The 288,358-nt window shown below is 43.7% G+C and overlaps 3 protein-coding genes and 1 long non-coding RNA gene across 5 annotated transcripts; 2 read left to right on the top strand and 2 right to left on the bottom strand.

Moving 5' to 3' along the window:
- Positions 1-81,503: 81,503 nt before the first annotated feature.
- mc4r (melanocortin 4 receptor) lies at positions 81,504-82,487 on the top strand. Its single transcript, XM_040127148.1, has one exon. It carries the CDS (start codon positions 81,504-81,506, stop codon positions 82,485-82,487), a length of 984 nt encoding a protein of 327 aa, XP_039983082.1.
- A 13,271-nt stretch (positions 82,488-95,758) lies between these two features.
- Positions 95,759-114,382, bottom strand: LOC120790018. 2 transcript variants are annotated; one of them, XR_005707490.1, is made up of 3 exons: positions 114,293-114,382; positions 98,857-99,139; positions 95,759-96,044 (listed from the first exon to the last, which is right to left on the bottom strand). It is a non-coding gene; the product is annotated as an uncharacterized LOC120790018 (long non-coding RNA). The 2 variants fall into 2 exon arrangements; XR_005707489.1 differs by lacking the exon at positions 95,759-96,044 and adding an exon at positions 97,627-98,517 and having other exon boundaries at positions 98,554-99,139.
- Positions 114,383-114,472: 90 nt separating this feature from the next.
- On the top strand, positions 114,473-201,799 carry drosha (drosha ribonuclease III). The gene is made up of 32 exons (XM_040127257.1): positions 114,473-114,528; positions 115,718-116,573; positions 116,656-116,724; positions 117,745-118,039; positions 119,764-119,905; positions 121,428-121,588; positions 123,167-123,247; positions 124,770-124,856; positions 125,166-125,252; positions 127,451-127,522; positions 127,871-127,952; positions 128,896-128,970; positions 130,157-130,326; positions 132,801-132,925; positions 136,485-136,584; positions 141,408-141,515; positions 145,607-145,714; positions 153,736-153,874; positions 154,006-154,066; positions 154,430-154,489; positions 156,650-156,749; positions 158,921-159,023; positions 165,553-165,623; positions 173,917-173,961; positions 177,555-177,712; positions 183,669-183,774; positions 185,182-185,323; positions 187,901-187,983; positions 189,561-189,664; positions 192,695-192,787; positions 193,736-193,782; positions 201,071-201,799. Exons 2-32 carry the CDS (start codon positions 115,720-115,722, stop codon positions 201,199-201,201), a joined length of 4,059 nt encoding a protein of 1,352 aa, XP_039983191.1. The 5' UTR covers positions 114,473-114,528; positions 115,718-115,719; the 3' UTR covers positions 201,202-201,799.
- Positions 201,800-202,378: 579 nt separating this feature from the next.
- On the bottom strand, positions 202,379-257,403 carry LOC120789939 (cadherin-6-like). The gene is made up of 12 exons (XM_040127155.1): positions 257,308-257,403; positions 237,734-238,122; positions 228,430-228,724; positions 225,470-225,589; positions 222,357-222,524; positions 220,049-220,236; positions 215,875-216,128; positions 210,737-210,873; positions 209,363-209,484; positions 207,517-207,634; positions 207,002-207,253; positions 202,379-205,919 (listed from the first exon to the last, which is right to left on the bottom strand). Exons 2-12 carry the CDS (start codon positions 237,968-237,970, stop codon positions 205,417-205,419), a joined length of 2,394 nt encoding a protein of 797 aa, XP_039983089.1. The 5' UTR covers positions 237,971-238,122; positions 257,308-257,403; the 3' UTR covers positions 202,379-205,416.
- Positions 257,404-288,358: the final 30,955 nt, after the last annotated feature.

Here is a 288,358-nt window from a genome sequence, read left to right as displayed (position 1 = left end):
TGCTCCACGGTAGCTGCATCTCCTCTCGTACATCTGTGGGGCAGGCAGTAAAGAAGCTTAACAAAAACATAGTCAGTGCCGCCGCTGCTGGCTCCGCAGCTTCTCTCTCTGTGTCTTCACCCTGCCTCTAATGCCTTCTCGAAATCTCTGCTTTCGTGCATCCGAGGCCATTACGCTCGCCGTGGCGAGTTGGGAACAGAAAGACGAGGATGAGGAAGGCAAAGAGGACATTATGTGACGAAGAGGAAGAAGAAGAAGAAGAAGAAGGGCGAGAGGTAGAGGTTGCGTCTGTGTGGAGAGGTCGGTGAAAAGACCGGGGTTCGAGCTTCACGGATGCGATGCAGCTGTGCCTCCAAACCTTGTTGTAGTGTTGTTCTTTTTTTTCCTCACTTTGCAAGTCCTCCTCGACTCATATTTGCCCCCCCCCCTCTCCCCGTGAGCATCCCAACACTTTATCTATTTATTAATTTTCGTTGTTGTTGTTGTGCGTCTCCGTGTAAGAGACAAACCCTGACGCCTCTGTGTGTTTTGCCGTAGAATACACACCACCAGAGAGAGAGAGAAAAAAACTGTTTCATGCTTCTCCGAGAGAGATGATGAAATGCTATTTTATCCATGTGAGGGGAATTCTGATTGAGATGATTTCAGAAGACTACTCTAACTTTTTTTATCTTTTTTTGGGGTGTGTGTGTGGGGATGGGGGCGGGTAAACTAGAGGCGGCCGCATCATTTTCACGTTCAATTCAGAAACACAGAGAGTTCTGTGCCACTGCACAAATTAATGAGTACCTTTTTTTTTTTAAAAAAAAACCAAATTTCCTTTAATCAGTGCCTCTCCGTGCTCGTTGTCTTGTATCGCTTCACGATACGCAGCAGACGGTTGAGACACAACTGCAAAAGAAGATGTTGACACTGTAATCTTGCGATTAATGGCACCAGTTATCTAATGAAAACACTGATATTTTTTTCGCTTCCTTTTGCAATTATTCATTCTTTACTCCAGTTAGCAATAAAGGAAGGGTGTAACACTGAGAGGTGGAAAAAAAACCCAGAGGGAAGGATGGTAATGAAGAAGTGGAAATGGGCATTCAGAGGGGGCTCCTGGGTACATCTTTTACTGATGCTTTTATTTATTTATTCACTCAGTAGGGTCAGAGAACAATAAATGGTCAGCACCAGGTTGCAAGTTTCCATCCGCAGTCCCTGAGCATCAGCTACATTAGATTTCGTAATTAGAAGTATCAAAACAACCGTCACAGCCTAATTCATTCCATCCATGGTTTGAGGAGCCGCGCTGGCCGTTCGCCGAAACCCGCCCCCCTTCAGTACTGCTGCTGCGCCTGCGAAGCTTTCGGTTTTCGCACGGCACACGTGGCGATCACCGGGATAACGGCGGCAGATTTAGCACGTGAAATTCCAACTTATTTAAACAATGGCTCCTTGATTTCACACAGAAGTAGGCCAAAGCTAGCTGTAGCTGAAACAACGATAGCCAAAGTTAAAAACTTTGTAATGGTTATAGCCCATTCCTTTCAAAACGAAAACTGCTGCCAAAAGGGTCTTAAGCACACACTTGATGGAAACATGCATGAAATCATGCTAAGATTCTGAGGCTAATGCCCCATTCAAGGCACGTGGGAGGGAAGGTAATGATGGGAAAGTTTTCCCCGTCAGTCCTTTGGTGCCACTGCCTCCTAATCATGACCGGAGATTCCAGCTGTCACAAAGCGGGGAGAAACAAAGGTTAGCTACGTTTCTTCAAAGAATGTCGCGCTAGCTAGGAAACAACTGAATTTGCAGGAAACCACTATTAATGTCGACTATACGGAAATGTAATTTGAATTTGAGTGTAATAATGTTGAGTGGCGGCTGTTTCACTGCAGAGTTAGCATGTGTGGGTTGGAAGATACCGTTCTTGCTCAAGATAGCACGTCTATTACATTTCACCTCCGCCCTTTTCAACGCCAAGTCGGATAAGTCGGGGCTCTCAGAAGACTTTGACCTAACATCCAAGTGGTAAATTTGAACGCTATTTACAAGTGGGAAACTGGAAAGAAACAACATGGTTCTTGTATTGAAGCGTACGGCTGCTTCAGTCCCGGCGTTATTCAGAATGATAAGATCCTACAGTAATTCCATTCCGGCTTCTTAGCTTAGCTACATAACTTGTTCCTATTTTCAATCATTATGTTTTCAGAAAAAAAACACATCAGTTTAATCAGTTTCTTATAGTTTTTGGTTTTGGGAAATCTTAAAAGACGGACACCCACCCCCCCGCGAATGCTTTAAACACAAAGTCGTGCTCTTACTACGGCCCCATCCACTCCGATTGGCCTCGGCGTTGCAGGAGTTTGGCAAGAAGGAGCATCTCTGGCAGGCTGCTGCACTGAGCTGAGACACGGAGGTCTGGGCCTGAGATAATCCCAGTCCAAATGTCTCCCTTTTGTGCAAACAAATCCCACCGACAGGGCCAATTCAGAACTCTATGAAGAACCACAGCCAGCAGATTTCTCCGAGTAAACCCTTATGTGAGAGGGAGGGCTGGAAGGACATGAAAGCACTGGCTTGCGTCCTCTCTCACATCTCTCCCTCCTCCTCGCCTTTTCCTATCCGTCCCCCTCTTCCCGTCTCTCTTCCCACTCAAGCGTGTGCCCGGCATCCTTCAGTTTGAAGTATTTCCTGACTGTCTCAGGCTCGGCGAGGGACGTCTCTGCACCGCCTCAGAAAGATCTCCAGAATCCCGTGGATGCCCACTTTTATGCCCTTTGAAAAAGATCCGCAAGCTGCAGCACCTTCAGCACATCATCTGCGGAGACGGCATTCCTCTCGTCGCCGGGCAAAAGTGTCTCGGAGAGCAAACACATCAAACAAAACATCACAGCGTGCTGACTAACAGCCGTGGTGTTTGGTGTTTGCCTGCTGACAAATTTTCATAATTCATCGGTCATGATTGGTAATTGGATTCGAAATTACTTTCATTGTTCGATTTGGAAACAAATCAGTGGTGATTTTAAAAACCGCCCATTTGAATCTGATTTGCATTCACCAATTGATGACACTAAGTGATAATAAAATATAAATTAATAAATGCAGATTACAAACACAGAGGCAGAATCGTTCAGTGTGTTCTAGATTACCTTTATTTATCTGAGACGTAGAAGATGGAGGAGCTGGTGATTCCTGAAGTAGCTTTTAAATTTAGATGTGACTGCTGTCTTTAAAATGATATCCTCAGTGTTGTGGTGTGTGCAGTAGCAGTTGCTGTGAGCCGTTAAATGAGCACTTTTTGGGCAACTGAGGAATTTTTAAAGTTTCAGAATTGTTCTATCTGTAAACTGACTGACGACAACCTGCACAACTGCTTTGTTTCTTTTGCTATTTTTCATTCAGTCACTCATTTGAGGTGGGTAGCTATGAGGAAAGCCGACATCAGCATTCGTAATTCCACTTCTAAAGCATTCCTGATTGGTCGATTGGTCCTGCAACTGGTGGAGCAGCTTTCCAGGACTTACTTGAATCACTCAAAAAGTCAGAGATGCGGGCAGCGATTCGGAGGTCTGGAACCTAGGCCAGACTGAGCTGAGCTGAGGGGCTGAACTTAGTTCCAGCGTCGTCATCTAGTTCCAATGGGAATTAGCTAAAGCCTGCTCGACAGGTCGCTAGATGGAGACACGCACCAACTTGTATATTACTGGCATCAGTGACATTAATAAGGTGGCTCCAATATTTACGTACAAAATTTCTAAAGATGGAGAAGTTAAAAGTCAAACTAAAAAGTAGTTACTCACCCGACAGGCAACTCTCCAAATGTGTCCAAAATCAGAGCGGGTTTTGATAACGATGACACTGGGAAAAAGTCAATATGCATTATAAAAAATGGCCTGATTATTCAGGTCTATTGTTCCGTAATGTGTACATTTATTTTTTAGTAAAAAAACAGTATACCAGTGACAATTGGTATACTGTTTAGAACATGCTGAACATAATTAGTTTGTAGCACCAGTTTACCACTAGACACTGCAGTAGGCTGAACTTGTTTTTGACAAGTGACGCAGCGTGGCAGCAAGATCTTTGCACTTGACCGCTGAGCAGCACCGAGGTGTTTCGTGCCTTGCTCAAGAGGCTGCTGATTACAAAGCTCCAGGGGTGGCGGGAGCGTTTTCGTGTAAACGGTAGCTCGCCAACATTTTCCCAGGCGGCTCAAGCATTTGAACCGGCAACCTTGCGTTCGCGCCTCTCAGCAGACGCCTGCAATCCGCTGCCCCCGCCGGAGCGTTGTGTCGGCGGTGGCTGACGCAGTAAAGTAACTGTCGGGCATCAACTTACACAATAGCTCGGCAGTCTGCTGGGGCGGACTGCTGAGGCGTCCTCAGTCTCAGGGATGTTTATTGCCCTTCTCTCACTATACTGAATTCTTATGTGAAGCTGCAAAACAAAGTCCTCTTGATAATTACAGTCGCTGTCGTTTGTTTGTCGGCTCTCTCGTGATTTATCTCCTCTGAATGCTTTTGATTCATCATTGCTCCAAAACATTAGATTAATTCCCTGCTTTGGCAAGCAGCCTGCCAATTAATTTTAGGGTCAGCCGTAATCAGCACAACACTCTTGTGCTATTGTGTAGATTAGATGAGAAGCGTGTCATTAAACAGGACAATAGAGAGGCTGGCCGACTGACCAAATCAGGATGACTCTCCTGGAGGATTGGGTTTTAAAAAACTAAAGTCGAGGTCGCGCAGAAGTCATCTAAGCCCGCCCCCCATCCGTCAAGTCTGGTCTGGAGGTTTTCCTGTGGCACTAACGACTTCATAACTGGAGATTGGGTTATTGTAAGTCCATAGGAGCTGAAATCCGGCAATAATTTTGTTTGATTTTGAGAAGCCCGGCCTGTCCAGGCTCATGCGGAGAGAAGCGGTCCAAGGCGCCAAAAAAAAATCTGAGAGTGATGCTGGCAAATGTTCATGGGAGATTAGGAGAAAAACAGAGAAAATGAACTGGAAGGGAAGTCACTTTTATCCATTTTTAAAATTCTTTTCGCATTAATTCTTAACTCAGTTCTTCATTAGATGTGATAGAGTTTAAATCTCATAGTTAAAATCCTTGTCATATCTCAAATGGAGGCACTTTGGGAAACATGCTTATTCAGTTTTTTTTCAGAGTTAGATGAGAAGATGAAAACCACACTCATGTCTGCACAGCGAATACGTAGCTGGAGCCAGCAGCTGGAGAACTTAGCTGAGCATGAAGACTGGAAACGGGGGGAGAGCTAGCTTAGCTCTGTCTAAAGGTAAAAAAAAAACAAACAAAAAACAAAAACCTACCTGCCAGCACCTCTAAAGCTGCCTGATTAACATGTTAACATGTTAAACTTGTTAGTTTAATCTGTACAAAAGACACAGTGGAAAAATAATTTGCCATTTTATGGGGGGGTTTTGTGCCAGACTATCTCTTGGCCGGGACCAGTAACTTCCTGGAGTCTTTGCCAGTTGCCTGGCAAAAGAGCCAATTAACTTATTTCTGAAAATATGGAGCTGTTCTATTAAGTTAATGAATTCATTAAGTTTACGGTTGAAGGTTCAGCTTTCTTCTCGTCGCACGATACAGCATTGAATAGTGACCTGCAGCTCTAGCCCCCCTCCATGCCACACACACACAGAAAATGTGTAACCAAATATTCAAATATTCAAAAATTCAAAATTAGAACCGAATCAAACAATGCATTCATTGTAAATTGAATATTTTTGGGTTTCTATGGTCGGTCAGACAACAGAAGCACTCTGAAGACATGAACCTTGGGCTCTGGGAAATTGTGATGGGCGTTTTGAACTTTTTTCTTACATTTGATAGAATTAAAAATGAATTGATTACTAGAAAAAAATCCCTACCCTCAAAAATATGTCCCTTCAAAAGACTAATTTGTGACCTTAGTCGCAGTGAAAGCCCGAATGAATGCGATCAGGCGGTGTGTTGTCTCTTCCCTTCATGTGCGTGACAGCCACTGTTGCCCTGTCGCATACTGTGAAAAGTTTAGCCTGCGCTGCCATTTGCAGTCAAGACGTGAGAACTCCTGTTGTTCCGATTCCAAGCTCAGTCCGCAGCTCTGAAGTCTTCCCGCTGGTGAAAAGCGGAGGGAGGCGCACTGCTCACGAAGCGGGTCTGAAAGGTTTCACTTCGGCGTCGCCTCCGGCGGGAAGTCTAACACGTCACGTGGTTCGGGAGCTCGAGTTATAACTGGACGTCACCACCGATCAACCCAAGCTCGCATGAGTCCCGAGTCTTCTGTCTCCATCTGTTCACGGCAGTTGTCCCCTTTGAGATGATTCGAAAAGAAATAATAATCATAACAGTCAACATTACAAGTGTGCATGTGAGAAATAATAATAATAATAACAATAAAAATGATTTTTAAAAAACCTATCTGGAAATAGAGGGCAAACATAAAAATATTGCACTGTGCCATGAGTAAGAAAGTATTATTTTATAATCCTGTTCACCCAGGCTTCAGTGCAGAGCAGAAGTTCATCTCAGCTTTTTTTTAAAGTTCGCTCACCTCCAACTCTCTGCAGTGTTCGCACTTCTTGTTAACCAAGTCTCTCCATTCACCACTTCACCCTAATTTGACTTTCTTTTCCTACGTTTCTTTGTCTTCTATCGAATAAAATTGCAGCATAAATGAATAAATCCAATCCATTTCTGTCGGGCTACAAACGCAACCCTATTGCCCAGAAAAATAACATTGAGATTTGTTGATTCTGCAAAAGCCTGGATTATGATTGGGGAAAATTTAGTGGCCCCCCGACTCCTTGGGCCCCTGGGCCTGCGCCCAGCAGGCCTGTCCAGTGGTCCATCCGTAAATCCGTGAATACTATGCTTGAGTAATTGTAAACTTAGTTTCTTTCTACCACTGGCATTGTAAGCTGAGCCATAGATGCCATACTGGGCATTTGCCTGGTTAATCTGTACGTGTGTTCCAGGGTTTAGTAAACACAGATATTACAACACAAAGAGTGCTATCGGACAACAACAAAATCTGAAATGCAGATGAAAAGCCCAAATGTCTCACGGATTCTGTTTCCTGAGCAAAAACTTCCTTAGCCCAGCACTTTATCCGTGTCTGTTTCTTACCCTGCCACATCAGACTCAACCAAATTTTATTTTATTTCTTTATCTGTCTGTCAGATGGTGGAGCTTTTTTTTTCGTCCGGGGGGCATAAAAAGGAGAAAGAAATCAATGCAGGCCTCAGCAGTGAAACGCTGTTAGGATTGGCTGGGCATCACCTCTCATCAGTATTCCGAGATCATTCACTGAGTCTAGAACCAAGCATGGGCTTCTTTAATTGTCCCTCTGCAGGCAAGGGAGACTAAAAAGAAGAAGAAAAACACCACATTCACTGAGCTGTCAAGAAGAGCAGAGAGTAAATACAGCTAGCCATCACCCTGGCTCCTTACACACCCCATTATTTATGGCCTTGCAGATGCCCTTGCCTGAGATTGCTTCTTTTGCAGCCCTCTCTTGGCTACTCTTGATCACCGAGTAAAGTCGTGATCCAGCTGGGTTTTTTTTTACTGGAGCTGCTGGCCTCGAAACACTCTAACCCAGGGCACAGTATTTCAAGCTGACACGTCGCCCCCGGTGCCATAATCAGGGGCTCCGTAGCCAGGCAGCTGGTGCCAAAGCTGGTCCTTCATCTCGACACACTCAGCATTTGAATACGTGCTTTAAGAGAACATCTACCCGGCACAATTTTGAAATTCAATCGCAGGAACACACCTGGTCTTTGGCAGTTGTCAATTATAATTCAGCCAGAGGCTCATTAGTAAAATTACTTCTCTTAGCAGAGATAAAAGGACATTTTCATAATAAAACCATCGTGTTTCAAACACAGGAGCTCATTGAGCGCGGTAGGCAGAGCAGATCCGGCCTGCAGTGAGCTCGCGCCGGGTGAAAATGTTTGTGTGGAAAAAGTCGAAAATTTGTACATATGCACATAATCAGATTTAATTCAGAAGGATCGTTTTTGTCATGACTTCTGTCTGACCCTTTCTTCCTGTTTCCAGATCCACCTTATCACCTCTTTTCCATTTCCAGTCACTGGAACTTACCTACATTTCCGTTCCTCATTTCCTTCAACCGCTCCCCCCAGAGGTATCTAGGGGTCCGAGCCCCTAGAAGGAGGCATGTGCCCTGTAGAAGTCGGTCCCCTCAGCTGCCCAGCGACCCAGAGCCTCAGCTGCCCAGCGCCGGGATCGACGCCCAGCCGGTCCCTGAGCTGGACCCTGAATCGGCTGTCCCCGCCGACGTCTCGTCTGTTCCTGAGTCAGGGGTCCCCGCCGCCGTCTCGCCCGTTTTTGAGCGGAGGGTCCCTCTCATTGTCAAGTTTCCGAGTCTGGTCCTGAATGTGAACTTTCCTTCGGGCCATCCCCATAGAGTCGAGTTTTAAAGAGCTTTAGAGGAATAGTTGGACCATTTATTCCACTATCGTGTGTGAAAGTATGAAGCTACACACAGGGGACTGTTAGCTTAGCTTAGCATAAAGACTGGAAACAGGGATACAGCTAGCCTGGCTCTTTCTAAAGTAACTGCAGTAGACAGCATCTGCCTACCAGCACCTCCGAAACTCAGTAATTGAGAGTCCTTCGTCTGCTATACAGAATATATATATCACGACAACTTCAGTCAAAACAAAGACCTGAATATAATGCAGAGGTCAAAAAGATGACTCTTGTTTTAAGAACATGAACATCTGAAGTTGCTGAATAAAATGCACATAACCTTACAACACAAAAACTTGCAGCCTTACGCTTGAGTAACGAATGTAGAGTGGCAACGTAAGAACTTTTCACGTCATAAGCATGTTTTCTCCCAACCTGGAACCTATACTAAATGTCTGCAATCATGCCGCTTGCCCGCCGACACTACCTCGCCATTTGTTTCTGAAAGTTACAGCGAAGGAACGATTAAAACCAATTAAAACCATTTTTTTTGTTTTGTTTTTTTTGTCAATGTCAGCGCATTGTGTTTTTGCGGGATCAACACTGAATCCGCTGATTTCATTCAAATGAACTGCCGGAGTTAACGTAAGCTGGGTTTCCATCCAAATGCTGCACTAATTTGAAAGAGGATGCAAACGAACGCACGTTTCCACCCGCCACTCTTATGTGAATACTAGGAGCATGTTTAAGTCACACGCCTAAAGATGTATTCACTGAGTCTGTTTCCATCGCACTGTGTTGATTTTTGTTTGCATCGATGCACCAGCGATATCTCGAGATTCTGCCCTGAGGTAAACAGTTGAAGGGGCAGCAAGCTCGTGCCCATCCCGTCGTTTTTACTGAGAATCTTTACCGAGTGGGAAACCAATACAGATAAAACAAACAACCACACTGTACTCAGTTTGGGTTCACTCTGTTCCTCCTGAGCCGGCTGCAATTGAAACTTGAACAACGTGAGGAATAATTGGCCACTTCAAGGTGCACACTTTCCCCTCCTCATCTTGAGGAGATGGGAGCCTTCTCAGAGGTAAAAAGAAAGACAAGGGGTGATTAACAAAGATGGTGGAAGCTGGGGACAAACACCTCTTGCATAGACAATGAACATCAAGCCCGACACCTTAGGTGAGCTGGGTGTGTTTCTCGGAAATGGGCTCTGCATGTAATTGGAGTTGAGAGGGTCACATAGTGGTACTGCGGTGCTGGAAAGTACTTGTCAAGATCTGATCTATACTTAGTCCTGTGGAACGATGTTAGAGCTCTTGAAGATTGAACAGTACTGATTTTTTCATTCTCTTTTCTTTTTTTTCCCCTTTGATTTTCAAGACAAGCAGTAATCAGCAATAGTTTTTTTTTTTTTTTTAAATTAGATTGTAAGTAAAAATACAGACAAAATCTGCAAATGGACTTATGTAAAATCCAAATCTTCAAAGTAACCAAATAGCTGTAGCTGTCAAGTAAATGTGGTGCAATGCATGCATGTAAATAGTCATGTAAAACATGAATTTAAAGAAATGGAAAATCGTGCAAAACGTAGATGTGTGAAGTGATGTGAAATAGAGAGATGTCCCAAAAAAAGTGCAATCTTTTAAAACTGTACCTTATACAAAGCCAGTACTGTTACTTTCCAGTGCTCAAAAAAAAAGTAAGGTAGTTGTGCAACGATATAAAAAAAATTACTGAGATGGAGGAAGTAGTCAGACCCTCTGAAGAGCTTGAAGTCAAAGTGGCAATACTGCAAGTGCAGTGCAGAAGTGCTGTCAGAGAAATCGACTTTACTCTTCCAGTTAGATCCAAACAAAGCACAGACCAAACACTGAGTAATGTATGAGGTCATACCGACACACAGCCTGAAGCTGCTGCAGCCGCTTTTCCGAACTTCCCGGCGGAACTCGGTTGAGCATGGCTCTAGCTCTAACTCGGTTAAGAGCGCACGCTAGCGAACGCTGACTGCTTCAAAAAAAAAAAAGAAAAAGGCGATCGGAAAGCATATTTTTGATATATTACAGTTTGATGTAAAGGATAGATCGATGCCAAACCAGTTACTAGGAGGATCCCAGCATGCGTTTTGCATCCTGTTGTCATCTGTCGCAGACTTATTTCCCTCTAAGATAGACTGCACTCCACATCCGAAAAGACTGTGATTTTGGGACAATTCAGCGCAATTTCCTACAAAGCAGAGTGACCTGGCTCTTGACATGACAGTTTCAGGGCAGCAGGGACTTAGTCCTGGCAGAGAATACGCTGTAAGGTATTCATTTTCGAGACTTTGCTGAATTTTCAGACATAATGTCTTTGGACACCTCCGGTCTTCTTCTCCCCATCCCGAATTTACTGCTTTTTGTGGTAAACTCATTCCTCTGTGACATTTGCATTAATTCATTTTTCATCTGCGTATTCCCCGCGTTCCCCGGCTGTTTTCTTCCGACAGGGTGAAACTGGGTGACAAAGTCATTTTTTTTCTCTAAGTGAGGGTCTTTTCAGCTAACTTAAAAAAAAATGTTTTCTCCCGCACCCTCCTTGTGTTGTGCTACTGCTGTGGCAAGTGCGAGCATCTTTAGTATTTGGTCGGTGCCTCAAAAAGGTAGTGGTACCCATTTTACTCTCGTAATAAGTTAGTAATAATACAACAACACGCCAATGAATCTGAGAGTACGCTAAGAATTTTTAAATGATTTATTTGCTGTGCTTGTATTTTTTTTCTTCAGGACTTCACGTTATTTAACGCACTCCTTGTGAAATAACTCAATGGCCTCTAAAGTAGTCTGGACTGCACAGCTTAAGAGTCCAGCCGAGACACGTAACGCTAAAAATACCAGTGTTTTTAACTGAACCCGGTGCTTGGACTGCCCCGCTGAAGCACCGCGGCTTTAAACTGTTTTCATTATCAGTTTCATTTTGTTTTGCTGTTGGTAGAATGGTCTTAAATCGATTTCTTCGCCGTCAGAAGTACACAGCACTTTGGAAAGTTAAAAACACGAGTCGTGAGCACACCAGAGACGCAGTCTACTGAAAACGGAGGCATATACGCGGACGTCTGTGGGCTCCGGCCTCCCAGTTTAACCTATTAAAGGTGACTACACGAGAATAGTCAAACAGTAAGTATCAGTCTCTGTCAGACTGGCTCTGAAAGTTTTTAAACCGACTTCAAAAGGAATATTCCACTTAATATTAATGCTTTCACAGTGAAAAGGTTCCTGTCACAGACTCCTTTTCAGTGAACTTTTTAGAGTCTGATATCTGATGCTGATCTGCGACTCAGTGCGTGTGATCTGAGGGAAGTGGGGATGTGTGTTTGTATCCCTGCGAAATGCGCCTTCCGCAGAAACTGCACTGTCCGTTGACCGGAGCCTGAAGACCCCGTGGGCATGACACGTTCAGGCCAGCAAGAGCGAGCTAAAAGACATTTCGATGTCTGGGTTTTCTGGGTTTTTTTTAAAAATGTGGTCAGGCTCTGTAGCAGTCCACCATGGTAGAGAAGAGGAAAGACTTGCAGGCCCAGTGATGTTACAGAAAGATCCTAAAAACCGTCGGCTTCTTAACAGCACTGCGGTAACGCCTATCTCCTGCCAGCCCAGAGCGCTTCCTTGCTCTTCATCCCAAAACTTCGCTGGGAGGTTAGATTGACCCGCCAACAGGCTTGGGGGCTCTGTACCAGTACCCCTGCTCAGCCGTCTGCCTTTTTTTGGTTTGTAAATGGGGTATGATTATTGGTTGACAACGTCACTTGCTCTGAGCAGCGTGGGAAAGCATCTGTTCGGTAGGAAGGCTGACTTCACACATCCTTCAACCACCTGTGCGGCCACAGGTACGTGGAAAAACCTGTCCATATACGTCTGTGCACTTTTGGTAACATAACAATGCCTCCGTGCACAAAGCCGGGGCCAGTTTTCTCCAGAGGAACTCGACTTGCCTGCCCTCAATCCCATCCAACACCTTCAGGTTGCGCTGGAACCGCGACTGTGAGCCAGGCCCTATCACCCTCCATCAGTGCCGGACCTCACTAATGCTCCGTGCGTCTGAAAGGGAGCAAACCCATTACATTACAAAGCATTACATTCAGTTGGCAGGTTCTTTTGTCAGAAGAAAATTGCACACACACACACACACACACACACACACACGGGGAGCAATTTGGAGTTTAGCTTCATGCTCAAGGATACTTTGACCCCGCAATTAATTGCTGACCGCCTCTACCACCTGAGCTACAGCCTTCTGTGCAGAATCCAGCTTCCGAGATCCGTTGGAAAGCCCGAAACCAGAAGAGCGCAGGCTCTTATAGCAGCAGATTGATGGCGATGAATGGTTTCGGAACGAGAACGGTAAACAATCAGATACGAGTGTAGTATTCGGGGATCCGCATACTTTTGGCCACATCGTCAGGGTAGCTAATTAGTATCCAACACCTTGGTATAGGCTCGGAGTGATACGGAGGATAGTCACTTTTAAATTGCATTCAGTCCTTGACATTTGAATGTTACAGCCTACAGCTATTAACCGGATGCAGCATTGAAGGCTTTACCATAGCGCCTCTTTTCATGGGTAATTCAGGAGAAAAGTGGGAATAGCATATTAAGGCTGCTCTAATCAATGTTTTTATGGTAACAGTGGGTCGGACGGCTATGTGTAGTATGACAGAGGTACATTTCTTGGCATTTTAGGGTCCTTCAGCCCATTGTTTTGGTTTTACAGCGCGCAAGTTTACTGTTTTGGGTCACTCGCGCCGCACTCATAGGGGTGTTCGCAGCCCCAGCGGGCAGCTGTTTTCAGCAAAAAAACAAAACAAAACGAAAAGAAGACCCGCATCTGCTGGATGTGTGTAAATTAGCAGCTGTTTGCTGACAGTTCATCGTCTACTTGTACGTCAGTGTGAGTGTTGTGGTTGCAACGTGCTCCCGCTGCCTCCGAGTTGGCTAAAAGAGATGAGATTTGAATGCAGTAAGCTCACATTCCTTTTTTTCTCTCTAATCTTTTGCTTTCAGAGGAACAAGCAGCGCTCGTGCACTCGTGTCCTAACCAAAAAAAAAAGTTAAAATTAGAAAAAAAAATAGGAATATCCCGCCAGAGATACGAGCTGAAGTAGTTGGAGCGGGACAGAATTGTCAGTGATGCCATCTTTTGCCAGTGTTAACTTTTCATTTTGGACATAAATGGGGGGGAAACCGGTCTCAATCCACCGGATTGTTTCCCTTTCTTTCTGTTCATCACACTGCTGATCAGATTTTGAGGAAACAAAATGGAATAAAGCGCCTCCCCAGTACATTATGCCACATTGTAAAATGAGAGATTAGCCAGTGGGGAGACACTACAGTGACAGTAAACGTTATAACAAAGTTTGTGGTTCTCATATGGGAAGTGGAAGATAAAATGTTTACTGCTGCTTTGTTATCACGACCACAGTCTGCAGGACTAAACAGTGTAAAATAACTGACTCACAGTATGTGTCTAAACAGCTGCACTTCTGTGCTTTTTATTTATTTATTTATTTTTTACTGTATCTCATATACAACAATAGCAATAAAAGTGGGAAAGTAAAAAACGGGATGATGGAGAAACAAAAAAAACAAACAATTAAATCCATATCAGCCCTGACAGACTCAGACGACGTCATAAATATGTTTCCTATTCATATTTTTTTTTTTAAATCCCCAGAGGCCCTCATTTTAAGTGTGGTAACATTTAATCGTGTATGTAATCAATATAGTAATCCTCTCATCTGGCCACAGATACAGCCATGTGACTCTACGCTTGAGGGCAGCTATAAAGGAATTAAAATAATGAAACCTCTATCCTGCTTGGCCCATATTACCATTATTATTATTATTATCAATTGATCACAGTGTCTGAGCAACCTCTCTGCACACGTGGGGAGAAATTAAATGGGGCCTCTCTCTGGAAAGAGAAAAAAAAAAAGGAAGAAAAAAGGAAAAAAAAAAAAAACCAAACAACTGAAACTGGTTGGCTAATTTTGTACTTGGCTTGAATCAAGACTGCCTATTTGATCCGTGGCGAGGTTTCAAAACAGCCCATCTCCCGGGCCATTGTAATTTACAGACCTTTGATTACTGGACTTGGGAGGACACAGGCTGCCACTGAAGCCTGATCTCTGCCTCCAACCCACTCGAGACTCACACCTGCTCTAAATGCTCATTTGGTTCGGATTCCTGGGTTCTTCAGCGTGCAGCCTTATCTGAAGGTGACCGGCTCATCGGAGAGTCTCACGGTTCCGGGAGGAACTTTATTGGTATTCATTTTCCTTATTTATTATTAGTCACACCTCTGGTTTCTCTTCGCATTATTGCTGCACTGTAGCTGAGTACATGTGAGAAGTTACATAAATTGTCCAATATCTCAATACTTGAAGCAAACTTATATTAGAAAGAGGCCTTTATTTCTAATTTGACATGTTTTGTATATATATATACTCAAATACAAACTTAGCACTTCATCCGTTTTTTCCTGCAGTCATGATAAATTCATGATGCACCGCATTATTTAATACATTTACCCAAGTACGATTTTGAGGTATTTATACTTCTGTGCTGCTTTTGAGAGGTAGGCTAAATATTGTACTTTTTACCCCACTACATCATATTGATAAAAAATATGATCAACAAAAAAAACAAAACAAAAAAACCCCCAGATATTATTATAGATTAAACTACCCAGCAGCACTATTTCAAGTAATTAAAATCAGCTCCACCTTTATCAGCTGCAGCATTAAAGTGGTTTTATACACATTAATCCCTTTGGTACTTTAAGTATATTTTGATGCTGATACTTTTAATTTAAGTACATTTTTGAATGCAGGGCTTTTACTTGTAAAAGGGTGCTTCTGCACTGTGCAATTGCTGCTTTCCCCCATCCCTGATTATTTCCCTCAGAGTAGAAACACAGATTTATCACACTCACCACTTAGCTTCTCTGAGTTTTCATTTAAAAAATACTACTGTCGCTCACTGATAAATTCCACATATTTTCTACTACGTTGTTCTCTGATTTGGGGTTAAGTTACTGTAAATTAGATTTGTGTATGTGTTTGACATTAAAGGTAATTAATAGTGGGAAAAAAAAATCAAGCGCCTGAACCTTCCATTGAATAGAGTTGCAAATTAGCAGGAGCTACTGTATGTGGGCAAACCCCGGTCCCATTGATTTTCTTTATAAATAGTACTAAGTGACTCATAGTTGGAGCACTTCTGTGGCTCAGAAATTCTCCCGATTATATCATCAGAACAAAAGATCAACAACAGCGTCAGAAAATAATCTGGTTCTTTAATGACAAAGTCTAAGGTGTCAGCTGCCGTATGCAGGTTCATCACCACTCCCAGTCACAGAGCCTAATGCTGAGCTAACGGTGCCTCTAATGGCCACCGAAACGCATCTTCCTTCAAATTCCGGGTCAGTTCCGGATGAATTCAGCAACGGTGCAAACCGCTTCCCCCATGCGCAGTACCCGGAGCCGCTCGCCACGCCACACTGACAGAAGAGACATCGATTTCTCACAAACAAAACCGGAGATAACTCAAACCGATGGTCGGAACATAAAGCTAAAGGGCATTGCAATAATTTGGCAGCCTCCCGTGTCTGAAAGAGCATTTTGGAGGAAAATACAGCACATCAAAGGAGCCTACGCACTCTGTAATGACGCCGCAGGCTGCACTATGCTAACGTTCATCTCCTTATGAATATAACTACACATTGCAGCCGAGGCGGCTACGGAGATGCTGCGAGAAGGCCTCCGGTGTTTCTGTGACTCGGATGCCGGAGGGCGATTGTTGAAAGTGAAGACGGCTTTTAGCAAGTTGAAGAAAGGCTCGGTAAGGCCGTAATTACGAGCAGCCGAGGCGGAAAAAAAAACAAAAAAAAAAACAACGCTCCAGCCACTGAGTTGTAATTCCATGTCAAATCAAAAAAAAAAAAAAAAAAAATTAGCTTATTTAACACACCTAAATGTATTATTCCATTCACTGTTTATTATCGCGCCCTAAAAATCACTGGGTTAGAATCGAGCCAGCGTGAGGTCAATAAACAGTAGCACCGACACGGTAATGGAAAACCAGCCGGGACGAGGGCTTGTTTAGATCCAGTGACCCAGCGCTAATATAAAATAACACTAACAACCCGTCGGCGCTGGATAAAGTTAACCCCCTTTATTGTGACGGTGCTTTATTGATTTGCAGGGGGACAATTTAACATTTTTTTATTAGGTTTTGAATAGTGCGACAAGGCTAGCGGCGGAAAAGTGAATGAAAGCTGGGTTCGAAATCGCATGATTGCAGCATAAATATTTGTGTGAGTGATTTTCGTCCGGTGTGACTGGGCAGTGTTAAGCTTTTAGCGCCAAACGTCTTCAGGAGGTGTTGAGTTTAATTGATGGTGCCTAAACCGAACAGCAAGCAACCTGAGCGTGTAAAACTCGAGCCTCCGTGTCTTCATGGCGGCCGCCCATGCACGAAACCTGGCCGTTATTTACCTGCGAATTTTTTAGAGTTGAACTTGAATTATAATTTTTTTTTTTTTTCCTGCTGCGAGCTGCGGCCCTCCTCTCCCCCTCACCCTGTGCCGTGGAGTCGTGTCTTGACAGATTATCTCGATTCTCAGCGGGCCACAGGATTCATCTATTTTTTTTTTTTTTTTTTACTCACCAGACCTGATCGCCACCTCGCCGCAGCCGCCTGCCTCCCGCTCGCCGGTTACCCCACTGTTGCTTGTCAAGTCCACGCTCCACTGGTCCGTTGGTTCCATTACCTCCCTCAGACATGTTGAGACCCCTAGATGCACCTGTCTTAAGACACACAACCTAGGGTTTCAATCAGTAACGTTTTTGGCAACCAGACTTCCTTATTTTTCTAGTTTTTCCATCTTCCGTTGCATTTGTGTACCTCATCTCACTCTTCTTGCGCTGCGGGAAGGTGTTACGGGTTTCGTGTGATCCCCGACACTTTGAGGGGGAAAGGAGAATATTACAGACATTGTCTAAGACAACAATCCGTCTGCTAACCGGATTTAATGCTCCCAATTGCACTCACAGAATAATGTGGTTTAATGGCTGCGGTGCTAGCCCGGTCTGCTTGTGACAGTAAGTCGGGGTGATTAATGCTCTCAGTGCAGGTCTTTATTTCGGTGCTCATCGATTATGGTATATCTTGCACATGAAAAGGGAAAATGACAAGGAAGCCATGTGTCTTGGAATATCGTCTTCTCGTGCACTTGGTTAATGGACATCTTTACCCGGCCCGAATAACTGATGAGCTTCAAAGGCGATTGATAATAGACCTGGATGTGACTGCTCTTGGAGACCTAGACCCATAGAAAAGTCTTTAGATTCAGGGGATAAATCAGCAGTGTGGAGTTTCTAATTGTTTCAAGGTGGGAATTTTTTTTTATGAAGCAGCATTTGAATCTCATTTCCAGGTATCAGCTCTGCTACACAGTAGCCTAAAAGGAAAAGTTGTCTACTTCTAGTTTTCAAAAAGTAGTTCAGCGGATACAATGTGCCATAATGAGTGAGCTTTAGAGGTGCTGGTAGGAGGGTTTTTATTAGCTTTGGACGGAGCCAGGCTAGCTGTTTACCCCCGGTCCAAGTCTCAATGCTAAGCTGAGCTAATCAGCTGCTGTCTGTAGCTTTATATTTTGCCAAATATCCCAAAACTTTTTTTTCTTTAAACTAGCCCCAGTTTGTGCTTCTCATGAATAGCAATTACATTTGAGTCACAGAGCCAAGCGTCCAAGTTTCCCAAAATAAATACCCGATGATCTTTGAAAAACCCAGCATGTCTTTTAACGACACTTAACGACACAACACAACACAGTCCTCACAGACTCTTCTAACCCTCTGGATGAAAAAATGTTCCATCTGTTGGACTATAATAAAGATTTTCTCAAGTCGCTTCTGTATTTCCTAATCTAGGTTGCCAGAAATTCAATTTCTTTGCTCTTATTGTTAAAACAGAAGCAAAATATTGACGCATTATTTTCTATGAAAATATAAAGCACCGGAAAGAAACATCAGTAAATAGCAACATAACTTAGAATATTATACTTTTTTTTTTTTTTTTTTACATTTCGGTTCATGTTGTACAAACTGAGATTTTCTGGCTGCCATCTTTGTTTGCACAGCAGAAACAGGCGCGTCTTTGGAAGCCGGTTAAACATTTCTCGGTGCAGGGGATGGGACATGTTTTCATTGAGATGGTCAGAGGAGTCTCGAGGGACTCAGGAAACACCTTCAGAACAGCGGTGGGTGCTGTTTAACGACCTGCATTAAACCAGAGCTTTTAACAAAACTACTTACGGTATAATACAAAACACAAACTTCTAGTTAAGAAGGTAACAGGGCATTATTGCGTTTATTTCTCTGAAAGATGCTCTATGAAAATAGCAGCCGTCATATGTAAAAGCGGCTGTGCTCTCTGAGTTTTGTGACCGTGGGGAGCCCCGGGCTATTTCCCCCACTGAGGCCGTATACATTACCTGCCGCAGCGTGATTCGTCTACGGGTGCCTGTCGAAACCCAGGCCAATGTAATTAGTGGTTACACAACGCGGTGGGACCAGAGTAGCAAGGCTCCTTGAGATGCACACTTTATTTCACACAGCAATTGTAAGTAATTGTAGTGGGAGGTTGATGCTGTTGTCCCCTCTCTCTGTTCGGGGGAACACGGCCAGATGTTTCTGTAGATGAAATATCCACCATCTGAAACAACTAATTTTATTAGAAACATAGTTATCACTTACATTATTTTTAGATCTTTTCCAACCAGATTTCACCAATTAAAACCCCGAATTAAGAATTCATTCATTTTTTTCCTCCATAAAATAAGAAGATTTCATTTTGGAATGAAAGCCAGATGCAACAACGCAAAACCGATTTTAATTGGAGGTAATAAGCTGGAGGAGAAGAAGTAGCAGTCATAAACTCTTATGAGCAAGAGCTAAAGTCAGGATTAATAAATATGATCTGCGACAACTGAAATTTGCCCCTCAGCAGCGCAACAAGGGTAGATTTCCTCGTTGCGTTGCAAAAAGGTAATTGCGGCGAAATAAACTGGGAGCTGTTATTGTTGAAAGAGGCACCATTAAATCCTTTCAATCATATCGTCTTGCCAGTCTGTCAACTATGTCGAGAAAATGGGTTTTATAGGCTACATAAAATTGTTCCCCTCCCCTGGAAGCTTGGAAATTTCTTCTCTCGCATGTAAGTTGAAAGAGGGTGGATTTTAAAAAAAAAAGTGCCAAGCCAGCTGCCCTTTTTTCAGGTGCTTTCACTTTCTGCTGATGAGCTCCCTCGGTCACTTGCGGGAGGCCATTGTGCGGGAAAGTGGTCTGTGCACAGAAACAAAACAAGCTGCCAGTTACATACAGTTTTTCTCCCATTTCAGATCTGTGCCTTCATTTTTCTCTCACTGCTGCCTGAATGTGCGGCACTGAAATGTGTTTTTAAACCTTTTTTTTTCTCTCTCAGAGATGCTCCGAATAAATACATATATATACAGATATTGCTTATCCAGGGAGCACCAGCATAGTTCTATGCAGCTAACACGATACTGGGAAAACACTGTCATTAGATCAGTTACCAAATCAGATGGTGCATCCGAGAGTCTGACCTAGTCCTGAAAGAAGACTGCAGAAAAGCCTCAGATATTGTGCTGTCATTACGGCAAGACTGCAAAGGTTTGGGTAAATAGCCAGAAAAATGCTCAAGCATTTGTTTGGCATCTTTGACTGCAAAGTTTGTGGTAAATAGCCAGAAAAAACACATGCAAACGGATGAAGAGGTCCCTGAGACCACACCTGTGTGGCTACCACTAAGGTCCAGCCATCACAGCAGGCTACAGGTTTTTGTTTGCTTTTGTGAATGAAAGCCTTTTTTTTTTTTTTTTTTGAAAACGTAACATAATTTTAATTGTCCCTGTGGAAGAATTTGACGGGTGTAATGAAATGGTTGACAAAAGCAAGTAGGTCAACTGAAATGTTAGGGTGTAGAAAAAAAAATTGATACACTGGAAGGTTGGAGCAGACGAAACCAGGAACATAGTGTAGATCAGAGGATTTCAAAGGCTGACAGCTTGGACCCCATATCAATGGGACATTCTCAGCCTCGGTAGTGTCAAAAGTTTAAGGTGCAACATGAAAATAAATTCATAGTAATGGACAAAATCCATATCACGTTGCTACGGATTCCCCGAGTTATGCTGTGGGCTACAACTCTTTAGCCGATGTTTGTTTACGTTTTGGCAAACTGTCACCATTTAAAGTGTGCCGAATTAGCTATTAGCAGTTCCTGTTTGCAGGATTACTGTGATACTGAAGAAAACCTAAAGACGCGAATCATTCTCAGGCAAGTTCTGAACCTGTAACGAGCGCCTTTTTTTTCTGCGATTCACGAGCGGATTTGAGGATGTTTCTTTGCGATGCACATTGGGGATAATGACATCCCCGGAATGTTTAAGTCCCAGTGAATCTAAAAATATGTGTTTCATGTCTCTGTGGGCAGAACCGACTGAGGTATGGCTCAGAGAGGGAGTTGCGATTTTTTTTCTCTTTCTACACAAATTGCCGAGGGGTTTTAAGGTACCTTCATTCCCGCCGCGTGCTCGTGTGTCACAGCCACTGCTGCCGCTCTAACTGCTGAACCTTCCAGGTGTTTTTAGATGTACAGTACCTGAGCTCTCTCAGCTCCTGCAGTCTCTCCCTGCTGTCTGTCAAATCATAGTAGAATAGAATTCAATTTTGAAGGTCCTTGATCCCCCACTACAGTCAAATCTCACATTAGATGGTTAAATAATACCTCTACTCTGCTTATATATCGTTTTCAGCCTGAAACTATTATGGAAGCACACTTAACATTTAAATCCTTTTAAATATGCAGTACGCTGCACCCAATACATTTATTATCACATTTTATTGCGATATTAGCTAGTCTTTGACTTCATAATTTGTTTTATTGAAGCAGCTCAGGGAGTAGAGCCAAAGAAAAACCACCTACTCTTCCCAAAGAGCTTTAGTGTCAGAGAGCTAGCTTGGACAGAGAAAATCAAGGGGAGTCACAGAGAATCGGACTGATTAAATGTGCATTTAAGAACAGATGAAAACTACTGCTCTGGACTGGTAACATATTCCCCCTACGGTTTAAAATTTGCCACGACCGCGGCGCTGGCTGAGACGATGGAAGCATAACAAGTTCTGTCTGGCCGAGCGTGGTTCTCTGTTAAAAAAAAAAAAAAAAAAAACAATGACGGAAGAGGAGGATGTGATCATACAAGCAAAGGAGGGTGCCTGAGTTGAAACAATGCGCCCAGCAGCAGCCGCGGAACGATAAACTCTGAATCAATTGTGACACGATTACGCTGTTTATTTGCATTTAGATAGTTTTATCTGTTCTGCAAAGTTGATTCCCATGCGTTTCGGCTCGTCTTCCCAATAAGAACATTAAAGGACATTTCCACATCTCGTGAAAGAGTAAGATAAGGATTTTATGCAGAATTATGCAAAGATATAGCAGGTGCTGTAGGATTACCGCATGAGTGTGGGGTGCTCGATGCAGATTAAAACCCGACTCTGAGGCATCAGGAGCCATTAGAGGTGAGCTTTTAGCAAGATAACTGCGCCCTCTCAGATCAATGCTGCAAAGATGCTGAAGGTGCCATTGCTTGCTGCTAACAACTAGCCTCGTCTCGTCCCAAAGCAGCCCAGCAACGGGGGCCAGAGAGGGCTGAGTGAAGTGGTCGTGCAAAAACATCAGCTATATGCCCCCCCCCCCTCGAAAAACAAGCCCATTTATCTGCCTCATTCTACTCCTCCTCACCTCCGGGTTTGTCCCCCTCTTCCCTTTCTTCTGCCTCATTAATGATGTCAAAGTATGGATAACAGTGTGATTATTCCTGCCTGGCCAGACTGTTCCTTAGCGCCTGGATGTGTCATATCTTAAATGACTTTTGATTGCGGCGATTTAGCCTGACGGGGGCTAAAAGCACATCGCCCGCGCGGTTTTTTATTATCATGTCAGGGAAGAGGGAGGATGAAAGGCCCCGTGCTATTCATCAGGGGCATTCAGACAAAGCGTATTTAACCACAAAAGAAGGGGAGAGAGGACCCAGGCAAATAAGGACAGGGTAAAAATTTCTCCCGCCTTGACAGACTTAAGTAGCCTATTACATGATGGTGAGGCTTTCATCTATTACTGTGGAGAAGATAATCACCACTGTTATTCCCCATCTGGTGTGCCCCTAGCCACCTATTACCCGATGGCCTGCAGCACTCTCCGCTGAATACAGAGAGAGGAAGCTCTGCTTGTGGCAAAATCTTCCCCTCGACGAGGAGGGAGTGGAGAGGTTTTAATCCGAGGGAGGAACAAGACAAATGTGTTTGTTGCCCGTGAGGATCTTTGTCATGCGACCTCCCTGGTGTGCAAAATTTAACATTAGAAACGACAACAGGAGCTGCTCGGCCGTCGCCCATACAACTCTGGACCGCCTCATCATCTTCCATCATAGCTTATTCACCTGTATAGATGTTAATTAGGTTAACGAGAGCGGGGCTGCCCTTGTTGCCGTCCAGCTACGCGGTTTCTCCCCCATCTCCCGCTCCAGTCTCGTTCCAAAGACATTGAGATATGAGACAAGGATCATTTATCGGGTCATTAGTTGTACTAATCAGCTCTCTAATTACAGGCCATTACAGCTGGGTGTCTGATGTATCTCGTCTCTCCAGGACCTCGGACACGAGGCACTCTGACACTTTGTCTCCCACAAACAAGCAGCTGCCCTGCGGCTTAACATCGGAGGCTTTAACCTCTGGACGAGGTCTGTTTTCAGACAAATGAGTCTCAGTGTGCATTCACACCAGCCACGCTCGGAGTGCTTTTTGTTTTTTAGCATTTAAGGCCGAAATGTGCTTCTCCAAAACCTGGTCTGAAGCGAAAGTGCACGGAGGTCGTTCGGTGATGTTCACTGGGCTTTTTTAAAAAAAAATGTAATGCTACTTTATACTTTTACTCCATTAAAATGCACAAGGAAATATTGTACTTTGTACTCTACTACATTAACCGAAAGCTATAGTAAACAGGTAGATTGACATATGGACATATAATAAACATACAATATTATATAAAACGTGACGGGATTATTCAATATGATGCACTGTTCTAAACTTAACTATGAGAATACTTAATACAGAAATGGTTCAAACTAGTGCTATCTTGACAGTAAAATAAGGGCAACATTTACAGTAATCCATTGATATAACAGTGTGTCACTATCAGGGGTCAGACATACTTTTACTTATGATATTTTAAGTGCTTTAGCTAATAATACAAGTAACAATACGAGTGGCTTTCAAAGCCGGATCTTTACTTGTAACGGTGTATTTTCACAGTGAGGTATTGCTACTTTCACTTAAGTGGAATATCTTGGAATGGCAGGAGAAATAAAATAAGACCAGAACTGCACGGCGTTCATTTGAAAATACAAAGTAAACGTGATTTTTAGTTTAGGTGCTACCATCGGTATGCTCCTTATGACATGTCTGTGCCCTGCAGGGACACTTCACTGTGTCATTTCTGCCCAAGTGTGACACTAAAAGGGGCAACTGTTGGCACAAAGGCCTCTTTGGCTCGGCCCTGATTGCCAAGGCGCCCCCGCGGTCAGCCCAAGGACCCTTCAAGTACCCAGTGAAGGGTCCAGTGAAGTTCCTCTGAAATACCCTCTGGGGATTTGTGCTCCTGTGGCCTTATAGGACAAAAATGCACCTTTAATTTTCAATCCTTAGAAAGTATGTGCACAGTGCTGTAAGAACATAATATAAAACAACCTGAAATGCAAGGTGTTATGGGTAGGAGGAGGTGAGGCTTGACATCTACAGTGAAGATGTCAGGGCTCTGAGGGCTTTGGAACAACTCGACAGCCTATCATCCTTTAAATCTCCTCGTACAGGTGACTTTTATCCAAAGATTTTTTTCCCTTTTTTTTTTTTTATTACCCTAAAAGGGATTCAGTGTTCTCTCCTTACCGATATCGAAACACGGTATCCAGGGGCTGTACGGTAAATTAGGACCCATGCACCAGTCTGACGGCCTCCTCCCGAGTGGAAGATCAACGCACCTACTAACTGGTACGATCACCAAAGTTTGGGAGAGTTATGTAAAGGAGAGCAGATAAGTCCATCATACTTAACTAAAGTTACAAGGAGGGGGATTAATCGGCTTCCTCTTGACTACCCCCTGCTGACCAAATCTCCAACCTGGTGGGGGTGACGGCTGATCACAACTCGAATCACAGAGCTTCTTGGGAATATGCTTCTGAGCGTTTGTTCAGAAGTCCTGGTTCACCTCTAACGGCAGCTTGAAGTTGAATGGACAATTTCTCCACTGTAACCGATGAGATGCCATGAGATTGTACACATGCATCCATGGTCCACAGAAGATGAAGCCTACTGACGGTGGACATTCCCTGACTTTGGACTCAGCACTGCCTCACATTCATCTCGCATTTTGTACTGTGGATGTTAAATTTCATTTATTTTCCAATTCTTTAAAAAAGCTTTAAAAAAAAATGATAATAAAACTGAATATTAGAAGAAAAATACACCCAAGGATCAAGATAAACCACAAAAAAAGTTTAGGGTTTTAAAGGCTAAAACTGCAACAACAATGAAAATCTTTAACAAATGTATTATTTGTTATTGTTCTTTTTTTTTTTGACGTAGCTCATACAGTATCTCATGAAACTGGGAAAACAGTTGGTGGGTCATTTGCAGAGACAGATTGTCTGACTGCTGGTTCTGTTCACTTTTTCCCTCCGTGGGGTTATACAGCAGATGGCGGTGCTTTCTATAAGGCCTGAATAATAAGCAGTGTACTGTCGTTAATGTACCAATGGGTCACGGCGCGTTCGTACAAATGGTACGAACGGGGCATCGGATGCTCATACCGCAAGACCAAGTAGAAAGCTGGAATCTGTTTTCACATAATTCAGCCTCGTATGACGCTGCTGCACTCGTCTGCAGCCTCTCCGTCACAACGGCACATGCCAGAAAGAGACCAGATGGGTTCTAGGTGAGTGGCACTGACTCGGAGGCCGACAGACTCTCTTATCGTCCCTGCGATCCTATTACAATTAGAGGAGGATACTCCACAGTGTCAGTATAATTAATTCAATTATTAAGAAGCCTGAGGCGTACTCAGAAGGATATGAAAATGACAAAGACTCGCAGAATGAAGGGTGCACTGCACGCGGCGCTGTGACAGCTCGAGGGGGTTTTCTTTTTAAATCCAGTGATATTTTGAACGTTTTCCCACAGGTTGATTGTTTTTTAAATGCCAGGAGAGATGTCGTCTCAGGGGATCCGGCAGCCAAAGAGGAGTTTTCACTTTGCATTTCTAATTTTCACGAGTGTGTACTTAGGTTTGACGACATGGGTTGTTGAAGGCCTGTACCGATATTTTTCATGGCAAGGACTGAAATGAAACATTCATGGATTTCACTGCATGGATTCATTGTCTCTCTTACATAACTCAAAGCATTTCCTGCAAAGACTTTCCTACATTACAGCTACATTTCCTTTGTAACCTCCCAGAGCTTTTGCTGTACAGTTTATACCAAGCGATCCCTTTATTATTTCTGTTTTATATATTGTTGCATTGTGGGCAGCGTTGCAAATCAATGAGCAAGGCTGCTTTAGGGCAATATATTGGATTTATACACTTTTGCAGTGCAGCAGCCAATTTCATTTAATGCGGCACCTTGTCTTTCCAGGTTTTCAATACATATTTGCAATGGATTATACCCAAAACTGACATTCGCATCTGGTTACTTTATCAATAAATAGTTTCTTGAAGTGAGGCCAAGTAACTTTTGCTAAACATTGCAGTGGTCATTTGGCCGCAGGTGACGGTTTTGGGATAAAGGTCAAATGCTAAAGCATAGCGTAACAGTAGCACAAGGGGAGAAGAGTCAGCAGACCGACTCTGTAAACTTTACTTATATTTGCTAAGTATTGGTCATGTCAGACCAGGTGAGACCGTAGCAGCAAAACCTCCTATTATGCTGAACTAATCAAGGGTGTATTTTATTACTAATGAATTCAACTTCTGATCAATTCTCCCAGATAACGAAATCACAGAATTTCTTTCCTGGACCTTATCCATGCTGATAAATTGGTTTTTTTCCACCTCTTAGATAGAAGAGACTTTTGCACTGTTTTGGCAGAAAGACGTCTGCAGATTATCCAGAGTAACCAGGACACGCTTCTGGAAAGACAAGTTAATGCTGGAATCGAAATCTGAAAGATCAGTAGAAATAAAACCAAATGCTTTGACCAATGTTTTTTTTTTTTTTTCACCAATTCCCCATCGAATTCAGAATCCACTTCCAGATCCTCGTGATCTCTTTCAAACCTCTGCATGGTCAGACCGTCGCCTGTCAGCTGCAGTACTACAGCCTTACATCCACGGTGGATCTCTGAGGTCTTTATATCAGAGGGTACGTTGTAAAACACTTTGGATAAACGCGGCCATTTGCCATTTAACCCCAAGGCCAAGTGCCAAAATCTAGCTTTAATATCCTAGCTGATGTTATTCTTACAGTACACGGTGCATATCCTGAAACCGTGACATACGGGCAGACCGGGGGCAAGGTAGTATCCGGGCACATTGGGCCGGGGAGACGTGTGCATGCGGGGGCCTCCATAAGGGCCGACAGCTTGCCCCTGGGCCCCCCTTTCAGGTTAGATGTTCTAAAAGATGTTATAAAAGAAGCACCACTTGTCATTAGCAAAGGAAAGTGTCTGTTGCTTGGGAGAGTAGAGAAAACTGGCTGAATTTCACCACTGTCACAAAAGTTTGGGTTGTGCCCACTCCTCGAGTCACGCTTGTTCAAGGTAATGGCACTCAGACCTGGATGGGAGAGTGAGGGGTATTTCACGAACACATGCCGAGAGGGAAAAAGGAACGGGGGTAGTCGGTGATGTCATTTTTTTTGCGAGAGATGCTCCAGCTACTGTAAAGAATGCGGCAGGGATGTGGGTGCTCGAATTTCAGCTTTTCTTACTGTAGCGCACACATCCCTTTCTCCAAATAGAGTCATTTACGAAGGATACGGGTCTGGTGCCAGGGCACGGCATCAAACGCGTCATTCAACGGGGAAAGAAAGAGGGAATCGATGCTGAATGAGCAAAAGCTCCTATACATATTCAACATGTTTAGTGTGGAAATCTGCGTATCGATCAGGCTGCCTGACCTCCTCGGTTCTCCCTGGCTCTGTCTGCAGCTTACGCTTTGCAATAAGGGCAATCAAAATAGGGCCCCGTTCCCTGTGAAATGCTTCCTTTCTCTTCCCTGTGGCAAATCAAACTCCCACCGGCTTAACAAAGAGACCCCTCCGAGGCACCGGCATCACCACCTTTGTGTTCGGGGCCCTATTCGACAGGGGTGGTGCCAAATCAGGTCAGAGAGGAGAGATGGTTCATTCAGAGGGGAATAATGGAAATGATCGCGCTTTCTACGCGCACAACACCCGCCGACAAAAGCCAGGAAAAATATTCCACCCCCTCCGTAGTCAGATAAGAAAGGATAAAATGCTCCAGAAATCACTGTAAACCAAGATGTTTACCCGTGAATTATTGTTTGCATTATCTGACGGCAAATATGTGCTTGAGCTTAGGAAAGATGACTGAGGTGGCAATCTCTGATTCATGCATAATCTGTGCCTCTGTGGCTACGCATCGCATGCAGCCTCATCTAAAGGAGAGAAGGAGAATATGATGTTTCAGGGTATTAGCACAAATGCATTTATGCTGCTTTAATCTTCTCTGAAAAACTGCTTATTATAAACAACCACTGCCAGTTGGAAGGCAAACAGTCACGTCGCTGTCTTGCAATTTTCAACATTTTTGAGGTGGTGTAAGACGAGATGAGTTTGTGGGTGCAGTCGAAGGCGGGCCGCCAAACCCAAGCCCTGATACATGTTGTTCCTCCGCGACATAGAGCTCCATCGTAGTCCAAAATCTATGATATAATGAAAAACGCTGTAGTTCATTTTGACTCAAACCCACATGCAGCGCACTGCCCCGCTGCCCGAAATACTCCCTCGAGCACCGAATATGGATTAGTCCGCCCCTGAAAATAGTCCCCTGCAAATCTCCCTTTTACTCCCCTTTGTGTGATGTGTGTTAAAAAAAAAAACACAGTATCCTAAAATATGCTAAATAATGATATGTATGTTTGTGTTTTTAAAGATTTACATCTTCAGTAGGAACAAGTGGGCTTGAGGCTGAGTGCCACAGACAGAGTAAGGAAGCATTGAGATTTTTTGACAATGGGAAAAATATAAAAGGTAAGCTCTCACCCTACATGCAGGCTTGTGTGGTCGCGAATCGACGGGGTTCTGCTGTCAATGAATTTCTCTTAGATTTCAGAAAAAGGCGGCCGTTGCGTTTCAGTGGGAGCTTTAATTGGCTAGCTGTGCCACTGCAATGTAACGCAGAATTTAAAAAAGGATCTAAAATATCGTGTGGTTTTATTTTCCTACTGAGGCGAAAGCGACGATTAAACTCCGAGCTTTAACCTGGCAAATGCGTTTGGGTTTCGGCCGCAAATATCTGCACGTAGAGTTACATCTAAACTCTGCGTTGTTGGCGCATTTCTTCTTCTTCTCATAAAAATAAGATTTAGGGAACGTTTAATAAGAGCCAGTCAGGCAAGCAAAAGGAGAAACATTAAAGGAAAACCAACAGTCAGCAGTAAACACGTTGGTTAGTTTGCATGCAACACCGCAGTCTCCTCCTAGGTCAATCTTTAATGAATATATCACCTTGTTTTGACATGCAGAGCCCCAATTTAGCACCACACCTCGGGCTGATAGATATAAATTTTAATTATATTGGTCTGCACTCCTGAAATCACAATTTTGATCCAGCATATAATGTAGTATCCAATTAAATTTAACCATTTGACCTGCAATTAAGAAATAATATCTTTCCTAAAAATCTCCTTTCTGACAAAGCCCATTTAAAAACCAGCGTTGACTGGGACTCTCTTCGCGTGGGCCTGTGTTTTGTGCATACAGCTACACACTGCACAGGACTGGAAGTGCCTGAGGTCAGTAGCATCTCAGGAGACATCAGGACCATTTCAATCATATCATTAGTGTGTTCGCTTGAGGTCAAAGTTCACTTCTTTTAACGTTTTTGCCCTCTTCTGCCGTCCCACTCACTATGCAAGTGGGTCACCAGTCCTCACTGAGAATTAAAAGAAACTTTATTACTGCAAAGCAAATGAAACACTGTCCAGCTCCATTGGCTATCAAGGGGCGGGCTGTCCAAAGGTTCCCGAAAAATGGATCAAGACGACACGATGGTGCATCTGTGTTGGCCGAGACCTGAGTATTTTTAGTGCACTGACTGAAAAAGAGATTCAAAAGCCCACGAGTAAGGTGCTCGCTCATAAAAAGGAGGAGAAGACTGATTCCAACTGAACATAAAACTGTGAATATTAATGAATCAGTGCGATATCATCCCCATCCAGTGCTGATAACTGACTGCAGGAGACAATCACAGAAGTGTTTTGATTATGTGTTATGTGGTTTGCTACTTTGAGAAAAAGCTGCAAGATAAAACATTATTGAAGAGTCCGGTCTGGAGTTTTGAGAAAGAGAGATGCCCGTGCAAACGTGGCTATGCTTTGGTCGGATATGGGAGTCAGGGGGAAGAGTCTGAAGAAATCATCTTTCCCTGGAATTTGAGTAAACCAATGAACGCTCTCACCATCAAATAAAAGAATTGCTCTGCTGTCGGGAGAAGAAGATCTGTGACAGATGATCAACTAGAGAGGATGAAAGATCATTCTTAATGTGTAGGCCTGGAGCCCCTAGATTGGGTCTAAGGTTCATTTTTTAAAAAGTAAAAGTAAAACTTGTGTGATAAAGAGGCAACTTAGAAAAAAACAGGTTCAGAGGTCCATAAAATACTTTAAAAATGGTTCTAAATTAAATACAATCACAGTTAAAGAATCAGAGTCTGATGTGAGGATGCTTTGCTTTTAAAAAATTCAGCTTTGAAACATTTCTCCTCATTTACAAAGCTTTATTATGCATTTTTAAATATAAGGTAGTGGGAGTCAGCTCTAAAAATAATACCACCCTCAGACTCTCCAGGAAAAACAAGAGACTTTTCTGCGTCTTGTGTGTGTGTAACTAAACGCTCCACGTGGAGTTCAGATATTTCATGGTCTTAAGTCAGGGGATCGGGAAATTAATCACTGGTCTCTGTACCAAAAAAACGAGCTGAGCTGTAAAATAATGCTGCTCCTCATCCTGACCCTCTCGGATGGTCACCAACTCTGAGTACTGAAGGATGGAATTGGATGGAGGACACAATCGGGTGAAACGAGGTTTTCTCCGCGGGGTGGCTGGCCGCTCTCTCCACGACTCCTGGAAGAGCGCGGTGATCTGAAAGGACCCCAGACTGAGGCCGCCGCTCCACGTCGAGAGGAGCAAGTTGAAGTGGACCAGGCTCCTGGTAAGGATTGTACTTGGGTGTCTCCCGTCAGGGGATATCTTACTAGGTGGAGGTCTGAGGTCAGAGTGCAGAACACAGGGACGATATTTTACCAGCCAGCAGGGGAGCAGATGGGAAGGAAATAAATGGCTGAATATATTTATTCAATAAACATTACTTTAAACATTTTCAAAAACCTATTAGTATACCGATGTGGCAGTACATCAAATCGTCACACCTGCACGATCAAATTGTTGGTTTGTCATGACTGAGAGGTGGACGACCGTTAGGTCGGTGGATAAATGATGACGAACTCAACCTCAACCTTGTAATGTGATTTAATGAACATGGATTTCAATGGTCGAACTGGCAACGAAACCTTGGAAGAAACAACACAACCTGTCAACGTTAAGTTAACATCTTTGGTGTGCAGGAAGTGATAGGAACACAAAATGGTTTTCCAATGATGCAAAACCAACCCTTATTTTTGTCATACTGCATCTTAGTTAAAAACTTCTAATGGCGAAGCTGACAAAGCTTTTCTTTATTTAACGAGTGTCTCATCCTATCTTCACGTGGAAGATCTGTCCTGTCACAACGTCCGTCTTCGCACATAGGAGAAAAATATTTTGTTTAAGTAGGATGTGATATCCCAACTGAGGGGGCTCAAGATAGATTTTTCAAACCCACTGAGGCAAATTTTTGATTTGTGATACTGGGCTTTATAAATCAGATTGATTTAACCCGACAGCATAAGCAGATATAGGGAACTTGAAATTAAACGCATGTCCTGCTGGATGGATAGAAAAATCTGAGAAATGACATGAGACCATTTAGTCCAACTTTTGCAGTTTGCAGCCACCTGGGCGCATTATGGACCACGTGTGATCCCAGAATTAAAATCATTACTGCCGCGAAAAGTCAAAACCATGCGTCGCTTGAGTTCCTCAAGTCAAAATCCATAGAACGAAGCCAGCCACAATCCAAAGAGAGCCGTTTCCTGGGAACACAACAAGGTCACTTGAGCTTGGTAATTCTCTGTGCAGCCCCCTTCATTCGTTATTCTAAACAGGCTGTCATTTGGCTATTTAGCACTTATGATGATGAATAATGGCTTTCCGGTTAATAATATTTCTGATGGTCACAGCTGGGAGGAAAGGGATAAAATAGTGCAACACAATAAAAATATGCATTTATATTGCTTTAAGTTTTCATTTCATTTGTTTATTTGGCTGAAGAGATTCATCTCAGCTGTAAAAGCTTCAGAAGTGGTTCCCGGTCGGCTGCCACAGATCAAGAAGCGCACTTTATGTCCCTGTGGGCAGCCGTGGCTTTGTTTCCTCTGCAGGTTTTCACACACCGCACGTGTTGAGACAGCTTCTTTTTTGGGCAGATGCAGGAAAGCTCGCTGTTTTTTTCATTGGCCGCACCTTGAATGTCATCAACGTGTATATAGCCGTGTAAAACCTCCTCTGGTTTTAACTCAACTTGGGGCTTTGCATGATGTGTTTGCTCTAACACCCGTCCCCTGTCTCTCCTCGATAGGGCCGGTCAGGGCGATGGAGCCGTAGCTTACCTGGGTGGATTGCCTTGGATGGCAGCCTAATCATCTGGCCCCCTTTCAGGCACCGGCTGGGCCAAAGCTACGACAGCATAACAGATGGGCCCTCAAAGGACCCACCACATCTGCAAGCTCACAGGAAGACCAAGAGAAGGATGGGGGTCGCGGGCAAAAGAGACAGGAACTAATTTCTCTCATCTTCCAATTTCACGCAAATGAGTGCAAGGGATGTGCATAACGAGCTGGCATCCAGCTTTGGCGAGGTAAGCGGAGATCTGAGTCATGAACACCACCGAGGCGTTCACCGAGGACTGAAACAAACATCGCTCCCTCTCGTATGGATGCTCTCAATTAACGACAAGGAACTTTAAATGATTTAAGGGACTGGAGTGGACTTCAGGGGATTATAAACAGTCTCGATGTTGTTTGCTTGGCGGGGTCGTAAGAAAAGCTCCATTCACATTCTGGGTAATTAGAGGTATCCACAAATCAAGAGGAAATAAGGGGAAACTATGAGCAGTGCTGCTGCTGAGCTGGCTCTGTGTCCCTGAAAACTGCTGCTGCAGACATAAAGGCTGTACTTACTAAGAATCATGTGAGTGTATATTTTAAGCGGCATCACCGGCTTTTTGCAATACTTGGAAAATATCTTTGTACCATAATACAGAGATAATAACCATAAAAATAGTAATAAAGACTGATCAAATATCCCGTTGCAAATGACTAAACCCGAACGAGTAATTCATGTTTATAAGGCACGCTGGATAATTGGAATAAAATACAGTATTGATGTCAATTTTTTTTGTGTTTCTATTTGTAACACATTTTTGAATTTATTTACACTGGCCCTTTATCACAGTGCTTATCAAAAAAAAGGATCCACCCCCACCCTTCTGTTCTGTTTGATGATAGAGGTGGAAATACAGATTATCTATCTATCTATCATTATTATTAATAAATAGGTAGATAGATAGATACACACACGCTGACAAACAACAAACGGCGCACAGACTGAGACGCTCAAACACAAACTTGCAGATTCAGCCATCAGGATGACTGCCAGTGTGTGTCTGTTGCACGTATTTATCAGCCTGCTCCGGCTCTCTCCCCGCAGACGGATGCAGCTGCCGGCTGCTCAGCGCCACAGCGGGAGTTTCCCCGGGAAGCAGCACAGCGGGGCGTCAGGCCAGGCCGAGCGATCAACACCGCGGATACACCGAGCCTGTCCGGCGCGCTGACCGTCATTTGCCTCGCCCGGTAGCCGATGCTGATGCCGGCCCTGGCGAGAGCAAGCCCCTCTCTGAATGCCCGGCCCTGCTGCTAAAAGACATCGCTCTGCTGCTAAATTACAGGCTTGTTTTGCTCAAGGGCTGTGGATTTTTTTTGTCACCAGAACCCAGGGGAGATGACCGTGTCCCGATCGCACACCAAGTCACACACACGTTCAAGAATGTGGAGAAAACTGTGGAGAGAGCTCTTGGATATTTTTCCTCCCACGTTCAAATAATGAAGCCTAGCAATGATTTGCATATATCACCTTTTTCCTGAGCATGCTTGTACATCTGCTCAGAATTAGCCATTATTTTCTTCCCATAATGTGGCAGGGGTTGCCCTAATGTGCCGCAAAACTGGCTGTAAACTCAACAGGGCCAATATCCACAAAAACAGCTCAATAAAAATCCAGCCTCCGAATACTTTCATCAAAAACTGAGCACATGCATAAGCTCAGCTCCGGGACTCTCCAGACTCTCTGTTGTCTGCAGGGTCCATGTTTATTTTGATGGCATTCTATTTTTTTGCAGCAGTGACAGTGATGATCTGAAAATAAAAATCAGAAGTGGAGTGGGCCCATAGGGGAGCATCCAGCAGTGTGAATGGTAATGATGATGGTTATGTGAACCTGGTATCCAGCGACGGGAGAGAGCAGATGACTCACCCAGATGGTAGAGGAACTATAATCGCTTTGTCTCAGAGTCAAAGCTGCCGCCTTGGTTCGCTCATTGCTTCCATTTCCTCTGCAACGCCTTGCCCGTGAAACGACAGCGCCGTGACGCTTAGTGCCGGACCCCCTCTGAGTTGTCCGCGATTGGCCATGTTAGCCTGGCAACAACGTGCTTGATTGCGATTTCCCCTCTGTGTTTTCTAATTTAGGCTCAGCTTGAGGTGTTGCTAAGTCTGAGTGCCTGAAAAAGCAAAAGCACGCTTTGCGAGGTTAGTGCCGAAAACCAGATGAACTGCCAGAGTGCTGAGTTTAATTCCTCTTTGATAACAGGCCACAAAATCGGTCATTAGCCACCACGTGTGCACAGCTCCAACTCCTATTGTCTTTGTCTCATTTAATGCTTGTCACGTGTGAAATGAACTATCAGGCCACCAAGAGCACTTATGATAAAAAATGATGGGCAAAATGCTGAAATATGGTGCTTTATGGGAGCCAGAGCCTACTTTTACAAGGTTAATGAACTCTCACTAACTTTAATAGTCTGTTTTCCGACTCATGCATCTTCATAAAGCGCCCTTCCCCAAAGTCTGCAGGCGAGGGGTGCCATTTCAAACAGATGTGCCAGGCGTGCTCCTGCAAAATGAAAGGAGCCTAATGATGAATCACATCCACCTTCCAGTTTCTTCATTTTTCCATTGTTCACCTCACCTGGCAAACCGTCAGTGGATTACCTTCATTTCCCTTGATGCCTGGAGGTAAGGGAATGAAGAGAAAGTGCGAAGAGAACAAGGGACTTCTGTAAGTTCCTAATCACCTGGACCAAAGGAGGGGTAGGGGTGAGGTAGGGGGGGGTGGCAACCCATGAGTGGTATTAACAAGCAAGAGCAGAGCGAGCAGCCGAGGTGAGAGCTCGAGGCCTGCTCGCGGCTCTGCAGACACAGAAAGACTTCCTTACTTCACGTGCTTGCATGTTAGTGTGCTGCCTGTTTGGGATCGATGAAACTGATTCACGTCCTCTGCATGGCCGGCTCAGGACCGTGGTCTCTTCACGTCCCTCTGCAGTCATTTTGTGTCATGTGTGGTCAATTTTCGTCTCTTTGTGGTTGTTTTTCATCTCTTTAAAGTCGTTTAAAGTGGCGATTCTACATCTCTTTTGGTCATTTTGTGTCTCTGTATTTTTTTTGTGTGTCTTTGTGGTTGCTTTGCCTCCCTTTCTTGCCATTTTTCTCCCTATGTGTAAGTTTTGCATCTCCTTGTTCTTGTTTTGCAGCTCTTTGTGAGCTTTGCGTCTTCTGGTAGTAGATTTGCATCTCTCTGTGGTTGTCTTATGTCTCCGTGTAATCATTTTATGCCTCTTTGTAGTTGTTTCTTTGTCTCTTTTTTTAGTATATCGAATGACTTTGCATCAAGAAATGTTAACAGTCACTTCAAACAGACGCCCGGGTCCCTGGGCCAGGCCCGTTCAGTAATCCTTCGATGTGTTGAACTCACGTCACAAATCTTTATGAGAAGTAGCATTGGCGCATAAACAAACACACCGCTGCACACAAGAACTTCAGTCACACACACAAGCACTAAAAGAAGAGGTATTTCAAAACAGTACATCTCCGGAGAGCTGAAGCAAAGATTAATCCGTTTATTTTGGGCTCTTCTGTAGAGCAGAGCATATGGAAAAGGACTCGGGAGCTGGCAGGTAGCTCTGCTTTTACTGCTAGTACCCTCTCTCGCCTGACACCCAACTTAGCAGTGACACCGGGTGACATTTAAAACACTTGTGACAGCGACGACATTTCAAAAGTTGCAACTCTTAAAGGGAAAAAGGGAACTCGGCTAGGGGAGATGCAGGCGAGGGAAAAAACTCGTGGCTATGTAGCTGATCCATATTTTCGGAAGGTTTTATAAACAATATCTCAGGGGCTTCACGCATAAATGGAGCTGAAAGGAAATGAGACTATTTAAGGTGTCACTTTGTGTTAGAGGAGTTTTATGGTAGCATGCAAAATTTGCTGCGAGCCCGGTGGAATTTTTCCTTACTCAACACCTACACACAGGTAAGCAACCAACCGCGGTAACAATTAGCGGTGTCAAAAATGACAAGTTTAATTCCAGCCTTTATCTACCATGTACTGCCATGGCGAAGGGAAGGGGGTGAGATGTATACAGCATTTCCAAACTTCGTGAATTTGAGCAGAAAAGCAAAATTCAGTCCTTTCAAAGAGACATTTCGACAGGGCTTATTTCGTGTCACCTGCTGTTCATTTCTGCCCTTTAATTACATCTGGAATAACAACTGAAAAGTGCATGGGAGGTGAAATATGACCAAGACTGAACAGTTTAAAAACTGGCAGATTTCATTTGTTCCCCCTGCAAAGTTTAAAAAGGCCCCTCACATTCAGACACATTCAAAGCCTGCACATGGAACTATGTCTATTAATACATGCTACATATATTACTTCTTTAGTTTTTCCTCAAAATACTCATACCCTTCACTGCTCGGCGTCAACACGTCTCATACCTGTATGTTTATAGCAGATCTGCCACATGGAATCTGGATGTATTTTCAGGGCTTGTTGTAGAACACGCTGCTGTCAAATTGCCCTGGTTTTAACGGAAAGGGTGATCCGACAAAATAAGCGATAGACAGCTGCAGGGATGTGTCTGCGAGACAATCCATTATATACTTTGGTGTGACTTTTAGTGTTTTAAACTGAACTGAACTGGTGACTGACTAATTCCATTTTAGGATCAATGTTACATCTAAGGCTCGTGCAAAATCAAAGATTTGACCAGCGGAAAAATGCATCAAGTAAAGTCTACCTATTCCAAAAGGGACTTAGTCAGTTCAAACCTTAGCAATATGCTATGTTTTGTCTGCTTATCAGACCTTTTTTTTTAATCTAAAACATAAATCTGCAAAGAAACCACAGCTGTTAGGTAAATGTAGTGGAGTAAAAAGAGCCATATTTCCCTATGAAATGAAGTAAGGTAATAGAGGAAGCTGCCCAAACTGGAAACACTCAAGCATAAGTACCTCAAACTTGTACATAAGTACAGTACTTGAATAGATGTATTATGAAAATCCTATCCTCACTACCATTATCCTAACTTTCATGAAAAAGGAAATAGATTTCCCAAAATATTTCTGCCCATCTCTGGGCAGGCTGCTTGACATCAAAGAGGCTGGGTGTTTGGAATAAAGTGGCCTGGTTCATTCCGGAGAGTCAGCAACATGTGTGGGGTGTGTTGCGGTTGGAGGTCCTGGACCTGGGCTAAAATAACATTGGCTGGGTGGTCTCTTGGTTTAGGCAGATCTACAGTGTGTTTACTTTAAAAGCCATGTATCCTTGAGAAAGACAGTGAAGCCCTTCCCTGTTCAGTCCCTGTACAAACTCTACCTTTGGCAAACCTCTGTGATGACCTGGATCTAGTTGCAGCCTGTTAATCCTTTTCTGTACATCTTGACATTAAAGACAAAGGTACACAACATCAAACCAAACCAAAAGGAAACACAGTTAAACCTTTCATCACATACAAATCCGTGGATACTCACTGAAGCTTTGTATTGTTTGTTTATTTACTTTCCATGTCAGTCGGGGTTGCGTAAAGATTAGGGTGTTAACCGTAACGTGGGGAACCCACAAGCAGAGGTGACAAAAACTTTGAAGAGCTACGACAGAACGAAAGAAGCAGTGGGGCTGCTGAGGGAAATATGCGGATTTAGCAAATGCAACAGAGGTGTAAACAAAGGCAATCGGAGGGAAACGGAAACCGAGACCATTTGAAATACACCAACATGACCAGCCACGAAGCATTTTAGACGAACCCAAAAAGGAGGGTCCGAGATGGCACACTAAATTAGTCCAAATGAGCAGTTTGCTGTCATCTGGAGCAAGTCTAAGTCAAATCTCATGTCATATCAAAGTAAGTCAAAAGTCAAGTCTCAAGTCCTTGAGTGCTAGTCTCAAATTGATCGCAACAAGTCCAAGACAAGTCTCGAGTCCGTTGAGATGAGTACACGTTGAGTCAAAGTCATGTTCAAGCAAGCCTTTGGTCATGTCTCAGGTCTTTGAGGGCAAGTCCTAGTAAAGTTTCAAGTCTAAGTAAGTCAAAGTCAAAGCTCAAGCTCAACTGAGACGGTTCCTGGTCAAGTCTTAGTTCTTGTCAAAGCATGTCTCAAGTGAAAACATGTTTAAAACATGCTTTGACCAAGTTTAAAGTCTTTTCAAAACATGTTTGCGATCAAGTCAAGAGAGGAAAAGTTCAAGTCACGTCTCGTGTCCTTGAGGGCATGTCGAGTCTTTTCAAAGTAGGTCTAGCGTCATAAAGTATCAAGTATTTGAGGTCAAGCAGCTGTTAAGTCTCATGTCTTGTCAAAGGAGAATCAAGTTTCAAAAAAAGTCCAAGTCATTGTCTCCGTCCAGATAAGACAAGTCAAAGACACCTCTCAAGTCTTCATACGCAATCTGCAAGAATTTCAGGTGTCTGGAGGCTTTTTGCACATTTTTCATCCAATGCTAAGTGAGAAATATTTTCTCCATAGGCTAACTAAAGACTAGGTCGTTTCAATGCAGAGACTTAATACTTAAATCTGATTTGAGTTCAAGTTCCAGGTCAGCTCTGGCAGTTGTTTTTCTCAGTGTGCGACTGCGTTCTAAACCTGCTAAGATATATATGTTTTTCTTTCAGATGCACAGACCTTAGACCACCTTAGCTCAGCTGAGGCCGACCTCACTGATCATGAGCCTGACAGCATGTTGGTGCGGGATCATCCCTCCAGAACACCTACGCTCCTTTAAATCGTTCTCCCTCCTTGTTGCCCAGTGCAAGAATAACAATTGTGGGGGCACAAATGTGTGCCGAAACCTGAAGGTCACGCACACACTCAATATGATAAAGTGAGTCTCGCTGAGTTTCTCTATAGGTCTACTACCTCTCAATTTTATCTCGCTACCCGCCAGCCTCTCCCCAGTTACCTCTTTTAACTTCTATTTTGCACTCTGTCTCTATGCTTCAATGTTCTTTGCTCTCACTCTCCGTCTCTCAGTCTGTCCCTGTCCCTCTCCTTTATTCCACTTCTGTCCATGGTTTAAGATGTCATTGAGAAACCTTGAGATAGATGAGGCGTTCAGAGAGAGGCAACCATCGGCTCAGCACTACAATAGAGTTAAGAATGGTATAAATCAGAGAATATGATCAGGAATGACAGCGCTGTTTGCCTTGGAGAGCCCATAAACTCTGATGCAATAATGTTTGCGGGGCGAATGGCAGAAGTTGTCATAAAATCAAACATATGCTCGATATGGGCGCCGCGCATGTGTGAAATTGAATAACCTGCATCATGTGACGAAGAAGTCTTAGAAAACAAAACTGAATCCTTTTTCCTCGCTTCATGGGATCCATTTAAATACAATTAGTGGGAAGTAAAAAAATAAAAATAAAAAGGTCATTTATGTTCAGTTGAAATATGTTTCTCATTAAAGATGTCAGTGGGAAAAGCAGGGATGTTGACGCTTTAATCGCCTCGCTTTCATATACACCGTAATGGGACTTGAAACAGCTGTGTCTCAGAGGGGAAAAAAATCAGTTAGTGCGTCATGTGGTCAAGTATCACTGAGACCCTCTGGAAATGTTCAAGTTGCGGTGAAGGAAAACGTGGATTATTTTAATTCAAGTGGGTGTAGGGGGATGGAGGGGAGGAGAATTTTCCCCTCTGAAGGTTTAAAAATAAACGCGCCCCCACCCTACCCCCTCCCCCCTCCCCTTTATCTTGTGAGACCACATGCAAGTCTGCAGTTCCTTCGCTTTTTAAATTACGGCTGTAGGTTTTTGGCAGGTTACTTAATTCCGAGCAGCAATTGAGAAAGCAGCTAAAACCTCCAAGAACTCCACATATACGCTCTCTGGCTTCAGTGATCCCACTGGAGGTATAGAACCTGACAAATCAAGTCCACATTTTGGGGCTGTGGTACCATATTCAGCTCCCTAATAGGCTTTTTTTTTCTCCGGCTAGGGATCATTGCTACTGTTTCCATTTGTTGAAAACCGTACAACTTTCTTTTTTTGATCAGCACTTTAAACACTAACTTCACTTGAACTTTCTCCCCATTCTTCTCTTCACTTTCTATTATCCACATTATCTTGGGCTGCCTGTGTCGCATCAGGAGCCTCTTAACTGTAAACTGTGGCGATCGGTGTCTTCCCGCAGAAAGAGGCAGAACAGGTTTTGGGACGCATGGGGACATAAAATCAATAAATAAAGCGAACGGCTCCCTCTCAAGAATCTGAGCGGTTTTCTCACCAAATTAGTCAAATGTAACACAGGTGCACAATTGCATACGTCTAAAATAGTCTACGGGTCCCCTCAAAAACATATCTCAGCAAGAGCTGCCTTTTTTTTTTTTTTTTTTTTTCAAATGATGTTATCTAAATCTTATTTTGGAATGAAATTGAAATTTTTCATATAACTAGTGGCTCCTTATCAGCTCTCCAAAGAGGTGCCCCTGTTCTTTAATACATACTAATTCTAAACAGTCTAGCAAGGCTCTTATCCAGTAGGATGCTGTTTTTTAGCACAACTAAATATACCTACTGTATTATATACTATATAATAAGTACATAATACGGTACCGGCAGACAAAGTTTGCTCTTTTGCAACTTTAAAGTAGCATATCTTTGCATATCTTAGCACAATAGCCACAGGTTCATTAGCCGTGTATCCGACGGCTAATCTTGATGCTTTTCTGCCTTCTAGTGGCCAAAAGTAGATTTCTTTTGATTAACGTACCTTTCCGTTACCTTGGCAGTAGCTCTCTCAATCTTGACAAGTTTAAATTTCAGATCACTGTATGATTTTAGTTTGTAGTGTTAAAGTCCGCCCCCGGACTTTCATGAGGTCACTTGGACAGAAAAGCCGCCATCGGTATCCAGAGGTAGGACATGTAACCACATTATAACCTCTGTCAGACAGAATAAAGCTGAGGCAGTGAGGGAGAGCGCAGGAGATGGCTTCCCATAATGCACCTCCTGGGAACATGCCAGAACCGCTAATTCGATACATACTGAACGTTGCTTTGCTGTCTTGTTTCTGATTAAAATAAAGCCACTGAGCAGGGAACTGGGATGGAGGCACTTTGCGCTGCAGGTTGGGTGAAAATATTAACGCTGTTCCTATTATTACCTGCATAAATATGAGCACGCATCAATAATTCAACCTAATGGCTCAATGTGTGCGATTAGATGTCAGCTTCTCATCCTTTCAAGGTTCTGCATTTAGGCTACTGCTTTTTCTGCTGCTTCACATGAATTTGATTTGCACTGCGGCAAGTAAAAAGACAGATGTGTTGTGTGTGTGTGTGTGTGTCTGTGTGTGTGTGTGTCTGTTGCTTTCAGTGCTCACGTACTCCCTGCACCAGATTCCATTAGCCTCTAGCTATTTATTTACAGAAGTACAAAGATACTGATGCCAGGAGAAAACATCAAAACATCAGAACAGGGCAGAGAAGTTTTGTATTTATGTGTGTTGCATATTTTTGTGGTGATTTCAGACCTCGCTACTGATCTCAACACCAGTGACTGACTTCTGGAACTCTTTTTCCACGTCTGAAAAATTCTGGCTGGTCTTTCCAGGTTTTTCGTTTTTACTGTATTTATCTCGTGAGCGGTGCAGTCATGTTGCATCTTGGGAAGTCATGGGATTCCTCTGGAAAAAAAACGAAACATAACGCTGCAGGGGAAGAGAGTGAGATGAACTTTGAAAAAGAAGCCTGCTTTGTTAAAAGTAGAACAGTAGAGACACTGTCTCAAATACTTCCTTTTGATATCAGCATGGAGGCCTTGTGACATGCTGGGCTGATGTTATTTAAACTTGACAGCTATGGTGTCGTTGATGGTTTGAAACAACTAAACCAAAACTAAAACACGTTCTGCTGTATTTCTGGAAAAAAATAAAAATAAAAATAAGTGAAGACCATGCCTGATTGCTGACCTGTGAACAGTCATCAAAATATAGGCAGTAAAGTGAGGTAAACCGTATAAAAAAAACCCCATCTGTTCGACCAGGGAAAAATTGAATGACTTATTCTGCTAGCTTACAGCTGCATTGTTTATTTTTCTTGCCACTAGAGGGCAGGAGACAGAAAAGGGAGGACTGATATTGTCGCTTTACAAAGTTAAAAAGTCATAAAGCTGCATACACATAGCATTTAACGCAGACGAACATATTTACTGCGAAAAGGCGCAAACCCAAAGGTCGATCATGGGATTTATGGAGAATCTATATCAGATCATTCAAATAAAAATTGAGACTAATCGGAAAATTGTTTTTTTCTTTCAGCGTCCAGGCTTTATTCTTCATCAGTTAATCGATAACTTTATCCTTTATCTGTCTGACATTTGGCGGAGGTTATGTAGCGGAAAACAGGTTCATCATAGCTCATTTGGCTAAAAAAACGGCTGCTGCCGCATCTGAAATGAGGTTGATAAGAATCCGGAGTAGTTTGAAATAGTTCTCAGCACGGGCCACGCTAAATGCTAATACATCTTATCAGAAGAATATGTATTTTTTGCAAGCTAGCTGATTAGCCAAAGCAGCTAGCAGCCCAAAAGAAACTTGCTCTTAGAGACTTTAGTGATTTAAAGCTGCTATAATGAATATTTTTATATTAACAATGGATATAATGACTATGTGTGTGTGAAAGAGCTTGCTCTTAGTTTAATCCGCAGCTTTTGTTTTATTGAAAAAACTCTGAAAACTGACCATACGCCGCCTGCCGGGCACAAAATACACGAAGTTAGCGGCTAGCTGTTGAACATGGTGGAGCATTCAGCATTTAGCGGCTGAGGAACCAGATGTTTTTCTTCAGGAGTTGGTATAAAGAGAAATACAAACTGTAAAAGAGAGTGAATTTGGACTTGGAATAATCAGGTATCCAGAGACACAACTCCAGATGACTGCTAATATTGCTTTGTGTCTGCTGGATGTGTAAATGACGTGCCAACGACAGTTAGCAAATAGTTGCTATCAGTTGCCTTATTAACTTAAAAGGTGCTGATATGTCAGTGTTTTGTTTCTGGCAGCAGAAAGCGGCCCCACAAGCTCTCCTCACGTCGCTCAATGGTGAAGCAGGGAAAACTAATATAATTGATTCATCACACTGGGTCTCTGCCTCAACTTAACTGTCAATTTACAATGAAATAAAACAAAAACAAACTTACAAATGGTCCTAATTATGCGGTCAATTCCAAATATGTTTGATTTATTCAAATTAAACAATCAGTTTGTTCACTAATCGTGTCTTCCCCGATTGTAAATAAAGTTAGTCATTATCCACTCCCATCCATCTCAGCCCAAACTCCATTAATGGTGAAGATTGCTCCTCTCCTTTACATTCTTCCTCCCGCTGGTGTCTGCACTCTGTTGGAGATATGAGGCCCCATTTCCCTCTCTTCAGAAAAAGCCATTTTGCTGCCATCCATCCCTCGGCAGTATGGAAAACCGACTTCAATAGATCGAGATAATCCATAACGGCGGATACGAATTGCTAATTTGTTTGGAAGTTTTCTATTTGATCATCACTTCATTGTGCCCTGCGCGAGTGCTTTCAGGCGAGTGCGCACATCACTTAACTCTCTACTCACTGTCAATCACCTGACACCCACAGGAAGACAAGGAAATGTTATACGCCGGGAAATGTTCTTTCAATTACAAGTCGCCTTACAAGCTTAACTGTCACACGTATAAGACCGTGTCCTTGTTTTTTTTTGCTATTTTTCAGCCCAGACGGCAGTGCATGCAGGATGCTTATTACAAAAAAAGTTTCACCAACCGTTAAAATCCCCAAAATATCGCATGTCTTTCTGTTTATTTATTTTATTTAACCATGATTTTGTTTTACCAGGATAGTCTATTGAGCCCAGTATATTTTGTTTTAAGAGAGTTATACGTGCAGGTGATAATAATAATAATGTGCCGGACAACATAACTACCTGGTCTGGCACATAACAGGACGGACTGGCTAGCCCGCTATATGTTTGCTGAACAAACATGACAGTGGTATCAGTCTCCTCATCTAACTCTCAGCATACGGTATTTCCAGAAATTATATTCCTTTAAAGTCTCAATTACAAAATGACTTGATAAGTTACCCCCTACTCCCTTCATGTCCTCACATAAAATAAAGTGAATAAGGTGGGGTTGTTTAGAGTAATAAAAATCTGAACAGCTTTGGGGTTTTTTTTTTTGTTTTTAAAAAAAAAATAGTGATTATGTGTTGAGAGGTTTTGAGGGACATGGGTTTAAGGGATAATAAGAGATTCTGGGGGTGAACCATCCCTTTGAAAAGCTCCGGGCAGAAAACTGGCAAAGCAGAAGCGCTGCAGAAAGTTGGTCGTGCGATGCCAAGAGCGAAAGCTTGGCTGAGGCCGCGGAGGGGCGCTTGGACGAGGGCGGCTGCAGCTGGTGGGGTCTGGGGGTCACAAACAGATGTCCATCACAACCTCCAGCGCCGCGCTGTTGCTCCTTTGTCGGAGCTCTCATTTCAAACTGCCAAATTTCTCCCAGGCTCTCGCTTGCGACTTGGGAGCCCACGAAAAAAAATAAATAAATAAATGAAAGCCTTTCAAAAAGGGAAACACTTTCTGGGCTGACATGATGGCTTCCCCGCCCAAGCAACAAATGAACAGTTCGTGTTCAGATGTGCTCTACGATGCACAGTGGATGCACCACTCAAAGACAAAAAGCTGCCTGGCTCACTGTACTTTCCCACGTCAGGGATTAGCTTTCTATCATCCATCTCTTTCCCTCTCTGCATAGACTCGTGCACGTGAAAGAAAGTGTTTAGGGTGCGATATTTTACCTCACAACCGGGTCCTGGAGCTCTCTTTTTCAGTCCCCGGATCACTGCAGAAAGACCAAGATACAGTGAAGAAGTATTTTTGACTCATTTGGATTTTGGAACTTTATCTATTATTAGCAGCTCTCCGATCAACCCCGCAGTTTTAAATCGAAATAGACGTTTCTCTTAACTTCCCTTACATGTGAAGTTCTTCAAAGTCCTTTTTTGAATATTAATGTCACATTTGAAAAACTTTCTCGGACCAACTAGTGATGACGGTGCACACCTCCAACGCCACACTCAACTAACTTTTCACGTCTGGTACTGGACCTGTGCAGTTTTTTTTTCGCTCTTTAAGATCTCGGAGCAGCCTTTGATATCATTGGTCTCAGAGTTTTTGACTCCTTTAAGCATTACGCCTGTATCTTTTCCTAGCTTTTGCTTTAAAATACATATTCCTCAAAGCTTCTCTCATTTATATACAGACATCAAATCCAGAAACTGATCGAATGACCTCAGATTTACCTGCTTAACTGAATACACACAAGCCATAAAACTTTGTCTTCAATAGCTTTGGCTTGTAACCTAGACATGATCAGACTCCTACCAGAAAATCATTGTCTAGTTTCCCCAGACAACAAAGAGCAAAACGCTTTATGAGAGCCTTGTTTTTTTTTTGAGTCAAAATAATCAGCCACCAATCAACAATGGTAGGGAAATGTCTGGAGGTGGTTGCAGTGGTAGAAAGGGATTTGAAGCTTCCCATGAGCCTTGAGTTGCTACCAAAAATAATAAGCTTTGGGTTCAAAGACTCTGTTATAATCAACAACAAAAGCTCCTTTCAGAGGCATCCCGCAACAGTGCTGGGTTCAAAAATGTACAACTATAGAGGTAAAGGCAGCAGTTTGGGTGTTCATACTTAGTTCTTTTGGTTTAAGGGTGGAAAATTATTGAGGGCGCCGAAATAAAATAAAACAAAATTAAAAAAAAATACCACTGAGATCCATAAACCTCAGAAAAAAATATATCTCATTAAGGGAAAATACTCCATTACAAGTAAAAATCCTGGGTTCAAGACATTGCTTACGTTGAAGTACAGAAGTATTACCAATAAAATGTACTTCAAGCATCAAAAGTGGCCCATGTCCGAGTGTTTTAATAACATATTGGATTATTTTTACCTATGCATTAACATGTAAGAAGTATTGTGCTGTTAATGCTGGTCAGTGTGTGGTTAGCGTTTAGCTGCTTTATAAGATGGTCACATTATGTTTGGCACTGGAAATTCATCTTAACCTCGATTTAAGTAGTTATTCACTGGTTTGTGAGCCCCAAAAGTCTTCTTTTCTCAAATTATCACAAAAAAATGTAACAGTCTGGTTAGATTTCTGGAAATGACTGTGTGAATCATGGCAGAGACAGAATGAGGGCTAACCGATCTACGTTTAAGAAAAATGTCACCACAGAAAACCACAGAAACCCGGTGACCTCCAGTTTTTTCTCGTTTTCAACCTCGGATTCTTTAAGGACTCGTCACCGGGTAAGATGAGGATTTAAAGAGCTAATCTACAGATACCGCCTCTAAAGAGACGTGGCGCGGTAGAAGTTTAGCACAGCAGAAGAAGTAGCTCAAAACTGTATTTAAGTTCAGTACTTGAGTAAATGCACTTAGCTAAACATGCATGTGACTGCGGCGCATTATGAGTGCGCAGTACAATGCGACGTGTGTCATAAAGACATACTCTCTGTCGGGGGGCCCCCTCCCACCTCCCCTGTGCCCTCTGTGAAACCAGCTCTCCGGTCCTTACCAATTCTCCACCTGTCCACCAGGTGCCCTCAGACTTTCCCACCTTTCCCTGTGGCCTGATTTCCGCACCCACGTGCACACCTGTTTCTCCTCAGCCCCAGTGTGTGTGTACCGGCCTCTTCCCCAGCTCTGTCTTCCACACTTGTCTGTCGTGTCCCTGTGGAGCTCTGTTCGCCATGTTTTCGGGTTTTTCTTTTTTTTTTTTTTTTTTTCCTGTCTGCCCTCTGACCACCAGCTGCCGACCTGTCTTCTAAGCATCCGCTTGTTTTCCCGGCGGTTAGATGAGAATAACCACAGCGTGCTCACACCCATGTCAAAGTAGCAATCCCGTTGTGACAGTTACAAGTGTGCATTCAACAGAACAAGTATTATCAGAGAAATGTACCTCAGGTATCAAAGTAAAAGTAACCGTTGGGCTGAATTACCCCTTTTGTTGTACTATGGGTATGATTTTATCTGTAATGTTTCATCATATTAGAAGTCAATCAGATATTTTGTATGTAAAATCATAATTTGCAAAGTAACTAGTAACTTTAGCTTTCAGATAAATCTATTGGAGTCCCTTTGAATGGTAAAGTATTGAAAGTGTAATGCTTGAGTAAATGTAATTAGTTACTTTGCATAAAGAAAACGTGTTTTATCTGCACACTAACAAGCTGGTGGGGTTATGTCTGTTTCTCGACAACCAACAGTTTATCCATCCGCCCAGCACTTCTGTGCAGCGTCCCCAGTAGGCTCACTGGTCCCTGCCGTCGGCATCCCCGAAAAAACACCACAAACGGTCAACCTGTTTGTGTATGCTAAGCCAGGCTAATGGCTACAGCTCAGTAGACATGGCATTGGTGCTGAGCTCCTTACCAAACCCCCACCCCAAAAAAACGTCGACAACTCCTTAAAAACATATTAACAGCTCCAATAGGACAATTTCCACAAACTCAATATCCGAATCGCTGCGACTGAAAAAGCTCTTTAAATCCTTGCCAGTCAAATGCTTGACAATCAGCTCCCTGTGGACCCTGCAAGTTGAGAAGAGAATGTAATAGAAAACAAGTCTGAGCCGTGGATGACAGTTGGGACAAACGATTATAAGCCACGAGTCTCGAATCTTGCTCCGGTCTTGACTCCAGGAGGACAGAGTGAGTGTTTATAATAGGCGTGGGCAGCTGGGGCACATCCTAAAGCCTCCTCGCTGTCCAGAATGCTGCATTCGTTATTTTAATCGTTCCCGAGTCCACATCCTGCCTGTATGTAGCCCACAGTGATTTATAGCAAGTTGATAATGATCATTATGCCCTACTCAGCTAAACTAATAACACATAAAAATGGCTGCACTTCTCTTCCTGAAGCCCGTAATCAAGCAGCAGGGCCAAGCGCTGACCTCACGACGTAACCCTTTTTCTTTGATGATGTTTTTTGTTTTTTTTTAAATTAATTACTTTTATGAGAGCTCCCGCTTCCTCACGTGGCACACAGTGCTGCTGTGTTTCACAAGCGTCCGGCAACCCGAGCAAGCGCAGCTGTCAGCCTGATTGATTACCTCTGCAAATGTCTAAAGGTTGAGCCTCTCACCTCCCGACATTTCACCACAGTTTCCCCTTTTTTTGGTTAACTTCGACTCCGAAACCGGAAAAAAAAGGGAAAACAAAGGCGGAGAAAATCCCAAACACTGAAAGTGGCCTTAGAAAAATAAATGTCAGGGTGAGAGCGGGCGAGGGAAGGAGAGATTTAACACCGGGGCTAAAAAGAATGAGAAATAAGTGTAAGCTGCTGTGTCACACGGGATGGAGACAGCTGACGTCCTCAAAGATGACGCCGCAAAGTCTTTTCAGTTTCTATGTAGGCTTTAAGTTTCACTTATGGAAAAAGCTGAGTGAGATAACTTGTTTCACTTGCCTTCCTTTATCTTTTCCCGACTGTTTCTTACTTCCAGCCCAGAAAAATATGATTTTTAAGACTCAAAAACTGTAAATTTCATTTCGAAGAAGCGGGCTGTCGCCATGAATGCCACAAAGAAACAAAACAAAAAAAACCCTTCAGCTCCAGTAACAAATATCGATTTTGACAAATTCAAAGCCCTCAAAAACCTTGAATCCACCGCGGGGGAGGCTAAACTCACCCGCCGTCTCCGGGTGGGATTTTCACGAGAGGAACTGGTGGCAATCGAATGAATCCACCACTGAATCCAAGGTAATGTATGATAAAACCCCCGAGCCCGATTAGATAATCTGTTATCCAACAAATTACAGTGGGAGCATGAGACACCACGGTGTGTGGCGTCGATCCCTGCTCACCCAGCCCACTCACTGTGAACCCAGAGTTTTCACCAGTACATGTCATGCTCCGGTCACGAAACAATGACTTCTCATGCTGCCTACGTAAAAATGTACTGGTAACACTTTGTGCTGGATCTGTAATTCGCCTCGTGGCTGTGTTAATCAGCACAGCAAACTCACCAGGGCCTTTTTTCTTTTTGGGAGCTTTGACACTACTTCCCCAACACTGAAGGGTAACCGAAATAACATCTGAAATGATAAACTGAACAGTAGAATAAACTTTAATTTAGTTTTATCAACTGATCAGTGAGGGGTAAAATATCTTTTTTTGCTTTTTTTCAACAACTGGAGGATACAGGAAAAAGTCTAAAGCTCTATATTTTTCACTACATTCCATTTTAATTGTTTAACTAATAGTATTATTTCCTCGGGCAATCTTTTACTGCCTTTTGCTGGTTTTTTGGGGGGCTCCATAAGCACACAAGCGAGTCATGAAAATAAATCCGTTCAAAAGCAAATAATCTTGACACGGTGTCTACTAGGTCTATGAAGAGAAACTGGAGCAGGTCTTGAGGCAGTCAGCTGACAAAACCTTTATAGGTTTTGGGGGCACAGAAAGAAAATGGAGTGCTTTTAAAAATATTCTGTATTTCATGGTGTCGGGCACCCTGGTGTGCCGGTCTTTCATGGGGACCGTGGCTTTCATCGCCCAGAGGTTGAAGTATATTACAAGAATAAAGGCAGAAGTTGGAATGTGACTCGGCTCCTTCCTTTAACTATAAAATTGACTTCAACTAAAGCCTGTGGGAGAGGAGAAAAACAAAAAAACAAAAAAGAGAGAGGCCCTGTTCCATTTCAGTAAACTCATTTGTACGAAGACGTTTTCAGTTTGTGTTTTCTGACCAGCCATTGATCTAATCAATTTATGTGGCTCAGCATGAGGGAAAATGATTGCTTTCTCATGCAAGGTGGAGGCTGTTCAAAAGACATCATCCCTTAATCATGACAGTTTTCTCATTTCCTTTGTCGGGGAGACGTTATAGTAAATGAAAATGCCCGGAGTCGGCGTCCTGAAATACTTAAAGGTGGTGACAATAAAATATTAAAAGAAAAATACCTCATTTGACACTTTCTGGATGCCTCGTTTAATCACTGACAAAACTAACAGCTGTAGTTGAGGGCTGCCTTTGTGTTTATTAAGCAGTGCTAAACGAAACAGGTAATTTAAGGAGCTGTCTTTCATTTCGCTCATAAAACAGTCAAAAGTCTGCACAATCAAAATCAAAGTTACTGATTCAGAAATGTCCTTTCACAAGATACGCAAGGTACTTTTGATTAATCCAAGAGAGCGACTGACAGAGGCAAAGCAGGCCATTCATAAAAAAAAAAACGAATACGTGCAGACGGAAGCATTTTAACCTCTCGAAATTGGAATCAGAAAAATGACAGAGTTCCTACCAAAATCCTTTCTAGTCAAAAGCCCTAGAACTCATGTTTCGGCACTAGGAACCCGCATGCAGGGCAAAGTCTGGAAACCCACTGCTGGATTCTTCCTCCGTTTGCATCCCTCAGAGACTAAAAGCACCGAATAGCTGGTTTTATGATTCAGTATTTCCAGGATCCAGGGTGCATTGTCTGACGTGACCCGTGTACCCACTGATGCCGGAACCTTTTTCTCATTTGTGTCATTACTGCCCAGACCACATCAGCAGCTGCGGACTTCTGCGTGTGGACCTCTCAATGCTTCATTTGATTTCGAGTCGTCAGAGATGTGTACGAGAGGGGAGAGCGCACGGAAGACAGGAGCCGCGATTGAGACTGATTCTTACTGCCGTGACAAACGTCAGGAGCTCTAGAGTATCAGTTTCTCCCAAACAACTAGACCAATCGCAGATTTGCCAGAATTTTCACCACTAAGCACAGTATCAGCTATGTCAGGTCCTCCATCCTCCATCTCCTGGCCCTGGTCTTGCAGAGGGACTTGCATTTACATAGTAGTTATTTTGGTTTATGTTTGTTGCTCATTTGTTGTTAACTTGTGTGTGTTATCAAATTGCTTCCACTTTTTTACCCCCGTGTCAAGCAATTCATCTCAAAAAACCTCAGGCAAAAGTTGGATTATTCCATCATAGCAGAACTGTAAGAGTGCAACCAACAATTATTTTCAATGTCAGCAAGTCTGACAGTTGTTTTCTTTTAATAATTGTTTGATGGTTAAGGGTAGAAAATGTCAGAAAATAGTGAAAAGCCCAAGTTACGATTTTCACATTGCTTTGTTTTTATCTGAGCAGCAATCCAAAAGCCAAATAAATCTTTTGGGAAACATTTTTAGCAAATATTCGGGGAATTTCCTGGCATTTTTGCTTCAAAAACATTAAATGATTAACCAATTATCAAAACTGTGGGCAATAAATTTTCTCTCGAATGACTAATCATTTGATCAACTAATCGTTTCACCTTTAGTGTACTATGTGGTTTTCTGGATGGCCGGGGACATAGTGAAACGGCCATGGTGAGTGGGGGCCATGGGGCCCCTCTGGAGGTTAATCCGGCCACGAGCCCAGGTACACGTGGAACTTCAGGTACCGACCACTTAGAGCCTACGTTTTGTGGGACAAATATGTCAAATACGTCTGATACTGTTCACTTGTTGGTGTCAACACTCTCAAGAGTAGAAAACGAGCTTTTTACTTGCCAGCACTGTGTACATAAGAAATATTTTACGTGATTTTGTGCCAAACAGCACTTCACGTTGGTTTTGTCTTCCATTACAATGCTTTGAGAGGTGATTCAGACTTTTCCCCTTCTCAAGTCAAGCCATTTTCATCGGGTTTTTTTAAACCATGAAAGGTGGCTTTTGCAAGTTTGCAACTTGCTCTTTCGCAGTGATGGCATCCGTGAAAGCGATCTTGGCCACTGCAACCTAGATTTTAGGAAAAGTATGAAACGCATCAAAACATCCATGTAGATTTCTGAATCCACTGCCGCGGCATAGTCTCTCCATCTCCATCAATTTTCACACCCATTATGGTGAGGTTTCCCTCCAAGTTTGGTGCAAATATTATCTGAAATTCCAGAAAGAGTGCCAAAGAAGATACAAATGAATGTTTCCATCCACTGCTGTGATGTGAATGTTAGGAGCTCGATGCTTCTGAGAATCGGTCGGTTGTGACGATTCTCCAGTCAGGTGCCATTAAGCCATTGCAGAAGAGGGCGCAATGAGATTAGGAAGTTAAAAGAGTCAAACTGCAAATTAATAAAAAAAATGCCTGGAATTTATGTTTGTTTTATGTGTTAATTTGACGAAGGTTATAGTCTCACAGGGTCCATTCTTTTTGGTTTATCTTCAGTATCTTCAGTTTAAGTCTCATGTGTCATGTACGTCATGGTTTATTTGCTCGGCTAGTTTCCATTGCACTTTGTTGCGACTGCTTTCATCAAGCATAGACTAAAGCCTTTTTTTTAACGATAATTTAACTGGGTTTTTTTTTTGCCTCTCTAGATTCTTTTATGCACAAATTGAAAATGTGCATGGAAAGAAAAACAAAACCGGATAGAAAAATGCACTTTATGTTCCGAACGGTCAAAAACAACCCGTGTGAGTACTTCAGATGACTCATTTCTGTAGTAACTGGTAACCACTGAAAACATAACTGGACAAGGTCTATGACTGTAGGTAGGTAGCAGTAACTTCTTTTGAAACCGTGGATCTGACATTTGGGACAGACCATTCAGCGCTCGTGTCCAGGTCCTCTCCCTTTCTGTTCCAGAAGAAGAAACGAACTGTCAGAGTGATGCTGACTCCATTCTCAAAGCAAACCCCTTGAAAGGAGGCTTTTGTCCTAGAGCTGTTTTTACCTCACCATTTTATTCACGGCCGGGTGATGCAAGTCAATTCAAAGGATCGCACAACCTTTACATACCTGAGAGTAGCTCGTATTACAGGAGCGGATAGCCTTTTCGAAGGAAACAGAAACAGTTTCCTTACGTTAAAGCACATTACTCCTCTCTCTTTCAGTCTGCCTTTAAAAGGGTTGCAAAGCTCAGATTCACTATTTTTGAAAACCCATAAACAAATACGTACAAGCTTTTTTTCTTTTTTTTTTAACCAGTGATTTAGATTCTGAAGCTTGTATATATATATATATTTTTTTTTTTCTTTTAAAAGGTGCTCTCCCATCTCCTCTTCTCTTCACTCAGAGCTGACAGAAATCCATTAGCTACAAAGCTGTGCTGTGTCCAGAGGCTGTATTAAGTTCTGTTGTCTTCCTTTTCCTCCGCAGTGAGGTTTATCCACGGCCGCTACTTTGGGAGTGGCACCAGCGCTGGGTTGACCTTATGATAATCTCATTAATCAAGACTCAACCACGAGAAGGCCCCAGCCCTCAACGAGAAAGCTATTATAATAAGAAGTTGTTTTTTAATTAAAGCTGCCCGTAAGCTGTAACACACACACACAAACACACACACACACACACACACATTAAAGCGCACACTTACAAACAGAAGTGGTGCTGTGAGCATGTTTTGGCGCACAGGCAGACCCCGTATTTCACCCATGTGCCTGTGCATAAGCAAAGCAATTATAGCATCGAGAGCTGAAGAGAGACAGAATAGAGTGAAAAACTAGCACATGATGAGCGTGTCCCCTTGAATTGATGGGTTTGAAATGGCAAAGTATTTATGTTGAACGCGGCTCCACCGGAGGGCCTGGGGAGCGCCGCCGTCCCATCTCGCTGCCGCTGCGCGCGGCTCATCATCCCATTCAAATGAAATGTAAATCCCCGCTCTCCCGAGTTCCCACCATGTCAATACCTCTCTGACTCCCGCTCAGCCCCCATCTATTCAGCATCTCTCCTCCCTCCCAGATTCAATTCTAGCACTCTGTCTCTCTCGCCCAGTCTCCCCTTTTTCTTCCGTCAGCTCTGGCTCTTTCCAGCTACCTGCTGTTGGCTTCCCCAGCTCTCCATTTTTTCTGGCTCGCCGGCAAGTGTGGCTGATGGATACGGGCCGCAGCCAACTAAGGCAGGAGAGTTTTATCACGCCGAGCTCAACAAATCAATCTGGTTTCATAAGTACTTCTGCCGTTACTCTTTTTTATTTATTTATTTATTTTTTGGAGTGACTGTGGGCGAGATCTCATTAACTTCAACCAAATTTAATTGCAATTATTTAGAATGCTCTTGGGGGCCTGTATATGTTTGTGTGTGCATGCGGAATGAGTGTGTGCAATGACATTTAGTCTATCACAAGTACATCAAGGAAACACAGCACTATAACTAATTAACAATACGATAAAGATGTTTTTTTATTACGTATGTTGCTGTATTATGTTTTTTTTTTTTTTTTTTTTTAATTCCTAAAGTTGATCTTTGTTTATTATTGACAAGCAGCAAAAAAAAAAAGGGGTTCACACACACTGCCTGCAGACAATCTCAAGAAACTAATTATAGTTGTATCTTACTATTACATCTGTTGATTTCTCGCTCATATTTACACATTAAGATGATGCTCCGAGTGACTGACGGCTGGTACAAGTTAGAGGAGCTATTCTTAAATAGGACAGGCTGTATTGTTGAAGGATTAAATCACGATTTTGTGCTAGTTTTTTTTTTTTTTTTTTTGTCGGAATGGCTGGGTCTGTTTTATTTTGGAAGTTTATTTTAGGAGATTAACAGATGGTTTTATCCTGAATGGGTAATGATGAGTAGGCAAGCTGCAGTTTGGCATTTTACTCAAGGACACTTTGACAGAAGCTAATGAGCACATGGCGTCTCTGGGCCACCTTAGATGAACTTGTCTATCTCCCCTCGATTAATTGAATACTTGAACTACATTTTGCTGTTAATACTTGGGTACTTTTACTAAAGCAGGATTTTTAGTGCAGAATTTTTTTTTAACGTTGCTGTATTGGTACTTTTACTGAGGTAAAGGATCTGAATACTTCTTGCCATTCTAATTCATATCCTTCAATCTGTATCTGAGTCTAGCAGCTATCCTAGCATCATTATCTAGCCTTAGTTTTATTGCTACTTAGCTAGCTGGCTACTACAAACGAAACGTCTACACACAAAACGGCCTCTTAATGTTTTTCTTTTATTCTGCTTTTCTCCTCCTCCTCCTCCTTCTCGTTTCTCTGTTTTCGTCCTTGCCCACCTGGAGGCTTGGACCTGCTCATTATGAAATCATTTGAGCTCATTATAACTGAAGCCTCCCTCCCGCTGATCCAATCTTGCATCTGCCGTCAGCCAGTCAGCGCTGCGGCCCGGGCTCGGGCTGAGTGATGCACGATTACGCATCAAACGGTTCCCGCAACCCCCCGCTGTCAGTGCGCAGTGCGCACAGTGCGAGTGCAGTGCGGATGAAAAATCTTGAGGAGGTGCAGGGTTTCTTCCATCACGTTGCCAACTTGTGACTGACAGTTCAGTGTAACTTATTGTTTCAGATGAATTTATCTTAGTGGCGTATTCCGCTCCTGCGGTGGCCCCCCCGGAACCTGACATTCAACCGCCAGCGAGCCGGCCCTGGTATAAGCAGCAGGACCTAGATTTCACCAATGCAATCGCTTCATAATCCGAATAATTCATTTTCCTACATACACCTCAGTTACACTTATCAAAATTAGCCGCATGAAATGTGTGTAACCCCAATTGTGGTCTTGAATTTTTCAGTTACACTGAAGGATTAAGGGTTCCTGTATGGGCTGAGAAAATCCTCCTACTTCTTAGGCTACATAAACAATTTTAAAAACCATCGGATTATTATGTCACAGAACTGAAAGCAGCTGCTTTTTTTTTTTAGCTCGTAGAAACTTGACATTGTGGAGATATATAGTATTAGTACAACAGTGATGTTGGGTAGCTGGCAATAGGTGGATGTATGAGACTTTTATGACAACCTTGGTTTCTTGTCTGAAAGTTCTGTTTTTCGGTGAAATGTGGTGAGACCCGGGCTTTGCTAGACTCATATTTGATTATAAAACTGACTTTGGGACAGATAACTCACAGTGCATGTTGCACATTGGAAATTATCTAGAAGGAGCAGGGAAAGTTATCTGTTAGACAACAGCTACACAGCCCAACAACCAGCATGGCTTATTGTTTAAGCCTCATGAATTTTTTAAGCCACTTGAGGGCAGGAGAAGTCCACAGCGAGATGACAGGCTCACAGTCCTAATGTGTTAGCAAACACAAGTCTTGTTTTTGTCCACACTGTGAATGTAGGTCCAATATTCATTCTCCCTTTGGCTGTTGGTTGGGTTTTACACCAACTTTCAGCTGTTAAATGCTCCTCTTTCTTTAGCAGCTAGCCCCTAACTTGGTCTGTCTGCCACTGGCGCCTGGCAGGGGGTGTACAGCCGATTTTGTTTTTGTTTTTTTTAAGAGCTTTTCATTTGAAAACAGCTGCCTGCTACTGCTGGAAATGAGGTTGAGAGCGGTAAGACTAATCTAAACAGTAAATAAAACCGAAACAATGAGCTAAACGAGGCTAAAAAGCTCTGCAGAGCTTTAGAGTCATAAATATAAATCAAATATCCTCATGTTGTAAAATTCCTTTTGTTACACACGCAGTCTAAGAGCCACTGGCTCCAGCTAACTGTGAATGTGGGCCTAAGAAGATTTGAACATATCCCGAGATAGGGGTACCCTGCTACCAAAATGGGAAATAGGAACTTTTTACAGAATGGAAATGCTTTAAAAGTATTAACATGATAAATCCACAAAATTATAAACTAGGCAAAATAACAAGTAGCAGCACAATAGACAGTTTTGTTTAACCACCTTGTATGTGTTTATTGACATCACTGTCATCTACCATGTGGGTTTGTCGAAAACACTCAATCTGTAATAATGTTTCGAACATTGCACGTTTTTTTTTCCCGCATCAGCCACAGGAAGCTCCGGTAAAAGCCATCATTATATGTGCAGGGAATCTTCTCCCGCTTCCTGCGACCAAATGTCATCATCCAAATCTACTGCAAACTAGCAATCAGTGGCATTGTCTGTTGAAAAAAAAAAAAAAAAAAAAGAGAGAGAATATCCTCTATCCCAGCTTACATTCCCGCTCTGGGCAGATTGGGGGTTTCAGCCGAAGACTTACTCAGGGCTGTGGACAGCTGAGCTCATTCCGCTGGGCGATGAGTTTCAGATACCAGGGTGAGATTGCGGAATAGGACCAGAGTAATCCCAGGTCACCTTCACACAGCATCAACCCCTGTAGGCACCGTGCAGCTAGCCTCCATCTCTTCTTCCACTCTCTCCCTTCGCTCGTTCCCCTGTCTGTCCATCTCTCTGTCTTAGTTTTTTGCTTTCTTTTTTTCTCTTCTCAAATCCCTCATCTTCTTCTAACTGCTCCAGACACCCACCAGGTTGGCTCAGCCGGGAAGCCATTTGTGTCTTTGTTATAAGGGAAGAGTTGTGTAGTCAGAAATGTAGAATTACACAGTCTTATCAGTTTAAATCACAAAGTAGGGCTGTGATTAAAAAAACAAAAAACAAACACGGTCTGCTTCCACCATATCTGAGGCCACATAGATTTGTTGTATTTGACTGAGAGAAACAACGGAAACTTCTTGCTTTAGGGTCCAACTCTGTACGGCAGAAAGAGGCAACTGTGAAATAGTGATTTTGAAAAAGCAGTTTAAAGTTTGAAGGCTCTTAGCCACTCTGTGTAAAAGACATATAAGTTGCAAAACATAAAACTTCAGGCCTTTTTAAGGTTGATAATCATTATCACATACTTTACATACTGCACCCAATAAAAGGTGCACAGGCAGGGAAACAGAATATCTACAAATAAAACATGTTCTTATTTCTTATTTAGTTGTCTTGTCCATTCAAACCAACGTTCTGGTTAAATAAATTAGTCTAAGCTAAGTTAGTTACCTTTTGATAGAGATCATATCTGCTGTTACTTTTACTTTATCTCCATTATGATTAGGTACCAAGATGTTGGAGCTTCAGAATCGATTTTTTTAATATCAGGAAATAGAAAAATGTGGGTGAACTAGCTTTAGTTAAGGTTATCTCACAGGCAGAACTGCTTCTTCGGCCTTCTTGTTGACTTAATGTGTGATTCAAATGGGCTCGACGGCATCAAATCACCTGAATTCAGGCGACGGACATGGGGGCTATGCTACTTTGTTAAGCTCGGCCAGTTACCTTTTAGCATAGCTGGTGTTACGCTGTTTCCTCCACTATAATCAGACTCAGCCACTGCTTTATTTCTGTAGCAGAACAAGAGATCTGCCGAGGTGTTTGAAACATCATATTCGTTTTTCAGTAACAGGAAGCAGGAAAATGTTGGTAAATTAGGTTTAGTTAAGGGGTCTCTCACCGGCTGACCTCATGTAACCAGGGTACAGTCACTGCATTATGGTTTTCTACTGCAGTATCTTCATTCATTGTGAATTGTATATGCTATTTTCTCCCCAAATTTTACAAAGTTTTCTATGGCATAGTATTTTATCCATGGTAAAACAGATGTCGAAAAGTCACGCGTGTGTTTTTAGACTAGAGTCACTGCATTTTGGCTTTGTGGGACGGACCTGTCTGTCCAGAAAACAGATCCGGGTCTAGATCCACTTTTTAGCGCCACAGGCCAGCCGGACCATTACATTGGGCGTGCTTGAATGACACTTTCTGCCGCATGTGGGATTCGATGAGGCACGAGCGAGTGGCTGTCGAGGGCGGGGGACCCAATGTGAGCTCAAGATTACACGTGTGAGCTCAAGGTTCACCAGGCAGACACAAAGCACATCCATGCCGTGATGCATCGAGGATAATGAATACTGTATTACCCGGCGGAGTTGACTACCCCGCCCGCCGCCCGTGCGCAGACATGTACTGAATCAAAACATGCTTTGTGAGCCTGCAGTAATCAACACGGTCCATTTGAAGATGGGAGCACAACGGAAAGCTAAATAACATACATTTGATTTGTGGACTTGCAGATTGTGCAGGCAACAGGCACCTGTTTATATCTGTAACTTCTTTCGAATAAATTGAGCTGATTGCAGTTTCCTTTTTACATTTACACTGGGATATTGTGACTTAAAGAAATCCTCACTTCCTCTCAGCAAAGCCTGTTTAGCACCTCGAGGGTTCAAACTCACTGGCAGTTTTCTCACTGCTCCTAACCACCGTCTGTCCGTCAGCCCAGGCAGTGAGGTGGGGGAAAGAAAAGCATGCTACTCTGCCCTCTGGTGTTCATTTGTGGCAAAAAGCATTTACAGTGCTTTACCCCGTGGCTTTCTTGTGCAGACAGTGACTCATATTGAGCCCACACTTGCCAATTCCCACCACTGCTACACACTCGAAGAGGATCCTTGATTGACTTTTCGTGCCCACTGTCAGGGCGTCGACGTGAAAAATAAATGCGGACAAGGCAGAGGACAAGAGAAGGCGATTCACGTCCCGTGTCTGCGTGAGGCATGAATCCTGTATGAGGGCGCTTATCCCGCAGAAAGGCAGCACAGCCTGGCTTTCAGGCGGCAAGGTCGAACCCTGGTGAAAATGTGACATGCCGCTTGAAAAGCGCGTCGACGCTAAAAAATGAATGAAGGCAGACTCGGGATGATCTGATTCCGAATCTTGGCGCTTCAGAAGTTGCGGAGGAAGGCGATCACAGATGCAATCTTTTGATCCTGGCAGGGGTTCCGTCTGCCTCGTGGAGACACCGTAGATCCCTGCCGCAGACGGATACAGTCTGACTGACGGTAATCAAACTCGCGCCAGAGCCGGCGTGACTTTATCACGCGTGAAATGCTCTTTCACACGTGATAAACTCGCACTTCGCTTGCCGCCTGGGAGTACAGCGTGCTCCACAATAAATCCCGTCTGGCTAAAATTATAGAAAAGAATAAAGGGAGATACGCTGAAGGGGAAAAAGAGTGCTAGCCCCGCTCCGTTCGACGCCGCTGGGCCGCCTGAATAAGTGATGCCACTGAAGTTGTCGTGTGCCCCTGCACTGAACTAAGAGAGAGACGGAAAGTTGTGACTGTTGCAGTGGAAAGGAGCAAAAAAATGTGACCTTCGGGTTTTGTATTGGATTGTAGAATTATGCATAGAAATTAGATTTTGAGAACTTGAGAAGGAGAAATGAGAAAAAAATGTATACACACATGTATATATAATCTTTAATCCTTTATTATTCTTATTCTTATGAATTTTACTCTGTTTGGTGTAGTTATTGTCCTGTTTCCTCCATTTGAATGCACACATTATGGTATATGTTGCTCGGAAACCCTTTTTCTCGCTCCACTTCTGTGTATTTTATGTCTCTACCTCTGTCTGTCGCCCCGTTCTGTCACTTTGCGCCAATGGGGGGGGAAAAAAAAGAAGAAAACTGAAAGAACTGGAAAGATTCATCAGATCCGATGGCCACTGAAATGTGAACTGTGATGTGTGTGACCCTAGCGCTGCCCCAGAGAAGAAAGCGTGGATGTGTGTTGATCATTTTGGAGAATAATTAAGTATAATCTCAGATCAAATTTAAAGAATATATAAATTCTAACCCTCAGCAGTGAAACCCAGTTTCAAAACTGTTCAATTATTCTTCAGAAAAATGTTCATTTTCAGAGGTTGGGGTTATATTGCCTTAGCCCATGCACCCACACTACAGTATGTGTCCAAAAGTATGCGGACAGGCCTGCCCACAAATGGTCTTGGGCGGTTTTTCCTTGCTAGTTCCTCTTCAGTTCACTATAGGAAAAATACAGTGAAAAAGAGGCGACTAATCAACCTTGGAGTTGAGCTCTCAATAAATATTGATCAATACAAATTCCTGGATTCCTTTTGTCAAGAACGATTTCCTGGATTGGTTCTCTCTAAAGCAATTTGTTTAGCGTTGTAAACTTCCCGGTTGACAGCTTTTAACCGAGTTTCTTCCCCTCCGCTACTTTTCTCACCGGTTTCTAACGTGAACTTTCTCCTTCTCCTCGTGTTCGTGCCAAGGCTGTGCGAGATCCGTTTGGCCCATGAGCTCGAGGCAATGCTTGCCCATCTCAAGCATTACTGCCGAGCCAGCCTCGGATGCTGCCGGATCCCACCACGGACCTCTTGGAGTGTGTTCCCTTGACGCGGCCGTCTTTCCAAACTGCCACATGCTCTCTTGACTGGTTGTCAGCTCGTCTGTCCACACGATGAATCCAGCATAATCTAGAAATAACAACATTTTCAAAACCAGAGTGAAGGTCTGGAGGTCCTCCTCTGTGATTCAGGAATCTTTTTTCTTGCATTCTGGCAACTTTCGATTATTGTCATCACCTCCATCTCTTTGCATCTCGATTTTTCTAGTGTTACTAGTACTACCACTTCCTGACATGTTCAAGTGTTCACAACACAACCAATGGCAATTACTGTTCAAATGGGAATGTAAAAGCTCTAATATGTCCGACTTGGTGCTAAATAATGTCCGAAAGCAAACATAGAATCCTCACGTCCACCTCAATCCATCATTCACGCTAAACAGACACTAATTCTCAAGCTATTTTGATCATGCAAACCAACTGTGCCTATCCATCACCTATGGCTTTGTTAGAAAACCAGTCGTCACGCAAATTGCTTTGGTTATTACGCTGCGTTCGCGTCGTGTGGGATGGATGGGAGCGATGGGAAAGATTCCCATGGTAACGACCGTCAGACTACTCGAAAAAGGTGATTGGCCGTCATTATGATGGTTACCTAGTAACAGTGAATGTGGTCTAATGATCAAAACCGGCGGACCATTGTGCATGTAAACATATTCTGTCTGACCGCACAGGTCATAACTGGGGGAATCTTTCCCAGCCCACATGACGCGAGCATGGCATCGGTCTCTGTGTCTCGCTTTGTAGCCGTTTTTCTTTTTAATTTTCTCTTTGTGGTTGTTTTTCCTTCCTCTGGGATCGTTTTGTGTCTTTCAACTGACTCCTATGACAATTCAAACAAGAATGATCAACATCGACAGTCACTCCATACAGAGGCCCGTTCAGTGATCCGTCCATGGTCACACCTCACGCTTGGACCCCCCCCTTGATTAGCCCCCTGAAAACCTGAAAAAATCTAAATGTTGAGGGGTTTATCCACGCTGTAGAGGCACAGCGTACTTTTGTACAAACTATAAATATGGGTTAATTAACATATCCGACCTCCAGTGTTGTGCTCCTTTTCTGCATATTTGAAAAGTCTCATTTAGGTCTTTAGAGTCTAGTACAAATAATAAAGTCTATAAAAAATAAAGGTCCTCATTTTCCCCAAGGAAAGAGTCCTCAAACAGTCCTTATATAACTAAACAAATTGCACTTTGACTAGATTCTTACTTTTATTCGGAAGATAATTTCGGAAAAAAATCCTCATTAAACTTGTTTTTTTTGGGATGTTTTCTGAATGCTGCAAAGCTACTCGGACTGGGTGGCTGAGCTACACAGTAAAGACTCGCTCTTAAGGGCGTACCGTGCATGGGGCGAGACCCCCTGCACACACAGCCCCTCGCCCTGTCCATAAGGACTCCCCTTTGTGCACTCGTGAGGAGTGATTGCCCGTATTAAGAGCTGTCCCGGGCCATAAAACCCTCCGACAGGTGCTGACTTGCGGAACTGCACGGGCCATGAATGGAAATGCGGATGCTGGAGAATAAAGGCGACGTTATGCAAATTTAAGTTCTGTTCTACAGGCCCTCTTCCTCTCGAGGCCTGATTTGTGGTGACTTTATGCCAAATTACGGAGGGTTCAGTGAAGTTAAAATGAAACACCTGTAGAAAAACGGAGAAAACTTTGATCCTAAATCTTACTTGACTCGACCCTTTAGAACGATCTATTTATACTGTAGCACGTGCTCATGAATTTGGGGATGTTTTGGGATGTTTTTTTTGTTTTTTTGTGGGTAAACAAAGGAGTAGAACAACTAGGTCAAAAAAAAAAAAAAAAGGTGGGTAAATTATTTATAAGCTCCCCCTCAACGACAGCAGCGTCAGATTTAATGCAGAATAACACTACCCACGGTGGTAGAATTGCTCAGTCAAAGGGCACAGGTGTCACCTTACCTTTTGGTTTCTCGTCTGTGCAGGTGAACCTGATCCCTCCTAACGTGTCTTGCACAGCTGTTTCTCATTCGCCCACAAGCTCTCTCTGCGCTTTTAAGGGAGGACTCCGTCACGTCCTCGAAAACTGTATCTCAGTTTAACCTCAGCTTCCGTCGCACCACATCACGGTTGTCTAGCCGGCGTGGGCTGCCAACACCTCCGCGGGGCCCGGCAGTATAGGCTCCCGTCGGCGCTCCCCCGCCGATGAGATGTATGCACGCGCTTCACAGCATTACCCTCAGTAGGTTTTCACCTTGCCGATGGGTCCAAAAATAGGACGAACTAACGGCAAACCCGCCTAGCCTGCAGACTTCCTGATGCTTCAGCAGGAGAACAGGAAAACTTTATTTAACCAGTCGGTTTCAAAATACACCTTGACACAAAACAAAGATGCATTTTAATCCTTATGAAGTAGGTATTTAAAACATTCAGACTTAAGTTTATTTTCTTTGACAAGCCAGTTTCCATTTCCCAAAGATTGCCTACGGGCATGGTGCAATGAATGGGCTCTGCTAATGCTTTCTGGGGTGAAATAATTGGCCTAAAAAAAGCATAAAACAAAGACATTCCCACATCTAGTTTAGAGGCCAGCCTGAAAACACCTGTCCTGACCTTTTTTAGACCCTTTATTTCACCTGGTATCCCCCCCTCCAGTATGGCAAAAAAAAAAAAAAAATCCACTCCTGCTACTATAGGTTGCCTTCATATAACCTCGGCTTTGGTTAGTCCATGTTTTTGTGTTTTCGCCAGAGACAACTGATGTCACCTTGTTTGAATTTTCTCTCAAAGAAAGTTGCCGTTGTTTTACTTCTACTCGATATTGATTCTCGAGAGAGTAAGAATCCCCCCCCCCCCATCTTCGACCACTATTATGTTTAACAGCTCTAAACCGGGAGCGTCCAAGGTTCGGAGCGGAGAGCTGCTCTGAGTGGCTGCCTGATCACACAACGCTGCTAATCAGTGTTGAAACATCTGTTAGCACAGGGACATACTGGATTCACACACTGCTCACAGGAGACCGGGCAAACAAAAGCTGAGTTCCAATTCATTAGGCATTTTGTTACTCACGGAAAAAGGGATATTTTCAGATTTAATAACGCTCTGTAGAATCTCCTAAAATTAAAAGATAAGAGGATTTCATTGACCCAAGGTTAACAACAGCTTGACAAGGTCGACAAAACGGAGGTCAATCTGCCATTTTGCATCAAGATGCGGCTGCGGATTACTGACAAAATCCACAGATACTGGGCTCGGGTATATACTTTCCATGTAAATGTGTGAACGCACTGAACAGTGTATACATGGCATTGCAGTGAGGCTGCATCGACACCAGTTCTCAGGTAAACCAGCAGATGCTGCTCTCAAACAAGATTTCACTTTCATGGAGCTCAGAGCTGCCCATGGTGCACTCTGCAGTCTCTACTGCCCAATGCTTCCTAAACGGACCCCTTTTTACAAAGATTAAGAAAACTGGAGACAAATACGATATGGATATTAATTTATGCTGACCCTTTTCTTTTTGTGTGTGTGTGTGTGTGTGTTGGGAAATGCTTCATAGTTTTATTTCTTCAATTGACCGGAAATGATTGAAATTAAAACTCTAGGTAATCTAGGAAAGGATTAAAGAAAATGACCCCTTTTGCTTGACCTGCTTACATGTCACGAACGTACAAAACATACCGTATATGACCCGTGCTGAGGGTCTGACATAGAGAACTGGCTCAATAAATGTTATTTTCATCAGTTTAACCATCATGCAGTTGTTTAGGTGGTCATCATTTTTTAAAGGAGCTCGGACTGCCGGCAGGAGCTATTTTTCCTCCCTGTGATTCAAATATGCAATTTGAGTACCATCCGTCTCGAAATCGAAATGTTTACTCTACAAAAATGAATGACGGAGAGGCAAGAAGCTCCATACTGTGTCTCCATTCCAGCCCACATTTTCCAGGCTTGATATTTCCTGTTGGCAAAAGCCCTCGCAGTCTTTTTCGAAACGAATCGAATCTTTTATTTTTGCCCCCATAATGCAGTAGATATGTGGTGGCAAGAGTGTCGCTCACCATTATCCTGATACCCTGACTGGATTCTCACACCAAGTTTCCATGACAACTCAGCTTGAGGGGTGGACGGAGAAAACGGGCAGCGGCAGATGTTGCCCCATCGACCAAACCACAACTTAGAAAAAGGTTCAGATCAAATTTAAAAAGTGATCGTAGACACAACAATGCATGAGGGTCTCCGCGAATTGGACGGAGCTAAATTATACCTGTATGAAACCTCGGTTTTCCCATGGTTATCTGTCATTCAGCTAGTTTCCTTTCTACCCCCCCCAGAGTTATTTTATGCCTCCAACAGTGTTCGCCGTCAGGTCGCGACATTAGTCCAGTAATTGTTCACCGCGCTTCACCTTCTCTCACCCCTTGGTAACACACTGCTGCGGATGGCACCTCACGCAAACGGCCGCCCGCAGGGCGACAGGGTGGAGTCGGAGGGCAGCTGAGGATCAAAAGTGGAACGCATTTGTGGTTCAAGTCGCCCGTAATAACTGGGAATTATAAATGTATGATTGAAGCTACGAGAAAGGTCTGAGATAAAAGAAGAACGGGTAATTACTTTTATAAGTACAGCTAAAACATCGAAATGTTTTCTGCCCACTTCCAGCCGCATCACTTCATCTTGATTTAAAGATTTTCCTAAATATGATAATAGATCACAGCACATTCTGGGTAAGAAAGTGCGCCTTGACAATACATCATTGTGCGCTGGCTCCTCGGCCATTATGTGACCTTTTAAATTCCATTGGAGTCTTTTATAGTCACGGTGCACGAGCGCTTGACTGAAGTCCCCGGGGGGTTCTGTTAAAATGCTGTTGAGCAGAAGTTCACATTTTCACCAGTGTCTGAAGAGAGAGAGAAAACCGCAGGACCGTTTTTCTGAATGAATGAAACTTCAGACTTGGCTGCCTAAAACTGCGGATGATGCGGATGTCGCCAGACGGGCTGGAAAGGCCGGCTACCAGACCAGTCGGTTGCACATCCATCACACGACTCCCTCTGGAGCCACGTCGGGCTTTACACAACTTTACTTTAAGAAAATATGCAGTAGAACTCCCCAACACCTGTAGACAGACTTAGATGTATTAAGAAAGCAAAAGTTTTCTACTTCCTTAGAAAAATTAAATGTATATGAACCCTAATGTACCTTTTTATTTAAACTGACTTTACTTGGACTTGTAAAACGCCAAGTTGTCTGTATATATACACAACAGAGCGAAAACCCTCTCGGAGGGTAGTGGCCCGGTCACGTCGCCATTTGGGGAAGCAAAATTTCAGACTGAAATCAATTCATTTTGAACCTTTTTGGAGGCTTTTGTGTAACTCTGACCTTTTTCCGGGGAGCAGAGAGCTGGAGTTCCATCCATCATTAAGTGAACCTGCCCCGCGGAAGTAGAAACCGCTCCGCGAAAAGAGATGCGGCAGGCTCTGCAGTCCGTCACGCCGAGTTGGATTCACTTTTCCTCGAATTGCACGAACTCATCGTGTCACCAAGCACGACGCTCCACGTATTCTCCGTGAGGAGGCACAAATGAATTTTCCTCCCTGCTCACTCCCCTGGCCTGCCCGGGCGTGATCGAGGAACAGACGCTGCCTGCCTCGTTTCCTAGTTTCCAGTTCAGACACGTGCCACTGTGCATCCTCACCAAAACAAAATCAATACTCCAGAGCTCCAGAGTCAGTTTGAACGTAACCGGACTAGAAATGTACGCGCTACCATACTTTTAAGGTGGTCTGGATAAAAGCTTCCCCAAATATTCTTACACTTTTACTGGCATTCTTTTCCCCCAGACGCTGATATTTAAAGGTATTCTGACTACACTAGACTTTCGATCAAAAATAAATTTAAACGATCTACATTACTTTGCCTTATGTAATATAACAGAGAGTGTTGTCAGGCTCTTTCCATTTAGATTGATGGATTTTCGATGAGTGAATGATTTTTTTTTCTTCTGGCTGGAACATCTGACATTAAGGTTCTTAAAACACAAATCACTATTAAATCCTATCAAGCTGCAAAGTTCAGCAGGCTCAAACATTTTTAACAGCGTTTCACTCCTGTCTCATTCAAACCAGTAGTCTTTTTTTACCCTTGTAAACTTTTGGTTTTACCAGTGGCGCTGGAATCAATTAAAAGGTAAAAAATTAACTTGAAAGAACTTGACCCGCAGAGCTCTGACCTCAGCCCCATCCAGCACCTCTGGGATGAACTGGCCAGACCTCACGGAGCAATGTCATGCCCCGCTCTGATTCATTCATCCATGGTTTCCTGATTTGTTTTTTTTTGTTTTGTTTGTTTTTTGTGATGTTCACCTTTCCTCTCGTGTCAGATGCTTCACTTCCCGCCTGTGTGATTGTCTGCTCAGCCCTGATTAGTTCCACCTGTGTCTCATTGTCTTCCCCTCACTAGTGTCGGTGTCTTCCTTTCCTTAAGCGCCCGTTTCATCTTGATTCCTCGAGTTCCTTGGTTCCTGGTTTTTGATTCATCTGACCTTCCTGTTGCCTGCTCCGGGTTTGATTTGTTAGCCTGATCTTTCGACTGCTCACCTGTGCACCCTTTCGGCAAGCAAAGACGGTCAGTTTTGAACCCAGTGACCGTCTCAAGAATTTAAAGCTTGAGCCCTACCCCCCAGTTTCGACAACTTGCTTACATATCAAAGCCAACGCTCCACTTGAAGAAGAAACAAAAGAAAAATAGATGAGAGGAAACACAGGAGCTTTGGATGTAGATTATTATCTGATGGACAAATCTGAGTATAGCTGCCGTCAGCTGGGTTTGTCCATCCATGCTGCTCTCTCGCCAGCAACAGCTCTTGTATGCGTCGCCGTAATGTGTCGGACGAGCAACGCGTGCCCTCCATGGTAATGCGCCCATAGTGGTGTTCTGCGGTTCAGGTTCATCACCGCATATGACCAAATTACACTTAACCTCGTTTAGCGAACATACATAGCTGAAGCTCCAGAAAAATAAAATTTGAAAGAGAACAGTGGCTGAATCAGCCCCCCCACCCCTGCATTTGACATCTACTCACACAGTCTCATTTTCCAGACGGGCCATAAATGCCGCTAAATGGTCAATATTTAGAGAGCCTCTGTCACATCTCATTATTATATTAACACAAAGCACACCACCCCGGCACTTCATTGTGTTAAATTAGTTGTCTATCCATCCGTCTACTCTACTTCTACCGGGCCTGTCTTCTCTTTCCCCTTTGATTTTTCCCTGCTAAAACAAATGCGTGACCTTTCGTGTCCACGGTGCTGTCCTTCCGTCGCCAAGAGCTTTGCAAAGCTTGATAGATGAGGATCGAGCACCGCACGAGTCCTGCGAACCAGTCTCCGCCTCAGAGAGGTGTCATAGTTAATAAACCAAGCCCGCACGGACAAACCTGCACAATTTAGAGGGGGGGGCGGAGAAAATCCTAAAATTTCGATCGAGAAGGAAAGTCTTCCCACTGAAGACTACCCTTACAAGAGAAATGACCGTACTTGCTATTTGTTCATTGGCTTTTAATGACCGATACATGTTCTGCTGACACCTCAGCTCTTGTGATCATTCTTGACCGATCGTCCTCCAATGACTGTCTCCTTTGAGTGGCACTTAGAAAGAGGGGCTACACCGTTTATACTGAAGCCTCAGGTGTGTGTGTGTGTTTGTGACGTGCACCACCTTCATTTTCCCACCAAATTTCAATTTCACCTGTATGAAATTTGACAGCGAAGAAGAAAGAAGAGAGAATTGGGTTTTTTTTTTTGCGTAATCCATTGTTATAGGAACCAAGTTTATTCACATCCTCTAATATGATTTCAATCTTAGGAGGATGTTAGAAAATTTACATTGTGTGCTTAGGTCACATGTTGCACACGTCTGGTTGAATTCTTAAGCTCTCTTATATGATCATGAAGACATGATTGTTTTCACGTGGCTCATTATGTATTTCACCAGTAAACTGTTCTAGATCAGTATAAACTGACTTATAAAATTTTTCCTTGTGGTCCTTTAACTTATATTTCTTTATATAAAATATATATAAAAAGTCTCCCTCTCTTCCTCTTCCTCATCTTCCTGGATGCTGGTTGTTTCGTCCTGGACAGTGGCTCCGATGCTCACCAGTCCTCGGCCTCCCTCCTTCCGCTTAGTGTACAGTCTCAGGGTGCTGGACTTGGGGCGAAACCCACACATTACTGTTGGACTCGGCACAGGTGAGGACTAGGGGGCGGCGAGTTACCTCCTGAAGTGTTCAAATGAACAACTGTTGGGTGTGGTACTTGAGTCTAAGTGGCACGATGGCACAGTGTAACTCTTGGAAAGAGGAAATAAATGAGAGTTGGTGTGGGCAGCTATTGGCCCTAATTACAGAGCTGCAGCAGAGGACTGTCTGTGCCTCTTGCTGCTTTTATGCAACAGCCTTATCAGATGCCATTTAACTTCTCTGTGGCTACACAATAAGCAAAAAACGCGCTTGGGAATCATATGTGCGCACAAACAATATAAAACAATATAAAACCGAACGCAGCCGTAATTCGCCTCTAAACTGGCACAAAGACCTTTTTGGTTCAAAGACGTTGTCCACATTTTATCTGCCGTGTCAATCTGTGCCTCCAGAAACAGCAGATTGTATTAGGTGTCATGGGCGTTACTGCCAGTATGGCTATTGTTCTGACTGCAGGAAATTTCCATAATTTCTGCGTTTGTTGTCTTTCACCAAACCTGTGTTGTTGAGAAATGCGGTGAACTATGATTCCTCTAACCGTGGATGTTGATTCTGAAACCGAAGGTTTACGTTGCCGGTCAGGGAGTTACACCCAGCTGAAAGGTGCGCCGCATAATTTGGCCTGAAATGCAGCCAATTAGTCATCTCCGGAGGGATCTATTCCAAGAGAAAATCTCCAATAATTACGCGTGGCACAGTTCGGTTAGAAAATGTCATGGTTCCATTTGGGCCATTTTCTTCAATACCAGGGCCTGCTCATGCTGCTGTGTGGTTAAGGGTAATTGCTTAAATAATTCAGCTCATTTGGGTGGTTGTAGGAACTTTACTGCACCAAGTTGAATTTGCTGTGGGTTCACGTAACTTTTTCACATTTTGCTCGTGTTTTTATTTTAAGAGAGGAGAAAAGTAGCGTGTGTGGCATCTACAAAGAGGCTGCTCTGACCAGAGCCTCAACTTGTGTGCTCTATAAAACAATAGATCAAATCTTGGCTAATAAAATAGAGAAATCCCAATTCACCTGGACGGCAATGCTGCAAAGAATGTATTTATTTTGCAGGCCTGTCTCCGAAAATAAGCTCTTTATTTGCTTCCTAAAGGCCTCGCAAACATATTTTCTTAATCGGCCACTCACTGAAAATGTCTTCTTACTTACGCAGTTTTTCTGTCTCACTGGGGCAACAAAGTGTGAGATTTGGTAGAACATTCCACCATCTACGATGAAAGAAAAATCGTCACGCTTGATTGTGAAATTTCAATTGATACGTGTCTTTATTTGTTGATATAGTGACTTGAAATGAATCCACAGCGCTCAGGAGATTGATTTGTTCATCTGTGTTGGAAGAACAAAACCTTTTGGAATACGCAATTGAGAGAATGCTCGCTGCAGTGGTCAAGATAACATCCAAAAGCTCCATTTTTCCTAGGAGTTTCTGCTGACATTTTCAGAGGGACGGCAGCTTCTCATCTGCATTCAGTGGTGCAAAATGAGGTGACAGGCTATGTAATTCTACCGCCGAGACGGAAGAGTCATTCAGCCATTTGTTCAAAGTAATGGGTTCAGTCCCCTCGCTGAAGTAGCACTGTTAGCAGCATTAACCCGATGATGAGCCGAAATTAATTTTGTTTTCAATCATGGATTTTTTGTCGTAGGTCCCTTTTTAGTAACAAGAGGTTTAAAACAGTGTTAGAATATTTTAATTTTCATGCATCATTTAAAATGTATACACAGGATATCCTATGTTTCAAATACACCGAAAACTATGAAGAATCTAGCAGAAAAATTCAGAGACCGATTGCTGGACAGTATGAAAAGCCCTGTAAACTTGTGCAAGTGCCATTTGAAGGGGACGATGATCCCAAAAACAGGGCAATGAGTTACACTTCAAAAACGAAAATAACTGTTATGCAGAGAAAACCTTTATCCACCCTGGTACAAGGTGATCTCATTCGAGATTTCCTCCCTCATTCCAACTACAAGTCTGAGGTCAATGTGCCCCATTGTGGCACATAAACATTAAAGTGCACACGCAGCATAGTTGTGTGCTTAAAAGGCTGAGTTGGTCGCTTTTTTTTTTTTCCTGTGTCTGTCTGTCTGTGTGTGTGTGTGTGTGTTTGTGTGTGTGTGTATTTCTACTGACAGCTGGCGGCAGGAGCACAGGCGGGCTGGTGCAATGAAGTAACTTCAGTAGATCGAGTGACGAGGACCCGGCTTACAGACAGATGGATGGACAGGCAGGTAAAAACAACGGGTAACTAGACACAGGTGGCGGGAACGGAACTCCGCAGCATGAGCAGCACAAAGGGGAAACACGCGCAGACATTAGCGAACAATCTGGCAGCTGACTGGGGAAACAGGGCTGGTATATTTACCCGGGAGCAGATGAGGGCAACGCGGAACAGGTGCGTAGGAAGGCGGAGAAGTTCCAGTGACTGGAAAATGGAAAAACGGGCGACTCTGGGAACATCTGGCGGGCGAGTGGCCAACGTACAAGGCTCAGACAGAAATCGTGACAATCTGTGCGGTCTGCCTGTCTTGTGTTTATCCTTGTGCCTTTCTTTAATAAAGGCTGATTTCCTGCCGGTGAGTCAAATCTGTATATAGCTGAAGATAACAAAGAGAAAAACAGGACTAATTCACTCCGGCAGCAGCATATTGAGGACACGTTTCAGAGCCAGCATGTTGCATTAAAAAAAAAGATTCTCTAATGTTCAGTCATGGCCTCCTTTTTTCTGAAAACTAACAGTCAACATCAGAGACTTCCTGTGTATAATCCGCCCTCACTGTTTGCATAGGTTCCCAGCAAGGCATCGAGCTAAGCACACTACCAAGAAAAACATATCGTAACTTTTTCCCATAAAAATAATCATTTAACAAGAAAAAGTTGTAATATTTCAACAATAAAGTAACAGTGAAACTTTATGAGAGGATGTTTGATAATGGGCATGATTGTGCACATCATCGTAAAGATCAAGAGGGTGTAGCCTGTCATCTATTACCCAATGTGGTGAATGTACCGTCCGTTTTTCAATAACCTCGTCTATAGTTCTACAAGCAGGCCCTATGTTGCATTTTTATTATTGTAGCTGGCAAATTACTGTTGAAAGAATATGTACAATTAAGAATAGAGTAGTGTTGGCCTATTACTTGTAGTTCAGGTTTAAATGTGTACACACATTTTGAAGGGATGTTACACTACTTATCACAAATAGAATAGATATTAGGTCCAAGTAAAATGTACTTTAAAAAAATTAAATCAGAAAGGATATTGTGAAATGAAATAATACTTTGACTTCAAAAACGTATGGACTTTGAATAAAGGAATGAACAATATTGAACAATATTGCAAGGTAAATCCTAGTCTCTGCTTTGCTCTCCCTGCCCTGCACATACATATATGAAATTATTCACGTAATCACTTCAAATCTGTTCTCACAAGTTACTTCAACACTTTGCTTCAAGTACGAATCAGTTGCTTGATAAATGTATCTCATTCTGAACATTTTTTTTTACTCATTTTTAAGTGAAATTCTTGTAATTTTGAAAAATATTGTCCTCTACACATCTGCGTGTCTCAACTTTATACCAAAGAACCAAAAAACAAATTTAATAACCACAATGGTGACCCTCTCCCTGGCATTACGTAGGAGACAGGGACGCTGAAAATTGGAGGAGAAAAATAAGCAGTTGATCAGTCGATGTAAAGATTCCCAGATGGGGGTGAAACTCACTTCAACTACGAAAAAAAAAAAAACAGGTTTTAAAGTCTGTACTGTTCTCCAGAAGTGCTACTACCTGGGGTCAGTACAGAAATGCCTAATCTATCCAGAATGATCATGTAATGTGGGAATTTGGAAGATGGAAATGCTGAAAGTCTCTATCTTACCTGGATAATGAAAACCCAGAAATGTTGTGGTGACCACGTAAACAATGCCTTAGATACTTTGCTATTAAAAAAATCCAAACTCATAGCTTCGCTGTGGTAAAATTAAAAAAACTGAGGATGTGTGGGAGAATATAGAATGTGTGAGCACAGACTGTCACTCTTGTCTGCTTTCTTGTTAAATACTCCTGGGTGCTGTTCAAAGTAATAGGCTCTGTTATTGTTTTACCCAGCAGCCACTGCACCAAAGCCTCCCAAGAGAGGTTTGAGGAGTTTTTGCTGTTCTTTATGCAACAACAGTTTTTCAGCAGGGTGGATAGTGGATGGCAGCAGCCCAGGATCGGAGGTAGCTGGGAGCGGCAGCCTTGTGCCACTTGTGCCCTGCTGCTGCCGATTGAAGGTACAGAATGCTAATGCTGCCATGGTCCTGAAAGAGTCAAACCCATTTTCCCACTGTGTCTCTCTCCATGGTCCTGAGAGAGTCAAACCCAGTCTCTTATCATGTCTCTCTCCGTGGTCCTGAAAGAGTCAAACCCATTTTCCTCCTGTCTCTCTCCGTGGTGCTGAAAGAGTCAAACCCAGTCGCTTATCATGTCTCTTTCTGTGGTGCTGAAAGAGTCAAACCAAGTCTCTTATCATGTCTCTTTCCGTGGTCCTGAAAGAGTCAAACCCATTTTCCTACTGTGTCTCTCTCCGTGGTGCTGAAAGAGTCAAACCCAGTCGCTTATCATGTCTCTTTCCGTGGTGCTGAAAGAGTCAAACCTAGTCTCTTATCATGTCTCTTTCCGTGGTGCTGAAAGAGTCAAACCAAGTCTCTTATCATGTCTCTTTCCGTGGTCTTGAAAGAGTCCAACCCATTTTCCTACTGTGTCTCTCTCCGTGGTGCTGAAAGAGTCAAACCCAGTCGCTTATCATGTCTCTCTCCGTGGTGCTGAAAGAGTCAAACCAAGTCTCTTATCATGTCTCTTTCCGTGGTCCTGAAAGAGTCAAACCCATTTTCCTACTGTGTCTCTCTCCGTGGTGCTGAAAGAGTCAAACCCAGTCGCTTATCATGTCTCTTTCCGTGGTCCTGAAAGAGTCCAACCCATTTTCCTACTGTGTCTCTCCGTGGTGCTGAAAGAGTCAAACCCAGTCTCACTGTCTGTGTCCGTGTTTACAAACTGACTACGCACGAGCAGTAAGGAGTGAACACATATCTGTCGTTAGATATTGTGTGCTAACACAACTGCTACAACTGGTAGCACTATTACTACTTTCACCACTAGATCTGTGATGATACTAAACACAGAAAAATCCATGTAACAAGGTTATAACGAGTGGAGAAAATCTTAAGTGCTAGCAGCTGTACATAAAGGCCCCAGGTGCATGGAGCGCTCAAAAGGACATGATTACTATCATACTACTTTCTAAATCTGTATCCTAAGTGAAAGAAAAGCACTGTGTAAAATCTATCTAAACGGTAGATTTATTTGATTTTTTTTCATGTCAGATATGAAGACAGAAATTGTTTGGTTTATTTCCCCCACTTATGTTACTTGCACTTCTCTTTTACCATGGAAACAGCTTCCACCGTCAGGTATTTCCTTGAGAAGAGAAACAACCTTGACTGTGGTTTCAATTGGTGGTCATATAATAATAGTATCTGATGCACGGGGTTGATTCAAAAGTTCCTCGAGTGGGAGTACAAGAGAGTTTTATTAATGAGTAATCGCTGTTTACGTCTTTGCGCTTTGTGTTTCTGTTTATTATGCTTTTTATGTATTGGATACAGTAATGGGTTTCATACCGAAGGCTTGCACTTTTAAATGTGTTTTTTTTCGGGTTGGGGGGGGGGTTAAAGCTAAACATTTACAAAAGCATTGTAAATGAACCATGAGGTTGCTTGTACTCTGACAAGTCCTGTATTTCAGCAGAGATTAAAAGACACCTCAAAGCTGATTAAAATGAATGTGTTTGCTGTGGTTTTCTTTTAAGCTTTACATTATTTTATTATGTAAAAGTAATGTACAGTAGATTAAAAAAAAGAGAGACTGACTCCCGGGGTTTCCAATGCTACTACCAACTTTAGTCCCATTTATTGATACGCCGACAAGCGCATCTGGGTATTTGCATGGTGGACGAAGCTGCAAATCCGTTGTGTAAAGTAGTAAGTAAATATGCACATGTATGGTTAAAGTATGCGTGTGTAAATACTCTACTACTACCAAACTACTAAAATCCCTACTGTTTCCGTTGGAATAGCAGGGTAATGTTAACGTGCCTAATGCCCCAACCGTGCTATTGTAGTTTGTTACTGATGAAGTGGCACAGGGATTTGTTTAATTCTAACTTTGTTTTAACGGAGGTAATGGTGTTTCCGGTGCGGAGTTAGTGAAGCTTTTTTTCCACCCACAGATTGTACACTTCTGATAAATTGTGGGTTTATGGCAGACACAAATCTGTTCATTTGGTTTTACTTGGTGCTTTCTGTTAATGGGCAAGCCCGCTGCTGTATTTATTTACATGCTTTTCAGTCATTTTTTCACTTAATAAGGATTCAATACCATACGCCCTGTGTTAAAAACAAAAAAGTTAACACTTTGCATTTTCTGTCAACAACGTTAAAGGTAAAAGAACTCCAGAAGTAATTGTGTCCTGTGTGGCATCTAATTCCATGGGCTGCATCCCTGTGTATAAAGCAGTTTTCAAAATACAAATTGTTTTATTGATTTACTGCTTTGTGGGGGAGAAAAAAAGGCTGAAGACAATGAATTTAAAAAAGGAGGCACCGACGAGTTAAAGAAGCAACAGCAAAAAGCACCAACAGCCTTTTGGTGTAGTCCCAACAAAAGTTGTTCAAGGCTCAACACACCGTGACAATAACATCTGAAAATGTCATTTCTTCAACTTGGCAAGAAAGCAATGCTGTTGGCTCAAACTGACCGTCGGCCACGCTCTCGTCCCTGTGCTGCTGCTTCCGCCTCTCGCTCTGCATTCCTGTCCACAGTTATTAGTGTTAAAGGTTTCATCTTTGTCCCTGCACTCTTTTTGACCACCTGGAAAACAACTCATTATCCACGGTGCCCGGCCCTGAGGCGATTCATGGATGTAATGCTACTGTGCCTGCACATGGAAAATATCCCTCCACCTGGCTGAATGTATTTACACACATTATCTTTCAGGTTCTAGCCCTATTTGGACTTGATCTACCGTCACGAGGGAGAGGGTCACGTTCAAGTTCAAACAACAACGAAAAAAAGTCTAGAGAGAAGAGTAGGAGCACTAAAAACAGAGAGAGACAAAAGAAAAAATAGGAACAATAATTATTAAGATACAATAAACTGTAAATGGTGCTAATTGTGGTGATGCTAGACTGACTGGAAAAGGTATTGAAGCTGCTTTTAAATGAACTAGGCCTAGTTGCAAGTCTCAGCTCAGCATGTAGGCTGTTCCATATGCTGGGTACATACCGAGTGCAATCTCGCCAGATTCAAGTCCATTACGTGGTCGGCAGTAGTCGTGGGCGCAATCTGTTTCAGACCGCGCGGTGTTAATACCAGATAGCAGACTGTGCGAGGAACACCTGGCGAATCATTGAGATACGCTGTATGGAAATAAAACAGATGCAAGCGCAGACGTCTCATCAACTCGCCTAATCCGTCTGTGTTTGCGAAACAATAAACAAGCCTTGGCCACGGCACCGGAAGGACTGTGCATCAGAAAAGCCTTTAAAAGCCGCCGGCAGCAGCGGAGGCAGCGCGGACCCAGGCGGGGACACACGAGCAGGCTGCTGCAGACGAAGTTACTTCAACAGGTGTGAGACCACCCTCTCTGACTGACGGACCAGAGATTTCACCAACTTTCTCTCACAACTGTCAACTTTTGATTTTTGGGACACACCGTGTAAAGGAACCTTTTAGAGCAAGTATTTGGCCCCTTGAAAAGAGGTGAAGATTTAACAACTGTATCAATACATTTATTAGACAGTAATTGAAGTCTAATAAACTTACCGAATAAATACCATTTTAACAGTTTCAGAAATGAATTTTATTCTTAAAGTCAATAAACAAAACACTGAAAACATAAAAACGCAGGAAGGAGTAGGATCCTAAATTCTGAAAGTAACAGGTAGCTAGTGAAGATCTGTGAGGACTGGAACGAGAAGGACGTGTTTTTCTCGGCTGTATTGTGAATTAGCCGCAATGTATGACTGATTCTCACGGCAAGGAACATAGCGGGGGCAGTCACATTGTTCCAGCCCTCTCACAACACTGGCGTGCGTGAGCTTTTCAGAGCCGGGCCGGGATGGAGAATTTTTAGCTCTTTTTAGAGATAGTTCCCGGGTGTTAAGAGGCCACCCTTGTGATGCAGCTGCTGGGATTCTAAAAGCTGAGATCAAGGGGCCAATATGAGTCAGCGGATTTTAAAATCAAACGTCTAAATGGACGTAGCAACATCTCACACACCTCCTGCAGCATACTCCACTTTTGTCTCTAATGCGTCTGAAGCATAGTGGGCATGCTAATGGGCAGCCGAGCCGGACATCACTTCATGATTACATTATGAGTTGATAACTGTGTACTATAAATGCTTTCTAGTCACTCCGGGAACGTAGCTTTAATGGAAACAATGACCGCATAATTATTTAGGTGAGACTTGTTAATTACCGTACTTCTGACTGCCTATCTTACCTGACCCACCTGTCCTCTCTGCAGCAATATTTTGCAAATAATACACTGCTGAAAATCACCGCCACAATCCCTGTGCCCTTCACTGTATTTATCCGTGGCACAAACTGCAGGCTTTTTGCAACAATAATTACCTCAAAGTTACCAAATGCACAAAAAGATAATAGTCCCGCATATGAAGTCATGTCTGGTCTGTCTATTGAAATGCATTATTCTTGGGAGAGTGACTGTCCTCTCACTGTAGCTTGTCCATCTGCATCACCAGCGACACCCGTTGATAAATGTGCTCTCTCGAGACGGCGGCTTGTGTTACAGCACGTTGATTAGGGGCTAACCATCTCTGTCGCCGCGTGTCGCCGACGCACGCTCTGCAGCCCGTCTACTGCCGGAGGCTGATGCTAATCGATATGACAGGCGGCGGTCGGTGGGCAGGTTAAGCAAGTTGATTGGCCAGGCAGGTTCGTAGGGCGCTGGAGGTAAAGGGCATCACGATTCCATAATCGGACGCTTTAATGGCAGTTTGGCGCTTATGGAACTCTTTAAGACCGTGAGGCACAGCGACATGACAAATCTGCAAGAACTGAAAGCACTGAACAGGAAAAAGATGCAGATTTAAGGGGGGAAAAAAGGGGGAGACGTGTCTTCGAATATCTCAACAACTACGTGATGAGACTGGCAGAAAAAAACCTCACCAAACCTTCGCCATAGCATCGTGAAAGGGTTAGGTATTTATTTGTTCAGGCATATCTTCAAACTTTCTGGGCTTATTCCATTGCGCTTGAGCGTAGACGGAGGACTCACGCTGTCGTCGGGACTCTGCTAATGCGCTGCTGTTACTAGGCGTCCTTTGGAGACACTGTGTAAGTCTTTTTTTTTTTTCTGTGCCGCTGCAGTTTGTCTTAATAAACTGAGAAAAGCCTGCCTTGCACACTATTAGATACTTTGGACAAGGTAATAATTACAGGGAAATAAATAACAGGCTTTTGTAATAACTATGTATTATATATTTGATTCTATTTTTTTTTTTTCAAAGGATTTGTCATTTCTTTTCACCCAAACGAAACTAAACACAGCTGTTTCTGGTAGGCGTCTAAAACTCTTTATTACTGGCAGTACTTGTTGCATAATATAACTCTGGATAAAACTTTGCATTTGAGTCAACTGAGTCATTTCCAAGTATGGATATTAACAGGAAACAGAAAACCAGAATAAAAGGACGTTGGACCTAGTAAGTGTTGTGCCGTAAAATCTACGAATCTACGGATTCACGGATTTCTTCCTCCGCTTGAATTAACTTCGCCTTGCGTTATCTCTCTTTAGTTTCCTGCCAGTCTGGACACACTTGACTTTACACACATGAATGTCAGAGCAAAGAAAGAGAGAGAAAAAAAAAAAAGCAGTGCTCACAAAATTTTGATGAAAGCTCGATGTAAAAAGCCCAGGGGCTCGAAGTGAATGCTGTTTTTCTCAGTGCAGTTTCACTTATGAACAGGGCTATTATAAAAGAGCACCAGTGGGAGTAGACCTTGGGAAAAAGCAGATACAGGCAAGCAAAATAAAGTTAAAAAACAACAACTCTGACACAACTTTACTTCACATTGAGACATTAATTTGTTGTGATATATGCTGCCTGCTACGTCTTCAGGTATGTGTTGAGCGCACTTCGCCGTGTGGACGTAGACTGTAAAGCCGCTATGCGCAATATTTTTTATATTAACAATTGATCAAACGACTACTTGCTCTGCGGGGCGCTTTATGGACTTTCAGCTGAGTGTTTTGGTTTCACAGCCCACAACTCTACTGTTTTGGTTTAGTCTCAACGCTCTCATAGCGTTGTTTCCAGCAGCAGGCAGCTGTTTTAGGAAAAGAGAGGAAAAAAAAAGCTCTAAAAACCGACTGTGCACTACCTGCCCAGCTCCAGATGCTAAAGTCGGTGATTGTTGAACAGAGTGAGGCATTTAGCTGCAAAAGAGCCAGACGTTTTCCTTTAAAAGCTAAAAGGAAGGTTAATATTGGACCTAGATTTGACAAGTGGCCAGAAACATGACTCCTCATGAATATTAATGTTGAGCACCTGAATACTTCATTTAATGCAACTTTACTTCTTCTTCACCGCATTTCAGAGGGAAATGTTGAACTTTTTACGTTTGATTGACTCGTGAAATATGGAGCATAATTAAAGATCAAACTATACCCAACAGCATATAAAGTAGTTAAAGTTACCTCCACCTTCGCCAGCTCTGACCGGTGTGTTGGCTCAGCATCTTAATGAGACACTTTATGTTGGGTTTTCCTTCAGTTTGCCACCTGTCTGTATATTACTAATCATTTATTCCTTCTTTATTCATTCATACATTCAGGGTTATTCATTTTTCTTTAAAAAAAAAAAAAGCATTCTTCATTATGTCTGATGTTTTCACTGGTGGGTGAAAACCTACGCTATGTCTTTTTATTTCATGTATCCATGTAATGTTTTTAAATGTAAGCGAGAGGCAAAAGCCCGTTAAAACCCTGTAGTTCACTGCAGCATGTTTCTTAAATCCATCCATTTTAAAATCTGCTCATTCATTTGTGTCAAGCCAAACTTTGCTCCTCCTCCCACCTTATCAGCCAGCCGATAGGACGGTCTGCTAGAGGGGGAGTGTGTGTGTGTGTGTGTGTGTGTGTGTGTGTGTGTGTGTGTGTGTGTGTGTGTGTGGGCGTGCATGTGCGCGCTGCGTGCCCGGTATAATAGAAGCGAGACAGAGAGAGAGAGGAGACCACAGAAGCTTGCAAAGTGATGATCTGCCTGCATCCGCAGAGCGTCCTGCTGCGCTCTGCTCTCTCTGCCACTCATGTTCATGCTCGCTGTCAGTTAGTCTCACCAATGCTCCTTCCTGCACGCACCTTTCCGCTTGCTGCTCCCCTCCTCCCCTTTGTCTCTCTCGTATCTTTTTAGGCAGCATTTGTTCTAAGTTCTTACCGCACATTCAGTGACAGGTGAGAGGAGACGATTGAGATTCTCTTTGACTGAGAGTAACAGCAGCAGCAGATGTTTGAAGACAATTGCCTTTCTTGGTAAACCTGAAGGGTGCAAAAGGGAAGAAGGAACACTCCTCTTTTCATTCCCCTTTGAGGGCACCAACCTTTGTCCTCCAGATAATGAAGATGTTTAAAAGCCACACATGCTAAATAACAACGGAAAAAGGAAGACTTGAGGCACGAAGACAGGGAATCAAAAAAGGAGGCATCATGAACACCACAGAACATCATGGATTGATCCAAGGCTACCACAACAGGATGCAAACCTCGGCCACTTTGCCGCTTAACAAAGACTTGTCCGCCGAGGAGAAGGACTCATCTGCAGGATGCTACGAACAGCTGCTGATTTCCACGGAGGTTTTCCTCACTCTGGGCATCGTCAGCCTGCTGGAGAATATCCTGGTTGTTGCTGCTATCATCAAGAACAAAAACCTTCACTCGCCTATGTACTTCTTCATCTGCAGCCTTGCGGTTGCTGACATGCTTGTCAGCGTCTCCAATGCCTCTGAGACCATTGTCATAGCGCTCATCAATGGGGGCAACCTGACCATCCCCGTCACGATGATTAAAAGCATGGACAATGTGTTTGACTCTATGATCTGCAGCTCTCTGTTGGCCTCTATCTGCAGCCTGCTGGCCATCGCAGTCGACCGCTACATCACCATCTTCTACGCGCTGCGGTACCACAACATTGTCACGCTGCGAAGGACAATGCTGGTCATCAGTAGCATCTGGGCGTGCTGCACCGTGTCCGGCATACTGTTCATCATCTACTCAGAAAGCACCACGGTGCTCATCTGCCTCATCACCATGTTCTTCACCATGCTGGTGCTCATGGTGTCGCTGTACGTCCACATGTTCCTGCTGGCGCGCTTGCACATGAAGCGGATCGCGGCGCTGCCGGGCAACGCGCCCATCCAGCAGCGGGCCAACATGAAGGGCGCCATCACCCTCACCATCCTCCTCGGGGTGTTCGTGGTGTGCTGGGCGCCCTTTTTCCTCCACCTCATTCTCATGATCACCTGCCCCAGGAACCCCTACTGCACCTGCTTCATGTCCCACTTCAACATGTATCTCATCCTCATCATGTGCAACTCCGTCATTGACCCCATCATCTACGCCTTTCGCAGCCAGGAAATGAGAAAAACCTTCAAAGACATTTTCTGCTGCTCACATGCTCTCTTGTGTGTGTGAGCTGCCTGTTAAATGTCACCAGAGCTACGACCTTGACAGCCACCATCTGCGATTCAAAAGAAAGTTGGCCAACAAGGAATTTGAAGTTTTGAGGTGTTATCACTGTGGACTGATGTGACTCTGTTGTGCCCTGTGCTCTCATAGTCGACTGTAAAATGATTGATGAGTTGGGCGGTTGTCTCTGGGCGTCGTGAGCCGGGTTGCTGAAGAGGTAGGTTAACAAACACCATGTAACGTAGAGTATTGCTCTGTAGAAAAAAAAAAAAGCTATCTTGTTTTGTAGTAAACGCCGCTCTAAAGTGCAATTTCAAGTAAATGTGACCAGCATGTATATAAAACAATACACATGTTTAGACTATGGTTCATTTATAAATCCTTTATCTTTCTCACTCTAAAATCTTTTCTATCTACCTTCACTTTTTTCTTGTTGTTCACTGTTATCTTTAACTCTATGTATCTATAAGGATTATGGCACTTTGGCATGGATTGTACTCTATGGCATACTTGATATACAGTATAACTAAGAGATTAACATAGTGTATGACAGACTACCTCCATGTTTGAGAGTGTAATCCTCCTCATAACAGAAAACCATGAGAGTATTTTGCAAACTGAAAGCAAAGATACGTTTATCCCTGACATGCAGTACACTCACCGAGCACTTCATTAGGAAAACCATACTAATATTGGGTAGGGAATCCCTTTGCTTTCAAAAACAGCCCTAGTTCTTCCTGTCATGGATTCCACAAGATGTTGACGTGATTGCGTCACATCATTTCCGCAGATTTGTCAGCTGCACATTCAGGCTGCCCAATCTCCCGTTCTGCCACATCCCAGAGGTGTTCTACTGGATTCAGATCTGGAGATTCGGGAGGCCACTGAACATTGGTCAGCAGCAATATTCGAAGGGGGTGTGGCATTCAAACCATGATCATGAGGGGCCCAGTGTGCAAGAAAAAAAACCCCCCCCACACCGTTACACCGCCACCGCCAGCCTGTACTGTTGACACAAGGCAGTTTGGGTCCATGGATCCATGCCGTTGCTGCCAAATTCTACCCCACCATCTGCTGCCTCAGCAGAAATCCCGATTCATCAGCCCAGGATACGTTTTTCCAGTCTTCATCTGTCCAGTTCTGGTGAGCCTCTGCCCACTGCAGCCTCAGATTTCTGTTCTTGGCTTAGAAGAGAGGAACCCGACATGGTCTTCTGCTGTTGTAGCCCATCTGCCACAAGGTTCGACGTGTTGTGCATGTGTTGTCTTTCTGTCAGCTCCAACCAGTCTGACCATTCTCCTCTGACCTCTGTCATCAACAAGCTGTTTCTGTCTGCGGAACTGCTGCTCACTGGATGTTTTTTTGTTTTTGGCACCATTGTGAGTAAAAACTCTAGAGACTGCTGTGTGTGAAAATCCCAGGACATCAGCAGTTTCAGAAACACTCAAACCTGCCTGCCTGGCATCAACAATCGTGCCAAGGTCAAAGTCACTGAGATCACATTTTTTCCCCCATTCGGATGTTTGAACTGAATATAAACTGAAGCTCCGACCTGTGTCTGCAAGATTTTATGCACCGCACCGCCGCCCCATGATGGGCTGATAATTGCATGAATAAGCAGATGTGCAGGTGTTCCTAACAAAGTGCTCGGTGTATATATAGCGTATATGCCTTTTGTTCTGCATTACAACGAATGTGAAGAAATTCCGGTAACATTTACTTTTCACGATACGCTTATGAGGTGAAAGCCATTACACCTCAATAATTTCCCTCATGCATTATGTGCCAATCATAAGAGAAAAGATGAGGGCAAATACAGGGAACACTCTGCTCAAATACAGTGTATTTTTGTCTTTTTATCAAGATGACATTTTACTAAACTAGACATAAAACCATCAGTTTAGAACTCTAATACGAAAGCTCATTTCATTGGCTATTTTGTAGAGAAGAGGTGAGGTTACATGAGATTTTCCGAGCTGTTCTCAAAGGATAAGAGCACTACAATCAGACCCGATTTCATCTGGAAATCATGAAGGAGTAACAGGAGCAAAAACAGAAGAACCCTACATTTCTGTTGTTTGCTTCTCTGCCGTTTCCCACGTCCAACCCACTCAGCATAGTAACCACGGACCGTTTTCTGATGTTTACACACAAGATTTATTGACTGTCGTCTAAAATGCAGGGTGGCACAGTTGTAAAATCATTCACTGGGTGAAAGGGAGTAATCGTACAAAAGCTACACATTTACAGTAAAGAGGTAAACATGCCTTTTAAAATGGGAAAATCAAGAAAACGTCAGTCAGTGTATCTCTCAGGCGCAAAAGATGGCACTTGTTAAGCATTTCTGGTCTAGATTTTGCTCATTTGCACCTAAAAACAAATGGGAAAACAATTCATAGTGGCGTAGAACCTAGAACCTTTCCTCTGGTGTGTATTCCCAATTTTTAACACCATGATGGCAATTTTAATACCCTACCTGATCAGGGATGCAGTTTTTTCTAGACCTTCACCTCTGATTTCTTTTTGAAGCAGGGCAACAAGAGTTACAACAGAGTTACTTAAAATCTTGAGTAAATGAGGACGTCCTGTGAGCAAATAGCAAAACAAGATCCTCCGCAGACCTGGTGAAGCTACTGTCGGTCCACTCGGACCTGTGATATCTGTCGATTACCAGTCCACGCTCTTGTGAATTTGTGGTTCGTTATTGATATTTGTGTAAATTTGCACATGTGGGTTGTTCACACTCTCACTTTCAGCATGTACATGTGACTGTATAGAGATCTATTTTTCATCATGTTCATGTATCAGGGCAGATTTTACCGAGTGTATTTTTATGTACGTGTTGTGTAACCTGTTGCTTTTTATCCTGGCCTTAAATATGTTGCACTGTGATGTAAAGAGCAACCGTATCCTCTGTGACAGTATTTCAGAAACTGATGTAATCAGTCTTTCTATGTAGGTAAATGCTATTTGCAATATCGCCTTATTTATTTATGCCTTTTTAAACTTGAAGTGCATTTCTGAGCTCGTAAATTGCACAAGAAAACTGACATAGACGGGTGTCCAAATTTTCTGTTGAAAGCTTCACCTGGATTTTCAATCGTGTGTGCCAAAATGAAGGTATGTGCTCGACCGCTGCATCCTCTGTGAATCACTGCTGCGAAGTAACTCCCAATAAATCAAAACGCTATCTCAGCAGCACCTCTGTTTTTTTTCGTCGTTCCCCTGGGGCACAGACTTTATTCCTTATGCAAAGAGTAGGTGGCTGACTCTCGCCAATTCACACTCAAAAACAAATGGACTCAAATGCAAATAAATGTATTCTAACATCACTGACAAAAATGCTTTCATACAGGCACAACTGCAACTGTAGGGTTTTTTTTTACCTAAACTTGACCCCGGCACAGCATCTTCTTCCCTGAGGAGAGAACCAGAAGTCTGTGTGCAAGACAAAGTGGCCACAGGGCTTTCACTTATCGGGAGTAACTGGAAGGGAAGTAAACAAAACATCTATAAATCTGGGAAATACTTCTCAGCCAGCATTCGAAGCACACATTCAATTCTGCATTGGGAGCATCCGTGTGACAAATGGATACTAATCATTCCAAATTTAATTAGATCTTAATAGTCTTTTAAGTTGTAATGGAGTCATAGACATTGCATTTAATACAAATCTGCAAAATATCAGGGAGGTTTTCTGTTTTTTTTTTATGAAGTACTCTTATGAAAGAGCATCCTCCGAGATTGAGTTACAAAAAAAGAGATGGAAATGTAGAGAAGCAGATGAGTCGAAGAAAGGATTTTGATGGTGACTGTTGAATGACAAAGCAGAATGAAATGTAAAATCTATTACAAAAATAAAGATGCGGTGATGCAGCATTCACTACCATTTTCATTCATCCCAGACTGAGAGCCTCAATTTGGCCCCAGTCGTATCAGATCATGCACTTGTTTCTACTTAGGCACAATGGAGGGAAATGTCAGCAGCATAGCGGGCGTGTTTGCCCCAGTTACGTGCTGGTCACAAAGAGTTCCCCTCAAATATCAGCATACAATTCTATTCTTTAGGCTTCCAAAGCCTAAAGTACAAGGCAGAACAGGTTGGCATTTAGACGCTTATTGGTTATAGGTCAGTGTTCCACTGGGTTCCATTGAAATACTGAGATGGCGTGACGTGAATGACCAAAGACTGCAAGTCCTGCAGCCTCTATAAAAAATTGAAGGAAGTGAGAATTCTTGCCACGTTTTTGCCACAAATGGAAGCTGGATGTTGTGAAAGATTTTTGCACGGCTTCTCAAACCGATGTAAAGACAGCTCCGACAGTCGGACAGTAACAGACAGAGGGGTGTTTATGATGGTTCATCGAGATCGCAGCTCATGTCTTATTTTGCACTAGTACAATACAGCGCGCCTGACTCACATTTTCACAATACCCTTATACCATGAGACACGTATGTCGGCTAACTTTTCTGCTCCTCTCCGTACATCCCTGACAAAACAATCAAGACTGTGTGTTCACCCTGAACAGTAAGTTGATGCAAGTGAGGCAATGCGTAGAATGTTTCAGGCGCTATCAATCAAGGTTCTAAAAAAAAAAAACATTTCCAACACCATATACTTACAGACAGAAGGGAGCATGTTTTGAATTACTGAAGGCAGCACTCTGGACGACAGGTAAACGGCTGCTCAAAGTCGAGTCAGTGAGCAAAGCGTGAAATCTTGCGAGGACACAACTTCCTCGATCCATCAGCGACTCAAAACACCATGCTGGATTTATTATTACTCCCAGCTACAGTTTGTGGTTTCAATAGTCCGGATTCAAAAGAATCCTGTGGTGAACGAGTGGGCAGTAACCTGATCAGAAGGCAAATGATTTAACGCCAGATGTCGGCACCGACTGATCCTGACCGGAATGGGCCGAGTCCGATCAGTCGTGACGCCCAAATAACGAGATTTATTTGGGTGCTTCGTGAGTTGATCCTCACATACATCGAATTGATGGAAACATGGGGACTTTGTAGTTACTGGGCTAAAATATACCACTGTATGGCCCATTAATCCACACTGGTCTCAACACTCACTTCATGTTGTTGTAGCTTGGACTGTCCTTGTCAGTTAATCCGTCATCTCTCTTTGTGTTCTCATCGATTGAGTAGTATCCTTAAATTGAATTCCATCCCTATTCTTAAGGTTTCCGACACTTTCTGCTGTGCGATCATGACGTCACGCCGCGTCTCTCTGCCACCTCGGATTGTGCTGTATCATCTTTAAACCCGGAGTTGCAGCTGAATCCTAATGAGCTCGAGGGAAGCCGCGGTATCACCAGGCCCGGCACCGCCTCGCCTGACTGCCTCCCATGTATCATCTACAGTCTCATTACTCCACACAGCCGGAGAGCCATCAAATACTCCCGAAAATGATCAATTCCACTGCTCTTTTTTTTAGCGGCGAATCATTCTTTACACTTGATTTGCACGTGGAAACTGTAAAGTATCTTTTTTCTCCCATATTCTCATTTTCTCCTTGCATATGGCCTTTAAAACACAACTTTATCTCTGACTCTCGTTGGCTCTCTCCGTCCTTATCACGCTGGCTTCCTTTGGGATTCGCGCACGGAGCTGCCTGCATCAAATTAGTCCGTGTTGACTCTACTCTCGTCCCCAGCCGTGGCAAATAATGCTGGGATTTACTTCCAAGACATGTCCCCGCCGTTAAGTTCAATTAACACACTGAATTGGATTAAAAATGCATCCGTAGTGTCCCTAGGTCCGAAACGGTAATTCTCTGACAAAAATGTGCCAAATTGCGAGTAGGAAATACTTGCCCTTAATTCTAAATCCTATGAGGGATTATAATGGAATTAATATTTCCTATTATTTCATGCATTCAGTCTGAGCCATTTGTAGCCTCCACAAGAAGCTCAGAAAATATACTGACTCACCGTGTAGCTGAAAAACATCATCATGTGGTGATTTTAATAATTTCACCTAATAGATATGCTTGAATCTTGCAATGTTCCAGCCCTGTGTTGACTAGATTTTTTTTTTTTTTTTTACTTAATTTTCATGATTGCATAATGTGTAACTGTATTTGTCCATTCCCCGGTGTGTGTTAGAGTGTGTGTCTGTTTGTGATGAGCCTGCGAGAGAGAGTGGGAGGCCAACGCATGCCCGTCCAAGAGTTCATTTAAGAAAACCTGCGAGGGGCCAAGGTTTCTTGTTTTTCTGTACTTCATAAGCACTCCTACGACCTCACACCCCTGCGTTAGACAACAACAACAACAACAAAAAAAAGATTTAACCATTTAACCAGAGGCTACATATAAAATGCCTCTGTGTCAGTGAGTGGTGAAGATTTGCACAAACCCAAAACACAGTAGCTAGAAGTACGAGATGCTTGTTTCGCCAATGACAACAAAGCTACTGATGACACATCTCATATGTGACAAGGCTCCAGCTTAGTAATAGCGCAGGTGAGGTCCTCGGATTTTTCACGTTTCCTCAGTTCTTTCGAAAATTCAAGGGGCACCGATAAATTAAGTGCTGATGTTAGCCGGTGTAAAAGTTCTCATTCAAAATGATTACGTCTTTGAAACAGATTGATTTGAGTTGAAGTTTTCTCTGTCACGTCTGCAGTCCTGTGATCGGTTCAAACACTGGTTTACAGACTGAATACGTCCCTACCAAGTTATCGATGTGACCTCGTGAGCCAGGGTGGCCCTCTACACTTAAACTACCCACTACCCACTGAATGCACACTCACACTCGGAAGAGGAAGAAACCATTGATTTCGTTGACCCTACGACCTTTCCTCTGGCAGCACCATCAAGCCCAAATATCTCGGCGCGGCGTGTCGAAACGCAATGACCACACTAGCCTGAAACCTCGTGTGTAAGGTCACACACCAAAGAGCCAGAAACATGTTGATTTAAGGGGCGCCCCCTGACTTTTCCTGTAGCACCAGTATCGAGCCAGATTTTCAGTTTTCCAGTGGGTGTATCTCTTGACCAAAACACTGAGTCTCCCAAGAGGAAAAAAGGAACTATTGATTCTAGTAAGCACCATGACCCTGAACCAAGTGGTCTTTATGCATGATGTTGTACACTATTATACAGTATATAAAAGGTAACTATTCCACCATCACTCCAGTACAATGCTGACATGTTGACTGTAAAAGCATCAGCCACGGTACCTTGGGACATTATTAGGTCTTGCACTATATGGAGTGCATTCTTGTTATTTCGCATTTAGTTACCTTTTGTTCTACAGTTTTCTAAAGGGCCGAGAGAGAGCACATGGCCATGTGTATGTTACCTCTTAGCCACTCATCTTGGTCTTTTTTTCTGTGTGCCCTCTGTTCATTTCTGAAAATCGCTAAAGATGCTTCTGGTGTGCAGAGAGCAACAACAGTTTTAAAAAAAACAGAACTTGCTAAATAAACCATAAGATGCTTAAAAATAGATGACAAACTGAAATTTGCTTCTGCGAATTTTTGTTTTTGGGTCAGCATCATGAATCGCATTATTGCTTTCTTGTATGTTTTTTTTTGTCTAAACCTATGAATGCAGGGATATTTCAACAGACTTGAACCGCATCTGTATCAAGGACAGGTATATTCAACCATGGAGAGAGATATGGGGTATTATGCTCTGTCCTTTGGTCCCATTACCAAATTTAACCCAAAGTTAAAGAGGAAAGAGGAAAGTTTTAAAAAATAAACAGCACTTTTTTGTCCCGGTGAAGTACGTTTTTTTTCTCCTGCTTTTCTCTCTCCTCAATCATCTGCCAACGGCTCAGATTTATCTTGTAACAACTCATTGAGGTTGTGGATTAGAATAAGAAACGAGGGAGCATCTGTGATATCCGGTGCCGCTCAGAAATAGGACCAAGCAGCAACAGATGAAGAGACCAGTTCTGGACCTAACCCACAATCACACAGCTTTATTGGTGAAAACTGCTTTGGACTGTTTCTCCATCAGAGTCAGCTAATGTGCTCCTAAACTCAAATCCCCAAACAATTTTAACCAGCAAATTTGATTCAGACCTGTTCTGATTCTTTATTGGAATTTGCTGCTGGTTACGAGAAGGAATCGTTTGCTAAACTTATTATGTCAGGCCAGAAGGAAATTAGAGAGATATTAGAAATTAGTACATCAAATTTATATCAGTTAGCTGGTCCAACTGATGCCTAGAATGACAACATATTAGGGACAGAACCTTGCTTGAGCAAGGGGGCAAAAGCTGCTTCAAGCTGTTTGAATCAATGCAGCCATATTGTAGACATTAAGCCTGATGCATGGACTCAAACTGGCTCAAATATATCTGCAGGGGGTTTATATGATCATTGATACATACCACTGATTCACTGATTACTTCACGAGGAGCTGATGTGTCTAGTTTTCAAAGCTCCCAACTCTGGAATCATAGGTGCGAGGCCCAATTTACATTACTAAAGTAATAATTAGATTAAGTAAATTATTGGGATTATTGGGAGATTGTTTATTGTGATAATCAAATATACAGCACCATTAACCCGTCAAAGTCACAGTTAATAGTAATATCTTATTCTTGCATTTTTATGAAATACTCATCATTCAAAACATGTTTAAGTAAGTGGACAAAAACCGGCCTCAAGTGTTTCCAAAGATGCCAGATATATGGCAGGCTGAATTTCAGAAGAAAGGCGTGTGATATGATACCCAAGACATCAAGAAAACACTGATAGAGACGATGTGACGTTGGCCACTCTGACAGACAGACTGGAATCACATGGCAGCCTCGGAGCCACTTAGGGTGATACCAAAGGGGAACAGCAGGGCTGCCCTGGGAAGCCTATCCGTAGAAATGTTGGTGACAAATCAGGTGTGTGGGTAAAATGTTGATGTTACAGACCCTACTCACGGCTCAAATCATTTGGAAAATTACAGTGTGTTTTCAATAAGGCATGAGAATATGTCGAAAATGGGGTTAAAATTGATTTGCATCCTAACATCTACTTCACTTTTCTGCTGGAGCTCTAGCTAGCTAGTATACTTGTCGTAGTGATGTTAACAAGGGTCATACATTACTTATTACCCTTTGAAATATACTGTACTAGTCTACTCATTATTTCAGTTCATTAAGACATCCACATTGAGCATACATCCCTTCAGCTTTAAAGTTTATGTATTACAGGGGTTTTATAACAATTACTGACAGCAACAGATTGATAATTATGCAGGGTAAAAGTAAAATTGTTAAACATACGCTCTCCAAATATCAAACAGTGGACCTTTTTTGACTCGGACCGTCAAAAGCGCACGCAGGGACAGGACCAGTGGTCAGACAGCAGTCAAGTGGTCTGAGACCGGCTGCTCAGGACATCTCTCAGGAGTAAATGTGTGTCTGCAATACAAAAAGATGCGACAGGATGTTGCTGTAAAACCAGCGCTCACTGGAGATAATAAAGGTTAATAAAGGTACATGTGCATATAATGAAGTTAGTGACTGAATTCACAATGGCTCATTTTCACTACTTTGCAAGTCCACAACTGTCCGAATGGCTGTTTAAATGAAAGCGAGAGCTATATCCGTCTCAGACAGTTCACAGAGTCGGTTCACTTCTGCACCGTCTCATGCGATTCTTGGGTATAAACTGCCACTCAAACTGCAAATGGTGGTGGATATCCACTGCCTCTGTTGCTGCCCGGGTGTGCGTTCAGACTTTAGTGTTGCTTATCACCAGTAGAACTTTGAGTCCGAAGGTTTTCAATCTAACTGAACATTTATTCCTTATACCCTTTGTGAAAGGAAAGTGGAACGAAGTAAACCACATACTTTATCTTCTAGTTTAAGTGCAAGTTCTGTTAGCTGCTGCCTTGATTACAACCACAGACTCTCAAGAGATCATGAGCCGGCGGCTTGTGGCTGTGCAAGTCGAGCGACCCGTCCAGTAATTAATGGCTTCGATCCCCGGCCTCCTCCTGTCCACGTATTGACGTGATGTGTCCCTACAGCAAGACACTGGGCCCTGATTGCTCCGGATGGTTAGAGCCGGTGCCTCGCATGCTAACCACTGATGTGTGAGTGCGAATGGCTGAAGGGGAGGCAAAACTCTAAAGCCCTCTGTGCTACATCAATGCAGGGCGTTTAGCAGTTAGATCTTGAAAGGAGCCCACAAGACTCCATAGCAAAGGCTGGCGGTGATAAGCAGGGGGAAAAAATGGAACACTCCCTTTGGACGTCACATCTACTGGAAGAGAGATCATCCCTGCGGGAGAGGGGAGAGATTCACCGAGCATCAGGCCCCATTCAGAGCTCCAGTACAGCCACTTCATAACAGGGAGCAACCTTGTCCCACCGGAATGACTTTCACATACAACGTAATGCTGCACACGGCCAATAAGCATATCTGCCTAGCTGTATACTGTTCATATAGAACACACCAACAACGCATTCACTGACGACACAGTTGTTCATTTGTTTTCCTACAATAGTCCCTGATCCAACCACAGCATGGTTAAACTCTTTAACGTTGAGGCACTCAAAGCGTTTGGCACGGTGCGTTTTCCCGCCGTGCCGCGTCCTGGTGTGTGATAAGGCTTTAGACTGCGCCTCCAGGTTTCCCTGGCAAAGACATCTCTGCTAGGGTAAAAGAGGAGACATTGAAAGGCAAATATGGGTTTTGATTTTGGTTTTGGAGAATTCTTGGGAGTAGCTTTCCTGATCAGGAGATGACAATTGGTCCTGTCACAGAGAGTTTAGTAGAAAAACGTTCTGTTGCGGGAAGTCCAAATATCAAGTTAGATAGACACAAACATCTCACTTCTTATTTCTTACATCTTTTGGTCTTAAAAAAATGTTTTGCCAGTTGTCCAAGAGGCTTCAGGATTCGCTGGCCTGTAAAAGCAGTTCAGACCAGGTTTGACCAAATGTTGTAGCTGCAGAAACGTGGACTATCTGACATTCTGAGAATCTGGCGGAAATGTTCAGCTGTGTTTCAAAGAAATAAAAGAATCTTTCACAAGCTTTTATTTCCCATCTGACATCTCACATCTGTGTCAATAACGTAAATGGACGAGTAGAAACTGATAATGTGGAGACCTTTGAGTTGAAACTCAGGTGTAAAGGGAGTCCGAGCTGATAAAACACCGGCAGGTTTGTTCTCTCTTAAATGAGCGTAGAAATCCCCTCCACCTCGCACTGTTCATTTAATGAAAATATAATACCCTCCCTCGACCGCTGCTCCTATTTACTCTGTCAACAGGTAGTGCCTGCAAGGTTTAGTCAATATTTACTCTAAAATCATCCACCGTTGTTTGCAGGCTCTACTACTTTCTCTATCAAAGCAGTAAAGAAAAAAAAGGGGATTCTGTTCTCAGTGGCAAACTTCATTACGCTCTGCTGAGGCTCAACATAGCTGCATGGCTGCATTCGGGACGTAGAGCGGTCCAGAGGAGACAGACGTCTGTCCCGGTGGTCTTCAGGCACATGAACCTCTCTCTCTTCCCCCTGACAGGAGCTGACATGGGCATCTCCCCCATGCCCCCTGCCTCTTTGCGTGTGCTGTTGGCACACTACTCATCGCTGTTTTCCCTCTGTGTCGTTCGCGTACCTGTTTTTTTAAATCATTATTCGTGCTCTACTGCCCAAACTGTTAAAGTTACCCACTTAGAAACTAACCTTTGTGATATTCAATGCTTGGTAGGAAGCTACACTGATTAATTTACAAATGCTCAAGAAAAACCTGGCACAGAGGTAAAGAATACAAAATATCTGACAGCATCTTTTGTCTCCCCTAATTAGGCACATCTCTAAACTTCTTCAAACAAACATCGTCATAAACCAGTGGAGAAAATTTCCGAAAGAGTCTCTTAAAAGAGCAATATTTTATTGTGCATTAATGAGAGATTTGGCTTCAAAAATGTTGAAGCCAAATCATGTAGTGGTGGCGACTCTCTGTCTATTATTTTGCTACGCTCAACCAAATTTGCGTAAGCTACTTTGGATGCTTTAATGAATGGGACACGGAAGCGGATCAGCCATGGCTACTGTGCATCACCGTGAGCAACACTGGTTTATATGATATCAAGTTCTCATATAAAACGAAAAATAAATGACTGCATCTTCGAGCTTTGTCAGGTGTTTCCACTGGAGTATGAAGCATGCGTGTGCATAGCATTGCCCAAACCAAACCGGAGCAAAAACCTTATTCAGGTGAGTTTTGCTCAATACTTTATTGTTATGCCTCACCCCAATCGGACCTAAACGCAGGACTCTCATACAGGAGACCGCTGCGCGTTTCCCATGTGAAAATGATGAGTCAACATTGTTTGTTTGTTTTTTTTTAAATCCATGACCGTTCCACAACCTTTACCGCCCTTATTATTGTGACCAAGAAGATGACGGTCCTCTAGGCTTAAGTAGGTAATTATTTTTGACCCAAACCACGTATTTTGCCTGAGCCTAACCAAGTAGATTTCGTTGCCTCAACCTAACCAAACCATGACCATTCCACAACCTTAACCCCGTGTTTATTATTGTTATTGTCGACAGCAAGACTTCTGTTAACCCCCTTGCGTCAAGTTTGATCCCTTACCACGTATCTTCTTTTATCACAAATTGCTAAAGAGGCCATGTCAGTCCGTGTTCTGTATAGTTGACCCCGTTGTTCAAAATCCAGTCTCTTTGACTCTGTCTCACAGTCATACTAATGCAACTGGCACCGTATTAATACTTTTGAATTTGCCAGACAGCAATGTCACCGCGAGTACAGGTTAAGCAGAAGTAACAATTTCTCACCTCAGATTAAAATACTTTTTCTCTGTGGCTTAAGAGGCTGTGCTGTGCAAAAACCATCCACCATCAAGATCTAAAATTTTTTGATTTCTGACTGCTGAGCCATCTCTGACCAACTCCACACCCAAGTATCAGCTAGACAAACATGGAAAGTCAGCATGGTCTCGTTGGCATAATTGCGGTTCCACTTTGTGGTTGACTTTGACGCCACAGGTGCATTTTTGGATTAAAGATAACGGCTGGAACAGCTTCAGCTTCCTGTTACGTTTTATTTTTTTTCGCTCGGGAGCTTTGAGGCCTCACCACACCAGAGTGGACCCTCTGCGTGGGACATCTCACAAAAAACATTCTCCACACATCCTGTCCTGAAAATAATAATAATTAAAAAAAAAACATAAGAAAGGCTTTGCCAGCACTGATGGCACCTCCCTCCACTGATCATGTCACTCCTGTCAACTGATAAAAAAAAGGAGATAAGATCTGAGTGCATGATTTTCTTATCATGTAATATAAAGACATCGTTGTCGTTTATAATGACATGAAATCTGAAAGTATTAGATTTGGTGTCAGAGTCCCGTTTGGAACCGAGCTCCTTACTCCTCCGCATGAGGAGCATCTCAGGCTCCTTCATCATTATTGATCTCCATATGCAGTTTGCGCTCTGTCTGGCGGTGTTCAAACAATCAGCAGTAACTCCGGCAACACCAACGGCAATGATACAACAATCACAGATAACTCCTGCCCGATAAGGGGGTTCAACTCCGCTCTGGGTAAATCCACTCCACACTGGGAAAAAAAAAAAAAAAATTGCTGTTAATTTTGAATCGGGATTTCAGAGCACGTTGGCTGCTTCTCAGGAGCACAGAGTATTTTTTCTGGGTGCAGACGTTCTGACAACATTGACTGTGGACTACTCTGTTTCTCTCCAAGGGAGAGACTCAGCTGTTGGTAAAAGCAGTGGTTGGCATTGAATACTGACTCGCAGCTCTGATACTGTGTGTACAGCTCTTTGAAGATGTTCCGAAAGCTATGTCAATATCCTTTTTCCTCGAGCAAGTTGTCAGTTTGAATTGGAACATTGTCATCGTTGCTGCTGTGTGTAGTCTAGAACTATACACAGGTTATCTACAAACACCAAAAATTACAACGATAATAAGCTAAATATGAAAGAAATAAAAATCAACCACATGTACCAAATTATGAATGCAGCCGCCGGTGTGTCAATCACATTATGTGGTTTTTGGGGAGGCACCCAAAGCCAGTGTAGAGGACTTTTTCCCAAAAGAATCCTCTCTTAAAGGGAAATTCCGGTATATTTCAACCTGGCGCATTTCCCATAAATGTGGCAACAATCTATATATCGCGGCAAGCTGCTTGAGTGCCCTACACCTTTCCAAATCATTTAAATATACCAGAATTTTCCTTTAAAATGCTCTAAATGCTCACAGAAAATGTCTAAAAAAATGTTTGAAATATATATATCTATACATCTAGAGATATATATATATCAATAATACATATTAATATATTTATACAATATATAAATATTTTCATATCACTCATCTGTGGGCTGAAAAGCATCAGGTTAATAATAAAGTTTTTCTCAATAGTACAAGTGGAGAGACGACTGCTTACCTTCTCCCTGCACCTTGCACTTAGACAGAGTTGTGACACAACCCCTGTTCCGCTCTGTATCTGTAAATAACACATTTTTCAGCAGACTCATTGGGAGGCATAGCGGGTCACACTCGTGCTACACCATGATATGCACCCGCTGGGGGGTGCGACGGGGGAATCCGTACTTAGCCGTGCCGGCGACGCAAAACTTTGTTTGAAGATCGGAACCTGTGGAAGCGCCCGCCACCGGAGCCGGAGCAGCAGGTGAATGACGCAAAAGGAGAGGATGCAAAGGTCAAGGAATCCCCAAGTTACCCCGACTCATTATAAATCCCCCAATGGCCGGAAAATGAAGAGGGACTGGTTAAGATATAGCAGCTCTAAAAAAAAAATAAGAATCTTTATTTTGCCTGCCATGCTTGCTGTTTCTTTTTTGAACTAGATACAAAGTCGTGCAGCGCACTGGATTCCATAGACGGGGAAAAAAGCTTTACAAACATTTTCAGAGCGTGAGGGGAAACTGCGCGCGTACACACCGGTTAATGGAAATGGAAGGACCTGCAGCACTCTGACCTCCAACGGTGTGGGATTGACGGCCAACAGCAAAATCTGATGGAGTCAGAAATTGAACAAAAACAGAAACGAAAACAAAGCACTACTACAGAGACTGCTGGGTTTTACAGTGTATTTGGCCTCCAGGAATCTGTCATTCAGGGGAAACACAAACAGACTCCATGAGCCGGATAATTGGCATTTTCTAGGCATAATTGAGCTAATTGCAACGTATGACAACATCCTGTATTATCATTTGCAAAACGTTAGGGAGCACCGACAGCAGGGAAAGAGAGTCGAGAGCCCATTCCCCTTTCGCCTCACAGCCAAAATGAATTTATTGATCTTTGTGCTCAGCGTGTCTTCAAGACTGTTTTGAGTGAAAGACAAGAGGCAACAAACTAGTCCATGACGTGATATCAATTGAATTTGAGTTGGAAATGAGACAGAGAAAGAGGAAGCCTTTTTTGGATGAGTCCGAAAACATGGGATAGAGGAAGGCCCATTAGGTGTTTTATGCCGTAATGGAAAGCATTATCTCTCAGCTAAGTGCATCTATGAAGCCGGTATGCAACCAGCTCTGCGTCCCGTGGAAATTCAGCGGGATGCCAAAAGGACGACGTCGGGGCGTCACGCACAAAGCGCCTTGGGAAAACCGGTGAACGATCTCCCGGATTCAACTTTTGAAGACGACCTCGCCCTAAACATACAGGCATGAAATTCACATCAGCCGTCCATCACGCCATTCCAGCCAACCCAAAAATGTCAAAGTAATGGATTGTTACTGGGATTACTAAGTGTTAATCAGTTACTGAATTTCAAATTGTGACGTAGCTGCCGACCATTGATAAAGGGGCTGCAGACTCTTGTTTGCTTTCTATTTCTGATCTCTTTCTCCCCACTCTACAACCAAACTTCATCAATTAATCGACAGATTTTTCCTCGCACTGTGCCGTGCTCATTCATCCACGAGGCACGGTGGACCCATATAGCTAGAACCACAGAGTGCAAAAACCACTCTTCACGGTCCAGTAGGAGCCGTTCTTTGTTGCCTCTGCAGCCGTTGAAAGCACAGGTGTCCATGGACTGTCTCGCTGTGGCATTTTGAGAGGGACACAGGAGGGACTTCCATAGGTCCTCCTCCGGCTGCCCAGAGGGCACCTGCCGGAACTGCTTTTACTTGCAATGTATGAGTTCACTAGTACGTATTGTTTTTATATATTTTACATACAGCAGATATATGATAGAATGAGCTTAAAAAGGTGATAAGATTTCTGTATGACATTAAATGAGTTACACAATATCCTCCGTGATAGAAAGGCAACATTTCCGGCACTTCTTTGTTCTGTCTCTCAGCTCTGGTTATTGGTATGTGAAGACTGCATCCAAACCACTCGGGAGGTTACAGGGTGAGCCATGATGTACTGACCTGTCCTCCTTAAAAAGGTGTGTTGCGAGAGGCTTTGTACAGTCCTGCTGTGCCAGATGTCCGGACTGCTTCTTTGACCGTGGAATCCTGCCGCTCATCAATAGCAGAGGTCGATGCGTCTCTGTCTCTCAGGGCAACCAGGCAGGAAAACTCTGTGACTTTGGTGGGGACACTAAGGAGTCGTCTCTGTTGTTGACCGTAAAAAAACCGAGCGCTGAGAGAATTCCACCACTTCGTTTGGGCTCTCGCTGACCATCGGGAGGGTCTTGACTTCACGTTAAATCTACGGCAAGGAGAGGAAAAAAAAAACAAAAAACAAAAAACTTTACTTGAGATTTAGATCTGTTGTTTTAAAGTAACCACAGAAAGAAAGGGGAGGCAAAAGGAAAGCCCCAGTGTATAATCGAAAGAGGCAGTTGAGCAAATCAAAAGCATGGAGAAAAACACAGGCCAGGTTTCAAAAATGTCTGTTTTGAAAGAAAGTGGCCTGTAAATAGAAATCACGAGGGTAATGAATGAAATAGGCATGTAGATGGGAGTGTGTGCATCTACATGTACTGTATAAGGTATGTGTATACATCCATGTATGTCCGCGTAGTACACTGATACTGTAAATGCGGCCATTTGCCATATCTCTATTGATTGAGGACTTTATGCACAATGTATTGGCATAACTAAGCAATGAACCGTTGAAGAACAATGGTGTTGGTGTTGAACTGCCTTGCTCGGCTGTTACCGCCTGAAAATGTGTTTTAGCGCTAGTTATCATGTATATAAAACTTGTGCCAAAAGCCGGCAATCCACTGTCTGGCGAGAAGGGTCATCTCGCTCACTTATTATTTAAGTAAGATTAAACGCAGATGCAAAGATAAAAAACACAGGAGTTGCCAATTTACATCACAATTTTGCCCGTTTTAGAAAAGACAAAGTAGAGGGCAAAGTTCTGCTGCATGTTTTCTGCATTTAAAAACTAAAAAAGTAAGTAAAGCATCAGAAGAAGGGTTCTTTTGGTATAATGAAAAATGTCCATGTTCGTTAAAAACACCGACCCCCTAGATTAAATGCTTTAGAAAACATAGAAATGCCACGAAGACGAAGATTAAACTCTCTTGAAAAGACACTTTTGTGTCCTCAACTTCTGATCTTTAACTTCTCTTCATTTTTCAAACTAAGGAAAAAAGCGGTTGACAAAAAATCTCCACATGTCTCAGAGAATGAGCCGGCTGCATGATGGCTAATGTAGCACAGACTTCTCGTTTAAATGGCTCCAGTGACCCATTTAAACTTACCCACAATGCGAAATGTGACCATTTTTGACAAATTGCCTTACTTATTAAGTGTGGTGATTTATTTTTTTTTTGGTGCAATATTAGGGTGCTGGTCCCCCTTTTGCCCCCCTTCTGATCCATTATCTGAAGAATCCCTGCTCATTATACTAATTGTATAAAGCGTTTGTGTGAGTGCCAAACTGAGGGCCCGCTAACTGATTGTTTTAACGGGTCTGACTGGGGCAGAGCTCTCCGCTGTGTTATTGAGGGCAAAGGCTTTTACACATTTCAAGTGCTACTTGGCCCCGAAGCCTCGTAGCATTAGTGGCAACGCTGATTTACATTATCGTATAACAAGTCAAGCCGTTGTCCCAGTGCTAATGTACCTTCAGTGTATACTGCTGGAGAGGGGGCACAGGAAACTTCGCTTTGTCTTTAAACTGTAACTGAGAGGTTTGTTTTCCTGTGGTTCAGCTGTTCTTGAGTTGAGAGGTAAAGTTATTTCTTGACCTTGGAAATTTGACAAAACAATCGTAACTCAAGGTCCGCTTACTAGCTTTTCCCCCGAGCTTTCAGCTGCCTCTCGCCGTCGCCATCAGTGGCCGGTGTGGCTCATTTGTCACGTATTAGCCCCCCCCCGTCTTTCGTGTGACTGAAGATCCATCACGTGATGAGAACCGAGGCAACGATATCCACCGATGAAAACTATGGCAGCCCCAGAAAAAGCTAGTAAGTGGACCTTGAGCTGAAATTACTTTGTCAAACTCCGTCCATCCGTTGCTTTTTCTGTCATTTATCTGGGCCCAGCAAACCTTGGAAGCAGGCTAGACTAACAGTTTGGTTTTCTTTCCAAAGAGCTTTACAGCCTGATTGAGATTGGCTGTAGCCTTGTTTCTCAGTTCTAACAGTTATTCATCCTGGGACCCCTCAGACTCGTCTTGGTCGGGAACCACTGGTTTTTCTCTGGGACATTTTGCCCTTTCTCGCCGTACTAACTCAGGCCAGCCCCTTCTCCTCCCCTATCTACAGACACTTTGCTCGTACCTTACAAACTTTTACAGTCAATGGGCTCTCTTGCCTGTGGCAACAAAAACATGACGGTCATGGCCTTTGGTCGTTCGTGATTGCTATGGTGATGACCGGCGCGCACTGACAGCGTGAAAGGGACCGAGTCTTGTCGTGGGGTGTAGAAATGTGGATCTTCCAGATGGAATCGTGGGTTGAAGTTTCAAAATTTTAGATCGCTCACCGTTTTCGATTGGGCATTCACTGAGGGGAAGCCATCAGGATGATGAAGCAGCTGTTGAAAATTCATGCTTCAAACTACAGCATGGCTCTTTGCATAATCTGTCGGATGTGTGTATAATTTTCACACGCTGCTTTTGTCTGTGATTCTTTCCTTCGCTTGCAATTTACACGAGCCGTCATTAACTTCTCTGACCCCAGTCAAGTGAGTGACTAATAGGCTGGTGAGAAACGCGAAGTAAACGGGCAAATAAAAATGGATAAAAGACAGGTGCTGAATACATAATAGATTCAAATCACCTTCACAGCCCTCACCGAAAACGTGTGTCGGCTTCTTTAGAAATACATTTCTGGGAATATTGCAAAAGCTGCGTAAAGAAAAGTCTGGGTCATTAATTAACAGAAGCTCGAGGCAGAAATCTCCTTGAAGGTTCATAAATTGCCGGTGACCTTAAAACCCAAGGAGCAGCCGGCTTTGTGAACCAGCAGCGCTGTCACAGGCACCTACGCGCTCGTGGAGGCGGCCGGTCACTGCCTGTCCAGTCGCGTGCCCGCATTAAAATTCTTTTTATTCAGAGGCGGAAACACCTCGTCTTTTCCTGTCCAGATTTGTCTTCCCTCTGGTTTATGTAAATCAAGCTCGGACGAGGTTTCGCCAAGCTCCTGGTTCAGCTGCAGTATTCCAATGAAACAGGACGCGCAGCAGGAAACATTGCTGTCCAATGAAAGTAACGTCTGTTAGAAATATCGACTTATCCCGAAAGAGGAAAAACCTTTGAAACATTTTTAGATAATTCGATGGGTTTTTAGAGTTTTACTTATTAAAACTCTAAAAATATAAAAGGTTTCTGAGCTCATGAAAGAGCACCAGATACGATCATTCTTTACGGCATAAACTACTGGCTACAGCAGACTCTACATGCACCATGGGGGATTTTTTTTGATTGGTGTTTGTCAGAAAACAACAGGAAATGCAGCCTAAACTGTAGCAGACTCTCCCTGGACCCAGCGGGTATTGAGACCGATATTTGAATTGGAGTTTTTTTTTCCTTTTTTTACAAAAGAATTTCTGCTCAAATATACAACAGTCTTAGTTTTCTTTTGTGTTCAGTTTTCCACTAAAGTATGTTAGAAATCTGCCATTTCTATGAGCAGTAAGGCTTTTCAATTAGAGTGCTTGTCATTCATAGAGAAGGGTCTGACCAAGCTGACCTTAAAATGAAACACGTGACCATCTTCTCTTCAACGTGAGCCTGTCCTTGTCGTGTGGTCCAGTTGCTCATTTCAAATGCATTTTCATGGCCAGCATCGGTTGTCCCGACAGGATGCCTGACGTTATCTGCTCCAATGCAATTTGATTAAACTTTGACCGAGTTTTAGGCAGGTGGATTGTTGTCTTTCTGCGAGTTATAACAAAATGAATGGGGATACTGATCATAAGGTTTACCATCTCAATAAATTGAAGACAGTTACATTTAACAGAACATGGACAAAATTTAAAAAAAAAAACTAAATAAAATAAAAATGAATTAACTTTACCGAAACGGTTTACACTTTTCAGTGTTGCAGAGTTTCATTGTTATTTTTATGGCCATAGTAACAGTCAGTAGTCAAGTTTCCATCCACATGAGGCGCAAATTTTTAACCAAATTTCCAGAAAATTGGCTAAAAAAAAGTGCAAATGAATGCGAGTTTCCATCCACCGCTGTCATATTAGGACCTGGGAACGTTGAGATAAAACGGCAGGGGGGCTTGAGTCTGAGTCTGAGTCTGAGTCCGTCGCACTTTGCTGTATTTTGTTTTGACCGATACACCAACTTCTCCACCTCAGCCGAGCGTGAAAAAAAAGTTGGCGCGGCGCCCTGTTAGGCTGCACGCGAGTGCAACATGGTTTAAACAGTGTGAGGCGGCGTTAAGACACGAGCTGGACTGATATTGTGTTTATTAACCTTGGTCTTACAAAAGAGTAAACAAATCTCTTGTCATTTTAGGCGATAACTCCTTCCTCTGTCCACCTACTTCTGTGCCCATTTATCCCTCTTCAGGGTCGCAGTATGAAAGAGCTTTTTTGTGTTGTTCTGATTACATGCAGGCTGCGTTCCACATTTTCATCATTTCAATCTGCTTGCTTAACAAACAACACAGATGTGGTGCATTTCACGGCTATCCATTCCTCCTCAAACGTGTCAAATGCCCTATCAAATATCATACGCAGGTTATTGTTTTATAGTTTATGTTTGGGGCAGCGCGAGAGGCCGCCTTTCAGAGAAAGCATGATTCACAGTGTGTGACGCAAATGGTGTGAGCCCAGGTGTTGAGCTTGCTGCTAATAATATTTTCTGCTCTCACTTGGAAGAAATCAGTGCGGACTGTTTTATTAGAGATGCAGATACATCTGCCTCTATGATGAGGTAAAAGCTAAGAGCCAATTATGTCAAATAGCTTTTCGTCGTATGATTAAACAACAATTAATAATAATTAAGTGTTTTCATATGGAACAATCCAGCGTGGCTTTAACTTTGGCAACTTCAAATTGTGTGACTCTACTGTTTTCGTCATGTTTTTGTATCAAGTAACTTGTATTTGTCACCATCACTGAGACTAAGTTTTCTCCAAGGAGATCAGTCTGGAGCAATGTAATCCGCGATCAGGGCAGCGAAAAACCCGCGATATTCTGACTTTTAGCCCAGAGTATGAGTCAAGATCCAAAAAAAACGCTGGATCCTGGAAATAATTGGCGTTTTTCAGTGGACCCCCTTTGCTTAGCAAGTGCCCACATCTTTTACAGATGACTCCATGCTCGCCTGTTAATTCGAGGAACGTTACAGTCTCCTCATGGCTCCACACAGATGTTTTGTTTTCGTCTGCGGCTATTTTTTTGCCGTTTCAGTGGACTCGCTCTATGTACGTCTGTAAGTCTGTTTCCATTAAAGTGGATCGCATTTTGCCTTTATTGACACACCAACTTTTCCACCTCAGTCTAGCGCTTAAATGTTTTTGTGATATTTTGAGTTTCGTTTTGTTTTTGTTTTCTTAAATTTTCAGCTTTTCCAGCCAAAACTTTTTATGCATAAGTTAAAAATGCGCAGGTGGACGGAGACACAGGAGGGATTTGATGAGTTTCCCCGGCCACTTTGACAGTTTGCCTTCACCATGAAACCGGGAGCCTCAGCATTGCACTTTAAGCCCGGGTCATTCAGAGGTAAGGGGTTCCTCCCACTAAACCTGCCACTGAGGAAGAGCTGCCTCTTGACACACCCAACAACTGCTGTCGTCCGTAGAATGATTTCTGCAGGTGACTCAGAGCTGCAGCGGAAGTTTGAGGTGTACGGCACGAAAAGGAAAGGGAAACTTTACATGATCAGACACAAGTAAAGTGGAATGTGTCTGTCAGGCGCTCAGCAATCTGACGAATTGTGGAGGCATCTACACACGTCTCTGTAGCATCTCAGTCAGGCAGCAGGGATTGGATTGGATTTAAAAGGATGAACTGAGGAAATATGGTCAACAACGTCGGATGCTCAGATGGCCGGGGTCGGGGACCGTCAATTTATAGAGGGATCAATCAAGCAAAGGTGCTCATAACCCGGATGAAAGGCTCCTCATCCTGATTTCCCTGAGAAGATCAGAGACGTTCATTTCCAATACCAAGTCAGAAGATGTTTGATTTTCTTCAAACGACAATGAAAACCCTCAAAGAAAATGACATCGGAGGAGCAGGAATGTCACATGTAATTGCGCTGCTGTTTTCTGTGTGGCACATACTGTGCCGTACGACATCCTGCCATCTACACTCCTGCGTTCACCGCTGCGCTACATTCGGCAGGTGACTAGTATTCGTGCTGAATACGGGTAAGTACCCGTCGACTGAAATCTCACCCTATCAATGACGGGATACAAATAACTAACTGTCCACAAAAGAATGCCACTTTTTATTTTAGACATACGCCATAAAACACTTTCAATAGCAATTTTTTTTTGTTCTCACATGAAGTGGCAGTAATCTGTGATGAGGAATGAGGAAATTAACAAAACACAAGGGTTAACTGCATGAATGCGGAGCAATACGGGTGAAAATCCAATCTTTCCTACATAAAAGAAGCTTCAATGTTACGTTGGTGAGTAAGTTCTGTTATTATTAATACTTCTGTAGCAATTTGCAGTCACCCGGCTGAAGGACAAATCAACACTGTTAAACAATAATGAGCCTGTGGAACTGACGGCCGACGTCTGTTCATTTGTGCCTTTGGAAATATTGTAGATGATAAAGAACTGCACAACTTTTACAAATAGGGTTTACAGAGGGCTTTTTCAATTAACTTTAGGTGTCATTTCATGGAGAGATTTGTCGTCCCTGATAATTGTTTATGCATAATTTATCCCCAGTGTTTGTATTATGAATTTGCGTAACGCTGGTTATTTTGGCTGGGCCTGTGTTCGATTGTTTGCATGACACCACGCTCTTTTTTTTTTCCCTCTCACCTACCTGTTTCGAAAATGATTTCTATTTTGTCACCGATGTGTAAATGGATTCACCTTTTTGTGCATTAGACATTATTAGTCATTGCTCCGGCTGGGGTTTGATTTTACATTTCAATCGGGCTTTAGTACTGACGAATACAAACAGCCAGAGAGAAACGCAAGTCTAGCTCAAAACCTATTTTGTGGCTGGACCGCCCTTTATCTGTTTGATTCTCCGCTACTCTCTGGGCTCACATATGCACTATCTTAATACAGTTGAATTCCCCATAGAGCTGTTCTCATTTTTCCTTTTATTTTTGTTTTTGTTTCTGTTGTCAGACAACGGAACAAGTATGAAATGGTGAAAGTCGGTTAATCGAGCGGCAAAAGCGCTAAATCGGCAGCACCGCCTGAAAATATTCCCCTGATGACGCATTCAAATCGGTTTGTGTGGGTTCATTTTGGAAGAACAACGGCCAGTGGGGAAACTCCAGCACTCTGCTGTAACTTCAGCCCTCAGTCAGACAGTCAGCCACGGACGTATTTGCGGCTCTAGGGGCCGGCGCCCCTGTTGCAGTCCAGCCAAGAGTGATGCTTCTAAGCAACTAATCTACAAACAGCAAATACGCTTTGTAGGAAAAGTAATAGCAGCCAGATAATGTTCTCTGTTAACATAAAGAGGATATGTTTACTCACCTATTTGGCAAGTTGGAAAAACGTTGATGCCGAACATAAAGGTAAAACATCACTCGCTGTGGCTGAAGAATTCTTACTATCAACTTTTTTTCAATGGTCATGTTTAGAGACTCACAGCACTTGGTTAAGGTCGGGGAAAGATTGTGGTCCGGTTTTAATACGAAAAAAAAAAAAAGGTTCACATCGACTTCAGACCCAACGTGTTTATTCTCCTAAGGATGCCACCGGCGTTAATAAATGTAGCTTCATTCATTCATCCTAAAAATGACCTCTGGACATAATCCGGCCGGCGATTGCATTTCCCGCAAAGCGTGTCTGCCGTTGCAGTTTAGTTGGATAGAAACATAATTTCTGGTAGAGAGCGTTAGGATATATTGCTATACTGCTCTTGTTGGCGTCGCTGTCCCCGAACGTCCAACAAAGGGCGGTTTTTCATCTAAAATTGTCCTTCCCTCAGTGACCCCAAGAACAAGACCGAATGCTCCACATCGCATGTAAACGGACTGCGCTTATCTAGCGCTTTTTCTGGTCTTATCAACCGCTCAAAGCGCTTTACACCACGTGCCGCATTCACACACACATTCGTACAGCGCTTTCCACACACACACACACACGCCGCTGATGCATCGGGGGCAAGCTTTAGCTCCAGCGTCTTGACACTCTGACACGCGGAACCACCGACCTTCCGTCGAGTGGACGACCCGCTCTACCTCCTGGGCCACACGGGCTCCCTGTGTGTTTGCCAAAGCAAACAGACACTACGGAACAGAACTCTTAAATGAAACCCACTGATCTCAGTCTATACTGTCGGCTGGTTGTATTTAACCGCATGCTTTTTGAGCAACCGGGGTAATCAAATGAAATCACAGGAGTGCTTCAGTACTTAAGCGGAGTACATCAAAGTAACCTCCCTGACCCTCGTTTTTCTATGAAATTCATTTTCCTCTTCCCAGTACTCCACTAAAAAGCATCATCTTTTGCCAGAGGAAAAAATGTGTTCCGGTGTCTGCATGCTACCTTTGTAATTATGCGTTTCCATATATGCACAGGCACTGCACTGCGCAGTGAGCGGGATTATAAAAGTCAACTAATAAGGAGCATGTTCCTCGGGAAAATGACATTATCATCTACATCCATAAAGGAAGCGACTTTTTCTGGTTTCAGTCAACAGAGTCAGAGTAACCACTTTTTCTGTCCGACAGAACAGGGCTTTTTAACCAAATGAACTACGCTCCCTGTTGGGCGCTGGTACTCTGGTGTTGTTAATAAACGAGTGTCGTGTGATTGTCCACAAATGCAAGACGAAGCCTGATCTTTTAAAAGTAATTTCCGTTAAAAAAACAAATCTTAAAGTCTAATATTCTGACTAATAAGGTATTGTCAATCCCGCCAGAGCTCTGCGCAGTTTATGTTTATCTCACTTTGTTTGCTGAACTTAAGGTTAAGTCATTCTCAACCACCCTGGAATAAAAAGGTGTGTTCAGACTGAACATGAAGCATATTTTTGAGGCAGCACAACTGTATATTAAGACAATGCAGAGGCACAAGTGAACGTAGATTTGCTTGCTGCAGCACAAATAGAGGCGAAGACGTGTCAGCTCGAGTGAGAGATTCCCTCTTATCGTCGGGGCTTTATAGAGTAACCCCACGTAATGAGCATTCAGAGATAAGTCTGTGCAGTTGGTACGTTGGCCTTTCGAGATACAATGCAAAGAGCTCCACTGGTCAAATGTGCGCGAGCAAAGCAGGGCGACAATTCACTTTGCGTCCAGTCCGAACGCACCCTGAAGTAGCGGCTGCAGGCTCAGCTCGTCCAAGCTCGTTGTATGGTACCGTTTAAGCGTGAAGTGGCGGATAGCTGAGGAAAATTATACGTCTACAAAGCCAAAGAGACCCAGATGTTTTTCACAGGGATGACACACAAATGAATATCAGATCTTTGGAGTTCGCCGGGTGGTGAAAAAGATTTGGCCCTTCATCTACGGAACGTGTAAATAATATTAACACAGTTTGTGTGTGAGAAGTTTTTTCAAGGCCTGTGGCTACGAGTTTTCGTCGGAGTCTAGACGCTTCCCTCTAGTTAAAAAAAAAAAAAGAAAAAAAAAATCACTTAATGCAAATATGGTCCATAAAGAAAGCAAACACCACCACCAGCAAAACCCGAGATGAACCTTGTTGGTATTCACATCTGCCACAAGTGTGGAGGAAGTTCTCCCTGTTGGAATCTGTCAATCTTATCTCAGCTTCATTAATCACTTATAATCTTGTTTTTTCAGGTTAAAGTGTTTTTTTTTATAATAAGTCAAACAAATCAGTTACTTAAGTAATGTTGTAGCCTGATAATTAATGTTTTTTTTTTTTAGAAACCTGTGTGTACAAGTACTTGGTTGAATTATCCCACCTGATTTGTGCAAGTGAAAGAAGTCCTCAAATATCCTCCAGCGTGGTTTTGTGCCCGTTCACATTTTCCGCCACCCTAAAGACATCCCCGCTGTTAGTGTTTCACGGCCTGCTATAAAGAGCTGTAACTGTCCGGGGAAGCTCATGTGGAACAGTAGCACTGTGCAGCAGGGCACCATTGAAAAAGACAAGTGTGAGTTAATAGATTTTCTTCCCCCAAGGGAACATAATCTCTGAAATGTTGATTTTTTTTTGGGGGGGGGGGAGAGCAACCTTGATTTAATGGTTTAATTTTGATGATGGTACAATTTTGAAATTACCAGTGGGTTATGAGAGAGTTTCATCAAGAAACCACACAGAGGCATGAAATACTTCAAATAAAGTTAAAAGTAAAACATTTCATTTAATCAGTTTCTTCATTTAAAAAAAAAAAAAAAAAATCATCAGTGATATCATATCACACACTACCGTGTTAACTTGTATCCTGTGAATGAAGTCGCACTACATGGAAGAATATATGAAGCTTTTGGAAAACCATCACATGCTTCTATGGGCAGAAAAATAGGTCTGTCTTCTTTTTTTTTTTTTTACCACAAAGCGTCAACAGTCCAAATGCTGAAAAATCCAGCGCCCAGTTTGAGTATTTATCCCACCGGCCACTTTGGCAGACCAGCAATCACTGACAGAGGCTCCATTTCCACTCTAACCACTCTTACCCGGGCTCCGAATTTTGAGCCCAGCTAATTCGTTGCTTTCCACCTCACTGCTCGAGCCTCTTTTTACCCTCACTTTCATTTGTTACTCTGCAGGCTTCGGAGTAATGCAAAGTGATGCAGGCGGCTCCGACCCGACTTTCCCCGAAACGTTAAATATGAAACTTAGTCATTTTGCTTGTCAGGTCTTATTATACTTTTGTTGTTTACTTTTGTATTTCAAATAGTGAAATCTACCTTTTGCTGTCGATCCCCAGACTTCAAAGTTGAGATGAATCAACATGAGCAGTGTCTCTCTGATTAAGTGACTTTAGTTGTCATTTTGCTTCCAGTCTGCACCCTGTGTTATCGCAATCACAGGCAAACGTAGCAGCAAAAAATATCTGGACATAATAAAGTTCTGAACTGGACCATTTGTTAAAAATGTAGTATTTTCTACTTCGTACACTGTCGCCGAGAATAAATGTTTTACTTGAGTTCATGTAACTTTCTTTCCCTTTTCTATAGGCACAGAGTACAAGCCCACTCAGTCCTTTATCAAATCGTGTTCACTTATGCATACATTCAAGGAACTTATTTCTTTTCCTTCCAAGAGTTAGATGAGAAAAAAACGCTCTCATATCTGTTCGTTATATATGATGCCGGACTAGTTTAGCTTAGTCTAAAGATCAGAGCAGCTGGCCTGGCTCTGTCCAAAGGAAGCTAAATCCAGGTACGCAATCAGGATAGAAAACCTTAGTTATTGAGCACTCTCGAGGTGCTAGAAGGTGCGTACTAGGAATGTGACGTATGCACGTATAGTAGGTTTACTGGAACATTCTGCAAAAAGCCTCTGTGTGAGGGATAACCAATACAAATGACCACAAACATCATGTAGGTCGAAGGCATCATTACACAGCCGCAGGGCGTGCGGGAACAGTAAACGTGTGGACCGGAGCCACGTTTTATGCCTCTCGTGGCACAGCGAGGATCCGGCCTCGTCCTTTACTAGTTTCAGCGGTGAACGTCATATCAAAACGCAGGACTTAACACTTCCGAAAAAACGCCCCTTTATTTCGTTTTACAACCTGGAAATAAAAACCAAGGATTGGAAGGAACTTAATCAGCACAATTCAGCGTGTATCAAAAACTTGATCAAAAACGGCTGCTTTGAATGTGACTCCATCCCTCTCTCACCACCGCTGGAGTCATCGACTCACAGAGAAACCTCGGAGATGATAACCTACTGTAGGTGTATATCCTGTACACTACGTGCTCCAGACCATTAACTGTCTCATTTGCTCAGCATTCACGTTGACCTTTTTGAGGCTTTCATCCAACAAGTGTCTAACGGCGCTGAAGTGACACTTCTACTACCCCCAGAGGCCACGGTGAGCTGTTGATGAGCTTCCTCTTGGCTTCGTATTTTGCATTTTGAATAACGCTCTGTGGAGAGGATTTCCTTCCCTTAGCAACTGCAAATAGAAAACTTTGAATACAAACAGAAGAGTAATGGACATAAAACTGCACGAATTAGGAAGTCAATTTTTAACCATTAAAGTAAATTAAAAAGCTACTTACAATGTGACGTGAGGTTTTTTTTCCCCTCAGTAACTGTTTACAGATGATTGTGAATGCATTGTGTTTAATCTGATTTTAACATCTAAACCCATCGATTAAATCCTCCAGATTTCACTGATAAGTGTCCCCTCAGAACACATCCATCTCTTTGGGCGAACCTGGTTCTAAGTAAATATTCACTGGCTCAGGCTTCCCACGGCTACATTACCTTCCACTTTCCTTCCCATTCTCTTCGACCTTTTCACCCAAATTGATCATTATGAGGGAGAGGAATGTTTCAGCTCCTGGAAATCTTCCATCAATGTCTAAGAATCACAAATAAACAGATTTATTAGCTGCTATCTAACAGCGAAGACGGTTTCATGACGTCACTTTTCTAATCACTTTCAAATGAATCTTTGAAAACACGTCAAGCGCAAGGGGGATGCCTGGCAGCGCATTTCTCTTGAGAAAGAGACTATCACCTTTCTTTTTCTCCGAGCCAGAGAGGGCATGGCTGGCACGAAGGCAGAGAATATTAATGCTGCTTGAGCCGACCTGAAGTGAATCATAACGGAGTTCTGCTGACCATCAGAATTGTCAGAGGAAAACCAAGAGGCCGGATGAAAATATGTTCCTTTTTTTAAAATAAACTCCACTTTTCTTATCTCTGGAATTTTTTTTGTATTCGCTGATGACTGAAACATTGTGGTGGAAAACAAATACCACTGGGAAGTAAAAGACAATGACATGTGCTTGTTGCTCCACAGACTGAACAGACTCCGGACTGATCAGCGCAGTTACCCAAAGGACTGCTGACTGGTTAAAGGGAGAATACACAGTTTTTCTTAAATGGTGTTTTTAATGTTATTTCTAAAGGTACAGTAGTTGGCTAGAAGAACAATTATAAACTGGAGACATTTTTTGAAGTGCAATTTCTACAAACTCAGACACGACGTGCCCAAAAATATGTGGCTATCTGTCATCATTCTAAAACCACGAGCTTAAATTGCTGCTATACACTCATAAAAATTCTCAGAAAATAAAGCCTTTTGTGTTTAAGGGGGTTCTTTAACTTTTGTTTGTAGCACTTGTGTTTATTTAGACATTTATCTTGCTTTTTAACCATCTCTGTGTCTTGGTAACTAATAGTAGCATGAACATTTCAACATGAGATACGTGTATGAATCAAAGAATGCTCTAATGTGTTGGTGAGATGTCAGTTAAATGCCAGTAAAAGCTACTACGTGCAAGTGTGCGGAAAAACATGAACAAAGTATGCACATCAAATCCATATGTGATTGTGGACCGTGTCATTCCAAAAGCATGGCCATTAATATGTTGCTATAATAACCCTCACTCCTCTGGTTTCGGGCTTTACAGCAGATTTTTGAACCTGGCTTCAGGGATTTGCTGACATTCAGCCACAACAGCATCAGTGAGGTCCAAACCCTGTTGTTGGGAGATTCATTGATGACCCTGATTGAATGTTTTAACTTGTCATGCATAAATGCAAAAAAACCAACCAACCAACTGACCAAACAAACAAACAAACAAACAAAAAAACTGATGAAAGTAATAGTTAGTTGCGGCCCTTGAAGCCGTTCCAATTCATCCTATTGCTGTTGGTTGATGATTTCTTGAATATCACTGTATACTGCAGCATTAAGATTGTCCTTCGTCGGGAAAAAAACCAAAACAAAAAACAAACAGTTATAAAGCAGAACATGAGTGAAAAGAAAAAATAAGTGGCTAGCGGTGTCCACATACTTTTGGCCTCATAGTGTAACTAGCCCTCTAACAAGCAGTCCTGTTAAATCTCTTCAAACACGCTCTCCCAAGTCAGGCCATTAGTGGTCCGAGCAGAACGGTGGGTGTTCCCTCCGAGCAAACTTGTGCACTTTAACCTTGGTACTTCCACGGTGATTCAACCCCGGCGAGAGTGCGCGCTGCATAATATTACAGCGGAGAGAGCGGCGACGCTTCCACACACCGACGTTAACCGCTGGGCTGTGAGCCACGCATTCAGACCCGCATCTCCCGAGACAGGTTCAGATCAATGCGGAGCAGGGGTCTGACAGGTTCCCTACTCACAGGAATGCAGGGGAAGCTGCATGGATTGAGGCCAAAATGTTCCCCGGGCTCTTCACGCATGCAGCAACATCGTTTACCCCCAAGAAATAAATGAACTGCGTTAGATGTGTGGTATTGCTACCGCTTCAGTCAATCTGGAAGTGATTATGTGGTGTGTTTCCATGGTAATTTTGCACCAATTCGTCTTCATGCGTTTTCAAAAAAACAAAAAAAAAAAAAAACCTCTGCCACCCTCTAGTGGATATAAGGCACAACTACACAGTGAATGTTTTTGGTCTTTCTTTTCTTTAAAATTGATTAATTAGTCTCACAAAAGTAAACTGTAAGACATAACAAGACAGATTTGAAAATACACACACAGCTGCAAGACTAAGATTGAAAAAAAAAAGATAAATACAATTTACAGATATTACAGAATTTACATTTGACCATTATCTATGAAACGTGGGGGAAATGGATGGGCTAATGTGCCCTACACTGTTTTACGCCCGGAAAATATTGAAAAAAACAAAAACAAAACAAAACAGATATTCTATGAAACATACTGTGTGGTACAATGAATCCTCTAAGGGAGGAGCCTTAACCTGTATTAACTGATAACAAACTCACACTTGGCAGACTCAGTCGGTAGGATAAATATCAACCCCCGGCTGTTTATTCCTCGGTTAACAGTAATGGTCAACGTTAAGAGAGGCACCGTTCTGGGTGACAAATGTGTTTATTTAGCGTCTTTTAATGAAATGCGTCCGGTTGGTCTGGTTAATCAGTCTGCTCTGAGTGCGTAAAATGAGCGAGTGTCACACGAGTCAGTGTATTAGAAGGCCTGAAAGTAAGCAAGGTCTGTCGGAGTGAAGAAAATTGTTAAATTAAGGACGTTAGCGTAAAATACTGGAAATTACTGGGAAATACTGGACCTGTTAATGTGTAAAGATAAGTAAAGTTTTTGCGGCTCGACTGAAATCACACACCATTGGCTTTTGTCATAAAAAGACAATTGTAAACAACAAAGCAGATACATACCATGCAGTTACCATATTTTGAGATGAAATCGTACATTTCAAATTTCAGTCATAATCGATGAGAGTGGTTTGTTTATGTGCCACAGCGAGGATCAACCGGCGAGAAACAATTCAGACCCGTATCGCTCTGCCATTGGCCTACGACCAAACCGCCGATCGTGATTGGTCAATCCACGTGTCTCTCCCTAAACGTTCCGACCAGAAACACGGCCGCTCTGAAAGCGTGATATCCAACAGGTAACTCATTGTACAGCATAGCTTCATATAATTATCCAGACAATTTACACCGGTATATTTGTAGGGTTTTTTTTTGAACCAGTAGCGTAGACAGAATGATGCGCTTCTGTTGCTAGCTCGTCTTATTTTCGAAGGCAATTTCTCCCACGCGTATCCAGGCATGATGTGCTAGCTAGCTTGCTAACATGTTACCGGGTAGCCATGGGAGCTTTAACGTAGCTGCTGATGTTAGTTCAGAAAACAACATTAATATTGGCCCGGAGTGGTCACTTTCTCTCCTAACAGTAACATTAACTCAGTCCCTTTCAGTTACTTTCCTACGTTTTGGGCGTGTTTTGGTAAATGACAGCTGTTGTAGCTAGTTAGCTAAGGGAGCAGAGCATGCAATTCGTTTAACGATGTTCAGCTGTACATTTTGGGAAAACGCGGATCTTTCTCACTGCTTTTAGCTCTACTTGCGTGCCACTGTAATACAACATAGCTGTGTGCTTTTGTTAATTTCTACCATTAACCTGCACAGAGAATGCAGATCAAAACTAGTTATGAGGCCAAGAGATGGCCACATTTATATCATAATAATGTCTACACAGATCACGATATCTTTGGCAACAGAGACACGACAAACAATTATTGAACTAAGAAAACACGACTATATGAGTTAGTCCTACAAAATAAATATCACATGCAGCCGACTAACTACAACAACTGCAAGTATTATTTTTTAAGATATGTAAGTCATGTGAAACTTTAAAATTCCTGAGGAACGAGTTCCTCTTCCTTTTCGAGCCACGGGTGATACCATTCGTAAGTGGTGTTGTGTTTCCCTTAAAATGAACCCAAACCCTTCTAGCCATCTCTGCGACTCCTGACCATAATTGAACGAAATCCTAAATTATGCCCCAGCCACAGAATGCAGCACGACACGAAACACTATTTGAAGGGGAAACATTAAGAGAGGAAACCTCTCACCCACAGTTCAGACTTTGAAAGCTAATTTATTCTGTGATTTCATGCCATTTTTATTAATTAATGTGGATGTTTCCAGTTAATAAAAAAAAAGCAAGTAAAGGAAAGTGAAACTATCATCTAGACACATTTAATTCCAGTTGTGTTTCATGTGTTTAAAGTGATATATAAAGCAGATAAAGTGAGTATCAGTTTTAACTTGATATTTCTGTCATGTCCATAGTCATGTCTTTCCATCAGGACCATGGGGCTCCCAGGGGAGGAATGCCCCCAGGCCAGCACGGCTCCCCTCAAAGCTACCGACCCACCAACCTGAGGCCGCCCCCTCCCCAGCCTCCTGTGCCCCCGTACCACTACGATCCACAGACTCCTCCCAATTCAGGCTACCATGGGAACAGCAGCTACATGCCTCCACACTCTGACTTCATGCAGTACCCTCCTCCAGCGCCATCCCAGACTCCCAGTTCTCTTAACCAGTGTCCAGCGCGCCCACCTTTTCCCAAGCCCCCAGTCCGGCAGGGCTTCCTAGAACCCCCTCCTAACTTTCCACCTCCTCCCTTGCCCAGCTCCACAGGGGGTCCAACACCAGGTTCCCAGGTGTCTGCTCAGAATGCCTACCACCCTTACATGATGCCACCTGTGCCCCCGCCACCATTACCACACCCGCCCATGCCTCACCCCATGGCTTCTCAGTCTATGAGCTACCATCCTCCGTACTCCATGAACTACCCCCATCCTCCCCACCCCCCCTTCCCTCCTCCCACCTTCAGCCCTGGCTACACCCAGAGCCCCAGCTCATTCAAACCAGACCATAACTTCAGGCACGGGGGGCAGTATAAGTTCGAAAAACCCATGGACAACAGGAGGTCTCCAGAAAGAGCGTATCGCCACGATGACCACAGGCAGAAGGGCTACGGCTACGGTAGCCACGGTGATAGGCACAAAATGGAATTTCCTGGAGAGAGGAAAGATCGCGGGAGGAGCCCAGACAGGCGTGCCAGGCCAGAGGGTGGAAGGTACAGGTCTGAGTACGACAGAGGCCGGACTCCCCCCAGACACAGGAGCAGGGATCGTAGCAGGTAAACAGACAGCCGTCTCCTGAATGAGATCGATTTGTGAAATGATTTTTTTTCTTACCACTCCGTGTGTGTTTGTTGACAGAGAAAGGTATCGTCACAGAGAAAGTCGGAGATCTCAGTCGCCTGACAGGCACAGAAAAAAGCCACGGAGGTACATGTGTTATCCCTTATTTGTCTTATTGTAGTTGATGTGAAATGCTAATCCCCATTCAACCTCTTTTGTTTTTGTCCCTTTTTAGCCGTGGTTCAGCTCGCACCCTTTCTTACAACTTCCATATTTTCGCAGTATTTGTTTGTGCACTTCATGTATATATATTTTTAGGGTTCTTTAATTTTAATTGTTTAGATTAATAAGGTATCTTTGAATTTTAGAACAGCTGACACATAAGGAGAGATGGTGGTTTTCTGTTTCTATTGTAAATCCTCTAGGTTGCTTGCATATTCTTTGGATATGAAATGGTTCCATGATTTCCCCGAATCCCCCAGGGGTAAAAACAGTGCATAACTTTGAAAATTCTCTGTTTTTAAATTGGAAATTATTATGAAGCTGAATATTAAAACTTCAGCCTGAAGAAACTGTACTGTTAAGGTTCTACCTTACAGACCATATACGGTAGAATTCTGAGTACTCTTCTTGCTCCTGTGCAGTGACTAGTTGTGCTGCAAGAAAGTCAGAGCACAAGCACATTTCCGTGAGGTTGGATTACTGCGAGAGACAGAAAAAAAGTCCCCAGCATCTTAAGCAAGACCTTTCCTGCCTCGTGTCCTTCAGAGTCCACAACCCGCATATATTGCAGGCTTTTTGTTAAAATCTTTAGTCTCCAAACCCAAACTGAGACACTCGGATGATGTTGCTTGGGTAATTTTCCCAGACAAAGCTCCCCCAGAAACACTATCAGACATTATACAACTATTAATGCTGAGTTTGATGCTCCTCCAATGACTAGTAAATTGCTAGTTTAAGTGTAAAATCTGCTGCGTTCCCCTCTGATAATTGTATTGCTTTCAATGATATCTCTTGGTCTTCATTTAGTAAATGGAGCTAACTCAGGTGTCAACATGGGACCTTAACTTGGTCCTTTGGTCACATAATACCAAGTGGTTGTATATGGGGATGCAGATTTTACCTCTCGTCTCTCCTCATTGTGATCCTGGTTTTTGTCGTTTGTAGTCGGTCCGCAAGCAGAGACAGGAAACGGGCTCGCTGGGAAGAGGAGAGGGACAGGAGGTCGGAGGGCTCCTCAGGCCCGAGCAGAGAGCGCAGCTACTCCTCCATCAGGAGCAGAGACTCTGATGAGGCTTTCAGTGACAGAGACCGAGAGCGAGAGAGGGAACGGGACAGAGACAGAGAGAAAGAAAAGGAGAAGGGGGATGATGAGAAAGAGGAGGAGGAGCTGCTGAAACCTGCCTGGATCCGCTGCACCCACGCTGAGAACTACTACTCCAATGACCCCATGGACCAAGTGGTACTGTTGGCACTTTGGTCTTAATTATATCTTTCTATTTGTTTGTTGTATTATCTAATTATTATCATACATGTGGTAACCTTTTGCAACAGCTTGAGTCTATTGCCATAAAAAAGTCATTGCTTGCAGTTTGTCACAGTCAGGTGCATAAGTATTTGGACAGTGACACAGTTTTTGTAATTTTGCCTCTGGAAACCACCACAATGGATTCGAAACAAAGTCATCGAGATGTGTTTGAAGCGTAGACTTTCAGCTTTCATTCGAAGGGGCTTAACAAAAATATGTCAATAAACGTTTAGGAGTTACAGCTGTTTTTATACATAGTCTTGACCTGGCCAGATGTTGTGAAGGGCTATTCTTCGCCAGGGAAAATATTCTGCCATCATCCGGTGAAGCTGTCTTCAGTGGTCATGGAATAATGAGGGAACAGGCCAGACCTGGCCATGAAACAGATTGTCAGTCATGTGTCCAAATACTTTTCAGCCTCTGAAAATGAGGGAATATGTATAAAAATGGCTGTAATTCATGAATGGTTAATGCAATATTGCACCCCACGATCTTCTAATGGGGTATATGTGTACCTAACCGTATAGGTAGTTTAGACAGGAGAATATCTTGTTTTGGTTGACTGGATTTAACACATTGTCCATTAACACTGAGGACAGACTTGTTTGATATTGTTTTTTCCAACTGACCACTAAAGGAAATGTTTCTAATCTTGTGTCTGTCATTTCATCAACTTTGCCTTTGATGGTGTTGTTTAAGAGTTTGACTAATTTCTCTTTAACACCATATGTTTTGTGGGCTTTCAGTTAATAGCGAGCGCTCAAAAGACGCTTCAGTCGCCCTTTTCAAATCATCCAGTCTTCTCAAATGCTCTTCTGATTCCTTTGGATCTTTTGGATAGCGCCGACTCCTTTTTCATCTCTAAAACTCTGACCTTTACCAGTCGTCCCCGAATGGTTGTTTCATGCTGTCCTCAGTTAATTTCTTCCCGCAAATTTACACATTCTGGCAGAGACCTGACCTGTCCTTCAGTAAAACTAAATTGAAGGCAAATGTTGAGATGGAGAGTAACTTTATTTCTTTGCCCGTCAGTGAACAGATTCACCACTGTTATGTCTCTCTCTCTTTTCTGCTGTGACAGCGAGGTTGTTACCTTTGGGAGTTAGTTACGGTTGCTGCCCCTAAAGGGTTCTTGAATCACACTGATGGTCTGTGGCACTGAGAGTGCAGGTCACAGTGGTGTAATCTTTGTGAGGACTGAAAGTACAATGCCTAAATGTACTTTTCAAAGTGTAAAGCAGATATTTTTTCTTTTAGTGACATAATTAAGTTTCTTACTTCGTTTTTTCATTGTATCATATTTCACGAGTGTATTTTTGTCATCTGTACAACAGCCAAGGTCGCACTCCGCCATTTTGATTTTCACTAATAGATCAACTTACAAAGCGACTGCTGGTGTGCATTTGAGTTTCTTCAATGTGCACACATTAAAGAAACTCAAATGCATTTGTACTTACATTTTTAAAAAGTTGTACTCTATGCAATAAATAATAATTGGGACATCAAATTTAAAACATTGAAACACCAGCTGGACTGCAGTATTAATCAGGCCTTTCTCTATCAACAACAGTTCTGTTTAACATTGAATAAAGACAAAAAAAAGAAAATCAACTGTGTCACAGAATTTCATGTATTTTATTTGAATTGGTTTATTCCAGGGAGACTCTACGGTTGTGGGAACCAGTAAACTGCGGGATCTGTACGAGCGCTTTGAGGAGGAGCTGGGAAGGAGACAGGAGCGAGCCAAGGCTGCGCGACCGAAATGGGAGCCACCCAAGACCAAACTGGATGAGGATCCAGGTGGGTAGTGCTGAGAAACTACACTCAGGCGTCAGTTTATAAGGAAAACCTCCCCGAAGCTTATGCAGTCCGTGTGTGTTAAAGAGGTGTTGATTCAGCGGTCTGACCTTTTTGGTGCCTGCAGTGTGGGGCGTGGTTGAACTGCACTGCATCGTGGTAACAGGTGGTTCTATTATTTTGTCCATCCCATTCAAATCACCAAGGGTAGACTAAATAACAGACGCGCGTCTTTGTATAATGCAATACAGTTCAACAGCACCACAAACTTCATCCTCCCAAATGATCATATGGTTGAATCAACACTTCTTTATCACAGTGTCAATAAAAACTTATCATTACAACCTTCATGAAAATAGGATTTATTGCAGGACAGTTGTATTAGAGTGCATTAGTTTTAGCTCGGTATACCTAATAAACTGCCATCTGATTGTAGTTGGGTAATACTGCATGAGCATTTGTATCTTCTTTATTGACTCTACATAGATTATTGGCATGTTAATGATTTTAAAACGTCAGAATTCCTGTTGTATTTGAGGAAAGGAGCCTTTTTCCCATGTTAAAAGCACTGTCACATACTTTTGTTGAATTACTGAAGCAAATCAATGCAGATAAAAGCCGTGATTGCATTGTAAAGTAATCTGGGATAAAAGTTTTGCTTACATCTTGCAGTCCTAAAGATCACGTGTTTTTTTTTTTTTTTCCCTCCAGCAGCCAGTGATTGATTTCTTAATTGAAACTTTTTACCTGCTCATACTTCCTGTTGTGTTACGTTTGCTAGCATGTAAGTTGTTCCGGATAGATGCAGCAGCTAAATAAAAATCAACAGTTGATACATCTGTCAGCAGCCTTTTGTAGTTGATGCGCATAAAAACTTGGTCTCCTCAGCACTGCATTAGGCAGACGCAGAGATTGAGTTCAGTGTTTATGATGTTATCTGCAGGGCTGTCAGCTTGATTAGCTCTTCCAGCACTACAATAATATCAATCTCCCTTGGGTAGAGAGCTAAAAGCCACAAAACTATTCAGATGAATGGTAATTATGATCCACGCTTTGGTGTGAGGTTTCTTTTCGGTAAGTGGGAGAGAAATAAAGAAAACAAGAAGTGTCATTATTGGCAACTGTGCTGCTCTTTTAATTTCGTACATGCATTTAAGTCTGCAGATGGGTAGAAAAGTAGGAATTGTAATCAACTACGAACAGCTGATCCAACATAGTGATTGGTAAATCATGCTAAACTCTAGTTGTTTCCCTAAAGGAACATTAAGACATGAATTTGCTTTTTCATCAGCATTGTGAGGATAATTATTCCTCCCAAAGAGCGGGCAAAGACAGAGTGCACACAATTGAAAGCACTGTGACAGATTGCTTCACTGAGACTTTATGTTGTATAATGCTTTGTGAAGGCACAGCTGAGCAAGGGGAGCTTAACCACTTGACCAGCTCCGACTCAGCGAATTGTGTTTCAGTAGTCAGCCCTATAACGTTCTGATGATTAAAGACCTTTTTTGTACTTTGGTTCCAGACGACAGCAGCAGTGACTCAGACTGTGAGTCAGATGGCGAAGGAAGCACCTGCTCCAGCAGCTCGGACTCCGAGGTTTTTGATGTCATTGCCGAGATCAAGAGAAAGAAAGCTCACCCCGACCGCCTGCACGAGGAGCTGTGGTACAACGACCCAGGACAGGTTGGTCTGTCTTAACAGAGGCGTACTCATTGTGCAGCATTTATTATGTTACAAAACCAAATCCTGGTGTTCTGTGTTCTACATTTATCTTCTGTCATTCTAAGCGGTTCTGCCAAAGTTTTAAAAGTTAGAGAAGAGATTCATCCAAAACCATTCCTGAAGCCACTCCTTAACTTAAAGGGCGTTAAGGAGTTGCTTCAGGGCGGTGGTGGGCAAATAGTGAGCCAGTGGGCTAAATCAGGCAGTTCAGCAAAAAGATTTGGCCCCCTGACAACAGGTGAATTTTTCACTTTCATGCATTACATCAAAACCTTCACATGATTATTCACAAATCTACTGTAGCTGATAGTGTACGTCCAAAGCAACTGCAAATCCCAATAAACCTGATCATGTAACATCTGATACTGCCCCTACATGAAGGGAAGCAGTCAAACCAGACAGTTTAACAAATGAGTTTTAAAAGAAGTGGATAGCTGAAACATATAAACAACCTACAGGCCTGTGTGTCCAACACCCCTACAGAACGGGGAGTCTGCAAAACTTAATACACTGCGAGTTCGTCATTTGCGCAGTAATGCTAAACCAAAAAATGGCCAGGCTAATATGTTTGTCAAAATGAGCCCATTTAGGATAAATGGGTGAGGTAGGCTGAGGTCATTAAGAATAATTTAGAAACAGTGTGTCCAGTGCATAATTGTCCACCAGAGTGCGCTGAAAAGTTCAATGTTTAACCATAAAATTCTTTAATTAGTTCTTTAATTCCTTGTCGAGATCGTTTGTTTCAACTGATAAATCGTTATCAGGAAAACTCTGAGAAAAACCAATGGAATGAATCACATTCTTCTTTTATTCATGAAATCCTTTTTTTTTTTTTTTAAGTTTTGCTGAATTTTGCATAAAATAGAGATGAAAGGATCTAAGCTTCAATACCTTAAGCAACATGAAGAGTAGATGCGTAGCCTCATTCAAGTCCAAAGGTAATGGAAGGATGCACCTCTGCCCCTGTATAGCAGGGAATGCGTTGGGGTCTCGGTGCCATTGTGTCTATAATCTAGAAACACATCGTGATATGATACTTTATTGAATATTTAATGAATTACCAACAATATTGAGAGCACCAGGTTCAGGTCTCAGGGAGCCTTTGAAATCCTTCTAGTAAATATTGATTCAGTAGATGAGGCAGTTTGAGGTCTGGCATCTGCCTATGCAATTTGAATAGTGTTCAGAGTATTGAAGAGTTTGTTTTTCCTGTAAAATGATTTTAAGTTTCTACTGTTGAAATATTCGGAGAACTCATGAAATATCACTGTCGATAAAATATAATTAGTTGTAGCCGTAGGCCAACTATTTTTTCCTTTTGTGTTATGTATCTTATCGAAGAGTTAAGACCTTTTTGTCAGAGTTTGCCTTCACATCGCCCTGACACTATCGCAAAGGCAAACTTAAAACTCAGAACTCCAGTGAAGAAATAAAGGTCAGGAGTGTACAGTTTAGAGATGTAAAATGTTCAGCAGCTCCTGCGTTATACATGACAAGTGGAGCAGTCGACGCTGATTTACGTATTTTCTTTCTGTCCAGATGAATGATGGTCCCCTGTGTAAGTGCAGTGCCAAGGCCAGACGTACAGGGATCCGCCACAGCATCTACCCGGGGGAGGAGGTATGACACGCTGTGAATAAATCACCCTTCCTTAACCTTGAAGTTGTGCCACACAGGGGCAAGGACATTATTCTAGTCAGCCTAAATGTATTCTCTATGCAGAGGCCTTTTTTATATTGTATTAAAAGGGCAGTAAGTAAGATTTCATCATCCCAAAGAACCAAATCTGAAAGAATTTGGCAAAGGAGTTGGTCCCTAACAGTGATTCAGCAAGTACTTTGGCTCTTGCTGAGATTTCTGGTTTTCATAACTCATTCTCTAGCGATACTGTGTTTTGGAACAAAAACACCCACATGGATGCATCTTCAGCTGACCAGTGTAACACATTTTAGCAACGAAGACAACAAAGAACAACAAACCTCAAAGCTGTTTTATTCTCCTCGTCTTAATCGTAGGTGGGATATTAATCCTGCATTGCATTCACTATACTTTTTGCATGTAAGGTGAAAGGGAGGCTAGTTTAGGAGGAGGTACAGATAGTTTTCCGTTTGCTCGCCGGCAGTGACCAATGAAGGTCATGGATAACTTAATGAGTGTTTCAACCTATGGCAAAGTATTTTGCATGGATGTAAAGTAACATCAGCCTCCAGACAAATGCCGGTAAATCTCGGCTACAGTATTGTAGATTTCTACTCACCGCCCACTTTTGCACAGCATGGGTTACTTGAAGGTCGTGTTGTGACTTAAAAAATCGATTTGGGGTCGGTAAATGAACGGGGCTGGCTCCCTTGTTAGCTGAGTAGTTGACTAATTGCTTGCTTGACTTGGAAATGATGAGTCAATCAGTTGTTTTTTATGGGTTTTTACTGTATATGGGCAATATGGTTGTACTCGTTAAAGGATGTCAGTGAAGCTTTTCGTCACCAGGCATTTCTGGGATATATTTGTCACACCTCTGTCTCCACATTAATTTCACACACATTTTTGCTAAATATGTTTTGTTCTTCATTCACTTCTGTACTTGATAAAACCCCTCATCGTAACCGCATTAATCTGTGGAGGTAAAAAAAAAAAACAATCAAAGATTTCAGGCAAATCAACAAACTGATGAGTGGTAGAAATCGTAAGATGAGTCAATCAACAGAGAAGGAATCGGTAACTGTTTTGATGGTAAATCATTTGGGAATTTCTCAAGCAAAATTGCCGTATAGGTTTTGCTGCATTTATCTTTTCTATACCGTTGTAAACTGAATATCGTTGGGTTCCGGGACGTTGGTACGTCATCTTCAGCTCCGGGAAGTTACGATAGAGATTTTTCAGCATTTGCTGATATTTTATAGATTAGCTAGTAATTGAGGATTTATTTGGCAGATTCACTGAAAATGAAAATAGTCATTAGTGGCAGCGCTAGAAATGTTTGACATGTGGACACAACGGGAGTCATCAGTCATAATTTGTTTCTCTTAAATCACAAGTGGCTCCAGGACAATGTAGGAACAAAGCGTACGCATATGATGTGTTAAATTCACTTTTAAAGAGGGTAAGGTGTGTGTCAGCTATTGCCTTTGTGTGTCTCTTTCAGCCCGTGAAACAGTGCCGTCCAATGAACAACAATGCGGGAAAACTGTTTCACTACAGGATCACTGTGTCTCCTCCTACCAACTTTCTGGTATATATTTTTGTCTTTTTTGTCAAGATCCAAAAATGAGAGAAGTTGCGTGTATTTATGAAAATGTGAATCTGAATAATAATAGATGGTAGAATGTTTATCATCTGTGTTGTAACTTCATGATATCTTCAATGTTTCCGTGTTCTTTAACTGGTATTTTACTGGAGCATTTGAGTACAGTATTATGATTTTGTATTATGTGTTTTACACAGTTTCATGGCAGCAATCGCTGTAAATATTACAACATTCCTTCAGCTGCACTGTGTTGTTACAGTCTGAGCCTGTGCGACCTGTGGTTCTCTGTTTCAGACTGACAGGCCGACGGTGATCGAGTACGATGACCACGAGTACCTGTTCGAAGGCTTCTCTCTTTTCTCCCACACGCCTCTCACTAATGTAAGTCTGCTTGGAGGTACAGGCGATGAGCCCTGACTTTAACACCGCGGTAGTTTCAGATTTTTGACAGTAGGTCTGTGTCACGGTACAGTCGTTTCAGTTTCATCCCAGTTATGCCTGTTTTTTATAATTGATGTCACTGTTATTTATTTAGTTACTCGGAGTCTGCAGTTCCTCTCACATTGTGTTTTTTGGAGGCAGGAGTCACCCAGAGTTTACTTGACTGTTTTATTTGTAAGTTTCACATCTCAAAGATGAAACCAAAAAGTTTACAAAGTTGCTGACACCTTCTCCATAAGCTAAAAAAAAAAAACCTGTCAGGGAGTCATTTCGTATTCAAACACACATGCGTGTTAAGCATAAAACCAGCTATGTATTTTACATAATTTCACTTAAGACCATAAAAATCAAACGCTCCAAACGAATGTGAATAGTAAGGACAAATCAAAATTTTAACACTGATTTGCACTGGTGGATTTTTTTTGTTTGGTACTATGGCATGGTGACATTTCTAGATTGTTATTTATCAACCTTCAGGAAGATCGAATCACAAAGATATGATCATGTTTTGCAAACTTCAGGATCCTATCATGAAAAGCGGTAACCAGAGGAGGAACCATAAAGCCAGCAAATTATCGGCCAGTTGTGCTAACTTGATTTAGCTGGGACATGTCGGTTGGTGGACCTTCATTTTGATTTGCTATAATTTCTCTTAATCGTCAGATCTCTGAGATATTTGTCCTGCGTCATAAACTAGTGACTGACAGGGTGCAGGCCGTCCGATCCTTTCTTTATTCAAAACAAACAAAACCCATTATTGAAAATACATTTGTCATATGGTTATACATGTTATCAGGATGTTATCATATCCTCGAATTATTAAAATATTTTTTATTAATATTTTTTTATGATTTAGTTTCAGCACCGTCCTGGTATTCCACCCACATCTGCTGTGAATTCTTTTCTCTCTCCTCTCTGGCGCGTGAGCCTGCCTGCATGAACCTCTGCTGTGTAAAGCAGGCGGGTCCATGATCGGTTTCATTACCGCTCTCCACACACGGGCCAACTGCTGCTCAGCACGGCACCATTCGCCCTTCTACGTGTCTGTTAGGGCAACACATATAATTTAGGTCAGCGTTTGAGTGAAAAATCCCCTCCTCCTTTAACTCCACTCTCCTCAAAAATAACTTCAAATCGGCTTTTGGCTTCGGGTCGGCTTCTTTGTTGCCTGGACAAAGTGCTCATCTCTCGCTGTGCTGACCTTGTCGCAGATTCCCCTCCCTCACTTTTGAAGGCCCATCAGTGTCTGTCAAACATTAGAGAGGTCGTGACTTAAAAAGGACCCTCTCTTTCTGTAGCCAATTGAGCTGTGCGCCTGGCTTTTTTTCTTTTTTTTCGAGGAGGAAGTTTAAAAGGCAACGAGAGATCGACAGGAGACAACCAAACCCTGTTTTTTGAAAATTCGTTCCAAGTGTGAATGTTTCTGTGTCCGGATATATATGCGTGCTTGCGTCTGTCAGTGTCTACGCGTGGGTTTTTTTTTTTTTTTCTTTCCTTTTCGGCATGTTTGAATAATAAACTACTTGGTCAATATCCATCTAGCCTGAAAAGAGCCCCAAGGATTAGGCATGATTTGAACTGGATAATTTAAGCAGCCCTTGTTAAAAGCCGGGGTAAACGCTTCGTGGCAGTGTGGGGATTAGGAACCTCGGAGCGTGGTGATATTAGCCCCCTGCTAGTTAGCCGCTGGGATGGGCAAGAATGAATGTGACTCCCAGGTTAATCTCTTAAAATGGACCCCTGCGCTCTGACAACAAAGACCGTGTAACTAGGGAGATTAAACACAGAAGAGCAGGCTTATCTATTTAGCGAGATTTGAGTTACTTAATTTTCAAGAGTCAGGTGCACGCCTGTGCGTGTGCGCGGGGAGGCATGAGTGTTTTTACATGTCTGGGCTTTTAAATTGACCAAAGGTCATGCGTGTTTATACACAGTGCGGTGAATTAGAGTGGGATTTCTCGGAAAATACAACTTTTTCTTGACACGCATGTGGCTGTGAGCGCCATTTGGGGCTAGCTCCACAGCAGAGATGAGGTTTTAATGAGTTTCCTTGAAAAGCTGTAACCTCTGCCTAACGCCACGGTAATGAATCGGCCCGTCCTTTCTTCTGCTCGTCCTCTGTCCTTTCATCATCACAGATTCCATTGTGCCGTGTGATCCGCTTCAACATAGATTACACCATTCACTTCATAGAGGAGATGACACCAGAGGTCAGTAAAACCCCACTTTATCTCCCAGCTCTTTCTCTCCCGTTTCTCACCCCTTTTGTTTTTATCTCAAACGGCTGAGTCTGAGCAGAGCTGAGCCACATGTAACCCTCGCACCTCAGTCCCTGGGTGAGCCGAGGTGCTAATCCTTTTAGAAGAGGAATGGAGGTTGTTTTTAACCTGCTGAGGGTGATTACATCGATAAGGAGGCTTATGTGATAAAGTTAGCGAACTGGATTTACTTATCAGTCATATCTACATTAAGGCACCCTTGCTTTTTTTGAGTCTGCTTGCACTGTATGCTCACAAAATGCTGTTATCAAACACTGCTTTTTTTTCTCCTTTGTCCAGAACTACTGTGTCCGAGGCCTGGAGCTGTTTGCCTCCTACTTGTTCCAGGACATTTTAGAGCTGTATGACTGGAACCTGACAGGTAGGAATCCCAAAAAAAAAGGGCCAGTTTCAAAAAAGCGATTTGCAGACCATCTCACTTCGACCGTTTGAGATCAGAAATGGTGTCAGCTTCATGTTTTACAAATAATCCTCCAACCCTAAATTGCAGATAAATTTGCAAGTCCTATGACATATGTATGCAGATTACCTCCAATTTGTAGCAGAAGTGGGCCCCTGGCCGGACTGTCGGATCCCTTTTTCTCTGTTTTTATGGGAACCTATTACGAGTCCTGACCTTTAGACATTATTTTTATAAACCTATATTTTCTTAATTGATGTAGTGGTTAGTTAAATATGTACAGTGGCAAGAAAAAGCATGCGAGCCCTTTGGAATGATCTGGTTTTCTGCATTAATTGGTCATAAAATATGATCTGATCTTCATCTAAGTGACAAGTATAGACATTAACAATGTGCTTAGCTAATAACACACAAACAGTTATAATATTTAAACACACCCATTAAACATACACAGAGTTTGTGGAAGAAGTAAGTAAACAATTGGATTTAAGAAGAGGTTGAACCAATATTCTTTGTTTTAAGTCATTCAGTAGGGCTACACATACACTGTGAATGACTGAATGATGCATTCAGTATGGAAACGAACAATACAATATTTGTGTGTTAATAGTTAAGAGTAGATTGTGTTTTTTGTTATTGATCTGACCATACTGTAAGACAAAATTATACAAAATTTACAGTCACAGATAATAGTTGAGATTAGAGTGTACGTTAAAATTGCTACGATGAATTCTGATCGATAATTTTAATGAAATTGTCGAGCAAAATAATTGTGATTTGTCTTTCCAGCTGTAACTTTGCACTCCTAATCTGTTAATTTGCGCATGTTAGATTTTATTGTGAAAAGTTTTCCTCTGCCTGAACAATCAACAACAACAAAAAAAAAATGTGCTCCTCCATCCAGGTCCTGAGTCTGACAATGAGGCCTCCGGATGCCAGCGGTTCCATTTTATGCCCCGTTTTGTCCGATTCTTGCCCGGTAAGACTTTTAACAACCCGCACGGAGCCTTCACTGCTTTGCTTTTCTCTCTGTCCCCCTCTGGTGGTCAGTGGCAACGTAGGTCTCCAGTTAACAGAACAGAGAAAGGATGCGCGTCTCCAGTAATGTCTACTCCAAACATTTCTGCATCTGATGTTGATATTCGTGGTATGTTCCGCAGGTTCACTTACAGAGCCCGGGCAGCTGTGTAGCTGCATGGTATTCATCTTTGATACACATGATGGTGCTGGCGCACTATGATATTGCCACAGAGTTTGTTATGACAGCCGTGCCACCTACCTTCTTTCCATCAAAAAACTATTTCTCCCCTAGCTCTCCCAATTTAGTCCGCTACAAACGCTTATCTGCTTCTTTTACAATAGCACAAAGAAAACAAAAAAACAAAAAGCAAAACTGTCCTATCCGATGTTTCTGTGGTGATCTGTAAAGAGAGGGAGGGAGGAGACGGGGAGTTAGAGAGAGAGCATGATGGTGGTGCATTTGAAAGTTACAGCGAGAGTGTGTGCGCATTTGTTATTGTCTTAATGCATTGGCTTGGCTGAGAGGGCAGTGGATTTTTGTGTGTCTGTCCATGTAAACACTCGTAAATGGAGGTCAATCAATTCACTTGCATTTTGCATGAGGGTCTATTAAACTAACTCCGTTTGACCTGGTAGACTGCATGTGTGTGCTCGGCTGTGTTTCTCTGCCCACGCATTCATACGTGACTGTCTGTTCACTCCTTATTTTGTGATACAGATTTGAATGTAATTCCATGCGCGCGTCATCATGTGCCTTCACATATTGTGCGGCATTCGACCTTTCATCGGCGCCCGTGTTTACCTGCGCGTTTCCCGAACAATGCAATTGTGATGCATGGGGACGTTTTCGCGGTATGTAACATTGGCTAAAAAAACTGAGGGGGTTGGCAGAGGTGAGGCGGGGAGAGATGCTTGGGTGAAAAAACAAAGACTTTCTCCAACATGAATGTTGATTTTGGGCCAAGGATTTTGAACAACAAAAGCATGTGTTGTATGGAAGCTCAGTGAAAAAAGTCACAGCTTGTTTAATTCCCCAAACTGCTGAGATTTTTGTGTATTTTTTTGTTTGCCCCCCCCCCCTATAACTGTATTTGCATGTAGTTGCTTTTGGTTTGTATTTATGTTAATTAATATTTATATTGTAGACGGTGGGAAGGAGGTGCTGTCCATGCATCAGGTGCTGCTCTACCTGCTGCGCAGCAGCAAGCCCCTGGTCCCCGAGGAGGAGATTGCAGACATGCTGCAGTGGGAGGAGCTGGAGTGGCAGAAATATGCGGAGGAGTGCAAGGGCATGATCGTCACCAACCCGGGCATGGTGAGGCCTCAGCTTCTCTGTTACGACAGAAGGTGGCCTTGTCTGCCGTTTCAAGGGCATTTGTCGCCCCCAACCCCGACACTGCAGGAATAAGGCTGTTCCTGTTAGCCTGTGACATGAGCAACATCACCTATTATCCCCAAGGGCGTTTGCTGTCATCAACACTATTCGGGCCGAAGCTTTCATGTAACAGTGAAGTTGTTTAACCTTCTTGTCTGGCCCATATTTTAAAGGATGTACAGTAATTGTTTTTGGGTAAAGGTGAGGATTGCATTTCTAGCTAAAATGTTGCGTATGAACAGTGAATGTTTGGCTTGGGTAAGTTATTGAATCAACTGCTCTTCCTGGCAGGACGGAATTGTTGCTGGCAGGTTTTCCAGACAGGTGGGTGTATAATAGTCCTGCATCCCTAGACTCAAGTTAAAAATCGGTCTGCCAGTCCGACAAAGTCTATTATAAAGGTCATATATAGAGACTTACTCTGATTGGCGAAAATAGAATAATCTGTGGCAATGGTCATCAATGGTCATCTTCATTGTCACTCTCAGGGTTTCTTATTTTGAGTTTGGTGGTTTGTTATTGGTTAAGTGGCTATGTAATTACCATGCCATTCAATTTAAAATTTTAGAAACAAGCTGAATTGTCCGAAATTTTTCTTAAATAATAGTCGCTAAAAGTTTTATATAAAATTATGGTCATTCCCCAGGTTTGTCTGTGTCAACCCTAATTGATAGTATGGCTGCAACAAACAAATATATGCTTTATGAATGAATCTGTCAGTTAACCCATTTAGTCAGTCAGGAATGCCTGAAAACAGTAAAGGGAAAACATTTTTTGAAATATTGTAAAAATACCCATCGCAAGTATAGCTTTCCCCAAAAAGTCCCCGCAGTACACAGAGCAATGCAATAGTAACAGCGTGGCAGGTGTTAAACTTTACAAACCAAGTCATGTCCTAAAATGACCGAAGACGAGTGCAGGAAACAAAGGGCAGCACAATGCCAGACAGCGTGAGGCAGGGCAGCACAGCTCGTTCCTGTTGGCCGCTACAATACTGCCGGCTCCGGCGTCTGGCTGACGGTGCCCTCGGCAACCCGGCAGGAGAGACGCCCCACAGTGCGTTACGATCTCCTAACTGAGCTATGACCAAGAGACCAACTTCTACATTCTCTGACTGAGTGGAAATCGGATGTTTCCATATCCCAGATGATGGACAAAGACATTAAAATGTGGGTTTTTAGGTAAAGCATTTACAAGAGTATGGTGTGGCTATGCAGCTGACCTGACGCTACATGTACAGGGGAGTGCACCGGTTAGACGTGTTGACTGAGTAGACACTGAAAAATCCTGACTCGGGGACAGCCCTAATCACAAGTTCCTAAAATTCAAACTTGTTTTTAGTCCAAAACCCAAAGATATCCAGTTTAAAGTGTTATTAAACAAAGAAAAGTAGCAAAGTCGCACAATTGAAAAGTGGTAACCAGTCATTTTTGCTTGATAAGTAATTTTTAATGATTAACTGATTATCAAAATAGTTTTGGATTCATTTTCTGTTGATTGAATAATTATTTACACTAACTGAGAGCCATCAAATTTGGTCAAGAAAGTACGTTCTTGGAGGCATAGATCTCAAAAACATACAACAGTTGGTGCTCATTAATCACCGAAGTGTCATTTCAGAGCTATGTGGCCCAGCCCAGTCCCCCCTCATTTTGTAGAAATCTCACCTGCCGTTTTATGTCAAGGTCACGTGGTACTCCGAATCAAAGTGTCCCCTGCCAATCAAACATGGCACGCTCAAGTGATTGTTTCACACGGTGGCGTGATCCACAAATGAGGGCGCCAATGTCATCAACCTCCAATCAGCTATGGCACATAAAAGCGTATGTAAAGATGCTAAATGCCCCAGTATATATAAATTAGCAATTACAATGTATTTGTGTTGGGACTGTAAACAGGGCAATCATCAAGCCTTCCATCGAGCCAATCAAACCTGATTATGTCGCTTTAAAGGCAGAATCAAAGTTGGCTGGTGACCTTTTGCTCTCAAATCAAAGTTTGTATGCAGGCTGTGATGAGCGAGCGCGGCTAATGTCAAGGTGAGCCCGAGCCTTGAGCCATCTGCCGCGCAGCTCATCACGCCTTATGCTACAGCCCCTCTGATCTCACAAAATGCCTGACAGGCTAACTGTGATTTGGGAGTCAGCTGAGGACACGTTGGTTGCCAATCTCCTCCCCGATAAGAGCGTCAGAAGTTAGCTTGCCATCTCTGACATCACTTTATCATTGTGTGCCCGCTACAAGCCAAATCTGGGCCTTATCTCATTACATCCCTGTGACAGACGATCCTCCTGGCGTGGATTATTTGTTATTTCACATATTGGCAGCAGATGATTGAATGATGGCTGCCTTGTAGCTATATGAATGCGGTTATACTGTAACACGACTCACGGTACTGACTTCCTTTTCCCCAGAAACCCAGCTCAGTGCGCATCGACCAACTGGACAGGGAGCAGTTCAACCCGGATGTCATCACCTTCCCCATCATCGTTCATTTCGGGATCCGTCCCGCTCAGCTCAGCTACGCCGGAGACCCTCAGTAAGATCGCATACATATACACACACACGAGCACAGATCTCTCCCCTTATTGCCCCCACCCGTTGGGTACTGCCTCCCCACGTGCCCTCCACTCCTTATTCACCACCGCTCTCCCAGGACACCAAGGATTCTGCCGTTTCACAGAGGAGGACGGGAATGGCATATGTCGTAGAGGAGGCGAGATAGACGGATAGATGGAAAGGGGAATAGAAGGATGAGAAAATGAGTGGCATGACATTTTCACATGCGTCGTCACGGGTCCCATGTTTCCGCTGGGTGCCTCCACCGTGGGAGCTGCTGCAGTTTATGTCTCGTGAATAGTAATGCCGCACACACACACACACGTGCGCACCACCGGGCTGCAGTAGGGAATACAGTACTGTGCTGCTGCATAATTAACAAAAGCAGTGTATTAGATCATCTGGGCCGCGCTCTCTGAGGTGTTCCGAGATATGCGACAACACCACGCCAAGCCAAGCACCAATCAAAAGTCGGCACACAAACTTGGTTTCTGCGCTGTCAGTCTAAATTTAAACCTGCGAATTTTCCTTTTAACTCAAATGTCGGTTCTCAATCACAACAGTCAGGAGGAGGTGCGGGAGGGAAATGGTGGTGATGAAGACGCAAGCAAGAGGATGATCAGTATGAAGTCCATTTAGGCAGAACTAGTTTGCTTCCTCCCTCTGACTAATGTCCCCTCTCCCCTGCTGCTACATTTTAGCTGTCTGTCTGCTGAGCTCTTTCATCCCTGTGCACCCTGCTGCCATGTCAAACTTCTTAAAGCAGCAGACAACGACAAATTTATGGATGAACTGGGACATCATTAGCTGATGCAGACACAAGTAGTAAGAGACCAATGGTAAGGATTTCCTACCACTGCTAATGATGCGTGTAGCGAGGGCAGCAGTTGGTGTTGATTGCGGCGGCAATGCCACAGAGAGGGAGCCTTGGACACAGCAGCAGCATATATTATCTCAGGATACTGAAGAAGCTGTGTAGTCTTCTTCCTATCACACTGCCCACTGGACGCATTAGTGTTCAGGGCCCCCACTCGAGCTTTTCCGGCGCCGTCGCGACCGCTGAGGCAAGAATGATGACATGTCAGAGGTCACGGAATGTAAAGAAAAGGGTGGCAGGGCGGAAGCCGACAGAGAAGGACAGCGAAAGAGGGATGAGACATGAGAGAAACGTACTGGAGGGATGGAAGGAGGGAAGGGGATATGAAAGGCCTGCAGAGACGTGAAAACAAAACGCAAGGGTATAGAAGCGACGGAGAGGGTTGAGACTGGGAGATGGAACCCCTTTCAGACATGCATGTGAATGTGTGTTTCCGTTTTCCTCAGTCTCATTGAATAAGCCACAGACTTTTCTGTGAGAGTGGTGATTGCAGTCTTGCCGTTTTAGATCCCGTAGCATCCCTGCAATACCTCCAATCTGGCTCAAGTTTGAATTGAATGCTGTCACATTTATGCCCCAGTGACACACCCTGTTTGCATTCAGGGCAGCAGAGTCTTCTTCTGTTCTCTCGCAAGCCCGAAGTTGAGAACATAATTTACATACTCAGCTCTGATTGGGCCACAGTGAAGTAGTTCATTTCCTGATCGCTGTGGGTCCGTGCATCATTTTTCTTATCCAAGGCCTGGTAGCTTGTTAAAGTTATATGGTAAAGAATTTTAACGTTTTTTGTTCCCCTAGCTCCTCGATGTTTTGTGAAGTTATTTACATACTTGGGAGGAGTAGAAAACAACTATGTGCTTCTGTTTCCTGAAGAAAGCAACGTGAACGTGATCAGCTGTTGTCAGGTTGTGTCTCCCGTGCGACAGGAGGACATCTGCAAAAAAGCTGGACTATTCTCAGCTCCCTCGCTTCCCACTGCTTGGGTGTCTTTTGACTCTTTGAGTTGTTGCGGGGCAGCGCCAGCATGCCTTGAGTGGCACATTATCACATCTCTAGTGTCTGAGACTGCATGTGTGAGTTAGGTGGGTAATGTCAAGGCTGCGGCAGCGCACGGGTAAATAATCGCAGAGAGATATTAACTGAAATGCTTGTTGTCTTCTAATAACACAGCCAACATTATCACAGCTAACATCTTGTCATATATCTAACTATGCTCTGGCACTCTCAGATTGTATATGAAATATAGATTATGTATTCTATATATATATCTAATATATGATGATATTAGTGGGAAGATTTATTGGTTTGAACTCTACAGGGTTGATTGGACTACTAAAAAAAGCAGGGGCGAGTGCCCCTTGCGTTTATGATGATTGTTGATAAAACCACAGAGAAAAACACTCATTCAAGTGCAAAACAAGTTTTAAAATCTGTCGTTTGGTACCTGGATTTTCCAGCTGACCTTGTGAGTCGCAGTGCATTTAGGTAACAGACCTATGTTTGAATACCAAGACGCCATTACTTTAGGAGATAGATGAAGCCAGCAACGTTAGAGATGCGATGTCTGCAAAGGGCTAGAGATAGGAAACAGGAGAAGGGGGGGGGTTGGAGAGAAAGGAAGAGGCAGCATATGCTAATGAAAGCATGTGCAGGGAGTGGTGAGAGCCGCGGCAGCGCTACCCCGAGAGCACACAGCGGATCTGTGGAAAGGTCATTGGAGCGGATTGGGTGTGAGGGGGGCCTCCCAGGCTGGATAGACTTTCTCTCTCTCTCTGTCTCGCGTTCTCTTTCTTCCTCTCTCTGTCTCTCGTCCACTTGGGCTGTTTCAGTGCGGAGGTGGTGGTGAGCTGATAATCGGGGCGGTAAAGCCGTCTCATTCCCTCGTCTCAGTCTCTAATGAAGTCCCCACTATTAAAGCTCTATAATTCTTCTATTCCACACTACACCCCCACCTCCCTCCCCTTCCTTCATTCCTCCTCTCTCTCTCCTTCTTTCTCTCTATGCCCCTCTCCCTCTCTCTCTGTCAATGCACCATCCTTTCCCCCAAACCCCACCACCCTACCCCTCCATACCACCAATCATAATTGAATAACTCTGGGTAAATGAGGAGAAAGTCTCCTGAATGGGAGCAGAACGGTCACACTCGGCCCTCAGTGCATCAATCAGGAGGTCTGATTGAAAAGGGGAGAGAAGAGGAGAGGGGGCGAGAGGGGGGAGAATGGGGAGGTGGTTAGTATGGTGGCTACATGTCACCTTGCCGATAACTCCCTGCCTCTTTTCAGATGCAAATGAGAGTAAAGACAATGGGGTTTTATAGAAAATGAGAATCGGGAGGTTGTGAGATTGCTCCTGAGCCATGTGTCAGGGCTGCTCAAATGTCTCATGACTTACAGCTTTTTACCAGAAAAGAAAATAAGGTGAACCGCAAGTTGTCAGTGTGCGCGTCAACCCCTGCTCACAGTTCAAACGGTAGACACCAGGAACACGGAGTGTCCACTGCGTCCACTGCCCTCGCACACAAGCAGCTAATGCAATAGCGGCTGCAGGCAACTGTTAAATTATGTTTAATATCAGCCAAGCCGCGGATGAAATATTGATGCGTTGTTGCAAACCAGGAGATTGACTCCTGTTGGTCTGACACCACCTTATTTACTTTTGGCAGGTACCAGAAGCTGTGGAAGAGCTATGTGAAACTACGCCACCTGCTGGCCAACAGCCCCAAGGTCAAGCAGATTGACAAGCAGAAGCTGACACAGAGAGAGGTGGGTTGAAAGAAAACAAACACACTTTGATACTGTTCATTTCCTTTGACACACTCATATTTTAACACTGCCGGGTGGCCTGCATATGTTTTGTGTGGATCTGGTGCCGCGTGCTTTCAATTTAAATCTTTTGGGAGTTCATTTCCTGCTGATATGAAAGGTTATGCTGAAACACTGGAGCACTTGCACACTCTGCAGAAATGAGAGATTCGCAGCCATTAATTTCAAAAACAAAACTATTACCATTACTATCATTCCTGCTGTGCGGGCTGATTCAAATGCTGCTTATCTGGAAGCCACCACTGGTAGTCAGAGTTATTGCCTCAAAGTAACAAGGATGCCGTTTCCCCAAACAAGCATGAGGCAGCCAAAACCTACAAAGGTAACATTATTTTTGGTTGATTTCTGGAAGAACCACAGCCGTGCTGTCACATTGCGTTTAGGGTTTTTGCCACAACACAGGAATATTTGAATATTGCTCCAGGGCTTTACCTTGCAAAAATTAGCACCTATAGGCGATATATGTTATACAAGTATGGACCTGCTTCCTTCCACATAGTTGTGTTATTTGATATTAAATAATAGCTTCAGATATGTAGTAAATGGTTTTACTGTACTGTTATCTTACTTTGACTAGACAGTCTAATTGTCCAGTCTCTACATGTATGAGCAGTGGTCTTGTCATAATTAGGAAACAGAAAAATTTTGTTTTGAACTTGTTTTAGCTGCTTAATTTCCTTTCCTCCAACGCCGTTTCTACATTTCTGTTTCAGATTTGGCTCAGCAATTTGTCATTAGCTTTCTTTCCTTTTGTCTTTACTTCAGATAGAAATATTTAGCTCTCTTTTTCAGTGTGGAGGGATGGATGGCGTCTTTCTTGAGCTGATTGAAGCACCAGTGTGTAGGATTTAGTGTCCTCTAGTGGTGAGGTTGCAGATGCAACCAATTGAATACCCCTCCCTTTCCAGGCATGTAGGAGAAACTGCGGTGGTGTTCGGGTGATGGAAAAATGCAAAAGGCCCTCTCTAGAGCCTCTCTCTAGTGTTTGGTTTTGTCCGTTCTGGGCTACTGTAGAAACACGGCGGTGCAACATGGTGGGCTCCGTGGAAGAGGACCCGCCCCCTATGTATATGAAGGGTTCATTCTAAGCTGACAAAAACACAGAGATACTTAGTTTCAGTTAATTATACAGTAATGAATTCATGATTATGATTATCATATTCCATTTCTGACAATAGATCCCCCTAAATCCTGCACACTGGTCCTTTTAAAGGATAGGTTCATATTTTTTCAAGTCTGTCTTAAAACAATAGTCAGCTGCCCATACGTACTCTGAAACATTTTTTCCTCCTGTTCATACTGACCATTAAAAAATGAAACCCATTCCAAAGTTTAAATGCAGGTAATATGAGGCTTCGGCAGTCTAAGTTAGACAAATCAACGGGTCATCTGGGCACCTGACAATTGTTTTAGGACAACTTGAAAAATGCGGACTTGTCCTATAATTTACAGCTCAGAATAAGATGGCAGCAAATGCTATCCCGAGTTCATTGTGAAGGTCAAATCACCACCAGGGACAGAGAATGGAAAAGGTTTAGGTTTAGCGAAGTAATGAGCATGTAGCCACAGGGAATCACAGGGTACAGTTGCTGTGTGCGGCCTGAAGTGCTTTGTCCCACCATATCTCTCCTGGAAGGACTGCCACAACTTATCTAAAGTAGATATAGCTCTTCCTCTCTCCAAGGCTTTGAGTGTGTTACAGATCCAGTCTCTTCCTTTGGTCTGTTTGATACACTCTGAACCAATAATGAGCAGGAACTCAGAGCTCAATTAGCTTGTTTCTCAGGTAGCTCGGCAAAGCTCTCCGGCTAACAGGCCCTGACAATCCTACTGTCAACCTGCACTGGGGCAATTACTGAACCCAAACACACGCACACTCCCACACTGGGTCCATCAGGCTCCACCACAAGCATTAGCTTTGACAGAGTCTCTTCACTGCAGTGGCAACGTGGCATCGCTACTTGTTTAATGCCGGAGGGAACACTGAAGCTTCCTGCGTAAACGGTCTTTCACCGAAAGACTAAACATCTGTTCCTCTGATAGGCATTTGCTACCATTAAGAATCACCCTGTCAGAGGTGTTCACAGCAATGTTGTGCTTCTCTAGCTGGCTCTTTGATGCCTCTTTGCGTGGTCTGCAGTCCACTGAGCTCCAGGGACACCAGGGGTTTGTACCCTGGCCTTCACACCAGTGGTCGTGCCTCCGCACCCTTTTTTCCAGATTTCATGCTAAGAGCGCCGAGGGTTGTGTGTGTGTGTGTGTCTGTGTTTGGGCAGGGGTGTTGTGGAATGGAGGGACATGCAGGCTGCCTGTGTGTGTTGCCCAGATGGATTTTGTCTGAGTCCCTGAGCAGAACACTTGACACTCCCTCATGTTTTTTGAGGGATTTTAAATACTGAATAAAAAGAAAAAAATTCTCTTTGAGGTTTCATTGGTTTTGGTTAACAGTCTGCACAATATAACCCAATAATGATGAGGTGAAAACGTGTCATAAGACAGTTTTGCAACTGTACTGAAAATAAAATACCGAAGAATGTTACATTATAATCTCATATCTCTAATTTAAATAAGTATTCAGCCCCGAGTCAGTACTTTTGCAGTGAATTCAGCTTTGAGTCTTCTTTATCAGCTCGGCGTATGTGGATTTTGGGGATTTGCTCTGATTCTTCCTTGCAGATTTGGCCAGGCTCTGTGAGGAGCAACTCATTCCACAGATCTTCCTTTTCCTCGGTTTCAAGTCTCAGCTTCAACTGGGCTACACAAGAACTTAAGACTGTTTTTCTCAGTCTTTTCCCATGTTGACTGGGATGTGTTCATAAGGATCATTTTCCCGCTGTAGTACACCTTGGCCCAATCTTGAGATTTTGGCACTTCGACCTTTCATTTATTTGGTTCTTAAATTTTAGCAAGCAAACTATAAAAGCTTCCTACCAGCAAAGATTCAGAGAGAAAGAGAAGGGAAAAAAATGACATTAAAACCAAAATAGTAGGCAAATTAAATGGAAGAATATTACAATAAAACACATTTTTTTTCGCGAGTATTCTGTTTTGGACAGAATGAACAGACTATCGACTGTTTTGCTCTTAAGAATCTTAATCGTTGTGGGGTAATTGTTGTGTAGTTTGTTCTGAAGGCGGTGCTAAAGGAAGGATCGGGTTTTATCCCGGTGAGGAAAGCACGCAGCAAATATCATAGAAACTTGCCCATTAGAATATGTTATATCTTGTTTGCACGGCTGACATTTCGACATTGCATTACATTCATTTGGAAGGCACTTTTGTGACTTGAGATAGGTGCATTCATCCTCCATAGGAAAAGCTACATGTTAGCAAGATGTACGTGCACCCCTCCTAAACAAACAACATTTTGGCCTAAGAGGAAAAGTCAGGGAGGTCACCAAAAACATGATTTGTTCTCTGTAAACCATGAATATCTACTGCACATTTTATGGAAATGTGCCTCTTTGTTTGTTTTAAGAGACCTTATCCTGAACTACGTACAAATGCAATAGCTTTAACCCTATGGTTTAGCCTTTTTTCCGACAATGTAAGAAATGTGATGAGTGTAAACTAAAGGCCCTGAACTAACCTGCAAAAGCACAAGGAGGCAGAGGGCACACACTTGCAACAGATGTAGAATTGCTGTCCGCAGGCATTGAATTTCAGACGGTGTCTTTGGTGTTTGACCTCAACCTGATCCATAACACAAACACTCCTCTCAGCAGAAGGATGTGGTGATACGAGTCAAATATGCCCCGACTTGTCTGTTCTACCAGCACAAAGTTAGTCCGTCTACCTCTCCTTCCTGGTTAATTAATTACTTTTTGTACTTCTGTCCATTCCCTAACCCTGTAGAAACCCCTGCATAATAAAATATTTACATATCATTCACAGTTCTCTGTGATTACTGCTTTCCATATACAGTGGCTGGCTGTCCATGGAAAGATCCGTTGTGTGTGGTTGTGCGTGCGTGTGTTGCATGTGGGCGAGCGTGTTCACTTTGATGCACAGTTCAAAGTAGGATGGCATTATTTATTCATGCCTTTGTTGTTCTTATTTCCTCTGCGAGTCAAAAATTCCTGGCGTTCCATTTTAGGCAGATCACGGCTAACTCAGACAGTCGATAGCGTCTCAGTTGAATGAAAAACGTGCATGCAGACAGACATTTAGGAGGTGCAGTCTGTCAATATATCTTCTGTCTTGCTTGTTATTTGTCCGACCATCTTGTCTCAAACTCAGCAGCCCCCACTGAATTTCCGGTTATTTGCTGTAGGGCTGACATGATGGTGTGTGTGTGTGTGTGTGTGTGTGTGTGTGTGTGTGTGTGTGCGTGTGCGCGCATGTGTGTGTTTGTTTCTGTAATGATTCCTGCTGCTGCTGATGGAGGTACCTCTAGGCTCTCGTGTGTTGGTCTTAATGGGCACGCGGGTGCCTCAGCTCTTGGTGGCTGGGACTGAAGCCTCAGCATCAGCCTTCCTACACCCACTGCCATCACCACTGCCCACAGCCATGCTGACCAATTGCAGGGCCTCAATTAGCCAGGACCAACAGAGCTGTCACTTCCCCCTGCCGCTCCTGTCCACTGCTATACTGTATGTGTGTCATGCCATGGAGGTTTCAGTTTGTTGCATGTGCCAGCCTATCTGCTGGGAGAGCAAGTGAAAGAAGGGAGGGGTGAGGGTGGGGTGGATTTTGAGAATGGGAGCTGTCCCCTTAGGCTTTGCTCCAGAGGATCAATAATTGACTTGCTGGTTGTTTGGCAGGAAGCTCTTCAGAAGATCCGTCAGAAGAACACTATGCGCCGTGAGGTGACAGTGGAGCTCAGCAGTCAGGGCTTCTGGAAGACTGGCATCCGCTCCGACGTCTGTCAGGTAACACCCATCAACTGTATGCATGCACAAAAACTGGCACATGATCGCACGCTTCAATACGTCGTCACGGAGCTAACGTGAATACGTGCGTACGTTCAGATGTTTATATATGTATACACTTGTACAGGGACTACACACACTCACTCACACAAATGCACACACAGTTTGACATTTACATAATACTTGAAATGAAACGTACCATAGTGTTACAATGTGCTTTAAGAAGATTAATAAGATCATTAAAAACAAAGTACAAAGGCAAGAACACAAACAATTATCATAATTTAAGTAAGAAACCTAAAATGCTTCATGACCAATAAAATTAATGAAGATTAGGGCTATATAAATCTTTCATTTATAAAAATAGGTTTTCAGGAGCATTTAGATGTGGTTGGACAGCAGCAATAATAAGGATAAATAAGGATTAGTTTCATTATCAGTTAATCGTTTTTGTAAAGAATTGTGAAAAATGCCTCTCACAAGTTCCCACAGCCTAAAAAAATGCCTTCAAATTCCCCCAAATAGTCAGACATGGTATGAAACAAAGCCTCACATTTAAGAGGCTGTAACCAGAGTGTTCTAACGTTTTAGGTGGTAAATGACTTAAAACGATGAACTGATTGGCAGACTGTTGCAGAGACAGGCTCCTCTGATTGCAAATGCCCAGTCACCTATTACACCAGTCTTTGCTTAGGCACAACTATTAAATGAGGATTTTAGATAATGCTCTGGTTTTTATGGGGTCAGAGTCTCGGTGATCTAAACAGCAGTGAGTCCATGAAGAACCTTACAAGTTATCAATAAAATATTAAAATCAGTTCTAAAAGTGTCTGAGTACCAGTGCAGGGCGGCTAAATGCTAAGTGCTATGGTCATATTTAATGGATAATTCTGCCTTATTCCAACATATTTTTTTTTATAGTTTTGGTCATATTTCTTTTCCGTAATTATAGCAATGTACTTGCCAGTTAAAGTGCTAACAGCAAAATTATTACCCAAATTGTCTGTTGTACACATCCATCACAGCTTAGACCAATTTCCTGGTTCAACTTTGACCTACTCTTCTACCGCACAGTTTTCCTGTTCAGCGAGGGGTTTATCGGTGACATTCTGGGTGTGCACAATTTTGGTTTTAACCGCCAATAAAGAGGTTTAAAAAAAATCTTGCTGGACTGTTTCCTTGTCTGCATCCTGTCCGTTAACAAAGCGAATACAGTAACATATAGAAATGATTGCCAGATCTAGAAACATTTGCAATACTCTGCAATTATCCATTGAATGCACACACACATGTACACAGAAGTACTTCCACTCAGACAGCCACAGACCAGTGCTCCCTGCGCAGCCACACTCAAAAAACACGGTTTCTGAGCTTTCAGCACATTGCGTCACTCCTCCATTCAGTGTCAAAATCTGTGTAAGGAAAGTGGACTCCCGCAGAGCCTCAGCGGCCATACCCTTCATTAACCAATGTCCTCAGACCTCACAGTTTATTTATATACAACTTCACCGCCACTCACAATGGCAGGACCGCGTGTACTATTATCTCCCCCAAGCACTTGTTAGAAGTGAAGTAAACCAGAATAGAGTTTAATCTCCACGCGGTCCATACTGTATGCTATCCCGATCTCGGGGAAGCCATCCAACATATGCAGCTTGCTGTTCCATGCGTGCATACAGTTTAACGGGAACGGACCTAATGAGACTTGAACCATTACCCTAAAAGTGTTAGTGCCATGTTGTGCCCGCTGAAACACACGGAGCTGCATTTGTTCACGGATTTGTGAATGTAATAAAATATACTAGTATGCTCTATTTTCTAATTCTTTTATTTATTGTCTCTTCCAGTATTTTCTGCCTGTTACTCAGAAAATAATTGGCATCAGCGTTGCACATCTTCTTCTCTTAGCACATCCCCGTTCCCTGTGTGCACTGAGGATAGCCTGCAGCTGATACTCTTGCTCAGACTTGCAGAGGAATGAGAGAAAGTTCTAGCCCCGCAAACCAGACCTCTCTTGACCAGCAGACCAGCAAGGTCTAGCAAAGAAGGAGCCAATCCATAATTGCTGCCCAATTATATTTGCTTCAAGCTGTACTGCTACGACTAATTGGTTCATGAATAATTTCACTTCGAACTGCAGAAGTACACTCTGCACAACATGCGACACTGACTAGATAACAGCGAAACTGACCTATAGTTTTTTTGAGTCTAAAAGCAGGCGCTATATTTGCAACGAAAACCAGCCTCCTCGTTACGGACATCGGCTATACCAAGGTTATTTCAACTTGAAAGGCTCTGTCAAGGACCAGGCTACACATTGGAGGCAGGGATGGGATTTACTTATTCATTAGTGTTTTCTTATTTAATTTTATGCTTGCATGTTTACTTTTTGATTCACTGCTGTGTTTCTGCTGTGTCTTCCTGTTTACTGACGTCCATAGGAAGGCCATCAGTTGGTCCAAATCATTTCAAGGGAAACGCAGCTTGTTTTCTCTTATATCACAGAGAAAATAAATGTGGGCGGGTCTTTTATTCACGGCAGCGGTGTGGTGTGTTTATTTCTTTGTCATCACTTACTCTATACTTTATTCGACCTACTTATATATCACATAACCAAGCCACAGCGTGGAGGAATGCGACTTTCCAAATTTGTATTGGTGGCAGGTAGGTAGGAAATAGATTAAAATTCCTCTGCAAATTTGAATTACTTTAATACTTGACATTGCTGAATATGCGTCGCCTCATAAAATCTCTTAAAATAAGTTGGAATAGAGCACTGTAAGGCTTTTAGCCTTACAATAATATATCTGTTGCACAAGATATAGCATACATGAGAATAAATGAGCCTTTAAACAAAATGATGTTCATTTCATTTTATTGTTTATTATATTAGAAAAAAATGGATTTGATTAAACCCGGAAAACAAGTTGGGATAACCGTTTTATCACATTCCAGTTAATAAAATGATGACATAGTGACTTAAAGTGCAATTTAAAATTCATGCTTGTAATATTTCAGCCAGGGGAAAAGAAAATTCGGGCTACTGGTCTGGTTGGATGGTGTCCAAACTTCCCAAACGCCATCCGTGACAGTAAATTAGAAATTTCCCACCTTTTAATTACTGGAGCATCAACTCTAACAAGCCCCCTCCCCACCTCTCTACACGCACATACACCCAGTCACTCAGGCAGTCGTCAGAGCAGGTCAGGAGCTGTAGACACAACCAGGGCCTGGCTTTGTTAATTGGCTGCTTAACAAGGCCTGGGGAGTGTGTCACCACGGCTGCTGTGATGGCCCCAGGGCTACGTGGCAGCACTGCTTGTAGCCGCCGGGCCTTGGGCTCACCCTTCCCAGTAGCAACTAATTAAAACATGCACGGCTCCCTCCTCTCTCATGTGGTGGCACGGGGTTAATGCGTGTACACCAGCCTTTGCTATAGTTTCTCAGCCACCCTTACTGGCCGACTTGATAAGCCTCCGCTAATGATTCTGTAGATTGGCTCTCCGACTGTCAGACTCATTTGCTGACTACTGGCTGTTTTCTCTTTTGCTTTCGTTCTCACTTTCCGGGTCACATTCCCTCGATGACATGCACACTCACTTCACTCACAACTCCTCTTCTTCCTCCCTTTTTCACTTTTCTTTCACTTTGTTGCACTCAAACTTTTTCGTTTAATATAACATATGAGGGTCACAGGGGGCTGTCCGTGTTTGTCCGAATGTCATTGTGTCAACATGTCGAAATGGGCTTTGATGTGACTGTCCTGTCCAAATGTGTTTTTTTTTTTCTTCTGTCATTCCCTCTCAGAGTAGAGCAATTGGGTTTTTGATTATTTCATCTCTCTGTTGCAGAGCACCACTTAATAAATAATGACTAGCTGATTGATTTCTCCCTCCCCGTTCCCCCTATCAAACCTCTCCCTTTCTTTCTCACAATCTCTTCATCCCACTTTCTCTCAAAACATGCTCCCCTCATTCTTCTGTCATATAGGGCACGATCCTGATTCTCTATCTCTTCCCTTTTCTTTCCCTTTTTCGTCCTGTGCTGTCTCCCCTCTTGCCCCTTTTGCTAATTCTCTCTGTCCTCCACAGCACGCCATGATGCTGCCCGTTCTCACACATCATATCCGGTACCACCAGTGTCTGATGCACCTGGATAAGCTCATTGGCTACGTCTTCAAGGAGCGCTGCCTCCTTCAGGTAAGGCACAATCATCACAATTTCTTACTTTTAAAGTGATGCCCCAACCAAGCTGCATTATTTAAAGGCTGGCGTAGTTGATAACTAACAGGAAAAATAACGGTAGGCAAATCCCTGTGGTTCTTTTAGGCAGGGTGCAGTCTAGAGCAGGTTAGATAGCCAGATTAAAAACAAAACAAAACAAACCAAAAATAAATAAATTTTGTGCCGGGGCTTCTTGTGCACAGAGATTCAGGACGGCAGTGTTTGCCTCATTATTGTGCCCATTCCACCTCTGCAGGGATGGCTGGGGTGGAAACGGGGCCTCAGAAGTCAGCTAAGGTAACCCGCACACCGGCCTGAGTCATATCTCTGCAGCGAGCAGCCTAGGTCTGCTGTGAGTTGCAGTGACAGTAGTCAGGACAACAACGGCCTCCTCAATAATGCCAGAGCTCCCTTGTCAGGTCTGCAGCCTCAAGCTGCTCTCGGAGTAAGCCCCACGGCTGCCTCTAGCAATATTGAAGAGCTGTCATAACCTGATACATTAGAAATCAATGTGTTGTAGCCTATACATATTTTAAAAGGGAAAGGATGCATTAAGATTCGCTCAAGACTCTGTGTGTGTCTGTGTGCATGACTCGTCAGTGCTCTCGGTGTGTTTATGTGTGGGGGATTTGCACATATTGACCAATCATTGGCCTTTTTGTCATTTGTATAATAATGACCTGCCATTATGAATGCTAAAAAGGAAACACTGACCCGCTGCCGTTGGCTGGCAAGCTGTGGCCCTTCCGTTGAGGAGACGCCGGTTTTAGCTTGACATCTCGGTCTCTTGGGGAGAAGTTAATGGATTTATCCCTCCCTCTCTCTCATTCAATTCCTTCATCTTCCAAAAAAAGCACACAATAGAAAAATAATCAGATTGATCATGACAGCTCACATACAAGCCTCTGCAGTGTGTGTTTCCTTTCTGTCTGCATCACAATTCTGTCCATTGAGGTGTTAATACCGTGACATTGCTCTTTTCGTGTTTGTTTGTGTGTGTTGCCGCAGCCGGGGCTGTCAGCAGTTCCCCACCACTGGGAGTAAAATGCCCATAGTAGGGAGCCATCATTGCTTGGTTTATAGCACCTTCCTCATCTACTGCACACACACATCAGTGGCTAATGTCCCACAGTACACACACTTTCTGCCCAGATAGGTTTGGACAGAACGGCTGCACGAGCGCAATGGTGCTTGTTCAGACAGCCTTCTCCGAGTCAGAACTCATTTCAGATCCGCCATCACTTCCCATTTGCCTCCACTCTGATGGGATGATCACATTTAATGAGTTGAATGTTTTCCAGTGGCAGTCTATTTATTTCTAACATGAGAGAATCTGGTACCACTCTTTGATTGCATTACAATGAAATGTACTTCAGTACAAGCATTGTGTGCTTTAAATTCATTTATCTGTAGTTGCGTATAACGTACAGGGGCATTTAGAGTTTTTCAAAGTAAGGGGGCGAAAACAATGTACTTTAAAGGAATACTCCACTCTTTTTAGTGTCTATTTAAGATGACAAAAGCTTGAAAGGTGGTTCAGAAACGTCACTTTGCCAATAAATCACCAAACATGCTACTTCCAGCAGCACTATAGAGCTGGTGGGGGAGGTGGTGATAGCGCAGCACAGAAGTAGTATATTTAGCTAGTAAGAAATGTGTGTGTTTGAAAATACTGAAGATATGGATCAGGGGCTTCTGTTTTTGGGACAGTTTAGTAGGTTTTACTAATGTTCTGATGGGTTTTTTTTTAATGTCATGGCATCCACACCACCATTGGAACCTTTTGTGCCTCCAACCCGACATCTTCTGCAAAGTAGCAAGCTACAGGTGGCTGTGACTCAGGCGGTAGAGCTGGTTGTCCACTAATCGCAGGGCTGGTGTTTCGATCCCCGGCTCCTTTTCCACACGTCAAGGTGTCCTTGGGCAACCCCACATTGCTTTTGATGGTTAGGCCGGCACCTTGCATGCTAGCTCGACGCCAGCAGTATGTAGGTGTGTTTTTGAGTGAATTAGTGTGATTAAGAAGCAAATTATAAAGCGTTTGGGATCAAAGCGCTATACCGTATACATGCAGCCATCTAGGACTTTTGAGAGCCACATCTCATGCCTACAGATGGGGGATTTGATGCTCAAAAGACAGAATTTAAGTGTAGTATTCCTCGTTTAGAGCTACAGGGGCCCCCTCCTGGAGGCTTTCTACGTACGAGCAGCACCAGCTCTGGGAAAAATCTCCGGAACACGGGCTGGTTCTTGGGCTCCTTTTTCGAGGACTTGCCCGGGATGATTGACAGTGGCCAAGCGTGGGAATACTAAAGGAGCATTGGGCCGAGCATGGTCATGCTGGAGTTCGCCCTGGAAAATAAGAGGATCGCCTCTGTGCAACTGCTGGTTGCAGACACGAAGGCTCTGACGGCATAATATATACTAGTATTAAGTTTTAGAAGCGTTTTGACATTGACATTTTGACATTTTGAACACACACTCAGTCCTAGTGAAATCTAGTTGTGGTTACAACTAAAGAAGTATTTTTAGTGAGGACCAGGACTTGGGTGGTCATTCTTGGTTTGGGACAGTTGAATTGGCATTTCAGAAAGGGGATTTTTGTTCTCGCTATGAAGAGTAATGAGCTGTACTCCATTTAAAGGAATGAGAATATATTTCCCTTTTTTAGGTATTTTCCTAAGAAGGGATGAAAGCAGCCGATCATCTGGGAGACCAGGGAGTTGGGTGGGCCTGTACAGAATCAATGCTTGTTTCCAGCTCGTTCTCTGTAATGTTTTAATGAAAGTATATCTGTGACTCAAAATTGCAACGAGAACATGCTGTATGTCATACGTGTATATCAATTTACTCAGTCAGTAAAGCCATGAATACATAATTTGACTCTGTGCAGAAACACACCTGTTATTGCAGTACCATATAGCAATATGACCATGGCATGAGGCGACTGACAAAAACCCAGCCTGATAGCAGGAGCTTTCTGCACTCGGCACTTCCCCCCGCCCAGCACCAGTGGAGCAACAGCCCTTTGAAGCTCCTCTTCTGAGAGCCTCCCTGTTAAACATTTAACATTTAAAACTTAGGGGGTGGGGTGAGTTTGGAGAGACATGTGTTCATGGTCGCCACATGCTCCCGCATCCCCACATCCACCAGACCCTCATAATCCTACCAACCCCCTATTGTTTCATCCCCATTCCTCATTTCTGCCCCATGTTGGCAGAATGAGAGGCATCACAGAGGATCTCAATAATTTAACTGTACAAGTCCTCAGCCCCGGCTCTGATATTGCATGCTTTTGTTTATGTGCCCCCACGAATGCGGCTGTGACTCTGTATACAGAGTACCAGGGTATTTTATTTGTTTTGTTGTTCATGGCAATGTGATTGAGTTGTCCATCTTTTTCAAGTAGGGCTGGCCCGAATACCATTTTACGGGCTTCGAATATTTCCTTGTATTTCTTAGTGAATATTTGAATATTACTCATTATAAAATATTGAAAATAAAACATCAAAAATATTATTGTGCAAATATTATGCTGCATATTATGAAACAATGCAAGGCATGTTCCTGTTAGTCCCTAATACTGCATATCAGATACTGTATATCAAGCATATGGCCCATATTAATCATACAGGCCATACAGTTGTGCCACACATCAACAAAATCAACTAAAATTACACATCTGCTAAAATTACTGATGCTGACACGGACCGATCAGCAAACCCTACCAAAAACCTGAAGTCACAGCTTAAGCAGGATTTATACTTGCTGCAAGGTGTTAACAGCGGTTCCGGTTTTGATATGTAGTTCAGCATCAGATTTCACCAGATAACAGCACCATAGCAACAGCAAATGGACGTAATGTATGTAATCAGGCTCTATAATTATATTTCCCACAATAAGCATGTTTCCGTTCTTTGATTCACTTTGTTCGATAGCAATAAACTTAATGCAGTCTCCACATGGCATCTCCAATGCCACCATAACCTCAACAAGTAGTTACATTTTTGTGTAGGTGCACATTAGCTACTGTGTAGATACATCTGCCCACTCACGTAGGCATGGAAGCTATACTCTAACCCCTTAACACACAACTATAAATACCCCTTTAGTATGTAGCTGTATCAGTATATCTGTTATGATTAAATATCGAACCAACTACAAATATTAAACCTGTCATAACTTTTAATGTCACTGGGGGCTGCAGTTGTGACCGCAACACTGACATATCAAAACCTTTTACGTAGATATGGTGAACTTGTTAGCAAGCAGTTGCTTATTTACACATCGAGCAGTTAGGGAGCAACACCAAGTTTCATTTGGAATCGTGTTTCTCTCTTTTAGCTCTTGTTTGGTTTCCGCTTTTGTTTCCACCAGCTTGCGGGGGAAATATGTGGCTCTTTAGCTGCTAAATGCTCCAATATGTTCACCAGCTAGTTAATAACACCATCTTTCTGCTGTTTGTTGCTGAGCAGGTAGTCTACAGTAAGTTTCTAGAGCTTTTTCAATGAAACAGCCGCCAGCTGCGGCTGAAAATGATGTTATGAGAGCTGAGAGTGAACGAACAGTAAATTTACGAACCGCACAGCTAGTTTCTGTCAGAGGGAAAGGATGATCTTTGTTGCTGTTATGCTGGAGCTTTGAATTCTGTTGCTGCAATCGAAATACCAATGTACGATGAGCAAAGCAATGGGTATTTTTTATACAGCGTGTTTGATCAAAATTGCACTCTCAAAGATTTTCATTTAAATAAATGTATGTTAAGTCACTGTCTATTACCAAATGAGCGAACACAATGGGGATTGAGCCTATGGCCTACTGATGAAAGAATTGCAATATTTATATATTAACGGTATTATGAACTGCAGCTGTCTGTGGCAACAGTCCCCGGAACAAATGCTGCATTACTGCTAATGCAAGCATTAAAAACATTTAATTGGCGAAACGCGAGTTGACTTTTATTATGAAATAGTCAATGTGTAGTCAAATGCAATGTGTTTGTCACTGAGCATAGCACTTACCGCTGCCGTTCATCAGAAATGCCTCTACAAAACGAGACAATGGTCATCCTTGGCATTTGATTTGATCTTCGGACAGCGGATCGGTTTGAAATATTGCAGTGAGTAATGGAACAAGAAGGAGCAGCCACAGTGAGCTGTTAGATGGAGAGCTGCAGGCGACTGGCTGCACACCTCCAAATTCTCAGCGAGGAAGCCAGTTCCTTTCACTGTGCCCTGCTGTTCGCAGACTCATGCCGTGTGCAGCATAAAATCAGATCATGGTTGCTCACAGAATGATGGAAAAAAGCCAATTACTGCCCGACTTCCTTATTAAAACGACAGTAGTTTGTTTTGCTGCCCCCAGATTTATGTGACCTGTAGTATTAAACCGCATTTGCTGCTACAATCAGTAACTGAAATCTGACTGAAATCTTTGAGATGGCCACTTAAGGTGGTCCCAGTCCATCCCCTCTGTTTTATTTTTTATTTTTTATTTTTTTACCCCTGCATCCCGATTTATATGTGTAGTATGTTCAAATAATGAACACAGTAATGACATTGTTGAGTTCTGGTTGCCAAGCAGGCAGCTTGCCCATCAGTTTCCCTGCATACAGGAGCAAGAGCCACACTCCTTCCAGTCAAGCCTGTCACTCTTTTCACTGAGTGATGATGTTTATTCCTGTTTAGCCAAAGGCAGTTGAGCAGCAGCTGAGGCTGTGATCACTGAATCCAAATCCCTGCGATACTTTACACAGTCATTATGTTGACAGGAACAGTTACAGACGTCAATCCTCTCCACAGATTCAGCTTAAAAGCCAATATTGTTGTTGGATGTTGTCCTTAACTGTGAAAGACCTGCGGTGTTTACAGAATAGTTGATGTATTTTGCTTGATACGTGTCTTTGAGAGTACCGAACTCTGTAGTTCAGGCTGTGTAGTAGGCAGTCATTGACTTGTGTCTGACATTGCACAATGGGGGAGGTGAAATAGGAAGCAGACGTAGTGGATGTTGTTCTTATTTATATTTTTATCAAAATGTCGACACAGCGCTGAGAATTGCTAGATTTCTGCTATCTAGCTATGTCAAATCACTAGCTCTTTTCTCCCTCAAAAAAATGCTGCTCCTCTTAACCACAGAAAAAAACACAACTACTGTTGAATTTGTCGTCTCTGTGTTCAAGGCGACAAAGTTGAAGGCCTCTTGAGTAACTATAAATATTGAAACTTCTCCGTTAACGTTTTACATATATATCTCATTGGAGCTTGAAATTGATTTGAAGTTGGCTGAAAGGAGACAAGCATTTTGAAAAGCAAGCCCAAGGGAGGGGGGGTGTAGATGGATTCGTCCCTTTTTTTTTTTTTTTGGCTGAGATTAATATTCTCATAATGTAAGATTGATAAAGGCTTGACATATCCTACTGAGCCCTATCGTCTTCCTTTTTCTTCCCTCGGCATGTTTGAGTTCAGCCGCAGCAGTCTTTCTAGGCACGGCAGTTTTCGTCCTCTTTTCAAGCAAAGCTGAATGTCGACTAATGTGTTTGCTTCAGGGTTATTTTACCTTAAAGTCCCACTTTTGGCTCTCTTTAGAGGTTGGAAAGTTTAAGTCATTAATTTTCATACAAACAACTCTTACCGTGACAAAGAGGCAAGAGGGACACTCTGTCTTAGTGGCTCACCTAAGTACACCCCCCCTCCCTCCTCTTTTCCTTCGAGTGATTGCTGATCTAACATTATTAGACTGATTTGCGTTGACCAGTACTACTGTTTTTCATTAGTTATCAGCCAAAAGAGGAAATGGGATGCATCAGGCTCTGTGGAGGGTTTTTATGGGGCCTGGTCTTTGTCCCTTGTTGCTCACTGTGTACACTATTGGCGCTTTGTGACCAGTAACTAAGTCCCAGGATCCCTGGGACCTTAACTCGGGCGCTCTATCTGAAAGCCTCTTTGGTGCATTCCTTTTTGCATTTCGATCTGAAGAACCATGAAGGTGAGGTAAATTAGACACATAATCGAAATAAATTGCGATTTACTTGTTTTTTTTTTGCACTAGATTAGACAACAACACAATCTCCTTGCATGTTTTTTGTGTAATTTGCTGCTCTGCGACTCTGATGTTTGAATGGATGCTGGAAAGCAGATGTGCAGATGGTGTAATAAGAGACGGAAAGTGCCAGAAAAGCAAGATGCCAGTCTGTTAAAAAGAACCTGTTCTCCAGCTTTTTTACTAATGTCACTTTTTCAAAATAAAAAAACAGCAACTTTGAATGAATGATAAGTAGTATGTAGTTTGCTCAAATTAATGTGAAAGCAACCCACATATCCAAACCCAAAACAGATTTTTAGAATTGATGTTCCATTCATCTGCAGTGTCTCGGTTTCCTCACTTTGGTGACAAGGTAAGGGTCAGGTGATGCTTGAAGAGAACTAGTTTGTTAGACATGTTGTCAGACAACGCCAGAATTTAAAACCGTTTTAACGTTTTTTTTCAAACGGCCACCCTTGAAGGTGGAGTGAAAAGCTGGCAGTTTTAGAGAAGGGGGGGTACAGTATTGTTTAAATATGGGGATAACGGTGCACGTTTTCAGACAGTCTCTCCTGGCAGGTATTCGTAGTGTTTCACTGGGTTGTTCACATGAAAAGTGACAAAAATAGTTGTGTCAAGAATGAAAAAAGCTAAGAGCTATTGGTAAAAATTCAATCCCTGGCTACTTTCTCACCTCCACACAGCCGGCCAATAATGGTGTGAAGTGGGTGTGAATGTTTATTGTTGGATTAGGAAAATTACTGAAATGGTCGGACGAGTGCCTCTCTAATCCAGTGTCAGAAAGGTGCGAGGGGGATGGGGTTTCCGAAGCTAATCAGTGATCCAGCATGCAGTTCAGAAGAAGCATACTATGATAGTCTGAACTTAAACACCAAACAGGTTCTTTGGTTCCTAAAATGGCCCTGTAGTGTCAATTTACTCCTGTTTGCTTACCCCCTTTTCCTCTCCTCCAGCTGGGCATGACTCACCCCAGTCACCACCTCAACTTCGGCATGAATCCCGATCATGCCCGCAACTCCCTTTCCAATTGCGGCATCCGCCAGCCCAAGTATGGGGACAGGAAGGTCCACCACATGTACATGAGGAAGAAGGGTGGGTAATTTATGCCTATGTGTCCCATTCTCTCCCTTTCTCGTTTCTTTTCTCTCGGTCAAATGACCACTCTGTCTATAATTGTCTCTAACCCTTCCACCCTGCGGATTTTTTCTTTTTTTCCCCCCCAGGAATCAACACATTGATTAACATCATGTCTCGTCTTGGGCAGGATGACCCCTCCCCTTCCAGGTAGGCTGCCTTCGGGCACATATCTCCTCATGCTATCACTGACCACAGGAGCAATCAAAGGGACAATTCTTGTGATTAATATACCGAGCAGGCCTGCTGACAAGAAAATTAACTTTAACTGTGAAAGGAAGGGATATCTCAGGGGAAATGAAATGAGCTAATTTTAAGGGCAGCGACTACTTATTATTGAATGTGAGCTGCTGTTATTCTGAGAGCACTGATGAGGTGAGCAGCTGTGTGTGAGCGTGTGTTTGTACTGTATGTATGTGTGTTTTTCCAAAGTCTGTCTTTGCTTGGCACTTCTTCAACTGCCCTCACATCTCCACCTTTCCACCTTTCCTCCCGTCTCCTCCCCACCTCTAGGATCAATCACAACGAGAGACTGGAGTTCCTGGGTGATGCTGTCGTCGAGTTCCTCACCAGGTGAGAAAGCGCTCATGCATTTTTGATAGACGCAACTGCTAATTGAAGCCGACTACAACGCTATCAGCCTTTTTTATCCCCCCATTCCTTTATCACCCTCTCACTCTATTTCTCCCTCTCTCTCATTGTCTACATCTATCTGTGTCTGTCACAACCACGCTCCTCTCCATACTTTGGACTCGTTCAAGACAGTGATTTACTGGTAATTGGAACTGGAATGTAATTCCCCCCACCCCACCCCACCCCCTTTAACGTCCTGAAATTCTCCATGACAACTTGCAATTAGCTGTCTGGAATTGCTGTCTGGAATGCTGACTGTGTTATTGACTCCCAGGTGAGTGTGGACGTTTCTGCCCGGCACTTACCTAAGCACAGTGCTAATTATATGTCGCTATTATTAATCTCATACACTACCTAGCAAAGTGCCTAGTAGTGTGTGAGCGAGCTGCCCAAAAACCTACTCTACCTCTGCCTCCCCCCTGTGAGTGGATATTACCACTAGAAAATATAAGGAAAAGGGCTTTCTCTCCTGCCAGAGGGTGTAAAAAGGAAGAACAGATTGTCTGACTTTCATTTACCCAACAGCATAACTTCTACTGCCAAAATCTAATTTGTAACCCTCAATGCTAACACTTCCACAACATTGAACATTCACAAGCAGGATTAAACCTTAATAGGAACTGACACTTTGGTACACAGGACACTGCTTCTGCTCCTTATGCAGCAAGAACAGTGTTACAAAGAAGTTGGTTAGCCTCTGTTTCTCTCGATATCTCTGGGCATGTTTTGCCTCTTTTCCTCCTCCTTTACCCTCTTCCTCTGCCTTGTGTCTTTGATTGTTAGCATCTGACGAGACATGCTTGGCCTATGCTCTGGCCCTCTGAATTATTTATTAGCCTCTTGTCCAGTTAAATGGGTACAGCAGATCCGGCCAACTGCCTTGTGCACCTCCAGTGTACGCTGCCCTTGGAGGCTATCTGTGCTTCTGCTGTCCAGCCAACAGAATATTTTGCACATTTGAATAGCCCCAACACAGGGAGTTAGTGTTGAACAGACGGGGGTCACAGCGGATGATCTTAAAAAAAAAAAAAAAAAAAAAGTCCACTTGCAATATTTGCGATCATTCTTCTAAAAGTTTTTAAATTAGTAATAATTAAAGATAAAGGCCTGAAAAGGCAAACTAGAAATCGTCTTCGGTATTGCATGAAGAACACAGCTCGGTAAGTACACATCACCTCTGATTTTTGGAGTTTTGAGTCACAAAATTTGAGAATCAGTGCTGCAGACCAGGTAGGGAAAAGCACATGAGAAATTGATTACAGATGAGCTTCAGAGTTACAGGCCGGAAAGAGCCACGGTTTCTATGTTCACGCGATGACCCTTTTGATGTACTGCCTGGCCAGTGGGGTCAGTAGTTCACTGCGTCGTAAAGACATTTTTGAAAGCCATTTTGTTTGTGATTTTAAATGCATCTAAAATTATGTCCCAATCGTCTTCTGATTAATAAACTCAGGTACAAACACAATATTTTTTTGGACCTGGACAATGCCATGCAGTCTAGTCAGCCAGTTTGTGTGACTGACACCTTTGCCAGCAAACCAAGTGTCTCTGGTCTAATTATTTTTCATTACACTAAGTGGTTTTTATTAATTCCAAGTGCTTTGTTTCCACACGAAGATCACAATACCCTGACAAATAGACCTCTCGTGAATTTGGAAAACAGAACACCACCTGCTTTCCTCTCTTTTGCATTGATTAGAAATGACTGAATTAAATGGCCTGTTTTAATTTAAATGAAATCAAATGACACGCTGTGGTTAGGGAGAAGCTGGACCATAATGAAAATGGAACCTGCTCTCCTGGAACCCAGCTGTGGAACTACCGAAGTGTCTGTGGCCGTTTCTGGGTTCCAACACAAACCTGGACAAGCCGGAAATCTCTGGAAAATTAAATAAGTGATCTTGGAAAATTGGGTAAATGTGGGATGAGTAAGAATGACACAAATATGTCGTTTTTGTTGCCATGGAGAATAATTTTTAAGTAGGCTTTGTTGAAAAATGGAATATTTTCCAACTAAAAATGTCTGTGAATCATGAAATCTGAGACCCAGTGACTTGTTCTTCAACTGCACTAATCTGTATTTCGTTTCTCTGTCCACAGTGTCCACTTGTACTACCTTTTTCCCAATTTAGAGGAGGGTGGCCTGGCCACATACAGAACAGCCATCGTACAGAACCAGCACCTAGCCATGCTAGCCAAGGTAAACTCAGTCCTCTCTCCGCAGGTCAAAACAGTGAAAGGTCTGCAAACTGACAGGAGAACATGTTTGAGACAGTGTTATTGTTTTCTGTCTTGCTGTTATGACTTAGCTTCTTTCTAAGGGGGCACTGGGGAAAATAGTAATTTTGTCTTGCTGCCATTCCTACCCTTTTTTTTGGCCCCTCAGGTTTGTAATTGGAGATAAAAGGTTGTTGTTTTGGAGGCCTAGACTAGTGCGGCTGGGGTCCCAGTGGGCCCCTAGAGGTCTTCCTGAAACACTCTCCAGTTCCTGTTATCGCTAGGCCCCCTTGCTTTACTCCCTCTCTCTCGCTGGCAGCGTTTTAGAGCCAAGCCGCACTCACTGGCACGTTTGTAAAGAACATAACAATAATCGTCCCGTGATGTGAAGAAAGCAATTAAAAACTTCAATCTTTCATGTTGCTCCCTGCTGAATACAAAGATGCAGCCGCCCGAATCTGCATTAGTGCTGTGTAGCAGTTTGGCTTGTTTCAATTTGCCGCTCGCGGTAAAGTGAGTGTGATACAGTGTTCGACGTTGCCAAGTTGTTTACCAGGCTCCTCTAAAGCCGTCTGCTCAAGAACACTCGCAATTATCTTTCAAAAAATATCTTCAGCGAGTTACAGCACAATCCAGCACTTCACTTGGAAGGCTTAAAAGTCAGAACGGGTTCCCTCTGAGTTGGAGTATTTATGAATTGTGATTTAATTTGTGTGTGCAATCACGGGGGGTGGGATACCACCAACAGTTACCAGCCATAATTAAATAGCACCCTGACTGTTTTTTGTTGGGTATTCATCTGTGGTGCACTGCCACTGAAGTCAAGTTGGGCTACGTTTGACTTGGCTCAGAGAACCAGTTGGAGAAAGTTTGACTTCTTCTTCTTATTATTATTATTAGAGTGAGCGCGTATACTTCTTAATGTGATTTCCTGCTTTATTCTCAAGCAGTTTTATCAGACCTACAAGTTAACGACTTACACTGCAGGTTAAGTGCGGGAGTAGCTTGGTTGCAGTTCTTGGGTCAATTAGGAGAGTGTTTCTCATTCCGTTTTTTAGGACATATTTTCCACACACGTGTACTTTTAGTGTTACTGCTTACCCTGTGGTAACAAGTGAGGTTTATTTTTACAGACCAGTTGTGACATAAACTGTGTCAATGGGCTTTACAGGCCCACGTGAGCAATTGTTCCCGGACAAGCCCAAGCTCTATGGCAAGAAAACATCCCAGAAAACCTTAACACATGACAAAAATGGAAAGGCAATAGGTGCAGTGGAATATAAAAAAAGATAGCTAAATAGAGCACTTTAATGACGCCAGTTGGAAATTACGGTGTTACAACAGCTAAGTCACATGAATCACAAAACAAATGAAGTAGGCCACTCAAGAAGTTAATGTAGGTAGAAACCTAATTTTAACCAAAAGCCATATAAAACAACTACAAACAATCAACAACTAACGTACATTGAATATATTTGTACATGTAATATAAAAACACTCACAGGTAGAGCCATGTTAAAAACAGTTAATTGATAATAAAGGGATACGAGGTAACCTAGTACTACAGAGATAAATAGGACATTGGACAATGTCATGATAGTATTGCATAAGACCGGTAATAGGTTTATAGTACTTATAATGATTTCAATATCAGTTCTTCTTATCTTTTCAGTGTCATTGGGTTGGAGGTGCAGCATATTTATAGGACAAATTCCAATAATTGTATAAAGTGGTTTACCAGCGAAAGAACTGACTACTTTTCAGAGAGGATGAAGGTCAACCACTGTACTATTTCACAATTTATGTTGGGATTATCCAGTGTGTCTGTGTGTGTGTGCGTGTGCCCCAATGTAATTTTGTGCGTGCATGTATGCACACGTGTGAACATTTTCCTCCTGTGCCGGCTTAGCGCATCATGCCACAGCTGGACAACACATGGGCACATCTGTCAGTGCCATGAAGTAGAACCTTTCCCAGCAAGGGCAGGCAATCTTTCTCATTTCCCTTGAGTTTTTTTGGCCCCTTTTTTCCCTTCTTTTCCATGGAGAGCCTACGAAAATGTGCAACACCAAAAAAATGCTATTACTTTTTCAAGAGGCTATTACTGAGGTGTCTGTGGCGGCACACTGATATGAATGTGTTTGTCTTTTACAGAAACTGGAGTTAGATCGCTTCATGCTCTACGCTCACGGACCGGATCTGTGCCGGGAGTCAGACCTGCGACACGCCATGGCCAACTGCTTCGAGGCTCTTATCGGTGAGATTCCCACGAGACATAGATAGAAGCCAGGAGAACAAAAAAGAGGAATGCATTTTGAGTGAATTAAATATGTAAATCTATTCCTAAAAGGACAGATTTACATACACTGAAAACAAATACTGTCTCTCCGCTCTTATTAACACCACACAAAAATTAGTAGGGGCTTTAATATACTTTAATACTACTAGTCTTAGTGGAGTGCTGCTTTACTGGACTTTCCAGCAGGATGGATGTATTTTATCTGAAATGCTTTTATGTATAAATGTGTTAAATTTGCCTGCTAACTTCATCTGCTTTGAATAAAAATTGAATCCTTCAATAGTTTAATTCAGGTTTGTGTGCGTGTTAAACTGGGTAAATAGCCGCAGTGGATCTCCCATTAGGCCCTGGAAACATTACACAGATATATTGATCTCAGGAGATGTGGTTTGACCTCTGGCCGGACAGCCACTCCCCAGAGCACTGCTCTCCTTTGACCACACCAAACACAAACACACGCTTGCTATTCATCTTGCCAGCAGTTCAGCGATAGAGTTTGTGCAGTGATTAGGACCCCGTGCTGGAAATCTCACACACAGAACAGTCAGACAGACATAAAAATTTCTCGGTGGGGACACTCTCCCTCTCTCCATCCAATCCCACGGGCAGTGCTAAGCTAAGCCTCACTCCTGGAGAGCTGCAGAGTCGGCAGCTTTCCTCATCTTATCACCATCTTGATTGAACTAGTTCAGCCATCTCTGCGCTCCCGTGATGATAGATACAGAAAGAGGGTGGCTTTTACAGGATCATCTTTGCCTCCCTCCCCTGCACCAAAAAACAGCAGTGCGCGAAGAGCGGAGGGGAAAGTGCTGACTGGCACCGTGGCCCCCTGTCGGCCCCCGGGCCCCATACTTGTTACGGGTTCATTATCGGCAGAGACGAAGTCATAATCTATCCTGTCCCGTGGCTGTCCCCGCATTATTGCTGCACACATCCGAGCAAGGTAGCAGGGCCACGACACGGGACGCTTCCCCTTCCTCTTTCTCTTCTCTCTCTCCTCTTCTACCTGTAATTTCAACTTAATAAAACTGATGAATAAACAGGGTTGCTGTTATATAGGAACCTGCCAGAATAGCGCCGTCAGAGAGTACCCTGTGGTGATGTGTTTTTGAATATCACCCCACCACTCAACACAGACACACTTGCTGAGGGGCAAAACATGCACACATACACACAGACATTCAAAGTCACTTGCAATGAGAATGCCGTCTGATGTTGCCTCTCTTCTTCACCGAGACTTTTGTCATCTTCATTTCAGCTTTTTTAGCTCAAACCTCTCCTTTAAGACCTTGTTGTCGAGCAGTCTATCTGTCTCCACACTCCCCTGTCTCTGACTTACTCTTTCTGTTCCTTTGCATTCCTCCATCCCTCCCCCCTGCCGTGATCTAGAGTTTGGGTGTTATTAGGTGAAAGATGTGCCACGCAGATGATGAGTCATCCTGTCACTCTGTCATCTCCTCCTTCCCCCTCCTCCAGCCCTCCGACTCTCTTACTGAACAGAGCATTTTCTCCTTACAAGAGTAACTCAGATCGCTCACATGTGCCGTAGGATGGTACAAGGGGCACACAAACGCTGTCATTTCATCCTCACGCACGCCTTTCCGTCTGACGGAGACGTCAAAAACCACCACTTTCCGAAAAGCAGCAGGCGCCCGCATCAACAGACGTGCACTTGCCGACGTGCTGCTGCCTTGTTGTCGAAAGTTACCATCACCCCACCCCCTCCCTTTTAACATGCTTTTTTTCCTCCAGCGTGCACATGTGTAGAATTCAAATGGTCCTCTTTCCATACACTCCCATTTTGAAAGCTGTGATGGAATATGACATGCTTATAATATTTCCAAGGCCCTGGCAGATAGCTTTTAACGGCTTACTTGCATGTTTTCTGACCTTTGTTTTATTTGTTTCTCAGCCACGGTGACCGTTGAACCTGGGCCGTGTTGGAAATGGCAGATAATCTCCTGCTTTGCATGGGCACAGCTTTCCCTCCATAGAGCCGAGAATATGTCTATCTTCTAACCCTGAGGCAGGGCCATTCTCTTGCCTGAGACAGAGAGAAAGAAAGGGAGAGAGCTGGGGAGAGAGGAAGAATGAAGGGAGAGCAGTAGAGGAATGGAAAGCAAAGGCATCTGCAATGCAAATGGGTGCCCTGCAACCCTGAATAATTCAAAGTGTTGAATGGAAATCTTGCTTTTCTGATCCCCTGTCATTAACTTCTGCTGGAGTGGGCCATTCTCATTTGGGCTCTTTTGGCCTGCGCACCTCCTATTCTGTACCATCCTTTCCCTCCTTCTCTCTCTCTCTCTCTCACCCAACTCCGTCTTTACTTTTGCTCTTGCCCACTTTACCTCTTCGTCTTTAGAAACTACTTTCTCCTTCTGCTTATTCATAGAAACTCTGCACGCCTGTTGCCCTCCCGCTTCCCTCTCAGGTCCTCTTCACTGATAAGCCACGTCGCTTCCTTCCTACCGAACTGTTTGAACAGAATTGAGAGAGGAATAAAAGAGGCCCCACTCTGTTTTTATGGCCCTAATTTCCTTGTACAGTTGATCAGTGGATTATACGCTGCCAGCAGCCATGGGGGATACAGATGGTGAACCTCTGTGAGGGCCCTCTCTAAGCTGTCCCTATTAAAAGAACGGAGAGAAAGGATTATCTCTCACTTGCTGAATATCAGATTCATACACAATGCAGCCACTGTACTCATTGAGCAAGTACTGCTCCCTTTGTTAATTGCTGCAATGGTGGCAGTAGTGGAGTTGGTTTCTTTGGCGCCCTCTTTTTTTTTGTTTCTCCGTCTCAGCCTCTGCTCCGAGCCTCATATTTGGAAAATAAGATGTTTGATGTGACAATGCACTCAGCCTGCCTTTGTTGCTGCTGTGGTGGAAATTCTATTTTCATGTTTTGGTTTCGTTTATTTTTTCCCCTTTAATGTGTTGCTTTCTGTGTCCGTCTGTGGCTTCAGCCCCCATTGAGCCGAGAGGGAGCGGCTTAATATATTATTTGATGGATTAGAGCCTGAGCGTTTTTGAATAATTCATTCTAGGTTATTAATGTGACTGTCAGCCGCTGGTGTTTCATATGCCCCTGACTCTGGGTTTTTATTGGTCACTGAAGGCCCTCAGACATTGGAATTCTATTCCTAAACATAACAGTGTACAGTCAGCATGGCTGTCTGAATTAGACTTGTGTGACAGATGTGGAGATTCATTAGTGGCTTTCTTTCCCTGGCCATGACTGATATATTCTTTACACGGTACTGGGTCTAAACTTAGAGTTTGTACACTGTTTTCTCTGTATCTCTGTACCTGTATCGTATCTGCACTATGAAGTTTTTAATTAATCAGTTTAAGGTTGGGCTCCATTAAGCTCTGGTTCCATTTTTAAGTCCAGTTCAAAGTTAGGGAAATACCAGACTTCCCTAAGCTCATTATCTAATGAATCTCAAATTAAAGATTGTAAAGAGCAATGTACAAAACATTCAAGGTGAATTGTTATCAAATAGATTACTTACCTTGGAAATAAAAAGGTAAATAGTGTTTTGAACATTAGTCTTCCTAAATACTGATGCTTTCCTAACGTTGGTTATTCAGAATTGTAAGCCAGAACTCAATTTAAAAAAAAACAAACAGATTCTATAATGGATTCAGATTAAATAAACTGCTTTTGAATTCTAGTCCTAAATTAAATTTATTAGGATTTGTAGGAGCTGGTGGATCAAATGACAGTGTCATTAGGTGTCAAAAGGGCAACCAGTGAACACTCAAAGCCAGTATGATTCTTCATATACATATTCTAGGCAGGTTTATCTCAGTTGTGAGCTTCCTGTATTTTGTGCTGGCTTCCTCGGCAGGGTCAACAACTCAGTGGACTGAATGTGCTGGAGCTCTGAGACTGCAGAGTGATTTGGCCAGGGCATGATGTTACTGCAAGATGAGCTACAGAAAGATGCTAGCATATAATTGCCAGTTGAGTTGGCTGGGCGTTTTTGTGGGCTGTGTGTATTCAGGGCGTCAGCTGCAACTTTGAAAGCCGATGGGGCTGACTACGAAGCATAGATCTCTGTTTAATGATTGCGGCAAGTTGTGCGATTGATTGAATTGCTTTGGGGCACACTTTTTGCACAGACAGCCTCCTTGTCAAGAGTGTTCTTGCTAGAATTAACTGCATATCTTGGTTTCTTCATCCACAGGCCCTTTGATTGACACCAAAGGTGTTGCTTTGAGATTTTTAATACCGTTTTTAATCCCTTGAGGCTCTCCAGGTTTCTCACTCCCTTCCTGCGTACTCCCCACCTTCTCCTTCCTCTTGGAAAAAAAGTTTTGAAAATGTAATAAGAAGCAAAAACTTTGAGTTTCAATGACTTTGATGCCTCCATTTGGGGAGCCCTCCGAATAAGCTGTGTCATCAAAACGTGAAAAAAACTGCCTCCCGGCCCCACCCACACCCCACTAGCCTCAGTGTTCACACACACGAATGCATTATGAGTGGTCGTTGAAAGACATTCAAAATTTGGTCCAATGAGGGAGGTCTTATCCTCCCGCAGCTGGTCTCCAGAGGAAACATCTGCTGCATAGCAGTGTCTAGAACTGAGGCCCACATTAAGGTAAAACCACAGATCTCAGTGCTGATGCTTAGTGGAATACATCCCGTGAAGAACCGCTCCCCTCTCTAGAGTCCCCTGCGGTCAGCCTCAGCGAAACGCTCGCCCCATCGCGCCAAGATTACAGAGGCCTCGCTTACTGATGCACATCTGCAGTGGCATGCTGTGTTTGTGAACTTAAAGAAGCGTTTAGATTTATCAGTATTGATTTATAGGCTTTTTGTGTTTGGATTATGAATGACCATAAGCGTTGCAGGAAATTACTTTTTTTAAAATCCTAAAACGACAATGGCTTTTGCCCCCCAAAAATTAGCTAGCTACTTTTTTAACACTCAACTATATTTTTATATTAGTAAAGGGCCTCCAAATGAATGAGAGCCTGTTAGATGCCAAAGGGGCTGCTGGGTGAAACAAAGTTGTCAGGCTTAATCAAATTTTACAAACATTTGGGCAATGGATGGTAGTAATTTCCCACTCTGTTTAGAAGTAAAGTGCATGCAAGGCAGATAGAGTGGGTGTGCGTTTGTGTTTGTCTTTGTGCTAGGTGGTTTGTTTGTATTTCTTTATGGTTTTGGTTATGTAGGCTGCATCTTCACAGTTTGTGTGTGTGTGTGTGTGTGTGTGTGTGTAAATGGCCTGTTAGCCATCTGAAAGCAGTTCTCCTCCCCAGATGATGAATCCCTCATATGTTTTTGATGTCATCCCTGAAAGCAGTTTGCGCGTTTAGACTTGCAACCGCACTGCGCCCCATTTCCACTGGCTCATTTATGCACATAATAAAATCCGCTGCACAATTGTATACTCAATTTGCCAGGTGGTTATTGCTTTCTAAATTGAATGAGCCACCCTAAGTGTGATGGTTCGAACTTGTATGCGGCTTAAAGGTACCGCGATAGTTCTACTGATTTTAGTAGCAACCGTGTATAAGAACCAAACAACAAAACACACAAAGGAGAGTTGACATCTACAAAGGAGCTGAATATTGAGGCAGAATGAGCTGGAGAGGCTGCATATCATTCCCATGGATTGAGAAATTTGTGATACTTGTCTTGTTCTTTGCCTTCTGTGACAGCAGCTCTCCACAATTTGGGAAGAATCCTCTGTCGAATTTCTTTCTTTGTCCTTTCTCTTTTATGCGTGTGTCTGTGTGTATGTGTCGGTGTACGCACAAGTTGTGCAAAATGTGTTTTTTTTTTTTCCGTCATAGTTCAAATTTAATTCAGTACATTCTGCGGGTTGTGTGATGGACAAATGCACAGATAAGCCATACCCAAGTGTGTAGGCGAGTGACAAAGAGGACATTGTACTTTTGCTCACACTGTCCATGAATGGGCTTGAGCATGAAGTACATAAGTCTGTAGTAGAAATGAGCTTCTATGCGTTTGTAAGGCTTGTAATGCATGTGACACAGACTCAGGTCACCACTTTTAATTCAAGGTTGATGTTTATGTGACCTTGGCCACTTCCATCTCAGTGTGGTGATACAACTATTCCTTCCCCTCCTCCTCCTGCGCACTGACAAGAGGGAGGTGGATCTGCACAGGAACCCTGAGGTCATTTCACCGTCAAAAAGCAATAAAAATGCACTCCTACTTTTAATAAAGCAATTATAACTCATTGCCGAGTTCAATTAATTTTAACTTTTCCATTAGGAGAGAAGTCTGAAATTGGCTCAGAATTGCCAGAATTTTTTTTTACATCAGCAATGCACTGGTGGAACGTCATGCTTTTCAGTAACTTTAAATTTGTGTGGTTGGGGGTTAGGTGCTGCACAATTTCAGTTTACGCACACTTCCTGATTATACTTTGTTGTATTGATTTTTGTCTTCATTCATCTTTAGTTTCTTGTTTTCCGGTTTTTCATCTGTTTTTTTCTTCCCCCAGGTGCTGTGTATTTGGAAGGAGGCTTGGAGGAGGCACGGCAGCTCTTTGGTAGATTACTTTTCAACAGTGAGGTAACTGGCAAATTTATAACTGAAGTGAACTGAACTGAACTTGATCTCTGCCTTTTGCCACTCTGGAGTTTTACGTAGAGGATGAATATACTTTGCTCAGTGGAAGACTTAACTTTAATGTTTCACCAGTCTGGCCTCTTTTATTGGTTAAAACAGAACCCCATTATGTTTTGGCAAAGGACCACACATTGCACAATATTGAGGCCTTTCGAGCCTCCAAACCTGAGATCTCACGTCATCTTGCATTATCCTGCACTACTTTTGACTAGCTGTATATTGTGCGTAAGCTGATATGCACAAAGATAAAACAATAAGCATAAGCAAAAATAGGCTGAGCATGGCTTGCATACGGTATAATGCACAATGTACTGGAGGTGTGGAACATTGCAGTTTGCCAGTCCTGCTATTGTTTGCGAGTGTGTGTGTCCTCAGCAGGACCCAATAATTGATGAATGAGTCAGTATTTGCTTTTATCTTGGCGAGAAATATTATGACTCAATTAAATGATTGCAGCGGGTCTATACTGTAGCAGCAGGCTTGGTTCTAATTGGCTATTGAGGGTTTTTGTCTGAGATTCACTTGGCGACTCCCAAACACAACAGGTCACACAGCGATCTATCAAACATGTTTGATAGAAAACGGTAGTCTTTGAGAGAGCAGAGACTTCAGGAGTGGATATTGAAAACATCACACAACAAAACAACTGGGGCAGATTAATATTAATTAGGGGTCACCCCTCCTGACAGAAATGTGCTGAAAGGATTAAAAAAAAAAAAAAGGCATCTGACTGAAATACTTTTTTATACGTTAACTTTTTTTTATTACATTGATTTTTTTTGTTGAAGGGTTAAGATCAATAATTGAACCTTATGTTTTCATTTTTATCTTTGTATTTGCAATTTTCTTTTGCTTTAATTGACAAAACATTTGGGCTTGGTCTCTATGCATGAATGACCAAATTTACTACGAGTCTCTTGTACTGTGTGGCCAGTAATTGTGTTTGAGTGCTGAGCGTGGAGTATTTGTTTCTGTGTGGAAAGCTGAAATGTCCTTGGTTCTGTTTTACTGTCACCCTCTGGCCATGACAGTTGACAGCAGTGATAATGTTATTGAGTTGCCACGATGTGGAGGTCTTTATTTGTATGATGAGAGATTTCCTTATAACGGCTGACTTTTTGGAGCTGCTGAACAGATGTGGATTAAAAAATAAACCTTATTATAAAGGGCAGTGCACCATCTGTTGGAACAGATAGAGGACGGGGTACACCGTGATCAAGACTGTAATCAAAAACTGCGCTCAACATATAGACAATGACACACTAGCATACACAAACTTTTCTTATAATGCTAAAGAAAGCAACAGCATTGAGCACATTGATATCCCATGGCTACAAAAGGTGCCTGCTGTTACATATCTCCATGATAGTCTTGCTGATGATAGGACATTGAGTGTAGGTGTATGTTTCATCACCCAGAGAGAGAACAGATGAGAGGAAAGATAGGCATGCTTCGGATAGAATTTCCAGGTGGAGTATCCCTGTACAACGAGTAACGAAAAAACACAAGGACCGGGTGTATTAGCAGCATATCTTGGGGAAAAAAGAAACTCAAGTAGACAACAAAGGCAGATTTAGAATTGTTTAAATTGTGGCCCATCTTAGATTAAAACATTGTGTATGATATAATTTATGATAATAAAAAGCATAAAACTATATTACAGGATCTAAGATTAGTGGTGAAGGACATTCAAGCCCAGAGATGCAGACAGGACTAGACAGGAGCTAAACCTTTTGACACTTAAGTAATCAGTTAGATCTCAAAATCAATTCTAAATAGGAGCCTGTAAAAAGGATGGCCAAAAGGATTACAGATCACATATCCCCCATATGTGATCTATATTCCTTGCTCTACTTAAAAGTGCATCTTCAGTACTTTGAATCCGCCGGAGATGAGTGTGAGCTTTGCAGTGTATGCGAGAATTAAAGTGGTCAATACAAGAGAAATAAAAGCATAAATAACATTCTCTAAATCTGAAAAAAGATAAAGAACATGATTTAATGATCCTTTGCTGGCCTTAGTGATTTTGCGAAAAACAGAGCATGTAAATAAAAAACAGATGGGGACCAAAAATGGATCCTTCATGAACTCCACATTTGGCATTTGCAGGAGGTGGAAAATACCATAAACAATAGGAAACAGTCACGTAAATAGAAAATAAACCAGTGTTTGTGATTCCAACACAGGAGGTCTCAAGTAAAAAATTGTATTATCAGCATTGTTTTTAACCTGTTGAATATTGGTTACTGAATGGCTTTTAACACAAACCCAGGTTGCTGCATAGTCAAATCAGTCAATAAACCTCAGGAAGCCATCCTTTACAGTGATTTTGGAATTCTTAAAAGGAATTGGGCATTATCAGATGGGCCCTAAATTATAATGTTGATTGCTCGAAATCTCCATCTCTTCTGCTGCCAAGCGCTGAGTCACTGAAGCCTGCTCTTACCCAGCTCTTACTGACGTTGAATTGACTCTTTGTCACACAGCTGGCCAGTACCATTTTTGGAATCTCAAGGAATTTGTTACGACTTGGACATATTGTAAATGGAAACACAAAGACTTCCTATGGAGGGCAAGGTCAAAAACATAAGCGCTGGTCATACTTTACTCAACTCTTCAAGGGGCTTGGTGAAAAAAATGTCTCTGCTTGTGACACTAATCTGCTCCGCTCTAGCACACCTTCTCATGAAAACCAAAGAAGGCAAATCCCCTGCAACCTGACAGCCAACCGTGTCAGGTGTGGACCTGTGACAATATTCTGTAAAGGTCATTGTGCACTACAAAAAAACTCTACAATGCATAAAAATTAAGAATAGATACTATGAAGCAAAACCACAATTCAGATCATAAAGAATACAGTACAATCATGGATGCTGAGAGAGCGTTTTGGCTAGGTAGCATATGACTGAGATTCCCAAGAGAAGTTGTGCAAACCAAAGTTGGGTAATTTTCAACTTCGGCTTGTAAGTTTTATGGACATGCTGACTGAGTATTGAGATAGTATGGCTTCTCAGCCCCCTGCTGAATCCTCCTGATGGCTGCTCTGTCATACAAACTGAGAGGAGACAGATGGACACAGACCGGAAAGCCAAACACCAGCCAAGTGGTATGATGGGTATGGGGGTGGGGAGCTGTGGGGCAGACCAGAGAGATGGACAGACAGAGGGTGAGATAAATTTCTATGGTCTGCGGGACCACTTGAATACTTCTGTATTTTTAGCTTAACATGTGAGAATGGGTCTTCACACGGCACATTACCAAACTAATGATATGCGTTGCAAAACTGAAGTACAATACATTTTTCTCTATCACACCCTGGAAGCTTTTGCTGCTCCCATTTGTCAGTATGGTATTCTATTCACACATGGGTGATCAGTCCCACACCCTCCCTTTCTCTCTGTAACAACAGGATGCTGGCTGGTGTCTCTTTTGCTCCCTCTTGTTTTCTCCATCTTTGCTTCCCATACTCTCCTCTCTCTAACACTCCGGGATGTCATTACCCCCACAGATGTTTCGCTCCAGTCCTCTTATGACAAGTCAAAACAAAGGCTTCACAACTCCCAAGGTAAAATTCAGAATTGACTACCTAAGGCAAAGCATGCATGTAATTTCCACCTCAAGACCTAGCCAGACAAATAGTGGACCCAGTTTTTTTTTTCCCTCCCCCTCTCTCTCTCTCTGTTATTCCCTAATTGGTATGGCATTCACGACTGGAGCGCAACAGTTATTTCTGTCCCCTTGTTTTTCTCTCAACACATCACCTTTGCTGGCACTGGTTCACAAACAAGAGGACTCTTGCCGAGGATGGAATCTAGTTTCATTGCACGTAGTGGCCCGGAGGAAACAATAGATTCTAATTTGCTAATGACATTACTTTGGAGGTTATTAAAGCATCAGCAGCGAGGAGGGATGCATCTTCGTATGGGGGAGCTGCTCGATTGCTCCCAACCTGGACTCAACAGCAGTGCAATGTTGCTGGGAAAACATGTTGATGCCACTGTGACGTCCTGTTGGAAGTGCCTCTTATGAGGAGCAATCCCGATAATGATGATCTCCCTAGTTGCCCATTGGCTAATGTCTTGGCTTTTGTTAACATTACCACACAAGCATAGAAACTCAGACACCAAATGTAACAAAGGTTGCAAATGTGACCCATCTCAGTCACCATGGCGCTGCAATCAACGCTTCTGGTAGTGTGGCATCGCATCCATCTTCCTACCTCCCTCACTTTTGGGTGCAGTTCCCAAAAGGATTTTAGGGCAGCTTGCTGTCAACTGACTTAGCATAGCATAACAGTTGGAATCTTTCAAACCTTTCATTTCAAGACGTTTTGACATTGTTTACAGTGTTGGCATGTATTATGAATTGACTGGTTTTGTAGAAATTGCCTGTAAATCAGGTTTTAACTGCATCTGATATCTGATCAAGACTTACTCTGATATTATTTTGTTCTCTTGGTACACCAGTAGAGAGAGGTAGTAGAGGTACACCACCTTTCTTGCTTGTGGCAGTAACAGTGACCCTTGTCTCTGTTAGGTGGATGTAAGGTAGTTCTTTCTGCATTAACACTTATTCATTTATATTCTTTTTAAAAGAACATCCACTGGACACGAGTCTTTCTGATAGTGAGTGTTTCTATTTTCTGTTGTATGAACCACGAACATAGAGTTCACTTTTCTTTTCACCCAGCCACTCTTTGTCCCTTCAACACCCCAGTATGCCTCCCCATTCTCTGTGGAGATCTTTGCAGTTGGTACGTTTTGTCCTGTGACAACTACGGCTAATGTTTCCAGTGTTTGAATGAGAGTGTGTATGGCTTCTCCACTGTGTCCTTGGTTTGGTAATAGCCTGGAGAATGAATGCATGCACACATTCACAGGCCATTTTCCATTCACATGTACCTTTCTGCCCACACTTGCAAGAACCTTAAAAGGTGAGCTCTTCACCTCAAACATTAATCGCATGATAGACTTCACCAAAGTGCCGACATTAGTTTTCCCATATTTGGAAGATCACCTCAATCATTCACTGATAGAAGCCTCAGTTTTAGAGTAAGAGCTGCTTTCATGTTGATATTGATCAGCAGCGCTATCTCTCATTGATTTCTCTGCTGCACTACAACGTTTGATGGATTGATTGGCAGTCTGTAGCTAGAGACCAATTTGTCAGGGAGCATTGGACCTTGTCAGAGAAGAGCACCAGTCTGTCCCAATCATGGATGGCCAACAATCCCAGGAGTGTGTGGAGCTAGAGAGTGTGTGTGTGTGTGTGTGTCTGTGTGTGTGTTTGTATTTGTGTGGGTAGAGGGTATAGTGGTGTTGCTTGTTCATGGATGGCTTGTGAGCCCTGAGTATGTGCAAGACTGAGCCTGCGCCTCGATTCCCCAATGGGCTAGAGCAGCTCTGATTGAAGCCCACCTTAAAATGGAGATCAGAAGGTGGTTTCACCAAGTTGCCTTTCATTTTGCTTTTAATTTCAACTCTCATTATGGGGTAGGCCGTTGACACTCAAATAAACATGTTTGCATATGTTTGGTTTTTTTCCTTCTTTTTCCTGTTTGTAGCACAAGAGCCCCATCTTCCAAATGGCTCTGATTCAGCTGCTGCACATGATGGTTTGTGCCCCCAGTAATTATACCTTCCTCGTGCTGGGAGAGACAGAGAGTAGAGAGAAAAAACTTGTTATTCTTAAATCCCCACTCGATGTTGGCTTAATCATTGTCTGCCTTGTCTTTGGAATGGCTGTAATTGAAACATTAGCTGTTAAGGTCTATATACAGCATGTGGGCGGATTGCATGTGCCCTGTGGATGGATTTTAATCATAAGCCTCGATCACAAGCCGGAGCAACTCGTGTGTACTTCTCTTCTTCTCTCTTTGTTTTCCTCTTTTTGGTGTTTTTCTTGTTCTCTGCCCTTTCTTCCTCATTTTCCTACGTTAAAGATGCATCACTTTCATGTGTATTTTACAGCAATTTGCGTGGCTGCAAAATCGCTGTCGAAAGCAAGTGATCCATTAGCCAGTGCTATTGACTTTCCTTAAGTAATGCCATCCTGCACAGCCAAGAACCTGGGTTGTATTCACAAGCAGTCTCCGTGTTGATTTGATACTTGCTATGAACTTAGTGCTTTTTAACTCCAGTCCCAGGCTAAGAGACAAGCAACCAAAAGGAAGCATTTGCCTCATATTGACCGCTTTCATGAATTTTTCAGTGGCTGCTCAAGGCAATGGGTTGCCAGCTGGGTGAGTTGAGGAGATGAGGCACCCATTCCATGCCGCTGACCACACACAACTCCCCAATGGGCTAGCGCCGCATTTATCTCCTTGAACCTTTTAAACACCTGAATGATACTCTACTTTAGAGGCCCTCGCCACATCTGTGTCAAGGCTATGACTCAGCCAACATTAGACCCCAGGCCCAAAACTGCCACTGACTGGCGTTGTCCCTGGCAACAACTTGAGAGGCACAGCTTATACTCCCTCTCTCTCTCTCTCTCTCTGTTCTGTCTTCCTTACAGCCTCTGTCTCTCTACTATTCGATCTTGTGTGGCTACACCAGAGCAGGGTTGAGGAAACATGTTAATGTTGCATATATTTCTCTCCACAGGCAGGAGAGGCAAAAGGAGTCCGACACTGTCACTGTGTGTCTCCAGAGACAACACACCTCTCAATGCCAAATCCCACACCCCTCGCCTTCCGCTCAAATCCACAACCCCATCCCCCACATCACTCCCCAGTGGGTGGTCGATATACAGACCTCTGGGTCTGAAAATGAGATGCTGACTCATTTGCCGTTATTTTACCACCCCCCACTGGGGCTGCTGATGGCACCTTAAAGCACTTGGACTACAGAATCCAGAGTGTCCCCTCCACAGAGCGATCAATGGCACATCGTCCATGTCTTACTGTTCTTTTTTTACAGTTTTTTTTCCCGCCACATTATCGTAAATAACAAAACGTTAAATTGATTCGTAATTTTGAGAAACAGAGCTGTTGTCTCTGATATTGGTGAAGAGCTGGTTTCCAAGGCTGAAAGGTAAAGTCTCAGAGGTGTTTTAAAGTCACGTCCTTTCTGACAGAATTTTTTTGTAGCTGCACTAATCAATATTTTTATATTAACAATGGATCAAATGGCTGCATATAATGTGAAAGGGGTTGCTCAGAGTAATGACCCACACAGAATTATGCATAGACTCTTCCCTTCTCCTCAGGACTATGAAGCATTTTAGTGTCTTCACGCCCACAGTTTTAGTTTTGTGACAGCAACTTTGTTTTGTTTCACTCTCACGGCTCTCATTAACCTGTTTCTAGCAGCAGCAGGCACGAAAAAAAGCTCAGATAAAGCTACTATACACTCACTGCTCAGCACCAAATGGCAGACAGACGAAGTTAGCAAGAAACTGGTGGAGTATTGGAGCTGGTGGAGCTAAAGAGCTAGATATTCCCTCTAGGAGTTGGTGGAAAGCAAAACAGTGCTGTATTGAACATATATTCCTTGGTGTGTCCAGAAACATGACTCTTAATGTTACTTAATATATTCTGGTTGTTTAGCTAAATAGGCATTTGTTTCCTAATAATTCCTAACTATGTGGTGATAATGTCAATAATGTGTTTAGAGCTTGGTCCACTGCCCCGCTGTCCTGTGCAATGTACATCTTGTGGCTCTAAGAAAACATCTATACAAATCAGTTATTTGAAGGCAGTCCACAGAAGTCTTACCTGAAGCTCAGATTACAATGTGTACAGGTTACTTCACATGTACAGTTTGAAATTAGAAGACCAAGGGTCCCTGTCCATTAGAGTAGCCAAAATTATATTTCACCTCACTTCAACTTTATTACATCCCAGAAATTCAACACAAGAAATGTTTAAATACTTACAAATCCACCTTTCAATACCAGGTTTTTGCTCTGAAGCTCGTACCTTATTCGTTGGCGGAGCAGACAAGTATTTGGAGCAGTAATTGCTTCCTGGGGAGGGAGGGGAAACTACGCATAGAGTTTTCCAATGTTAACATCACCCTGGCATCTGCAGAGAATTATATCCTTTATCTATTTTAAATATTAGAAATAGTTTTTCTGTTACTTATACTTACTGATTCATCACCATTTTTGTTTTGCTGTTAATGAATTGTTAGAATATTTATTAACATAGATGACCCTTATACCGAGGGAAACGCTCTAATCTCTTCCCCTCTGACTCCATATTTCTCTTCCCCCTCCTTCTCTGTCTTCACAGGACCTACGGGAGGTCTGGCTTAACTACCCACCCCACCCCCTGCAGGTTGGTTGAGATATGTTTTATTATTGATGTTTATTTTGGCTAGGTGCCTCTCATTAAAACTCACCGCCGCCGCAAGACACAAAAGCGTTCTCCCATCTTTGAAGTTTTTCAGCCGGACTGTATGTTTTTTCTTGTGTGTGTGTGTGTGTAGCTAACAGAGGTGGGCAAGCTGTATGTTATTTGTCCTGGGGCTGACTCAGTGCTTTATAGCTGTCACAAGTCCCCCAGTGGCCTACCACTAGTCTCCATTGTTCTGCTCCCGTCTCACTGCTCTTCATTTTGGTCAACACGCTAATCCGCTTTTTTCATTCAGTCCATCCCTCTTCCTTCTCTCCATTGCTCCTTTCTCTCCTCTTTCTCTGCTGCGCCATTCTCCCCTTCTCCATCATCATGGTTTTGCACTCACTCTCTCTGTCCCTTTACTGTCTCTCTCTGTTCTGCCGTTCTTTGCTTTACATGATCTGCCCAGAAACATTGAACATGTCAACAGTGTTTGTTTGAAATTAGGATTTGGAAGAAGAGATCAAAGATGCCATAACAGGATTACAGTCCCGAATCACATGGGGCCTCCAGGGACCGTCAGGCATCCTTCTCTCTGATGTGTTTGTGAGGAGAGAGTGTTTCTTTGTGTGTATGCCGAGACTCGTGTTTAAGCAGTTCATTCTCTTCATCCTCCTGCGTGTGTCGCTGTGTTTACTTTTTTTTGTGCATTTCTGCATATCCATGTTTTGCCCAAAATAACACTGTGTTTCTGTTTACGTACATCTCTGTTTATATATATTTGTTTTTTCCATGTCTTTGCCTCTTCACCACTGTATTTTTCATCCCCAAACGCTGGAGATTCACAGAGCGTCTGGATGTTTTTGTTGAGCTTGTTGGCTCTCAGAATAAACCCACTGTATCCAGCAGTCTTTTTTTCCCAGTGAGTTGCACAGCGGACGCCCCGGCGGTGGCACCATGATGAGGGTGGAGCCCGGGGGTCAGCCTTACAACCGCTCTGGGGCGTGACGAGAACCTCCACAGTGTACCGCATGAGTAATGATTAGGCGCTTCAAAGCTGCGGCCTCATTACCACACACTGCACATGACTGAGGTTTGCCCTGGGTGGTACCCTGCCAGTGGGGTAACGCCTGTTAAATTGCGCCAGCCTCTTGGTAGCTTGATAGCATCCTGACCTTTTGGTTTGAGATGATATAATCTAAGCAGTTTCACACACGGAAAAAACATCTTTCCCTTCTTCACTTATTTATTTATTCTATAACTGATGAAGGGCCCTAGGAGTTTAGCTGAGAATATTATCCCCAAAATTTTTGCTGCAAGTAACAAAGTGTCAGCCCCCTTCCCTTGCTCACCAAGATGAGGATGGCAAAACGGAGGTGAAAGAGAGCTACGTTAATGAGGTTTGAGCGGACGGCGATGGCAGCACGCCATGGCGTGGGTAATTATGCGTACGCCCGTCTTTGGGATACAGGCATACATTAGCCTTGCCACCGACGTGCCCTACAGAGCGCAACGGTATGCGTCGTGGTTGACAGGCACATCTTTATGTCTTCGGTGTTGGCTCGATTCGCACCAGCGCATAATCACCCCCAACTCTCCAGAATAATTTACCAGAACGTCATTTACGTTGAGTCTTGATTTCAAAATTTCTTCTTTGGTTAATCGGGGAGATACATGAGTGTCAGCCTTTTTGGGCTGGAGAAGACCTCGGCTCTGATTCTGCTTGCTGTCTGGACTGAGTTGAAAGTGATGCTTTGAAGCCATTTCAAAAGTGTATTTTTTTTTTTTTTTCATAACTGCCGTTAATTTTCTTTTCCTCCTCTCTTCACTTCGTTTGAAGCCTTGCTGCTGGCCATTCCCCCTGAAGGATAGCTTGCGCCTGTGAGTGCTGAACTCGTCAGATGTCGTTAGTTGTGATGCATGACATTTAAACGCCTTTCGTTAATTAACAGAGGGAAAAACGGCAGGAATGAAATGTTTCTTAGGACTTATTGGAAGATGGAACCATGACATTACCAGCAGCACTCCAATTAAAATACTGAGTTTAAAAATACATCTCTGCTTTGTGCAATGGCTTGACATGGGAGACTCTGAGGAAGCTGTTTACTTGTCATTTCTTCATGAAAACAGAGACAAATAAGATGCTGGAAAAATGAAGAAAGTGGCCATCTTCCCCTGAAGAGCCTTGAAAGTAGCTTTCTTTATTCTTATTTACGGGACACTTAATAGTGTACAGCTAAATGGAGCAAGCTAACAAGGTCAATTGAATGTGCTTTAGTTCCCTTTAAATGTCCACATGAAATTATGTGGCTCAATTTTTCTTTTTTCTTTGGAACAGAAGTCTTGGTCAAGCTTACAGTTGTACCACGCAGAGACCAATTAGATGCTTCTAGCAGCCTAATTAATGCACCCATAAGGATATCTCTTGATTCAACAAACATTCATGCACAGATTTTCTTAGCATATCGTTTCTTTTTCTAATGAGCATAGGCATGAGCTAATACTGTAGTTAAAAAGAGCACCATGTTTTTGCTGAGCCCGTCTACCTATGAACTCACCAAGCCATAAAGCTAATGTTAAAAGCATAATCTACAGCAGTTTTCACAACCAAAAACTAGTCTTTAAAGACTCATCAAAGTCACAAGGTCAAGAGTCTCGGATTTAGCCTGCTTTAAAACAAGCGGGGAAACATACAGCGCGGCTAAGTCGCCAGAGATATAGATTGTCCGTTTGAATTACCAGATTGAGAGAGAGAGAGAGAGAGAGAAAAAGCAAGCTGTTTGACTTAAAACTTAATGACTAAGAGATTCCATCTGCTGCAGATCATCTGAGTTTGTTTTGAGGCGGAGTAAAAACACACACTCTAAACAGGCCCTCAAGCAGCACATACTGTAGAGGTTCATTTCAGTTAAGGAATTTATCTGACGCTCTTATGCAGAGCGATATCATTGAGTAAGTTGGGTTGTTTTTCTTTTTGGTCTGGTTCAAGGATCCTAGAAGTGGTCACGCTGGTTGTTACTGACACTCAGTAGAGTAATGGATATGTGCATGTAGAGACCAAAAGAATCACAAAACCCCGAAAAAGAAATAAAGCTATAATAAATAGCATTGAACACAGTTAAGATAAATTATTTCCCGTCCCTAAAATCATTACAGCAAGCATTTTTAGTTCTATGTATTACGCACCATGTGTGTACCTACACTGATGTTGGGTGATGAGGGTCTGGCTCACAGTCTGCGTTCCAGTTCATCTCAAAGGCGTTGGATGGGGGTTGCGATCAGGCTGGCTTCGTGCACAGGGTCATTGTCGTATGTAAACAAGAACGGGGTCTTCACCAAGCTGTTGTCGCAAAGTTGGAAGCAAACTATCGTTGACGATATAGCTTCACGCTGTAACGTGGAGATTTCCCTCCATTGGCGCCCAGGACCCTGGCCCATACCATCGAAGCAGACTTAGACCAAAGCAGACAAAAGCGTGGTGATGCTGGTGTCGAAAATGACAATTTCTACAGTGGCTCTGTAACAGCTGGCCATGCAGACCCACATTTCTGTCACCAGACCACCTTTCTATTTTTTTTTTTCCCTTTGGCCAGGTCCAGGAGCCTCAGACAGACAGGCAGCTAATTGAGACGTCGCCAGTCCTTCAGAAACTGACCAGCTTCGAGGAGTCGATTGGAGTTTTGTTCACTCATGTGCGTCTGCTGGCCAGAGCTTTCACCTTGAGAACTGTGGGCTTCAACCACCTCACACTGTAAGTACAGTCGCAGTTTGTTTGTCGGTAATAGAGTTACAGCCAATAAAAATGCAAATTGAGGCTCTAGTTGGCCAGATGTAATTTGCAAGGATGCAGCAGAAGTAGCCAGACTTAGTCTGTTGCTCCCTTCAGAGGTGATGAGGCATGATGCATTATAATATATAATATGATCTGAGATGCTGGGAGTTTCATTATATGTCGAGAATTTTAAATTGTTGCATCTGTTGTGACTGTGGCAGCCGCCTCCTCTCACATCATCATTATGTTTGCCCCCCTGCAACTTATACATTTTCTTGCAGTTACCAAGCCTGCCTGTATGACAAGTTATGTCTTGAATGTCATGTTTAAAGTAATCCAAGGGTTTCACAGCTCTGAGAGAGAGAGAGAGAGAGAGAGAGAGAGGCCTGAGAGGTCTGAGGGACTCTGAAGTCCCCGTATCTGCAGTCTGCCTGTACCTGCGAGGCCATAACCCCAGTGCCCCATGAGAAATGGGGTTTTGATTCACTGGGTTGTCCAGGCCTGGATGTTTAAAATTTCTCTTTTTTTCATTCATTGGAGCCACATCTCCTATTTGGCAGGTTTTATTTTCTCATTGTCATGCTTCTCTCCTGTGAATTCCTGGATTCTCACTTATTCACTCCAGATTTAATTTAGACTGCATACGCTACACATATAATACGTCAATACATTCCTTTTGGAGAGAGATGAACTAGTTTTTGGTCCGTTTTTCTCTGTTAATTGCAACGCTTCACAGTGGTGCCGGGGTGATTCAGCACTGATACTGGAAATGTTTTTTCCTCTCTGCCTCCGCCATGACATTTGGTCGATAGCCAGTAAAGTTACAAACTTCTACATAGATGAGTTAGAATCGACCGGAGAGAGAACGGCTTGGTCTGTTTGTAGCAAACATGTCATCGCTGTGTAGCTATAGTGTAACCTTGCTCGTTCATTGATGAATGGAAGAATGAAAAGACTGCTATTTTCATATGAAAATCAGCTCCCGATTCTGGGTATGAGAGGGTTATTTGCAATGGAAGCTTAACTCACTTCTGAGCTTTACAACAGAACACAATAGTGAGTTTGACAGCTAAAGCAAATTAGCCTTGGCAGCACACCTCTGATATCTTATTGGCAGGCTGCAGTCTGTAATTGCTTGCTTGGGTTTGCCACAAAGACTGTGCTCTGTTATTGGGGTTGTGTGTACCATGTACACATATTCACACATACAGTACACTGCTCTGTATGTTCTCATCTATAACTTAAATGTCAAACCTCTCCCCACTCATGGTCAGTGAAGTCGATTAGAGGTCCAGAGGTTTGTCTCCCACTGAACTTTACTTTGAGGACTTTTTCAATTCAAGGTTGATAATAGTGATATTTTCTAACTTGGTGGCATCACATCCAGTAACTCACTATATGTATAGTAAGCTGGAAGTATAAACTAATGTAATTTTTATGTCACTCGATTTTATTGTTACGTCTCCCTGGAGCAAAAAGAAAAGAATCTATGTATTTTCTGGATAATTTATGTTTAATAGCTCATTAGTGGCCAAAGGCAGGTTGACCTAAATAGAGCAGACTGACTTGAAAGCTGAAACTGAGCAGCGGCTGCCCGTGAGGACTAAAGGTTATACCAAAGTAGGTCACGCTGTCGTGATGGAAAGAAGAACGAGGTCAGATAACGGAAAATAAGGTCAGACAATAAGGTAGGCAGCAGATGAGGAGACAGGACCCAGGTTGGCCTTCGGCCTATCACTTTATGCAGGAGTAGAGGACAAACTGACCTAGAAGAACACAGCACACGTAGCAAGGATGGGAGTTGACCCTGTCGAGAGGCAGTGGAGACCGGAGGCTTCAATTAGAAAACAGAAAAGGAGAGCTGTGGCCCCCAGGCGCTGGGCTTCATATCTCCTCTCACAGTTGAAAAACTGGGTGTTGCAAGAATTTCACCATTAGTGAAAATGGTCCATCTCTCTTCATGTTCAGTATTGTTTGTTAAATCAAAGTACATTTCACTGTACAGCTTTGACGGTGGTTATTTGAAACATTTTCACATGCAATTACATTTTATTAAACAGATTTAGGTTGCACAAAGAACAATTTGAGTATGTAAATCAGTAAATACAACATTTCTGTGTCTTGCAATTTTTTTAAAAGCAAGATTTTCTTTTCTAAAACAAGTACAAGGCAAATAAATAAAGAGCAACAACTTTAGCACACAGGCCTCGTTGCTGCTACATTCTCAAACTTAATTACAGATGATCTCCATCAGTCATTAAGAAATCTGTTTCAGGTGAAAATAATGTTTAATGATGAAGATTCTTTAAATAAAGATATTGCTTTCGGGTAAGTTAACTTCAGTATTTTGTATTATACTCAGACCTTTTTAAGGAATTTTCTGGAAAGAGGTTTCAGTATTAAAACAAAATAAAGCAGACTACTCAAATGACTTGATTCAACTTATAGTTGTGGTTAAAAAAAAAACCCAAAAAAACCCAATTTGCTGTTTGAAGAAAAGTATGACCTTTACGATTACCTATGAAAATTTATATCATTCGCATAAAACTTTAAAGGTGCTATATGTAAACTTTTGCTATCGCTACATAGCCAACGTAGGCATCAACAGCTGTTTACTAAAAAAAAACGATTCCTTCATTCCTTTACTCGCCAAGGGCTGTCTGCAGTGGTGGAAAGCAGCGCCTGTGTAAACTTTAGTTTTGTTTCTATTTCTATCACTTCTTATGCTCAAGTTAGCTTGATAACCAGCTGGCCCGGGCCCGGCGAGCCCCCTTGTCACTGTCCAATCGCGAGTCACTGTAGCGTCCAGTTTGCCCTCAGTCCAACATGAGTGGTTGAAAAAAGTATCTTTGCTCAGAGGGCGTATTCTAACCTCTTGTCTTGTAAACACAGCAGTGGATGAAGCTCTTGGCAAACGACCATCACCACCACCATCCGCTGCCGGCAAGGAACCATGTTCAGTGGCAGAGGAAACTCGCATATAGCCCCTTTTTAAATCCAAGCAATATTTTGCCTCTGCTGGAAAAAACTCGCTTAATACATTTTCTGTTTAGTGCAATTATTTCAAGAAGAGACCCTGATATTTCATTACATTGAGGTACTATTTTGAATTCTCATACCATACGTTACCAGGGGATTTTTTTCCTGTTGCCTTTACCCAAAATTACATAGTCACTGAATGTTTGAGTCCAAAGTAGCTGCAGTTTACACATTTGAACCTTAGACAAGCGTGCACATGGGAAACAAAAGCATAATATCCCTATGAACCACGAGGAAAAATGACCTTGCAAAATGGAGCCCTCTTTTGGAGCGGGCAGACTGTCGCCGCCTCTTCAGAGGGGCTGTTAAAGGTATTTTAGATCAAAGTCAAAGGCGAATAAAGACCTTGGCTCCACACTTTACTTCAATTTCCCCCACCTTACTGGAGCATTGTGCCTCTGCTGTTGAAGTGAATAAAGGATGGCTCTTTGTGCTGCTTCACACAGCAACGTATTCCTCTTTGACCCATTCTATCTTTCCTTTTCCCCTCTCATCTCATCTATTTTTTCCATTCATCTGTTACTGTTTCCTTTCTCGCTCTGCCTCCTATTGGATGCGAAATGAACTCACACTACGCCTTCTCAATCTGTCTCTACCCAGCATATGCTCCCTGGCACACCCGTCTCCCGGCTCACATACAGCAAACTTGTTGACTCACGTGTTCACATGTACAGTACTGAAATGGATGAACAGGGAGTTCTCTCAGCCTCCATATCCTTCCTCCATAATTCTCTCTCCCTGCGTCATCCCAACCTCAGCTCTTCATGCTCTCGTGTGTTGTGGCAGAGCCTTTTCATTAAGAAGCTCTGTGATTATTTTTAATGTAGGAGTGTACAGTCCTATTACAGTCGAAGCAGGAGTGAAATAGAAAATAATTCTTTAAGTTCTTACTCATCCCGTGTCCCTGCCTTACCTGTAGTCGCTAAATTGATTGGTCGATTGACAGAATATGAATTAACCACATTGATAATTAGGTGTCATATATTAAGCAAAGATGCCAAAAATTTGCTCTGTTGTGTTCTCCAATGTGAGGATTCTCAGATATTTTGTGTTTTTATATTGTTGTAAATTAAATATCTCTGGGATCTGGACTGTTGGTCAGGCAAATTAAGGATTTTTAAGACGTCACGTTCAGCTGGGAAGTGATGGGCATTTTGCGCTAATGCCAGACATTTTATAAACCAAACAATTAATAGGAAAAATTATCAACAAATTAATATACAATGAAAGAAACTGACCAATATCTTGGGTTACAGGTGTGTGTTTAGATGTATGTTGGTGGAAAGTTTTTGTACACCTCCAAAAGTGCTGTTAAGGAGGTTTAAGTGACTAGAATTTATTAATTTTTCCCTCCCCTTCTGCTGTCTTATGCAACAATGCAGGCGAGAGAAGTGATGATAGAAGCAAGAAGTCCTCTATTAGTGAAAAGGGGGGAATTCTTCCTCAGAAACACTGGGGTTCCTCAGAGACTCCATGCTTTGTGAGTTTTGCTTGATCAAATCAAATTACCGAATAATTTGACCAAATCCTCACATTTCATTACCGAATCTAAAGATTTGATCCGAAATATTTAAACGTTTTGTTGACTGAAAGAAAAATAGTTGACAATCATTTTGATATTCGATTCGATTCCTGTTCATGGGAACAGTCCCTGGTTTTAGGTTATCAAATGTGAGATTTTGCCGTTTTTCTCAGTTTTGCATCCTCATACATTGAATACCTTTGGCTCTTGGACTGTTGGTCAGGCAAAACGAACAATGTGAAAATTGTGATGGGCTTATTTAAGTGTTTCATACACTAAACATTTAGTCAACAGAAAATATAATGAAGAGATTATTTGATAACCATCACAAGTGGCACGTCCAGCTAAAGATGCTCTAACTGCTGTTTCACTGAGTCTTGAACTCCGATCTCTTTAGCTCAGATATGCTGCAACTCATAAAAGGCAGAGGCGCCAGGAATTGGACAATAAACTTTGACCCTTTTTCTCTCTTTGATGTCAGCCGCCTCCTTGTCTCTCTCATCCTCAGACTTTAAACTTCTGCGGGGAGCTTACATCTATAGATGGATCTGTGCGCCGCTGCTGTATATACCTACCTGCTTGTATGACACTTACTTACGCCCCCATCCAGCACTTCCTGCCTGCTGGGCACAGCACCAGCCCACACCTGCAATGCTGATCTATAATTCTGTTTAATTAATGACCATTACAGCAGCGGCAGTAGCGTACCCCCCTCCTGCTGCCCTGTCTATCCCTGTGCAGGAAGTTACAGTATGCTCCCTGCATTTCAGTGATGGGGGGGGAAAGCAGGAAGCTGATGTACAGTATCACTTTGCTGCCACCAGCTTTTTCTAGGAATTGTTAGCAGGTTGGAAGTTGTTCTCTAAACCTGTGTGCATGCTTGCTGCTTTTATGGGGTTAGGATTTTGACAGCCACTCCTGCAGGTGTACCAGAGGTTTTTAAAGCATGTATTTTTTCCATTTATATTTGAATTGCAATCAAAGCCCAGCGTTTTCTTCAGAGAAGGCTGCTACTTCAGGCTGCCTCCGAGTTGTCATACAGCCTGTCGGTGCAGCTGTTCCCAGAGGCCACCCATGAGATGTACCTCAGCCGACTTCACTGTTTCTGATGAAAGACTAAAAGCCTGGTTGATTTGTCGAGAGAGCATGATGCCTTTCATGCCCCCTGATGTATGGCTGAATAACCTCATGTGAAACCCTCCCTGCCCCCTTTTTTTTTTTTTGTTTTTAACCCATTTTTCCCTGCCCTCCCAAGTAACCCCTACCATTTCATTTCCCCCATATCCTTCTGTAACCTCGTGTTTTTTTTTTTCTTCTTACTCAGCCTTCCAGCAGTTTAACTTTATCCATCCATCTTTTCTTGCTCTTGTCCAGGGGTCACAACCAGAGGATGGAGTTCCTGGGAGACTCCATCATGCAGCTGGTGGCCACAGAATACCTTTTCATCCACTTCCCTGACCACCACGAAGGACATTTAACAGTAAGATCAAATCACTTAAATCATATGTCATCACGCACACTCCTCACCGGCTTTTTTTTCGTACCCACGGGCACGGACTTTGTACATCTACGTCTGCATCTTTGCACCTGTGTTTTGTCTGTAGTCTTCATCGTGCTGCTGCTGTCTGAAGTTGCCTGAAACTGCTGTTCACTGCTTCTTACACAAGTTTACATGAAATGAAGTTACAGCTGAGCTTCTGTGTTTTTGTGTGTGTGGGTGATTTTTTTTTTCCCCCTTCCCCCCTTCCTTCCCATCAATCTTTGAATCTCCAAGTGCCAGCCAGGTACTCACATCCTTCCTCTTTTGCTTGTTTCCACAAAATAATTCTCTTCCACTCCTCGCCCCACACTGCGCCTGTATGTTTACTGTACTCCTGTTGATGGGCATTGTCATGAGACAAAATTGTTCAGTGGTTTTCAAAAACACATCTTTGTTGCCACATTTTTGTTGAAGCTGTCAAGTGTCTGAAAAATACAGTTGCACGTGTTTGTGTGTGTACTAACTTGCACGGCTTGTAACACAGGTACAAAGCAAATGATCACACTTTGAACATGCTAGTCTATTTTCTGACAGCGTCAAACAGCATTACAACTCCCTCTTTTCATTTCGAGCGTCAGCATTTCTCTTTAGAAGACTGACTAATCGAGGCAGGAAGGATTGAACTGTACTAAAAACTAAATAAGAAACCTATGCAGTTAGATGCTTATTTGTGGATATTCCTTGCAGATGGAAGCTATGATGTTAGTTCTTTAAAAGCTTCCAGCAAGCTTTCGTCGAGAGACTGAAAGCTTAAGCAATGCCTATGCCCAGGAGTCGAGATGGGGTACATCTGAAATGGATTTCAAATTGGGGAAAAAGTGCTTATTCAACTAGTGCGTGCGTGCGTGTGTGTGTGTGTGTGTGTGTGTGTGTGTGTGTGTGTGTGTGTGTGTGTGTGTGTGTGTGTGTGTGCGCGCTTGCGATTGTGCCTGCATGTGTACTATTAAGGAGGGCACATCACAGCAAGACAGTCAGACCGTCATATTGCAATCCATTTGCTCCTTTCCGCATCTTGTAGCTATATTTAACATGTTTGTGTTCTTTCCTTTTAGAGACGTAAATGTACCTCACCCATTCTAACATGTTGCCATCCGCTCAACTCCAAGTCACAATGTAATATTTAACAGAGGAATGTGCAATCCTCCTAAAACATTTACTCTGCATTACCATTTCTGCCTTTGATGAATTATTCCATGTTGGGTTTATTTTGATGTTTTCGCGTGCTTCTGTGTATTTCCACGTAAGCGTGCGTCCGTGTGAAGTCTTTGTGTGGCCGTATGTTCGCACCTTGAGTACATTTCTGGCGAGTGGACATGAAAACGCAATGCTCTGCATGTTTGTCCGTAGCTCCTCCGCAGTTCGCTGGTAAACAACCGCACACAGGCCAAGGTGGCAGAGGAGCTGGGCATGCAGGAGTTCGCCATCACCAATGACAAAACCAAACGACCGGTCGCACTGCGGACCAAGACTCTGGCTGACTTGTTGGAATGTATGTTCACAGTTCTTTGATTCAGTGGCAGACATATAAACTGAAAAGAAAAGGAATCGTTATAAACCTTTATAGAGCCCAATTCAACCTTTTTTTTTTTTCCCTCGTACGTCTCTCAAGAATGTGCAGTTTAAGATGCCAGAATGAAGTACCATTATTGATTTACTTTGTTCCCTTTGTGTTAGATGTCAAATACAGTTTGACACACACTGCCGAAGACACTGGGAGATGCTCCCGGTGACTAGAGGAGTTAGTGATGATTTTTCTTTTCTGTTTTTTTTCTTCTTTTTTTTCTTTTTCTAAATTCCACCAGCTACAGCCGCCACAATATCCCAAAACTAATAATCTACTTGTGGTATTCCACCAGCTTAATAGATTTTTTTTTTTTTTTAACAGGATAGGACATTCAAAGTATGCTTAGTTAAATAATCAGATGGTGGAAGAGTCACATTTGGCAGCTCAAAAGAAAATTACCTGCGCTGTCTGGTGGTTGATTTTTTTATTTTTTATTTTTATTTTTTTCCCACCTTGGATTAGTTAGACTTAAACACTTAGGTGCTTTCAGGATATTACACAAATAAGAGTGGGCGGCTGTCCTGGTATGTAGAGAGTCTCATAACTGGGCATCAAAAAGTTCCAACTGAAAACACAGTTCCACTGAATGTTCTTCAAGAGTGGTAGCTGTGCACCGGTTTCACTCCTCTTTACATGTTTACTGAGAATCAGTTTGTACAGTATATAATGGTTAAGTAAGTGGGGTGAAAAAAAAAAGAAAATTAACAACGGTAAGATCAAGTGTGCTCCAGGGTAGAAGCCATGAGTAGGCAGCACTTACCACTTACATTTCAAATCTGTTTTAGTATGTTATGCACTATAATGAGTGCAAATGTTAAACCATGTTTCTCAAAATTTAATCTATTTTGACTTCCTGTAAGACCTTCTTGTTTCAAACTGTCAGCTGTATGTTGTCGTTCCTGTACCGAAGCAATTTCCTATTTGATGATAAAAGGTAGAGAGGCGTAGGAATGCAGCATTTCCATTAGGTAGATTATTTCTGTCCACCAGAGACTATTGACAGGTGTACATTTGAAGTGTAAAATGTTGATCTCTGTATGTAGCATGGTGACAATTCCAATACCGACGTTTGACATTTGAAAAAAAAAAAAAGAAAATCATAACAATATATTGGCAAGTAGTCACTATTTTCATAAACACCTACCATTTCTTTTTTTGTTTACGCTCTTAGATGTGGATACCAGTATCAGCCTCAGTAAAATCCAGTATTGTTTGGGCAATAATTTGAACGATGCCCGCTGTTCCAATATGAATGCGTACTGTCCCCAAATCCTCAACTGCCCAAATGTAAAGTAGATGCTAAGTTGTTCCTTTATTAATGCATGCATATGGGTGCGAGACACATAAGTTTAGCTAGAGGCAAAATGACGGGTCTTTGTATTCCAACTTTACAGCACATTTCCTTGATTCCAAAGCCACAATTAATAGGCAGTGTAAGGAAAGTTTAGCAAAGGGTTTTAGGGTATGTGCATACCCAAATTAATATTATCAGAGAATGTGGTGACCACTCCACATGAACAGAGAAACACACGGGCGGAGGCAGAGGGGACAGAGGCAGGGCATATGGGCCTTACTGAGACTGAGCTGATGCATCGGAGGAGACAGTGGGCCAAAAGATGGAGCTAGCAGCAACAAAGCCTGTAATATGACGGAACAGGGGAACTGACGTTGTATATTGTCGAAAAAACTTGGGGGGGGGGGGGGGGAGAAAGAGAAAAGTATTAATGTGTTCCAGGTCAGCACTCAATAGGCAGACGTTAATGCATGAATCACACGTGCATTCACAAACGCACACACACACGCAGACAAGCAAGGTAAAAGACAACTTAGAGCTTCATATCATTTGCCTTTCAAATTATCCTTCAAAGTTCAGGCCAGAGCAGAGTTGACGACACAGGAGGGGGACGAGGGTCAGCGCTAGAAATGAGTGCACCTCTTCCGCATATGAACAGTCGTGCCCCGCGGCTACAACAGGCCCTCACTGGCCTCCTGATATATTACCTATTATTCCTCTCCCATGTCCCACTGTCTTAGTCACGGAGATGAGTGAATGCAGTGGCGGCTAATGGAAGAGGAAAACAAAGGGAAAGCCACGAGATGAAGATGACACCCAGCACCTACCGCTTACATTTCCAATCTTTTTCAGTTCAGTTAGACTGCCAGACTGTTACTCTCAATTCAGTTTCACATACAGTTTTATCTTATATATTATATAGTTGTTTCTGTGAACTCTGCGTGGCCCTCGCTATACCAATTTCCTGGTGGAAAAAGGCAGGCAGCTATGGAGCCATCCTTTCTAGTCGCTTACATTACTATCACATCACTTACTGTGGAGGGCCGAAGCTGAGGTTTGGCGTCTGGTCTTTGTTAATTTTATATTTGCTTTAGCAGGAAGGGAGCCAACTGTTAAGTGGAGCAGAAAAAGAAGCCACACATCATATAGCATTTTATTTTATTCCTTTATTTTTTTCTAAATGCTTCCTCTCTTTTTTCTTTTTGCAGCTTTCATCGCAGCACTCTACATTGATAAAGATCTGGAGTATGTGCACACCTTCATGAATGTCTGCTTTTTCCCCCGGCTGAAGGTGAGTCCCTATTGATAGCTGATCAATGAGCCACTGAGCTGGACAGCTCTGAAAGAAAGAACGATGGGGGATGATGATGAGGGAGCTAATGGCTGGGTCCTAATGGCACTAGCATTGACACAAGGCCTGAAGTGTTGCTCGGCTCTTGAATGCTTCTCACAATGGCAGCTTGAATTGCTATTTTAGTCATCTTTAATGGGGAACGCAACAGTGTCGAGTCGTTGATGTTAGTCGTCAGTGATTTTCCATTGATCCAAGAAGTGCTTGGGCTGTTGAAGGTATCCATCTATGGAGTATTCCAGGAGTTGGATAGATCAAGCGAGCTTCTGTATAGACGTCTGTGGCCAGATGTGAGTGAGGAAGGACAGGCATTTTACTCTCAAGCACCACTGGATTGTCCAAATTTAGATACAAGAGCCTGAAAACTGCTATTTTCCCATTAATACAGTTGCCGTGGCAAAAGACACAATCGCATACTATCGCATACACTCTCGTTCCTTAATGGGCATGTGCACAAGTGTGCACACACTCGTGATCTCGTACAAGTATCCACACAGCGTGGACCTCTCCTTGTGAAGTTGCTGCAGTGGTCTGATATGCCATGCTAATTGCTGTCTTGGTGTGCCTCTCCAGGGAGAATCCCCGGCTCTGGAGGAGCTGAGCTTTGCGTCATGGTCGCTGCAAGAGAGCACCTCATTTCCACTTCCAAGAGAAAAGTTGTGAAACAGCCATCATGTTTCCTTACATAGCCTTCTGGAAACCACAGCATTGCACACTGTGCTGCTTCATCCAATTTGGATGGAAATAGAGAGGCAAAACCAGGGACATAAACGCTCACATCCTCGTGTTCGCATTTTTTGCTGCACTGTGTGATTGCGCATATAGAGGGGTTTGCGTGAATGTCAGTGCATCTGTGCACTTGAAATGGCTTATACTAGTGATGGGCTATATGCTGCGCTCTTTTTCAAAACAGCCAAATTTCTCTGCTTTAGGCAAAAGGAGTGTAGATGCCCCCCAGAGAGTGGAAAAGTGGGAAGGAGAAAAAGGGAAGTAAAGCGCGGAAGCAAGAACAGCAGATATGGAGGGGTTGGGGGGGCAGTACAGCGGGAGAGTAGGAGAGCCCGAGCAACAGAAGCAGAAGCACTCTTTGTAGAAAATTAATAGGAGCAGACAGTTCTGGATTCAAAGTCTGCCTTTTTATGACAAGGCTGCTTCCCTGTTAATGGAAGGGCTTTTAGAAGTCCCCCTTGGATAAGAGAAATGTATCAGGGCTGCACACCTGGGAGACTCCCAGACGCTCTTTATTTCTGGCCGGGGATTGGCTTTTGTCTTAAATAGCCTGTGATTTGTACTCACCGTGAAGACACAGATGGAGAGCCAGTCAGAGCGAGAGCAAATAAGTGAGTGCAAAGGGAGGGGGGCAAAAGGGTGGAGAGGGTCATGGCAAGAATGAAATAAAAGCACGAGCGATCGGGGGAAAGAGAGGTTGTAACTCCAGCTGATTTTTATTTCCTTTTTCTAAATCTTTGAAGAAATTTTGAAAAAGAAGTAGTTTGATTAAATGTTTACTGTTTCAGGAGTTCATCCTGAACCAGGACTGGAATGATCCAAAGTCTCAACTGCAGCAGTGCTGTTTGACCCTGAGAACAGAGGGCAAGGAGCCTGATATCCCACTCTACAAGTAAGACCCCAGAACACACTGAGAGACACACTGACGCTAGCTGTTTGGCGCTAGCACAGGTGTTGAATTTTTGGAAGTAAAACAATCATTTCTTAATAAATTAATATCTGCTAAGAGTGACTCTGTTTCCCCTACATTTAGGTCGGTATATTTTTTGTAATATATCTTGAGGGTGGCTTGGCTTGGCCGCTCACTAAATTCTACCTTGGAAAGCAGAGTTTTAATATTAACATTTTCTTGTCGTTAATCAGGATCTAAAAGCAGCAAAATATGATTAGAAGTAGACAATATGGATAATATCCTCTATTTGAGGTCATCTAATGTTGTCATATTGGTATGTACTGTGATGTAGTAAATTCTATTGAAAGCTGTTCATAGAAAAATATAACTAGACTGGAATGAATGACTAGACATGTTTTTGTTGGCTAATCAAGTAAATTAAATACCTGACAAGTCAACGTACATCATCACATAAATCCTAGAATAATATAAAAATCCAATATAACCGTAAATTAGTCCTGTTCTTTAATTTGCATCGTTCCCCTCGATGGTCTAATACAGTTGTTCCCAACCTGGCTCCCAGTCACACCTATGCAGGCTGTCAGAAGAACTGAAGTATCCCTTCATTGACTCTATCAGTTGTATTGATTTGTATTTATTTGAATATATTTACCAATTTTAGCTCGAAAAATGTGAGATTGGCATCCTGATGTCACCTAAATATGTGCATATCCTCATGCATGTGTAAAACTGTACACACAGTACACACAAGGGGGAAAAAAAAAATGTCCCTCTCTCCAGCGTGACTCAAAGTCCACAGTTGAGATGACAGGTGTCACATCGGCCACAATACACATTTAGAGAAATGAAATGGTACAAAAATAATTTACAAGACTTTTCTCCTTGTTATTGGTCCCTAGACACTGTGAATAGTTGTGTAAAGGTCTCAGTTGTTGTGATAAATAAACACGCCCAAAGAGACCTCCTGTTTGGCAGAAGGTCAAGGAGCAAGTGTCATTTGACAGAATGCTTTTGAGAGCTGCCATGAAGCAGTGTATTTGTCACCATGGAAACTGACAAACGGTGTTTTCTCTGATTTAAAAAAAAAAAAAAAAAAAAAAAGGGGGGGGAACCGGCTCAACGCGCGAGGGCGGATGGCGACGGAGTAGTTTCATGTACAATGAACTCCACAATCCAGCATTTAATCAGTTGGCTCTGCCTCCCCCCTCTCTCTCTCTTCCTTGTATTTATTTAAGCGTCTTTTCAGTCCTTTCAGCTCTCCTCTGTTTATTCTTCTATCAGCCTGATGGATGGTGATTTTTGACACAGCACAACTCTGACACTACAATCAACACTTCCCTCTGACTCTGTTGCCCAGAACAACGTGAACCAGAAACAAATAAGAGCCTCCTGGGTGACTTGAATTTCAACATTTCAGCAACCATGCATACGTATACAAAGAGTAGACCCAAGCTTCGCATGAAGCCAGCCACAGGTGAATTGGAAGCTTTTACCACACCCACTCCCTGTTTGCTGAGAACACACGGCAGCAGCCGATAACCTTGAGGACTCCCTTAACATCTTCGTGAGCTGACCTGACGCCTGTCGATCAATAAGCCAGAATCATACAGCTTTTGTAGAATTTCATTCAGCGGGTGCTGGTGTCAAATCTGTTAGGCTGTCGTTAGGGTCTGTCTGAATTTGTTTACAAGTGCCAAGAGTAGAAGAAAAAAAAAAACCACGGGGCGAGACAAGAGTGTGAGTCAGACAGAAAGAGGCTAAATGACCAAGGGCGAGCAGGAAAAGACACAGAAAGGGGGAAAGAGAAGGAGCTAATGCACCGAGCCCCCTGTTAAAGGTTCCCCTGGTGAATGTGTCTGGCTGATGACAGATCCACACCTCAACCCGAGCACAGTCACTTTATTGTACATCTCGTCTGGGCAGGACACACCAGGGAGCAGACACACATACACTTTTAACATTGTATAGAGAATGGCCGGGGTTTGTAAGTCACTGCCTTTAGCGTGAGCTGAAGCCCCTACACACCCTCTACGGTGCCCTTTCTTCTCGCTCGCACACTTCCATCTGCGTGCAGCCTTGAAGTTGACAAGTTCCCAATAGCCTCACAGATTTCCTTTGTATTCCGTCTCGTTTTGTGTTATTTTAGCAGCACGATAATTCCAAGTGACACACTCTCCCTGTTGAGATTTGGCTAGAACGTCGCGCGCAGGAGTCTTATTTGCTCCGCACATGCTATGTGCGCCTTCATTTGTAAGTGAGAAAGCGGGCTGAATTATTGATGGAAGTGTCATAAGTGACCACATTGCATTAAAAATGGATTGCTCTCCTGAAATAAGTAAATTGTCTGTGAATAATTTAGGTGACTCACAGCTTGGGTCTGAGATGTTTATGCTAATGTTAACATTTCAAACATCTCCAAAGTTTTGTCTTCTGTCTTGTATATATGTCCCTGCAGAAATGTAACAAAAGTGACGGCTTGTTTTTTTTTTTTTTTTTTTATGTGAGGAACATCTGTAAATTAGTTGGGCGATATTCTCTTATCCCCCTCTTAGATTTGTTGGTCCCTCTTAACCCTTATAGCGCACCAATAGCTTGTGGGTCTCTCAAAGACTATTGTAATTCTTTTATTTCAGTTCCTCTCCCAACATGTCATTTTTTTTTTATTTTTTTTTTTAACCAAACACAGATCTGGATTTCTGAAGATGATGGGTGTGGGGAGCTAGGGGGGCTTTAAAAGTTGTTTATATGTCCCTCAGATTGCTTCTGCGCGCTTTCAAAGCACACTAGTGAATCAAAGTGCTATTCCCCTCCTCTCACCCCGCTGCTTGAGATGAATTATATTTGTTCCAATTGAAAGCTTTTTTTTTTTTTTTAACCTCCCTTTTTAATGTTATTTTTCTGAAGGACAATGTCCCTGAGAGTCCTTGTGCTTTTCTCCCGGGTATTATTATTATTTCTCAACTCAACCCTCCTCCCTTTCAATCCGTATTTCTGTGTTTGAATTTGTAGGACCCTGCAGACAGTGGGTCCCTCACACGCCCGCACCTACACCGTGGCTGTGTATTTCAAAGGGGAGCGAATCGGCTGTGGCAAAGGCCCAAGGTGAGTAAGACAGTACAATATAATAAGACACAACAGGACAGGGTGCTCTCCCTTTCAATACAACGCTAATGGGCTCGAGAATAATGGCTGCACTTTATTGATGGTGTTTATTATAGCAATTAAGCTCTTGTTGGCCTATTCTATCGGGAGAGACATTATGCAGAATGAAAATGAATCGATTCATTATTGATTTGACGTAAATTGTGTTATGGAAATATCACTTTGTGCAGAAGAAGAGTCTGGGATGAGGCGACACTGCATCTGGGGCGGCATTTAGTGCTACCTGGGATATTGCGTTCACAGCAGGAGAGGGTTGCGTGTGTGTCTTTGTGTTAAACTGTGCACCTTTGTGTGTGCTCACACATTCACGCTTTTGTAAAGTATAGAAAGTGAATCTCCGCACGAAGGCCTTTTCAGGGTTGGAGGGGCTGACGATAAAGCTGCAGCTGAGCCTGCGAGAAATGAAACTTAAATCCATCAAACATCTTTCACCCCCCCCACATGTGGAAATCCCCTCAACGGCCCCCTACTTGAAAGCGCTCTCTCTTGCTCTAAGCTGGCGATAACTTTGTCCCTTCCATAGGATCTTTGACAGCTTACTGTTTTTGTATTTACATGACTTAAGCTCCCAGCCACCTCCGCTGCTGGGCTATGATCACACAGCTCCTAATGTATACGGAGGGACCCTGAATTGCAGGCGTAAACAGTGCCCAGCACCGAGCCGCCAATAGGCTTACCTTTTTGAAATGTTTGCACTGTGTTACCTGGAATTGTTAGGCAAAAGGGCTCTTTCAAAACAAATAAAAAGCACTTTTGATAATCCTCTCAATATTGGGCCTGTTTCTTTGACAGAATTTCAGAAAGGGGACATTTTGAATATGCTAAAGACCTTTTCTCCCTCTCTCACTCTCCTTCTCTGTCTCCTTTTTAAAAATATTTCTAATCTAGCATCCAACAGGCGGAAATGGGAGCTGCGATGGATGCACTCGAAAAATGTGAGTTGTTTGGCAACACGAGCCCCTCCCCTCCACACGCACACGCATTTTCACACTTTAAGCCTTTCATACGCTTTGCCTCAGTGCTGAATATTAGCCTTGGCTGTACAGTATGCAAGATGGCTGGCGGAGAGCTGTGGCCTGAGCAGCCGGTTGGCTGCGACAAATAGGACATTAGGCTGTTTGAAGTGCTAGCCCAGAGCACAGGCATGGGGCCTAGCCAGAGATGGAGAACCAATAAAACAAGGACGGGGGAAGCTAAGCATCCTCGACCATGTCGATCCTCCCAGGGGACCACGGGAAGTTTGTGTCAAGGGCCTTGCAAAGTTTGTAATTATTTTTTTTGTTGTTGTTGCTGCTGCTGTGCTTTCAAGCCCTTTTGTAGACCACGAGAACGGGGCTTCACACTTTGAGCGACTCTCTTGTGCTCAGTGCTCCTCTTCAGATTTGAAGGAGTGCAGCTGATGCATCCTCTATGTGCTGCTTCACTCCTTGGCTGTTTTTCATCTTGTCGTCAACCACCACTTAAGGAAAATAGATGGAGAGTTTTAGGCATTTACAGTCTCTTAATCACTGCCAAGTAAAAATACAATTACATGGCTGTCAGAAACACATCCAGGATCCATTTCCATGTCCCATTCGCCGCTTGTATTCAATGCATATGTATGTGGATGCATAATATCCTACATTACATTGAGTGTGTTGAGAGCTTGGTATGAGTTCACCAGTGATTTTTGGACTGGACTCGGCCGCTATCCCCTTGACCACCTCATTAATCAAATGTACAATTTGTTCATTACGCAACTAATTAGCTGGGGGTGAACACAAATGGCCCTTTTTTGGAACAGACCTGTAGAACAAGAAGAGAGCAAGAAGTTCAGACCTTGATTTCGTTTGGCTCGTAAAGGAGGCCTCCAGCCACTTCTGATTGATACTGTTTGTGCGCCCAACCTTTAACTTTTTATGAAACATAAAGATGAAAAATTAGCGTTAGCATGTTACTATTTGAAGCAGTTGATCTCAGTCTCCCACTCTGTCTGCTTCTGACTTCCCCTCTCCCTCACCTCCCTCCCCCCTTATCAGGGGCTGTAGCTCAGTGCGCGCACACCCTCTCTCTCTCTCTCTCTTGTGTCTTCCTTCCTCCCTTAATTCTTCCAATTTCCTCTTCCCCAGTGTACACCTCTGTCACCATGATTGATAGATGCTCATTGCTAGTAAATGAACATTTCCCCCCTAATAAATTGCTGTTTCATGTGACTAGATTAGCAATGCCTTTTAAAAGGTCAGTTAATTTAAAATCATCTCTTCAGGTCTTCCTTCCTTTGGTGCAAAATACTTCCAGTTTGAGGGCTTTGTTTGACTTTGCATTGTCACTTAATTTAAACCCTCCAATTTACAACTCACCCCTCAGCTTGATGTACTCTTTTCTTTCACCCGGTGCTCCTGAGTACATGAGGTGAGACATTATATTATTCTCATTTATTAATTGACTAAAAAAACAGATAGGCTGCTCAGTTAAAGAGATTACCAAGACTGTGATAGAATTACTCTTCTAATAAAATAAGGACAAAATGTCGATTACTTGACGTACAGCAAAGTTACTGACAAAATGTTGAGAACTAATTAATAATTGAAGTTGTGTATTAGGCGAAAATACAAATATTTGCTGTTTTAATTAATTGAAAATATGTTATCTTTGTTTTTGGACTGTTGATCAGACAAAAACATGCAATTTAAAGACCTCAGCTTGGCTGCTGGGAATTATCATTGATGAATCGGTTAATAATCTTATCAAAAAAGACTAGTCAGTACTGAAAATAATCGTTAGTTGTTGCCCTAATGTGGTTGCACCTGGCTGAAAAATCCCCACCGGTGAATTGTTGGTTGAGGTTGATCGTATCTATTCCACTATCCATCATCTGCAGTTCATGCTCATTATTTGGAGGTCATATTTTTGTTATGAAGTATAGCCAGCTGATCATTTTTTAAATTTCAGAATTCACTAGTCAAGCCTAAATTAATCACTTTGGTATGCAAAGTCTCGCCATTACATTTATATTCTGTTGCTGGAACATCTTCTTGTTGAGATAAATATGCAAGGTCAGTCAGCAGGGTTCTAACACGCCTTTGAAGGATGTCTGTGTCTCCAGACCATGAGCTTATATAATGAGACTCCAGCTCATCTGCTGCAGAACCGCCTAACGCATCAACTCCTGTTGGAGCCGCATTGTCTCTCATGTGATTGTCAAGGGCCTTGCTTCATTTGTTCGCATAGCAAGACTAATCAAGGACATTAGCCCTGGTGTCATGTAATTCGTCATTGATTGTCTTGTTGGCCCTCACTGCAGCACTGGCTACACCACTACTCCTCTTGTTCAACAGCCCTACCGTGTGTTACTCTCGGATTGAAAACACCTCCCCGCAACGTGTCAGGATTCATTGCCATGTTTTATTTAAGGCCTCCTCAAGTATCAGGAGCACTTTGAGCAGGACTGAACTTTTTGTTTCTGCTGCAGAGCTTTTCCTGGCTGACAGAATCTGTGGCTCCAGCTGTGTCGGAGAGGTGAGAGACATGGCTGTGTTCAGTCAGACAGCTCAGAGCTCATTAAAGAGACCGGGCCCCGATATTTGGTGTGTGTGCTGTCTGTAGCCGATCCGCTGGTGGCTCAGAGGAGGTTTCACATTTCATTATTTGATGGCCCACGTTTTGACAGTCTCCTGCCTGTATCTGTCAAGGCAGAATTAAATGTTAACCAAGGCCCAGACTGGGAGAAACATGAGTGCAAACAAATCGAACTGAGAGCAGCCAGGTAGGGGAACAGAATCGACGGAAGGAAGGAGTCGGCGTGCAGAGTTTCTCAGGCCCTGAGGCTCCATGCATCATGCGCCGTTAGGTCTAAGGCGACATCAAATATACATGGAAACGGCTTAACCATTTATCATTCATCCTTTCAGATACTACTGTCTCTCTAAGACTCAGCTCCCTCCCCTTCGTTTTTTTTTTCTTTTTTTTTTTTTTTTCTTCTTCAGCTTCCTCGCAGCTGCTTGTTTCTCAAACAATGCAATATCTGTTGAATAAGAGAAGGAACCTCGATCTGGCTAGTAGCTGGAAGGGAACTACATTCTTTCCTCAGCGCTCTCTAAATCTCTTAATCTCTGGATAAAAGCATTGGATGGATAGAGGCAAAGTAAAGTACAGTATGCAGGATCTCTATTCACTGGCTTGAGTCTTTTGTTTGCCCTTTGGCATGGCAGGGAAATCCCTTCATCAGCACTACTATACAGGCGCACTATTGGCTTGTTGACTGATGTTGCGCGCGTGAGCTCTAGGTGATAGACTCAGCCAGCGCAGTCTATTGTGGAGTCTTCTCATAGCCTGAGCTCAGGCTGAATAGTGAATGCCTAAGTGAAAGGACACCGTATGTGCTCGTGCCCTTAAAAGGGGAGCTGATCCCTCATCACAGATTCCGCACCCAGCCGTTTGTGCGAGCGCACGTTTCAGCACTGCTGTCGTTGGGCACAACAGGCAGCTCCAAAAGCAGCTGCGCCCCAGATCTCAAGACTGCAATCTCCATCCTTGAGGGGAATTACTGCATTGTCAGTAAACAAAAGACCTGAGCTGATCTAAGTGCGTTAACACCTTAAACAAAAGTAATCAGTATGCAGACTGCACCGTCCCTCAAAGGTGCTTTTTTCCAGAATGCCGGACGGCTGAGAATTCTCAATATGTCTTTGCAATGCCCAACACAGACTGAAATGAAAAGCCTTGTGTATTCTTTAGCAACCCCATTCTTTAACACCCACTCATTTTTTTTTCCTCTCGAGTGGGTTATTCTCAAGTCATCTCCCAGGGAAAAATGCTGGTGATTTCCATATTTTAACTGCAATATGTAGTTTTCTCGCCGAGGCTCACCAAGTGTTGCTTACTCACTGAAAGCATATTGAAATTGATTGTGTGTTTCTGTGTGTCCATGCATGTGTGTGTATCTTAAATTTCCCTCAGAATGATGTTTTTTTTCTCAGCGTATTTTTTTCTTCCTAGATTTCTTTTCCCATTTGATCCGTCTCCTTTTTAATAGGATATTGCTGTTATCTTGCACTTTTCCTCTGTTGCCATAATGACAAATTAGAGTTTTGCAAGAGAAGGAATACATTCTCTTCTTCTACTCACAAGTCAAACACATATGTTACGTGAATTGCAGTTTTTACCATTGTTTCTTTTGGAATCTGAGGTTCTTGAATTGTGATTACAAGAACTGCTTGCAGACAACCAAAGCACTACATGGCCTTTGGATGTTCTTGGCCAATTCCTCCTGACAATCAGTTAAAGAATGTGTTGTTCTGAGGCCAAATACTGTTGACTTGATAAAATGGCGGAAAATGGTGAAAAATACCTCACAGCTTCCTAGAGCTCATGGTGACATCTTTAAAATGCGTGTTTTGACCAATGGCCAACAACCCAAAGATGTGAGAAAGAAGCGAAAATCAGTTAATCAAGTAGTAGTTTAAGTACTACATTCAACAGAGGAAAAACAAATGTTTCTGACTGTGCTCTTTATTACACGTTAGATGAGGCCTTCTCTGAGTAAACACTAGGATTGATGTGTTCTCAGACGACTGATTTGCTAAATAAGTGCTAATCAGCACCAGAGATTAGGTTAAACACAGTCCAGATGGATAATGTGTCGCTCCAACATGTTTGAACCATTTTTACTTCAGCTCCTGCAGTGTGTTTCTCCGACCATGGATATGGGTCTGCAGCAGCGGGACGGCAGCAGTTTCCATAAAACACAATATCTACGCCAGATAGTTGAATAGTTGGCTCAAACCCTGAGGCGCCATATTATCAGCTTTGAGTTCACTGTCTGGACAATAGTAATAATTAAATTCTCCCATTTATCAGAGGATAATATACACTATCTGCCCATAATGATGGCACAGGCCCTACGTATTTAGACAGTGACACATTTTCTGTTGTTTTTTCTCTGTACTGCAGCACTTTGGATTCGACATAAAACGATGTGCAAAGTTAATTTGCTGACTCGGCTTTAAGGGTGTTTGAGGGTGTTTTCATCCATAGTTGGCAGACGGTGTAGAAGTTGTCAACCTTTTTTATACACAGTGTGGACACTGTAGCAAGAAAATGATCCCAAACGTACAGCCGAGGAGTTTTTTTATGACCCAGTAGTTGTAGGATGTTATTGACTGGGAAAGTTAGAGCATTAGTCGCTTAAGAAAAGTCAGAAGGCAAAAAGTCTACAACAAACAACAGCAACAACTGGAGTTTTACCAGGGAAGATACAAGTATCTGCTGATGTCTTTGGGTTTTCAACAGAGATTTACAATCAAATAATAATTATGATGACCTTATTTATGGTTTTCGTTCATTTGTCCTTTAAATTTGAGGACTATGTATAAAAAGGGCTACGATCCCTCCACCATCAAAATAAAGCTGAAAGTCCTTGTTTTTAACTCACCTTCTACCTCTTATTTAAAACTCAACATACTGACATACAGAGCCAAAACTAATAAAAATCGAGTAACTGTTAAAACATTGTGTATAGTAAACCTTTAACAGAAAGGCACAAATGAGAGCTATTATAAAATAAAATTTCTATTCAGGTACAGATCAGGTCCTCTGCAGTTTGCATGATAATGGTCAGTGACCGGAAAAACTGCAGAGTCAGATTTGTGTCTTGGTGAGTTGACACAAACCACTGGGCAGGTGTCATGCATGCTGTTTTAACTTGAAGTGTGCAGTGGGTAGACCCAGTAATGTTGAGCTCCCACTGTCATGGCTGAAAACTAAAGCCAGAATTTACGGCTCCCCTATGGTTTGGACATTCTCATACCATTTATCTAGAGCTTAAAATGATCAGTTGATTAGTTGATATACAGAAAAATAATCAGCAGCTGTTTTGATGATCAGTTAATTGTTCTGGTGCCAAAGGCGGCATTGCTGCTTTTCTCTGTTAAATATCATTGTAAATTATACGTCTTGGGGTTTTGGACATCGGTTGAACAAAAGAGGACATTTGAAGATGTCATCTTGGACTCTGAGAATTCATGATGGGCCCGTTTCCCTAGTTTTTATACTGCACCAAATAAATGACTTAAAAAATCCTTTAAAAAAGTAATCGATAATAAAAATAATTGTTAGTTGCGGCTAGAGCGAGCACTATTAGTTGATTCATTGATTTTCAGACGTAAGCAACAAAAATTTGGATAATCAAATAATTGACTAAGTCGTTTTTTAAGTAAAAAAATAGTCGTCTATGATTGTAAGATTAATACCTCTTGGTTTTGGACTCTTGGTCAGACAAAATAAACTGTTGAATATGTCAGCTTGGGCTTTCTTGGACTCTTGATGGGCATTTTTCACTTCACTTTTGTCTGACATTGCTAGAAGACCAAACCATTAATTGATTCATTGAGATCTGCAGACTAATCGATGATGAAAGTAATTGTTACTTGCAGCACTAAAAAGGTTGAGGTGAGTTTCAGACTGTGTTTCTCTAATTGACAGGTGTCCTAACATATTCTGTCCTCGTCCCTCATCATATCCACCCGAGCTCCCCACCGTATTTGCCAGATTTTGGGTTGTGTCGCTGCAGGCAAGTTGGCAGAGTGTAAAAAAGCCAAATTGGGGCTTCAAAACTTCCATTTAGAAACTAATGGCTGATGAAGCCAGTGCAACATTCATGGTTTTTCTACAGTTTACTGGTTGAAAGCCAAGAAGTAGCATTTGTCAGCTATAAAAGAGGTCTGGCAATCATCATTTTTATGTGTTTTCAAAGCAACACAAGACAATGAAACAACTTACAAAGATCAGCCCTGCTCCAACTGCAGCAATAACAAGTTAATTTGTTATTCTGTTTACTGCCTATATGTAAGCGTCCTATCAGCTTGTATCTGTTTTTGTTTATTTTTTTCTGCTGTCACACTACACCATCTTATTACAGATCTCATTTAGAAATGTTCACTTGCATCGTGCTGAAACCAAACAAGGCCTGTCTAATTTCTTGTTACTTCATCATCATTAATGAAATAACAACATGAGGGCAATTTAACCGCAATACTGCCTGCGACATTTTGGCTCATTCGACCAAAGTGACAGCATGACACTTGGTATGAAAACTTTATTCAGTGCAATATGAGCCCTAAATTGCTGTCCTCGCACAGTTTGAAACTGACCTTGTCTCTTCACACCCCTGCTTCTGTCTCTCTCTTTATCTGTTCTCCTTGGTCGACTTCTCTCCGTTTCCCGCTCTGCCTCTCTCTGTACCAGATAACTTCCCACAGATGGCTCATCAGAAGCGCTTCATCGAGCGGAAATACAGACAGGAGCTGAAGGAGATGAGACGAGAGCGGGAGCGGCAGGAGAAGGAGACTGACGAGGTGGAGGAATGCAGGAAGTGACAGCACATATTCTTGGGACTGGGTGGGTGGGCGGAGGGGAGGGGGCAAATCAGGACCCGCATCAGTAATAAGGAGCCCTGTCTGCAAACGTCGCAAAATGGAGGTTCCACTAGTTGATCGTGGAGCCGTGTAGTCTAGAAAGGATGACTGACTGTTCCCCAAGTTCTGCGTGAACCTCAGTGGGACACAGGTGAGGATTTATTAGGTTGATATGACTCTTAGCTCAGAGATTTAGAGTGAAATCAGCCCGTATTGGCCACTGTTTTCAAAGTTAAAGTGGGATAGAAGAATCAAACGGAATTAAAAAACATGACAGCAAGCTGCTGTCATGTTTTATGCTGTTTAGTACTGTAGCACTGTCAGAGGTGGCCTTAAGTTGTTTTATGTCCATGTTCGTTGCCGAAACGTTAAATATTGAGGTGACGACTAAAATTTTAAATCCCGAACCTACGGTGGGAAGCTCACTATGTTACTGACAAAAGAAACAGAACATGTTTTTAAATGAAATATGAAATGTTAAATAAACTATCAAAGCTAATATTGTAAATAAAGTTCCAGATTCTGTCCTGATCAGTCGAAAATCAGATTTCTTGCATTTATTGTTAATCCTTGCCTGCCCAGTGCTCTGCTAAGAGGCCTAAACCAGAAACAGGGTTGAGTCAATTATATTCCATCACTAGAATGTCACCATCTGCCTCACATCTGCCACTCATTCTTTAATAATCAAAATGTGTTTTTTTTTTTTTTTTTCCCTCTATCTTTTTTAACCTCCAAATCTGATTGGCTGTCTGACAGATCTTAATTATAGATTGTCTAATTAACAATTTCCTCAGCTCAGTAGCCCCTGGATCCAGCTATTTAACAACGGCCATCATATTAAAATCTATCTGACACACAGAGTTGAGTCTTTTATACCGAGATTTATTGTAGATAATATATACATACCTGTGAGGATGGCAAATTTCTCTCCTGCTAGCCTGTGGCTGCTATCACTTCCTTCAGATGAAAAGTTACATTTTCATCCGTAACAAGAGGAAAAAGGGGGAGACGTCCACTAGCGCTACCACGTACCAAGTACATAAACCTGTCAAATTATTAACCATCCAATGTTATTACGAAAGAATACCCCACAAATAAAAATAGGAAGGTTGATTTTAAGATATTTAATTGTGTCATATAAATATTCAGTACAAAATATCACGTTTTACAAAGCAGATTGATGAATGGCCAATGATATAGGACCCCTTACACTACCACAACCTCTCAAATTGTTTCTACATTGACAAAACTTGACTGCTCAATCACATTGTCACCAACATAATATACCGTAGTGGAGGTGAGCCCCAAGGCCGACCTTGTCTACACATCAACAACCACAGATCTATGGTATCTGGAGAAAGAGGACGTCAGGGTCGCCATCTAGTTGCCTCAACTTAGAAAAGGAAAAAAAAAACAAAAAAAAAAAAAACAAGCAAAACAACCGCCGAGACGTAGCGGTGCGGTACGTTACGATGTGCAACATTTTTCTGTTATCTTAGCTGAGCATGGCGCCAATGCTTGGAGGCAATTATACTCTCCGCAGGAAAACACAAGCACATCATTGTAATGGCAATATGCTAGCGCCCTGTATGAAGACAGAAAACACTGAAGAGAAAGAAAAATGCTTTTGATGATTACTGCTGTCATGTTGATTTCCATTTGAGACCTCGCATTGTACCTTGAGGCAGAAAAGCAGTTTTCTTAGAGTGAAGGGTTTTTGAACCCATTAAATGCTTATCATAGCAACATTGGCGCAGTTCGAAATGGCCACTTACACAATGGGAGCTCCAGCAACAAGCTAATAAACAAAACGAGGGCAAAAGAGAGAGAACCGAGCATAAAGAATTTTCCAACCACCGTGTTATCAATTGGATTGTTTAATGTGCTGCACCATTGTTGATGTCAAGCCTGATTCTGAGGACAGAAAGAAAAAAAGTAGCACTATGGCAATTATGCCATTGTGTTTTGTTATTACTGTTTCAAATGTCTGATAAATGTCAGCCTCTTCACAGGTTGGCCTTTTGCTAAAGTGAGGGCAGAGCTTGTTTTATCTGGCCTGTTTTTCCTTGTTGATATCATTCTGCCCTCGCAGTTCAACCAGCCCTCTTTATATCAAAGCTGTTTATTCATAGTTAAGAGGTCTTACAGTAATTTGACAATATTTTTATTTACGGATCTTTTCCCGTGTTCTCTACATCACAGTTAAGACTAAAATGTGCTGTGTGTTCTTGCTGCAGGATAATGTTTTGACCTTCTCTCTGAGGCGAGGACACACCTCTGGGTTTAAGAACCTTATTCCGCGCAACTCAAAGGTCAGGTGCCCCTCGATAAGCATCTTTATGGAAAAGGCTGTTCGTCCCGCAGGAAATCAGTTGAGTAAAGCCTGGACACTTGGACTGGTTTCATGATCAACACTACATACAGTACATGAAATGAAGTGCAGGGAGCGGAGTACAGTAATAGGAGGATTTTTGAAGGAAAATACTGGTGTTCTTTGCTTTTTGGCACATTTCTATTACTGAAGTGCTATATTACATTATTATACATTCCACCGTGCATGACGGAGCCCTTTTCGGGACATAAAATCTTGATGAAACAAGTGTAGATTGTATCTTAAAAGCAAGAAAAACTTTCAGTTTGGATTTATTTTTAATGCTGTAAGTCGTGGTACATTTAAATGGTCCTTTGGATGATTTTCTTTTCCTTAAGAGAGGAATCTAACTTCAAAATCAAAAAATCTAGTCTGTAGGCCATTTCTCATTGTTTTTCAAATTTAAGGCAACTCTTCTACTTCATATCATGGACTTTGATGCTTTCTCACATAAAGTACCAAACCTTTACAGATGGACAGGGTCCAAGCTTAAACAAGCATACAACTTTTCTATAACATCCAATCAACAATATCATTGTTCCTGCTCGGTACATTAATTCAAACGCTCAGATGCTGTTTCCCTTAATCACCTGAACTGATGAAATAAACCATTTAGGGGGAGAAAATAAAATTGCATGATGAATTTTAATGGCAACTGTCCACGAGATGTTTCATCTAATCTTATTTAATGCAGTAGTTTCAAGCTCGCTGGCTTCCTCTCAGCACTGGGAGTTACTGAACTTTCTGTAGTCGAGATGAGCAAAAAAGTCCAACAAGACCAGTATTTTCCTCTTAACAGAGCCTGGCACATATTAGATTGGTGAATTTTTGGAGTGTTGCATCGAGAATAACACTGTTTTGTGTTCAATTTTCCATCTAAGAGTTGGCTGTACAGAGAAAATGCTTCCGACGACATTCAGCAAGGAAATATTTGGTATTTCGGCTCACTGCACAGCAAATGCTGTGTGGAGATGAAAATCCAGATATTGCAAAAATGACAAGTGTATTTGCGGGGGTTTGTTGTGGCTCTAAAATCCACAGTCCTTCATCACAGCTTCATGTGAGCTTTAAAGAACATTAGCCGCTTCTTTACAGCAATGTGCCACACCTAACACAAATTTTGATGCCGTACACCTCTCTATCCAGGCTGGCGAGAGCTCTCATTTTATCATTAGACATGACAATACCAAAATTTTCTGGCACTTGTGGCTCAAGCACAGCTGTAGATAAGCGGCTAATGCCAGGCAGCCTTGACTGAAAGGAGGGGATCATTTGGGCAATAGAAATCCCTAGAAAACAAAGGAGCTGTACAGCGTATTGTATCATATTACCGTACGTACACTAGCTAAGATAGAACTCACAATATGCAGCATGTTTTTGTCCCAGAAACACGGAAAAATACATAGGCATATCTGTTGGTTTACAAAACTGCTTGTTGAACGTGTCCATCACAGGCAGCTTTGGAAAAACAAACCAAAAAAAAAAAAAAAATCAGTATAGATATATTTTGGGCCTCATGTACAGCCCATATACACACAAAAAAAAGTCTTGAGACAATGTCTCTTTTCCCCGTGCCCTTGCAAAAACGCAACTAACACTGACTGGACACACAAAGCCTACTGGTCTGGTCACTGGAGGGACAACTGAATTGTGATCGATGGCGGTGAAAGAGCACTTGGGCAAATAGCGCTCGTTTCTCTGTCCTTGCACCATTTTTCTCGCCACACATTCACCAGAATTGGCCCAAAGTTTCAAACGTGTGTTTCACTTCACATTTCTCTCCCCGTCTGTGTGCCAGGCTCGCGTTAGGAATCCCTGTCGCTGTCGTCGCCCCCGTACATGTCCGCCAGTTTCTTAAACCGGGGTCCCCACTCGCTCAGGTAGTTGTAGTCCTGGTCGCCCTCGGTGGTCACCGACTCCAGTGAGCTGAGGGACTCCGCTACGGAGCCGTTGCCCTCATAGGCGTAGGTGGCCAGGGAGTCGTAAGGCGGCGCCGTCGGGTCGCTGTCATTGTCCTGGAGCCTCTGGTTGATGAAGTCTCTCACGTCCCCGTTGTTGTCCCGCGTTGGGGGCAGCACAGGCCGTCGGACGGGAGGGTAGAAAGTCTCAGGGACAATGTCCCTCCGCTGCTTGCTCTCCTCGATGGCCTCTGGGTTGCGCAGTGTGCCGATATCAAAGGCCTGAGTGTCCTCCTCTCCACCCCCTTCGTCGTTGTAGCTGACAACGTTGTCTCTGACATCCTCTTTGGAGATGATCAGAGGCTCCTTCTTCCTCTGCCTCCTCAGGGCAGCAAACAGCACCACGATCACTACAGGGAGAACAAAAACAAAGAAAACAAATAAGAGTTTGGTGACTTGCTCCCTCTCCTCGTTCTGAAGGCCAGCGACTGTCCAGGGGGAACTGTTGTTGTTACATGAGTGTTCACTGATGTTCACGGACTTTGTAGAGCAGGCCTCAGCTACCACAAGGATGCATTATTTATTTTTGCCTCCTCAGGGCCACTGCTGCTGAAGATTACAAAGGAATACAGTTTAAGAACACAGCAAAGTACCTCATATGCTAGAAATGCGAGTTATATACCATTGTGATGCATATGAAGCCGACCTAGCCTCTTTGGAATCAGTCAGTATCTCTCTTTTTATCCAGTTTCAAAAGCCTGTCTTGCATGTTACATAGGCAGGTCGCTGAAAATACTGTTATTGGAACAAGTTTAAATTTGCTTTGGAAACACTATGGTCTCAAAGCGGGCTTTGCTGTTACATATTTGACCTAGACCTTGTTTTTTTTTTGAGGAGGGAGGGAGTCTCCACAAATTGAACCGAGGCTTTTCACACACTGGACATAAATTATCATGACCTGAGGACAAATTCTTAATATTCTAATGACGTAAGTGAAAAAGCTCTTTGTGCCTTAATCAACCAAATGTGAAAAAAAAAAAAACTACAGCTCAAGCATCCGTACTGTCTTAGGTCTGAAAGGAGGTCTAGTAATGATGTTGACTAAGCTAATGCAGCTGCGCCACCACTACCTACTGTATATCACTGCTGGAGAATGCACCAGTCCTTCCATTCCCCCCCAGCTAAGATGCTGTAGGTCTTTGCTGTTCGAAATCAAATGAACATGTCGGCGGTGGTCACTGTCCGAATGATCCACCCACAGGAGGCGATGAATCAGAGGAGGGCGTGAAATACGGGACTGTCTCTTTAACACCTGTGAGAGGTGGTTTGCCAGAGCAAGGAGCTCTGGAGCGTAGCTGTACGAAACGCTCAAATCTCATTTTCAGTGGAGCGAAATTTTCTGCAGTTAAATCAAGCTCAAAGCGAAAAAGGAACGTTTCCAAAATGGAACTGCGGGCGCATTTTGGGTAGTTCTCTCGCGGCCACTACTCACTGAGAAGAATGATGACACAAAGCAGGATGGCCACCAGGGCTCCCGTGCTGAGTCCCGCCCTCGCCGTGAGCGCCTCGGCGTTGCACAGCTTCATGTTGCCCTCGCGGTCGCAGGTGCACACTTTGATGGTCAGCGTGTTGGTGCTGCTCTGCATGGGGAACTCTCCGTCCGAAATGACCACAGGCACGTGGTAGATGCTCTTCTGCAGGCTGTTGTAGCTGTTCCTCCGTGTTAGGATCCAGGCCGTGTTGTCTGAAAACAGCCGGATATCCGGTTACGGTGCAGCAGTCAGTAACCCAAATCAATATTTCAGTAAACTCCACTACAAAATTTCATTTGGTCTGTGAGTGCGCTTTTAATGCCGTGGGATGAAAAACTATAGAAAGATCAATAAATCCCAACAGTAGATGGGGTTAAGTCTATCAATGGGTATACTGTCAGTGCCTTGTGGAAACCTTATACAGAAGATGGAAGTTAACCTGATGAGCACAAATATCAGCTGAGAGTGGATTTACCTTTGTTATCACGGACAGAGAAGTTAGCCTTCCCAGCAGCCTCCTGCGCGAGACTGAAGAAGAAGCGGTGGCCTCCGAGCGGCTCGTCGGGATCTGTGGCACTCACAGTTTGTATCCTCTGCAATGAGGAATGCGCAGGTGAGTAACACACAAACCGCTAGCCGCCGTATCGAAGGAACACAAATCAACCCTATGAATCAGCCGCCATCGTGCTGGAAGCAGGCGTGCACGACACTGATACGTCACTCCATCGCGGTAGTTTGTCTTTGTGTGTCATCTCATATGTACTGTACGTGGGCATTTAATTAAGCTGTTCTCGGCTAATCGAGCGAAATAAATACCGGACAAATCAAAGTAAAGTCAAGTATGATGACAAAGCTGTGAAACAAAGAATAGGCTGTCGATCGGGCCGGTGCCGCTAATCCACTACATAGCAGAATTTCTCTTGTTTTGTAGTGAACTAGCTCTATCTGTAAACCATCTGATCACCAAAGATACATCAGCACAAGCTTGCTAGTGTCTGGCAGCTGCATGTTGATGGTTACAGCGGCTGCTTTGCCAAATAACCGAGCTGTTAATCCAGGTTTAAGGGATAGTTCGGTCTCTGGGGGAGGTCTCTAGTAGCTACCAGCGAGCGAACAAGAGCTCCTGATGTTTACTACTTATGACGCTGAACGTCTCATCTGTGTGCAAAGACAGGAAAAGCAGGCATTTACTACTAAACAGACGAGCAGCTCCAACCCCTAGTACCGTTCCGCATTACTCACGTTGCCTGGGTCGACATCCCCCCCCTGCTATAAAAAAGAACATGCTGATGTCCTCTAATGTCAATGAAAGTACGTGAGAAACGCTAGCTACAGTATTTACATCCTATGCAGCTTTACACCTCTACTCCGCCACGTTTCACATTATTTATACAAAATAAAGTCATTTATCACTAAATGATGATGTATTATTATAGATTAAGCAGCAGTGTGTAGTTTTTGGAATCAGCCCCACCAACATTAAAGTGATGCTTTCACATTATTACATATTATATATTATTTGTAGATGAGTTGTTCATAATAAATACTTTTACTGTTGGCACGTACTGATTCTGAAGCTCATGTACTTAAGTAATATTTTCAGTTGCAGGACTTTCCCTTGTAGCAACAGTATTTCTTCACCGTTGTATTGCTATTTTTTTTTTTTTTACTGAAGTTAACAATCTGAGTAAGATGACACGGTGAATAGCATTTTTTTTTTTTTTTTTTTCCTTCGAGAACTTCAGAGTACATGCCACCAAATAACAAGCGAAAGGCTTGGGCCGTCACACTTCCTGTGAGCACCGATAACATCTCAGACGGCAGCGTTTGGCTCGGATTTGAAGGGGAGCACAAATTATGCAGCGAGCGATACTGAAACCGACGACTCGGTGTCAGAGTGTACGTCTTGCGTGTCACAGTATTTCATTTCAGAGAAGTGGCAGGAGTACAACTGAAAAGCCGACTGTAGGGTTGTGATGTCGTGTTCGAGTCTTACAGTAAACAGCCGATAACGCGGCAGATTCTTTTTGAACCTCTTTACATCTCTTTGACTTCTTTAATCTTGACTGTATTCGGAGGTCGAAACTGTTCTGAAAACTGCATTTCTTCATCTGAGATTTGAGCTTATGCGGGGGAAAAAAAAGGTCCCCAAGTGCCTTAGTTATCCTACCCATCTAGTACTTCCAGCTCAAAACACGAGACAGATTTACAAATTCTCTCTGAGGACTGCTAATTACACGCTGAACTGGAGGCAAACGCGTATTCCGCGCGGAGAAGTCGAGATGAAACCATGACTACGGCTTTGTGTCAACCATACCAACCTGATTGGCCCTAGCGTTCTCGCACACAAACGTCTCGTATGCGGTGGCAAAGGATGGAGCATTGTCGTTGACGTCCAGCACTCTGATGTAAACAGGCACGCGGCTGATCTGTCGCGGGTTGTCTAGGAAACACAAGGGGTGAACACGGTAAATTTACTCGTAGTGATTCTAACTTTACCTCACACAACTGTACCATAGTACGTGTTTTGTGTGTGTGTGGCTTTTGCCTGTGTTTCGAAGCGCACAAATTATATGTGACACGAAGAAGAAAATGCACATAAAGAAATACATTTAAGGTGTAAACATTTCTTAATTAGATTCTGCTTGTGTATAATTTCCTTTACCTAACACAGCTCTATCGTGCTTATTTACTCAAATTGAATTTTGGGGGTTTAATTAAAAAAAAAAAAAAAAAAGTCAAGACTACCAAACATTCTCAGATAAAAGCCATTATTCAAATAATGCAGCGTGAATAAATAAAGGATGGGTGAAAACACTGAGGAGGTGCAATTACCTGTGCTATAATGCCCCACGTTATACATTTATTTTTGTGTATTTCCACAGCACTAATTTCATCTGTACAACAACAACAACAGAGTGATGTTATACTCAGCAATCAGCTGTTCAGAGTTTCTCCTTTTTGTAGAAAAACATGTTTTTTTTCTACACTTAATAATTCCAGTGGGTTCTACTTTTTTCCCACCGTTAAGCTACTGGCTACGAGACTCCTCATTTCCTGCGTATGTTTCACATTAAAAGCCCCCCCAAAAAAAAAATATATGAGGTACCGTGCTCTGTGAGCCACTGGGAGGCTTTTAATGTGAAACCTCTCTGCAGTGAGGAGAAGTCAAGTGTTGTGTTTCACTGACGGGGGCTTTTACGGAGAACCAAAAGGTTTGAACGGAGGTGAACTAGAGAAAGAGAAAAGTATTTTATGATGAAAAGAGAAACTCGGAGCAGCAACGCGGTGAGCATGGTAGGAATGTGGTTTTTAAAATGTCGAAACAACGGGCAAAAATGGAACATGAACAACAGCACCTTAAAAAAAAAAATTTTGCTGCAGCATAATAAAATATACCTTTAAAAGGGAAAAATAGGAATCAATGTGAGTTTCTACAGTTTTTTTTCGAAAGCAGGCTTATATGAAAGAACGGGGCCTAAGATAAATGAGAGACACCAGCTGCCGGCGAACACTGGGTGAACTGGATGTGACTGGGTCTAGTACTCGACGAAACCCCCCCTTTTTTTTTTTTTTTTTGCACTTCAACGCACAACATTCAGAGGTTAGTATATACTCCAGAAATCCAATTTGGCTGGCAGAATAAGAGGAAGGGGGTGAACAGAAATGTCCGCCTCCCGTCCCGCTGCACTTACTGAACTCTGTGGCGATGACGGAGATGTTGTGCCAGGCTTTTTCCTCTCTGTCCAGCTCCCTGAGGATGAACACCGACCCATTGCCCGCATGGATGTTGAACACTCTGTCCATGTCTGTGCGCCGATCGATAGAGTACCTGCACAAAACACACACACACACACACAGGGGGATCGGTTTTTAAACCTGTGTTGTGCTCCCTTGGCGAGGTGTACGGGAAACTCACATTTACAGAGTTTTTCAGGTGTGAACCAGAGTGGAAATGGTCACATTTACTGGTGAGTCTCAGTGAAATCGACATTCTGTGGGGTCAGAGGGGTTTCAGCAGGCAGGAGGTACTCAAAACGAGCGCGATGGACTTGTCCGCACCGTGCCATTATTTCCTTCCTTTATTATTCATGCCACAACAAGAATGCATTAAGAAAAAGATTAATTTTAGCATCAATCCAAGAAGCGGTTTGCCCACAGAAGAAAGGCCAACTGTGCTGAGCGGGGAAAAAAAGTGGTTTTTCACCTGCACAAATGAGCCAAACTGCAGGAGTTAATGAACGGCTTCTAAAGATTTTCAGAGTGTTGTGTAAAGTGTCAGTTTACACAACTCACAAAAAAAAACGCATTTTCTCAACGACCCTTTGTGCTATCGAACTAAAGAGGTAGTTTCAGGTTTACATGAATATTAAATTGAAGGTGTACGGAATTTCACATGTTGCTCAAAACACTGCAAAATTACATTTTAAAAAAACTCAACAGCAATATCCTTTCACACAAATAATGTCTTTTTAACTCTGGCTCATTCACAGAGCTGACTGTCAACAGGTTTTACGGGGATCATTTCTTTTAGATATAGTAGCTCCAGTGAAACATGTTCATGGGGAGATCTGTGGATTATCCAGACTTACCAGGACATCGTTTCTGGAAGGACAAGTTGCTTTTGAGCTATGCAGATGTCAGCCCCACAAAAATTCAGTTCACCTCCACTGCATTTAAAGAGTCGACCAAATGTAAAGCGTAGTCCCGCCCAGCAACAACATCCGAACCAGGACCGAGTTCTCTCCGCTGCTTTGCCACGGCCCTCGAGTGAATATCGCCATTTTCAAAACACTGTGAAATTCTCCAACCCAACAGCCCATTGTCTCCCACAGACTTTCACACAGAAAATTGGATTGCGCTGCTTTTCTGTTTCCTTCAGAGGTGTAATTCGTCACTTGCAAAATATTGCAACCGGCTGTGACAACCTTTCAAATGTAAGTGTTACATTTTTTCAGTAATCTGGTGTTATACCAGTGCCACAAGAAATAATAAGTCAATCTTTGAATTGAATTAGTAACATCATCAGTTCATCCTCAACTTTAAACCCCGGCACGTAAACTACAACTACCGCAGAGGTAAGTAAAACAATATGCTTTTCTGATTTGGGTGAAATGGCCCTTTAAAATACATACATACATACATACATACATATATATATATATATATATATATATATATATACATACACACACACACATACATGTACACATATATACATATACCTTTCAAATGTAAGTTACATTTTTTCAGTAATCTGGTGTTATAGCAGTGCTACAAGAATTAATAACAAGTCAATCTTCAAATTGAATTAGTAACATCATCAGTTCATCCTCAACTTTAAACCCCGGCACGTAAACTACAACTACCGCAGAGGTAAGTAAACAATATGCTTTTCTGATTTGGATGAAATGGCCCTTTAACACACACACACACACACACACACACACACACACACACACACACACACATATATATATATATATACACATATACATACATACATATATATATATACATATACATACATACATACATATATATATATATATACATATACATACATACATTTATATACAAACATACATACATACATACATATATATACATATGTATATATACGTATATATGTCTATATGTCTATTTATGTGTATGTATATATATATGAATATAAACGTATGTGTATACATATGGCAGTCACAAATGGCCCTTTAACATACATATTATATATATATATATACCTATATATATATATATATACACCCTTTAACCCTTTAACATACATACATACATATACACACATATATATATATACATACACATATACATACATACATACATATATATATATATATATATATATATACACATATATGTATATATACGTATATATGTCTATTTATATATGTGTATGTATATATATATATATGAATATAAACGTATGTGTATACCTATGGCAGTCTCTGGCACTGACAGTTTGTCCTCTTGGTAATGATGGGTTTATGTAACCGTTTGCAGTCCCACACAGACACTCACACACACAAGTCAACAGGTTATCCAGTCGTGTTGTTTGTCTCTGCTTCCCGGACTACTGAGATGCATCAGTGTGATTAATGGAGTAGCGAGCATCAGGAGGGCCGGCGTAAGAGGAGGGAGACCCCCAGGGGGAGACTATGAACTGGGGCTCTCAATACACTGCCGCACCGCTCTCCTCTCTCCGCAGCCCCCCCCCCAATCTATCCCCACCCCCCCTCAGCCCATCCCTGCTGCTTCTCCTGCATCATCCATTTTAGTGTGTTTATCCAAACACTCCCTCCTCGTCTCTGCCTGCTCCTCCACTCCTAACACCTAGCCCAGACCGACGGTAGCTCTAACCTCGTTAAGTCTGCGTCGGCCGTGGGCTTTACTAATTGCTTTTCTAATATTCCCAATAATTCAGCCGGCTGGGCCCTAACCCTTCCCCTGATTAATGACAGAGAGACAACAGCGCGCCTCGTCCCGACCGAGAACCCAAAGTGCTGCTCTCAGCAGGCAGGCAGCCAGCTGGATGGAAGGCCGGGCAGAAGGACACGGAGGGTTACAGAAATGTTAGTGATCAGCAGGCTGGGACATATTTCCTCCTCCTTCTCTACAGAAGCTACATGACCCGCTGGCTCTCCGGAGTGTTTTTCCGAAGACATCCTTTGAGAACAAGAGTCAGTGGGCATCCAGGAGAAGTATTTATCTTGAGATATGTGGCTCAGAAGGTATCTAGTTTGACCAGGGCTAAAATTAGCTTGGAAGTTTTCAAATATTTCCTCAGTTCATTTCACATCAGTTAAATTATTTTCCTTCAGGACCGCAGCCAATGATTGTTTTCATCTTCGATATATCTGCCGATTTTTCTCAGCAAATCGTTTGACCTACATATGCCTGAAAATACCGAAAAATGTCCATCTCTGTCTCCTAAATCACAAGGGGAAGTCATCGAATTGCCTTTTTGCGTCTGACCCGGTCCAGCACCAAGAGATACTTCACTCGCAGTGACAGAGAAGAGCAGCAAATACTTGACTGATTAATGGACTAATAGCAGCATCTGCACTATATTTCAATGCAAAGCAGGGCCTAACTACACACTGAAATACAAAACCAGGCTTATTGGGCACCTGCGTACGGACGTAGTCTGCGTGCGTCAGCATTTTCGAACTGGAGGAGAGACGATATTTTGAAGGAATATTCAGTCTATAACTATTAGAGGGGTTTTAAGTGTTTATTTCCAGAGTTCGCCCTTGGTAAACTGATGACTGGAAACAGCGTTTAGAATATTGCAGCATTAAAACGCTTCATTGAAGCAGGACTAATAAACTTCTAATAAAAGAGCTGGCAGAGTAAGAGTAAGACAGAAGTCACCTGTCCTGCCGACAGCAGAAAAAACTGTGGGCTGGACTTGTGACTTGAAAAGAAATGACAACTTTTTCCACCAACAATTTCAAATCGCACCGCCTTGAGAAGTCGGGGGTCAACTTCCATCACGGTGCCACTGACGGCGGTCCCGGTATATCGGCGTCAAACGCGTCTGCATACGCCTGCGCGCCGCGCCCACCGCGCGCGCACGCTCGTCCCCCGCTTCCCATTACGACTTTGTCCGCATGCATCCGGGCCCGCATGTGCGCGTGTCTGCCTGTGCGGTGGCCGGCCGGGCGAGCTAATAAAGATAACCGTCTCAGTGACTTCCTCATGCCAGGCAGCCCTCGGGCTTCCCGGCACTCCCCCTCCACTGCGCGGCTTTAAATGCCACGGGACAGCTACCTCCTTGATGATGGGCGATAAAAGAGAATGATATCATATTTGACACCTGCAATAAAGTGGTGGAACTTCAACCTTGAGAGCCAACTCCCTTAGTGCACCATAAAAATGAAAAAGTCTTTGAGACAGAGTCGGAGGCGCAGCCTCACACCCCACTGCCATTACTCCCGTTTCATAGAATACTTGCATAATTGTGTATCACCATGACCTGAGTTGTGTAACTGAACTTTCCTCACATTTCAGTGTTTAGTAGCACTGTGTATGTCTAACAGGAAGATGTCTCTCTCTTCCCGAGGCGTCGTGTTTTATTTGAACACTGTTTGTGGTTAATGTACGGTGAAGGACAAAGATCCGTTTACTACCTTTCGAGCTTTAACGACATTTCCCATCGAAGTTTATATTTAATAAGTCACTGACGGGGAGCTCTTTGCGTGAGTACTAGGTTCTACAAGTGTTGCACATAGAGATTAACAAAAAAAAAATTTCTAAGCTCAAAGTTCACTTACTTGCTTTTTAGGTAGCTTTCGGCCATTTCCCCTCAGCGTACTTCCTCAATGAAGGTCATGACCAAAAGCTCTGGAAATAGCTAGTTCCTTTGAATTCATCCACTTAACCACAGCATTTGAACATCTTCACTCAAACGATGGGGTATCTCCATAGTTATAGAATCAAAATTAGGACGACATGTCTCAAAAAAACTAAAATGACCGTACACATTTTTTTTTGCACATTTTAGATCTTTGAGGACCAACGAAGTGTGTGCCTCACATTTTTGCCAACTGTTTTCAAATGCACATCGTACAGTTATTGGTTTCTGAATGTATTTTCCCGAGTACGATGAACTCGAGCTATGTTTCTTTGAATCAAACTGCTGTTTGAATGAACTGTCACGTTCACCTTCTTTTGTTGATCTTTAGATGTACGGACATTAATCGAATTCCGAAATCTAAAACACGGCAGAAATAGTCTGCTAAAGGTTTAGCTGTAAAGTAAAATATACATTACTTTTATATGGTATGATCCCTTAAGATGGGATGTGGTTGGGTACCTGACGAGACTGTGTTTGTCGTCGGGATCGGACGCGCTGACGGCGCCGATGACGGTGTTCCTGGCCGCGTCTTCCTTGACTTCCATCAGGTAGCTGGCGCGCTCGAACACCGGCGGCTCGTCCACATCCTCCACGACGACCTTGATGGTGGCCTCGTCCCGGAACGGGCCCATGGAGAAGAAGCGAGGGTTGATGTGGAGGTTTTCCACCTGAACACGGAGAATGTACTGACGCTTCCTCTCAAAGTCCAGAGGCTGCAAAACAGAGCGAGAAGAAGTTTGAGGAAGCTGTTTAAAAAAACCGTCACCTTACACATTTCTTTGTTTTCTTGAATTAAAAGAAAACCCCTCTGTGATGTTTTGGGGTTTTTTTTTTAATTTTGTATTAATCATAGCCTTTGTCCCTTAATATTTACTTTTAAACATTCCTTTGTATGCAGCAGCACGTTCAGCTGTTGATTTTCAGGGAAACGAATCTCCGTTCCCAGCGTCCTGCCGCATTTAACTTCAGGTCAGATTGGGATTTTATTCATTAAACTGACAATCTTTCCCAGAGCATCCTCTGACGAGCTCCCGTGAAGGGGCTGATTGTCTTGTCGCACACACGCGGGCCGTCGACCGGATCAGACCTGTGCTGTCTTGGACATGGAAGTGAATATTGTTATTCTTAAGGCAGGAAATCTGATTGGTTGGTGTTTTAAGGAGAGAGTATATAAATTTGACAAAAACTTTGTGTTTCAGACACAGTTTGAATGCAAAACAATGTACGTACTATATCTATTTTCGAGTTCTTCTGTTCTTGTTTCTCTTTCTTGAGCCAGACAACGACATGCCACATCGTCACTCGATTTTCCGATTTCTTCCAGACCGTGAAAAGATTAATCAAAGTTTTTGTTCCGTTTGCTGCTTGGTGTGCCAGCGTGTCGTTTCATTCGACGTTAGGATTTTAGTGAGGCTTCGTTTGGCGGTTGCCGCTTTTGCCAGTGAGCAACCGTACTATGTTTATGCTAGACCTTTTCTGTTGGTATACGTGTTCTTTTTTACCCATTAGTTTGCTTCAAAGGAAGAAGCTTTGTTATTTATTTTTTTTTTTTAAATGTATGATCCACTATAATCCTGCATTTACTGTACTGTCCTCTCACATCCCATAATTTATGGACAGTGCAGGATGATTAGTAGCCTGATTCCTGCATGACTGCTAAAGTTTTCTGTTGTTGTGCATTCTAACGGTATGTTTTTGCTTTTATGTTCCTTTTCTGAACTCTTTGTTTTTCTTGAAGTTGCAGCTACTGAAGGTATCCCCCTATTGATGGAAATAATTGGGGAGCGGTGCATTTTAATGACTGTATGCCCAGCGCTGAGCAGGAGCAGCTGGATCAGAGTGAGCCTCCTCGCAGGCTACCTACTGTACATATGAAAGGATGCCGGGTCCGTGATCGCTGGAAACAGCCCATGAAAGCTTGAAAAATCCAGATGGAACAAACCCTTTTCTGAAGCCATGAATAATATCATAATATAAGTCATTGATTTCCATTGTTTCGTGTTAAGGCAAGAGGGGGACCGCACGTCAGCGGGAGGAATATGTTGCTTTGAAGGGCCGGTACAAACGGAGACGGGACGCACTCCCACTTGACAAGCCCATTTAATTAGTAGGTTCAGAATTAGGGCATGCTCACTCCCCCCGCGCGCACACACACACACACACACACACACACTCTGCCCCGCACACAAGATCCACTACAGCACTGCCGCGGCTACAAAAGGCAATTATGTCATCTTCCACTTAATTATGGTATGATGGAAGCGATCGATCGAAGGCTGCAGAGAGGGCGCTTGATAAGGCAACTGCCAGATTCTGTTGAATACATCAGAAAAACACCACAGCACACCGCTGAATGCAGCGATCTATACCGAGCGTCAATATTTCTGCTTTGGTCTCAGCTGACATGAAGAATGAATCTCACTCAAAACACATGTTGGGGAAGTGCGGGCAAGTGTGAGTGGAAGTCTAATAACCACTGTCCGTCTTCTGGCTGTCTGAGCGTCTGGAAATAAAAAAAAGTTCCTGTCACTTTTTTTTTTTGTCTTTATCGAATGCGGTTCATCGTGTTGTTTCCAATTCTTTGTCCAAACGAGAAGCGCGACGCTCACAGTATGCAAAGGCGTAGCTGTGGTCTGAGGGAGCACAATGAAGTCGAGGCTCTCTGGACGGCAACAGAGCAAAACCAAAACTGAAACAATGTGAATCCCATTTCCTGCATTTATTTACATCAAGCTAGAAAATTATGCTTTATGACCCGACCTGAAATCCCTTGTAGTTTCACTGACTATAATGAGATATTATGTTCTATTTATATATATCCAAAGAAATTACGCTTTTCTTTTAAATTTATGATCCTTAAGATTGTCATGAAGTCAAAGCCTGTTGATGATGCTACTTATGGTCGACAGTAGCCATTCGGGGAATTCGGGTTCTGTAATAACCTCTCCATTGTTAGTGGCAGGGTCCGCCACTCCTGCCTCCTGGATTGCCCTCTGATACATGAGGGATTCCCAGGAAACACCGAATAAATGTGATCCAGATTTACTGTTTGACATCAGCCTCACTGTTCACCGCTCATTCTTTCAGAGCTACATTAAGTTACTGCTAATGCAAACCTAACGTTTTCTACTGCTGCTAGTTAGCGGCTGCAAGCTCTGCTGCCGCTGCTACAAAACAAGGCGGTGTTATTTTCAGATTTTATTTTCTTCTCCGCGGTGGATCGGTTTTAAATATATTGCACAACCAGCAAAACGGTTGGGGGCAGCCACAGAGCAATTTAGATGAAGAACCGCAGGCGACAGGCTGCACACTCCCAACTCCTCTACAAGGTAACCGACTTTACAGTGGTGCTGTTGTTTTCTGGAGAACCGCTCACGTCGCGCAGGATCAATTCAGACCACAGTTGCTCATGGCATGATGGAACAACACTAGGTCCAAGCCTAGTATATGGCTGGAGCGCGTGTGGACAGTGTGCGAAATTGAGGACGTGGTTGAAAAACTGCTGTGGAACCGCTGCAAACGACTACGTCCACTGGAAAGCGGCTGAAACCTGCTTGAAAAGTCGCTAAATGTCGCTGTTGCTCGCATCGTATTTACAATCTGCCTAGTGTCACCCGTTTGCTCCTCTCCTACTCTCTGTGCTCATATACAGTCATTTAATACACACAAATTCCCAATAAAGCTGTTCTCATTTACACGTTTCTCTGTTTCTGTTGTCAGACCACGGAAAAAGTATGAAATAGTGCCTGAAACGCGGCCCGTTGTGACCACATGTTAACCAGCAGTCACTTCCAGGCCATTTCCAAGCTGCTGCTCTGCTAAGATCCTGATTTTATAACGGCGACGTCGTCTGACAAAATCACCAGACACATCAGGTAAAGACAACGGCTGTGCTTTCATTTTGGCCTTATTCACGTGTAAAATGATCACTCGGAGAGTAAGATAGAGGCTCATCCACGTCTGCGTCAGCTGCCGTCAACCGAATGAGACCAGAGAGAAGTGTGCCTGCGGAGGGAAAAGCCAGACCTCGCACTTTTTTGTGGCTAAAGGGGTGTGAAAAGTCGGTAAATCTAGCATTAAAGGGCGCTTTTGGCAAAACTGCCCCCCCCCCCCGGCGACGTAAGATAAACTGTTGGCGCCGATTCATTTTGGAAGAACAACGGCCAATGGGGAAACGCCAACACTCCCCCGGCGAACCACTGGTGTAACTTCATCGTGAGCTCAACTCACCTCACTCACTCAGTCAGTCGAGGACATTTGAGGATGGGGCGCTGCCAAAATGGCATATTATTGCCTGACTTTGATAAACAACACGAGTTGGCTGTGCGGCAAACGAGCACACTAGTTGCTCTCCTGTTGTATTCCTAACAAAGCGACTGTTCGAGGGGTGTTGCTGTGGTACTGAACCACACTTGCTGTTACCACCAGTAGCCACTGGCATCCGTAAATCAACCAGGACTGAAATCTGAGGGATTATCACTTTAATGTCTTATCTCTGTTTCTTCTTCAATCCTTGCAGCCATTTTAGGAGATTATTAACACAAAGTCTACATGTTAGCACAACAGGAGCAGCTACAGTCCTCTGTCTCTGTCTAGGCACGGTACTGAATTTGCATATAATAGAGTCCCTGACCTTCCTCAGCACGATGACGCCCTCTTGTGTGCTCCTGTTGGTGGTGATATCGAACATGCCGGGGCCGTCGCTCCCGATGATCCTGTAGTCCATCTCCGCGTTCTCACCGATGTCAGCGTCCAGGGCTCGGATCACTCCCACCGCAGACCCAATCTCGGTGGACTCGGGCACCCTGAAGTCGTAGAGGGCTGCAGGGAAAGAATTTGATCTTTGTGATTTGGCGGTCGCGGGAAGAGAAGAATCGGTCGATCGCGTCAACATTGTCAAGTTGTTCAGAAAAAGAGGCTGGAGAAAGGAGGGCTCAGGACTGAGACATTGAGTGTGTGAGCAGAGCCATGACAACCCAAATTACGTCCTTGGTATTTCTTTTCATGTCCACTTCCATTTTTTTCACACAAAGATGCAATTAATTTAAAAGGTGAATCAATACTTCTATTAAGATTCTATGAAATTAAAATCCTAATCAAGAAGCACGGAAACACAAAGAACACACTGGCCAAAAACACGGAACAACACAAGCCCTGAAACCAAAAGAGCGTCACAACCGGCACATTTTTAAAAAAAAAACCCTGTTAGTGAATAAAGAAAGACTGTAAGTGGGTGAGTCAGAGAGCAAGAATACAAGAGAGCGAGTCAGGAAGAGAGTGAGTCAGAGCCAATCAGAGAGCAGCGATGTAAGAGCCAGCTGGGGAGGGAGAGTGTGTGAAAAGGAAAAAGTCAAGTGGGAGATTTAGTGCTGCAACATTGAGGAGCAGACATTTCATATGCGGTAAAACATATTTCATTTCCAAAACAGACATTTGGCCTTTTAACATAAGTTGCCACAAGCGATATTGACTCACTTCTCCAAGTTTAGGATGTAACATAAATTCTGGGTCAATTTGCTCGACTTAAATTAATTGCTTCTTCTTCTTCTCCCTCGACCCCCCCCCTTTTATTTCGACGATGATTTCCTGGTTTGAGGTGGATAAATTGATGGCTGCCTGTCGGCCGCGGCCGCATCTCGTATGCTTAAATAAATAGCTGGACTGCAGGAGGGAGCGGGGTGTGATATACACACGGCTCGCGGAGACAAACAGCACTGACACACTAATAAAACACGCTGACAGTGTTTTGGCAACGCCTGAGTCGGCAGGTCGCCGTGACGCTGACACTTGCCTCCACACACACACACACACACACACACACACACACTGAAAGTGACGCACTATGAGAAGGTTTCCCTAGGCTAACAGGTATTTAGCATTGGGTGGAAAAGAAGAGGCATCACTCCGGCAGACAACAATGATATCGCTTCCTGACACTCTGCCTCCTGTGGGTGTCCCATTACAATATTTCTTTCTCTTTCTCCCTCTTTCAATTTTCCCCTCTGTCTGCCCCCCCCCCCCCACCACAGGCTGTCTTTTTGTCGCCCGCCTCACTCTTCCTCTTTCTTCCTCTCTCTTCCCCTCCTGTCACCTCCTCCATCCCCGTCCTATCCATCTCCCTCCCTCCTCTCACCGTTCATTCATTGGCGGCGGAGCTGAGGTGACAGCGCCTGCACCCCCACCCCTCCACCCGACGTCTCCCCGAAAGCCGATGGGAGGGGGGGGAGTGATAAACGGGGGAGACAGCGGGAGTCCTGTGGTCGCGTGTTTGCCTTGCGTTCGCGGCTGTGCGCACGCGTCGCCTACTGTACAGGGAAACACGACGACACCGGTAATCTGTCAGTCTGATCTGGCAGCCGCCGCCGTTCGCCAAATGCACGGGAGGAAGTGAGGCGGGCTGCAGGGGGGGGTGAGAGAAAGTAAAGGAGACAATGTGTGAGACTGAGGGAGAATAGGAAGGGAGTAGAAAGGAGGGATTGATGATTGATGAGCGAGAGGGTGACAAAACAAAAAAAAGAGGGAAAAAAATGCACCAAGGACAGTTGGAGCTCGAAATTGAGAACACTGGTTTTTATGGAGTAAAAGGCAGCAGAAGAAAGACTTAATAGCAGGAGATAGACAAAGAGAGAGGAAGAGTAGGGGAGATAAAACCCAGTGAATGTACTCTCTTCATTTAATAGGGATTACAGGGCTGATCTGATGCACTTTGCAGGACCCTTCGCTCTGTCATATGGCTCTATATTTAATTATTCTCTGCCTTTAAGAGGCCTGCCTTAGTGGCACAAAACCCAGAGCTCCCTGCAATAATCCAAATTCATTTTGAAACTGACACCAGATGGGGGCTGCCCGCCTGCCTGGCACAAGCTCATACTGACAAGTGGTTTTCATGGGCTGAGGAGCGGGTCACTCGGTGCGAGCGAGCGAGCGAGCGCTGTACTCACTCTTGGTGAAGCGTGGCGGGTTGTCGTTGACGTCGGAGAGGGTGATGCTGACCGTAGTGGTTCCTGAGAGGCCGCCCATCTGTCCCGCCATGTCTTTAGCCTGGATCACGACCTGGTAGTTTTCCTTGATCTCCCGGTCCATGCCGGGCAGGGCCGTCTTGATCAGGCCTGAGGAAAAAAAACACGCAGAATCACAGGGAGGATTTACTGCAAAAGACCATCCATCCGATCAGGTCAAGTTTATTTAAATAAAGAGCTAGACTTAAAGGAGGGTTTATGTGTTGTTTTATTATATTTAAAAAAATTATAATAATAAAATAAACCACTCATGTTTATTTTTTATAGGGACTCTGGTGCATAATCAGCTGCTCGTTTGCCCATTTTTCTCTTGACTTTCAACAACCGAAGGCATTTTCTGTGGAGTGCCCGGCACAAGAGGACCCTCGTGACCTCGTTGACCCTTCAACTGCGGCCACCCGTGTCGTTTTGGAGGAGCGAACATGACTTTCGGATGTGTGGGAGCGTAAAAATCTGACCGAACATCAGTTTAGACCTGCTCCTCCGGGACTAACTGGATTAAAATATCTTGTTATTGCAGTAAGTGCCACTACAACCAAAATAAAATCTATAATCTAACCACAAGGCGCAAACAGTGGGCAAAGTGCCTATAGATGCTCCGTAAATGAAGAAACCAATGAACAGACGCACAGAGCCGAAACAACTGGTCGATTAATTGGTTGACAGAAAAATACGACCAGATTTTGATAATCAGTGGATGATTAAAGTCATTTCTCAAGAATGGAATGCCCCAAAATCCCCAGTTATAGCTTCTCCGTTGTGAACATTTGCTGTTTTTCTCAACATCTTTCGGTTTTGGACCAAACAGGACGTTTACCTTGGACTCTGGGAAACTGGGTGGACCTTAGACTAAAAAAATGGCACTGATTCATCGAGACGATAACGAGAGGTTTCACAGATTATGTAGAGTATGAGTGAATGTCAGTCATGCAACCGCAGTATCAACAGAGGTAGGCAGGTCATCTTGAAACTGTGCGAGACCCGCGGGTTTGCGTACAACCTTCATAAAATCGACCCCGCCCCGAGACATAAAAAATAGTGACGCGTTTCCACATGTGGACTGCACGGATCTCGAAATCGCCGCGCTCGCTCACGAGTCTTTCGAAAAAATAAGCGCCTGCATCATCTTTATTGAATTAAGGATATTTCACTCTCAGATTTATGCATCTATGGGCCAGATAATTAAACCACGGAGAACATTTTATTACCGAAAGGTCGTTGTTCTTGCTCGGTATGCTCGGCAGCGTGGAGCTCAGTGGCCACCCAGGAGCACGTTTTGGTGTCGGCGTCCTCATGATTTAACTTGTAAGTGGACCAAAGGACCAATCAACCAAAACCACAGAGTACGGCTTTAATTTTCTAAGTGTAGCATTCGCCTCCAACTGCATTCTGCATCATTTATCTTCTCTTTGGAATTAAGACTCCGTTAATGTTCGGCCTTTTAAGTGCCGCGCAGTTACTTACATCTCCGCTCTGAAACGTTAGATCTCTAGTTTGGAGTCAGGACAGAGACCGAGCGAGGCGGTAATTGGCAGCATATTCAAAAGGTGCGCTTCATCTCCCATCAGAGCCGGTCTTAAATCCTGCCCGCTATTACACGTTTGAATTCGAAGCCTCGCAAAGAGAGAAGCAGGTGCGGTGGTGGGACGACAGAGAGACATAATGAAGTGGGAGAATCGGGATGAAAAAAGAGAAAAATTTTCACCCTAAATAAACTGCTTTGACAAACTTCACCGCTTTCGGTCTGAATCGATGATTCACCGCGTATCAAACAAGGAGGAAGAGGGAGAGGCTGACGTGACACATCAGTCAGGCTCAGATCAAACCGGCCTACGCTGTTCAAAAGGCCCCTCCAACTTGTTCCTTTCTTCCTCCCATACATAACACGGCACAAAGGAACAGCGGGGACAACACAACTCCCTTTTTTTTTTTCTTTTTTCTTTTTTAACCTCCTAACAATGTGCAATTTATCTCACGGACAACACACTGTTAAGAGCGATCGTTCAGGCGGCATTACAGGAAGGGAAGCAAAGGTATAGCAGCTTTAGAAAACAGCATCACGCTCGCTCTATATCTCTGTCTACCTTTGTTATTGCTTAATGACTACAATACACACTCACAGAGGAGGAGAGGAGAAACAAATCCTGCTTATAATGTGATGTCCAGGCATGTCTTTGTGTAAGAGGGGATGTCAGCTTACATACCACATGTGGGATAAACCATATTACTGTTAATCCCTCCGCTAATCTGCAAATGGCTTTTTTTGTCGTTTCCCTTTTGTTTAAGCAAAAAAAAAAAGACACGAGCGGGATGTGTTCCAAAGCGCACATTAATGATTAAAACTAGCAAGCGGCTAGATTTTTGGGGTTGGTGATTTACCACGCTCTCCGCTCCAAATCCCTCCTCGCCCGTCAGTCTGCGACCGGAGGCAGACGTGTGGGTAATTTTTGCTTCGGTGAAGGGAAAATTTTCCTGCGTCCCAGGAGTTATTTTGCGATAAATTGCCTTAATTCACGTCTGGTGAAAGCTCGGCTTCTATTTCCGCCTCCGGACGGAAGGCGTGAACTTGTTGCGTTCAGCCGCAGGTTAAGAGCTTCACCGCGGAGGAGGAACCACTAAGTCGGAGCACAGCGGTCTTCGTGGCTGCAGTGCATGCTGGTCATACAGATCGTTTCCAGAACATTTTCGACACAGGTTGGTTTCTGTTGGACACAGGTTTAAAGACTCCTACTGATTCTTCAACTCTTTTAAGAAAACAGGGTTTCAGGACTCAAATACACATAAATATGACTGAAAATGGAGATTTTTTTGTTGTTCATTTAGGGAAAAGGTTGAATTTCTAGATTCAATGGTGACAGAGTTGACCCGTCACGAGTATGTTTTTTTTTGCAGTCAGCCTGACGTCACATTTGTCTACGTTTTAAGGGTAAAACAAGAAAAATGGAGGCAGGAATACGAAGTACACCACCCGAGGCTGTATACTGACTGCGCTAAGAGTATCTCCGGGTGGATCTCACATTTAATTCAACACCTACCGGTGTCTGGGTCCACAGAGAAGTACGGCTGGCCCTCCAGGATGCTGTACACCACCTTGGCGCTGTTCCCGTACGTGGCGTCGTCCGCGTCGGTGGCTGTCACCTGAATTACTGAGGTGCCTGCGGGAAGAAGATCCATGACAATGACTTAGATCAACTCTTCAATACCGCTGAAAATTGCCTGCCGGATAATTGGTTGAGCCGATGCACCTTCTGATGAGGTGTCGGATCCTCTTCTAATCATGCTCGTGCAGAATGTGACTGATCATTTCTGTCCCTTTGCATTAACCAGGCCAATCTTTATTTCCCGGCCACTTATACCCTTAGACATGATTGATTGTCGCAGGTAATCGATAAGTCCTAATGTATCTCTCCAAGTATGTCGCTCTAAGCATACGCGCGGCACCGGTACCAGCTGCGTGCCGGGACGCCCATTAGCATATCCACATATCCGGAGCGTCTAAGGAGCCGAATATCTGATAGTAGGCGAACGACCGTGATCCATTTTCTCTACCAGAGAGGCTGAGGCCCTATTTCGGTAGAACAAAGGGAAGCGGTTAGCCAAGTGCTACCTCCCAAATGGCGCCTCGCAGGGCCAAGTGTTGCCTCATTACATGCGGAAGAAAATTAATTGAGTAGAAATATTTAATGGCAAAGTGGTATAAATATAGAATTGTGCAATACAACGGGATAACGACCTCACGAAACTTCTCTAATTTGATGTCAGTCGAGATCTGTGAGGGCGAGAGGAGACTTTCCTTCCTCTAAAATCAATGTCGTTTGGATGAATGAAGGATGCTGTGGAGAAAAAAACAAACAAAAAAAAAACCAGGAGACCAAAGCCAGAGAGAGAGAGAGCGAGCGGTCTGATTTGGTGTAAGCGACAGTTCGGGAGGATTCCCGAGCAAGTTCACCAAACCTTGATCACTAATACCTTTAACTAGGGAATTAAACTCAGAGGGGCTTTTTTTTGACACGGCGGCTTTTAGAAAATATCACTGATCCACATCGGCCATCTCTTTAGCCGACTCTAAGCTTTTGAGAGGAGAAATTTTTTGACAAACAAGTCAGGTGTAATCGCAGCTTTTGTGCAGGCGGAGTAAATTACCTTGACTGTAATCATTCAGTTGTCAGCGGAGGGGACGCATCAAAAGTCGTCCCACGACCGAGAGTCCGAGGGAAAAATGTCAGCGCCGCGAGACTGTGATAAAAACTCAAAGTGTATGTCACGTTTAAAGGGGCAGCGTCTCGACGCAGTCACTCGTGAACACACGCTCTGCCAGGCGGTGACATCATCACCTCGGTTGTTGCCATGGGCACCCGTGCTGCCCTTAGATAAGTGCCGGCCTCTCTCTCGGGGTTGCTGAACCAAGTGACAACTCTGTCACATGTCGGGGCTGCAGGACCGATGTCCCCGGAAGCGCAGCAGCGGCGGCGGCGGCAGAACAGAGCAGGGAGTTCCCTCCATGTTTTCACACAAGTGCTGATCAGGAGCCTTTGTATGTGGTTTATCCGTATTCGCGAAGCCAGCGTGTACTCTCAGACCAGGAGCTAGGGCCCGAGGTGCACGGCGAACTAAAGTTTAATTCGGTGCCGGGTGACAAGAACACACGACGAGACGAAAAACGCCAAATGGTGCCGTCTCAGAAAAACTGACACTCCAGGAATGGAATCTGCAATTATTCACTGTGATCACACAGCCGACGATGCCGGTGATCACATTAAATACTGTTTTATTAAGATACAATACTGTGTTTAAAAGATTATCCGCGCCAGCGCTGGAACCATCATAGAGATGCTTTACCTTGTTTATTCTCTGGTCATGAAAACAGCTCCCAGTCTTTCTCATTTAATTAGTCGGGCCCTCTTTGTTGAGTCGGCGTCGTTATTATGATTGATAAAGTCCCATTGATCCACTAAGACTGGCATCTCTATCCTATTTGAATCAGAGGCTTTCTAATCCAGCTCCTCGCGCACACAGGCACACACCTTAATTTGCGTAAACACTTAATTATTGTCTGTTTTATGATCGCTAAATATGGTCTTACATGCTGAATACAATTTTCTTTGCCAGCTGTACACGCTCCAAAAACTCAACAATTATTACTTTTTTTTCCTTTCTTAATTATTTATCTTTATGCTATTATTGTTAGTGCATTTATTGCTGTGTCTTTCGTTTGCTTTTGTTAATCTCTTAACTCGTTAATTTCCCCCTGTGGCAGAAAAATCTCAGGGATGGGAGGACGGCTATGGGCCCCGCAAGGGCCTAGTCAGTCAGGACGGGCTGAGCCGCGTGGCGGGATCAGTTTACAAACGCTTAAAATGCTTCCCCGATTTGTGTGCTGAGTTTTATAAACTATAAAGAGAGGGTGACGATATGATCAATTTAAAGAGAAACCTTTGGGTTGGCTCCCTGGCTAATTGATGCATGGGAAACTGATGCGGGATTAGAAAAAAAACAAACAAAAAAATACACTACGGCGACATCCGGACTGGTTTTTTTCCCCCGGAGAAACTGGACATTGTGGAGAGGGGCCAGGCTAAGCCAAACTCGAACAATAATAAACACGGATCCCAATGCGAGTTTTGACACCAGATGAGGCCACAGATGCCTTTTCGTCTGCACATGACGGACCACAGTCCAGCAGAGATTGGTCGAGAGTGAGGGGGAATGCCGTCCAGTGGCAGGAAATTGAGTTGTGGTGTGAGGACAGCCAGTGGAGAACTGGGCAGACTGGTGGATGACCAGTAATGACTAACAGTTAGGAGAATTATAAAAGAACAACAGCAACAAAAAGTAAGTTGCTCTTTAAACAATAATGAATTGAATTTGAATGTAGTTTGTTTGATTTTGTTTGTTTTTTTTTGACCAGAAAAACCAAAACCAGCACTCATTCCCTAAACACGGACGACGCGGAGAGTTCGCGGAATTACGAGGGATTTTTATGGCAGGAACTCACCGATGTCAGACATTTCGAAGACTCTGGCCGTGTACGGGTCCTTGGTGAATCGCGGCTCGTTGTCGTTGATGTCGTGGATCTTGATGATGAACTCAGACTCGCCCTCCAGCGCCTCGTTGGTGAAGCGATTGACGGCTTTGGCGTGGAGGATGTAGTAGGCCTTCTCCTCCCTGTCCAGCCGCTTGGTGGCGTGGATGTCCCCCGACTTCTCGTCTATCTTGAAGAGGGTCCCCGCTCCGTCCCCGTTGAGGACGTACCTCACGCTCCCATCTCCGCGGTCCGAATCTGAGTGAAGCTGTGGAGAAACAACGGGGAAAAGAAAGATTATAATGTGGCACCCTGCGGCATCCAATCAACAATTTCGAGCAACGGGTTTGTGGTGTTTTCACTTTAATAAATTCCCACTTTGCGGCTCCGTATCGCTAATTGTTGGAGCAAAACTCTAACAATTCATGAAAGCTTTCCCATTTGCTGGATGCGCCGTTGTGAAAATTGAGCGTCAGCTACCTCTTACCAGGGAAAACATCTCCCACGGTAGTTAGCATGAGCGGAAACAGCAGCAGTGAACGGAAAATTAATCGACTTTTAAAAAAAAATAAAATAAAACATCACAGCGCTGGCTACACGGTTTGACTGACAGGTGATCTCTGAGAAGTGGAGTGCGCAAAAAAAAAACGTCCCAGAAATGAGGACTTTGTATCAAAGATGTTAATAAAATCCAATTTCAAAGCGGAATCACAGCTTTCCACTAAAATATTTGATCCGCTGTGCACACATCAGTGATTTGACCAATCTGGGCCCCGGCAAAGGAACGCTGACAGCTTTGATAGGTGCATTTGGTGTGTTTCAACAGAGTCATATCATCTTTAGTGAACTGTCAGCGACGACACACATTCGTGGCTTCAGCTCATCCCCCGCGGTGTTCACATCCCGCCGGAGCGCCCGCGACGTTGCACCGCGCTGGCACGCTGACACGCCGGTCGTCATCCCGCCCTCTACCGCAGGGCCGCGCTGGCGCCCGCACGGTGCCGTGAAGCGGAGCGCCAGTTGGTCGGAGCCTGTGAAGCGCCGCCTGCCAATCCCCGATGGATCTGCAACATGACCAACATGCCAGAGGACCACAAGAGTCCACTTGACTATGGAGCTTCTCATTATTATTTGCTCCCTCCCTCTCTATCGCCTGTTTAATTTTTTTTTTTCTGCATGAACAGCAGCTTAGCAAGCTCTGACATTTTAATTCCACCGCCAAATCCCCCCCCAACATATTTATCTCCGAGAACTCATCAAAAGCTTGTCCAGTCGTTTCCCCTACCACTGTTTCCTTGCCCACTTCCCTTTCCCGGCTTTAATAACCAAGGACATGGTAATAATGGGGGGGTGGGTGGGGGGTGTAAAGGGCAAAAGGAGGGCACATGTTTGCAGACATCGGCAAAGATTACAAGTACAAAATGAGGCAAATGCCATCTGAATGTTCTCCCCCGATAAGTGGGTGCTAAGATGTAATCCTGAGGTCTGTTACTGACACCTTGTTAACTCCAGTGCGCCGGCACGTTTGATTTTGACGGTTTAAGTGCACGTTTCCCCCCCCCTGAGCACGAGCTGTTGCCGTGTCTGCGAGCGTTCTTGCCTCGGCCGGCCGACAGACTGAGGGGAGGGGGGGGTATTGTGTGTTGTAGCTGGGTCACGAGGGAGCACACTGCAAAAATCACCCTTCTCATCATATATTAAAAAGCTTTTCATCCCAGGTGCTCGGAAGCTTTACTAATTCATGCTGTTTTATCAGGGAAAAGCTGGCACACGTGGGCTGAACAGCTTTGTGGATTAGCATCTTTAACACTATTTTGTTCGTCTGCCTGAATGCTGGTGAAAATGACTGTTTTCATTCCCTTCTCTGTCAAACCGAGCCAGTAGAGTGTGTTGCAGAATTTTTGCCTCCTCGGATTAGGATCTGGAGTGGGGCACTGTTTCATTCACCCCCCTGAATTTTGGTCAAAACAACAACAACCCCCTTTTTTTTTTTTTTCTCTCCCCCCTCTTATTCTCCCTGTTTAACACCAAACCCGCAGAATATCATGTGGAATTCTGTTCTCTGTTCTGCTTTACAGTACATGCTTCCAAACACAGACTCGGTTGGCCGAAAAACAACCCACTTCAAAATTATTATCTTTTCTCCCGCTGTTATAGCCGCAATGTCCTTTTTCTACGATTGTCTATCAAGCTGCCTATCTCTGCCCGCACGACAATTCAGTTAATAACTGTTGAGTCCTCTCCTTTCGGCTGAGATGTGAGATAGACAGTGTGACATACGCGGTGTCGCCTGTCATTTCTATGGAAACAGAGAGATCTTGTGCTTCTGAGGATCTCCTCCTCGCCCCCCTGAAGGATATCACAAGGCAGCTCAGAGTGTCGAACTCCAGCGGCTGCTGCAGTGACCCCCCCAGTTACACACCTTGCTGGTGAAGAGAATTTACTGCTGCCCTTCTACTCAAATTAAGAGGGCGGGGGGGAAAAAAAAAAAAAAAACCTCTCCCGGAAATCAATGTGGCAGCCCAACGTGCATTCACAATGGCCCTCTGATCAATTTATATCGAAAATACAATTAAACTGTCACGGTGTGAGAAAAGAAAGCCACATGTGCATTCAGTATGGTCACCGAGAAGCCCGGGCGCATCGATAGCTAGCCTTTTCTCCCCTGCACTCCTGCGGTACCAAATCGTAAAAAAAAAAAAGGCAGAGAGCATGACGCTATGTCCATTAACAGAGGGGCTTCGGTCTTTTCGAGAGAGAGAGAGAGAGAGAAGGCCACCGGAAAAAAAAAAAGTCTCCGTATTATCAACTCGTTCCGTCCACAATAAAGGCCGTATTTTCTTAAAGGAATAGACGGACATTTAGTCAGCAGCAGCTTAGCACGGCTTAGCCCAGAAGTTGTTGATTTTTGCAGGGATCAAATTGGTTAATTAGAGCCCTTCGGAGGTGCTGACAGGTACCAATCTTCTCATCTCACAACTCTGGCAAGAAAGCAAATGAGTGTATTTCCCCAAAATGTAAAGCTACTCCTTTAAAATGAGTAACTATTTCATGTCCTATCATTTGCTAAAAGTGAGTGTATCTTGAGAGGAAAAAAAAACAAAACAAAAACAAAACAAAAAGAAAAGAAAAAACAAGGAAAGTTGCTGTACTTGAACCAAGAAAAATGAAACTTAATTTCAGAGAATACTTGAAACAAGGTGATTTGCTTTGGAAACAGGTTGAAATAGTCTCACAAGCTTTGAGAAAATAAGGCCTATAATAAGGAGAAACTCAATTACAGACATAAATGACTTGGGAGAAACGATTCCTTTGCCGTGAATCAGCTGTGAAGCAAACTATTAAGCATTTGCGTAAACCATTACTCCATCAACGACCTGCTCTATATTTCAAAACCTTCCACTCAGTTAGCCTTCTCTGCTAAGTGATACAGTGCTGTCTCTAATGGTTGGCGTTTTTTTTTTTCCACAGTAGATGGTATTTATTTCTATTCCTACATGCTTCATCTTCCAGTTTTGAAGTGGGCTGAGAAGTGAAGTGGTACTCATCAGACATCTGCGCGTGAGAACTCGTGAGCAGGCCGTCTTTGTTTGTGAAATTAATCAGCTTCAAGTGCAGCAAATGGTAGTGCAGCCTGGATCTGGCCGCCATTTGGGCTCCGCTCGAGTTGGGCCAAAAGGATGGCACTGGACATGGGCTGCTTAGGGCAATTAGCCAGTTAGCCTTTAAGGCCTTGTGTCCTGGCCTGTCGAGAACTGGCTGCCTTCTATGTAGCCAGATGGTAGCCTCAGACTGTGAACAAAAATAGCCTGTCAAATGCCTGTTGATGTGTAAACTTGAAATATGCGGTCAGAGCTGCAGAGACTTAAAGGTGAAACGTCAGCTAACATACATTTCTCTCTTGTGGACATTTGACATCTTTTGTTTCGTGTCCCGTGCATCACTTCCAGCATGCTATCTTTTTAATTACAGACAACTCACAGCCGTTTGTATTTACTTTGCTACAGGGCCGTGGCTACAAATGGGGCACACCGAGGTCACGTCCTCGGTGTTGTTTCAGAGAATTTAGGGGCCCGAGGTGGTGTTTACACACACCTTACATTTGGTGTCTTTTTAAGGTTGATTTTATATGTTTTTAGCCTCAATATCTGTAAATGATGAAGTCATTTTTATCTTTGAGTAAAAACTATGTAAAAAAAAAAAAAAAAAACAGAACAAAAAAAAGAATATTTCAACGTGTTTCCCAAGAAATGAACTAGATTCAAGTATTCAAGTATTTTTTTTCTTGACTCTACTGCAGCAATTTGCATTCTATTTTCTTTAAAAAAATACAGACAATACATTCTGGGGAATTCTGGGGAAAAATTCTTGAAATCTATTAGTGCATTGGAAGATTTTTTGCTTTTTTTTTCAAAAAATTGCAGTATTTTAATGCTCAATTTAGAAAGAAATTACTTAATGAGATTTTTTGCAGTGTAAACAAAGAAAAAAATCAACAAAATAAATGAAGATTACAAAAAACCATCCGTCTAAAATCCTAGCTACAGCCCTGCTTCACTGTCGCATCCATTCCCCTGTCGTTTGAAAACAACTCGGCCAACCAAATACTGGAACGCAGGGAGGAAGCCTGAATGTTTGACGACAGAAATTCAATTAATCTCACCCTGACAAAACTAACGGGGGGCTGAAACAGACTGGGACAATAGCAAGGTGCTTTGGCGATGTTGGCGTATCTCGCTCAGACATCGCTTCACCCCTGTAACGTTGTCAGACAGATGTTTGCCGGGCCTCGTCGCCGCATGACCTCATCACACCCCTTTTCCTCCGCCGCTCACGCTGCGAACGAGAGGAGCATAATTGAAGCGCCCCCCCCCAAAGTGCACAAGCGGGAACTTATCGCTTAATCAACAAACACCGCCAATGTGTGCTCCAGGTCGCCGCTGGAGACCGCAGGGGTTGCCATGGCGCGGGTACAGCCAGGCCTGCGCCATATTGCAAACTCCTTGCCTCTGTGCCAAGGTGAGCAGCTGGTAATGGGGGAGCATTAACGGAGACCAAAAATCCCCCCAACCCCCCCCCCACAAACAAACACACGAAAACCCTGCACCTTTCCGTTCCGCTGCCGTAAGACGCTCGCGTCTTTCCCCCAGGATGCCTCAACCGCTGAGTCATACAGGACTGGGAAGCACATTATGTCTGTGTTCATCCGCCTTTCTTTCTTTCTTTTGATTTCCATCCCATTACCGGGGGCTAGTGTTTGCGGCCGTGTGTGTTTGCGCGCACGCTGTCGTGTTCGCTCACGTACAAAGAACACTGCTCGCTTGCTAGGGACTGTGTCGAGGAGTCTACCCACCAGGCCCAGAACCACTGGGGCCTATCAGGGGCTGTAAATACTTTATGAGATATGATAGTGCAGCACAAACACTCCTCAACCACAGGCCATTAACCATTTTCAGTGGATATGTGCCCTTTGGTAAAGTAAGAAATAATGAAATAAACAAACATTCTCTTCCCCCAGTGACAGCCCAGGCCCTCCGAGGCTTGTATGCAGCTTGCCTGCTAATGAGAGGCAGTGTACGATTCCCCTCCTGCAGGAAGAAGGGGGGAAAAAGAAAAAAAAAATCATTGGCCAATGCAGCAAGATTAGCAAGATTAGCAGCCAACCAGATCCCCAACAAGACGCTGCCAGTCTCCGTTTCCCTCTCATCTCCATTGCTTCTCTTAATTCCTTCCTGTTCCAACTGCTTTTGTTACGCTTGTTCAGGAAAGATTGCAGTTTCATTTGTCAGCTCTTCACAACTCGATAAAGCCGTTGACGAAAAAAGAAAAAAAAGAAAAAGTAACCGGGAAAGATTGAGTTTACCGTATAACTGGAGACAGGATGTTGTAATTCAAGTGCAGTTTCATCATCCTATCTTTTACTGTGTGTCAAGAGCTGCTCCCTTGTTTATAATAACACGCCATTGTGTTATTTCCAATTCATTTTTTCAGCACAAACAAAAGTGGTTTTGTTCCACGCAGTGTTCTCTGGTTGCCATGATGTCACTTGCAATGACAAAATCCCTTCTCTTTTGTGTTCCTCAAAAAAAAAACATTTTTTTATTTATTTATTTTCTTTTCCCTTTCAGACCCAGTACATTGTGAGAATATGGCCTCCACCTGTGGATACGGATGCAGATGGTTGTTCTCCTTGTTGGGCCATGTGTTCAGCTCAAAAGCTATTCATTCCCTTTAGGGCCTCATTTATCACTTGTGCTTTATCTTGCAATTAACAAACAGTAATTGCAATCAGATAAGATCCACGTACTGCAATCCTATGTGACAACTGGCTAGCGAGCTGACAATGAGGAAAGGCGCCCAGCTGCATGTGCTCCGGGGAAACAACAAGCGCTCAGAGTCATGATTAAGTGTGGCACTCGAAGGTTGATGCCTTAATGGCGTCTTCAGGAGACTGGCTCTTAGGCTGCGGCCTCTGGCTCTCTAAGTATACACCACGCTCAGATAATCCATTCTTCTCCTGCTATTAGTCCTTTTACAAGCTAAAAGGACAAGTGGCACATCAATCACCACTCTCTAAAGACAAAGTGGTTTGATCATGCTTAGTACTTACTTTTGATCTTCATTCGCTCAGTTTTTTTTTTTTTCTTCTTCTTTTCAGCTTTTTTTTTTTTCTTCTTTCTCGTATTTGCTCGCCTCAAACCATAACAAGCTATGTAATCCTTTTAGACCGGGGCTGAAAGTCAAACCCCTCACTCGGGGAGGACGTATGTTGCAGAATCTCATTTGGTTGGACGACTCTATCCTCCGTGGACACACGATAGGAATGCAAAGCACTAGCCCCATTCAACTGCTCACACAAAACAGCCTTTCTTCCTCCTCAGTCATCCTGACCTTGCCACGACGCTTCACAATCTCCTCAATTACAGTAGGTTGGAACAGGAGACAGATATCTTGACTTCCGCTCCGCTGCATGTAAAGCAAGCATTATTTGGCCTGTCTTCTTTTACATCCCCCTTCTACATTTCATGTCCGGGTCGACGCTGTGTTTATTTTGTTGAACAGATAATACCTTCGGAGGAAGTCATATTTTGCCGCAGGGAACGACGGCCGCTCTAGGGTGTCTTGGTGTGAGTGGTATGGCCATTGTGCAGGCAAGCCACAGAGCTGACAGTGAGCACAAAATATACCGGAATATATCGGACAGCCAAACAGCAAACAAAGCCCGAGGATGGACGGGTGGAAGTCCGATACATGAGTATCAGGTCGTATCTAATATCAGTTGGTGGGATGATTCTCGTATCCTCAAAGACAGAATCATACACTCTCATACAGTATGTTATTTGTTTTGAAGCATCTCATTAAGAGCGGCTCTTTCCCGTTGAGCGTGCTGTTTGTAGCGGGTGATCTCGCTTATCTAGAAAACCAATATGCTGCCAAGAAAAGGCACCACAGGTAGTAAGGTTCTTCCCCCTATTATGGAAACTTAAGCTTCCAAAATTGTTGTATCACAAATTCAGATTTTTCTGTGTGTGACTGTAATATGTAAATTAAGCAATATCTGGTGAATTGTTTGCTTTGATCCGTGCGAAGGATTAAAAAAACAAAAAAACAACTCTATCTTCATAAATATACATTGACAAGACAGTACATAATGAGAAATTTCTAAATGAACGAGGAATAGCAACTTTTCAAATGTCGGCACATAAACAGTTCAAGTTGTGTTGTGCTGACAGAGGCTTGGTGCAAACTAAAATGAAAAAGAAATCCCGGGAGAATAAACAAACAATTGAAAAATGAGGGAAAATAGGGAGAGAGACTCCAGGAGACTGAAAGTTGTTGCTTCATCCTCTGTGGCTAAAGTGATCACTTCTGTGGTGTCTTCACTTCTTGGAGACCACTTATCGCCTTAACAGTGTAGCCAGTCACCCTGAGCTGTCTAATGATGAAGTGTGGAGTGTGGCGCTCTCCTCTTTCTCTGTTCAGCTTTAGTGGGTGGTTATGGCTGCTCGCAGAGACTACAGGATACTTTCCCTCTTTCATTCTGAACACACTGCTGCTGAAATTGAAAAAGGGAAAGAGTTTAAGTTCTGAGGGAGTCGGGAGCTTGGGGTAAGCTCCTTCAGGGGACCTAAGCCCCTCGCGAAAAACCGCAAGTTTGGATGAGTCAGAAAGTGAAAGTGAAATTGACAATTTACCGTCCGGAGGAGAAACAGAAACATTTCTACTTGTGCATCGTTAGTTAATGGAGACACAGGTTAAAATACAAATTACCTCGTGCTGGTGAGAGGGTCTGAACTGGTCAGTTTAGGTAGAGGACTTACAACGGATCTTTTTGCCACAACTTCCAAACGCAGACAAACCCTGACCCACACAAACTGGCTGATCAGTTTCTGGCTTTAAGAAAGCTCGAACTGATGCCAGTGCAGCCTGTGATAAATCCGACGGACGCCGACCACTGTCAACGACGGAGAGCAGAAATAATATTTTGTCGGTGTGCGGTCTGTGTTGCTTAAGAGTAGGGTTGGGTTACTGGGTATATATTTTTAGTTTTATGTCATAAAAGAAGCTAAATGCTAAATGTTAAACAGCGCACGTGCATAAGCAACTTTGCAAGAACTCGGCGTGAATAAAATAGTGTAACACCGGCATTCAGAGTCAAAATTGGGAACTATCTGATCAAAGAACACCTAAGCGAGATTCCGAATCAGACCCGGCACTTAAGGCCAAACCGTCGGTGCGTTTTTTTTTTAACGCCTGATTTGCTCTAAATATGCACCGCTCACATTTCACTTGGTACAAAAAGTGACAGGGTTCAATATCCTGCCCTGGTTAATACACTATTCTGTGGCTCGCTGTCACTGAATTTAGATCTGGTTCAAAATGAGTGCGCAAGGCTCCGCAAACTCATCTGCATGGCTCATCCACAGAGACAAATCTGTGTTTAGACTTAGATTGCTGCCTGGACATAAAGTTGGCGAAGTGATCGAGACATTTTTAATGTGTTATACGTGTTGTCACCGAGGGGTGCGTTTACACTGTGCCGTATCGTCTGGCCGATGTGTAATAACAATGCCTGAGCTCGTTTCTGGATCGAGTGGTCTGGGTCTGAGGAGGACCCATCTATGATCGTCACGTGACGCCGCAGTGATTTGTGAAACAGCGGGTTCTGGTGCAACAGAGCAGCTGCACGTCTCCAACCGCCCGCGGTGCAGATGTGGCAGTGCGGCCCCCGCGTGTCTGATAAAGGAGAAGCAAAGAAAGTGGATTCTTAAAGTACCTTCCCGACGTACTGCATGTCTGTCCCGGTGTACTCCTCCAACAAAAAGAACTGGTTCCACATCCAACCCCGTTTGGAGCGCCTGAGTGGCACTCCGTTGGCGTCCTGTCCCGTCAGTCCCGCGGACCCCCTCCGCCCCCCTGTAGTCCTTCGCAGAGCCCTGAGCCCGTACCCCGGCGAGCTGAGGTGGGCCATGGCCAACAGCGTCATCAATACGTAAACTTTCCTTCTATCCATGGCCACGCCACCGCAACCTTCGGTCTTCTCCCCCCCCCCCCTCAGTGGTCTGTGTCCAGTGGTCTTTGGTCAGAGTAGCAGGTCAGTCCTCATGCTGTAATCTACTGAAGCGGGAACGGCTCCTCGGACTCACATAGGGCGGCAACCGGCACCTGGAACATTAACACAGGAAAACAGAGAGTCAATACTGGGAGGGGAGGCAGCGATCTGTTATCGCACAAGCGCTCGTCTCGTTTCCCAAGCTGCAGTCAAGACCCGCTCGGTGGAGTTTGGAGCTTGTCGGAGAAGCTCCGTCAAGACCAAGTGCAGTAAAAAGAACAGACGCCTCCAGATGTTTCTTAAAAAAAAAAAATCAATTAACATGTATGAAGTTGATTTATGGCCAAAAGGTCGTAAAAATTAAAAACCAAAATAAGGAACCTATAAACCCCCAAAACAACACTTTAAGCAAGGAATTAATATTACAAATGAATAAACTAATAAAAATTTTTTTTTAATGAAATCAGTTGATCTAATTTCATGACACAAACTTATTTTCACTTTCAAATCCGTCACTTTGCTTTACATTTTCTTTATCTGTACCCTCCTCGGAGTTCAGGCAGTTTAACCTTTCAGGCGGGGTGGCCTCGCCGAGTCTGAGCAGTCACTTTAATGACGCCCCCCCCCCAAAAAAAAAACTTTGAGATCAGGTTCATTTCAAACGGGTTTTTTTCGTAAAAAGAAACAACAGGTCCAGAAAGTGGGAACGTTTGCCGGAAAACGATTATTACAATTATTAATTAAGTTCTGGCCTGCTTTAGAAAGTGAACGGTAGGGGCTCAAATGGTGGATCTGAGGTGACCTTTGACACATGGCATCGCTTTATGAAGCCTGCTCTGAGTCAAAATCTTGCCGAAAATCCAAGAGTAACAGTAAGCAACAGAAAGAGATTCTCTTATAAATGATATAATGAAATATGATAAGGAAAAACAATCATTAGTTGCAGCCCTATTCCCATCCAAATCCATCTTCAGGAAATCTGTGCCATGCTCATTAACATTTAAATACTCAAGGCATCGGATTTTGAGTAATCAATTTGAACTCAAACACGGGAACTGTGTCAAAATGATAAAAGCAATGTGGACGGCAGACTTGAAATCGCCGCTCTGCATGTGATTGATTTCTCCGTTTCCCCACACACACACACACACACTCCCAATCCACACAAGCCCTGATATGCATTCATGTGCACGCACGTACTTTATGCTGAATGTCAGTCATCTGACTGATGGGCAGGCCGAGTGCGGCCTAACCTGATAAATATCAGATTAGAAATTTTACACATCAGCGTGTAGGCTTACATCTTGTACAGCACATGTAGAGCTATTTTATCTGCATTAAGCCCCTGAATCAACATCTAATAGAGTGCAGGGCTCTATGTGGAGCGGCTCGTTCTATCTTTTTAAACAATCTGTTTCGGCACACTTTGTTATCAGACCCAGCAGAATGCCAATGGAGACCCAGGGCAATGTCAACCCCAGTTTATTACCTTAAGATCAGTGTAAAGATACTGTACAAAATGACTGTTTGCAAACCACAGAGAAGGGGCCCTGATGGTGGCGGATGGAATATCGCCGCTCTCCGTCTCTCAATCATTTCTCCCGAACCTCTCCTTTTCCTCTGTCCCCGTCCACCGTCCTCCAAAGGCCAGTGCAGGATCGTGCCGGCAGATGTGAGAGGGGAACTGAACAAGACGATCAGCGCCGGACGGAGGAGGAGGCGAGGGAGGGGTAGGTAGAGAAAGAGGGCCATGTATTCTGCTTTTGTTCTCATTATTCCTCACAGTCTGGGCGATTTCCGGGTCGCCAGTGTTCCTCGGCTGGGGCGCGCTAGGAGGGTTATCGGTGGGTCCGCTGGGCGGCGTCTGTGACGATCCTCCGTATCGCACGGTCTCAGAAGGCACGTGGGGAGGCGGGAGGGGAGGGGGGGCAGTCTAGCCCCGACGTATGGAAGGCCTGGTTGGCTTCCCTCACACAGTATGCTGGGGAATGAGGAAACAGTGTCTCCGGACATGAATTAAGTACCCCGACCTGCACGCAGAAGCGCATGCCGGACTGACTGAAGGGAGTGAGGGAAATGGAGCGAGAGAAGAGGGGGTGAGAGGAAAGGTGCCGGCTGAGGAGAGTGGAGGCAGTAGTGGAAGCTGGCAAAGGTACCACAGCTTCGTCTTGGATACCAGCGCCAACCTTAGTATCTCAAAATCTGATTCAACAGAAATAAGGAAAAACCATCAAGCAATTTCACAGAACAACCGCTGAGCTTTAGACAAACAGATGTCTCACCGCATCGACTTTGTAGCAACTTTTGTGCGGGGATTTTGATGTCGACTGGGTGTCTTTGTTGGCTCCCTAAACAAAATACAGTAGCTGCATATTTCACTCCTGTGCCCATCTGCCGAGCCATTTGCGGTAAAGAAGGATTCCGTTCAGAGCATAATGGAGAGTTTGATAGTGAGTGTGCTTTCAGCTATTTGGCTCTGTCTGTTCCAATGGTTCATAAAGACAGTTTGACTATCTTGTTTACTTTCACTCCGACAAATCCATCCCAGAGTGCATCAAGAGCACAGACTCCAGCGTCATGTAAAGACGCTTATCGACTGTGAACTGTTTTTTTATCCACAATGCTGCGGTGTAGCTTATTTTGCCACAGTTTATGCACATCATGGTCCTCACAAATCGTTGCATTCGAGAAGCTGACCTGTGATAGCCTCAAACAGTTCATAGTTATCATCAAAACAACTGTCGATTAGTTTTCCACCTACAACTAACGACTAATCAATTCATCAACTGATTTCTTTTTAACATGACGTGACATTTACCTTTGTACAAGGTCCGGGTTGAATTCAGATCATCTTGGCCGTTCGAAAAAAGCAGCCACCTCTTTGGTTCTCTAACGATTAAGCAGTTCAAGTTGCTCGTATTTGTGTCGAGAAACACACGTGGCGGTTTAGCTGCCGCTGCGGTTTTTTTGTGTTGACGAGAGCAGAAGACGGCGGGTCTGCGCGCTGCACCGCAGGATGACATCGGAGATTCCGAGCACACTGTCTTCATGCACGCCTGCCGTTCCTCGAGCGAACTCCCGTCCCGGTGTTTGTGTACGCCCTCTGGATGTGAGGCCGACGTGGAATTTCAGCACGCGGAAACACTCGCTGAAAGTTCCTTAAAAATCAGATGTAGTTACCGCGATAACGCTTAGGGGCAAACGGGGAGAGAGAGGGAGTGAAGGAGAGGCAGAAACGTCCTGTCAGAGCAGTGTCAGCAGTCAGGCTGGGAGACCGGCCCATCCATTACGCTACCTTTCCTCCCGAGGCAGCCAAGGCATGCCCTGCTTTCCCCTTATGAGGCAAATTGCGAGCGGTTGAAGCTGGGGGTTAGGTCCCCTCTTTCTCTTTTCCCTTATGCGTTGCAGTTTATAGCACTCCCCCGCCCTCCACATCGCATCCCCATCCCCCTGTCCCTGCCTACTTTGCTTGCGTAGGCCCGAGCTGATACGCATTATCGCTGGGCTTTTCGCTGAAAGCCAGTCACTTTGCATGTGTCCTCTGCCTGGCTCAGCACGGGAAAGGGGGGGGGGGTCGGGTCAACAGTGCGTGTGCTGATGGAGGCAGGTGAAAGTGAGATGGACTGTCAGGCTTCTTAATAACACCCGTAGAGAAATAGTCTCTCAGACCACCGCACTCTACTTTCTCATAGCTGCAACTCTCACGGCTGAAGCCCTGTTTCCTCTCCAAATCCGCGAGATGACTGTATGATTTTTTTTTCCTGCTTTCTCTCCCCCTCTGTCTGATATTTCCCTTTTTATTTCCCTCCCCCAACTCCCAGCACACTCGACTTTATGAATTTACTTAATTGACGCTGGTGAGGAGCATGTGGGACTTTGAGCTATTGATTTGCTCTAGGCTTCAGCGTGGTTGGAAATACCAGTCAGTCTCTTGGGTAGACTCATGAAGCTTTCTACCTCAAGTCCCCCAGCCCTGGGAAGCCGGCCTTTTCAATGGATTTCTTCATAATGTCACTGTGGAAAGCTAATGCTTTCACTGTATGGAGGGCTCCGCCGTCCCTGAGGAGCGTTCGCCCCTTGACCACATTTGTCATACCCTGGAAGCCATATTGTACAGCTCCCTGCCCTGATAATTCTCTTGACAAGGGACCACAACCAGGAGTAAGTCAGCTAAAGCTTTATTTTGCTACGTCAAAGAATGTCACAGCGGGTTAAGAATGCTATGGTGCCACATTTAGCCCAGCGGCTATGACAAAATGCCTGCCTCTTTACATTAGTACTGTATGAGAGTGAAGTCAAAAGAAAGATGGAGGGAGACCTAAAGAGAATTTCAGTCCGGTTTCTTTCAACTCGGGTCTTATTCGTAACATTGGCCTACATTTCCTTTGGCACCAAGTTAATTACTCAGATTAATGATGATGGTAATGCGCCAACACTGCTACGTCTGACAGGTCAAGAAGCGTGAGCAGACAGAAATTAAGACGAGTTTTACATTAACCCTACACTAAACCCAGTTGAGTGGGTTTAGTGTAGGCAGTTTAAACAGAAGGAAGAGAAAACAGAAGGGAACAAATAGGTTTATTACCCAAATCGTCCATGGCAAGCATCCATCCCAGTTCACACACTGACGTCCTGGTTCAACTTTGACCTTCTGTACTTTCTGTTTTCATGGGCAGTTTTATCGCCGATTATTATCAACTTTTCCCCTTGACCCGTCGGACCTTATTGTAGCAACACCGACGTTGTCACTGTCACAGTACAATGTCGTTAAAACCGATGTACACGGTGGTCAAAACGACGCACCCAAGTCGTTCTAGGCCGAAATCTTCCTTTAACGAGACCGGAGCAGGACCGTGCAAACCGTGATCAAAGAAAGCGTGAGTGTGTTGTGTTTCACAGCCAATCTTCCACCAACACCCATCGCCGTATGCGATTTTTTTGAAAGAGAGCCACAGGTCTCATCTTTCCCTGGTTGCAGGGAGCACCATCGTCATAATGAAGGTGTGTAATAGAACATGACACCATAATTATATTCTCCCAGTTAAGAGGCAGTGTTTACAACAAGCGCAAGGCTGCCTTTATTTTCTCCTTCCCTACACACGCTCACTCTCTCTTTGTCTCGCTCTCTCGCCTGCCCCATCTACGCTTCATATCATGTGCCTTTTAATTGCATTAAAAAAAAAAAAAAAAAGCTTGATGAAAAAATGAAAAAAGTAAATTGCTTTAAATTGCCTGTCACAGATTGTGTGGAGTCAACATAGAGCAATAAGACTTGCGCATTGTGTTGGGTGCTGGGTAAGCAAGATTAATGTGTCCTCTGCCAATTTTCGAATGCCCCATGATTCTACGCCCAAAGAATCGCCTGGGATAACATTCTGAATCAGAACAATTAGCCATTAAATGTATCTATTGGTTTTATCGAACACGGGACTGCGAGGGTAGAGACGGGGACACAGACAGTCACACAAATGCATCTGTCAATACATATTGGATCTGGCCAACTAATGGCCTTTCCAGTGCACATGTGCTATTACACACAATACGCCTGGTTGACATTTTAGGCTAATCTAGACTTGTGAGTGACCTCTTACCAGCGGGGCCTACTCCTCCTCTCTCCTTCTTACCTTCTTCTGCCTCTCCCACCGTCTCCTCCTGTTTTTTTTTATTTTTCTCTAACGAGGGGATATGAGCGACACGGCAAAGCACCCTATCGCGCCCGGTGAGCCGAAGACTTCCACAGCAACCAAGAGAGAGCCCCGGGGGTGCAATTAAAAGTGAGAGAGGAGAATGTCAGCCAGGGGGGCAAGCGAGGGAGAAGAGAGGGGGTGAGGGGAAGGGCGGGGAGAGGAGGAGGGCTGGGAACGGGCGCCACAGGTAACGTGGTCCTGTTACAATCCACACTGGAGGCCCTTAAAGGCTGCTAATGCGTGGAGGTGTCAGCAGTAAGTTGTTCCACCAATCTACGCTCTCTGTGGCCTCCTCGCTTCCCCCCTCCTGACCCCTTCCTCCTCGCTTAATCTCAGACTGAGTTTGTTAAAGAGGACTCGGGCTCAGAGTAGGTGTCATTCACGATGCATGTACTGGAGAAGGTTTGCAGCTAAGTCCCAAGTGTGAATCGGGGAACCGTACGCTCAACCCACATCTGGAGCTCTCCATTTGCCTTATTGCCCATGCGGGCGAGTTCTCAATGGCAAATTACTGAAAAAACTGTGTAAAAACAATCCTTGTCTGTCCCCTTGTCCTCGTAGAAAAATTGATACAGATGCTACCAAACAGAAAAAAAATTCCCCCAAAACCATGTCAATATATATCGATCTTTGTTTAGCTGAGAAACACCGTCTACACTCACCGCCGCAATGTCTTGTAAATAACTTCACCCTACTCCAATACGACGTAAAGATACACGCCTCAAGGATTAAGGCGAGGAAATTGATCACTAAAAGGAGATTTCGGACAGATGGGGGATATTACGACAAAGGAAAACAAAAAAATGGCTACAGATTGAGGAGGGCAAAATCATCATCACAAAATGCAGGTGAATAAACAGCTGAAAATCCCCGGTCAGATTGGTAAGCAAAGCTGAACCCAAATTCCTGACTGAATGTCGGCACTGTAGTGCAAAACACCAGAGTCCTCTAGTCGAAATTAGGATTCAACCTACAACACTGGAATAGCACCAAGATTTAGTTAACGGTTCTCTAAGCCCCCTTTCTGCTTCTAAATAGCACATTAAGTTTCACTCCACGACGCATTGCCAACATTTCAACTTACTCCTACCAATGTCATTTGAGTTAAAGGATGTTATTGGATATTTATCCACAAACTACCATCATGCCTGAGGAAATATTGAGAAATAACTTTCAGGCAAAAGGGAGACAAGTCTTTGTTTTATGAAACCCACAAATTACGGACTCGGTGTCGGTGGTTAATCAGTTTCCTGACCATACATGAGAGAGAGGGGTGACACCGTGCCTTTGACTGAACGACAGTAATCCAAACAAATTAGCTCATACTATCCCTGTCAAAGGCAGGGGTGTGCCCGCAGCATTCATCCCAGTGCACCGCTCCAGAGCTCACTGCAAACACATTACCTTGCCTCACTGCCCAAATGCATACCAAATAACCCATATAAATCATAAAATCTGGGCCAAGTCAATGAGAGTCCCCCATTTTCCCTGTTTTCTAGTTATTTCCACAGTGCCATCATTCAGCAGAGCTCACATCACTCAGTCCGAAGCTCTCACAACCATCGCCGAAGTGGCCCAGTTTAGAACCCACAGAGGGCTTCTGAAGTAACCCTTCCTCCCATGCACTTGATTTTATGTCTTCGCAGTCTGGACTAAATTGTGGGTTGCCATCTCTCCGCACACTGCTCTCTCCTTCAGCCGGCTTCCTTTTCTTTCTCCCCGTTGTGACTTTGACAAAAACAAAGATGGATGCAATCGAGCGAAACATCAGCTGAAGAGGAACCTCTCAGCACATTATTTTAAAAGGGTCCCCTCCTCTCCAAAGTCACTTCTGATTCTCTTAGTGTATTAGGGTAGCATCATTTTGTTCCGGCTCTATTGCCAAATAATGTTTTTCAGCCCTGAAACATGGTCTTGAACTGTATCATCATAAACAACAGAGACTCTCACTTTTTAGCAAGCAGTTTCTGATTCCACTTCTCAGAATTAATTGACTAGATGGGGGCTTAAAGTCATTATCTCCCCTTGCCAGTTCTCCAGTCCGGCGCTAGGGGCTAATAAACAGAGGTTTGATTTCGCTAAATGTCCTCTTGCAAAGATTAATAACGGCTGGTACCCTGGTGGCAAACAGATGTGGTCACCCTCGCTCAATGGCAGAACAAATGGGCACGAGACAATCCTCGCACATAGACCAAAGAAATAATAGCTTAATGACATTCATTCTGTGACACATTAGCAGATGAGGACATCCTCAGTTGTTTGCTTCCCTGTGTGTTCACCAGAGCCAATGTTTTGCCACCAGCAGTCGTGTGGTCTAGCACAATTCTCTTCTGATGGACTGACAATGACAGAGGGGGGGAGGGGAGGGAGGACGGAGGAGGCTCAGTGGAGGGTTCTGCCGGCTTCCTGCTTTCCCCACTGTGGCCTTTGTGGTAATACACTGGTGGTTCTGGGAGCCTCCGTCTCTATGCAAAGCAGTGTTTGCCTCCCAAGCACTTGTGTGTGCCCATGTGCAGTGAAGCGTAAGGGTCTGTTTTTCTGTACATTTAGCCCCGCACAGTCTGGAGCAAAAGGCCAGAGCTGCATCGATGCAGGAATAATACTTACCATAAATCTGGTCATTAAAAGCCGTTATTTCTATATCAATAATGTTGTTTACCTCCTAATAATATTGCCCTACCAGGATATTAGATCATGCTGCAGCCTTTGCTTTTAAATGAATAGTGCGTCTCTGGAAGCAGATGCATTGATTGGACTACACAAAGGTCAAACTTTGCACAGTGAATTGAAAATCAGTGAGGGAGTTGTGTTCCCACGTTTGTCTCAGCCTCCCTGTTGTGACAATTACATGAGAGGGAACGACGTGGAAGCACATTTCCATTCAGGCGTATATCGATATCAACAGCGGGTCGGCAGTAAGACAGCTACAAACACAATTGTCACACAACACTAAATAATGCGCGGAGCTAAGACAAAGACATCACACACCTAAAATATGGCCCTAATAAAAGGCTGTGTGGAGAAAATGCCCCCCCCCCCCGACAAAGAATAATGACCTTTCCTTGGAGCCCACCATAAAATAACACAGCGACAGTAAGGAGCACCTGTTTTTACATTATTAATAGTGGAGGCTTCACACACAATCAAAAAGCTATAGACGAGCACTGATTTTTGACTGTTCTTAAATTGGACAAGAAAAACCCAACTGAAACCGCCGAGGCATTTGAGTGTTAAGAAAGCCATTTGTCACAGGCAGGACCCGGCCTTGGGATAAAAAAAAACAAAAAACAAAAACAAAATTAAAATAATACAAACTGTATGAATCCCATCCATGAATAAGCCACACAATTTGTAATGGCATCTGAATTCAAATGCTTAAACAGATATTTCGTTAGCGATGCTCCTCAAGAAATGAAAGGGGGATATTTCCTGGCCTTTCATTTCCTGCGGTACATTTTCAATAGATCCTGCAGCGCTGATGCTAAAATAAGGGTCTTTCTGCACCTTTCTCAATCCAATCACGTCAAAAGGGATTCAGGAGTCCTCTGAGATGAACAACAGACAGCCCTGATCTCCTCTGACCTTAACTGTGACTCATGTTTATTTACCTCAGCTAGTTATCCCTGAGGGACAGCTGCCTCATCACTGAAATGAGCGCTGTGGTGGCTTGGATTTTTTTCTATTTTTTTTCATTGCCACTCATGGGAGCGGACGACTCTAATGAACAAAGAGGCCTGATTGATCCATGTTAGCATTTGATTCCAGAGCACTGCAGAGACACACGATTCAATATGCTGGCATGCCAGTGGAGCACCCCTTGAACTTTGCTATACACACATCTTTAATCACACTCACCTTTTCTCATGGCTGGTGTGACTTCCAGCTTATTTGTAATTACCAAGCTCCTCGGGAGGGTTGGCTCAACAACAGGCATGGCCATAGGTCACAGAGAGACATTGTAGTTGGCCATATGGGCTCCAGGCCCGGGGGCAGAGAGTGGGTGGACGCCGGCATTGGCACCAGGAAGTTAGCAGAATGGTCAGAGCAAGAGATTGAATTATTCGACATTCGGAGACAGGAGACAGCCTTATCGAGCAGCGGCCACATTGCACTGACGTTTTCACCCCAGTTTCTATTTCCCATTTCACACCTGGACTATTGCCAGATAGGATATGTTCAGCCACCTCGTTTTACCCCCAGATTCACAATCACCAGCCACCAGTCAAAAGAGGGTATAGTGTGTTATCTATCACCACCTTACCACCCGCGGCTCCCTCCCCTCTATCCCCAAACCCTCTCCTGTTCCCCCCACTCCCCTCCCCTCCCCGGTTGTCACCAGCGCGGCAACAGCATGGTGTTATTACAGATAAACAATCAATACTGCATTAACGTGTCCATGGAGGCCACCTGGAGTTAAACAGGCGGAGGAGGAAAATAATTCAACCCAATGTCATGAGCGGACTTCAAGCCACTAATCTTGCTCAGGAACTGGCAAACCTATATTATATATGTGTACATATATAAAACTATATTATATATATGTACATATATAAACCTATATTTTATATATATATATATATATATACACACACACACACACACACACACACACACACACACACACACACACACACACACACACACACACACACACACACACAAAATAAAGGAGTTGGGCTTGGCTGAATGATTGTGAAGACTGTTTACTAATACTGCTGCTCACTCTGCTTTATTACAGAGTGCCAGGCTTTCCATTACTGCAAAGGGGAGAGAGAAAGGGCGTAAGAAGAAGAGGAGGAGGTGGGAGCAGACAGAACAGGAAAGGAGAGAGGGAGAGAGACTGCTAGCGTCAGATTAAAAGAAGAAGAAGAAAAAAAAAGGAATGGCTCAGTTGATTTACACCTTCATTACTCTCCCCTAACTCTGCTTATTGCAAATCATGATGCTGCTTTATGAGCTGAATCCTCTATTACGACAAGGCCGGGAAGACAGTGCTTTAGTCCATAAAGCAACCGTACAGTAACCGCCACCCGGCAGCCCCCGGCCCACTCATCCTGCCACCCAGCTGCGAGAGGGGAAGGGACCGAGCCGCGACCGAAACTCGTTCCGGTGCAGAAATCCTAAGCCTCGCTCGTTTGCCCGCCCGTTGTCCCTTTCCTGGCCCTGTGGCCGTGCACAGCACACCCAGATTTCTCTGAGCCAGATGCCCAGGAAGTATGACTTAGCGAGTGCACAGCTCTGTGGCTACCTTGGGAGGGAACACACAGCGAGTGTTTAATGTTAAGCGAGCTGTGCCATATTCAAGTCAACAAACATGTAGGGGCACTGGAGGTGTGTGTTTACCACCTCCCCACCACCAAGTGAAGGAGGGGGGCTACTGATGCGTTTACTCAAAGAGCTTTTGGGGAGTAAGTGTGTATTTAGATAGAGAACGGAATGTATCTTTTTACTTTTATTTATTGAACGAAGGAGAGGTCTTTGGAGCATGCCCGCTCTATTTCCTGCAATGATTGAATTTGTTTTCGTGTGCATGTGTGTGGCCAGCAAGTCCAGGAGGAAACGGTCGAGGAAGGCGGGTGCAGGGACCTGGTAAATCAGCAGATAGGTCGAGGCGTGTAGGTGTGCCGATGTAAACAGGGCGTGGGTGCACGAGACACACTGGATGGAGGTTCGTTTTGTGTATGTACGACGCGGCTCCGGCCCGGCCTGTCTCACTTCCATCTGGAACAGGGTTGACAGAAAAGTTGACAGATGCTTTACCAACGTCCATTATTTATGAGACCGAGGAGATCCACACTGCATTTCACAAGTGTCTGCCGCTGCTGCTGTAGGTCGAGTTCTGACATTGCATTATGTCTGTGTGTCCACGCTTGCACGCACATATCCTCCTGCTTACTGGTGTGTGAGTCGGAGGCGGATGAGATGTACGGGTCCACTTTCTTGCACACGTGCTCAAACGGCACGGGCGCGTCCCCACGTATGTTTGTGTTTGCACATTCGCTCCAGTGTACGCCAGACCCAAGTAACCACTCCACCTGCCTCTGTGAGTCTAACCCCTGACCCCTGGAGTGTCACTAAATCCCTGCGAGACAGGCAGCCCTTCAGCTACTGCATGGAGGACTGTACACCAGCAGACTCCGGCTCTCTTAAAACCCACTTAGAGGCTTACAGCTGGGAGGCTCGACCATCGGATTGAATTAAGGCTATGATTAATTCAATCTAGTGGTGACTAACTTGAGTGACTGATGTCTCGTAGGACCAAAGGTCTAGACACAATGCCTCAGAATAAAGCTATATTCATTCATTCAGTGACATCACAGGCAGTTTCGGTGTGCCTCAGGCATGGCTGGTTGCCTTTAATATTATTGCTTGGAGTGCTGCTTTAAGCCTAATACCACCAGCAGCACTGCTGCAGCTGCTAAAACTGCCAATATTAATGAGAGGCACAATATAATTAATACAAATGGAATGTTTAATGCAATTTTTCCATTTCAAAGAAATTCCCCTGGCAGTTTTTTCGCAACAACGAATTCAACTCTCTTGCACTGTCTTCAGGCAAACAATAACCCAGGTTTGGCATTGCCTTCATTAGATCACGCTCAATTATTGCAGAGCCCTTGCAGCTCCTCTAGCACAGGGGTGGATCCCGAGGCTGCCTGCTCTAGCAACTCGAAGGTCCTGTGGCGGGTCCTGCCCCATTTGTCTTTGACGGACAGTGGCGTCAAACAGTAATTGGAGGCCTTCTGAGACCTGTACACATCCGCTGTCAGTTATTCGTGTCAAAGCACAGTGTTCAGCTGTTGGGGGTCTCAAAGAATGACCTTTTCTGAAAGGGGACGGGTTTCCCCTACTGTCTGAGCGATGCCCTGGGTATTATTCAGCCCTATACAGTGGCCCGCCGTTATTACTGCAATTCCCCGTGTTGCTGCAGAAAGCTTGTATTGTGTCCGTCCCTGAGGAATATACGGTCCCCTGAATGGTGAACATGCTTTGATTCAGCAGGTAGTTTGCGCGAAGGTCTTTTATTTCTCTCATTCACAGTGAAACATCCTAATGTTTTGAGAGGTAACAGAACAATGGCAGAAACCTCTCTTTTTCACTCCGGGGACCGAAAGTAAATAGGACTTTTTGCCGCTGTTTTTGCCTGTTCATTTACAGCACCTCGGAAATCAACTTGCACATTGTACCTCTATGGAAAAAAAAAAAAGAAAAACGAAACGAAAAGAAAAAACTCACAAAGGCATTCTGCAGGACAATAGCGCGGCACAGGAAATGGGCGCACAATGGAGTCCAGATATCCTTCACAACATAGACAGGAGACCATTATCCCCAGAAGGAGGGGCCCATCTGGAGGTGACAGGTTTGGAGACAGAGGAATTGTGTGCACGGCGCTGCCACTTGGAACAGGCTCCCTGAAGCCTAACCTATAAGGACAGGTTTTTGCAGTGCCACTGCCCGCTGGGTTGAGGTGTTACACGTCATCCGCAATAACCTGGATCATTACTCCTGGAGGCTGTTAGAGGGGAAAATCACATCACTCTGCTTTCACCGCTGCCAAGAAAAATTGACACGCTAAAAGTCAAACAAAGACACACCTCAATATGCACACGCACGCACAAAAGGCCCACAAACAGCCTGACTGTCACCGTCTCTCACACTCGCAAACAAACACACACACACACACACACGCACACATAATTACACACCCACAATCTATCACATACTGTCAGTGGTGTCTGAGGGGTTAGCATACCGAGCGGCATTGCAACAGTGTCCCACCAGCCGGTGTTGCCCGAAGCTGACAGCTCTCACTGCGGCGGCCTTGCAGGAGTAAAGCAAGCATCATTATCGGCTTCTCTCGCCATAGCTCTCTCGACTTGGGACAAGTGTAACACTCCTTCAAAGTCTCCCTTCTCTTATCCACCACCCAACCCTTTCCCTCCGCTACCTTCTGTCTTCATTGTACTCCAGTCAGGCGCTAATGCTCCTTGTCCTGTGGCTGGACTCTCTGATCTCCTATTACCCTCTCGTCATCCGACAGTCAATATTACTCCCCCCTTCGTTCCCAACCAATCGCCCCCCCTCCCTTTGCCTTCGCAGACGTCTCAAAAGTCAGACAGACAATGTTGCTGCCCCCCCTCCACCCCACCCCCTCAACTCCTTCATGCACTTGCTCGTCTTCCGCACACTTATTAACAGGCTGTCATGTTCAGCAGCCTCCCCCAGACAGTGTTTAGCGTTCCGCAGTCCACTTACTGCAGCCAGAGTTAAGCCTATGGGCTTTGCACAGACAGGAATCCAACTAGAGGGGAAAGGCAGGACCCGCGGACACGATCTGTCTGCTGCACTCACTCACTCTCCTCCTCCTCCTGCACCAGCCACCCGAAGGCAGGGGCTGAAAGGTACGCATCGTACAAGACATTACCCCCCATAGGTTTTTGTGTCTTTCCTTTTCCTGTAAGGACAGCGTGCAGCGGCAGAGTAGCAGAGGACCAGATTAGGAAAAAATTTACATCATGTACTTTTATAGCTGGACCACAAAAGCAGGGCCAGCCCTACAAACGCGGGGGGCCCGTGACGGGCCGAGTGACGTGATGAAGTTACAACATGGGTCCGCCGAATGCCACGTGACTGATCGCTGAAGTTAAACCGCTGGTCCTTGCTCTGTCAAAACGAATAGGCGCAGGCAGCTTCTGTGGCGTCATCAGGGGGGCGTTTACAGGTAGTGGTGACAACTTAACACCCCCGTCACTAGATTCGCGGGCCGGACAGAATTCCCCGCTTCTAAAGTCACGATGAATTGAAAAGAGCAGATTTTCCCTATTACAGTATATTTGTTATCCTTGTAATTAGATTTAATTACTTTTTACTTGTTTTACTAGTTTAACACAGTACATCTCAAGGTTGTGCCACATGGCATAAGAGGAACGCAAGCGGGATTCTCTCAAGGTGTAATTTTAACAAAACCGTCGCATTTTTGATGAAGTTTTTCCAGTTTGAAATGTAGATCAGTGGATATATTTTTAACCTTGCCAGGGAAGTTGCACCGTCGCCTCTTGACAGCAGGGTGTCTGAGAAACTCATGAACAAATTTCCATGAAATTTGGTGGGGAGATCAGCCTCGAGCCAGGGAAGTTGATTAGATTTTGATCGTGATCTAGATCTGCGATTTCTACTATTAGGTGCTTATTGTTTTTCCCTCACATATCGGATATAGAGATTTAATTCCAAATCCAATCCAAAGCCTCACGGTCCGCTCACAGGGTCAAGAAATTGATTTCCCCTAAAATTTAAGAAAGAGGGACTATTCTTTGTCCTTGAAGGTGGCTTTCGTCCTTCTTTTTTGCTCATATTTTTGACACCCAAACAGAATTCAACTCCCCAGCTCAACTGGGCATTGTGTGGTAAACATACAATACTGGATTTTTCATCTGTCGCCTCCTTCTTCACCTTCCCCCTTCCCAGGGCAAATGGTGTAAGAAATGAGACGTGGCTGGTAGATAGACTTTCATGCCCCTGCTTTACCAGTGTCATTTCCACAACTCTGAAATTGTGCCATGGTCTACAGGGCTTTGTTGTAAATCACTATCTCCCACTGTCAGACTGCAGTCTGCTGCACACTGTGGATGCCAGGCTTTCTGCTGCCTCCTGGGTGACTAATATATCTTGTTAAATTGTGCTGAGAAGCGTGCGGAGAACCGTACACCTTCCCTCTTTGTACCGTGTTTGTTTGCTTGCATTTGTGCCTGTGTGTGTTTGCACGGGCCTACTTCAAAACGTGCGCGTTAGCCCGTGTCTGTGCGTCTGTGTCTACATCTCACAACCGAATAGGTAGGTGGGGATGTTACTTCCGCAAGTATGTTCACTAAACTCCAAAAGTCTGTCAGGCTTTGTCGGTAATTCGGTTAGATTGCTATTCGGCTAGCTTCCGCTCGCTGCCACTACAGTATCGGAGTTGTGAAGCTATCTCTCGGCCACTTCATAATTAGAAAAGCCGTGGAGCCAAGCCACAGTTTGAGGGGGGAGAGGGAGAAAAAAAAAAAAAAAAGCCGTTGGCAGGCTGCATTATTCAACATTGGCAGCAATTTACTCCGTTTCCCACCCCAAAGACATGAATCTAAGCGATTTCATAGGCACATCCATCCTAGTGCGCCGTACTGTATGAAGCTGGACTCCTCTCTTATCGCCCGCTCTTAAGCCACGCACTGTTCACTATCAACGTCATCCAGCACCGCACACACAACGCAGCGCACGCGCAGTACCTCCGTCCAGCCACTCCGAAAATAGATTTAGGCGTGTATTTCTGTGTAATTGGTGTTCCTCTGCACAAAGCATGGGAAGATAATTACCCATTGTTAAGCGAGGTGTAAATTGTCTGATCCACGTGTATTTATCTTCTCAGCACACAGAGAGCAAAATAGGCCCCTTTTTGCGGGTTTGGGCAGAATCTACAGTGATGTTGTACTCTCCTGGCCAGCGTCCAGCTCTCAAATCCCTCTCCGCTGAAACCTGTCAAGAAACAGCCTCGCTGTGGCTTAACTGTATCCCGTCTACTTCCAGCGTCTTTTTTAGTCATAGTAAATTCAATCTGGGACTCAGGTTGACCTTGAGAGGGAAGGTGACGGCGGCCCCTGCCAATAGTAGATTTAACTAGAAGCAGACGTCACAATTCCTGCCTCTTTGTGGTGCTGGGCGAGAAACACCTCTCGCTTTATTTTGGTTTCCTCGCAGTTACGGTTCTGGCGACTCCGTAAACAGGCGCCTCTGACGGGAGCCTGTCTCATTAGCAAGGAGCAGCAATGACGTCTCCGTTGTGCCTGCAGGAAATTTTGCTCCGGCGGTCACAAGAAGCCTCAAGAAATACGGTAGGGGGAGAAAAGTCTGATCTGCCATTCTTTGGGAAGTGGCTAAATAAGTCTGTCCTGTACAGCAGGGGGCATCGTTCTGGGAAAGAAAGGGCATAAAAGAAAAGGAAAAGAAAAGAAAAAAGGAGCCCAGTTGGCTTGCACTGAAAGTAGCATCTCCAGATAAATATTTGGCACAAGAAAATCTTAGGAGGAATCCCGGAGCAGTCACAGTACAAACAGCGTCATGATTTATTATCACATCATACAGAGCGTGACTAATGCACTCAAACAATCAAGGTGCGTCTAGTGAACTACGATGCCCAGGGGTGCTCTCTGCCACTGACTTCAAACATTCGTAAGCAAAGCACACACACACTGCACATTAGAGCCACCGGCTGTAACACGCAAGCTCAACAAATGTCCGCGGGTATCCAAGCAAACAGAGACGGGGGAGGAAGGAAGGCCGTGGACGGTCCCACAGGGGATGGGAGTGTGCTTCAGCACAGGCGGCAGCCACCGGGACAGGATTTTATTAGCTCCAGATGCTGCTGGACAGAGGAATCGAAACATTCAATATTATGAGCAGGACACATCAAATTGATGCTGCCCATCTGGAGCACAAATAATGTAATCAGCTCGGGTCATCGGTCATCGTCGTCTGGCCGCCGGCTAAACCCACCATCGCCGTGACGTCAGCGGGACTCGCGGGGACAGGCTGGAGCCGGCCGGCAGATTGAGACTCCGGCTTTTTGGAATATCCCCTAAGCTGCCGCACACGAGCCGCGGAGTGAAGATATTTGGGAGAAGAGGAAGATGAAATGTGAGGGGACTGTCTATTGTAATCTGAGCCTCGGTTTAGAAAATGCAGATGGCTCTTACGTGACTATTCCCCCGCCTGTCAAATCAGTTCTGCAACATCACTTTTAACGTCTTCATACAGAGCGCTCATACACCTTGGACAATAAACACATATACACTTTGTACTGTATGTTCCCTACACACGAGCGAGCGCACACACACACACACACCCACCCACCCACCCACCCACACACGCACACACACGCACACACACGCACACACACGCACAGGCAGGAACTCTATTTGCAGAGCCGTTAAATATTCAGTACCTGCCGTGTTTTTTCTGTATGACTTTGATCAGTCACAGATTCTACTCTGTCCCTTTCATCTCTGAACTTCAAAACCGGCGTATGAAAAACCTGGACCACAAAACCTGCTCCGGTTCAGAGACGATTCTCCTTTCACCGAGCTGCACTCTACCGGTGTAAAAACCCGCTGGAAGTTGTTCCAGTAGAAAAAGGAAAAGAAAGAGAAAAGAAAAAAAGAAAGACGAGCAGTGAAGTTAACCTAGTCTTAACAAATGCAACGCTTCTTTTTCAGAACCTACATCATTGCACAATCTCCCCTCATAAGCAGGAGTCCTTGTTTGTAATTTAAAAAGTATGTGTGCAGAGGAGTGATTATTGTGGAATATTCCCCCGGTAGCTTGACAACTCCCCCAAACAACTTCTTGGCCGCCTTCAGGCGTATTACCTCAGGCTTACATTGAGCCAGCGCAATAATTAACATGGAGCAATTTGCGGGCGACGGGAAGGACAGTAAAACTTTCCCAAGCACTAAATTCAATTTTCAGGAGCGCATGGGCCTGTTAGATTCACCACACCTCTGCCCCCCGCTCCGTCAATACCTGCAACTTTTGAGCGAAGAGGCCAAGCTAATTCTTTTACAGCCCTGCCTGCATTATTCAGCAAGCCCATCAAATATTCACAGCCGCATCACTGAAATCAGCTTGTTGCCCATAACGCTGGAGGACATGTTGTTTTAGAAAACTTGGGTGAGTCAACTCCAGGAGTGCTATCCCAAAAAGCAGGCCCCTTTCGAAAGATCTCTAACACAAGGCCCCCCCCCACCGAAAAAAAAGGAGAAGAAGAAGAAGAAGAAGAGGAGGAGGAGGCAGCAGAGCATCGCCGTGCGACCGCAGGCAGCCGCAGATAGAGAGAAATCCGCCTTTATCAGAGCATGCGGTCCCACCTGCATCGATTCGCATCCCGTGGATTTGCCACTGGCTGCAGCAAGATCATCGTTGGACAAGGAGTGGGGGGGGGGGGGGGGGGGATGGGGAGGCGGGGGGTTGGGGGGGGGTCAGCTTCACAGATAGAGTCAAGCAAGCGTCGGAAAGGCCTGAAGTTTCAAACGTGACAAAATAAGGCAAAGGTGCGTTTCGAGCCCAGGCCCGCATGCTCGCGTCAGCCCGGCCCGGCCCGGCCCGGCGCGGCGCGGCGAGCGTGCTGCGTCGAGCGGGCAACCTCTGCGCCGGAGGGGGCGAGTTTCGTTTGTCGACAAAACGGATTAGGGGAACGGATCGAGAGACACGTAGAACAAAAACACTAAAGTTGATGGACCAGCTGCCCATCGGCTGGCGAAACGAATAAGGCTGCGAAATGTGCATCCGAACAACTTCCAATTCAAACTCATTTCCAATTCAAAGCTCCAAGTTGTCCCACTAATTAGTCTACAACAAACAAGGATTTGGCTCCGCCAGCGATTTCATTAGAATAAATGTAAAGCCCTTATGCAAGCGACACCAACGTCTCGCGCTGGTCATTAGTGTGCGAGCGGCCGGGAATAACCCGGCTCGGACAAATCCTGACCGGCTACAAACGCCGCAGAAGAAGTAACCGGTCTGTGTTCGAGCGGCGAAGGCGCCACGACGGACAGAAGTTGGAAGCCCAAAAGCCCCGCTCACCTGCTGACGAAGTTTATTCTAGGAGGACGATTTTCCCCGGGTCGCGAAGGCGCACGTCCGGAGCCAAGTGTATCCGTTCGCCGCAGAATGCGCTGCCCGTTGTTCCGCCTCAACTGCGCGTCTCAGTCGCGCTGCATCACTTCTCGCTGTGGATGTCAGGGAGGCTGAGAGGCTGAGGGGACTCAACCCTCCCATTGGCTCTGCCATTCACAAGTCCCCAGCAGAGAACACGGTGTAAAAAAAAAAAAGGGAGAAGGGGAGGTGAAAACGCAAAAAAAAAACAAAAGGAAGATGGAGGAATGAGAGATTAGAGCTCCTGTGTTTCAACCGTCGAGAGACGTTCAAGTTTAATGATAAGAGCGCTTTTACTTATTTATTCATTTATTTTTAAAAATGTATTTGAACATTTGCATAATCCCCGGTTATTGGTTCCAAACATCAGAGGTTGAACGTGAGTTTGAATCATCAATAAGTGGGTTTATTTTTTTTGTTGTTTTTTTTACGCCTCCACTTTTGACTCACACAAAACCCAGTAAGCCAAAGATCACGTATGAACCCAGGGGCTAATTCCATCTGGGCGGCCCCCTGCGCGAAGTAAATGGACAAACGCGCCCCGGGACAGATGAGCACGTGTTCAGATGCCTACCAGGAAACAGCCGCATCCCACTGCTATTGCTGTATTTCTAATAGTAATTTCCTAGTCCTGTTGTTTTGTTTTTGATTTTTTCTACTTTCCGTGCATCCAGAGTTGCAGACCTAGCTCGGGAAGCACCTGGACCAAAGCAACCCGCCCTGCGAACTGAGCCAGCAACACTGCTGCAGCTGCGAAACCGCTAGCGGGCCGACGCGTCCCGCTGTTTCCGTTTCCCACTGATGCCGTCATGACGGGGGCAGAGCTAATACTGCTCCAACTAGCACAGCCCCCTGCCGTTGTTATTGCCACCGGTAGTACCGGTAGTACCTGCACCGAATTATCAGATGCACTCAGTTGCCAGTTCATCGGGTACGCCTAGCTAAAACCGATGCGGTCTAATACAGTGGGCCCCCCCCCCAAAAAAGAAGAATTCCAACAACAGAAACTAGACAACTCATTCATTGCCTGCTACTTTCTCTTTTTTTTTTTTTTTTTGTCTTCTTTGGGTCCACCGAAATGGTTCACGTTTACCACCCCATGTCCCCCTTGAAGAAACCCCCCCCCCCAGTCGTTCCGCTACGGGTGCTGAGGTCGCGACCTGCACGGGGAAGCCGTAACCCGTCTCTCCGCGGCCCGTTGGCGTGGCGGACTGCGAATGATGGCGGCTTCCTTTTGTGGGGAAAAGGCTAGACGGGAAATCTGATTACTGACCAAGCCTGCGAACTGCGGGGTTTTAAAGTAATCAAACTAATGCAGCTCATAAAAGCTTTATCCAGTGCCCCTGCCTTGACCAGATTACTCACTGTAATCCGTTATATTTTGTGTGTGTAATAAACTCTTGCAATTTACAGACTGTTACGTTCACCGTGCCTGGGCTTCATAGGAGGAGGAAGCTCATGTACATCAGAGTTTAAATGCAGTAAGACAGATGTGCTATATAAAGGAAATTGACTTGACTACATGTAACTACGCGTTACCTAGGTTTCTTTTGTTGTTGGTTTTTTTTTGCACAGCTGAGGTTTCCAAAAAAAAAAATTTGAATCCTTCTTTCTTGAGAGAACAATTTAAACATGGACAGTGCAGGGAAGTAAACGTCTCAGGGCCATTTCACATCTCACAGTTCTCTCTCTCTCTCAGCAGTTGACTGACTGGGCTGCCATGTTTTCTCTGCTCAGAGACTGCTGGTCAAACGCCTGAGTCAAGCTTTCAAACCGCATATACTAAGAGATTGTTGACTCCGGCTGATAGCCTTGCATCACTCCCTTCGTGTTTCACTTGAAGAATGCCAGCTTTTGCCAGCAAACAGAAAATTTAGACTCCCGCCGGGCTACAGTGACCGGACTGCCGAACTCCCCGTTTGGTTGTTCGTTTAAATGCGGTGCTTTCGTTATGTATGTGAAAGCGGTGTACACCTTGGGATGCGAGGCGAATTTTAGAGAAAAAACACTCCGACAAGAGAAGAGATTTGTTTCGAATCAAAATCAAATGCGTGGTTTTGCGGGCGTGAATTTCTGAATTTTTTTAAGTGTCGTATGGCTGCAACCGTGGCGATGCCCCACGCACCCCACGAGGAAAAACGCCGACATGGGTTCGAAGCAACGCGGAGAAGAGCGTAAGCCGTTGTAGACAACGCAGATTTCAACACATTTACAATGAGGTGTTGCAGCCGCTTTAAAGGAGAAAAACCTGTCCAACGTGTTTGTGACGATTTAAGGGTACTTGCAATGCGTCTGGGTGGATTACGCGGAATAGGAGCAAAGACGTATTCGTTTGCAACTAGAATAATATATGTTATGATAACACTTATCTAATCATCTCAGTGACAACCAGTTAATCGTGCCTGTGTGCCTGTGTGTGTCACAACCTCTGAGCCAGCGTTGACCTTTAAGAGAAACCCGGGCTGATGTGTAGGGTGGAACAGTGTTGAATAAGGACATGGCATTCTGCCCGGGCTTAATATTTTATTGCGGCTGAGGTACAACACGGGCAGACATTGCAGCCATAATTAAGCGGTGATGCTGCGAAAGCGGTTCAGTGTTATCTTATGGTGATGAGATAATGTAATCATAATCACGCGTAAACAAAGTGCGATTTCTCGAGATAGCGGGATAATTAAGTTGTGATCTTAAGATAACGGGAATAAAATCAAAATTAGACATCGGCTGCTCTCTGCTCCCACACTGCTTTGTGCACACCGTGATATGATTTCATATTCCACATACAAGACTTTACGAAAGAAGGCTTCAGGTATCGGGAAGAGTAACGTCTCAGAAAAGATCTCAAACCCCGAAAACGCGCCGCTCAATTTTCAAACATTCATCCGTCATCATTTCCAAAACACTGCCTCAGCGAGACACGAGCCACACCGCATACGGCACGTCTAATAAAAATGTATTACACATAAAACGTGCAATATGAAGATGGAAGGAAAGTCTGCAGGCGTTCAGTGGGTTCACTTCTTTCCCTTTTTTTTCCAAGCCAAATACCCCATGCTGTACATGGGTTACCACCCATGCAGTGTTTGTGTCATGATGACCACTGGCTGCTGTTAGATTCATGAGTTTAATCCCTGGAAGCGCTCCAAGCATCCACTTTGCTGCTGTCCTGTCCTCTCAACCCAACATCAAACCCTTGCCTATAGCGCAAAATGCAGCGAGCCAAAGGGACGTCTGCATTTGGCATCATGTTATATCAGGAAGATCAGCCTGAGATGAATAACCGCTGCCCTTGACTGCATCATTGCTATTGAATGAGCTCACATTGCCTCAGTATTTTGGGCAGTTTATTTAACTGCCTGCCTCTGTAAACATATCACAACAGTAGAAAGCAGTCTGCAAAGACCAATTTTGTCCCAGTGACATGTCCACTACCTGTTAAAAATAAAAATGTAGAAATGCAGATCCTTACTTTGTAACTGGTGCCTGCTGTATTTTTTTTTTTTTTTTTTATACAAATTAACAACAACAAATTATATTGTCAGAATAATAAATTATGAGCCAATGATTATTATTTTATGCTAGTTTTGTAAAAGACCTCTTAGATATTCAGACTAGATATTCCTCCTCATGCACCATGTGTTACTGTACAGACATTTATGGGGCATGGAGGTAGGACAAGGGGACGCAGAGGGCAACATCAGTACAAATCGGTACTCTTATTAGGCATTACAGCTGAGATGATTTAGGTTTCGTCACAAAAGGGAAAATGTTCAAAGTACCAGATATGAAGATCCAATACTCTACGCTTCTGTGTTCGCCAGAGTCTGTGAGAAAAATGGCAAATGTTCACGCAACCCGGCAAAAGTGGCTCCGTCCAGCCTCAGAGCCAGAACCTCCGAGCCTTCGCCCCGGCCCCGGCTCTTCCTCCAGCCTCAGCTGCGGCTTCACACACACGAATATTTACAGCAGCGGCAGGAGGGTGTGTAAGTGGGGATGTGGGAATGCCTCAAAATAAACTACAGAGCCCGTGTTCGTGGTGATGAAAGAACATGTCGCCTAGTGCAACAATGTGGCTCACTGACGTGTTTTCATAGTTTTTGGATAGCAATGGAGCTCTGTGGCACAGAGGAATGAAGTATATCGGGCTCCGGATACACAGGCGATACTTGGTTTTAGTTTTTTTTTTTTAAGTAATTTGTTGACGATAAGAAAATGAAAAATACGAAAATATTGTCTTATCCTTTAAACGGCATCAGGTTTCAAATTGGCAACACAAAATTGTCCCTTCATACCTGATTCTCAATTAGAAGCTAAATCACTAAGTAATAATCCCTGGCATTGACAAAATTACAGTAGATGTCCACTTTGGCTTCCCTTTTTCTCTCCTATACCCAAGTTATTTCTAGAAAGTTCCCTGCAAAAACACCACATTAAAGATGTCATGCATCTAAATCAGATATACTATTAAAAATGTAGACTTATTATGTGCGATTAAGCTGACTTATTTTATTATGTGTTTAATTTTTATGGGTGAGGCTTAGCGCTCTGCCGCTGCAGAACCCCAAAAAAAGGAAATCAATAGGTCCCCTTTTAGACACACAGAGTCCTATAAACAATCCCAGAGAAAGATCAATACGGTACAGGAAAGTGAACAAGGGAGCACAGAGGAGTCAGGCGCCCAAGCACCCCATATCACAGATATCCTAGTCTTTTTTAGAGAATATCAGATGCGCTGTTGTTCTGCGAGGTAAAGATAAGTTTTTATCAACATTGTTTCCCAAACTCCCGAGAGAAATAGAAGCACGACAAAATGTTTGGAGCTTTCGACTCGGAGGACTCGGCGGCATAAATACTCACAAAATTCATGTCACAAATAACGCGTCTCCTGCGTAACCTGGGACTCTGCCGCAAGTCGACCAACACTTAGCACAAGGAGGCAATTCAGGCTCGGGCTTGTTTACAGCGACGCATACAGTATAAATATCTTCGGGGGCATTTTTTTTTTTTTTTTTTGAATCAGTGCACTGTTTTGAGTAACTCACGCTTAAAACAGCTGACGGTCACAAGTTTTCAACTGCATGGTAGATTGTTTTCTCCAATGCTTAGGGGTTTGACCTTAGTATTGGTTTGACATGGCTCTATGATGTACTGTAAATTCCTTTTGACTGCTGACCAAGCTGCCTTTCTGAGGAGGGGAGAAAAAAAAAAAAAAAAAGACTTTGTCCTCCCTGAAAATGTAAAAACACGGGGCAGTCAGACAGAGATGGAAAAAATACTTTACTGACACGGTGGACATTGCAGCGGATGGTTGATGAAGGTAAAATAAAACTGAAGCAGATCAAAAATCAAGTTATGTAACCTCTCTTTCTCTCTCTCAAACACCTCACTCATCTGACCTTTTCCAGCCAATGCAGGGCCCGAGCTAACTGTCAGAGGGCTACTCACACTAAAGATGTCTCCGTGCTCCTCTAATGACTGTTGAACATGTGACATTACCTCTGGTACATGTGAAAGAATAAGGCAGCTGCTGTAAGGAACTCTCTGTAGATTGCAATTAAAGGCTCATATATCATATATACACACACTCTTTCATTTATAACTCTGCTCCGGAGCTGATCTGGGAGAGGACAATTTGTACCAGAGTAATGATGACTCTCTGCAGATAGTGCTTGGTTGCAGGGAAACAGCCCGTGTTAAAGGTTTCTCTAGATAAGCTGTGGTCAGTCCAGGATCCAAGTGATATGTCAAGGGCTTTGACTTGCTGAATAACGCTTAATGCGAGACCGTGAAACTTTGGTAACGAGAAATAGCACAGGACTCCCCTTGCAAATAAAAAGATGAATTCATTAGCAATAAAACGCACCTGTGTTCAGTTGAGGTGTTTTATCTCTTCAGCCTAACTTGGTCTGGTACGGCCAGTAGCTTGTGGTGGCTAATTTTAGCTAATGTTAGCAAACCTAACACAGACGTCATTCTTTAATGGACACTACTGAGTCAGTTAGTTAACCTTTAGACTATTCTTGGCTTGTGCTACTGTTACACTACGTTTTAGCATTTACCCTTATCCCTTAATTGCCACTTGAGGCCACAGCGGCTGCCGGTCAGGATGTAATACACAGCCTAACTTTATAGAATGCTCCAAAGGCGAATGTTTTCAGTATCAAACACCGACCGCCTTTTATGTTGCCTCTGAAAAAAGTTTGTAGCTTTCTCCTTTTGAGGAGGACTGCAGCCATAGTGAAGTAGCCATAGTGGATTCAAACGTCAAGCAAAAAAAAAAGTGATCAAACCATCCACATAAAATCTTCTCAGATCACTCCTAAAGCATAAATTGCTTTCCCCCATTGATCTGTATGTTTACTATGTTCTAAACGTTGGAACGGTTTGTCACATGCAACTGCGTTAGCCTGCATTGGTCATGAAAAGTCAAAGGCAAAGAGCTAACCGCGCTACCAACAAACAGAAGCCGTTTTGTGGCAGAAATATGAGTTTTGCTACAACAGCGTGCAACATACTGAAGTTTTCTGGCCCCACATTTTAAAGTACTCCTTTTCAAACTGCAACAACGCTAAAATGGGATATTTTCGCATTAGCTGGTTGTACATAAGATTGTAAGACTCAGTGAAAGATAAATCGATAACTCGTGGCAAGGCAAGGTTTAATTATGGTACTCTGCTCTGAAACTTCCAACTGATCAACTTTTTTAGAATGGCCAAAGAGCTGTTGTAGGAGTGGTAAATCTTCCCCTGTTATCTTTGCAAACTGCAGGAGTTACAGACTGGTACAGTGCCTCCATATATATAGTAGTTAACATGTTTTAATAGGACTTTGGCACGGGCACCTTAGCATACACTGAAGCCAATTAAACTGTGGGTCTGCATGCTAACAGTGAGACAGACATAGTGCTGTTTCTTCTATGCACATATTACTAATTTGGAAAACTGATAAGGTCTTTGCACTTATGTTTGGCCTCTAAGTGTACATACTGAACATGAGGACATGGCTTCCTCTGGTAATTCCCAATAATGAGATGACCTTTTTCAGTTTCCGAAATACCCTTTTCAGCTTCTGCAGGAAATTATTAGTGAATAGTGTTGCAATTCTTTCCTATTTAAGATAAATAAATAAATAAAAAAACCAAACACACACACAAGGCAGGGATTATGATCTGTCTTTTGCCATCTCTGTTCAGTTCCCACACCGAATTCTGATTACTCTCCACTGGGTGGGAATTGGAGTTACGTAGGGGAGGGCAGAGCAATAACTGTTTCTTGATCTTCTGACATTGTGCAATAATCAACAAAATTCTCTGCTGACAGAATGGCAACCACACCTCGTGCTTATCAGCAGATTAGTCAATAGGAATATTTTAAAGTATTCTCAGTAGCACAGACAGCCAAGACAATAATTTATCCCAGATCATGAACGCTGGTCTGGCAAACATTCCTATTCCCTAACAAAAAAATATCACAAAGATGTGGCCTTTCTTTTCAGATGAGTCACACACTGAGGCACATCATCTGGTCTCAATCGTCTTGCTAAGTGAAAAGCTAATACAATAGCATAAAAACATCCTGACTCTGCTCCTCGGAAGTTCTCACAGTCTCACACCAGGAGAGCCAGTTTTAAAGGGGGGGCTGGCACCTTTGAGCCTGTTCAGTTATGCCATTCAATAAATCACAGTGAAGCATTCGAAATGGATTCCAAATGGCACTTAGACCCGGATTTGAAGACCTCATGCTCTACAAAAACTAAAAATCAGAAGTTGAGACTATACTTCAGGCCACCTTAACAATGGTGAGTGGAAAGGGGCATGCAGGGACTGTGTCAAACATGCAGTCAAATTGCCAAGGAGAGTTTATATTTGCATGACACTGTGACACCCTGTGTTTATTAGCGCACAACCTCAGCTTTTGCAGTCTGCGTCGGCAAAAAAAAAACCTCTCCCCTCAAACCCTTAACCCCCCCCTCCCGGAGCCGAATCCATTCCCCCTCTTTAATGGCGGGCCTAGGCGTCCGGGCATGCTCAGTGAGCGTAGCTAATCAGCCAAGCTGAGCCATGTCCTTTGACGGAGAGAAATCCCTCTCCCTGTTGGAGCGCCGCCGCAGACGAACTGGTGGCGCTCTGGCTCCGGCAGGGGTAGGAGGTGTGGATGAGCGTGTGGCGGGGATGGGGGGGGGGGTAAATGAATTAGCCACGCATCTAAACAGTTTGCCATGTCGCATTCACTCTTCCAGATTTGGCAGGAAATGCGCTAAACAATGTGTCCCGTTTAAATGATGATAATTCCACTTTTTCCAGAAATTTGCAAGGTGTGTGGGAGTTTTTCTCACCATGTCTTCGGAGGTCTGAGTAGCACAGCTCCATGCATATATAGAGGTATAAATTCAGCGGTTCGCCATTTAAGGTGATATTCAAAGCCATATAGTCCCCTCTATGAAGAAATGCAGCTCTGCAGGTTTCTCTGGTAATTGGAGCTAACATCTGAGGACTATGTAGCCATATAGCATCTAAGATACTGCTCCTTTCTGGCAACAAAGGCAGAGGATGGATACTATCACAGCATCAAGGAGTGAGGCAGAATATTAAAAATGCAGGATTAGCATTTCAACATCATATTCAGGCATAGCAGATAAATGGACACTGACTGCTTGAGATTAGTTGTTCTTTTTTAGATGTGAGAGAATTGCAACACAGCGGGAGATAGAGGCATCTAAGACAACAGAGTGACCCTTGGTGAGGCAACAGAAAAAAACAGTGTACATTTTGACGGCATCATAAATCACGGGGCTCATGGCAGGCGGCCCAATTGTGCTTGGAGGGCAGGTTGAAGCTACCATCATCCCTCCTCCTGTGTCCCCTGGCTGTGTCTGAAGAAAGAAGTGGAACGGCGAAAAACACGCCTGCTCCCGCCGCCTCTTTCTCCCTCTCTCTCGGCACCGATCTCTCGGCGGGCGGGGTGAGCGGCCATAGTCACGGTGTAGTCACAGCACTCTGGCCTCGTGGCGTTTTGATATAGAGCTGACAAAGTATGGACACCAACAGCACATGATCCCCATGTGCATGAGGTTTAGCACGGTTGAGATGGACTGAGATGCACTCTGGGAGGAAGTCCTCTCGGGCTTTTAACTCGGAGAGAGACAGAGATAGAACATGAAAGTACTGTAAGAGGGAGAAAGAGGAAGAGAAAAGAAGAGGCAGACAGTGAGAGTTTGCCAAAAAAAAAGAAAGAATCTAAGTCAGACTTGGTGTGTGGGTTTGGAGGAGGGCCGGTGGAGATCATCTTTATCCTGAAAGTGGAAGTCTCCAGGCTTAGTGATCACAACAAACATGGTCAGCCTGGGTTTCGGCTTTGGTTAAGATGACTCCAGGGAGTATGGACGGTGGGAGGAGGCCTTGGATGCGTTCCTCTCCTTCCCCTGCGCTTCTCATCCTCCCCACCCACTCAAGCAGCTGTTGACGTGGGCCATCATGGGGAATTTGTACAGTCTCATTCAGTTGGAGGGAAAGGATTAGGCCTGAGCTCAACCACAGATGGACTGAGACTGCCCCCTATTAATAAATCCTCCAGTGATGCTGTATATTCATCTGGACATTTTTTTTTTTCCCTCTCTTTTCTGGTTCTGAGCAGCTAGTGGACATGAGCACAGCGGCATGCTAATCTGCCCGTTATAAAAGTTACAGAGAGAGAGAGAAAAAAGTGACATGACGAATTGAAAGAGGGTAGAAGGAGGAGGGGGGGTGGCCTTCTTCCTCTTTTGCATAATTTGGTTCCTATTAGCGACATCATTCAGTGGGTTTTTTCAGATGATAATTTGGAAATCTGGGGTTGCGGCGCTAATCCAGCGGCATTACACTTTACCGAGGGATTACTGAGTGACAACTTCAAGTGAAACGAAAGATGTAAGGGCCTCTTAAGCCATGTTCCTATTAAAAGCCACAGTGCGGCGTGACACTGTGGCAGGCTTCATTGCACACTTGCCAACTAGTTGGGGATATATATCCCCTGATAAATGCTCCAACGCTCATAGGGATTTCTTCATCTTTTTTTTAATTTTATTTTTTATTTCTCCACTCTCCGCATTCAGCCATTTTGAAAAAAAAAATTCTTTTCCAGGCTGGCTTTTATTTTTTGTAGGTTACTGGTTGTTCAGGTCGTTTTTAAAGGGCTTCCAGTGTGTCTAACACCTGACATTCTTAGGAGAGAAAGCTGAGAGTCTTTTTGATGCTTTTCCGTGTCAACCTCTCCGATGCTACTTTGCTATCTGAGGAAGCAGCGAAGTTATTCAATGCCTTATCCAGGTGACGCCCGAACAAAGTTTAATGAGTTTTTCTTTCCTTCAGCCATCTTAAATCCTCTCAGGTGTTCATAGAAAATATAACGCCTTTAAAGAATAAATCTGTTTTATTGCAATTTGGTTTCTTTGGGGGTTTTTTTTGTAGTTTCTACCATCATGTCTAGCGGCTTTATGATACTCGCCAAAGTAATTGCAGCACTGCTCGTACAAAGTATGGGACATGAAAAGTGAGTAGTCCGACAGGCTGTGAACAAGACAACAGCGTATGCAGTTACCTAAACTGATGTGATTGTGGGTAAAACGGAAAGTGAGGACCTGAGAAACATCAGCGCTAATATCAAATTCCACAGGAAAACCGAGCATGGCCTCAGATTTGACATTTCACAGGGAGACAATTCAATACGATGCCATTTCTGCTAACTTTTTTGCTTGTGACATCGTAGCTTCAGCCTCGGTATTTTTAGCAAAAAATCGTGCATGAGAATGTAAAGCTCAAAAGGTAGGGCAACGTTAGAGTGAGACAGGGCTTAGAAAACCGCTGAAAATCTGAAGTATGTACAGTATGTGGTAGTTTGCTTTGTAAGGTAATTATAGCTCAGCCGTGATTTGTCTTGTCCTCCACAGAGTAAACAAGGAAGCCAAAGAAGAAGCAGCCATTACCTTCCCAGTATCTCCTCCTGGGGAGATATTGGTGTCCTATGGCTCTGATGAAATGAGTCTGACTCTTAAACCATATGCAGAGATCAAAGAGGCACACGGGAGGGTTAAAGCGGGAGAGGAAAAAAAATAAAAAAATAAAAAAAGGCGCCGTTGTTTTTTTTTCCACAGTGACCTGGATATACAGCCAGTTCAAGACGCTACACTTTCCCTTCCTGTCTGCTGACTGGATCCCTGGAGAGGGACAAAGTAACTGTTCAATCCCAGGTAATTAACTTCACCACGACCCAGGGAACACTCGCACCAGACACCACAATCCTTTAAGCACAACACTCCATTAGTCACATCCCACAAGGCTTTGCAAGTGGCAGGACAAAAACAGGGGGCATGCCGGGGGCTCATCCGGCCCATATAATCACTGACTCGCAGAGGCAAAATATGTCTATTAACCTGGATCATAATGAGAAGGTGTGCGCAATAGATACGGAGCGAGTTGGGATAGTTTTGCTTTATCGCTATCAGTCCAGTTGCTAGTTGCGATGTCAGTTTTTAAAAGGCAAACATATAGTGTAACACTGTGACTTTAATCAGCGCAAAGCATCAAAACATAATGCAGCTGTAGTCAGAAAACAGAAGGGAGGCAGTGCTGAATCAGGTCCTTAGCGTAAAATGGACAGGTGCCGTTTGGATGGGGGTAATAGCTCGGCCGGTGCATGAGAAAGCTAATTTTACTAATGGCACAGAGTGGCTTGGACATTTACTTAATTACTTTATTTTCCATTTTCTGCTTCTTTACTGCATTTCACCGGGAAACATTATGCCTTTATTATATTATACTCTTTTCTCTACTCTTACAGACGTAAGGACACTTATCCGACGAGTGGATTAAGATTTGACATTAAAATGAGTTAAGATTAAGATTTTACGTTAAAAAAACAATATATGGTACATTGTTATCATAACACTGCCTAACAGCGTAAAAAGTAATTGGAAATGGATCCACTTCGACCAGCTACCTCATTAAATTGTTCCTTACGTGGTGATGTGTCAGTAATAATAATCTAACTACTTTATAATATGATACAGTATGTACTTAAAAGCTCCTGAAAACTTGGTTTCAAATCTTGTAGTAGACTATTTCTGTATCATGTCAAATTCAAGTTCCCTTTATGTCAAAGTTAGCACGAAAAAACATCCCCGGTTATTTTTTTTTATTTCCGGGTTCAGTGCTCGAAACTTGAGGTAATCCGCTTCGCCGGGACTGTGGGCCTGCGGTTTCCGACCAGATTTGGTGGTTCACTGACGGGAACACTGGCTAACAACAACACAATTTTGATCGAAATTTCCACCCGAGGCCCACCCACTGCCATGCAGTGAAAAAAAATATCACAGACGTAGAAATCTCTCGTGAAATAACCGAAACTGTTCAGACCAGGGCAGGAAATTGTATGTTTATATTGGACCCCGCTCATAGTAAGAAGCTGATCGAGGAAATAGGTTTTCAGGGTCTTTAATTATATTTTCTGATTTTACTTTTACTTAAAAAATTCACTGAATGTTGGACTTAGCATTCTTCACTTAAGTTAAGGATGTGAACGCTTCTTCCACCGCTGCCTCGGATAATCTGTTTTTTCTGGAAACTGCTTACTTTTAGACAATCTTAATTATAATCTCCCGTTGCGATTGTGCTATGTTGATAACGCAGCCCCGATCCCCTCAAAACAGTACGACACAGATCCTTTCAGCCTTACAACAAACACGACAGGCAGCTGCCACATCGCCAGTCCCCGCGCAAAAGGCCCTGTGACCTTCTGCATTGACGCGCAGAACAGCTGGTGAGGTGCTAAGAAAGATCGGACGGTACAGGGGCCTCACGGACCCGTTTACGGTCATTTCGATCAAGACCGGCGAGCAAAAACAAGACGTAGGTTGACAAAAGACTTTAGTTCAATACGGTTAACACAGTCAAAGCGTCTAGAAAAAAACAAACAAAAAATTACATTTCTCTATGTATCTAACAGACATAATGTTGGGATGAAACTCTATAGCAATTAGTTTCATGCAGACGTGTGGCGTTACATGAACGCGACATTATCAACATGCTTGATCTTTCCTTTCAGATGAGCGCCTTGGCTCACAGCCATACGAGCAAGGCAAATCAAATATAAATACAGTCCGTGTCCCTGGGTGTAAAATAGAATGTATTCAGTCAATAGAATATCTGCAAATGTCAAAGTGGCTTGAATCAAAAAGCTTATTGAAATTTCAGTGCAGCTGTATGGGTGTCTCTAATGAGGTAAGAAAAGAACAGTGTTTCTGACTGTGCAGCAGTCTAACCAATTATCAGACTTCCCTGCTGCTGAACCATGGGAGAAAGTCCATAGGTGATGGTGGGGAGGACGAGGGGAAGCCACGTTGTTTAAGTGAGAGGGAACAGATAATGGACTTGGAGCTCCTCTCCTCGCTCCCTCTCCCTCAATTCCTCCCTGACCCTCTCAACAAAGACGGGGCTGGCGTTTCCAGCAGACAGCCATCAGAGAAACCAGGCGTGTGATTTGACTGTATATGTCAAGGAGAGTTTGATTGTCTTTGGAAATGTTTTATTCATCGCTGCCTACCTCTGTTTCTGATTTGCTGGCAAAACAAGTCCGTCAGACGACATGACGCGGCCACACTTGCGTAAGCGCTCATTTCAACGTGGATCCAATCGGTTCAGCTTTAGACAACCGGAAGAAGGTGGCTGAATTTACTGCTAACCATCTTTGCACAAACAAACATTTGCTCAATCGTCAGAGTCAATTTTGGAGAACTACGCTGTTTCAAATCACCTAATCCTACCCGAATCACATCTGCATCGCTATGGATCGGAGTTTTCGCGAAAGGCCGCAAATGTACAGTGCAGCATAATGTGATGTATTTAATCTGACAAAACATCGATACTGTAAGTATTTGCGCCCAGCAGTTTGTTTTCCTCTTCTCTTAACCACAGCTGAAGTTTACTTTGGTGCATTTTTTGCATTTGGTTCATTTAGGTCGGCACTGCCCAATTATAAGCCAAACAGGGCTCTGTAAACAATAGTCACATGGACTCACACGAAGCTTGTTAATTGGACAAAGTTTTGGTAACCTGTCATCCTGTCATTTGGCGGGTGCTGCGGGGGGTAGAGGTGGGTGGTCGGGCAAATAATTCTGATTTGACTTCCTGTAGCATCCCTGGCGCTGATCATTATAGAATTCTCCGCTGTGACTTATCTGCTTTGCTGTTAATAACAGTTGGGAGCACACAGAGAAGTAGCTGAATATGAGTTTTGCCCTCAGTTATTCTTTTTTGCCTGTCTCTCTCTTGGTACAATGAGCTGCTGGCCATCAGATGCCAGTATCTACCCCTTCCTACTCCTGTGATTGAGATGGTTTACTCGGTCCGGATATCATTTTTTTTCTCCCGACAAGCTGCCCCGGCAGTTCTCTCGAAACAGAAGAGCCGCATGCATTTTTCAGGCGCAGTTTATTTCCCAGCACCCGAGTTTAAACGGCTTCGTCCTCAACTGCCCAAGTAAACCGAGCGAGAGCGCGCCCAAGAGGGTCTGCGTGCCGACTAGTGGGACCTGGCGGCGGCGGCGCCGGGCAGGAAGGCCGACCCGAAGCCTGAATCGTGCCTTTGGCTATTCCACGCGGGTCCCTGCGAAGAAGTGGGGAGCCGAGCTATGGCGGGCGGGCCTGCTGCTTTTCCTCAGTCAGGCAACCAACGGCAGTGCGCGGAGGTTGCGGAAGAGCAGGAGATGACTGATTCATGGGCTCGCTAGCAGGCTGTGTGTGTTTGTGCACGAGTGTGTGTGTGTGTGTGTGCCCTGAAGTGGATGACAGATTGGCAAGGCCACGGATGGGCCGGGCTCCATCATCACCGCGGGCTGCTGTGATGTGTCCATTCTCCCTTCGCTCACCGCAGCCCGCCAGACCGGAGCTGTCTGTGTGATTGCCCATACATGCGGGTGTGTTTTGTTCTGTGGTCTCTTTCCCAGCTATGGGTGTGTTGTTTCAAAATCAGAACCGCAATCACTTTATTTGCCAAGTATAATGAAGGTAAAGGGTTGTCTTGGTGATACTGTCGCGGAACCGTGTCCACAGCTAACAATGCATGAACGAGAACACAGGGACACAGTTCCTGGTTATGCGAGTGCCTCTCACTGTGTTCCTTTTGTGTGTGTGTGTTGGTAGATGTTCTCCGGGTATTTCAGCCCACATTTGTGCGTGCCTGTGTGTGCATATTGTTTCTGTTTTTCAAACGCTTGCACATTCACATTCAGGGGCCTGGACAAGATAATAGAAAAGCCTCACAATTAGTCACAATGAGAGCTGCTGGATTGGGGAACAATTTGCTCGAAGAGAGCAGAATAACAACATCCGCATCATTTCAAAACCTTCTATAAATTAATTTTCCCAGAATTAGCTGCATGATTGTGGATTCATCTTGTATTATTTTCATCCATTTGATACTCCTATGTGTTGAAAAATCACTGTGTGCTCTGTATAAGTGCATACATGAATATGAGCATGTTACCAATAGTTCCACATCTGTTTTGCACAAGTATGATATAGAACAAACGTATGAAATATGTCCTAAAGTCAACATTATCATATAAGAAATATATAAAATCACTGCATATTTAAGAATAAAAGCACTTGGTTAGTTTTTGTGGACTTTAGACCCCGTTTTATGTATTCATTTAATATTTTGTACCACTGCTTTGTAAACCTTTTTCCTATTTTCTCCTCTCATTGTTATTTCAGCTCAAATGTTCCAGCGGTAATAAGTGTTGGCCTTTCCATGACTTTTATTTTAAGTGTTGATTGGAGTTGTTTGTCCTCTCCCAGTGTAAAAATGGCTCTGGAGAAGCTTTAAATGACAATGAAAGTATGAAACTAAGTTTGATGAGTGTGGACTTACCTTCGGTGCAAACCTGGCGCGACGCCGAGCTGAATTCGCGCAAGCTCTTCCTGCGGTGTTTTTTTTTTTTTTTGACTGAAGATGAGATATTTACGCATTATGAATTCGTTCTAATCCCTTTCAACGTGCAGAGTAAAGAGCTCAGCCTGGGTTGAGGTGAAGATTTTAAACACCCCCCCCGTTCATCGCACTTTCACAGATAAGGACTGACGAAGCAAAGACGGTAACAAGCCTGGCACCTCACTGACAGCGCCCCCCCCATCCTCCTCTTGTCAGTGTCAGGTAACCATTTCCCAAGTGCCACCTTCAATTACTTAGGATATTGCTAATGATTATACATTGTGTGTGAATGCAAATGTGTGCCAGGAAGTTTCATGATATAAAGCGCGAGTCAGTTGTAGCATGACTAATGATGTTCCAAATGAAGGGTGGACTTCAATGAGTGTCTTAAAGAGCAGAAGAGATTTTAATTACTCATCTGTCTGGCTGCTGGTGTGACCTTCAGTCAAGACCTGGACAGGAGTCAATTACAGCGATGATGTGCTATCTCCATATCTGGCCGTATACCTTGCGACCGGGGCTGGCCCCAGAAATGGCAGATTGTCAAAGGTCATTATAATATTAATCTGAAGGTCAGGGGAAAAAAAAAAATTGAAAAAAAAAGTTTTAAATCAACTGTGCAAGAATAGATTCATCGACAATAATGTCAGGTTGCAGAGTACAGCTGTAGGTGAGTACACCTGGTGCTGAAGGTTTTTGATTTATTACCCTCTCTCATGCTGTGAGTAATTTGCGTTCAGTAAAAATAAAGAAAGCCGGTCAAGTAACACTGTAAACTGTATAATTATTCCCTCAATTTTTCATTTTTCAATCAGCCACCTTTTGGCTATTTATTTCAGTGTTTTGAGTGGTTAGCAGCACCAATAAACACACCAACTCTTGGCGGCACCACCGCCCACAGCTGCACTGGGAGAGAGCTGTTTTACTCAGGAAGTCAGTTGCTTGGAGTCTATTTGTCTTTTGTAATTACCAGCGAATAAAGGAAAACCCTTGGTAATTATCCTTGGCGCGAAGTGAAACCAATCATTGTGAGTTAACAAAAACACAGACCCGTTTTTTTAAAGATTCAGAAGCAGCCCTGCCTCACCTGGACTGCAACTAAGCTCCGAGATCAAACGCAGCGGCAAAAGGCGGGCGGCCGGGCGCCATCTGTGGCCGTGGCCCCCGTAGAGAGCGGGGTTTCGACCTCATCTTAGAGTTCAGAGTGAAAGGGGGCCTTGCCAAGGTGGCGGCCCCCGCCGAGGACCGCATCACGTGCATCATTGGTTAAAGGATTGTCTGGGTCAAGCGAGACAGGAAGACTTGGGGGAGCTCACTGGCATCCACGCTGCCGATGCTGAGCCGGCACATGGCTTTAATTTGATTGAGTGGGAGGGGAGTGTTGGAGAGGAAAACACTAAACAGACATTTTCACTCCACAAAGCAAGTCTGCTCAATGTTATTTTCTTCGTGATGGCGTAGGGAAGTGGCCTAGATACAGATACTGCGACTATTTCTTCACGAGCCATACTGTAGGATGAGCACTGGAGGAAAATTAATTTGCTTCTTGAATTTTAGCCTCCGGTAAACAAAAGTTGCTTGAGTAAGTGGTATGGATACGGGCGTCATGAACCGCGGGAGTCTTATCAAAACTCACCACTCCATCTCAAACTAACGCCAGCTGAAACTAGGCGAGATAAACTTTAGATCGGGGGGGGGCATTGTGATCCTACACAGAGCGACTACAGCACCCAGTGTGCCGCATCCGTCAATAACCCCGCACTGGCACGTATACAATCCTTTGCTCTCTACCTCTACCCCTGCATTGTTGGATGTGTCTCGACGCCAGTCTAATATCTGGGCCTTTATCTCCCTGACACGCCTTTGCCGCTGACATTTACATGAAAGCTATAGGCCTGGCTGGGAATAATCTGCACTGATAGGAAACGTCACGCAGCTGTAGGAGAAAGAGGAGCTGGAGTGCAGGCGTCTTTCGAGTCTGTAGTCTGCTGCGTCGCAGGGCTGCTTTTGGACTCTGTGCATAGACATGCCTGCATACAGCATAGAGATACAATCACAGATATAGCTACTGGGCTGTAAACAGCAGAGGAAAAGATGCACAAGATACAGTTTACCTGTGTACAAAAATACTTGTGCACACAACACACATGGAAGTTATCCTTGTTATCCGTATCATTTATATCGTTTCCATGTCCACAAAGAACAGTATATAGTGTATGTACAATGTGTGCAGTCACATCCCATGTTGTGCCACTTTTCAATTTCAAGAATCATGCCCAGTGTAAATACCCTAAAATTAGACAATATAAAAGAGGAGTAAGTAAAAGTGAAGAAATGTGACTTTTAGAGATCCATTAGGATCTGAGAGGTTGACAATTATTAGGGTCTTAAATACAAAAATTGATGTCGCTGGTAGAAAATTCTGAGGCACTCAGCCGTCATCATGGGAGGAATTTGACAGCTCACGACAGGAAAGGCAAGCTGTTATTACTCAGAGGAATCAAAGACTGTCTTGAGGAGAAATAGCCAAAAAATCCTGCGGCATCTTTGAACGCTGTGGGTTTCGATATCAAAAGGCGTCGTGAAACTGAGAAGGACTGTGATCAAACAAAAAAAAAATCAACAACAAGTTCATGAGTTTGTCTAGGTGGCGTAACAAAGCGCTTGGCCGCAGCCGACTTCAAGGCCCGGCTGAGTGAGAGTCAACATGAGGCGTTCAGCTGTGCAGAGAAGACTTAAGAAGTCGGGCTGATGGGTCACGTAGCAGCTCGGAAACCTTTATTAAGCCATCACAACAGGGTTAAGAGGCTTTCTTCGGCTGGGAAACACGAACCCTGGTCTGCTGCAGGGCGTATCCTGAACTGATGAATCCGAGCCTGACATTTTGGGTTCATTAGGCAGTTTCTATTTAAAACTACTCCATTTCCAATGAAACGTTTCTTACCGCATATATATAATTATTTGTCACGCATACGCTCGAATTCACGGCATTTTCAGCCGCACAGTGCCCAAAAATGTCGAGATATAGGGTGCTCATAAACGAAGACTGGCGGCGTACCAATGGATGTAAACACAAGGATGACGGCGGGGGGGAAAACAAGACACGTTGCTAATTAGCCTCGTGGTTAACACAGGAGTTGGCATGGCGACCAATAAAGCTGCCGAAGCCATGCTTAATGGGAAATATCAGCATGGACGGAACGCGTCTCTGACAAATTCGATTGTGCGGTTGTCGGGTAGCCTCGCGCGCGTGAAAATGTGTGTCTCGTGTGAGTGTGTGCGCAGCGCGGAGAGAGAGGAGGGGGAGGGGGGCCGATTCTCTCCGACTGCGTAGAGCGTCCAGGGGCATTAGCACCGGCCCGCATCTGTTGAATGCGTTCTGAATACTCTTAAAGATTCCTAGGGGGAGGGAACCGGCTGCTCCGGACATATTTTTCCTGTGTGGAAAAAAAAAAAAAAAAAAAAAAAAACACGCCTTGGGCATGAAAACGCAAAAGCCTGAAAAACAAATAGAAATAGCCACACAAAACAAAGGTTTATTAAGGATGAACGAGAGTGCTTTTAGAATTAGAAAGCGGTGAGAAGGAAGCTCTGTCTGCGTATTCATCAGCACTGAGGCCAAAAACTTTTCTTCACCTCACCCCCCCCACCCCAAACCAATAATGATAATTGTTCAAAATTGGTGGAAAATTAATCTGGCAACGTGTCTGTATAAGTAAATTGTGTCATTATTACCTCATAAGGGAAACGAATGAGGGAATTTACACTGCATCATAATCCAATCAGCTCATTAATTCTCACAAATGTCTTTTTATTCCGCCGTCGCAGAGGAACACGGGGGACTGAATCAATATTACCCCCGTGCTCCCAATATGTGTGATGTTATTCACATTAAATTATTATAGCACACAAAGCTTTTAAAATGTATGTCTAATGAACAGAGCATTTTCAACCATCAAAAGAGTCATCTCAGCAAGTCAATTTGCCTCATATTAAAGGCCCAATCTATAATTTTCTTAAGTAAATGAAGTACAGGTGTGTTTTATTTTATGATGATGAAAAGTAAGAGTTATTTTTGTTTGATAAATGATCATTATTGATAAAATGGGGCTGCTTTACGCCTGCGTCTGCTAAATACTACGTCTTCTAAAAGTTCTTCAGTTCGCATACAACCAATTTGTCCTGCAAAATATATGCGGGAGATGAAATGTGGCTGTTGCCTTGATGGCGTTCACCGCAACATCCTCATACCGCGGAGAAGTCAAGTACATTCAGTACAAACATTTTGGTAACCCGCTCGGCATCGCTTGTCCCACAAAAAAAAACATTTTTAATTTCAAATTAGTTGTATGTGACCATCATTTTTCAAGAGACCGGGTTGGTCAAAGGCACCACGGATGAGTAACCATGACTCCTAAAAAAAAAAAGCTCTGTGAGTGAACAATTCATTTGAAAGGATGAGAGTTTTTCTCCACTGTAACGTTGCCACGGTTCCAGATAATCCCTCAAACAGGCTAAACTGTACTAAAACAAGTACAATTACGTCAACTGATTTGAGGAGATCTCTACTTATTTGGGGGGGAAAACAAGGCTGTTACGATGGAAAAGCTTCTGGAACGTGGCGCCAACAGCATTAACACCCAAAGATGTGTCACCAGGGAGCTTCCTTTGTCATTTTGTGATAAAGCAGGGAAAAAAAAGGAGGACAGAATCTGTCATTTTCAGGTAGAGGGGTGTTGAGGCAGAACCTATTCATTTCGACCTACATAGGATGGGTCGTCGGGAGCGCGGTTAACGCTCCAGCACCCCTTTCCAGGCGCCTTGGGATCATTAGTATCCTTTGCTCTAGCAGCGCAGAGCTCTTTTGATGCCCCCGTCTCCAGTGAGACTACACTAGGGGGCGGCCCATTTTCCAGGGCCTCTTTCAAAGTGGCCATTTCCATTCGGAGGGCGACTCCCCTCTTCTCTTCTCTCTCCGGCTAAGCGCGGCTGCGTGGAAATGTGACGAGGAGGAAACTGGAGCGGGGTCAGCGCTGGGCGTCTCCCCCACCTGGGAAATCTTCACCCCCACAATAAGTGAGCCGCGCCGCAGGAAGACCAGAATATATTTTAACAATAGAGAGAGTCCGACGGCAGACGAGATAATAGGGGAAATGACAGGAAACCACGGGTTGGGTTTGGCTATGAAATCGCTGACAGGTGGAGGGAAAGTGGGGCTGTGTCAGTTGATTCACATTATCCAGCCCAACACACAGCAGTTAAGTGGATCTGCTCCACTTTACATGCCGTCTGTCAGCACTGTATTCATACACTGTTATTCCCGTTAAATTTGCAACTGCTGGGCAATGAAAATACGGCTCTTTCCTCACGGCAACACAGGATATCGATTTAAAGATGATGATGAACTGACAGTGGTGGCCGCCTATCCCCGCCGTGTCTACTGGAGACCCTCCCGCCCCCGTGCAGAGGACAATTTCACCGCAGACTACCTGAGAGTTCGCATTTATTCGGATGCGAGTCGGAAATTTTGCTCAGGCCTTAGATTGACTGTGACATTTGAGAATGTAGGGCACAACAAGGCCTTGAAATTTAATAAGCTGCAGCAGTTTTCATTTGCATGAATGGTTCTCATTCATGTATGGAACTGACTGGCCTGGCCTGTCCTTGCAGCATTATAAAGGCTTTTGTGAATGCAGGGGTGCCTTGCTTGATCCATTTCTAAACCTATTATCCGTTTATTTTCATTGAGACCAAATGTTAATTTGATTACACATAATCTCACAATAACCTTTTCTAATTTGTCTCCCCGCTCTCTTTGCCCTTATATTTTCTATTCCTCTGCCACTGTGCACCAACTTTGTATGACTCCATCCTCCTCTGCCTCGGAGTGCCGGTGTCGGCGCCTCGAAAAACGCTGCCTTCGGCTCTCTCTTCTCACCAAGCCTCCCGGCTCCTCTCCTGTCGCGCTGTCCCCTCTGCCATTTCTCAGGCTGATTTGGGGCCCCTTCACAGATGCGTTCCTCACAGTCTGGGTCGAACAATGCAACGTCATGGCATCGCGTCTATTTGCGCGTCTTCCAGTTGCTTGAACAGAACAATCAAAGCACTCCATCCCGGCCTTCTGCTATCTCATCAGATTATGCTTGCTGATGTAAACAGCCAAGCCTTCCAAGGTATTAAGTTCATAGTGGGTGATTCTGCAGGACATTTCTACCCAATGCCAATATCCAGTGCCGGTGCACGACGTAGTGTCCTTTAGGCAGCGTGGCAAAAAGTAGGGATAAGGATAAAGCATTCGACTTTGGCACTGGAGACTGGGTGTCACATTGGGTCTCGGGCCAACAAGTAACGCTGCCTTTTTAAAAGCCAATATGTGAAGGATAGTAGGAAAACTCCTATCGCACAAGTGGTTGTGTTTTTTGTTTTTTTTTAAGTTTTCATAAGCAGCAGCAACAGTGATTTTACGATGGATCGAGACTGGACAAATAGCACGAGCAGAGCTGGACTAACAACACAAGAGCGCCACTAGCAAAAATCCAAATTTAACAGCTCCAAAAAAAAAAATCCAACAAAAAAGGTGCCAGAGCACCAGCAGCGTTGTGTGACTGACAGGTGATCTGTGCAAAGTGCAGTGCAGCAACAACACAGCAATGAGCACTCAGGGCCTAAAAATAAAGTACAGAAGCCTGTAGACTACCACTCTTCCCTCTCACATCCTGTAGTCTAAAATGTCAAGAGAAAATTACCAGGCTCAAAAAGTACAAAAAAAAAATAAAAAAAATGCATTTTTAACAAGTCTAATCCCGGTCTAAATTGGCACTTGTTGCGTTTATTGTTTTCGTGGCTGATCACTCAGTAATTGAGGTTTTGTAACGAACTGCAGCATGAAAAACAAAACAAAACAAAAACAAAAAAATTCCGGTCAGTGACGTTCCAACCGACGTTATACAATCCACAACATAAGGCACGGCCGGGTGTTGTGTTGTGTTTGCTGCTTCCCATCATCCCCCCCCCCTGTCTCTCGTCGTCCACTCTCGAGGGAGGAGGGAGGAGGAGCTGCCCCCCTTCACCCCTTTCTCTACCTGTTCACAAGCTTCACAGCTGACGTGAGACAGACAGACAGACAGACAGACAGATAGACAGATAGACAGATAGACAGAGAGAGATAGATAGATAGATAGATAGATAGATAGATAGATAGATAGATAGATAGATAGATTCAATGGCGCTTATCAATCACAAACAACCAAAATTGCTCACTCTCCTCTCTCATCTCTCCTCCTCACTCAGCCCATGGCTCCTGCGCTCCTCCCCCCTCCCTCGCCTTCCGCCCTCCCTCGGTGCCCCTGTTGACACTTTGCTTCCGCATCCATCCCCCTGTCTCCGTCTCCTCCGTTGTCCACTCACTCCACTGCCACCTCCTCCCATACCTGTCACACAGGTCTCACCCGGACGGAACGGGGGGGACGGACGACGGCGGACGGACGGACGGACGGACGGACGGACGGACGGACGGACGGACAGACAGACAGACAGACAGACAGACAGACAGACAGACAGACAGACAGACAGACAGATAGACAGATAGATAGATAGATAGATAGATAGATAGATAGATAGATAGATAGATAGATAGATAGATAGATAGATAGATAGACAGATAGATAGATAGATAGATAGATAGATAGACAGACAGACAGACAGACAGACAGACAGACAGACAGATAGACAGATAGATAGATAGATAGATAGATAGATAGATAGACAGACAGACAGACAGACAGACAGACAGACAGACAGACAGACAGACAGACAGACAGACATTTCTAGTTTTTCTGTCACTGTTTTTTCATTCTTTCAATCCTACAACTGAATTGTTAAATCCAGATTAAACTCGGGGTTTTCTGAACAAAACACTCCATGTTCGTGCGGCCATGTGGATCTAATGAAACAATGTTATCCAAAGGGGTGTGTCTCTCCGAAGCACACACTGTTTGTGTTACTGGCAGGGAGCCACGGGCCCTAAATATTGTTTTAGTATTAGATTCTTACGTCTCTGATTTTACCAGAATCCACAGAGACCCGGCGGCTTGCAAACTTGGATTGCCTTCTATTTTTGGAGCTCGCCAAAATGACCTCTAATTTCACTGTTTTATCAGAGTACCAGAATGTACTGTAGGCGGGTGGAATGAGTGCGGGAAAGAGAGATGGACGGACGGACGGACGGACGGGGGGGTCAGAGAGAGAAAATTGAGTCGGAAAAAAGAAAAAGAACGGGTATAGCTGGATTACTGTACTGCTTTAAAAAAAAAAGAAAAAAAAAATCTATCACCGCCACCATAAGTAATGCAACACCAACGGCTTGCGCAACAGATGTCAAATAGCATTCCCGTGGCTGTGTGCAGACGCAGTTAAGACAAGCTTATCAATTATAGCTGGGATGATGAAAGTCTTTTTGCAATCCACAGAACTGAGTGGTGGACCGCAGAGAGGCGTTGGTGGAAACTTCTCCATATGGAGCCCATGTGCACGCGGGTTATTCAGTCGAATCCTGACAAACAGATTCATTAACGAGAATCATGGTTTTCTACTTGTAATTAAGCTGCACGTGTGCACAGATTGTTTAGAGTGAGCACGGTGTCCCCAAACACGAAGAAGATGGATTTTCAATGTACAAAAATGTTTATAGAAAATCCATGTAATGCCTTTCAACTGATGTGCAGATGAATTATTATTAGCCGGTATTGAAACAGTCCTCCTCCAGGTGCAGCAGACTGTACAAGGCCCTTGTCATTGTCCAGGAGTCAGGTGCAAGAAAGAGAAACATTTTGAAATTAAACATAAATCGAATTCCGTTCGCTGGGCCCGGAGAGCTCAGCTGCTCCGCAGGAAGTTCCAGAAAGATTTCTTTCATTCTGCATCAGGGTGCCCATAATTCAGTGCTCCTCCTCGAGTCTCTCCGCGGCAGGAATTCACAACCCCAGCCCGCTCCTTTATTATTTCTGAAGAGGCGTTGAGGAAGAACTGAGCCGCGCGGAGGAGGGATGGAGCCGATCAGTTTATCGGAATACCAAAGACTTCTCCATCTTTCAGCGCTCCGCCTTTACTTTCCAAAGTATTTAGTGTGTTCCGGCCACACACTTACCGTAACACTGCTGCTGTGCACCACCTGGTACCACGCAGATACCCGAGACCAAACACTCCCCTTCCTCCCACCCGCCAACACACACACACACACACACACGCGCACACACACACAAAACTCTACTTGCCATCTACTTCTTTTCAGTCAGTTCTTGGTGGATACTGTTAATTATATGCTGTGGGTGGTTGGATGGTGTTTATGTAATTATCCTCGTTTGTGTACAGAAATCAAATCCGATCGGGGTTTGGAGAAGTTCATCAAAAGGACCTATTTAAACAGTCGCAATTGTTTTCAAAATAACGGTAGGCCTAGTGGGTCTGCTTCTGGCTGGCGTTATAGGAGGTTTTTTTGGCTGCGCATACGGTCTTTGGGAATATCGTCTATGCATTTTTAAATGGGGGGCTCAGCTGTTTTTGAAAGTTGTAAAGGAATGAAAATTCACCAGCGGCGTGTCCTGGGAATCTATTGTCAGCCAATGCTGTTTTTTGCGGCAACGACCTGCATTGTGCGTCCGTGCTGCAGGATCACGCAGGGGGGGAAAAAAATAAAATAAAATTCCTCTCCGGTCTATCCGGTGTCGGAATGAGCCATGACGAGCCATGTCGCCGCGTCACTTTTAGCCTTCCAAAAGAATTTCTGCCGGAGATGGAAAAGGTACGAAACGCACCCCAAAAATCCCACCCGCCGGTGCACCTGCCCCGTTATCTAATATGATCTAATCTCCAGATTTTTCTCCTCTGGCAGGGGACACGTGGGCAGAGAGCTAAACATGTCAGGGATATTGGATGTGTTATGGTGGTGTTTGCTGGAGGTGTCTTCCTCAACTTCGCCTCGGACTCTGATGAGCTGAGGGACCATTATTCCCCAGGTGATCCTGTGCGAGATTAACTCCGCTGATTCCCCATGTGTCATTTCCTTGAGTGTGTGTTTAGCACCAGAACCAGTAATCTCACATGAGAATTGGTGTTTTCTTTTTTTTGTATGTGGGCTTGTTTTGTCGGGGATATTATTTAAAAGGTCCGTCGTTATTTTTCGATCTTAAAATTCTCGGTTTCTCCTTTTTTTTTTTCAAAGTAGCAATGAGAAGTTTATGGAGAGACGAGAGGTTTCGCCGACAAGAACGCAACAGTATAATATTCAATCAGAATAAAACAGAGAGAGAAAGTGCTGCCTCGAATCTCTGGTCTCAATTATCTGGTGAATAGACTCGGCACTTTCATGTTTTTTTGTTGAGGGACTCCTGCAAATTGTGGAGGGTAGAGGTACTTCATTCTACACTTGCATTTTTTTTGACAAAGCATCCTCGTACTGTAGGCGGTTGATATCAATCTGCGGTGGAAGCAGATCTGATTTACACAGGCCTTTCTTTTGTTTTGTTTTTTTTTTCTAAAATTTGTGGGAGGCTAAGAGAACGCCAACGAGCCATCAACTGAAGTATCACTCAGACTCAATTGTCATTTTGAGTCATTTGTTTTTTTTTAATTAAACAAAAGGGATATTGAGAGAAAAATCCACGAGGAGACATTTTTAAAGTTTTGACCGTTTAATTCAAAAATCCCCAAAAACTGAAATGAAAAGGAGACTGACTGGAGGTTGACCGTTGCCACATAAACAAAACAAAGGCTGAGTCATGGGGCAGCTACATAGAATGGTGAACTTTTGCACAAACAAAAGATAATTAATTTCCCTTTGCTTCTTGCTTGTGGGATTAATTATTCAGAGAAACCTGCAGGCTGAATAACAGAACATGATGATACATGTTTCTATATCAAAAAACATGATATTTTGCAAAATTCTTCCCTCAACCCCTTCTGAACCTTGTAGGAATCCTTAACATGCTTCTGTGCATTTAAAAAAAAAAAAAAATGATCATTTGGCCTGTTTTTCTCAACACTGCTTCTAAACAAAAGCAGCTTATCGGCGGGACCCCTTTTTGGTAACCTGTCATCCTGCCAGGTGGTGATCGGAACAGATCAGACTCCAGTCCCCATAACTTCAGCGAAGCGTGATGGATCTGTCTGGGCTCTTTGCTGTAATTTACCTCCTCTGAGAGTAAACCCGGCGGAGTTTGAATGCACGCTCGATGCGATTGCTTTACTGCGGTTCACCCGTGGAGATAGAATCGCCCCCCCCCTCTCCCTGCATCCCACAGAGCGGCGGACTTTTCCTATGCACCTCTGATGGATGGCTGGCATTATTTTTATCACTGTAACATAATCAGGCGGCGTGGCCCCTGTCTGTGTGGTGTAAGCGCTGTTAACAGAACTAAAAATACTCCCATGTAATATTTCATACCCTACATGTGCAATCTATCAGGTGAAATTGGAGGTGAAAGATCATTTACCGTATTAAATATGCATGACTTATTGGGGATCTACTGCACACAGGCATCAATCATGCCTCATACAAGCGGGAGAGAGCAGTTTATGCGGCGCAGGCCGGTCAGCTACCCCCCAGTCACTCTCTCAGCAATTCATTTTAATGAGGACTGATAATAAAGAGGACGGGTTTGGGAACTTTTCTTTAGACTTTATCTCGAAGACCTAATTGTTTGTGTTTCTGTTCTTTTTTTTTTTTTTTTTTTTGAAAGCGCGGTTTTGATAAGCCACTCAAGATGCATGAAAATACATGTGGGTCATAACACTCAAAATTGGGCTAATTTAAGATTTCTTCCCCTGCCTCTAAAGCTTAGAAGGTATAACTAGGGGGCTCTAACAAATAAATTATGAAATGCCTGCAGTTTTTTTTTTTTTGATAGAGATAAAGCAGATACAATATTAAATCCTTCCCAAATTAGTGGCGGATGTATAATTCAGTACGTGGTGAACATCAGCTGGGCTGAAAGCAGGCACTAATGAGATGTGGGCAAACTGCATCTGAGGTAACTGCCCTCCTCCCTTTCTCTTTTCCCTCTTTCTGTCTTGCCTTGCCTGTCTTTTTCTCTCTCTTTAATGTCTGCCTCTCTCTCTGTTTTGCTTTTTTTTTTGGCTCAGTCAACCACACCACAACGCCCATAAACACAAACCTGCTGCAGGCCTTGCGCGCAGAACAGAATGGGAATGCCGAACACATGGCGCAGCACAACAAAGACTGGCAGTTTCATCAGAAAGAGCGCCAGGCTCAGTGCAGCAGGCGTTTTTTATGAACCCTTGTGTTCTTCGCCATTTCTGACGTTGTTGTGATATCACCAGATAAACCATCCGACGAAGGGCACTCACGGTGACTCTGCGAACACTGGTTTAGCACATATGACCAGACGCTTTTCCGTAGGGCTTTCTTTGCTTTCCACACCACTGAGAGGACCTTTCTTGATGGACTGTGGGTAGAACAAGAGGCTCCGCTGCATACGCAGCGAACCGCAGCTGTAAAGTTATGAAAACTGCTTTAGTTTTGCACTCTGCCGAACGGCCATAACTACATATAAACCACCAATTATGCAGGTGGAATCAAAAACAAAGAGCTTCATCATCCACCCCAGCAAATAGATGCAACCTTTCTACAAGTAATATTTTGAGACGCTTATTTACAATCAGATTGCCCTCTGAGGATGATGAAAATGAACGAGTATTACGTTCCAGTTCCGTGCATATGACCGGGCAGTTTTCTGTCGGGCCTTCTTCGCTTTTCTGCACCATCTGATGGGTTTCGTCGGATGCGTGCAGCACACTGCAATCACTGTGGCGGACTGGTTTTCTGTGTTCTGGAAGATTTTGGGTGGTGCAGGAGGTCCCAGTACATACGCGCTGAACTGCAGCTGTGAAGTCTTTAGCTGCTTTATTCTTTGCCCTTTGTAGTGTTACATCGGTTCGCTGAGTTACACTAGATGGCCAAAAGTATGAGGACACCAAATGACTCCCACATGTGACCGCTGAACATCTCATCCCAAAAATATGGACATTAATCCGCTGCTACAACAGCCTCTACTCCTCTGGTTTCGGGCTTTCCACCAGATTTGGGAACATGGCCGCAAGGGATTTGCTCCCATCTGGCCACAAGGGCATTAGTCAGGTTCAACACTGATGCTGGACCTCATTAAGGCCGGTCAAGCTCTTCCACACCAGGCTGGGAAAACCCTCTCTTTATGGAGCTGGCACACTATTGCGCACTATTGTCTATAATATCATGCATGGTATACTGTGTGTGACGGCACGGGGATTTCATCAAGTTCACCTCTAAGGACAAGCGACACGTAGTGTAAATAAAATCACCTTGCATCGCCGTACCCGAACTATGAGAAACAGCCCCGGTCCCAAAGTACACACTGCATCCTGCCCAGCGAGAAATGATTAGTGTAACATGAATCAAGAACTAACAGGGAATAAATCTACCCAAACAATAGATAATAATAGTATCATTTTGAGATATTCCCGGATTTTATCCGACAGGGCAGCTGGGGGTATCAGGCTATCAAACGCAGGTAAGAAGTGCAGTGTCTCTGGAAAATGACATAGATAGCTGTGAGCACTAAGCCCAATCAAAATCTCTTCACTGTGAATACATACACACACACACACACACACACACACATATATATATATATATTTTTTGTCAGTAAATGATCTACACCTATCTGTTATTTTCAGAGTATTTTGCTGCTAAGCCTCAGCTACGCCATCTTCATTGTCAGGCATTTTCCAGAGCTGATACACAGAGGTTTCTCAACATAATGGTGATTCAATTCATGATCATAAAAAAAAAAAAAAATTGCAAAGTTTCATATAGTTACCTAATCATACAAAGGCTAGTGGATAATTGTGTGTGTATTGTGAAGGTCAGGGCTTTCATTTTTTAGCACAAGTGCCATTCATTGGCCAATGTGCTGCTGTAGGTTAGAAGAAAAATCCACATCATTCTGCGGCTTTATACAAAAAGACTAGGCAACAATAATTATAACTTATAGCCGTACTGATGTTTGACAGGAATGTGAGCTGATGCTGAGTCAGAAGATTCAGCTCATTACAGCCGGAGTGTCAGTTTTTTAGTTGTGGCCCTCGTTTGATGACGATGTACTCCCCAAAAGAGTTGCTTAGACCTGGGAACAAGGTAACGTTGATACACAAATCCAATGCGGTAAGAAACACGAGCAGTTGGACAATCAGCCGGGATGTGAAAAAGCCAACAGTTTAGCCAGAGTATCCAAAGCGCTTTTATTGAGAGGCAAAACCGAAAAGCGAGCGCGTCCAAAATGCCACCAAAAGCTCTTAATGCATAAAGCAAAGGTGTATATTTCCCTGATACGGCAAATACAGGGGGTCAAATTACAGCCCACACTTTGGGTAATGATGGGACTGTTTTAACACTGTTACCATCTTCCCAGATCTCAGCCATTACCATGGCGAAGATACTATTAGTACTGCTGACAGTAACGATGGCCAAAACCATGTAAAGAGGCTGTGAGAGAGCAGAATTCACCTTTAATTAGGAGCATGTCTATGTGGGGTTCGTTTGTTCTTAGGAACGCAAGTGCAGAGATTCGTATTCTAAACAAGACATCTCAAACCTTCATTATGATTTTTTTGCCAGTCATGCACTGTGGGCTCGTACAGATTGCGTTCTTCATTAAAGGGAAGCAGTAGGGAACTGGGTAGCGTTTAAAGCTGTTACCAACTTCTCATCCACCTTCCTCTTTCCAAGCGGAGCTCCCGTACGTTCACAAAGGGAAATTACCCCAGTGCAGACTTTTTTCCGCCGGCTGTTGACGTCTGCTGAGTGAGAAAAGGTTCAGCCGCGGCCAAGCTCTTCGCGGCCGGCGAGCTTGTTGACTTTCCACATGTCAGCCAGGGGTCCCCGGTCCCTCGGCTCCATGGGACATGTTGACCGCTTGTTCACAGTGCTCTCGCTGCAGAGCCACTTCAGGACTTGGAACTGTCAGA

This window comes from Xiphias gladius, chromosome 5 (assembly GCF_016859285.1).
Source record: "Xiphias gladius isolate SHS-SW01 ecotype Sanya breed wild chromosome 5, ASM1685928v1, whole genome shotgun sequence".
Taxonomy (NCBI): Eukaryota; Metazoa; Chordata; class Actinopteri; order Istiophoriformes; family Xiphiidae; genus Xiphias; species Xiphias gladius.
The sequence above is the reverse complement of the archived record's forward strand: the minus strand, read 5'-3'. Positions and strand labels throughout refer to the sequence as shown.

Excerpts from the sequence above, each read along its gene's own strand:
- LOC120789939 (XM_040127155.1), bottom strand. The coding sequence starts at position 237,970 with ATGGATAGAAGGAAAGTTTACGTATTGATGACGCTGTTGGCCATGGCC. Across the intron at positions 225,590-228,429 it reads CTTCGAAATGTCTGACATCG|GCACCTCAGTAATTCAGGTG; the intron begins GTGAGTTCCTGC and ends TTCTTCCCGCAG. Across the intron at positions 207,254-207,516 it reads CTCTGTCCGTGATAACAAAG|ACAACACGGCCTGGATCCTA; the intron begins GTAAATCCACTC and ends GGCTGTTTTCAG.
- drosha (XM_040127257.1), top strand. The coding sequence starts at position 115,720 with ATGTCTTTCCATCAGGACCATGGGGCTCCCAGGGGAGGAATGCCCCCA. Across the intron at positions 128,971-130,156 it reads TTTTGTCCGATTCTTGCCCG|ACGGTGGGAAGGAGGTGCTG; the intron begins GTAAGACTTTTA and ends TTTATATTGTAG. Across the intron at positions 130,327-132,800 it reads TCGTCACCAACCCGGGCATG|AAACCCAGCTCAGTGCGCAT; the intron begins GTGAGGCCTCAG and ends CCTTTTCCCCAG.
- mc4r (XM_040127148.1), top strand. The coding sequence starts at position 81,504 with ATGAACACCACAGAACATCATGGATTGATCCAAGGCTACCACAACAGG.